The sequence below is a fragment of a genome, unplaced genomic scaffold (assembly GCF_019419815.1).
Source record: "Pyrus x bretschneideri cultivar Hongxiangsu unplaced genomic scaffold, Pyrus_bretschneideri_v1 Contig4, whole genome shotgun sequence".
Classification (NCBI taxonomy): domain Eukaryota; kingdom Viridiplantae; phylum Streptophyta; class Magnoliopsida; order Rosales; family Rosaceae; genus Pyrus; species Pyrus x bretschneideri.
In genome coordinates, this window is record NW_025999723.1 from 4,532,307 (window position 1) to 4,811,730 (window position 279,424).

At 37.3% G+C, this 279,424-nt stretch overlaps 38 protein-coding genes, 1 long non-coding RNA gene and 5 pseudogenes across 64 annotated transcripts in view; 20 read left to right on the forward strand and 24 right to left on the reverse strand.

Annotated features, from left to right (window-relative positions):
- Positions 1-3,148: 3,148 nt before the first annotated feature.
- LOC103953796 (alpha-galactosidase 3-like) lies at positions 3,149-7,489 on the forward strand. Its single transcript, XM_009365597.3, has 15 exons — positions 3,149-3,457; positions 3,749-3,807; positions 4,052-4,108; positions 4,193-4,227; positions 4,568-4,671; positions 4,768-4,840; positions 5,212-5,270; positions 5,357-5,422; positions 5,508-5,591; positions 5,956-6,020; positions 6,098-6,180; positions 6,427-6,517; positions 6,619-6,677; positions 6,902-7,042; positions 7,143-7,489. The coding sequence occupies exons 1-15, from the start codon at positions 3,249-3,251 to the stop codon at positions 7,254-7,256; spliced, it is 1,299 nt and encodes a 432-aa protein (XP_009363872.1). The 5' UTR covers positions 3,149-3,248; the 3' UTR covers positions 7,257-7,489.
- Positions 7,490-7,564: 75 nt separating this feature from the next.
- Positions 7,565-16,955, reverse strand: LOC103953787. 4 transcript variants are annotated; one of them, XM_048564906.1, is made up of 10 exons: positions 12,470-12,501; positions 11,634-11,730; positions 11,470-11,547; positions 10,939-11,031; positions 10,087-10,269; positions 9,898-10,000; positions 9,631-9,813; positions 8,870-9,321; positions 7,908-8,737; positions 7,565-7,821 (listed from the first exon to the last, which is right to left on the reverse strand). In XM_048564906.1, the coding sequence occupies exons 3-9, from the start codon at positions 11,470-11,472 to the stop codon at positions 8,693-8,695; spliced, it is 1,062 nt and encodes a 353-aa protein (XP_048420863.1). In that variant the 5' UTR covers positions 11,473-11,547; positions 11,634-11,730; positions 12,470-12,501; the 3' UTR covers positions 7,565-7,821; positions 7,908-8,692. The 4 variants fall into 4 exon arrangements, with proteins under 4 accessions (XP_048420863.1, XP_009363860.2, XP_048420861.1 ...); XM_009365585.2 differs by lacking the exons at positions 11,470-11,547; positions 11,634-11,730 and adding an exon at positions 16,767-16,955 and having other exon boundaries at positions 12,470-12,664; XM_048564904.1 differs by lacking the exon at positions 11,470-11,547 and having other exon boundaries at positions 12,470-12,603.
- On the forward strand, positions 16,712-18,532 carry LOC103953788 (annotated as a pseudogene).
- A 1,739-nt stretch (positions 18,533-20,271) lies between these two features.
- Positions 20,272-36,090, reverse strand: LOC103953789 (40S ribosomal protein S26-1). Its single transcript, XM_048564912.1, has 7 exons — positions 36,086-36,090; positions 24,124-24,129; positions 21,867-21,874; positions 21,687-21,779; positions 21,489-21,573; positions 21,217-21,350; positions 20,272-20,541 (listed from the first exon to the last, which is right to left on the reverse strand). The coding sequence occupies exons 3-7, from the start codon at positions 21,867-21,869 to the stop codon at positions 20,467-20,469; spliced, it is 390 nt and encodes a 129-aa protein (XP_048420869.1). The 5' UTR covers positions 21,870-21,874; positions 24,124-24,129; positions 36,086-36,090; the 3' UTR covers positions 20,272-20,466.
- On the reverse strand, positions 22,400-24,776 carry LOC103953790 (superoxide dismutase [Mn], mitochondrial-like). Its single transcript, XM_048564911.1, has 6 exons — positions 24,464-24,776; positions 24,033-24,079; positions 23,819-23,944; positions 23,654-23,710; positions 23,400-23,477; positions 22,400-22,778 (listed from the first exon to the last, which is right to left on the reverse strand). The coding sequence occupies exons 1-6, from the start codon at positions 24,759-24,761 to the stop codon at positions 22,686-22,688; spliced, it is 699 nt and encodes a 232-aa protein (XP_048420868.1). The 5' UTR covers positions 24,762-24,776; the 3' UTR covers positions 22,400-22,685.
- Positions 25,650-29,512, reverse strand: LOC103953792 (UDP-xylose transporter 3). Of its 2 annotated transcripts, XM_048564908.1 has the most exons (9): positions 29,358-29,512; positions 29,071-29,264; positions 28,380-28,526; positions 27,684-27,868; positions 27,501-27,568; positions 27,117-27,249; positions 26,507-26,668; positions 26,153-26,425; positions 25,650-26,024 (listed from the first exon to the last, which is right to left on the reverse strand). In XM_048564908.1, the coding sequence occupies exons 3-9, from the start codon at positions 28,498-28,500 to the stop codon at positions 25,908-25,910; spliced, it is 1,059 nt and encodes a 352-aa protein (XP_048420865.1). In that variant the 5' UTR covers positions 28,501-28,526; positions 29,071-29,264; positions 29,358-29,512; the 3' UTR covers positions 25,650-25,907. The 2 variants fall into 2 exon arrangements, with proteins under 2 accessions (XP_048420865.1, XP_048420864.1); XM_048564907.1 differs by having other exon boundaries at positions 29,071-29,472.
- Positions 35,947-38,861, forward strand: LOC103953751 (reticulon-like protein B16). 3 transcript variants are annotated; one of them, XM_048564909.1, is made up of 5 exons: positions 35,947-36,210; positions 37,290-37,470; positions 37,603-37,744; positions 37,897-38,043; positions 38,180-38,365. In XM_048564909.1, exons 1-4 carry the CDS (start codon positions 36,057-36,059, stop codon positions 38,002-38,004), a joined length of 585 nt encoding a protein of 194 aa, XP_048420866.1. In that variant the 5' UTR covers positions 35,947-36,056; the 3' UTR covers positions 38,005-38,043; positions 38,180-38,365. The 3 variants fall into 3 exon arrangements, with proteins under 3 accessions (XP_048420866.1, XP_009363811.2, XP_048420867.1); XM_009365536.3 differs by having other exon boundaries at positions 35,952-36,210; positions 37,897-37,966; positions 38,180-38,861; XM_048564910.1 differs by lacking the exon at positions 35,947-36,210 and adding an exon at positions 36,256-36,799 and having other exon boundaries at positions 37,897-37,966; positions 38,180-38,861.
- On the forward strand, positions 38,538-43,751 carry LOC103953826. The gene is made up of 14 exons (XM_048564903.1): positions 38,538-38,677; positions 39,628-39,771; positions 39,861-40,025; positions 40,360-40,455; positions 40,562-40,696; positions 40,818-40,886; positions 40,965-41,061; positions 41,143-41,245; positions 41,667-41,874; positions 42,087-42,200; positions 42,715-42,846; positions 43,068-43,148; positions 43,332-43,448; positions 43,546-43,751. Exons 1-14 carry the CDS (start codon positions 38,666-38,668, stop codon positions 43,630-43,632), a joined length of 1,560 nt encoding a protein of 519 aa, XP_048420860.1. The 5' UTR covers positions 38,538-38,665; the 3' UTR covers positions 43,633-43,751.
- Positions 43,752-54,909: 11,158 nt separating this feature from the next.
- LOC103953784 (adenine/guanine permease AZG1-like) lies at positions 54,910-56,972 on the reverse strand. The gene is given in 2 exon segments (XM_009365582.3): positions 54,910-56,054; positions 56,057-56,972. Coding segments are annotated over 2 exon segments (1,725 nt in total). The 5' UTR covers positions 56,820-56,972; the 3' UTR covers positions 54,910-55,092.
- Positions 56,973-70,676: 13,704 nt separating this feature from the next.
- On the reverse strand, positions 70,677-73,766 carry LOC103958685 (uroporphyrinogen decarboxylase; the record flags this gene model as incomplete). The annotated part of the gene is made up of 6 exons (XM_009370988.3): positions 70,677-71,358; positions 71,853-71,978; positions 72,409-72,597; positions 72,728-72,838; positions 72,943-73,064; positions 73,514-73,766. Coding segments are annotated over 6 exons (1,317 nt in total), but the record flags the coding sequence as incomplete, so codon positions are not given.
- A 373-nt stretch (positions 73,767-74,139) lies between these two features.
- LOC103953782 lies at positions 74,140-77,169 on the reverse strand (annotated as a pseudogene).
- A 1,033-nt stretch (positions 77,170-78,202) lies between these two features.
- LOC103953781 lies at positions 78,203-80,123 on the reverse strand. Its single transcript, XM_048564923.1, has 5 exons — positions 80,041-80,123; positions 79,774-79,926; positions 79,163-79,297; positions 78,854-78,945; positions 78,203-78,660 (listed from the first exon to the last, which is right to left on the reverse strand). Exons 1-5 carry the CDS (start codon positions 80,121-80,123, stop codon positions 78,554-78,556), a joined length of 570 nt encoding a protein of 189 aa, XP_048420880.1. The 3' UTR covers positions 78,203-78,553.
- A 1,826-nt stretch (positions 80,124-81,949) lies between these two features.
- On the reverse strand, positions 81,950-84,556 carry LOC103953780 (WEB family protein At2g40480-like). Its single transcript, XM_009365576.3, is given in 4 exon segments — positions 81,950-82,844; positions 82,846-83,229; positions 83,231-83,662; positions 84,086-84,556. Coding segments are annotated over 4 exon segments (1,770 nt in total). The 5' UTR covers positions 84,341-84,556; the 3' UTR covers positions 81,950-82,145.
- A 9,084-nt stretch (positions 84,557-93,640) lies between these two features.
- On the forward strand, positions 93,641-94,990 carry LOC125468698. The gene has a single exon (XM_048564924.1). The coding sequence runs from the start codon at positions 93,641-93,643 to the stop codon at positions 94,988-94,990; it is 1,350 nt and encodes a 449-aa protein (XP_048420881.1).
- An 8,365-nt stretch (positions 94,991-103,355) lies between these two features.
- On the forward strand, positions 103,356-103,970 carry LOC103953766. Its single transcript, XM_009365557.3, has one exon. The coding sequence runs from the start codon at positions 103,356-103,358 to the stop codon at positions 103,968-103,970; it is 615 nt and encodes a 204-aa protein (XP_009363832.2).
- A 10,272-nt stretch (positions 103,971-114,242) lies between these two features.
- LOC103953778 (LOB domain-containing protein 15-like) lies at positions 114,243-116,337 on the forward strand. Its single transcript, XM_048565729.1, has 4 exons — positions 114,243-114,803; positions 114,985-115,029; positions 115,277-115,532; positions 115,824-116,337. Exons 2-4 carry the CDS (start codon positions 115,016-115,018, stop codon positions 116,226-116,228), a joined length of 675 nt encoding a protein of 224 aa, XP_048421686.1. The 5' UTR covers positions 114,243-114,803; positions 114,985-115,015; the 3' UTR covers positions 116,229-116,337.
- A 5,733-nt stretch (positions 116,338-122,070) lies between these two features.
- LOC103953828 lies at positions 122,071-124,085 on the reverse strand (annotated as a pseudogene).
- Positions 124,086-124,933: 848 nt separating this feature from the next.
- LOC125468944 (peroxidase 4-like) lies at positions 124,934-126,946 on the reverse strand. The gene is made up of 2 exons (XM_048565765.1): positions 126,295-126,946; positions 124,934-125,476 (listed from the first exon to the last, which is right to left on the reverse strand). Exons 1-2 carry the CDS (start codon positions 126,341-126,343, stop codon positions 125,112-125,114), a joined length of 414 nt encoding a protein of 137 aa, XP_048421722.1. The 5' UTR covers positions 126,344-126,946; the 3' UTR covers positions 124,934-125,111.
- Positions 126,947-127,111: 165 nt separating this feature from the next.
- On the reverse strand, positions 127,112-128,968 carry LOC103953830 (peroxidase P7-like). Its single transcript, XM_009365626.3, has 4 exons — positions 128,716-128,968; positions 128,251-128,442; positions 127,985-128,150; positions 127,112-127,660 (listed from the first exon to the last, which is right to left on the reverse strand). The coding sequence occupies exons 1-4, from the start codon at positions 128,923-128,925 to the stop codon at positions 127,269-127,271; spliced, it is 960 nt and encodes a 319-aa protein (XP_009363901.2). The 5' UTR covers positions 128,926-128,968; the 3' UTR covers positions 127,112-127,268.
- Positions 128,969-132,355: 3,387 nt separating this feature from the next.
- On the reverse strand, positions 132,356-136,021 carry LOC103958679 (protein NRT1/ PTR FAMILY 5.1). The gene is given in 5 exon segments (XM_048564884.1): positions 132,356-132,595; positions 132,598-133,388; positions 134,220-134,776; positions 135,398-135,609; positions 135,712-136,021. Coding segments are annotated over 5 exon segments (1,767 nt in total). The 5' UTR covers positions 135,821-136,021; the 3' UTR covers positions 132,356-132,497.
- A 7,664-nt stretch (positions 136,022-143,685) lies between these two features.
- On the forward strand, positions 143,686-145,239 carry LOC103953768 (peroxidase 4-like). Its single transcript, XM_009365560.3, has 3 exons — positions 143,686-144,067; positions 144,151-144,342; positions 144,590-145,239. The coding sequence occupies exons 1-3, from the start codon at positions 143,858-143,860 to the stop codon at positions 145,142-145,144; spliced, it is 957 nt and encodes a 318-aa protein (XP_009363835.2). The 5' UTR covers positions 143,686-143,857; the 3' UTR covers positions 145,145-145,239.
- A 418-nt stretch (positions 145,240-145,657) lies between these two features.
- On the reverse strand, positions 145,658-148,025 carry LOC103953771 (mitochondrial dicarboxylate/tricarboxylate transporter DTC). The gene is given in 6 exon segments (XM_009365562.3): positions 145,658-146,158; positions 146,290-146,480; positions 146,581-146,939; positions 147,336-147,397; positions 147,630-147,692; positions 147,694-148,025. Coding segments are annotated over 6 exon segments (966 nt in total). The 5' UTR covers positions 147,928-148,025; the 3' UTR covers positions 145,658-146,101.
- Positions 148,026-149,108: 1,083 nt separating this feature from the next.
- LOC103953772 lies at positions 149,109-152,160 on the reverse strand. Its single transcript, XM_009365563.3, has 4 exons — positions 151,711-152,160; positions 151,198-151,333; positions 150,440-150,503; positions 149,109-149,840 (listed from the first exon to the last, which is right to left on the reverse strand). Exons 1-4 carry the CDS (start codon positions 151,988-151,990, stop codon positions 149,700-149,702), a joined length of 621 nt encoding a protein of 206 aa, XP_009363838.3. The 5' UTR covers positions 151,991-152,160; the 3' UTR covers positions 149,109-149,699.
- A 2,822-nt stretch (positions 152,161-154,982) lies between these two features.
- LOC125468942 lies at positions 154,983-156,135 on the forward strand. Its single transcript, XR_007251293.1, has 2 exons — positions 154,983-155,310; positions 155,785-156,135. It is a non-coding gene; the product is annotated as an uncharacterized LOC125468942 (long non-coding RNA).
- Positions 156,136-159,307: 3,172 nt separating this feature from the next.
- Positions 159,308-161,877, reverse strand: LOC125468720. Of its 17 annotated transcripts, none has more exons than XR_007251092.1 (7): positions 161,720-161,877; positions 161,447-161,554; positions 161,199-161,275; positions 160,958-161,064; positions 160,644-160,773; positions 160,469-160,536; positions 159,308-159,514 (listed from the first exon to the last, which is right to left on the reverse strand). XR_007251092.1 is itself a non-coding variant. In XM_048564985.1 (5 exons), exons 2-5 carry the CDS (start codon positions 161,292-161,294, stop codon positions 160,528-160,530), a joined length of 369 nt encoding a protein of 122 aa, XP_048420942.1. In that variant the 5' UTR covers positions 161,295-161,297; positions 161,447-161,691; the 3' UTR covers positions 160,228-160,527. The 17 variants fall into 17 exon arrangements, 2 of the variants coding, with proteins under 2 accessions (XP_048420942.1, XP_048420944.1); XR_007251085.1 differs by having other exon boundaries at positions 161,199-161,297; XR_007251086.1 differs by lacking the exon at positions 161,720-161,877 and having other exon boundaries at positions 161,447-161,678.
- An 8,309-nt stretch (positions 161,878-170,186) lies between these two features.
- Positions 170,187-172,301, reverse strand: LOC103953774 (transcription factor SCREAM2-like). Of its 2 annotated transcripts, none has more exons than XM_048565090.1 (4): positions 172,033-172,301; positions 170,928-171,062; positions 170,611-170,781; positions 170,187-170,505 (listed from the first exon to the last, which is right to left on the reverse strand). In XM_048565090.1, exons 1-4 carry the CDS (start codon positions 172,108-172,110, stop codon positions 170,410-170,412), a joined length of 480 nt encoding a protein of 159 aa, XP_048421047.1. In that variant the 5' UTR covers positions 172,111-172,301; the 3' UTR covers positions 170,187-170,409. The 2 variants fall into 2 exon arrangements, with proteins under 2 accessions (XP_048421047.1, XP_048421048.1); XM_048565091.1 differs by having other exon boundaries at positions 170,611-170,784; positions 172,033-172,297.
- Positions 172,302-181,102: 8,801 nt separating this feature from the next.
- Positions 181,103-184,569, reverse strand: LOC103958696 (putative pentatricopeptide repeat-containing protein At1g56570). The gene is made up of 2 exons (XM_048565741.1): positions 184,311-184,569; positions 181,103-184,183 (listed from the first exon to the last, which is right to left on the reverse strand). Exons 1-2 carry the CDS (start codon positions 184,386-184,388, stop codon positions 181,940-181,942), a joined length of 2,322 nt encoding a protein of 773 aa, XP_048421698.1. The 5' UTR covers positions 184,389-184,569; the 3' UTR covers positions 181,103-181,939.
- Positions 184,570-184,810: 241 nt separating this feature from the next.
- On the forward strand, positions 184,811-188,202 carry LOC103958673 (ribosome biogenesis protein NOP53). The gene is made up of 12 exons (XM_009370970.3): positions 184,811-185,035; positions 185,649-185,821; positions 185,907-185,952; positions 186,063-186,088; positions 186,385-186,465; positions 186,567-186,677; positions 186,940-187,028; positions 187,136-187,255; positions 187,338-187,460; positions 187,551-187,617; positions 187,721-187,797; positions 187,931-188,202. Exons 1-12 carry the CDS (start codon positions 184,867-184,869, stop codon positions 187,935-187,937), a joined length of 1,089 nt encoding a protein of 362 aa, XP_009369245.2. The 5' UTR covers positions 184,811-184,866; the 3' UTR covers positions 187,938-188,202.
- Positions 188,203-189,094: 892 nt separating this feature from the next.
- On the forward strand, positions 189,095-191,144 carry LOC103958672. The gene is made up of 6 exons (XM_009370969.3): positions 189,095-189,270; positions 189,374-189,449; positions 189,556-189,663; positions 189,784-189,882; positions 190,133-190,258; positions 190,727-191,144. The coding sequence occupies exons 1-6, from the start codon at positions 189,241-189,243 to the stop codon at positions 190,897-190,899; spliced, it is 612 nt and encodes a 203-aa protein (XP_009369244.2). The 5' UTR covers positions 189,095-189,240; the 3' UTR covers positions 190,900-191,144.
- LOC103958671 (amino acid transporter AVT6C) lies at positions 191,058-194,009 on the reverse strand. Its single transcript, XM_009370967.3, has 5 exons — positions 193,565-194,009; positions 193,281-193,433; positions 192,945-193,148; positions 192,019-192,484; positions 191,058-191,488 (listed from the first exon to the last, which is right to left on the reverse strand). The coding sequence occupies exons 1-5, from the start codon at positions 193,920-193,922 to the stop codon at positions 191,362-191,364; spliced, it is 1,308 nt and encodes a 435-aa protein (XP_009369242.2). The 5' UTR covers positions 193,923-194,009; the 3' UTR covers positions 191,058-191,361.
- A 5,519-nt stretch (positions 194,010-199,528) lies between these two features.
- On the forward strand, positions 199,529-203,519 carry LOC103958670 (alpha-soluble NSF attachment protein 2). The gene is made up of 9 exons (XM_009370966.2): positions 199,529-199,819; positions 200,718-200,767; positions 200,855-200,927; positions 201,505-201,584; positions 202,079-202,230; positions 202,542-202,701; positions 202,786-202,833; positions 202,962-203,042; positions 203,172-203,519. The coding sequence occupies exons 1-9, from the start codon at positions 199,675-199,677 to the stop codon at positions 203,250-203,252; spliced, it is 870 nt and encodes a 289-aa protein (XP_009369241.2). The 5' UTR covers positions 199,529-199,674; the 3' UTR covers positions 203,253-203,519.
- Positions 203,520-204,631: 1,112 nt separating this feature from the next.
- LOC103958669 lies at positions 204,632-207,506 on the forward strand. Its single transcript, XM_048565593.1, is given in 3 exon segments — positions 204,632-204,966; positions 205,413-205,763; positions 205,766-207,506. Coding segments are annotated over 2 exon segments (1,656 nt in total). The 5' UTR covers positions 204,632-204,966; positions 205,413-205,594; the 3' UTR covers positions 207,253-207,506.
- Positions 207,507-219,247: 11,741 nt separating this feature from the next.
- On the forward strand, positions 219,248-220,183 carry LOC103958668 (wound-induced protein 1). Its single transcript, XM_009370962.3, has one exon. The coding sequence runs from the start codon at positions 219,501-219,503 to the stop codon at positions 219,876-219,878; it is 378 nt and encodes a 125-aa protein (XP_009369237.2). The 5' UTR covers positions 219,248-219,500; the 3' UTR covers positions 219,879-220,183.
- A 9,585-nt stretch (positions 220,184-229,768) lies between these two features.
- On the forward strand, positions 229,769-231,328 carry LOC103942213. 2 transcript variants are annotated; one of them, XM_048565659.1, is made up of 3 exons: positions 229,769-230,278; positions 230,827-230,938; positions 231,033-231,328. In XM_048565659.1, exons 1-3 carry the CDS (start codon positions 229,946-229,948, stop codon positions 231,083-231,085), a joined length of 498 nt encoding a protein of 165 aa, XP_048421616.1. In that variant the 5' UTR covers positions 229,769-229,945; the 3' UTR covers positions 231,086-231,328. The 2 variants fall into 2 exon arrangements, with proteins under 2 accessions (XP_048421616.1, XP_009350684.2); XM_009352409.3 differs by having other exon boundaries at positions 229,777-230,278; positions 230,869-230,938.
- Positions 231,329-231,584: 256 nt separating this feature from the next.
- LOC103942214 (staphylococcal-like nuclease CAN2) lies at positions 231,585-233,740 on the reverse strand. Its single transcript, XM_009352410.3, has 9 exons — positions 233,443-233,740; positions 233,208-233,263; positions 232,974-233,088; positions 232,769-232,879; positions 232,461-232,648; positions 232,310-232,366; positions 232,067-232,226; positions 231,917-231,985; positions 231,585-231,759 (listed from the first exon to the last, which is right to left on the reverse strand). Exons 1-9 carry the CDS (start codon positions 233,608-233,610, stop codon positions 231,661-231,663), a joined length of 1,023 nt encoding a protein of 340 aa, XP_009350685.2. The 5' UTR covers positions 233,611-233,740; the 3' UTR covers positions 231,585-231,660.
- Positions 233,741-235,562: 1,822 nt separating this feature from the next.
- On the reverse strand, positions 235,563-236,468 carry LOC103942215 (protein EARLY RESPONSIVE TO DEHYDRATION 15-like). The gene is made up of 2 exons (XM_009352411.3): positions 236,133-236,468; positions 235,563-235,874 (listed from the first exon to the last, which is right to left on the reverse strand). The coding sequence occupies exons 1-2, from the start codon at positions 236,410-236,412 to the stop codon at positions 235,711-235,713; spliced, it is 444 nt and encodes a 147-aa protein (XP_009350686.2). The 5' UTR covers positions 236,413-236,468; the 3' UTR covers positions 235,563-235,710.
- Positions 236,469-237,532: 1,064 nt separating this feature from the next.
- LOC103942217 lies at positions 237,533-240,690 on the forward strand (annotated as a pseudogene).
- A 609-nt stretch (positions 240,691-241,299) lies between these two features.
- On the reverse strand, positions 241,300-245,375 carry LOC103942218 (biotin carboxyl carrier protein of acetyl-CoA carboxylase 2, chloroplastic). 2 transcript variants are annotated; one of them, XM_009352416.3, is made up of 9 exons: positions 245,162-245,375; positions 244,278-244,487; positions 243,897-243,961; positions 243,375-243,428; positions 242,575-242,829; positions 242,398-242,460; positions 241,862-241,930; positions 241,731-241,776; positions 241,300-241,566 (listed from the first exon to the last, which is right to left on the reverse strand). In XM_009352416.3, the coding sequence occupies exons 1-9, from the start codon at positions 245,193-245,195 to the stop codon at positions 241,505-241,507; spliced, it is 858 nt and encodes a 285-aa protein (XP_009350691.2). In that variant the 5' UTR covers positions 245,196-245,375; the 3' UTR covers positions 241,300-241,504. The 2 variants fall into 2 exon arrangements, with proteins under 2 accessions (XP_009350691.2, XP_009350689.2); XM_009352414.3 differs by having other exon boundaries at positions 243,897-243,970; positions 245,162-245,373.
- A 328-nt stretch (positions 245,376-245,703) lies between these two features.
- LOC103958661 (PRA1 family protein B1-like) lies at positions 245,704-246,704 on the forward strand. Its single transcript, XM_009370953.3, has one exon. It carries the CDS (start codon positions 245,845-245,847, stop codon positions 246,478-246,480), a length of 636 nt encoding a protein of 211 aa, XP_009369228.2. The 5' UTR covers positions 245,704-245,844; the 3' UTR covers positions 246,481-246,704.
- Positions 246,705-250,678: 3,974 nt separating this feature from the next.
- On the forward strand, positions 250,679-253,799 carry LOC103958660 (probable leucine-rich repeat receptor-like protein kinase IMK3). Its single transcript, XM_009370952.3, is given in 3 exon segments — positions 250,679-252,635; positions 252,638-252,874; positions 252,985-253,799. Coding segments are annotated over 3 exon segments (2,466 nt in total). The 5' UTR covers positions 250,679-251,023; the 3' UTR covers positions 253,602-253,799.
- Positions 253,800-255,552: 1,753 nt separating this feature from the next.
- On the reverse strand, positions 255,553-258,786 carry LOC103942221 (annotated as a pseudogene).
- A 4,503-nt stretch (positions 258,787-263,289) lies between these two features.
- On the forward strand, positions 263,290-266,030 carry LOC103942223 (laccase-12). Its single transcript, XM_018646248.2, has 5 exons — positions 263,290-263,635; positions 263,759-263,910; positions 264,042-264,415; positions 264,604-265,569; positions 265,678-266,030. The coding sequence occupies exons 1-5, from the start codon at positions 263,507-263,509 to the stop codon at positions 265,806-265,808; spliced, it is 1,752 nt and encodes a 583-aa protein (XP_018501764.2). The 5' UTR covers positions 263,290-263,506; the 3' UTR covers positions 265,809-266,030.
- Positions 266,031-272,713: 6,683 nt separating this feature from the next.
- Positions 272,714-275,082, forward strand: LOC103958657 (laccase-12-like). The gene is made up of 5 exons (XM_048565586.1): positions 272,714-272,909; positions 273,016-273,167; positions 273,312-273,685; positions 273,807-274,772; positions 274,885-275,082. The coding sequence occupies exons 1-5, from the start codon at positions 272,781-272,783 to the stop codon at positions 275,013-275,015; spliced, it is 1,752 nt and encodes a 583-aa protein (XP_048421543.1). The 5' UTR covers positions 272,714-272,780; the 3' UTR covers positions 275,016-275,082.
- Positions 275,083-278,218: 3,136 nt separating this feature from the next.
- The window catches only part of LOC103958695 (cation/H(+) antiporter 15-like), a 2,870-nt gene continuing 1,664 nt past the window's right edge, over positions 278,219-279,424 (reverse strand). Inside the window, exon 3 of the mRNA XM_048564931.1 lies at positions 278,219-279,418. Within this exon, the coding sequence (XP_048420888.1) occupies positions 278,219-279,418 (1,200 nt within the window). The remainder of the gene's footprint in view (positions 279,419-279,424) is intronic.

The window sequence follows — 279,424 nt, forward strand, 5'->3', positions numbered from 1 at the left end:
AGATTCTTATTTTCTTTTCTTTTCTTTTCATAGTTTTTTGGCTCTTCCTTAATTTCCAATTAGATATGTAAATACTTGTTACACGAATTATAGATAGCTAGCTAGGGTGATCTGATTGATCTCTTAATTCTTTTGTATCCTTCAGTTTATCCTGGTTTTATAGTTGAGTTATATCTAGAATACAATAAATCACATAATGCATTAGTCGCTTTTGTTCTTTTAATTCGTTTGAAAAAATGATTTTAAATGATTGAAAGTGGTTTTAAAAAAATATTTTCGAAATCAATCCTTATTAAAAATGTAAGTTAATCTTAAAAAAAACATTTTGGAATCCACAAAACATTTCCTTTAAAAGCGTTCTAAATATTTAAAAAAAAATTATCATATCAACTCCTTATCAGTTTAAAATTTTGTCAACAAGGTGTTTCGTTGGGATCCGAGCCTCTACATTTAGAGACTATGATGTTTATGCTAACTTTGAGGAGAGATTTTTCAATGTAATCGGTACACAGAGTGATATATCACGTGTCGCTATACAAATGGTAAGATATGTGTGTTAAAAAGTTAATAACTTAAAAAACAAATCCCACCACTCTCATTAAAACATGTGATGTACCATTTGTATTCCCGTCACAACTAAAAATTTCTTCCATTTGAGGGGAATTTAATTGTTCTTATCTTTGGTTCTAGTTTAATTTTCTACATTCTTTCGTGAACATTGAAGAACTAATTAAATTTTATTATCGATTATAAAACCGCGTTGTAGGCATGCATAAATAAAAAGGGTTACATGTTGAAACTTCCAAATCAATGGCATGGTGGACAAAGAATAATCAGGTAAAATAATTAGCGGCTTTTTAACCAAAGTGGTCCATGAGATTTGCATAATTTCTCACTTTGGTTCTTGAAATTTGAAATCGATAGAATTGGTCTGTGAGTTTGTTCACAATCAATCATTTTGATCATTCCGTGAAATATTTCCATAAAATAAGGATAAAATAACAAAAATACCCTCAATTTTGGTCAAATCATTTTGAGCTATTGTTTGCTAAATTGAGGGTAATTTTTTATCCTCATTTAACATAATTTTTCAGTCAATGACCAAAATGATTGATTGTAGACAATCTCAGGAACCACTTTTATTGATTTCAAATCTCAGAAACTAAAGTGAAGAGTTATGCAAATTTGAAGAACTATTTTGACTAAAAAACCATAATTAGCAAGTTGGTTGTGAGACTAAAAATTCTGGTTGTTTAATCTTCCCTCTGAACCTAACCATTATATTTTTCTATCATGAGTACTATGTTGATGGGTTGAAATATTCGTCCCAAAGTCAAAGCGTTAAGCAAGGTTTATCCACTAATTATCATATCATGAGTCAAGCATTAAGCGGGTTGGATTTTTTTTTTCTTTGATCTTTTTGAAAGAAAATGGGCTCAATTGAAAACAATTAGACTGATCAAAAATCTTCAAATACAAAGTTCTGAATGAAGTCTAGGGCTTCCTCAAATCATAACAATTTATAATAATCGATAAATCAAATTCGTATCGCGTAACACCATGACGCATGCATGAAAATGTTCCTATTGAGTGTGTACATGGTTGAAATATAAAAATCCAATTTATTCATTTGTAAAGTCTACTTCTAGTTTCAAACAATCAATTAACAATCAAGGGTGCCTCACTGGCTGCAGACCATGATCTATAGCTACAGAACTTGATTGAAAATTTTGGTTGTGAATAGAAACACACAATATATAAATGAAAAACTGTAAAGAAGTTGACATTTCTTGTGAAGATGGAGGTCATTCTTTGCTTTAAAGATTAAGAAATCAATGTTTGCTGTCCAAATTTGACTTTGAAAGGTGTAGCTGCAGTTCACAGAAAGAAGGAACTTCAAGGGAAACAATGAATCTTATATTATTAGTGTTTTCTAATTAGATTAGTGATGCGATTATAAAGTGGGTTAGTTTTCTAATCAAGATTTTGAAAGATGATGGTGAAAGTGCAGCTGCTTGGCTACCTAACCAACAAAACTGTAAAAACCTACCTGCCAGTCACTTAGTCTATTATTCTTTGGGTTTAGAAAGCTTCGCAAGCAATCTCTCTTCCATTGCCACCCCTTGAAGAATTAGCAGAGAATTACGTGCGTGGAGAACAAGCTTTATCTGTTTACTATCTTATGCTTATCAAGTGTCATATGGTCAATTACTCGATGACATCTCCAAATGCCACGTTTGTAAAGTCATTTTAAACTTAAGAAAAGTTCATCTTTTATTCATATGATTCATTATTTTTTATCTACAAAACTGCTAATCGCAATTGACGTATATACATAAATGAATAGGGCTAATCTGAAGTTGATGTGCTTTCCTTTAAAATTGTTTTTGTTGTGTTGTAAGAAAAAATAATTGTGAAAAATGCAGGTACGTATTGGTAAACTATAATGCAAAAAATATTTTTAGCAAAATAATGGAGGTAAGATTGTCAATAATAATTGGTATTGTTCATTGTTTTCATTGAAAAAAAAATCACTTTTTTTTTGAGAAGCATGTGCTTCTTTCGCTTTCTGCTGTTTTGGATTTATGATTTTGAAAAGAAAAAGAACTTTCTTTTTTTATTTACAAACACAATTAAGACCCCAATCATTTTAAAAGAACTGATTTTAAAAAAATTTAAACAACCATAAACCGTTCTTATATGAGGTGATGTGGAATTCCACTCAATGTCCTTGAATTGTAACATGTAACAAGCGCTACAAAAAAGCGAAACAAAACTTCATCCAAACTACAAAGATCAAAGCCATAATTTTGCTATGAATAAATAAAAATTAATTGTTATTAGCAATTTAAAAATCTTATTCTGCATTCCAAACTTTTTATAATTAGAAAGGAAAATATACTTTTAAGGAATGTAAAATAATTTTTTTTAAATGTTTATAACAATTCTCAAATAAAAAGATACATAAATCCAAAAAAAGAGATGATGACTCATAGCATTGGATAATCCTTGTTTAATGCTTGATTCTTGGAACATAATCCAATAATTTAATTTGTAATTAAAAGACCAAAAATTGGCGAGTGCTGACCTGTCATATGCATAAATTAAGCGTATAAAGGGGGATTTGATATTCCACGTCGGTATTTTCCTTCTTCGTCGAACATTCTCGGTTCCTCCCAATTCACACTCACAGTTTGAAAAAGCCAAAAGAACACAGAAGAAGGAAAGAACATAGTATTCATTCAACAATGGTGAAGAGGAGGATCACTCCCTCTCTCTACACTCTGATTCTCTCTCTATCGGTAGTTTCCTTGGCAATTGCAGTCAGAGTAACGCCTCTCCTGCAAACCCAGGAGAAACCCAGTTTTCAAAGACCAACATTTAATCGCATTTTTGATACTTCCAAGTATGGCATTTTGCAGCTCAACAACGGCTTGGCTCAAACGCCTCAGATGGGGTTCCTCTCTCGCTCTCTCTCTAACTTGTAGTATTAGAAGTTTGAAGTTTGTTCTTTCTTGGTCTGCTTACTCCTACCCAGCTTTTGGATTGTTTGTATTTGATGGAAAATATAAAATCTTTATGTTAATTGGATTTTTTTGTGGGTTTTTGGAGTTGGGTAGCTGGGAATTGCAGTTTTATAATTACCCTTCCGATGGTTTACTGGTTTTTGCATTTATGAAATGAAAGTTCACTTCTTGACATTGTAATTATTTTTTTTGTTGATGCACATTGTATTGTATGCGGGCAGGTGGAATAGCTGGAATTTCTTTGCTTGCAATATCAATGAAACCGTGATCAAGGAAACCGGTACTCTTTTCGTTGCGATTGAGTCTGCTCCGATGCCTTTTATAGATTATTGGTTGCATTTCTTTATTGCATCAATGTTTGTCTTTGTGCTGGTGTGTATCCGGCACATGGTAAATATATGCTTATATTAATTGGGAAAAAAGACCAACATGATTCGATCATTTGATCGGTTCAATGTATTAACATTTCTTCATCCTCAACCGAGTTTTGCAGAGGTACTGACATTTATTTTGATGATGGACAGCTGACGCGCTCATCTCAACTGGCTTAGCAGAATTAGGTTATGCGTATGTCAATATAGGTATCATTTTGGCATATCTTAAGTATTTGGTAAACTTAAACACTTGCTTGTACTTATGCTGTAATGCAATGTCAATGAGTGCAGATGATTGCTGGTCTTCTCCAACACGAAATTCCAAGGTCAGTTGAATTGCATTACCTAAACCAAGATGTATTTCTCCCTGTCTCTATAATTTGTATCAGTAATTGTTGATCTTGTTGTCTGTGGGGAATACTGTCTTCGTCGTATATGAAGACACTTCGGCATTGAGTTATTTAAGTGCAACTTGTCAAAATCATATCTCAGTACAGTATCTATAAGTTCTTCTGCCCTGTATGAATATATGTGCACAATAGATTATCATGGAAGGAAGAATATAACTTTTCTTATGTAGGTTCTTTGCGTGGAAAAGCATATACTTGTAAAACTGTGAATTTGATGTATGCTAAAATTTTGAACTCCGTACTGTTCTTGTTTCAGGGTCAATTGGTCCCTGAACCTAAAACATTTCCATCGGGAATTAAAGCTCTTGCTGATTATATACATGGAAAAGGACTCAAGCTTGGAATTTATTCCGATGCTGGGTAGGATGAATGAAACTCTTATGTATTTTTATTCGAATATCAAGTGCTATACTCAGTACAATTTCCTGGCTACTCATCACCGATTCTATTTTGTAGGGTTTTTACATGTCAAGTTCGACCAGGATCACTTTATCATGAAAGTGCTGATGCAAAGCTATTTGCTTCTTGGGTCAGTTTCTGTTTCCTCTATTCAATTTTTGTGGAATGTGTATATCTTTGGTTTGGCAGCCAGTCAACAACCTTGGACACTGTTTCCGCATTTTATATTGCTTGTGTAAGTGAAAGACTGAAATTCATGTAGGACAGATTGACCTCCATGCAAATACTGTGCTCATTTCTACTAAATTTAAAAGCCTTATACTTTGATTATCCTCAATGTTAATAGACTTTAATCGATGTTTGCAAAAAAGTGGCGTTGCTTAAATATTTGACAGTGTCACAATGTATAACCTATTCCCCTTATCTCCACTTCTAAATAAACAATGCAATCTAAACTTGGGAGGCATGGGTTTGTTGAGAATTAGTAAGTTGTATTTTCAGGATGTGGATTATTTGAAGTACGACAACTGTTATAACCTGGGGATCCCACCAAAAGAACGGTATTGGCTCTTCTTAATCTCAATTTTAATGGCAAGGGAATTGGATTTAGCTATAAATTGATTTGATGTGGTTTCATACATTCCAGATACCCACCAATGCGTGAGGCCCTAAATGCATCTGGACGCACAATTTTCTATTCGCTTTGTGAATGGTAATCCAGTTTATTGATCTGTGTTATAGTATTTGGATTAGTTAAGTTTATGGAAATCCTGATTCATAAATTCTTTATTTGACAGGGGTGTTGACGACCCTGCTTTGTGGGCTGGAAAGGTTGGAAATAGTTGGCGTTCTACAGATGACATTAATGATACTTGGGCGAGGTTATAACTCTTTACCCATTAACAAGGATAGTAACTTCACAGTGTCGGGGGTTATAGCATAGTTCTACTTGCGCACACTGAAACCATAATTTGTACTAAACCCTCAGAACTGGTTTGTGGTATATGCTTTCACCTTAGAGGACCCTTAAAAGTGCTTCTTAACTTCCAAGTTGATGGTGCTCATATATGCATTTGTCTCAGTAATTGTACAAGAATGTCTCACATTTGTTGTCTATCATTGTTTTTGGCTGTTATTATTTGGCTGCAAGGTCTTGTATACACAATCCTGTAGTCTTACTGTTAAATCGTTAATAAAAGCGTCAGTGGTCATACTGATTAAGTTGGCTGTTCTTCTGTTGTTAAGCATGACAACAATTGCTGATTTGAATGACAAGTGGGCAGCGTATGCCGGACCCGGTGGATGGAATGGTATAACATGAGCTTTTTGAAACAGATTTTTCAAGGCATCAAAGATTTAATTTTCATACTCCATCTTTTTTGGGCAGATCCGGATATGTTGGAAGTTGGCAATGGAGGCATGACTTACAAGGAGTACCGTGCTCATTTTAGCATCTGGGCTTTGATGAAGGTGCTTCAACTTTTGCTCCTTTCTTCCTCGTTTGCATATTGATCCCATAATTCAGATTGAACTTTCATTCATAGTCTTGTAGAGTTGTGTCAAAAAACGAATCTTATATGTGAACGAATTAGTTTAATTGTAGCTTGCACAAGGGGCATCATAAGACATGTTGCATATGAACGGTATTGTCCTTGGCTCGTTTTCATTTACTTTCTAGTTCTTCACATACTGATAACTGGGCGTTCGGATATCCAGGCCCCTCTTTTGATTGGTTGTGATGTAAGAAACATGACTGCAGAAACATTTGAGATTCTAAGCAATGAGGAGGTTATCGCTGTAAACCAAGGTGAGAATTGGTGCTAATTGGTTGAAGGTATCATTTTTCCATATCCGCCTTTTCAACTATGAAGTTTCGAAACTAAGAGAGGAATGATTTTGTTCTTGCAGATCCACTTGGGGTTCAGGGAAGGAAAGTTTATGTTTCTGGAACAGATGGTTGCTATCAGGTTTTCCCCTTTCTTGTGCTGTACAAAGTCGTAATGATTGCTTAGTCGAAAGATGGATGAAATTAGTATGTCGGCGATCAATTTAGTGTCTATGGTACGCTGGCAGAATATATCTCCCTTCGCATATATCTTTTATGAGGCGAGGGAGAAGTTCGTCACATCTTTTGGATTTTTAACATAAGCCTGTTGTATATCAACTGTTTGGTGATGATTATGTTTTCCAGGTTTGGGCAGGTCCTCTATCAGGAGATAGGTTGACCGTTGCTCTCTGGAATCGGTGCTCGAAAGCAGAGACTATAACAGCTACTTGGGAAGTACTTGGACTTGAATCCGGCATCAGTGTCTCAGTGAGAGATTTGTGGCAGGTGAGGAAACTGACCTACACGACTTCTAATTGTATCATTTTCTTTTTCCTTGTATGAACTTATTTGTTTTATGCTTATATGGCATCCAAATATTTTGCAGCACGAAGAGGTAGCGGTAGACGCGGTATCGTCATTTGGTGCTCGGGTCGATGCTCACGACTGCCGCATGTACATTTTTACTCCTCGGACCGCCTCGCGCAGATATGTAGCTTAGCCGTAAAATTGTTCCAAAAAGTCTGTTATCCACCTATTAACGCATCACAACCGTTGTCTGCAAGAGTTCACGGCTGTATTCTTCGGGTTTTGCAGAACTTGGCGACGATCTAAGCGCCATTCTGTAATGTATATTGCTCACGTAGAAGTGTCATATTTCAGTGTGTATATGACTACGTTCTCATTCGGAACCATCAGCTGTTGCAACAATGAGAGGGATTTTATAAACCCTAACTGCGAAAATATATATTGACCCCAAATGGAAAACTCTAACATTCATGCACAAGTTCAAAGAGCGAAATCGGAAACTCAACTGGAAACGCATAAAACAAAATTGATGTCTCAATGCTTTTGTTTTTAAATTGAAATGCAATATTCTAAATTACTCTAATTAACGCCAATAGGATTTGAGATTGGATGCAAAGGGGCAGGCGCATTGGTTGCAAGGGGACGGATGCATTGCGTTGGCCAACCGACCTAATCCACGTATGCCGCCTCGGTGCCTCCGTCAAGCCAAGGGGGGAAAGTCGTTATCATTGTCTAGCTTGAACTTGTTCAAGCAAATCCTGCAGAGTTAAACCATTTTACAAGGGCATATCAGCTGCTATCTTAAATATGGCAAGAAACTCTCAAGGGATGAAAATGGCCTTACGTCGCTCCGTTGACCTGTGACAGTTCTTGTTGCTTCTGCATTCCCATCGCAGGGACCCCAGGTATAAAGTTCTGAGCATATGAAGCACTAGTATTTGCCTGTGGGCTTGCTACAGGTGAAGGCATTTCCGGTAGTGACAGTGAATGCTCAGAATTCCCCAACTTAGACTTCCCGGAAGTGTGAGAGGATTCTTTGGCTGGAGGAGACGCCAATTTGGGCTGAGAAGATTGGTGTACTTCTGACGATGAGGGTAGTTGAGCGCCGGGAAGCTGTGGGAATTCTTCAGGTGAAAAATTAACCAGGGAGCATTTTTACTCGGGCCTGCTTCTGTGGAAACCTCAACTTGGTTTGTCTTTCGAGGTGATTTCATCCTCAGTTCTTTGGCTGGAGGAGACGCCAATTCAGGCTGAGCAGATTGATGTACTTCTGACGATGAGGGTATTTGAGTGCCGGGAAGCTGTGGGAATTCTTCAGGTGAAAAATTGAACCGGGAGCATTTTCACTTGGGCCTGCTTCTGTGGAAACCTCAACTTGGTTCATCTTTCGAGGTGATTTCATCCTCAGTTCTTTGGCCAGAGGAGACGCCAATTCAGGCTGAGCAGATTGATGTACTTCTGACGATGAGGGTATTTGAATGCCGGGAAGCTGTGGGAATTCTTCAGGTGAAAAATTAAACCGGTGAGCATTTTCGCTCGGGCCTGCTTCTGTGGAAACCTCAACTTGGTTTGTCTTTCGAGGTGATTTCATCCTCAGACCGCGATTGCTAGACTCCGGAATCCTTCTCCTCACTCTTGGAGGCACATTTGTGGATCATTTTGATTTTGCAGTGCCTGAAGCATTTGGGATGAGAAAGCCAGTCAGTCAGTCATCTTTCAGAGTCCATAGTTGAAACCAAAGAGGAAGAACAAATCAGCAGTATCGAAAACTTAATTTTGAATAAAGAAGAGTTGAATTCGATATACCAGGTTAGGTATATATGTGCCTGTTCCGTGTGATTTCTTTATCACCCCAACACCAAAAGTAGCAGCAGATTGGTATGCATTTTCTGCCATTTGAAAAATGACATTCCCATATAGTTGAGCCGTATAAACCAGGGAATTCCATTTGCTCATATCATCGTCTACAAAAGGTGGAGCACCGTTGTGTGTATTAAAAAACTGATACGCATTTGCAAACAACAGGCTATCACAATGTTTGTCGTAGTCCCCAGTAAGGTCAGATTCTTCAGATGTTCCAGTACCAAATGCAGGGACAGGAGTTGTCACATCTGCCCTTTCTCCACGCCCATTCCTATCTAGAGTGGTCACAAAGAAGTTCTCAAGTGCCATGCCTATGCGTTCACCCGGTAACATTAATACCTCTCTAAGTGTTTGAGCCCCAAGGGAAAAAGCAGATCTTATACGATAGAAGTTTCCTGGAGAAGATAGGTAGTTCAGCATTCAGCTAATTGGAATACAGAACCGGTAAGAACAAGATATACGCTAGAATGGAAAGTATGCAATTTGAATAAGAGATTCTTAATAAAGCGCAATCTATATGAATTAAAGATTATTGAAAAGATACCAAATTTATGCGTTTATAAAACATATCTTGTTAAGAAAACATCTTAAATACAAGATTGTCATGTTAATTATGATGGAGGGATGTTACAGTATATGGCAAATATAGTCATCTCAAAAAGAGTGAACAAAAAACTGATCTAGCAGTTAAAGTGGTTGAGTACCTTTGCTAACACTACGGCCTAGATTGTTGTTGTCCTTTAGAGGATCCACTATGTTGAGGAACTTAATTTGGAATTCATCAACACTATCTGCCTCTGCCGCTGCTGGATCTGGAAACGCCAGCCTGCACTCTCTTACAAACTCCTCACTCAGGAGAAATTCTTCCTCCTCGTTTTGGGGTGTCACTGTAGCAAATAATACAGTTAAAAGATTCTAGTCAAGTGAGTAAACAGATCAGTTACACATTCACATATGTGAGCATAAATTACCTATGATTTCAGGAAGGAAAGATAAGGCAACTGGACCATTTATACTGATAGCATAATTTTCCCAATCAAATGTGCTATAGTATTCCAAAAATATAAGCAGGACCTATTCACACAATTTCAAAGTCGTATTTGAGCACTTGCACATGCAAATGTGACTGCTGAACTGAAGAAACAAAACAAAAGAAATACCTCTAAAGGACCACGGAGCGATGAATGAAAGCGATTGATGATAAACAACACCAACGTTTCCAGTCCATATGTTGCAATCAGGCCATAATGGGCCCCAAGAATTCGACTCTCATAGTAGCACCAAGCTTTGATTAAGATAATACTCTTTTTGAAAAGATGGTCTTTTCCGATCAGTCGGTCAACCTGCTTAAGAGGAAAGTTACAAGCATTAGAATTTTGAAATGAGCGAGTGTGTGTGTGTGTGCTTATGTGTTAATAAGTTTTGTTGATATTAAGTATTGCTGAGTGTAGATTTAAAGGTTTCGTTGGTTTACAACTACAAAATCTTAAGCTGGAAGGATTCGAACTCAAGATCTTTGACTAATGTTAAATTGTTTGTTGGTTGGTTTACCACTGTCCCAAAAAGATTAAGATGTTTGAATGAGGAAGAATAATTATTATGTGAATGACGGCTCGAAACAACAAAAATAAAAAAAATAAAAAATCAGATGGAGCTGACTACATTTACTGAACCATCAAAACATTTTCTATTTATGTGAACGAAGAGCTAAGCAAAGATGGCAACAAAAAATGGTATAAACCAACTTCAGACCTGCCAACAGATCAGAATAGAAAGTTGAAGTGAAGCATGTAACATATACAGAAGAAATTCAATTGTAATTAAGTGCAAAAATTACAAGTGCAGCTAAGTTTATATTCGCAATTATTGGTACTGAAATTAACAAAGCTTTCAACAAAGAATTCAAGCCAGCTGAAGGAAAGCTTTTATGAGTGCTGGTTACTACTCTTAGCTACTTTTCGTTAAACAGGAAAAACTATAGCTCCATATTATGTAAGGGTTAAGACTTTAACCTGCTCCAGAAAGCACAGTGTGCTGAGACCTGCCGTCTGGTTGAAGGAGATGTCGATTGCCACATCATTCACAATGCATTTTACAACCTTAACCTACCACCCAAAATTCCAACAAGAACAATATGAAAAAAGTACAGTGGATCCCCCCTTTTAAAGTTAAGAAACGATAATACTTCCTTTTGCAACATGATCAATTTATTAAAAAAAAAAAAAAAAAAAAGCAACTGAGGCAGTGAAAATGCTTCCCTTAAATTACGAAAAAAGCATTAAAATAATTTGTCTACCAAACCAATAAAAATTTCACACAAAACAGCAGCCACCGAAAACAAAATTTCAGATAAAAAATAAATTCAAACTGTTTAGGATTAGCAATAGTTTGAGGACAGAAGAAATAAGTCCAAGAGAAGGTGACATTGAGCAAAATCGGAAAGTAGGATAGAGGATATCAAGGAGGAGAAGAGGAACAAGAGGTGGAGCAATGGACTTTTGATCTCAATTCTTAGGTCTGAATCTTGAGGTTGCAATGTATACCATCTTTGCCGATTTCTGGTTTTCCTTGTGCACATCCCCTGATCATCCCCCATCTTTCTATTTGAGTGATCTATTTTCCTGGAATGTACTAAATCAACCGGTTCACACAATTTTCTTATAAATGGAAAATAATTATATCACAATTAGCATGCACAGGTCCATACATTTCCAAACTTATTCACCCTTTCCATATCAGAACTGAAGCATTAATGGTTCAGGTTCCTCCGCACGAAATTGACTTATTGTTGAAGTTCTCACAACCTAATAAGAATTTCAACATGGAGATTACATCATGATCTGGAAATGACACGCAATCTCTAACATATAATACCGTCGTACGCAGTCAAGTGGGTTTACATGTAACTATGAAAACGACCTTAGTTAAAAATGGATAAATTTTTTGAGTCATCAGGAAGGACTATCAGACAGTGGGAGCAGACCAATCATGAGAACAAGGCACAAGTCCGTATACTCTGAAAATAAACTAATAAGCTGTCTTTTAAGTGCCAAACAGGTGTTAGACATGCACACGTATGAGTGCTTTTACAGGTGTAGCCTTGGTTGATGCGGCACCAGGGTGTGAGGATTGATTGAGTAGATATTTCTTCATTTTATCGAGCACTTTTGGCAATCACTACTTGTCAAGGTGGAGAAAAGTCCTACATAACAAAGGCCAAGAGTCTCTCTGAGAGTACCGAGAGCAATCGGGGTCTAGGGTACTAATGTTGGTCTAATTTCAAGATTAGGGGATAGAATGATGCCCTCATGCTTAGCACTATAATGGGAAGAAAAGAAAGAACTGACAAACTAATAGCTTTTGGATATTTTCATTTGAGAAAGTAAAAGGGTAACTAGTCCTTAACGTGAATGACTGAAATAACAGACAAACAAGAATGAGGGAGGAAAATACTAAAAAGGATACATGTAATATGTAAACAAAAATATAGTAACCATTCAGATCAACTATTGGAAAGGGTAAAAGGATCTAAGAAATCTCAACCTGTGCGCGAATGTAGCAGACATCTTTAATTTGGAACTTGGAGTCCTGTGGTTGGTGATCCTCGAGGATCGCACAGATTTTTAGAGCAAGCATATCTACCAAGTTTGGAAGGCAGAGAGCAGTCAAATCAATATCTCCATCAGGAAGATAGGCCTTCAATGGGACTGAGCCAAAGGAGAAGACCTGTAACGCAAGCTGCTCGACAAGCTCACATAAATTTAGGGATATTAAAATTGCAGCATATAATAATTGTAATGAATCAATCATAGACTCCCCCCAGCAGAGTTTTCTTATTGCAAATAGCAGTTAGAAGTTACAAATAGGAATGCCTTATCTCTCAATTATATTAATTTTAGGTACACAAAATGAAACACGTGGAATTCAAATGAGTGACAAACAGATTCCAATATGAATGGCCACGTACATTATATATTGATCAAAAAAGAAAGCAGAGGAAAACCCTTCCATGCCAAACCCTAAAAGCACATCCAGCACAAACAATTAACGTACTGGATGCCTAATGTTACGGAAGCTGCATAAATAAGTTCTCTGAAGATAGGTCAGATATTCACAGAACTAGGACCCAAGAAGACAACTTGTAATAAAACAGAAACAGAAAACCATCCAAGATGACGTTGAAAGTGGGACATAAAAAGCTCTATGATGGTAGGTCATGTGGCAGTGTCATCGGAAGACAACAGCAAAATCTAAGGAATGACTCTGTACTCTTATTGTAACAGATAAGAAATACCAATTTCTTCATCCAGACATGCTACAATGTCAAATAGTTACTTCATGTTGATGCTTAGATCTTTAGTTGGCTTCGTTTGGCTGTAACGACAAACCACACTTCCGTACGTGTAGCGCAGCACTTTCCACGCAAATTGGAAATCAAATAAATTATCTAGGTATGCTGACTACACTTACATAACCCAACTGATAAAGGTAACAATGGGAATGTTTCGAAATGCTAGGGAGAGTACACGCAAATAAATCCACGCCCTTTTACAGATTTTAATTTTACAAACATTCTTCCATCTTAAAACATTGAGAATTACCAATTTAGACAACATACAGAGGTAATCAAAGTAAACTGAATTATGAAGCACAGACTTATAGCAATGTGATGAAGTACAATTTTAATTCCATACGAACAGACTTCAAAGAAGTATGGATTGCAGTTATAAAAAATAAAATAAATAAAATAAACGAAATAAAATAAAAAATCTACCATTGTTGATCCCTCCTCACACCAAGAAGCAAAAATAGAGAGAAGAAAAATAGGGATCTGGGGAACTTCTCACCTCAGTTGCAAGACGACCTACAAGAAGCCTCTGAACATAATCAGCAAACATCTTCCGTCTCAACTCAGATTCAACATTTGGTTGAATAGTCCACAAAATCTCCTGGGTCCTTTCTTCCAGTAAGGACCATACCTCTGCATCCATCGACCTCGACAAGGTCTTAGGAGAGGAGGAAGAAGATTGAAAATAGGGGGAATATGATAACCTTACTTGACAATCTTCCATAAATATAAGGCTAAATATAAAAGTTGAGAATTTCAACTCTTCAAAAGGTGAGACTTTCAACTCTTCAAAAATGTAACCCAGGAAACCCACACAAACACTTCCCCAGTGATGATTTCAACAAGTGAATGTCTACATGATTTTAGAAACCTGCAAAACTAAGAATTTTAAAGTAAAAAAAAAAAAAAGAAAAAAAAAGGAAAAATTGGTGGAGGGAGGGTTAGGAATGAGATGGGTTCGTAAACAAAATCCAGAGAATAGAGAGAGAAGGATAGACCAGGGCACCTTGAGCAGATGAGTGGCAATGGAAATAGCGCACAGATCAGTAGAGCTTATCCAGGATGTGTATTCAGCAGAAGGAGAGAAAAAACAGCTAATTAGATGCTTGAAACTTTATGCAGAGTTTGTCCATATCTGTTACACCCTTGGACTCTGTATTTAAAGTCCTTGTAAATGCTGAAGATTATGTATTTTGGGGATATTTTGACATGTGTGCTATGAGGATAGGAGAAAAGAAATCTTCAAATAACTGATTAAAAACAGAAAAGATTCCGAAGTCCTTTAGGGAAATTATCTGAAGAAACTCTACAAGCATGAAAAGATTTAAAAGAAAAGGACAGAACTCAGAAGTGATATAAACAGTCAAAGAATGGAAAACACTCCTTTATGAGGAAGCTCCAAGCTCCAAGGCCAACTTAGAAGCAAAAGAGCAGACGAGAAGCAAAATGATGAAAGGCAAAGAACTCTTGCCGCCAAGGGACTCAAATACAATCCAATGGAACGGTCTTAATCAAGGATTACTACCATATAAAAGTTTAGTCTCACTTTTCTCAAATTTTCAGTTTTTCTGAAGACTGGATTCTTCGCCATTAATGAGGTAACAAACAAAGATAACTGTAATTGGGTTAAGAATGTAAATTTCTGTGGCTTGCATATATGGTACTCAGCTGTCTCACTGTTACCTCTCCAAGTTTTCTACTTAAATCCCCAAGTGCATGACCCTCATTAATATCAAATCCTATTTTTCTCCTTCCTGAGTAAAATATTAATTGCACTGGATGCAAAGAGATTTAGAATTTGTTGTCATACCAAATACTTGTCTTCCTACCAAAAATGTCAGTTTAACCTAGGGGCACTCATTAGGCCCACAATCGCCTATGCTACATTGACCACACCCAGTTGCTCCAGCTGAAGTGTGTGCAGGCATCTCTACATTTCTCCTTTAATTTGGGCTCATGACCAGAAAAAATTAGTGAACGTCTCCCCACCCCACCAACGGGCCCTACAACAAAGTTGGTGAGCCTTCCACATTGTATTGATCCCGCTGCAACGTATCTAAATTAACCCATGACTAGGCAAGTCAAGTTGGCCTAAAAATCATCTTAGATCAACTTCAGAGAGCACATGGTGTGAGAAAACAATACAGGTGTGTCAGTTATGTATGAAAAACTACGATTGTTGGACATGTACCTGCCAAAAGAAGATGAACAAATAAACTTTCTAGACACCCTAATGTACTACAAAACTGTAAAGCACAACTAGGGTAGTGATATCCAACAAAATAAATTCCTTGTTGGCTGGTGAGCTCTCTAACGTACTTAACAATCATGTCTTAGCCGTAAAGAACAGAAACAGCTCAATTTGGACTTCAGTTGTCTTTTCAAACATCCTTTGACCCAAGCTAAAAAAATTGCACTGAAAATGATTAAAGGCTCCGAAAGGACTTAAAATCACCTGGATATTATGCTTTTAGACAACTCATGCCAGGATCACTCCCATTTTCTCTTATTTACTGATAAGTTGGTTTTCAGAGTCGTTGGGATGGAATAGATTTTCTTATAATTTTTGTCTTTTCATAGGTTACGAAACAATAAATCATTTCCAAAATCAGGTGTGACTTAAGGCTAATAGAGAATTCCTCTTATCATATAGATCTCTCCTGTAACGTATCCATGAAGCTTAACCAGGTCCTATGGTCTAACGTTTGCCAATAAATCTCTAATCTATAGGCCACTCCCCCTCTTGCACTTCATGGTTTCCAGACTTAAAAGGTGGCCTTTACATTATAGGTTAATATGCAGAGTGAGAGTTAATACTTCATGTGCCTCACACCCACGTGGCATTCCGCCAACATGTTTCCATTTTCAGCTGACTATTATTTAGGAATAATATGCAATGATGCTAAATTGAGAGTGAAAAACTTAATACACTAGGTCTCCCATTAGGTCAGTGATTAAAAAACCAAACTTTTGAGATTTAGATTTAAGATTTTGAACTTAGGATTTAACTGAAGCTTAAGCTTAGCCACTTCCTTTTGTTGTCCCCTCTCATTTCTATTTCTCGTTCTCTTTTGTCGGTTCTCCATCATAAACTTTTATCTTGGAAAGAAAAAACCACATTCAAAATCCAATTTAAGGGTTCGGTGTAATTCTCTCAAATTAGCAACATGTCCGTGATTTCCCTATTTGGGAAGACGAGAAACATTACGATGTTTCGAGTAACAACTAAACTGGGAAAGCCGCCTACCGAAAAACAAAGGAAACCAACACAACTAAACCATCATTAACTTGCTTATTGCAAACAGTCACCAGCTAGAAGCACTTTTCCAAACAGAACAGTCGCAATATTTCGAAGAAACAATCTAATCTTTCACAATATTAAAAAACTACAAGTGAAATTCTCCAAAACCCAACTGAATATTTCAACAAACAACCGAATGGGGAAAGCATTCACTGCGAACGAAAACAGCATTAAAGTTCGGAGCTTTTTACCTTTCATGGCGGTTTATTCCTTCTCCTACGCTTCATCTTCCTCTTTTGTCCAAAGCCCACTTCTCCGTGGGACCCACCCAACTCAAGCAAGCTTACCCACACCATCTTCTTCGCTGGTCAAAACCCTTATTTGCAGACCCCAAAAGCAAAAACTCAGCAAAGAGAAGAAAATGCTCGCAAGAGTGAAGGTGCTCCTCCAATGGCAGTATAATTTCAACGGTGCGGTGGGGCCCACTAACCCAATCACACGGGACTCACCAGCTGACGTGGCACAACCCTAAGATCAACCATCGAATCTGAGCCGTCGATTGTAACAGGTGTGCAGTGAATAAACCCACATTATTAAAACCCGCCAAAATTAGAGCCAAATCCAACCCGACGACTTCCGCCACGAAAGTGCCACCGGCCGCGACCTCGGCGTGCTCGCTGCCGCGCTGTACAAGAAGTCCAAGGGCAAATTGCGAGTTCTCAATGCACTGTGCGGCTGCGGCATTCGGTCCGTCCCGTACCTCGTCGAGGCGGAGGCCGATTTTGTTTTGGCAAATGACGCGAATGATGAGAACAGGAAAGTTATCACGGAGAATTTGTCGCAGGTGGAGAGTGGTTCCGGGGACGAAGCAAGACGGGCGGTGTCGCTTACGGATGCAAATCGGATCATGACGGAGTGTTATCTGAATAGGGATTTCTTTGATTTGATTGATATTGATTCGTTTTGGAGTGATTCGTCGTTTTTGAGGTCGGTGTTTAATGCTTTGAAATTGAATGTTTGCTGTATGTTACTTCGACTGATGGGTTCTCGTCCGGCGGTCACCGGCCTCAACAGTGAGTGTCAAATCTGATATCAAGCAAAATGGTTGTTTCAATTCTCTATGATTCCTTTAAAGTTTGATGCTTTATACAGTAATTTGTTCATTTCTTACCAATTGATATTGCAACACTACTTGCATTTCACATTGATGGGTTCGAATTTGATATCGTAATCAAATGTAGTTCTCCAGTTGAATGAAAAGTTTAAAACTTTACGCATTGAAGGATTTATTAGTTTGTTGCAGACAATTCTGATATGTTTTGCTCTTGTTTACAGAACTTTAGCTGCATATGCAGCTTATGTTGAGCCGATGCCATACTCGAATGAGCTCGGTTTACGAATGCTTATCGGAGGAGCCGTACGGGAAGCTTCTGTGCTGGGATATCGAGTGACTCCATTGTTTACATACTATTCATATCATGGACCTATTTTCAGAGTAATGCTCCAAGTCAATCGTGGAAAGCTTCTGGATAACAAGTAAAGGGGTTGTATGATTTTGTATGTTCCTGAAAGCTGTGTGATTTTGTAGGCCTCTTGTGTTGGTGCTGATCAATTGTTGTACATTGTCCGACAGATATTATGGTTTCATCAGTTACTGCAATAGCTGTAGAAGTTCTAAAGAGTACTCATGGGCTGAACTTGGTCGTATCAGTTGCCCCTGCAGTGACTCAAAGGTATTAGGAGATGTTTGGTCGTATGATTTCATTTTTCTTGACTTCCCAAGTTTTTGTTCTTTCTTTTCACTAAGAAAGATTAATCTTGAACCCTTGTTTTGGTCTGAAATATGATTCAATTGTAGCTTTAGTTTTTGAACTACGGTAACAAAAAGGATTCTGGCCAAAATTAAGCATGTGAATCCCTTTTAAGGAGTAAGTTGAGGAATAGGGCGTGTGCCTCTTTACATACATGTCTGTCACGTGCTTAAGTTTGGAGGAAATAATTCATGGACTGGCGTCAAGAACTAATACTTCACATTTTATCAAATTTCGATACCAATTTCAATTATTTTTTTTTGTTTAACGACTAAGTTATAATTCGGTCATAGATTAAGGATCAATGTTCCAAATTTACTCTAAATCTTAAACGAAGGCTTGTTTCAGTGTTTTCTTGGTTTCCAAGGCACTAGTTGTTTCTGGCCCTCTCTGGACAGGGCCCTTGCATGACACTGCTTACATTACAGAAATGTTAAGTTTGGCGGATTAGTGGGGATGGGCAGGCAGTGAAACAGGAACTGATTTGGACAAACTTTTGAACCAAATGGTGGCAGAGAGTGACCCAAAATTACCCTTTGGCTACATTAAGTTGGACGAGGTTCTCCCTCAGTCAAAAACTTTTTACCACTCTTATTTTGTTCCAAGAAGTTATTAATCTGGTGAAAAATTATGGGTTTTCTGTTTTTACTGTACCAGGTGGCAAGCCTGTGCAAAAGTAAATTCTCCGTCGCTGAGAGCCGTGGTGTTCGCCCCTCAAGAGTAATTTTAACTACTCACCTTGGCATATGAGTGCATGTTTTCCACTTGGAGTTTTAGGAGCTGTTGAGTATCAGTGCATGATGGACACTTGTTAGGTATGGCTTTGCATGTTTGCCAATTGCAGGAGAGAAACTTGAGTAAGACTGTCTGGTCAGTTACAAATGCATGTTGGACACTTATTAAGTTTGATTTGTAGTGCATGGTGGGTGGACACTTGGTGGTTATGGTTTTGCATGTTTGCCAATTGGACGGAGAGAAACTTGAGTAAGACAGCCTAGCCTAGTCAGTTACAAATGCATGTTGGACACTTGTTGGGTATGATTTTGCATGTTTGGCACTTGGAAAGAGAAAAACTTAGATAGGGCAGTTATAAGTGCAAGTGCACGCTCGACACTTGTTGGGTATTAGTTACATGTTTGACAGCATCCATGAAGGGCGAGATCGTGTGCATCAAGAGTTGTGTAAATATTTAGAGTCGAATAAAAACATTTTGTCCCAGAATTATGCGAGGCCCAATTGAGCAAAGTTTCAATGGCATTGAGTTTAGCAGGCTGTTGGTGTGAGTTGTTATTGGACTGCAGGGAAGGCTCCTGAGCAAAGTTTCAAGTCCTGACGTTTTTTTTTGTTCGACCCGAGAGACTAATATCTCTTACGCTGGGTTTCCTGCAGGAGGGATATGCTGTGAGTCGGTCACATTGAATCCAATGCAATCAAGACGAATTGTCCAATGGAAGACTGCGTTAGAATTGCCAAGCAACTTCATCAGCGCTGAATGAGAAGACGAGTTTCCAGACGCATTGCACTTCCACTAGGGTCTAATTTTGTTGTGTGCGAGCAACTATGCGCGAGGTGGTGTTGCTCAACGAGAGAAGAAAGTTTTAAACTACGCGCGAGCAACTACCAGTGTAATATATTAAGAGTCTGAAAGCTTTAAACTTCGTTTCTCTGAGCATGAAACAAATGGTTTCGACACTTTTCAGTAGTCGATAACTCATGACAACATTGCAAGGTTCCAATAGAGCAATGGTCTAACAAACACTGATCGTAAATGAACAAATTGTTACATGTGAGAATCGGTTTGTTGGGGAGAACGACCACTCCAAAGTCACATCCATGTAGTCGAAAACTTGTAAGCAACGATTTTGCATTACCGTATAAACCTGCGATTGTAGAACTGACCATAAACAAAAATGGTATATAACCTTACTTAAGACGCGCAACGGGATTCAAAATTGGACATTACGTCATCCAGATTTCATTATCATAAAAAAAAAAACATCCATAAACGTTGTAGTTTAATCCTCAAAACGTCTGAACAATAACGCGAGAATAACAAAAAAGTCCTACACAACTCAGTCCAGAAGATTGTGTAGCTACCGGGAAACATCCATCACAAAATGGAAGGATTGATTTGCTCAAATCAAGTACGAGCAGGAACACCAGCTCCAGCAGGTCGGGGAGCTTGACCAGGCTGGCCGGGCCTTGGGGCATCATCCTGAAAATCCAAATATAAGAATATCAGGTAAACTAGAATAACGTATCAATACTGTAAGCATCGGCCATTAGCCTACATAGACATTGAGCTAACATGTACATGCCAAGCGCGAACCAAAAGCATGCAAGGAACTTGAAATGTCCTGGCAACACACAATATGAAATAGGCAGCCACATAAAACAAATATATGACAAAACCCATGCTGCTAAGAAAGCCTTAAAAATCGGTTGCGGAAAAGCATATTGAAGTATGCTAACACTACAGCCATGAACATACAGTTCCGAACCAGCCAACCGAGATAGAAGGGTTCCAAAAAAGCTCGAGGCGATAAACCTAAATTCTACATGATTAAATTATTTCTAGTAACACCACAAATCTAACAGGGGTTAAAGTTCTAGCCTTAACAAAACTAAAATAATTTCCAATCATTCGTTACATCTTCATCAATGAATGAAGAAGCAAACAAACAATCAATTAGCAAACTTTTGTCGGGTCCTATTTCCATGTAGGAAAAGGAGCGGCTTGAAGCGCGTTTCATGGGTTATTTGGGATGTTTATGTGTGAAATTGGTTTTGGGAATAACTGAACAAGACGCAGTACAAGCAATGAATCAATAAGCAGTGTCACATAGAATAACAAACATCCAAAATCTAGAAATCGAAAATGAGAACTCACCCTGCGTCTGATGAATCGCTGTGGCGGCTCGCGGTTCCTCCTGTTGGTGCGGGATCGCACCCTCACAACGTGAGAGTGAATTGCACAGGAAACACAGTACTGCATCTTGGCATACAGCTTAGGCAGAGTGTATTCTACACACCACAAACAACATCAAATCCAAACATTTACACGTCTAACCAATCACCGCGATACTCGAACAAAACAAAAACCAATAAATCAACACCAAACTAAGAAAAAACAGAGAAATGCGAGGGTAAATTGGGACTTACGCTCATAGACGCAGGCTTCCTGAACATCTCTCACCGCGGCCTGCTCGACGATGTTCCTCACCAAGAATCTCTTGATGGCCTTGTCCTAGTTCATCGCCAATGCAAAATTAAACGCAATCAATCACGTATTCATACGATTCGAATACGTATAGATATACAGACACGTATAAATGTACACATTTGTGTGTGTATGCATACCTTAGGGCAGCACTTGCCGCAGTTGGAGCAGCGGATGAACTTGACGTGTCCACGGCCGTGCTTGTTGCGACCTCCATTTCTGCGCTTGAAAGTCTGCAGAGAAAAAAAAAAAAAATTAAGCGAAAGGAAACGGTGGACGGCGAGATGGATAAAACGCGGCGTTTAGGGCGGAGATCTGACCATGGTGTGAGGAGATCTGAAAGCTCAGCGGCCGTCGGCAATGGAGTATGTAGGGTTTTACTCGCTGCTGCAGACGCCAGAAGGTGAGTGGCGTCGGGAAGGCTTCTGTTTTATATGGAGCGCGCCCTGGCGCCCTAGCCCAACAAACTGCCCCTTCGTTTATTGCACGTTTGTAATCGCGCCCCCAATTTTTTGTTTATTTACGTTTTGATCCCTATAACCTCTAATTAGAAACAGGATTTAATATTAAGTTGGGAAGAAGACAAAAAAGAACTTACGAAAATCTGAGCTGTTATCATCCAATGGATCGGACAAGAATATTACGATATAATAATATTCTTAATCACTTGAAACTTGGAAGTGAAAAGTTCCGAGTTTTATGTACTTGGATGTCAATATCTTTGGTTGAGATGAGTTGAAATTTGAAGCTCTTTATTTTTGGTTATTTTCCTATAATTTTAATATAACTTTAGGTTTTACGCCCGTTTTCTTCTTATGCACTCTTCCTCTTGCGCGTGGCAAGAAAAAGAAAGTACGGAAATCACTTTCCGTTCATTATAAACCAACTGGAAACCCCTCAATCATAACAAGAAGCAAATTTCGGCCAGAAAATATAGACAAAAGCTCCAACGACATAGCTTATTGTATCAAACCACCAAATACTTAAACTTCAAAAAACAGAGATTAAACAAGTACGCAAGTCCATACGCTAATCTGGTTTTCATACATCCGTGATTAAATAAGCGTCCTCATTTGTCACGTTGGTCGTTTTATTTTTCATCTACTCAACCAGATGCAAATGCGGCCACCTTGTTCGGCTCAAGTGCTTTCTTTCTCGTACACTTCACTGGCATACTTCCAGTTGATGACTTTCCATATGTTCTTCAGATACTCTGGTCTCACATTCTTGTACTGCAACATGAATAACAGATGCATCTTAATTCATAATTTCATATCAAATGATACGCGAAGAGGATAGCAAGAATGTAATAATACAGACAGCTAACAGGAGCAAATACATCTGACATGTATTCTGGAAAAATTCATCGTTGGACATGGTAAAAAGTGATGACGGTTTTAAATTGAATAAATGATACGCTTGTTTGAGGTCTCCGTGGCACTTCAGATGCTAATTCAAGTGCTGACAGAAAAGGATGGAGGCTGTGTACAGAGACCAGACATTATAGGAAAACAAGAACGGTGTCACTTCCTTTGTGTCTGAAAGAGAACCTAACTATAAACTTCACCACACGGAAAGGTCTATCCCCCATAAACAATTCAACTCCAAGGAGCAAAAACTGACTTGTCCGTTCACAAAGACAGTTTTAACAACCCTCCTACCGAATCCACTTGTACTCCTGAAGATAAACAGTATCTTAGACTTCCAAGGATCACCAATTGGGCAATTAAGAGAGTGTATCAATCTGTATTGACTCTTATATACTACACTTACAAACTGATAAGTGAAAATAATTGAAGGATATACATGTTATGAAAATATAGATGATGCAAATCGACTTTGCTTAAATTTACCTGTAAGTAGTATGCATGCTCCCAAACGTCAATACCAAGCAATGGAACCAAAGATGCTCCTTTAGTAACCAATGGGTCCTGTAACAAGTTACTCAAATTAAAGAATATTCAGATGAAACAAAAACCATAATTGCATGCTGCATATCAGTTAACTACTACCGAGTTATTTGGACAAAGAGATGCAGAACAGAAACCTTTGTAAATCCTATCGCTACAAGTAATGTTAAGTATTGAAGTAATATTTTGGGGTTTACCTGATTTGCAGTGGTTTCAACGACAAGTTTCTTCAACTCTTTGTCTAGAGCAAGCCACTACCAAGAAAGATCAAACATGCATGTGAACAGGTTGAAAATCGATTGAAGCATCTAGTTTAATGACATGGAACAAATACAGTAAAATCAACAAGATGCAAAACTTACCACCCATCCAGAACCCTGCAACGCAGCGCCTTCTGTGTTGATCTTTTGCACCAATGCATCAAAAGAACCAAAACTCATGTCAATGGCCCATCCCAGGTTGCTATGAGGGGACTCACCTCCACCTTGCTGCCATAGATAAAGCATTACAGTATTAGACGGACGAATGCTTAAAAACAGGCTTGTAAGATAGAGGAATATAAAATTATGAACTTACACTAATCGGAGTCAGATTCTTCCAGAAAATCGAGTGGTTGACATGACCTGCGAGAAAAAGGAAATTCCTTTTTGTTAAGATTAGATTATCTTCCGGGCTGCAGGATGAATGCAAATAAGCTAAATCCTGAGATGAACAAGACATCCAAGAACTTGAAACCAAACAATTAAATCAGCACTTTCGATCACGGTAATTAGTATCAGTAGCAGCCTAATTATGGGAAAACTAACACAATGCTACCTAATTTAATTGCTACTTCTAATATCAATTTACTTCAACAAACAATTATAATTCAACAAAATATTTGAACATTTTAATTAATTTAAGTTTTTTTCTTAACAAATTTAGAAAAAGGTTCCTAATCTGAAGATGAAACAAATAAATAATTACAAAAAAAAAATAGCACAGAGATACAGAGAGAGATGTTTGACCTCCGCCATTGAACTTGATGGCGCTCTGCAACTTAACAACGGCAGTAGCGTCGCCCTTGCCGATGGCGTCGTGGAGCTGCTCGAGAGCTTTGTTGTAGTTGGTGACGTAAGCCTGGTGGTGCTTTTTGTGGTGGAGCTCCATGATCTCGCCGCTGATCGCAGGCTCCAGAGCGCCATAGTCGTAGGGAAGGTCGGGGAGCGAGAAGGTCTGCAGGCCGCGAGAATGGGCAAGGATTCTGGGCTTGCTCTGGAACCCTGATCGGAGGGCTTTCCTGGCCACGAGAGCTCGGAGAGCCATGGAAATGCTGCTTGCAATGAACTGAGAGGAGAGAGAGTGAGAGAGAAGGTGAGAGAAATGTGACGAGCGAGAGTGAGACTTGTGGAGTAGGTAGGTGCAAATCTGTGGTATGGGCCAAATATCTTGGGCCTATTTGAGATCCATCATCAAATGAAACGGATTGGGCTTCTCATTATTTTGTGGGCTTAATCCAACAACTCCTGCCTTAAGTTTTTAATTTTTATTTTTAATGGAGGCGATATCGGGGTTGTGGAATGATTGAATTTGTACATCAGAATCAATGTTCGTAACTAGCTAATCTACAAATTATTTACTTTGGCGCCCTTTATGTTTAATTCAAAGATGAATTTCTTTTGCATTCAAACCCTATCTCATTAGTAACACAACTAAGTAGTTTTAGGTTCGACTGTTGGTCTCAAAATCGATCTCGGCTACTAAGTCAAGGATTTTGGGATCTCTTGGTTCTTTTAGCTTGTGTTGCGGGCATACCAACTTGTGGCCTAAGGTCGAGCAAGTAAAGAGAAGTTGGTGATTTTGGTTGCGCTTGATTTGACTTCTTTTAATGTGATTGAAGACCAAGGAACGAACGTGTCTCAGTTGAGGGTTCCCGATGCCACGAGTGCCAGGAAATTAGAATGGCATTGTTTGTGAAAGTGCAGCGGAATCGATTTAGGGGTTAATGCGATGAGATGTATGGGAAGGTGAATCGCATCAACGCAAACGAACTGATACTCCTATTGCAAGAAAATAAAATGCGAGAGAGTAAATTGCAAGAAAATAGATTTGCGAACAGCGTGGAGTGTATTGTTGGAAGACCTAATCGTCTAAAAATTCCTTAAAAACACAAATGCGTACAAAATTGAACCATTTTCTCTTGGCACCTTAGGATTAGTAACAATATTCCATTATATTATATGCATCCCTCACTTGAACTAATTTTCGATGTATCAACTTAATGTAATTCGTAATCAACACGAACACGAACACGAACACTGAACGAAGAAAGGGCGGGACCGACACCCGTTCGAACCGGAGACAGAAGGGTGAAGAATTTTTACACCAATAATATTGTCATTGCTCTCTAACAGCTCTATATGCTGCTATTAGTTCTATCACGTGTGCAAATGGACGACTGAGTGGTTGCCATCACGCATGCAAATCTTTGTTCGACTTCCATACAGGACCAATTTGGGGAGCGGAATCAGTTCCTACCCCGCTTCCAGTTTCCACGGCCACTAGAGGATCCGACTCACCTTCCCCTGCCTGAAACCATTTCAAACGAAAAGAGAGGATTTCACACATAACTTCGTTGTTCAATGATTAAAAAGAATGATTCAATATCTAGAAAGTACGTCCTGCAATTACAGAGATTAAGGAAACTGGGTTAAAACCTGTGCTGGCTGCGTTGCTTCTTCAGCAACCTTTTTCTGACCCTCACGAGTGCAAAAGTATGAATATAAAACCATCCCAGCAAGTGCGACGAAAATTCCGAGGATGTTCCTCCAGTCAAATGGATCATGAAGCAAAATATAACCAAATGCGAGCACAAGGCATGTCTTTAGATGTCCAAGAACTTGATAGGTGACAGGAGATGTCTTTCCAATTACAAGAAATGTGCTAAAATTTACCGAGACAGAGATCAGGCAGGACATAATTATGAAAACCTGCAAAATCAGAGAGAGAAAACACAATCAGTAATTCTTCGAAAGAAAAGCGGGAAAAAGACAAACTGTTCAAATTCTCACCAGCACTTGATTTGTATACTTGAAAGCAAATACATTTTGATTTGTCAAGAACCAATCCAGAAACGGGCCAGTGATTAATAAAGTTCCTGCCTGATATGGACATGATTGATACAGGAGTTGCGTTGAAGAAACCTTAAACTTCTTCTGGATGGTATTGGTCATCTGAAAGAAACTAGTCAAGGAAACAAAATCAGACAGGTGAAACTACAATATAGCCTCCTACTAAGACCTCTCAAAAAGACCTTAACAAGGGTGTTCCCGTCAGCTCCTTATAATGGAAAGTATTCAGCAATATGAACTGCAAGACCTGAAAAGCTTCTATCGCGTACGTTAAATATGTTTTACTAGACGGAAACAACATATACGGGAAGTACTTGTGAATTCTTTTACTGATAAGGAACATACATGCAACTTTTTGCCTAATGCAGTCAAATTCAGAAGTGGTTCAGAGACCATGCATCGATGACATTAGACAATATTATTCAAGAATTCTTAGGTCCAAGTATTTTCTTTCTTTAATTTTGCAGTGGCGCATGTATCAATGGTTTATATTATAGCACAAACTAGACACAGATACCAGGTCAAAAAATGAAAACTCTATTGAGGATACAATTTGAGCAACGCATGTTGTAATAACTGCAAGAAGAGACAAGATACTTCCAAGAGCATTAAGTTGAACATCAGTGACTGTTGCAATCCCAACACCAATGAGGAGAATAAGGAGGGCAATCTGAATGCTCCTACTGCAATAAGAATTAAAGTAAAGATTATATGAGAACGAGTATAGTCTATAGGTAAGGAAATCAGAATATAAGATTATGGATTAATCAATGTTTCAGACTAAAAGAGCTAAGAATAAAAACACATAATATATCAAATAACATGATTATATATAGGTAACATTGGAAAACAATTCGCTCTGTAACTAGTTTAAAATTTTGGATATGCTTGAACGGATCAGTAAATCAGCATCTTAGACAAAAGGAGGCTAAACCTGAATTTCTTCGCGAGGAAAAGGGTCTCCAATAGTACAGTGCATGGGATGATTGCCAGCTTAGTCATCTAGAATGCAAGAACAATAGAGGATTTCAGAATTCTAATATTTAGAAAAATGCTGAAACGCCAACGTTTTAGAGAAGCTACATAGTCAAAATCCAATTGAAGGAAATAAATATACCTGATAAAAGCCAACCGAATTGAAGCCCAGGCTCAGATTTAACAGTCCAATTGAGATTCCATTCAGAATGCCAAATCCCGTAACAGTCGTTTGATCGAGGGGTTTGTGTTCAAAGAATTTCATCTTTAAAGCCACGTGAAGGGAACAAAAGGTGACTAAAAGATGCCAGCTTGTCAAAGTTGTGGCTGCACAAATATGTATAAGAATCTAATCAGTAATCACTTCCAATTCTGATAGACCAAATAAACATTAACACAGTGGCAACTATCTATCACATGTTAACAATAGTGCACTTCCGTAATTTCTCTTCACAAGAGACTGTACAGTATACTGGTTGAATTATATTTTGATGCTCATCAAAGTCAAACTACAAATCGAAAGCTATAAAATGTGGAATCACGGACAATAACCCCAACCATACCCTTTTAAAACAGAACATACACTTGCAATTGTTTCAAAAGCTCTAATTTTTTGTTTCTACTTAAGTTCATTGTTCAATAGCAACAACTTCATCAATTTCATTTGTTTTGCACATGAAACCTTCAAAACTCATCATTCTTACCAAACTTAAATCCCAAAAAATGAAGGCAACCCAAGTAAATCACCATTGAATGAAATACAACACATGGTCCAAAATTTGAAATACCAACAAAAAATAAGGCAACAATGGAGACTATCCAAAAGTGAAAAGCTTACCAAAAGTGAAACCCAAAGAACTGATGAGGGCCTTGTTGCAAATGACAATGGAGACCGATGAGATCACAGAGAGGGTTAACGCTCCCACTGTCCCCAGCTGAAACCTCTCGCCTTCCCCCATCTTATTTGCCTCCGATCGAACTTCAATCCTGTCCACAAACAACCCCAAAAACTCAAAATCATTTTTTCTCGAATAAATGAGAAGAAAAAAACTGCAGAATATCAGTGAGCTCACTGGGAGTAGCAAAAACTGCGAAATGGGCAATCATAGAAACAGAGATTAATGGGTTTAGAGCGGATCGCAGTCTCAAACAACCCCGTAATCATAACAATTAAATCTTTTTTCTATGAAATGACACATAAAATGTTATGCAGAATATGAAGTGAACCCGCAAAGAGTGGCAAAATTTGAGAAATGGGCAAACGCAGAACTAGAGATTAATGGGTTTTGAGGGGATCACAGAATTAAACAACCCCAAAATCTCAAAAATTCAATCTTTTTACCATAAAATGAGAAACAAAATGCGGAAAATGAAGTGAACTCACTGAGAGTGGCAAAAACTGATAGATGGGCAATCAAACAAACATATATTGATGGATCTTAAGTCACAAAAACCCCCAGAATCTTAAAAATTCATTATTTTTGTCCATAAATCAGAAGAAAGATAATACAGAATAGCAAGTGAACTCACTGAGAGTGACAGAAACCGATAAATGGGCAATCAGAGAACCAGAAGGTGAGTTGTTTGGAAGGGATCAGAGTCTCAGATCTGATGGATGGCTGAGATCAATTCGACGTTAAAGCCCAGTTAATTGTGCTGTCTGTCTCTGTGATTTGCTTGTGGAATTGGACAGTTGGGGTCGGCTGATTAGAGAGAGATGCACCTAACAATATGCGTCGAACATCAGAAATACGAAATTGATATTTGTACGAGTAAGAGAGATGAAGAGATGGAGAGATGGAGAGAGAGGTCTGACAGCTGACAGAAGTGAGTGAGGTCGGTGGCTTTCGCGTCTCTGTCCTCTCTTTTCTTGCTGAAGAACGAGAGAGGACGCGGACGGTTAAAAAAGCTTTGGCCTAGGTGCGAGTTACGTACGAAAGATTCTACGGATTCTCTTCCTCGTAATTTTCATCTTGGCATATTTGCTTATTTGCTCTCCAAACATACATAGAGCTGTCAATTTTTCCTTAGAATTTTAATTCCTCTTGAACTTTTATAATCAGTCTTTTTTTTTTTTTTTTAATTTTAATTTTAGCTGGTTACATCTTAAATTTTTATAAATAGCTAATTTCTTCTGATGCTAAATTTTAAAATTTTCATCCAATTTTCATCTATTTTGATCATCCGGCCAGCACATGATAATTGTATGGGGCGTAAGAATGGAAGATTAGATAGATGAAAATTGGATGAATAATTTTAAAATCTAAACACTATGAGGGAAATTGGCTATTTATAAAATTTTAGGGGGTAATCGGTTAAAATTAAAATTCAGGAGGAAATTGGCTAGTTATAAAAGTTCATGGGTAATTAGCTAAAATTAAAGTTCAGAGGGAAATTGGCTAGTTATAAAAGTTCATGAGAATAATTGGCTAAAATTAAAGTTCATGGAGAAATTAGCAGCTCTATGCAAGTTCGGAGGGCAAATTGGCAAATACCTCTTTTTTCTTTTCCAGTTCTTATTTGAATGATCATGACTAAATCACTATAATATTTCGTGTTGTCTTATTAGGCGAAAAAGAATCTTACTCCCTACTAGAGATGGTGGTTAATTCTCCTATCTCCAATTTTTTTCTCCTTTTTATCTTCTTATTTGAACAGTTATTATTAAAGAATCTCAACATTTTTTTGCATTTTTTGAGAGAAAGACAAAAAGAAAAGTGAGAGAAAAGGGAAGGGAAATGAATTTAGAGGAAAAATGATCTTACTCAAAGATGATGGTTAAGCGGTGACTTAAAAAAAAAAAAAATTGAATATTATATAGAAATCTTGAACCAAAAATAAAAAACAAAAAATGAGATTGAATTAGCTAGGGCTGGGTTCGGTTTAAAACAGTTTGGTTTTTTGCCAAAACCGAAACCAAATCAAAATTTCGGTTTGGTTCTTTTTTTTTCGGTTCGGTTGTGTTTCGGTTCAGTTTTGTTCGGTTCGGTTTCCGTTTTTTTTTTCAAAAAAATAAAATAAATTGAAATATAAAATTTTAGCATCTCCAACACAATCACACTTCAAGTCTTACACATCTAAAATAAACATAACAAAGTCCGAACTTTAAATTTACATTGCACGGATTTATTCTTGTCTCATAAATTTATATTGCACTAGCAAAGGTGCTTATACATTCATGCACAGGTTAGTTGTAATGGTGTTGAAGCCTTAAGTTAAACAAATAAGATTGATGCTTTTCTGAAATAACGTATTTAACTGTATAATTTTTGGATTCTTTCATGTATTATTGAATATATATTCTAATTATTCCTTGCTTTGTTCATAAAATTTAACTTTCTTCAGACTGCTGCAGCGAAAGGAGAAGCACCTCCGTGTGAGGATTCATCAGATGCACGGCCAATGGTTACAAACCCTTAAAATCAAAACCTCCCATTTTTTCTAATTGACAGCCGTTTTAGTAATAAAAATATTAATTTATAATTATTTATAAAACTTCGGTTCGGTTCGGTTTCCGAATCCTAGAAACCAAACCATATTTGGTTGAGTTCGGTTTAACAGTTTCGGTTTGGTTTTTTTTCGGTTCAATTCTTTTTGGCTTTGGTTCGATTTGGTTTTTAATTTTTTTCGATTGTCAATTTTTTGAATCCACCCCTAAAATCAGCGACCTCTAAATTATACGTGCGACCATATCACAAACATAGAAAACTCGGCCAATGTCATTTTCCCTGTTGGGACTCTCGCTCTCTTTGCAAAGAATTTCATGGTGAAGGGTGGATTAGAATATAAATTGTTTTGTTAATAGTTGTTACATGTTCATTTGTACTGAAAAATAAATATTTTATGTCTAATTGTCTACTACGGTACGGCCAAATATCCAAACTTTATGGCATTTAGAATTTTGTAGATTTGAAAAACGTAGTGCCTAAAAAGTTACAAATTCAGATTCTCTTTCGGATTTGGCGTCACGAGTCAGCAGATTGAACAATTCGGCTTTTACTTTGTGCTAGGTGACTAAAAATATGATTAATAAAGACCATAAAATTTAAAATAAATTATTTGAATTTTTGAATTTGTTAACACTGTTCAGTGAGGTACCGTTTGGTATGCAAACGGGACAGAACGAGATAGAACGAAACGGAAAGAAGGTTCCATGCTACGTTTGATGTACACACATGCCATAATGGAACGAAGGATTAAATGACAATTGTATCCATCCACTCTGACGAGTTCAACCTTACATGAGCACCGTCAATTAGTCCAATGTCATCCCTCACATCTTCCGCCTAATCCTCGTTGTCCCATTCCTTGAGCGACAATGTCGGCCACGTCCTGCGAGTGGGTGGTCTTGAGGTTTTGGCAATGAAGGGCGACGGTCTCGTCGTGGGATAAGCAGGGAGGAAGAATGCGGCGAGAGGAAAGTGGGGTTGGGTTCGGATGGGTTTATTGGGATTGGGTTAGCCTGGGTTGCAGGGTTTGTGGTAGAGGAGGAAGATGAGGCTACATGAGAAAGGGTAAATAGTGAAATTAATGAAAAATATGAGGGGTATTGTTGTCCAAAAGTTATAATTTTGTGTTCCATTGGTTGGAACAAGTAGTTCTAGAGGGAGGGTGGTACAAAAGTTAACTAAAATATGTTCCACGAAACAGTGCGTGACAGATAAATTGGCATACCAAATGTAAGACGAGTGCATCCGTCTCGGCTACTTTTGTCTCATCCACGTACCAAGTACCTAAGTTTTGAGACCTCGATTAAAAATTTACAGATATATTTTTCCAAATTTCTTTTGGTACCCTATTTTTGTCGTTACTCAATTGGACAGGTGTCCCAGCAAAGAATCCTGAGCAGACCAAAGTAGGGGTGGGCAAACGGGTATAGGAACTGTGGGTCTTGGCGAGTAATCAAGGTTCGGGGCAGATACGGGCCGATTCTAATTTTATCAAAAGAGAAACGGGGTGGGGTTTTGAAATTTAACGGGCGGGCCGGGTCCAAATGTATAGAAAAATGGGCCTCGAACCGACCCATTTGTGATTGCAATGGACGGACGAGATTGAAGAGTAAGCTACCATCCAATTTGAATCGTTAATACCTAGGTCTCATCCTCTAGCAGTCGAGCTCGACTCTGTCACAAACTCACAATGTCGCTGGACTGTCTTCGAACTCGATTCTCTCTCGGCGTCAGTCATCTCCTCCAACACCCCGACATCATCGCCGTCACGAGTCTCTGCCTTGGAAACCACCACGATGGCCCAGCAACCTCGATTGTCCTCCTCGAGTCCTCAACGACATCCTAGACTTAGAGAACCCAGGCACCCGCACCACCCATCTTCTCGATTCTCCTTCTCTCATCGTCGATGACATCACCGCCGTCGTGACCACTAACACTCCATCGCCGTTGCCAATTCAGGTGAATTCTTTAACCTCTGATGTTAATTGATGCTTAAACCTGCCAAATATAAACCTAGTCCTTCCCATATTTTACATAATTTCTTGTGTGTTTGTAGTTCTTCCCTTCAATTACATAATTTCTGAATTTCAATTGCATAATTTTATAATTTCTGGATTACATAATTTATGGATTTCAATGTGGGTTTTCGATTTGAATTAGAATTTAGTTCTTCCCTTCAATTGCATAATTTATGGATTCCAACTTTTTTCGATTCCAAACTTCAATCTATAGTCACACGCGCACTCGCACTCTCGCTGTCGGAAGAAGAGAAAGATGTTGGACATCAATCTGTTCAGAGTGGAAAAGGGCCACAACCCGAAAATAATCCGAGAATCTCAACGACAACTTTACAAAGGTATCGAGATCATTGACGAGGTCATCCAGCTCGACAAAGAATGGCGCCAACGTAATCCCCATCTTCTTTAATCCATTTCTTTATTTAAAGCCTTGAGTTTTTCATGAGCCTTGAGATTTATTTTGAATGAATTAATTAGGATTAAGGTCTTGATTTTCGTGGTGAAATGATTAATTTTTAGGTCAATTCGAGCTCGAGAGCCTTCGGAAATAATTCAACAAGATCAACAAGCAAGTAGCTCATCTGAGGATTGTGAGTATTTTTTAAAAATAGCTCAGCTGAGGATTGTGAGTATTTTTTTTTTTTAATTTTTCCTATTTGAATGTTATCTTGATGATCGGTTGTTTTCCAAAAATACATCCTTAAGGTTATTAAATCCTGAACTTTTGGATTGTACATGTGTTTAGAAACTCATAATAACTTGTGAAACTTGTATTTGCTAAACAATTATCGAATGATAATAATTATCTTGGCACCATAAGTTAGGTTAGAATTTGTTCTTAGATCATTGACTTTGAAAAATAAGTTCAATTGGTTTTGTAATGGATGAGGAAATTGGTTAAAGAGGGTCGGTGTGGTTGCATGGAATTACGATGGTGATTTTGATGCTTACTTGAGTGTTTAGGGTGCGTTTGTTGCACCGTACTATCTTGAACTGGATTAACTTCAAGGACTAAAGTAGATTGGCTTGGCATGGACTAAGTAGTATAGGGCCCTGTTTGGCAGATCGGATAAAGGATCGGATAAGATTAGTTATACGGACTCAGGTGTTTGACGTTCACCTGTACTAAATAAGCGCCGGATTAATTTAACCGGTCAGATAGGATAACACGGTATACACCCGCTTAATAAAACCAACCAAAACGCCCGGATTATTTAGTCGGGGAAGAAGAATATGAGAGAGAAAGGGAGGGAGTTTAGGGGGTGTGGCGGAGAGAGCTGGGGAACAATTATTTGGGATTCTTCTGCAGTTGGGGAAGAAGAAGGGAGAGAGAGGGAGGGTGTTTGGGGGTGCGGAATAATAATGTGTTTAATGCAGTGTTGCACTAAGTCACATTTTTTTTTTTCGAAATCCAATTTTTTTTCAAAATTTTAATTCATATTTACTAATATTTTACTATTATTAATCTACATTTTTTTCCTCACTCACTATCTCTACACTCTGTGTATCTTTCCTTTCATTTCTCACGTATTACATCATATCCGTCGAACTGAACTCTGCTCTGCATCTCTGTCTCTCTCTCCCTTTCCTTTTTCTTCTCCCAATTTCAAGCTTAGTCAAACCTTTCTCTTTCCCTTTCCACCTCTTGCCATTCTCTTTGGGTGTTTTGCAATTCCTAGATTTGGGGTTTTTGCAATTCTCAGAGGCCCCGCATGGTAACCGGTGGGGAGTCGGGGTTTGTCAAGTTGGGGGAGTGAGAGACGGTGATGGCTTGGGGTTGGAACACTTGGATTTCTTGTGGGGCTGTAAGACCCTATCCGAGCATGTAGAAACGATGGCAATTTTTAGTGAAGAAATTCGAGACGAACTTGGATTTCTTGGATTTGTTTTCGTCAAACCCAGTTGAAGGTGAACGCAAGAGACGGTCTTAGTAGTCCGAAGCATTTTGGGGGGTCTCTCTAAGACCTCCTAGCGACGTTGTTAGTCCTTGCGAGTCCCACCTAATCTCATTAAGACTAGTCCTTACCAGTACCAAACACGAGACTGGACTAAGTTTTAGTCCAGTCCAGTAATAATTAGTGAGGGCAAACAAACGCACCCTTATATTATTATGTCTACTACTGAACTTGTAAGCATATGGTTGTAAAGCCGGCCCTTTTGCATATACAGATATTTATAATATGTGTGGAAATTTGATTGAGAATGTTATCCAGATTCTAGAAACCTGGGTCATTAAAACATTGAATAAGATTTTTTATTCCCTCTTTCTCTTAAAAATAAGAGCAGATTCTTATAGGGCCATTAAGTGCATTTTGACTGAATTTGCTTTCTTTAAGTATGTATGTTTCTATTGAAGATTAAAAAAAAAAATATAAATATTATCTCGAGCATATAGCTTTGATTAGTTTGACCGAATTATGCAATTATGCAATTGCGGTCCTTGCCCTGTTGTCTTGCACACTTGTTCAAAGTTCTTCAAGTAAATTCCTCTAAGTTCCGATTATTCCTGAATTCTGGATTCTGTTTTGTGTTGCTCAGTTGTAATAGCTATATATCTTGTGTTACTTTCTTATATATTTTGAGTTGCTTTCTTATATATTTTGATGTCATTGAAGAAATTAATGTGGATGTTATTTCGGTTTTAATGTTTATGTTTTTTTTGGATTTGAAGTGCAAAAGCTTGAAGCAACTCTTGTAATTTTTGAAAACGTATGAGTTACTGTGTAGTGCAGTTTTATAAAAATGTATTTTTGAAAAAAAAGAAAAATAGAATTGGACCTGTGGATCCGTTCCGAACTTGCCTGTTTGAAACGGACCAGATTAGGTCCGGTTTCAAAACTCAAAATCTCTCTACCCAACCAGGCCCATCCCGTTACAATTTATAACAGATGGGTCAGGGTCCTCCAAATTTGAGCCCGCCCCGATCTGTGCCCACCCCGAGACCAAAGTCTTCAAACGTCATTTAGATCATAACCTGTTCTCTCCGTTTCAGTTCTTCGAGAAACACCGACGAATTTTATAACTGCTTACTCTTTGTTGCTTTGCTTGATGGAGAATTCACAAGAATTATGCAGCACAGAGGGAGATGGGGATGGACGGAAGGCGGTGCCTTCCACTTCTTACACCGCCGCATCCTGCGGCGCTGCGTATCGGTTGTTTGGCCGTCAAGATTCGGTGCACAATTGCTTGGGCGGCGGTCGAGGTGAGCAAAGATTGAAACTTTTTGTTTTATTTTGACTTGAATTATTGAAAGATTGAAACTTCTACAACATTTCTACCATTTGGGTTTGTGGGGTATCTCTATAATTTCCTTTCCATCTTTTAAATTTTTGAGGTTTTGTCACTTGATTATCTGCGAAAAACGAAAATGTTGTGCTTTTTGGGTTCTTGATTATCTTGTAGTGTCTATGTTGCCGGTTGATTAGAAACTTTAGACTGGCGTTAGATGGCGGGAGTCAACGGATGAGTAAAGGCGTAATGTAGAAGGTTGCGGTAAAGAGGGCAGTTGATTATTATGCTCTTTAGTTGAAAATAATATGTGGTTAGTTGTAACTGCCTGTGAAAAAAGGATGCCTGAAAGTTAAAGAGGGGAAGAAGGAGGGTTTAAGCAATCAATGGCATTCGTGGAGCCGAATCACTTGCATTTTTTGGGAAACGGAAGAGCAAGCTAACTTTTTGGGTTTCGTTGAGTTAATTTGCATCGTATTGACTCTACCAGCACATTCCTTACAAGAGTCGAAGTATCGTGAATCTGTGATAGAGGAGCAATTGCCATCGTTCCATAATGCAAGGTTTAAGCACTGCATATTTGTGTTATGATCTGATGCATGTGGACAAGTTCGAATCTGGTATATATATCCTAGGCTTCTAGTAGTGCTCACCCAGTATGCCCCATTATCGAGTTGTTCGGAAATATCACATTTACCTATCACTATCAGTATGTGTGTACAAGTTGCCTGATTCTTTTCCAGTCACATTTGCTCTTCCTGAAGAGTCTTTTGTCAATAGCTAGGCTTGTTGTTCCCTTGTTATTCGTTCATGCATACGTGAACAACTTGAATGTAGGAGTTGGATTTTAAGTATCTGAATATTGTAGTGACTGACCTGAGAATGGTTTTCACTTGTTAAAATAGAAAGTATCAAGTTAGTTTACATGAAATTGGCTGCCAATATCACTGTCTTACATAATTTCTTACTGCAGCGCGTATTTGCATATATGCCTATCTTGATTTGTCAACATTGTATTTTTTCTTTTCCTCACTGTATCTCTTTTCTTTTTAGCTGCTGATATTTTGTTATGGAAGCGGGGGCGTGTTTCCTTTGTCACTATCATTGTTGCTACAGTTGCCTGGCTTGTGTTTGAGCGGTCTGGACTATCATTCTTATCAATTTGTGCAGACGTCTTGCTGATTTTGGTTGTACTCTTATTCCTTCGTGCCAACTATGCTGATTTCAGAAATAAGTAAGAATTTCTACCCTGTTCCCCGGTATTTTATTACCCTAGAATTGGAACTGTTTTCAGTTAGGATAACTATCATATTCCCTAGAATTGGGACTGTTTTCAATTAGGATAACTATCATATTCTTTGTGTAGACAACTGCAAACATTACCGGAGCTAGTTGTATCAGAGGAAATGGTTCATAATGTTGCAGCGTCGTTCCGTGTTAAAATCAACAATGTGTTGCTTATGGCTCATGACATCACTCTTGGCAAAGACTTTAGACTATTCTTCAAGGTCAGTATCAATGTTACGATAATAATACAGGAATCGCCAGGTTTGAATTATATGTGCAGGATATATTTTTATTTCTGAAACTACAAGGTGTTCACATATTACTTTGCATCTGTAGCATTTACTGTCTTACCAAGCTACTATACTTTTGGCAGGTGGTGGTTTGTTTGTGGCTCTTGTCCGTCATTGGCAGCTTTTTCTCCTTTTTTACGCTTGCCTATATCGGTGTGTTCTTCATCCTCCTGGGACTGTCAAATGAATGATCCGTGATGTCTTGTATGGGGTTTTATTGCTATTATTTGGTATATCATGCAACTATATGCAATGTTTGTATGACAGTTCTCCCTTCCCGATTTTGCTTTACTATTCGTTCAGGTCTGTATACATTTATGTGTCTTGTGACGTTTTATGCTAAAGAAAGTTCTTTCGTGGTGGCAGGTTCAATCTTGTCGATAACACTTCCAGCCTTATACAGCAAATATGAAGAGACCGTGGATAGGTGTTTCGGAAATATCCACCGGCAGTTTTCAAAGCATTATAAAATAGTGGATGATGGTGTTTTCAACAGACTTCCCAGAAATGTACCCAAGGACAAAGATTCGTAAGCCGGATAATTTAGATTCAGACGCTTAGTCATCAATATCGTACTGTTAGGTTTGGTATTTCGTTATAAAGTCATCGATATGTTGGATACTTCGCCGCTGCTTCCTCATACAAGGCCCGGCATAATTTTCCGTTCTTTTCGTTCATGTTCCATCGTCTGTACGCTGCTTTGTAGTTGTGTTGGTCAGGATGTGAAACTTGAGGTCTTCTTCAACGAGTGAACATTTCGGATATCGAATGAAAATGCAAGTGACCTTGTTCACTGAATCACTGTAAACATCATCCGCGAACCAAACAAAGTGCACCTGCAGCGAATATCGAATGAAAATGCTGGTGAGTTTTCAAGATCATTCAATTGATCAAGGGATTGATCGTACTAGTAAGGTCTTCCACAAATTCATCCATGAAAATGTAGGTCATTCAAACTCCTTAATTGCAGATAAATGTACTGTGGCTGCTTCATTGTACGGATATCTGGAAGAATATGATAGTTAAGAAGAGATTAATTTGTCAGTCAGTCGCTTACAACTTGATTTAAGAAGAGATTAATCTAACAAGAAGTCAATGTGATCAGATTTTACTGCTATTCTTATCCTTCAATGTAAAGCCTATGTACTCGGAAATCAATGGTGTTCCGTTGTCAACTTACACAAAAACGTCTTAGAGGATCTCCAAAGGAGATGTTAAATTGTCCAAATCAGCAATAACGGTGACAAAAAATAGCAGTAATGTTTTCCAACCGAGAAGCCAAATCTGATGTGGCATGACATAGATTGACATCTCTTCCCTCTTGCTGTCAAATTTGACAGCACCGTCAGATTTTTTTTAATTAATTATTAAATGCTTTTTATTAATTTCAAGCATTATCCTTTTGTTTCTTTTCATTCTCAATACAAAGAAAGTACATGAATTATTATTTTATGTTTAAAATTTGACATATCGATTGTAGAGTAAAAGTTTAAAAGATGTCAAAGTGGCACGTAAGCTTTCAAATTTAAATTTTAGGTTTAAAATTTGATATTACCTTTCGAGATGGTCTTACTATTTAAAGTAAATAATAAGGACAATTCCATTGCTTGCCTTCCTAAAATCGGTGGACTTGCTTTTAGTTTCGTCAATTTTTAAAACTAGCGTCACTGTTGTTTTTATTTAACATTTAAAAAAAAATTCATGGATCAATTTGAGACAAAAACAATAGATTGAGGGCCAAAGTAAAACAACCGAAGATTTCAGGGACGAAATTTTAATTAACTTCTCATTGTTCTTCTTCTTCGTTCTCTCAGACACCACTAATCGAAAAAATCCAGTCCTCCGTTTACACAGGCGCCATGAGCAGGTCCCGATTGGATAGAATCCTCTCCACATTCGTCGTGGTGCACCCTCACGAGACCTCAGCTCTCCTCCACTCCTCATCCTGCTTCTTCTTCGTAAGCTCTCTTAATTCTCCAATCCCATTTGCTAAGTTTCGAAAACTGGGTTGTTTTTCTTTCAGCTAAATTTTGATTTCCCAATGCAGATTTTGTGCGCTTACTTTGTAGTGCTCCCGCTGCGCGATGAGGGTGCAATTTCCTTAGGCCTGTCGAACCTGCCGAGCCTGTTTGTGGGGTCATTGGTCCTCACATCGATTGCCGCACCAGTTGCAACTCTCATCTTCTCTTTGCCCAACGTTTCCAAAGGCAAGGTATGTGTGTATTTCCGCCATTTTTTTCGATATGGGGAGTATGAAATTGTGGTAAAGATTTGATTATTTTCATGTGGGGTGTCTCTGTAACGTTATAGTTTTAGTTGAAAAGCAAAAGGGTGTAGCTAGTTATGCGTGTGTTTCCGCCATTTTTCGATATGCGGAGTTCGAAATTGTTGTTTTTGTGATAAAAATTGATTCTTTTGATATGGGGTGCTTCTGTAACTTGATAACTTTTGGTTCAAGAGTAAAAGGGTATAGCTGGTTCATGCCAGATTTTCGATATGTGTTTGTTTGCGTATCGCTCTGTAATAGTTGCTTCTTGAAATTCCAGGCTTTGGTTTTGATGCTCAGGTTTTTTAGTGTATCACTTGTTGCATTCTTCTTTCTATGGCGTGCTTCGTCAGCTGGATCACAAGCTGAGGTGAAGGTGAGATGAAATCTCATTAGTGTACAATTTGTCTCTGATTTGTTTGCTTTTTACACTCTTGAAATTTGTTTGTATTGTACTGAATGGTTCCCTTGTGTATGGCTAGGGCTTGGTCAGTATAGACACCGCGTCAGTAAATGACGAAAAGGTAGTTGTTAATCATGCTGGTACAGCATATTCTGTAGCGTGGGAGAACCTTGGCCGGTTCTATGTCTCGGTCAGAATTGCATTGTTCCTCTGGGTATGATGAATATATCTAATTCCTTTTTTTTTTTTTTTTTTTTAAATTCTATTTTGGATATGTAAAGTAATTTGTTTATCTAACTTTATGTAGTGATAAAAATTTATGCTTTTTTTTTAAGATTGCCCTACTTAATCTAATTACAATTTCCTCGACTTGGGCTAGAATAATCGATGTCATGGACAGTGAGGTATGTATCCTATCCTTGTCACACGAATGTGATTGCAACACGAATTTTTGTTACACTTGTAACTAGATGTGTATTCAGTCAGGTTCAAGATTATTTGGTTTTATTGGTGCCGGTGCCACACTAGGCCAGCTTTTTGGGTCATTGTTTGCCACGGGAATGGCTAGGTTGGGGCCATGTATGTTTTCTTGTTCAGTCTTTTGGAATTTGATAGTATCTGTATGTGATATGTCTTAAACCATGGATTGATTTGTTGCAGTTCTACTGCTATTTTCTGCTTTATTAATGGAGTTCGCTGCACAGTCATCAAAGGGGATAACCCTGGATTTATCTCATTTCCCTGAGGAATTATCTCCCATCAGGTTAATTATATTATCAACTTCATTTGGCACTGGATTCTGCGATATTGTTATATGAAAAAACAAAACATTTTATAAAGCACAGATTAGAGTCAAGACACTGAACTCTCTGTTACAATTTGTAATAATATCTGTTGTTTCTCCATATTAAGTAAATTATGAGCTATTAGAATGTCGTAAGTGATCTTGTCTTGGAATGTTATTTCATGGGTTCAGACATGCGGTGAATTTTTGCGTGCCAATTAAGTTTGAAATTTATTGGGATTCAAATTGTTTAGTGAATTTTCGTTCAAACTATTTCCAGCCCAACTGCAGTTAAACAATCCTGAAAAACTATAAGCTTGCATTCTTTGTGTAACGTGTACAATATATAAGTTGTTGTGTAACTTTATTTCTTGACGTGGTTTCTTTTTTTTGTTGTTAGAGAATCTGACCCTGATCGGAAGAATGAGTCTGATGGGCAAACCATGCACAACAAAGGAAATTCTCCCAAGTCACCTACTCCGGTGGTGAAGCCTCAGATGTGGGCCATTTTAGATGGATTTTGGCTTATATTGTCATCATCTTACTTGTTGTATGTGTCCTTGTTCCTGTGGTTGAGTGCAGTTATCTCTTCATTCTTCTATTTTCAGGTAAGACCATCCATTGTCACAAGGTCTAACTTAATTCTAAATTAGCGTCTCTATCTGATACTATATTACCTGACTTGACTCAAAATGGAGTCTTGTCTGCGGATATGTTGCTCTCCCCATATGTTTTTATTTTCCGTTTCTTCTGTTTTCTGTGTTCCTTCTCTCATTCTTTCTTTCAGCTGATTTTTATCTCTGATTTTTTGTAACTGCAGAAAGTGAGTGTAATTGCCATGACTGTTACTACCTCTCTTGGGAGAAGAAAATTGCTGGCTCAGATAAACAGCTTTATTGCTGTTTTTATCCTTGCCGGACAACTTACCATAACGGTAGGCTGTTCTTCGGAGATTTTGTTTTATAGTTGATATTTTGGCTAGTTTCTATGGTAACTAACGTGAGATATCCTTTGTAGAATATTTTCTTAGCTCATTGCTTGCTAAAAGCGGGTCCTTAGTTAGTTTCACGTATGCAGCTGCTTTTCTGCTTTCCTGCTGAAGGCAATTTAGTGTCCTATCCTGTTATGTTTCTGAAGGAAAGAAAGCTTGTCTCAGGCCTGGAGGAGGATGACTTATGATCAACATGTTCCTATTTCTAGGCGTCACAAGAAAAATTAAAGATTCTTAAGGCAAATTAGGGACTGGTTATAGTGCTGACTTTTTGGTTTTGGTAGTGGTTATAGAATGAATTTTGCCTTGAAAGTGCAATGCAACTGATCTATGACGTTGTTAAACCGTTTATTTACTGTCATGAAATTCCAACAAATGTTTCCACAGATTTGTATGCTTTGTATCATACATCAATATAGGTATTTGGGTATAATCACTTCGTGTATTTTATTAACAGGGGCGTTTTCTAACCATAGTGGGGGTTACTACAGCTATATGCGCGGCTCCATTTGTTGCCTTCTTAAATTTGGTTGCTATAGCTGTCTGGCCAACTTGGGTAGCCGTTGCAATTTCTGAGACCTTGCGGAAGGTTTGTATTTTCTAACTTCTGAGTTGCGATTTCCCTTTCACAGTTTATCTTATAGCTTAATCCAACCATGACGTCTGCATGTAAATTGCTAAAAACATGTTAATTTTATGTAATATGCATAGGTGAATTTTCTTTCATTTGGATAAAAATGATGGTCAAAATCTCATACGAGAGGAGTGTGAAGTTGGATCTTACAGCTTTCTTTTTGTGTTTCTGTGCAGTTTGTTACTTATGTTCTGACCAGACCAGGTAGAGAACTCCTGTTTACTGTCGTCTCGCAGGATGAAAAATACAAAGCCAAGGCACGAGTTTCTGAATTCTTTTTGACATTTAAAATAATTTCGATTTGGTTTCTTTATCAAGCGTGTTCATCTACCGCGGATTTCTTATTGGTGCCCTATATTGCATTAATCATGTACCGTGAAATTTGAAGCAAATCACCCAACAATTTGAAACATTATTTAACCGAGTCCGTGATATTGCAGGTTTGCATCGATGTGTTTGTTCAAAGACTAGGAGATGCTACAGCAGCAGGAATGTACAAGCTACTTTTCAGCACTCTTAACGGAAGAGCGCCAACCGTCTCTCTCTACGGCCTGCCTGTATGTTTGAATTTGGAAGCATTTGCATTTTTTTTGTACCGGGTTATTTATCTCGAACAATGATGAACTAATGCTGATCCTCCTTGTTCTTCTCCAGGTCTGTTTGCTATGGATGGTTATTGCGTTTCATTTAGGTCGCCGTCAAGCTGAACTCGCAAAACTCCGGACACATTCCACTTCCTAATGTTTCTTGCACACATTTTTTTGCTGTTTAGCCACTGTAAGAAAAACCGAAAATAACATAGAGCATGTTGCCTCAGAGATAGATATACGATGATGTACGAAATGCAAGTTCTTTCAGCTCATGTGTGAGTAAATTTAGCAATCGAATAGTCACCGTTGGATCACTAGGTCTAAACTGAAACGAAACTGTACTGGGAACATAACTGCAGTTAAAATCTTGAAAGGCGTCCGGCGGGTCGACCATTGCCCAGAAATTAACCTGCCGCCTATCCCCTGTACCAACTCTATGCTGCATTGCGTTGATCAACAATGTTTTTAGCTTCTAATGGCATGGGAACCTGTCAAGCATCGGCATACCTTAACAATATTAACAAGCAGGAGATCGTAAATGGTGAAATGGCAATTGTTCGTTTATGCATAGAGAACGCCGGAAATCATACAATGCGAAAAAGTATGTTTCAGGGCAATTTCCGGCACGAGTGTCTTCGGACATGTCCAAATGTTCCAGAGCACACTGTCTACGGTTATAAATTGAAGTTTAAGACGAGAAGTGCTTACCAAAGTGATCAAGTTCCGTGGAGAGAACACACGCGGTCTCCAATCAAGTTCCTTTCCCAATCTGCTATGTCCTCAAATGCGTACTCAGGATGATTCTTAAGGGGCTCTTTCCATGGATCTTTTTTGGTCAGATCGTAGGTAGCTCCGCGTATCGCCCTCTTACTTGGCCCGCAAGGTCTCTTGGAAGCAAGAGCATCATACGCTGCATTCAGCTGCACAGTCACAGTAGCTATCAATTTTGAACAATTCGTAAAGGGTCTGGCATTGTGCGATTTCCTGATGGAAAGAAGCAGAAATATATAGAGAAACAAGGACTCACATTCATTCCAAGGAACCAGTATATGTAAGCAGCTGCAACAGCCGGAGCCCTTCCCAAACCAGCAGTGCAATGCGCACACACATTTCCTTCTCCCTTGGAGATGGCCCATTCGAGCGATGAAACTGCTTTAGGTAGACCATTCCACAAGGAATCTGGATAGAAATCCTTTGCCTGCAGTAGTCGATAAACGAAGTAAGGCAAATGCACAAAGGGTCCCAAAACTTATTTTGTTGCTGGTCCGCAATGTTTCCAGAACAAAGCACGATGCTTCTTCAACCCAAAATATGATGTTGGTAGAAGGAAAGATTATGTTATGCCGATCATTTTAGTATAACCAGCATAACATAATCTGTTAAAAATGCGTCTCCTCATGTGCCGGATTCCAAGTCATCAGTCATCAGTGTGTAGTTCATGCCTGAAAATTGAACACGAGCAATCACGTTAGTTGAAGCAACTGGAATCGATTGCATGGTAGTAAGGTACTAATTTCTCTACTCTTACATGGTACCGTATTTGTTCGTTTTCTTCAACGTTTATCCCAAATGCAAAACCCAAAATTCCGGTCACGTAAACTTCACTTATCACCGTTGTCCCTAGTCATTCCAAATTCGTAAAAAGACGTCCTGAATCACTAGTCAATTAAAAAAAGAAACGTCCTAATCCTCGATAATTTCAGCAACAAGTCATTGCTGCTGCTCAAAATCGTGGTAATCTACACAGACTGATATCTGATGTGATCGTAAGTAGCTAAATTATTCGAAGTTACTGCAAAGTACTGAACTTTTCGCATCGCCTATCAGACACAAAAACAGTTTTCTGGACCAAAAAGAAGGAAAAGAAAAGGAAAAACAGTTTCTGAAATGCAGTGCATACTTTCTTCTTGTGACACCCGCTCCTCCATTAGGGGAATAAAAGTTGAACTGGTGCCGGAATTTAGGTGCAATGAAAAGTTAATAGTTACTATCTTAAAGCACTAATCCTACATTTAAGTAGAGATCAAAAGTGTGCAACTGAGTTATAATATATAATCTACAGTTTGTACACATGAACTAAAAACCTACAAATGCTCCAGTTAGAAGATGCGACTATGAGACGGAGGGTCAGAGCAAAAGGGCGAGAGGAAGACCTAAGAAGACTTTGAAAGAGACTAAAAGACATGGAGTACTTAGAGCTAACGGAAGGCTTGATGCAAAACTGAGCGCAATGAAGTTCTAGAATTCATTCAAACGACCCCACTTTGTAGAATAAGACTTGATTGTTGTTGTAACATAGCTTTAAATTTGATTTGTAAAAAAATTGCATTTAGCACTTTCAAGTTTCAATCTTTAGATCAAACTACACAACTAATCAGAAAATAGAGAAAAGCCCACAAAAGATAACAAACTACAGAATCATCAATCCATCAAAAGTGAAAAGCAAGCCGAAACTACAGAAATGTAAACGCGGGGAAATTACAAGACTGACCCAGATCATGGTGGTACTCGTAGGGGTTCCTCATCATCTTCTTCATGGCAGTGTTGTACTCCTCCACCGTGTTCTTGGAACTGGAGGGTCTGCTGCTCGTAGGGTTTTCCGGCAATCCACGATAAATTTTGTTGGGTTTCTAGGAATTATTGAACCCATTAAATAATAGAAAACTAATGAAAATAGTTTGAAAACTTTAAATTTTAACAATAAGGACAAAATAAAGGATAAAGTGAATAGTACCAGAATTAATTTTTTAGTATAAAAATATGATTTTTTTGTTAAAGTGAACAGTATCGTAGATTTTCGTTGAAGTTTTTTAAATAATTGCATGGATATTTCTTAATGCTCTTTACAGACGCATCGTTTTCAAGTGGAGCTAAGAGGACTGAGCCAAAGTAACTGTTGCCTACACTTGCCGTTTGTCTCCACTTCTTTCTTCTTCTCCTCCCTCTGTGGGAACCAGAGATTTATACCAGTCATGCAGATAATTTGTCCAAAATGCCCTTACAATTCTATCAAAATTCCTAATGTGAGGCCAGTGGATCTTCCAAGTTCCAAGATGATATTTTCTAACAGAACAGATTGGTTTGGGATAATAAAATCAGGTTGATCGTGGACCATATTATTGGTTCGCTAAAAACCAAAACCTTTCATCAAGCTATTTGAGCATGTGGCTTTCAAGTCTTCACCTTTTGTCTACAGCCATGAAATGGTTGACATCTAATACTATAACTTTTCTAAATCGTTGTATACAGTAGTTGATAAAGCACGGATTTTTCCTGCGATGTTTTTCTCGTATGTACAACATTATGTGAGTATGACATGATTGTATACGTAAATGAGATGTTTGATGCAAGTTTCCTCGACTTGCATGGCAAATATTAAGCTTCACCTGCACACGAGGGACTTTCTTATATATCCCAAGGTGCATGCTTCATGGTTAGATATCGCACATATGTGCCCCGAGATACAAACGAATTTCTAATTAGCTTTTCTATCTCTATCTTTTTATATATTATATTCATTTTGGGATCGAAGCAATCTTGCGAAAATCATACCTTAACACTTTACGTTGTTTCAAAGTTAAGTTGATTTTGTACATCAACAAAGACATTCCTAACACCATCAGAAATTTGTAACATTCGCTTTTTTTCAACTGTCTTGGGTCAACACTAAGAACAAGTATTAATTTTACATGTGATTACGCACATATAGGTACAGACGTGCTGCAATTTGATTGTGTTACCATTAAATTAAACCCAAACCCATAAATTAATATAATTTAACCATTAATCCCCCGGGGTGGGGTGGGTTGGAGACGGAACCGGATCCCCTCCGGATCCAATAAAACTGGGCATGCTGAGTAGATCATCTGGACCGTTGAAATTTGATCTAACGGTTACAAATAGGGGCATCCTCTAAAGTTATAATAATTATGGCTGTTTGCAAATTTCAACGGTTCAAATCACTTGCTCAACAGACTCGGTATATATGGATCCGGAGGGAATCCGGTTCCGTTGGAGACCATCAAGTTAGTGTAACATTAAAAAAACATATATCTAACAAAACTGGTGCCATTTCACATGAAACTTCCTGCACACCTCTGCACTACTGTGGCTACAAATCAACAAATCACAATCTAATTTGTCTCTTGATTTGTCTTGGAAAAAAACCTCCAAAACATGACTTTTTTAGAATTAGAGGGAACACATCCAACATGTTTTGATGTTTCGTGTCATATCAACACAAGAATATGTTCTCGAGACCCTACTTTGCAATCCTCTCTAACCTTTTTTCCTTCTATAATTTTCACTTCACAAAAACAATTAGGGTTATCAACTTATCAAGCAGTAGAACAACAACAAAGAATTATCCTATTAAATAGAATCAGTTGAAATTTACTTGCAATTCGTTTATGATTCATTATCATAAGGATTTATTGTGACAATGGAAGTGTACCTTATTGTTCTTATTAATATTTTATATGATTTTTAACACCCCCCCCCTTTTTTTTGGAGTCTAATTTAGAGAAAAAATAGATAGAGAATAGTAAGAGAAATTCTTTTTCTAATAATTGAACACCGATATAGGTGCATTTAACATGCAATTTTCTATTTTAATCATTTAAGTCCTCATACTATTCCGAAAATTGAAATAAAAGTATATGAACGATATTTTTAGAAGTACAAGCTGTTGACTACCTGACGTCCTCCTCTCTTCTTTTATCCAAACTTGAGACCAACAACTATAAGTTATGCGAACGAAGTTTAACTTTATCATGCAGTAGCAAAAAGAATAATATTATCATCTGTCAATTATCTGCTAAACTAGCCAATGATCTATCAAAGTCTCCTGTCAATGTACGTTTGTACATATCTGAGTCTCAATTATTTGTACACAGTAAAAAATGGAAGAAAATAAGGGAGGATTAATTCTCTGGTTGTGAGTTTGGAGCATACTTTTCGATCAATCAGTTAAATCCCCACTAGAACAACACAGTACAGGTGTCTGGTCAGTAGAGTGGTATCAAAATCCCCCACGACAAACACTGACTGCTTGATTTAGATGGTCCCCTTAAAAGAACATTTTAAGTTGTGGTTTATAGAGTCCATTTAGCATAAGCAAAAGTTATTACGCTTAAAGTTCTAAAAGACGCTAGATGCTAATCAGGCGGCGGATTAGAACTTAGCGCTTAGGCGTCTAGGTAGGGCCTAAGCGGACTAGGTAGATTTAAGTAATTTTATGATATATTATATAAAAAGTGTCCATTTATACTTAAAAAGCACATAATTGTATTGAAATACATAAATTGATAAATAAAATGACATATAGATCATAAAGTACTAGACCATACTGAAAATATAAGGAACACACATATAATCAGTGTTCATTTAGGTATTCAATAAATCTCTTACATTTATTGACAAAATAAAATGCAACATGAAAGTTATCGATTTTTTGCCTAAGTGAGAGTCGGGACTTAGGCAAGTGCCTAGGCAGGCTAGGCAGACACCTAAGCAGTTCTAGGCACACTTTTTTAATTTTCAAACGGTTAGGAACAAATCGAGACAGTTGCCAGCCTTCTAGCGCCTAGGGCGGCCTAGGCGACGCTAGGCGGGGATTTTTAGAGCAGTGACTAAGCTAGATAAAAATATCGATACACAAATCAGACTTTGATCTAGTGGTAGAAATTGTTTAGAATATCGGTATCGGTAAAAATATCGATACACAAATTTGTGAAATATTGATATTGATATCAGTTGCCTTTGATAAAAATAGTGAAAATTTGCTAAAAAAATGTAGACATTTAAAATAAAACTTTAGAGAATGTATATGTAATTTCTTGATATTTAACATGTCGAAAATATTGACGACATCTATTGATTTTGGCTGAAATTTAAGAGTTTCTCCGATATCTTGTGAAGTTTAGGCTTCACCCCTTTTCTTATCTTTATCTGATTTTTTTTTCGATATTTCCATGAAAATTTCGACTGTATCGAAGAAATTTCATACAACGATTGTCTTCGCTTGGTTAGAAGAAGTCTCATGTGTGATTCATAAGGATGTCTGATCGATATAAACGGTTATCCTAAATATTTCATATCTTTATCTGATTTTCACTACTAGAAATTTGGCTATAAGCCACCATTTCATTGGTCGCTATTGTCAAGTGTTGCCACTCACATTGGTGGCAAACCTCTATGGCCACTAAGCACCCACTAAACTAGAGAGTGTGGCCTATGTAGAGGACTCTATTGTAACAATGGCTACGAATATTGCATTGGTGCATTTCCTGCAGTGCCACCCTAATTCACATCGGTGGCAAAGTTGCAAAATAATATTAAAAAAAAGGATGTCCTGTGTGGGCACCCAGATTGGAGTATCATATTTCTTTTTCTATTTTTGGTGAGAAAACAAATTGTTATATCATTAAAATATAAGAATACAACTATAAATTTGCATAACTGATATATTATAGAATTTTGTACAAATGTTGGAACCAAACTTTAAAAAGTCTTTGAACCCTTTGTTTCCAAGAGCTTAATCATCTCAATAACCTGAATCTGATCATCAGCTGCAGCCTACACCCAAAATTAAACCCACAAATTTTGTAAGAATAACGTTAACTAAAGTCCAACTGAAAGTGATTATAGTTGAGGACAACACTGAGATATGATCATATAAATACCAGGGAAAAGTAGATTTTCAAGGGGTTTGTAGTCATTTACCATACAAAAATCTCCACAAATTCACTGCAACCCTTATGCAACTTCAACCAAGAACATATTAAATTGACAAGTTCATGAATATGCAGACCACCCTTAACCTTGAAACAACAAATGATCTCCTAATTAGCGTGGGTATTCAAGAATAAGATAAAGAAAGCATAGATACTATATTTATGACCAATGGGCAGATGACAAGATACAACAAAACATTTACATATGAATGAGGGAGAACAGAAATGAGAATGGAATATCAGTGAAGAGTGTGCGCATACTCACACATATAAATGCATTAACATTTTCTTTTTTTTCAGAAACTAAAAAAACCAGGAATTCCAATACAAGAGATCACCAACTAATGATCAAGGTAGCTACAAAATAGATAACAAAAAAGTGAGTTCTAATTGAATTCATTTACATATACCCTACACCATTAAGACTTAGTAATAAACTAACACTGATGCCCGCGCGATGTTGCGGGTCATCAACAGTGACATTATTTTTCAGTAAGATATGACATTTTAATTACATAATAGAAAATGATAGAAGACAGAAATTGTAAAAGGGAAGTTGATCATAGTAACTCTTGACAAAAACCTACTTGGCAAGGATGAAAAATTGGTGAGAATAGAAACGATTAACAAAGAAATGCATAAACAAATTAGTAACCTAATTTATATAGCTCTAGGATGAATTATGATAATTTTTTTATATAAGAGTATAACAGAAGGATGGAACAAAACAGGTTCATTCTTGAGAACAGATGTAACTTTGCACACTGCATATATGTAGACTAAGGAGAGTGGTAACATACCTTGTAATTTGTACAAATTAGGATTTTCATTCAAAGAACTATAATAAACACAATTCCAAAAAAAAGTGATTCAAACTTGTTCTTCTCTTAAGGAAATTACCCACAGTAGAAATTCTGAATGGACGAAGTTTGGATTCCCTTTTCGGCTATACTTGATTAACTGGGAACCTTTTTTTAATGCAATGAATGCCTTCATGAGAGAAAGAGAGGAATATTAGGTGAAAAGTATTGCCAAATCACACAGAGATCAAAATCTTGAATATATATGTTTAACCATATAAAAGTGAGTGTGTGAAAGGATGTAGTCTGCACAATGGGCAACATTTTCACTACTAGAAAGTTGGAAACTAAACTTCTACACAGATATTGGGTTTTTATTAATTCCCTTTGGGAATCAAAAAGCAAATTATTCGAGTAATGCAGGTAAATTCGATATTCATATGCGTTGATTTATGTAAGACGATTATAAGTTATAATTGTATCGTCTTAACACAAAAATGATCATAAATGTAAGTGTTTGTATTACGGAAGTAAGGGACTTACAGCAATTGCTATGAGCTCTACCAGCAGTCACTCCAGGCACCATATTACGGAAGTAAGGAACTTACATCAATTGTTATGAGATCAACCAACAGTCCCTCCAAGTGGCGCAAGGGCTAAAATTATAAATAAGAAGTAATTTAAACAGTTTAGCTTAATAAAATATTGTAATTTAAACAATGCATGTATATTCAAACATCCCAGAACAGGAATGAACTTCCAGAAAACATGCGCACGAAAATAAACGGCATTACTTACCCATTGAGTTGGACCATCAAACTGGAGCGTTAGAAGGATCATCATGTACCTATGAAACCCAAAGGAAAATCTTAGCAACCCCAAAGTCTGTATGCAAACGTGAATAAGTATGCATGTATGAATCTATTCATAGTGAAGAAGACTACCTTAAGAAATATTTGCATCTATAGCTTCATATGGCCATAAAACTAAAAGCACCGCATACGATAACAAACTCCAGCTGCACCACAAAAGGAATATGATCTTTCTCTCAACTTGTATTTGCATTTGTTACTGTAACATCTGCAGATAGCATACATAAGCACTGATTGGATAATTCTAAAGAAAAAAAAGCTCTTATTTGATAATGCACCAAATCCTATCCAAAAACCAAAGGGGTGCCATATCCCTAGATTAACAGGGCATCTTTCTTTGTTCCAAAACAAACTGCAATTTGGCTTTGGTAAAGTAGAAAGATTACCAGATACCTCGGGCATAATCTCGACTCTGTTTCATTATTCGAGCATTTTACTGTCCTTTTAGTTCTATCTCTCAACATGGGAAATACAATAAGACAGTAAAAACAAAAATTAGTGATAGCTATTACATAATGAAAGAAAATAAGACATTCACATAGTGATAGCTATTTACTGTTATTTCTCACCATAATCTCGACTCTATTCCATTATTCAAACATTCTACCGTCCTTTTAGTTCTACCATATGTGAAGGTCTTCATATACATGTTAGCATATATACATATACAGACTGAATTCTGAAAGCAATGAGAGAAATATACCTTTGGGGCATTGATGCCAGAAGGTTGAGTGAGGGATTTAAGATGTTTGAGAGCAAGAATTTTTGAGCAATTTGTGTGAAAAAGCTAAAGATCTTCGAACAGAGTGGAGTGAGTCGGCCTGGGCTAAAATAAAGAGGATGAACTCTAGAAAGTAGAAAATGTTGTTGTTCAAACCATACTATTAACATATAAATAAGTTTTATATATCAATGTTTACCCAGATTGACTTGAATCGACTGCCGAGGGGTCTTCATTGCTGCGACCCTGTCCATGAACTTGCTGCAGTTGTTTTTCGTCTTCTCCTCCCTCCCTCCCTCCTTCCCTCCTCTCTGCAAGTCGCATGCCTTCCATTCACTGAATCCCTCTCTCTCTCTCTCTCTCTCTCTCTCCTCTTCCTCCTCCTCCTCCTCCTCCTTCTCTCTATAAGCCGCATGCCTTCCCCTCACCAAATCCCACACCGAGCTATCGATCCCATCGAAAGGGTTAGGCAGGAGGCGAGGAGGCGAGGAGTTGAGCTCAGGGAGGAGAGAGAACGAGAGAGAACGGCTGGGTTGAAAATTAAGGTTGTCTAACTTCGTATTTATTTGGGGGTGAAACTACTGTAGAATAGGATTATTAAATGAAAAAACAATTATTTTTGACAGATAAAAAGGAGAAGACTGAAAAAGAAATAAAAAAACAGGTCCCAAACTTGAAAAAACATGTAAAAAGTCTTTGGTGTAATTTTAAGAAATAAAGTTAGTTAAAAGACACCAATCATTGGTGGTTGATTTCTTAAGGCCACTGATATCAGTGACATCCCACTGTAAAGCCACCAAAATATAGTAAGAGTAGCAGCTTTATATCTATGGCCACTAATTGCAAAGGGTGTGCAAAAAATGGTGGGCAATGAGCATAATTCTAGTAGTGTTTTTTTTTATATTTCCATGAAAATTCGACTGTATTGAAGAAATTTCAAACAACGATTGTCTTCCCTTGGTTAGAAAAAATCTCATGTGTAATTCATAAGGATGTCTGATTGATATAAACGATCATCCTAAATACGGTTTTCTTTTGTTGTTATGTCGTGCTTTGTTATGGATGTTCTGTGTTCATATGGTTAGAGGAAATCTCAGATCCAATTCACACGAAAGTAAGATTGATACATAGTTTAACCTAAATATAGTTGGCTCGTCAGCGATGGTCAAACTCTGATGTGGATGTGTTGTCGAGAAACCTTGAGATGAGAATCAATTGTCACACAGAATATGAACTTGATTTCACGTGTCCTGGTTGGCCTTGGCCCGAAAGAAGTGGCTAGTGCCATTATTTGCTTGGTTTAAGTAAATACTTTATGTCATTAATCTTATCTTGTAGCAATTAAAAAAGTATACTTTATGGATTGTGCGAAACTTCTTTTTCTATTTTTAATATTATGTGATATAGTTAATTACTAGAAAAAGGAGAACCCATAAATAGTACTGGATAAAAGAAAAGGTGAAAATACATATATAGAAATATATATTTTATACATTATTATATTCTCCTTGGAAATATGGTAATTATGCCCGACAAATGGGTCGTGTTTACCATGATCAGGTTGTTTTTATGTTACAGTTATCTTAACATATTCGTAACAAGTGACCCAAGAACGATCCCATTCGTTAACATATCGTGTTATGTCAATTTCTACTCATGTCTAGATCTGGCAAACAATATCTTATCGGGTTCTTAACAGATGACCCGATAATAACTAGACACGTTAATGTGTTTTGAATAGATTACCCGATAACGACCCAAATCATTAACAGGTATACTTGAAATTTGTTATTTTCTTATCGGATTAACAAATTGTGTATGAAATTGCCAGACCTTAATAACCATGGGAGAGACTCAAAACCAATTTTCATGAGGATTTTACAACTTATTTTGATGATCAAACGATAAATATCTTAATCCGGTTTGTTATTGGTTTTGGGAAAATAAGCACGCATGATTTAAATAGAAACCAAATAGATAAAAAGATCCAAGTCATCTAACATAATTAAGGGCTTCTTAGTGATTGTATTTTTATTTTTTTTTTATGAAATAGTTAAAAGTATTTTAGAGAACCAAATCGCTTTTAGCTATATTTGGCAGATAAAATCTAAAGCGCGTTTAGATCGTAAAATCACTTATAGAGATTCCAAGCGCATTTCTAAGAAGCACTTGAAAATAAATTTTTTACATATTTATAATGAAAACTTCTAACTGAGCGCTTATGAACACACTCATTACTATAAAAGTAACGCAAACAACACAAATACAAAATGAAAAGAAAAATAAAACTAACAGCTCAAGTGAGTAACATTACCGTGCATCAGCTAAACATCGTTTGTATACAAAACAAAATAGCTATCAATTCCGAAAAATAAAATTAACATAAATCCAAAAGTCTAGCAAGACATTTGAAACAATATGTAAAATATGTACATTTTTCTTTGAACCACCCCAATTTTGTTACATTTGGTGAAATTAAAAATCTCAAACTCCAATTTCTAGTACTTTTGCATCTTTTTCTCTACTTTGATCATGTGCCCCATTGACCACAACACCTCCTGCTCCCCCCTTTAAAAACCCTAATTTGACCAAAAGTTCATGGCCCCAATCCCCTACGTGCAACACTACGAATGTTCCGATCCCACCTATCAGCCCATACGCAATGGAGTAAGTCAACGGCATCAAAATCAACGTCACAAACGCCGGGATCGCCTGCCTCATGTCGTCCCACTCAATCTCCACCACTGATTTCATCATCAGCACCCCAACCAAGATCAGGGGCGGCCCCACCGCCCAAGCCGGTATCGAAGCCAATAGCGGCGTGAAGAAAAACGCCAAAAAGAAATACCCCGCCACCGTCAACGCCGTTAGCCCCGTACGTCCACCCTCCCGTATCCCCGTGGAGGACTCGATAAATGCTGTCACGGGTGACGTGCCCAACAAGGAACCCACCACAATAGACGAAGCATCCGACATGAAAGCAAAATATTGACCTTCGAAATTGCCATTTTCGTCTGAGAATCCGGCGAACCGGGCCATGGAGTAGAGAGTACCGGTCGTGTCTAGTATGTCTACGTATAAAAATGTAATTAGTGCTTCCCAAAAATACCCCTTCCCGATACTCTTGAAGCTTAGTGCCCCGGCCGTACTCTCAATCGTATGTATATCAACCACCTTCTTGAAGTATTCATACGTTGAGTCTCCCGCATCCGTATTGGGAAACGCCGTTACTTTGGTGTTACGGAACCACGAAACGGCCGTTACGAAAACAATCCCGTAAATCATCGCCCCCTTCACATTTTTAACCAAACAATACGCAATAATTACGAAGCCGACCAAGCCGAGCCAAAGCGTGGCGCTTTCCATTCGGTCCCGGAGGCACATAATATCCCCCGAAACGGCACCACCCTGGATCAAACTAACGGTGCCGTTAACTGCCGTTATGACGGAGCCAAAGATGCCCGCGAGGAAGCGGGGCAGCCTCCAAGCGTCACTAACGTCGATGAACTGTACCCGACTAACCCGATTCCCTGATTGTTCTGCAACCCGATAAACGCCAGAAAGAGTCCGATACCCGCGGAGGAGCTGATCCGAACCGGTTTTGGAACCAATTTCGCGAGCTTAGCGCGCAACCCGATTGCGGAGATGAAGAGGAAAATCAAGCCTTCGATAAACACGGCGGCCAATGCGCTCTGGTACGAGACATTACCCGACCCATGAAACCCGACGACGGTGTATGCGAAATAGGCGTTGGTGCCCATACCCGGAGCTAAAGCGAGCGGGAGATTCGCGAAGGCGCCCATGATTAAGCAGCCGATGAGGGAGGACGCAACGGTGGCAACGATGAGGTCTTTTCGGACTTTTTCCAAGCAGGCGGAGTAGCCAGGGTTGACCGGGTCGAATTTGCACGTGGAGTCCGGTTGGATGACGGACCCGGTGCAGTTTTGGAGGGACTGGGTCGGGTCTGAGCAGAGAGGGATGCAGTCGGAGACGGAGCAGGTACCACCGGAGTCGGAAAGAATGGAGGCGTTGACTGCGAGGATGTAGGCCATGGTGAGGAACGTGGCGGTGCCGGCGCGGAGCTCGGTGGTGAAAGTGGAGTTGCGCTCGGCGAGTTTGAAGTGCTTGCCGACTCGGGTTTTGGCGACGTAGTTGTTGAGCCGAGTTAGGGATGAAGGCGGTGGCGGCGACTCGTGAGCCTCCATGTCCATCGAAGTTTCTGTTGTTTTGTTCCGTTCGGAGAGATTGATAGCTCGGAAGCCTCTGCTAGTGCTAGGGAGTATATGTTGTTTGTTTAGGTAGGTTTATACATGGAGATGTCGATGTGGGGTTGTTTTGTATTGTAATTTGTATGTGTGGGGTTTTATATAAATGGGTGATGCTAAAGACACCTTTAAATGTGTGGGGTTTTAGATAAATGGGTGGAGAGATTTTATGGAAATATGATTTGGTATATCAAATGTCATAATATAAGTTGTTGAATATTTGAAAAAAAAAAATTTACAACCACCTGTATTATGACAGTTTGTGTACTGAGCCGTGTTCTCGGCACACTAAAATATTTTCTCAAATTGGTGATGTTAAAGAGATTATCTAATCTGAATTACAGTTTGCTGAATAAATGATGTGACACATTGAAAAAAAATTCAACTATTAACTGTTATATCACATAATCTACAAAGTATGATTTAAAAACATAGTAGTCAAAGCATTTTCTTATATAAAGAGGGAGATAAGTGGAGGATTAGTAAGGCCAAAATTGTATTTGCTTGAGGGAAAGAATTCGGGAGGGCGAGGGGATCTTTCATGCGGTGAAAAGTATCTCCGAGTTCAAATGGTATTTCCGTTGGATAGCGTTGATTTTGCGTTTAGGGTTTGTGCTTGCAACGTTCAATCATGCATGCAAGTGGACTTTTTGTAGTAATGCATAGATAAGATAACAGAGAATCTGTGAATAATCTTCTTAACATTTATCTTTCAAGTAATGCATAGATAGTCACTTCAAATAAAAACGTAACCGTAACATAATTTTCTTCATGTGTGAATGTGGTGTGAACAATATTAGCAGTTTTTTTGAAAATTTGGAACATCATCATAACTTATTTCCCAATCCAACTTTTAAAAGATTTATGAAATTAGTGACCAAACCCACCTAGAACCTATGACCAATCGCTGCTCGTTTATATAACGGCAAAGGTTGTAAAATGTTGAAAGTCAAAGCATGACTTCAATCCATGCTACCTACATTGATAAGGATTTTGCGACTTTTTAGTTTTTTTCTTAAGGTATTTTTCTCAATTTTTACTTGGCCCGCGGTAACGTAACAAAATAATTTTGTTGTTCTTTTTCATTATAACACGTAAAGTAATATACCATATGACTCAAGAATGGAATCAGCTAGTAATTATCTTAGGCTCCAACGCACCCTAAATTTTAAAAGATGAAAATTTTTTACGTTAAAATAAGCATGCCGTGAAAAACTCAAGCCTAATATTTCACGAAACAAAAATTCAACATACTCCCAACACTTAAATATCACTCCATACTAGGAAAAAAAAAATAGTGACTTGTGTTTCCTGTTCTCATTTTCCCATGATAGTAGGATTCAACCACTACTTTTCGTGTTGACCATCAAAAGAAGAAACCACGTACTAGTTTTGGTTCATAGAATGTGGGAGCACGTAGCAAAGTGGCTGCCGCTGTCCAGTTCCGAATTTTGTCCCCAAATTTTTAAAAAGTGGTCGCGGTTAGGGACAAATAAAACACAGCAGTGCCTTGAGGTGGAAGTTGACCTCCCCCACCACCCCCTAAAAAAAATTTGTACCACAATTTCCTTATGATATTCAGTACATATACATATATATATACATGTATATATGTATATATTACTCACTACAAAAAAACCACTTGTGGACGAAAATATTCGTCCGCTAAAGTATAGTGATTTGTTGTGTAACATGTAAGGCGATGGTCATTTATTAGGCAAAAATCGTTGCACAAATTCGGAGTTTAAAATTTTTAATTGAGGAATTTCAGACTCCGTCGAGCAAGTAGACATTTCCAGAGGACAATGCCAACCAAAACGTGTTACTAATTTAACATTTTTTTTTTCCAAAAATCGTTAAGAAAACTACGGCATGTTTGTTGTTTACGCTGTTTTTATACACAACTTGGATAACACTCTCCCTAATAGTATTATTTTCCTTTTCACATTATAAAATCAAACGGGATTGGGAATGGGGGATATTCAATTCTTGACAGCTGATAGTCTTGATTATTATTAGTATTTTGTTTATTTTTTAAATGAACACTAGCAATTAATTTAAGCCTAGTTACCAATCGGAATCAAACCTTAATTATCTGCTGAAGAATCTTAGCTGCTTGCTTAAAGAAAATGATGCATCTTACAAACGCATGCAACAGTGCACAGATGGAGCCTGGAGTCTGGAGCTATATATAATAAAGTGGTCCAATTAAGCAAAGAGAGAAAGCTAGGGGTCAATGTGCAATGATTTCCACCTTTCAAGGATCTAGTAGTGGATTCCACGTAGTTGTTAACTCTTAATCCAAGCTGTTAATTAACCATTACAACGCGTTCTATGAACTGATCATGATAGCATGATGAAAAGGGTGGCAATGGAGAGAATTCATCTTGACAATATATTATTTTAGGGTAGTGTTCTCCACACACCTATTTTGACTTTTCACACAACTCTCTCAATTTTCGGCTATCGGATTGAATGAAGTGAAGAAGATCGATGACAAAAAATTAACAAGGGTGTATGAGATGTAAAAATGGGTGTGTGAATACACTTTGCATTATCTTATTGGCACCAGTGATGAAATAGATTATTATCATGTATTCAAATAGTACATTATATTTCGTTAGATATGTAATTGTCACGTGATGGCACTAGTTGCAAGAAAAAATCTCTTGTGACAATGGGCTGTATTCCAGTTTACTTATTTATATATTGTATTAATTAAACAATGTTAATATTATTAACCATGCAATAAGTCATATATATATTAGTGATGTTTCAAGTTGTATTAAGGTGTCGTATCGTGTCCGAAACATGCATATGCCACAGTGTCAGTTGTCTATACAAATAATCTTGAGAATTAACATTGACATTCCATACTTTCTATATTTTTCAAAAGACAAAAAAAAAAAAAAAAAAAACTCTTATAAGTAATGTACAATCAGATTTCTAACGTGCTAATAATAGTTCCCATAATTTTGTTGAATTTAATCAGTTTGCAACCAAATTTATTTCTAACTAGAGGGCTAAATGTGATTAGCCATGCACTCTTCCAAAGCTTTATGGAAAGACAAAATGGGAGTGAAATCTTCCGTATGCGTAATTCATGCAAAGTTACGACTACGTAACATGATTCATGAGAGCCAATACTAACCAATGGCCCTTAAACCCTTATTATTTGAACTGGTGAAAACAGATATTCATCATCACCAAGTGTAAAGATAAAGCTTGGTCTTCAATTATTGGGTGACAACTTCACGAGAGCAGTAGTGTCCTTGTTGGTCAGGGCAAAGTGGCTTTCAGTATTGAATGCTGCTATCTACTTCCATGGGAAATTCGACAGGATATGGCAAGAAAAGAAGACTCTCTGTCTCTCATCGGATCAAATCGCATTATATGGTTTTATGTCCTAGCTACCCAGCAGCTCAGAAACATGTACGTACATATTAGTATACGACCAAAAGAGTAGTAAATGGATCGGGCTCAAAGTTGTTCGAGTTAGGTGTATTCTGAGCAGTTTTTTGATGTATCGAAGCATGGCCACGTGGCATTAATGGCAAACCAATCTTTTTTTCGTGTAGGTCCCGATAAACCATGAGATGGTAGAGTACTTTTGGCCTATGGTGGCCATAAGGAATGCACTCATGAGAGGTCGAACTTGAGTTTAGAGTTTCAAACCTTTGCTTGTTTTGCACTAAACCAACCCCTTGTGACTAGCGTTATTACTTTATATAACACGTGAACTTGTTTTTTGTTAATATACAATAAAAGTATGAGGCATCAACCATATCATCCACTTTTATTATAACAGGTAAAAAATAATACACCGTGTGACTTGTATTTCCAGTAATAAAAATTTCTCGTATGTTAAAGAAACCATAAGAAGCTGCCAGCTGGTGATGTTGAAAAAACACCATTCAGAAAAGAAGGAGCCCTTTAATTTCCATGCATGCCAAACCGACCTACCTGTTCCGCGACTTTCCACGGGCAAATCATTTTTACCTGCTTCCATCGTAATTAATTATAATAAGATGGTTTATGCAAATCAAGGCATGATTAGTTATGCTTCTTAAGCTGGATAGCATTATTTTGCTACTTTCTGTGGGGTTCTATATAAATTATATGGAGGTAATGTAAAATTTCCTTTAGGTGATATGAAATTTTCTTTAGATGATCATGACAAGCACATAGGGTTAGATTTCGGATTAAGCAGTAATTTCTTGCTTGATATGAAAGGTTGGGTGCCATGCACCCCACCATTTGAGGAACTTTTCAAGGTTTTCAAAGCCCCAGAAAATAAGAGAAATACATTGTATCATTTAAGACAAAGTTTCCTGTTAAATGTCTAAAGGACAATGATGGAGCACAATTAAAAAATACATGAAGTTTAATTAGTTTGTGAAAAATGACATCTCATACTATCATTAGTTTGCTGGACCCCCGTTTTTTGCCCACTTGTATAATCATGTCATCTAGGTACTTTAGCGCATTAATTTGTGCTTTATTTTGATGATATAATTGTTAAACTTAAATGAACGATTGGTTGCACTTTCATCGACTACGCTTTGATGTATAATTATTGAACATTTGCATACACCAACGGTTGGTGATAAGTTTACGCATTTGCACACTCTATATATGTGTAAGTACACTATCACATTGTATAAGGCAAAGTTCGTTCATACTACATAATTAAGTGAGATGTGCTTAATTTAAGAAACATTTCTTATCCCTAATCAGAGGAGTTTCAATGAATTTCCCGACCAATTTAGACAAAAAGAAAAAGAAATTCACTTATACACTTGGTATTGGACCCACAATTTCCATACTGTGGCACTTTTCTCTGATTCATCCATGGTGTGGGACTTTGAATGGCCAAGAAAAAGTAAGAGTTTTGTTTATCTTTTTTTTTTTTTTTTTGTGGCACTCCACAGTCCACACTCTACATCTTATATACACATATCTTTGAAAGCATGACAAAGCTCTTTCGGCCTTCCTTTGTTTAGTGAAAGGTGATTTGATGTTGAAGTACAAGTTGCTTCAAATATCACAATCTTTCTATCTCTCAAGGACTCGATCCCATTTGTTGCGTCCAGCCACGACCATCCAAATTAAAGATCCAAACTTTTCTTTTTAAACAATATTGGATCGGATCTACAATCCATTATAATCCTAACCATTTTTCACTTTATCAAAGTTTAGCCGACAGATCGTTACTTAGTTTAATCCTAACTCATTTTCCGGTTCTCTCTCTAATCTGCTCCACTAACTCTGATCCTAAGGTTAGGGCTTGATGCTTAGAACTAAGATGTCTGATAATAATGAAGAGGCGTAGGATTCTTCCTTCAATGTGTGACGGTCGTTTGCTTGGCAACTACGTTTTTCGTGGTTTATATAATAGCTAAAATGGTCATAACTTATAGTAGCCTGATGGTTACACATGTGACATGACAATCAAGAGAATAAACATCATGGAATTCATTGATTTTTGAGTTCCAGAATTAAGAAAGCAAATTAACCCTACAAAACCAATTACTCAAACTTTCAATCTTTTAAGAGAGAAGTGGTAGAACTCATTCACATCAAGCAGGTCAAGTTTCATGCATCCATTGATTCTATACATTTTCAAGTGCCCAATTTTTAATAATTTTTTGGCTTTTTAGCTAAAATGGTCAATGAGATTTGCATAACACATCACTTTGGTCCTTGAGATTGAAAATCAATAGAAATGGCCCCTAAGATTGTCCACTGTCCATTATTTTGGTCCTTCGGTTAAAAACTCCGTTGAGTGTCCCGAAGCTCTTGGCCGAAAGTTTGGGCAATTTTCAAAGCTTCGTAACTCAATCGTTTCTTAACCAAATTCGACCCATAATATATCAAAATGAAGATAGGAAAGTGTAGAACAAGATTATACCTATTTAGAATCCAATGGCTGCTGAAGATGGTCGAAAAATATCCTAAAAGGTGACTGGTCCTTGGGAAAACTGGAAAACTCGCAGGAAACTAGGTAAACTTTAAATGCTCATAACTTCTTCAATACTCAACGAAATCGAGTGATTCAAAAACAAAAATCATACTTCTCAATGAGACAAAGAGAATGGTACATTTATAGATGGCTAAATAGCCGTGATTTGGCCGAAAACGGCTCGAAAGTGGTTGTCTTGATCTCGAGTTAGCCACTTTTGAGCCATTTTTCAGAAAACTACGATGAATTAGCCATTGAGAAAGGTAGAATTCTCTTCATCTGATTGAGAAGTATGATTTTTTGTTTTTGAATCACTCGATTCGTTTAGTATTGAAGAAGTTATGAACGTTTAAAGTTTACCTAGTTTCCGGCAAGTTTTCTAGTTTTCCTCTAGACCAATCACCTTTCAGGCTATTTTCTTGTTATCTCCGGCAACCATTGGGCTTCCAAATATGTATAATCTTGTTTTACACTTTCCTATATTCATTTTAATATATTATGGGTCGAATTTAGTTAAGAAACGATTGAGTTACGAAGCTTTGAAAATTGCTCAAACTTCTGGTCAAGAGCTCCAGGACACCTAACGGAGTTTTTATCGGAAGTACCAAAATAATGGATGGTGAACAATCTCAGGAACCATTTCTATTGATTTTCAATTTCAAAGACCAAAGTGATGTGTTATGCAAATCTCATAGATCATTTTGGCTAAAAAGCCAAATTTTTTTGGATCACTCCTCTATTTCAATATTAATTATCTTTAAATTAAAGTAAATTATGTTCATGGACCAAATTAAAAACAAAAAAGAAAAAGAAAAAAGAGAGTATAATGCATGTGATATGTGTCTTAATGCATGTCATATCAAAAGATTAGAACTCAAGAGAGGAGAGACTAAATGATGCTATAGCTTTACCAAGTGGAGAACCCCTCATGGCTTATGGGTTGGAGACAATTTAGGATGATTATGATATATTTATACCATCTCTTTCTCCTGTCTTCTTTGTCCATCTCCAATGGGACAGTGGAGAACCAAGTTTTGTTTTTTATTCTATGGTTTTTCTAAAGCATTTTGTATGATGGAAATCATGTGGGCTCGCTCATCATTACCCTCTAATCTAATTGTAATTAGTCCCATTGATGGAACCTGGAAAATTTCTCTTAACAAATCTATAGAGAAGATGATTTGAATTTAAATAACACATGTCTTGATCAACTAGTTTAATTTTATATTTGTTAAAACGAAAAAACTTAAGAACATGAACGAAATAATAATGATACTGTTAAATGTTCATAATCATTCCAGAAACGGGAAATTTTATTTTAGCAAAGCGATTTACAAAGTACTTTAATTTAGATGGAAGGTGAGTCGAACTTAACATAACCAACTAATTTAACCTACATTTAGTAAAACGGAAATCTTAAGAATATGGTAAACATAGTAATAATGATACTGCTAACTGTTGATAATCTTTTTCCCTGTAATCTCCAAAAGGACAAACCCTAACCTTTTTGATTAATTTGAATACTAAACTAAACAATTCCGAATCGGAATTTGAATCATGAGTCAAATCCCTGTGGGTTGCAGCAAAATACCTGCCGCGATTCCACCAAGGGTCACGTGGCCGAAGCATGTGATCCCATGTCGATTCAGGTAGACCAGATTGTGATTAATGAAAAACGTTTGGCCTCTAACTTCCTGGAATTTTAAGAGGTGGCAAAACAAAAACAGAAAATATGTTTTATCCTTGCTTCCTCACAATTTAATTAAAAGAAAATTAATGAAAAGAGTTTGAAAACTTTAAGTTTTAATCAGAAAGACAAAAAGGTATTGTAAGTGAATAGTATCAAGGGTGACTTTTTAAAATAAAAATATCCTTAACGCTAAACGTGAACATTATCAAGAATGTTTTGTTAAGACTACCTATACTAATTTGTGCATTTCTTTTTCTATGCGTCTCGCTCCATTTCGGTGCCATGCAGCAATCAAATATTGGAATATGCTAACATGGGGTCATGCCTGCCAGCTGCTCCAAATGATGATGATGATGATGATAGAAGTTAGGCACCTTTATGATGACAAGTCACCGGTGTTTAAAATATCCATGAAATTATTGTCGGAGTATCCAAAAAAATTAAGAATTGACATGGAAAGTGGAGGTGAAATGCAAATTTTATCCTATATCGGCGAGATATACGAAAATCAATAAACATTGACAATATTTACCGATTCACTATAGCAAAATTGCCGGAGTCCATTGCAAATTTTGAACTTTTGAATTTTTTTTTTTTTTTTTTAGCTAGTTTTCTCTACTTTTGACTAAATCTGAATGAGTTGATATACCTACATATTACAAATTTTCATAATTTCCGTTGAAGACAATCAATATCGATATTAATATATCTATCGGCAATGGCGAAGCTACGTGAGGGCGATGAGTGATGACCGCCCCTCCCCTCGCCGGAAAACCAGCATAGGAGCGCTGGTTCAGCCCCTCTGCTCTCGTCGGAATTCATGGCACCTATAAAAATTAGTTTTGGCCGGTACACTGTCTTGGTCGAATTTGCACAGGAAGGGCGATAGTTTGGTTGGATTTGCAAAGGAATGATGAAGACAGAGGAGAGAGGTTGGAGGGATGAGGACCCCACCCCCCCCCCCGGCGATTATCTAGGCAGGTTCTGCTGGCTGAGTTTAGATGAACAGTCAACGGCGAGTGGCTACAGCTCGCAAAGAAGAAGAAGAGTTTTGCTTTTTCTTTTCCTCTTTTAAAGCTTAACACGTTGTTGTTTAAAAGGCTTGTCTTTAATAAAACGCTGCGTTTGTTCGTTTTTTTTTTTTTTTTTTTTCAAATTGGGATGTTTGTTTTCCTTTTTCACTTCTACACCCACATGTCTATTATATATAAAACTAGTACCATGATAATTTTATTTTATCCTAAAACCAAAGAAACTCGTATTAATTATAAACGTAGCTGTTATTATATTAAAAACAAAAAATTGTTTGACAACTATTTTTTTTTCCTTTTTTTTTTGTGTGTTATTTTTTTGGAAACTAAATTTGTTGTACTTTCTGCTTACATTGTCTTGGATATTATTGCTTACAACCGCTTTAGTGGGGAGACTATTTTCTATTATGAATATTGACTCAAAACGTTGCACTCTCCAATGTGAAAGCAACCGCTTCGATTGAACCTTGCATTCTTTTGAATTTCGCCCCTCCCCTTGGCAAATCCTAGCGTCGCCACTGTCTATCAGTATTTCCATAAATTTGTATATCGAATTTTCACCTATATCGATATTTTAAACACTGCAAGTGACACATTCGATTGAACCTTGCACTCTTTTGAATTTCACCCCTCCCCTTGGCAAATCCTAGCATCGTCCACTGTCTATCGGTATTTTCATAAATTTGCATATCAAATTTTCACTTATATTGATATTTTAAACACTGCAAATGACGCATTGGAGTGAAATTTATCTTATCAGACCCTAACCGTGCGCATTAGATGTACTCTGTCTTAATTGGTGCATGTGCGAAGGTCATCCAACTCGTATCTATACCTAATGCTTACTATTAGGGTTTGCGTAATAAACTGTCTCATTGAAATGCATGCATGCACTAATACAAGAAGGATGCGTAAAATGTAGTGGTGTGTATCATGGATGGTGTGTTTAAGTATACTTCACCTTGATATAAAATTAAAATGAACAACATAACGGGTATGGTTCGATTTCGATTCGGTTTGACAAGCTCTATTTAGTTTGAACGAATTTATTTGTTGGGCTTGCCTCATCATCTCTTATGAATCCTAAACATTCAACTCCTCTACGTAAATCTATTATCTATCAACGAACTCGAAGAGAAACAACAAAACGATGATAAATGATGTGGCGAGACGGTGGTAGACATGGAGGAGACTGATTCAGATGAGGGAAGTGAGGGAGTTAGACTGAGGTGAAGGAGGCAAGGGTTTTGGTATTAGATTTGGAAGAAAAATTAGGTCTAGTTTGGTTTTTACATGGTAAAACTAAGAACCGAGCTGAGATCATGTGAAATCAATTTTTCAGATTTTTTTTTTCTGGTTCGGTTCGGCCGTGTTTCATCTTTTTTCCGGTTCAAAGATCTACCCTTACTAAAATGGCTACTTATAAACAGTGTGTAAAATATTTTCGATGCGGACGATGTTTCCATGAAAATATTCAAAAAATCAGAGAAAAATATGGAATTTTGTTTTGTGGGGGGGGGGGGGGGGCGGGCGTGAAGTCTAAACATCATCTCATATCGAAGAAACTCTTAAGTTTAGACTAAAATCGATAGATATCGTCGATATTTTTGACACAAATATCAGAGAAACTCTTATATTTCATCCAAACCAATATTTGAAAATCCCTACAGTTTCATTTTAAATTTTCATCATTTCTATCAAAAGCAACTTATATCGATATTGATTTTCGATATATCCATCTATATTTCCATAAATTTGAATATCAATATTTTCATCTATACTTGATATTTTAAACATTGCTTATAATAACATCATGAATCCGATAATCCGGTTTTTGGTATGAGCCCATAAAGGCTAAGCCCAACGAAACGTGGGCATTGATGTAAGGGAACAAAAGATTGGAAAACCACACTCATAACAATATGCAGATCACATTTAACTTCAAGCTTACAAAACCAATTGAGCCTAGATGTAACAATAAATAATTACAAGAATAAATTCAGGGCTGTTCCTGAGAGTTCGAAGGCCTTATGCCAAATTTTTAAAGAGGCCCTCCTTAAGACTGTCTTTTGAAATAAAGTTAGCACAAGGTATTGATACTAGAAAGTAATAATTTTGATTCGAAACAAACTTTAAAACTCACATTTATTATAAGTCTATAGTGAGATTAAGAAATACCTAAAGGAAAACTAATGAAAATGGTTTGAAAACTTTGAGTTTTAATGACAAGGATAAAATAAAGGGTAAAGTGAATAATACCAGGATTGACTTTTTAGTATTAAAATGTGGTTTTTCGTTAAAATGAACAGTACTGTGAGCTTTTCGTTAAATCTCCCAATACCTAAATGACACACCCCGACCGAGATCAGGGCGTGCTGGCCGTCACGTGGAAGTGACGTAGCCATGTGCACAGTGCGGAAGCTAAATAAAATAGAAATAAAAAGTACGAATAATTAAAAACTAGCATACAAGTGATGACAACCAGTGCTAGCGTAAGTAAGACGCTAAGTTCAGAGCAATCAGTCTACAGCAGTCCAAAAGAAAAAGATGCGACAACAGTACACCCGAAGGTGACCCTACAATGGTGAGTGTCTGTCAGAAATGCCGGAAAAGCCCTCTGGGAAACCACCGAACCTGCTAGACCACTAGAACCTGGAGGGGCGCAAAACAAAAGCGTGAGTGGGCAAAAACAAAGCTTTTTAGAAAACCATTTAATCAAATACATTTTAACCCCTCGCCGTAAAACCTGTATACTTCCCAGAAAATAAATATACGTAGTATATATGCCAATCATGCTCAATAATATGCCATGCCGAAATCTCATAATGATGTGCAAGTGCTCAAGTATAATCATATCAAGAACATGTAATCTGGCAGCCGGTGTCACCTAACGTGACCTGTACGGCTGCATCTAGAGCTCAAATCTCAAACTCAAATACTGAACCTACCCACGAGTCGGAACCACCTAAAGTGGTCTGTACGACAGGCCTGGGTGTAATACATATATACGCTCTAGTGCTACGATCACGTGAAGGCTGTGCGAATAATCGCGGGTCACCTACGAGTCGGAACCACCTAAAGTGGTCTGTACGACAGGACTGTGCACCTAACTTGGATCCAAGCTGAGCGTGTGGTGCGGGAGGTGAACATCACGTGAAGGACTGTGCCCTACTCTGGGCGGGAGCACTAACACCGGGGGTGCAGGTTATGAGCTCTCTAAGTATCTCGAATCGCTACTGAATGTAAACATGAATAACACTTACCTGACACTTACCTGTGCGTCCACAACACCCAATATGCATATGTATATATATATATATATATATATATGCAACTACTAACGTAACCAACGATGCATAAATAACGATAATGTAATGCATGGCATAGCTAATAAGCATTTAAATCAATTTCTGGGAAAAATATAAGTATATAGGTATATACGAAAAACCAAAAGCCCACTCACTGGTAAGTGGAAGGGTCGTAGCCCCCCTGCCTCGAGTGACCACGCTCGTCCTCGGGATACGTATCACCTATATGCGAAACAACTACAAAAACGTCAATTTTAAAGCACATAACCAACTTCTCGTAATAACTTCTCATACATTGCTCAATTTGGATAAATGAATATACCAACGTGCTCTACACAACCTCAGGATCACACCCAAATTTTTAGAAAAATTTTCCACCGCCGCACGCGCCCCCACGCGCCGGCCAAGGCACGGCCACGCGCAGGCACGTGCCTGGCACGCTGACGGTGTCAACTGACGCCGTAAGGAATATTCCGTTATTTCTAACGGATTCCGTTAACGGCGTCAGGAATATTTCGCCAGATTTGCGGAAATATTCCGTCTCCTTCCCCGGCTAACCTCCGGCGTCGTCGCCGGCGCCGGAAAATCGCGAAACCTGCAAACCGTGTTTTCTCTCTCGTTTTTCAACCATTTTTCACGATTCTTGCACCAAAATGAAGCCCTAGACTAGTAGAACACGTCCATACAATTTTTAAGGGCTAAAAACTACTAGATCATACCTGTCACCAAACTCCAAAATCCGACCAACTTCGAACACGGCGATCCCGACGTCCAAATTCTTCAAACGAAGTACTCCGAGACTCCTTGGGACCTCACTAAGTCACCTACGAGCTTCAAAATCCCAAAAACGTGCTAAATTATTTTTGCATGAATAGTACTCAAATCAGACCTTGTGAAATCGACGTGAAAACGTCGGAGTTCTTACCTGAAAATGGTACGATCGTGCTCCTCTCAACCTCACGAGCTCGAATATGGGTTTAGTTCCCTCGATCTGCAAAGATTTGATGGGTTCTTGGTGTGTCCGTACGTATGTGTTTGAAAGGGAAAGGAAAGGGAGCACGGGAGAGAGACAGGGAAAGGAACAGAGAGAAGTGGAGTGTGTGGGAGTGTGTGTATGGTTCCAAACATGCCAACAAGGCTCACAACAACGATTAAACGTAAAAGAAACGGACTAGGGGTAAAAGTGTCATTTCACACGCACGTTTCGATATTTTCGGGACGGGATGTTACATAAACCTACCAATTCCATCTTAAATTAATATAAGTTAACTAGTAAATATATTGCCTTAATCGAAGTTTGCATCATTCTAACCACTTGAATTGTACTAGTGATTTGGGATTTTCTCTTCAGTTAACATGAAATTATGAATTAGGGTTAATGGTGAGTGTATGTGATACGCTCTTAACCACTCGAGCTACAAGTTTTTTGTTCGAAGCCAGTTAGGTTATGAATTATTTGTTTGATCAATTTATTTATTTCCTAAATAATATTTTACAAGGCTGACACATTAAGCTAATCAACAATTGAATAGCTTTAATCATCATTATAAAACGTATTATTACACACGATTTTTTGGATTATAAGGAGTCGTAGAATGCTGGTTAGGGGCCATGGTATAAAAATCTTTGACAATTTTGATATGCTAGTTTCAGTAGCTTACTTATTTGAAAGTGTTTTTAAAATGACTGAAAACGTTTTTGATAAAGAAAACACAAGTTAAGTGGGTGCTAACAGAGCATCAGCACTAATCAGCAACTTAAAGCCATAATTTAAGACCAAATCAATGCTAACAGAGCCTCAACTCAAATACAAAGATTAATATCGAGATTGGATTTCTCTCTTTGCCTGTCAAGGGCTCAACAAATTACAAAGATCAGTATAAATTAAGCAACGAATTAACACGAACTAAAATCGGAACAAAGAATTACAAAGGAAAGAGCTCAACCAAGAGAAAATTCATTCAAGCTAAACGTATTTTCAGTATCTGATATCTTTAGCGACCTCAAAGAAATGAGCAACGTTCTCCTCGGGTGTACCTACTACAATGCCGTGGCCAAGATTCAATATATGTTTCCCTCTACCGGCTTTCCTCACCGTATCGTTTATTCTGCTGGTGATGAATTCTTTTGAACCGAAGAGAACACCAGGATCCACATTACCTTGAACTGCTATATTTGGTCCCAGTCGCCTTCTACCTTCCGCCATATCAACAGTCCAGTCCAAGCTAACTACATCAACACCTGTCAAAGCCAGCCTCTCGAGCAAGCCCCCAGATCCGCTTGCGTAAAGGATTAAGGGGAGATCTGGATGGGTCTCTTTCACAGCATCCACAATTTGCTTCAAGTATGGCAGACTGAATTCCTCAAAATCCACAGGGCTGAGTTCTGTGGCCCATGAGTCAAAGATCTGAACGGCTTGAGCTCCACTATCAGCTTGGTATCGAATATATTTTGTCATCGAAGTTGTGAACTTTTGAAGTAATGCATGGAGGACCTGAAGAAAGAACTAAACGTCAACAAAGTTGGAATAAGAAAGATAAGAAGGATATTCACTCCTTTGTTAACAATGTAACAGGCCACAAAAACATCAAATTTTTTAATGATACGTTGCAAGAGGGGTTTCAAAGGAAGGTGGGAATACCCTAGGAGCTACTAACCAATTGCCAAGGTGAAACCATAAGTAGAACTATCGTAAAAATGAATGGAAAGATGGATGCTAAAGGACCATGATATAACAAGTTAGAAAACAAGATTAAAAAATAAAATGGGGAACAACTTTCATCTAATTTCAGACCTCCAGTCACACAAAAAAAAACAATCCAAACAGAAAATGCTGCAACCATTGACAACCCTCGATACTATTAGCCCCAGTAAGTAGTCAATGTTGTATCACCATAGTAGACCACCTGAAACACATTTTTAATGTTGCATTATGATTATACACCCCATAAAGTTGTGTACACCAAATATAGCAAGCACAAGAGTTACCTTCGGTTGAGAGAAGGCTAGTCTCTTTATCTTTGAGAAATGCTTTGATGAACCACCTTCCACAACATATGATGCTAGGGTGAAAGGAGCCCCGACAAAACCTAGCACTGCTGCCTTATTATCTACCTGGAAAAGTGAAGATATCAGTGAGCATACCAAAGGTTATGATGCTGACTGAAGCAGAGAAACCATTCAAATCACATCCAATATCAAACTCTACTAAGCTTCAAAATTAAATTACACCATTATAGCATTTTTAGATTCATAACAATGGTATGCAGTGTTATATATTCAAGGTCCCTGCAGTCTAACATAATATTGTAAGGACTCAAATGGATCCCTTGACACTTTTGTAAAAGATTCAGGTCTTTGCTTCCAAATTCCATGTGATATATTTTCCTCTTTTTGCTTCCTTTTTTATAGCAATATTATTGACACCATTGTGGCAACTGGCAAGGTACTACTTTTAGTGAATTATACATGTAACTATTCCAAGGTTACGATGAAAGGAAGATATTCAAAGTTGAAACAGAAATAAGTAGGGAAAATGTTAGACCTCTTTTCGCAAGATTGTCAACGCTTCCCCAACATATGGAACTGATTCTTGTGGAACAAATTCTCTTACTTGACCAACATCATCGGCAGTCTGCAGAGGATCAAATATTACAGGACCCTTACCTTTTACAATGTCAAATGGTATATTCATCCCAGAAAGAGGAGTTAAAATATCCGAGAACAAAATGACCTGTCACAACACATGGGAGACTTGTGAGAAAAAATAAACAAGCAACCCAACGGAAGGGGTAACAAGATTATAACAGGTAAGTGGCTAAACTGAAAAACCACCAACACTGTATCCCAGAGTGGCATCTTACTCCATCAGGCTTGAAGACCTTCCAGGGCTGTAGCGAAATTTCAACAACAAGGTCAACATTTTCGGATCTTTCTCTAAACGAAGGGTACCTCTCGCAGAGAGTTTGATAACTCTGTCATGTTAAAATGCTGAAATAAGTTAGTAGGTGCATTTACACTAAAGTTAGAACTAATTAATAGAGAATTAGATAGTAATCTGATATATGCATAAACCTGCCTTCATGTACCTCCCTGCTTGCCTCATGAGCCAAACTGGGGGTCTCTCAACATCGTCCCCACGAACTGCATTGAGCAAAAGGGGCTCAGCAATGGACGCAACTTGGGCTTCTGCCACACTCCCTGAAATGAACCACACAGTGCGACAACTGAGCATTATCAAACGTAACAAATCATTAAGCAATAAGCATACAATCTATGTGGTAAGTAAAGAACCCAAATTGGAACACTCCCAACATCACTTACACCATATCCCACAAAGCCCAGCTGGAGTAGCTCCAAATTAAGGACGTGGGCATTATCAAACTTGATTAGCAAGCATTCAGTACACGATTAAGCATTAAACAAAGAACCCAAATTGGAGCAAACCCAACATCAATCAGACCAAATCCCAAAGAAGCCACTTAGGGTAAGCTTCAAATTCAAATTAAGCATCGAAACGGCACCGTATCCTACATACAGACCCCAAATTTAAAAGCACCCAACACCAATCACTCAGACCATATCCCACAGAACCCAATTGTCGAAAGCTCCAAATTAAGCATTCAAACGACATCATTTAGCTGAAATACCTCCGACGGCGCAGCGGAAGCGAGGCTTGGGGGCGCATCTGGATCTTGGAGTGAAGGAAGGGGAGGTGGGAAGAGAGATGGAAGCTATGAAGCCGTAGCTGTGAATGCAAGGACATGATTGGATGCGTAGAGGAATTGGATTGGAAGTCTCTCTAATCCGAATCTCTTCGCATCTCTCTCTGAAACTCTGGAAGCTTTTTCTGGTGTTTCTCTCTGTCAGCGAAGGCGGAGACGAAGGGGGAGTGAGCCTGTTTTAGTCAGAGGTGGATGACAATAACGATAAGAGGATATTTCCCACCGGTGTTGGTTTTTGCCATGTCACCAACGGTCAACGGTAACGAAATCGAAAACGTTCCGACCATTGTCGTTTAAAGGTATTGCGACATGCCGTTTTTCTAGGCTCCCAATTAAAGAACAGGGGTTATTGACCGGGAATATGTCACCGTGCCAGTTACATGATTCATGTAAGGAGCAAATTAAACTTAAAACATTTTATACCGTGAAGAAAATCGAACTTGAAATCACTTCTAACAGTGACAAAAGAGGGACAATTAGTCAGTCACAAATCAAAAGTTGCAGCCCTTGCAGGCACACTGCTCTGGCCAATTAGTCTAATAGTCATCCACTTGAAGAATTGGACGTTGATAATAATTTCTTTCAAGACCTTTGACCACATAAGAAATGAATGTTTTTCACTATAACAAGTTCATATATCAACAACAACAAAATCTTTTACCACTAAGCAGGGTCAGCTATATGAATCCTAGAACGCATTCGTATATCAAGAACACAAAAACAAATTTATGAGATCAATTACAAACCAAGGAACAAAAAGCGAAGAGAAGATGATCAGCTGCTAGACTGTAAGATTGGGGATGGAGAGAGGTAAAGAGGATGAATTAGAAAGGGAAAAAATGAATTCAGAAAATAGTATCTATCGTAAGCTTCCGCTTCGGTGGAGATTTCTCTATAATCTGCTTTTGCAAGTCCATGAATGTGGAACCCTTGTTTGCAAATAGTCTTCTAAGATTGATCACGGAAAGTTCATTAAAGCTAGCAACTGCAAGATCAGCCTGCACCAGGTCATACCTGCATGTGCCACCGTCGATCTCAATCAATCGTCACAGTATACATGATAGCACGGTACAGTTCAGAGCTGCGCTTTTGAACATTCATAAAGGAGGAGTATACGTATGCATATTTGGACATGAGTAAATGCGTTTCCAATGTCTATTCTGTAAGTATTAATAATAAATAAAACTTCTGTATCAGACAGACAAACAGCGCTATCAAGGGTGAAGCGGATGAAAATACATACGCAGGGTGCGCGCCAATCAATGCCACAGCCATCATTGTACAGTTGTGAGCAGCAGTTATACCCCTAGGCTCATCCTCGAACACAACACACTTGGATGGCTTCCGATCCAGCTGCAAGTAGAATGACTTTCGTCAGAGAATGATACCACGAATAATTGGGTAAGCTATAACACGTGAACATATATATACTGACAGACTGACTCCAGACATGCGGAACCTGCCTTAAGTGAAGATCCAACCTTCCAATTCAAGAGTGACACTCGTAATCCATATTTGTAAATTAATAATAGCAAGTTGCACAATACCTTCACAGCTGCTGAAAGAAACCTATGAGCTATTGAATCCATTCCATCTTCCTCTGTCACAATTGCCTGTATCCGCACACAGATGAAATCGTTCATATAAGTCGAATCAACAAAAACACATGAATGATTCTTGGTTTACAGTTTACGTCTCAATAAGAAATCAAAAGTGGAAGTTGTGATGGTTCGTGATTATGAAAGCATTCAACTCAGTGGTAACTTCCATGGGAAAACTTTCATGCAATTTAGGACATGAACCTGAAAGTACTTCTTCAGTCCCATTCGTTCTAGGGCTTCTGTCATGTTTCTCCGATCAAGACTTGAAACTACAGCACAAGGGATACGAGCTGTGGATACAGCATCTAGCCACTCTTTGATCCCCTCCACAGGTTCACTAAGCTGAAAAAGAAGAAAAGGCCAGTAAGATCGTTGCATCAAAATCCCTCAAAAAGATCACAAGTGGCTTAGCACTCACCCTGAGAAGATTATCATAGTATAATTGCGAAAACTTTAATGCCAATCTATCCAGTTCTCCATCTTCTTTATCCCACAGTAAAAGCTGAAAGTTTTGGAAACTTGTGAGCTATATTCAATAAAAGTATCAAAAATTGATGGTTCATACTATAGAAAATGATCACAAATTTTATTAGAGTAGAAATAGAAAACACAATCAAACACAATTCCTGAAATGAACACTAATCCCAAACCTTATGCAACACATGATCAGCACCTGCATAAAGCATCCGTCTTTGCAAAACTGCATCTTCGGGAAGTTCCTTTCCTGACCAAGAATCAAAATTTTAGGCAATGAAAGAAAGGTTCTACACGCACACAAATCAGCATATACCAGTTCAACATATGATCTGATCTTGAGAATGAACGGAAAGCCATGCAATGGGCTATTAAAGAGAATAAATGGATATGTAGTATGTACCCTCTTCAGAAGCAAGCTGCTTCCAAGCATTTAATTTCATAGTTCGAGTATCAGCCTGAAACACATATTTCACGCAATCCGATCTCTTTTTAGTAATTGCACATTTAAATCGTTTCTTGATAAGTAAGACGTCATAAATACAATTTTCCACACTTCATTACATTTTTATTTCTAACCATCAGAACCTGAAACACATAACTAATGGGTGTTATAGAAACTTACCACGACATTGTCAAAAGAGAATATAAGACCATAAGCTTCATCTGGTTTCATGGCATATCGTATTCGTTTAAGGAAACCTTCTTGCAGTTTGTCGTTCAAAAAATCCTACTCGGAGTATAAATTAACAGTAGTAAGGTCATAGCAACAGAAAGTATAACCGGAAGATTAAATTCGACAGAATATAAATAACAATTTGTCCACTATACACATAGCTCCATAAATTCCTTACCACATCAACCTTGAGAGGTCCATCAGGTCTAAAAGTTTCAAAACCTTCTCCATATTCAGCTCCAATCGCCTGAAAACACCGAAAAAGCGAAGGAAAAATACATCAAAATTACCACCCAAAAATTAGTTAAAATGGAAAATAATCAAAACCCAGAAGCTCTAGTTTCCCAATACCATAAAAGTTGCAAACTAAGGCAAAACTGCAAATTGAAAATCGAAAATTTTCAAGCTTTATAAACCATATAAAACACAGAAACCCAACAAATAAAGAAAACATGTAAAGGGGCATGAGAAATCACTACCTCCTGCATGAAAAGCTTGTTGGGTGTGACCGGAAACCCATTTACGGAGCCATTTTCGTTGAATCCGCAACAGCTCCTGACCACCCTTGATGCTTCGCCACGCCCAAACGCTTCAGTCTCTGTGAAATCGAAGCAATCAGCAACAAATTAAAGCGAGAATTGCGAAAGAAAGAGAGAGGCTTACCAACAATTTGAACTTGGAAGGGAAGGAGGAGTGCGGGTGAGGAGACGGGGATCGCCATGGAAGGGGCAAAGACGAGCTTCTGAAACTGCTGCAGGCACGGTCCATCAGAGACGAATATAGAGAGCCTAGAAAGCCCTTCGAACAAGCTTTTGCTGTACTTACAATTTTTATTGTTTATTTGGTATTTTTTTGAAAATGTTATTAATACTTTAAAAATCTCATTCTATAATCTTTCTAATTATAGAAAGTTTGAAATGTAAAATGAGATTTTTCGAATGTTAATAACTATTTCGGTATTTTTTTCGTATTTTTAATTTTGTGTAGTTATCTTGTTTTTCTCAGGGCCGACTTCAACATTTTTCCAATGAAATATTTGTCATTTTAATTCGCACAAAAAAGAGAATATCTCTAATTTTCTCTCTTTTGTTTTCTTCCCTTTTAATTTCATCCTCATTTCCCCAAACCTTTTTTCTTCTCACAGAGGAAGTTTTGCTATGCCTTATATACGTAAAATGTTATCTCTGCGCCAATCAATCACCATAGTGTCTATTAAACAAGTAACGCTACTAAAATTATGTTTTGATTGTAATTATAAGAAAAGTCTCTCATTTACATATAAAATCAGTAACTGAGGCTGCTAGCGTGTTCAAAAATTTGATGAAATGTCCCAAAACCCTAGCGCCCTTGCTTTCGCATCTTCATTTCATAGATTAAGAGGTCATTTAAAAGTGTTTTTATTGAAAATATTTTTGAAATCAATTATTAGTAAAAATCCAAGTGAATCATAGAAAAATAGCTAAAAATTGCTAGAAGCACTATTCTTCTAAATAACACCTTTTGGACCCAAAAACATTTTTCTCTAAAATCGTTTTCAATCGTTTTAAAAGCAATTCTAAACAAATTTTAGAATAATTTAACTTTGTCACATATAAACATTTGAATTAAAATGGAATTTTACATGCATGATTTAAAGTGAGAGGTTAAATTTACCACGTTGCCCTTTTCAAAAGATTAATAAAAACATTACAAAATAAAATTACCATATTGCCTTGAAGAAAATAGCACAAGGCTTGTTGGGAATGGGAGTAGGTTGAATCTTGGTCAATCATGCCTCTAACATATCAATTTTTCTATATTTCTCATAGACGCGAAAAAAAAAAGAGAGAAAGTACAACATATTAGATGAAAAATCCGTATCAGGAACAACGTAAATAAGATCACAAATTTATAGCCAAATGCGGTAAAATTTGAAACTTCTTGTTACATAAGTGCAAGGCAAAACATTCTCGAGACCATATTATGAACACAAAACGTCTGGGTCTCAAGTATTTCACATCAAAAAGTGAAACCTTCAACTCTACATAGGAAATTAACCACCCTTTTGTTACTTACTGTACAATAGCCAAATGACTTGCCTTTGAAGAAACAGGTAATGGGAAAAAGTAATCTCAGAAATGACGAGTCGAACTCGCTCTCTTTCCCCGCCTTTCGCTCACTCGCTTGAGTCGGACTGAATCACTTTTTTTGTTTGATCGATTGGAGGGGCTTCCGTTACCCCCATAAACGATCAGCTAAAAAAGGCGATTTCTTAGCTTCCGAATCCTCAAAAACCATGCACCATTTTCCAGTTCCATGAGGTGAACTCATGCACCATTGGCCTGTTTCAGGAGGTAACAAAGTTTAGAGAATTAGCAGGACAATGTTGAATAAGAAACAAGAGCGATGCAATCGAAAGTGATTTTCGCACTCCTATGTTCTCCTCCGGCACTCGTCCCTTTTTTACTAACATTAGGGTTAAAGAGAACTATAGGACAAGAACAAGCAGAGAGAGAGAGAGAGAGAGAGAGAGACCGATGGTAGGTGTGCCAAGATCCAGTTGTAGCAGAGTGATCCCAAAATACATCAGAGCCATCAGAATTCTCGTAGTCTTCGGAAAACTGTGGCTAAACCATATTATGAACAATTAAAACTAGATATATGATGATTAAAGTTGAAACCAATCACGTACTGTCATTATTTTCATTTCCTCGCCGAAAAATACATTATTGGCATGAGATAAACTACAGTGGCAACCCCATTATAGGTAAGTTTCTCCCCAAGTGATCATGCTAAGAGCGAATGCTACATAAACAGTTGATAATTTCATGTCAGTGAATTTACCTTAAACTTATCATTTGCTTCTTCAAGCAAAGCTTTCTGGTAAGCCAGTAAGCCTTGTCGTTCTTCCATGCCTCAAACCCTTCTCGATTAATGGCAACCCAATTTCCAGCCTTGCTTGCCTTGGTAAACTCTTTCCTGATAAACCCACAAAATAAGCGTTTAATAAAAATATAAGTGATTCCTAAAAAGACACTTGAAAGTCCTATCATGTACTTCTTGAAAAAAACTTATAAGTACATATGCCACACGTGTGCTTTTTAAACTTTTCTCCTAAACGAGTTGTAAGAAGTCTTTTTGGTTTAACTATAGTTAAAATCACTTCCAAACAAGTCCGGCTTTGTTTGAGATTGTTTACAGAAGGATTACAAGTGCTCTTGATTGCGTTCAACAAAAATACTTAAAAGTGCTTCTGACTCGTATAGAAGTGATTTCTATTAAGCAAGTGCTAAATATTTTTGCACGAAACACTTTCAAGAAGCACTAAGAATTTCAATACTTCTAACAAAAACACTTCTACCGAAAGCAATTATGAGCGTGAGTGTTTTCTAAATAAGCAATTAAAAATAACTAAATCAATTGAAAAAAAAAAAATGAAAAAGAAAAAAACTTACAAGAAATGGAAAGGGGCCATGATTACAAGCTGGTCCCAAATGCTCTGTTTCTTAACATCCACGCTAACGCCTCTGAACCTCTTCACGTTCTCGTTGAATTCGCGCTCGTGCATCCCAGCCAAAGCAATGGGGACCGAAGCCCCACAGGAATTGCTGCAAACAAATGATCAAAATCCCAAAATATTATCCAAATTAAATTACAAAAGAAAATCAAACGTAATTAAACCCAAATAAAATTAAAGAAAAATAATGCATTTTATGCCGCACCATTTAATTTTCCAAAAGGCACTTCCATCGGGAGCTCGACGGATTGCTCGAACCCTCTTCCGGATCCTTCTCGGATTCCCCATTGAAGGACCACCCTGCAACTCTGCATTTTATAGAACTCGCGTGAATTAGTGGAAGACCAGAAGACGGCGCAATATAAGATACGCTGGTGGTTAATGGCGCACGTAAATAAGTATGCATTTTGTGGGCCAACCCACTTGCAGTTTTTCCCCACTATGCCCCACGTGGTGTGGTCCCTAGGGTGGAAGCAGAGTGTACGTTAGTGTAGTTCTATGTGCATTGCTAACTTGCGCGCGGGTTTTGGGCGGGCGGGCTTGCTGTAAAATTGAAAAGTTACCTGAAAAGAGAGGCAAAATACAAAAAAGCCGGGAGAATTCTCTTCGAATTCTTTTTGTGGGGATGGGATTCTTCAATCGCATCAGTTAATTATACATTGTACGGTCTGAAATTATTGTAAATTTTTTTATTTAAAATTGAATATAAACAATATATAATAAAAACTAACTGTAAGATGTACGATGAACGAATGTAAATGAAAAATTCCTAAAACTCTCAGGATCCTCACTCTACTAAAAGTACGTTTCCCTTAGAATGCGCGCAAGGTGGAAATGGGCGGCATTGAGCACTATGATTTCTAACGACAACTAGTGACTAGTGTGCAAGCACAATGCCACGATGCCTTTTAAAATTTTATTATTATTATTATTAAAGAGACAAGGCGAGTTCGAAACTATTAGAATAACTTAGGAAATATGAGTGTTTCGAACTCAGCATGCATGAGCAGTGGCAGATCAAATAATGGGATCATGATTTGGACCCAAAAAACACTCCATTGGACCATTTTGTCGAGCATTTGATAGGAGAATGTCGATTCTTGCCAATATATGTTGAAGACTTATTATGTAGATGTTTGTCAAGGGTGGCTACATGGAAAGATAAAGTAATGTTGAAGATTGACAGGACTTGTCCACTAAAGCACATTAAGCATTTGGGACGCACAGTAGAGTCGCATGCATGAAAAGAGAAAAGAAAGACATGGGTGATAAAAAAGATAGAAGAAGAAGTAGGAGAAGGAGGAGGTTGTAATTTAGTTTACCCTAACCGTTTATAGGGTCAAATACAATATACATAGGGTTTTTGGAGTTATTGGGGTCATGAACAACCAATGATTCTATGCTGACTTCGCCCCTGCGCATAAGTGGAAACCAAACACTTTATCTACTAGGATATTAGACCACATACAACACAATGCCTTATATAAATCAAAGAATTTACAAACTTTTTTGAATATATGTTATTGACGTGCTGAAAATTTTGGACTTAGATCAAGTTCAAAGTGATAATAACACCTCATTTTTCACTAGTAAATGAGAAACTTGTCAAGAATGAGTCATCATATTATATCTTTTTATAGTGAATGTGTCGTCTTTGACTATCAATGCATGTACAATAAGCATAGCACTCGAATAGACAAAATTACTTCTTGGCATGTTTACTTAGAATTAGATACACTACGAAAAAGATGATTCGAATTCCCAACTTCTTCCGCATTTACTAAACACTTAAAGAATCAACATGTGAGGCTCGCTTTAAAATTAGTAATCAAACACTCTGAATTTTGAGAAGTGGAATCAAGTAGTGGGAGTAGTTAATTTGATTCGCATTTGTTACTTTCTTTGTCTACAAGCTTTATGATTCCCTACCGTCCTCAATACTCGTAAGTAAACATATCATCTATATAAATACACAACAACAACAACCAAGTTTTATCTCATTAAATAAGGTCAGTTGTATGAATTCTAAAACACTAAGTCTTCTGTATCTATATAAACCCATGTGAATTTAAGTACAACCTAAGAAATATAATTACCTGTACAAGGTGAAGGCATTTTAGCAAAAAACTTCACTCCAATCCATCAAACAAAGTAAAATAAATGTCCAGACTCACTGCATAATACATATTAATAAAATCACCTATACAGACTGCCAAACAATGAAACAACACCTTCAAGACAGACATAAGCAAAACCATAACTCAAAAGAGCAAAAGAACTGAATAGAAACTGTTAATCAATCTAATGGTGTCACATTGCATTCGAAGTTTGCATCTTTTTCTTACTCGGCCTCGACAAGGGAAGCGAAATCTGGATGAACCCGAATTTCTTCCTATGTGCTAAAACCGGCTTCTGATCATTTCCTTCCTTCTCGACTTTCGAAGGAAATGTTAAATCCTCCCTCAGAGCATGAAGCATTTCACTCAAAGCTACTCTGTGAGTGTCAGTCTGGCTGCGATCCACTTCCTTTGTTGCCACAAAATCTTCGGGGAGAACTTGCTTCCTGCTAAGTACATCTCGCATCGAGCATGTTGACCTTAAAACTGGCTTCGGGCCATCATTTACTATGACTGACTTGTTCATCTCATTCATCGGAGAGTTCAGGTTATAATCTGGTGATCGGAAGTTGTTTAGGTTGTGAATGTTGTAGGCTGCTGCTTGTCCCTTCTGATGGTGCTCGGGTCCCCAACTCTCAAGAGCTTCTTCGGCAGCAAGTTGCTTTCGATTCGCAATTTCTACTTTGTTCAGAGCCTCCTCCAAGAATTGTTTGCTGTGTTTGACTTCTTCCGTTGCTTCTTTCAGCTTCCTCAATATAGCCAGTTTAGAAGTATGAGCTTCATCGATTTGGCGCATGGCATCCACTAGCTTCTTCTTGAACCAGCCCTCAGCTTCTTGAGCTTTCGAGTTTAGAGGAGATTTCATCTGAGAACTAAAATTCATTTGCTCAGGGCTCTGGAAGGACGTACCCTGACGAGCTCCCACCACTTGTTAAAGCCTTGATTTCAGCAAGAGCAACGGCCTCTGCTGCCTTTGCCGCTTCTTCCATCTTTTTAGCTGCAATCCACCTCATTTCAGCAGTCTCCATAATGTTCTTGGAATGCTCATTCCTTGACATTGCCCCAGATGCTTCAAAGTTCACAGCTTCCACTATTTTACTAAACTGCATATGCTCCCTTGAAACAAATGCTGAATTGCCAAAGCCACTCTTAGTATTTGTTTCTGCATCATCGCCTATTTGTGCCCTCACTTTAATGTTCTTCATCTCCTCCTCTAGTGACGAAACCCCTGCAAACTGCGAAGTCAGCCTCTCCCGGGTCTTTTCAAGTAACACTTTTCTCGCTTCGCATCTTCTTATTCAAACATTCGACAGAAGATTGAATCACCCCAAGATCACTGATTGTTTTACCGAGGTTCAATTTTGCTTGTTTCAACTCCATCAAGATCAGATCAGGAGAATTCGGGTAGGGACTCGAATTTCCCATCACCTGTTCATTGTTGCTTCCCACAGTCGTATAAATTTCCTTGTTCATTTCTTTGATGGCAGGGGATGATAACATGTGTTCTTCCAAATGGGAATCTTGCGGCGAGACTGTCAAGCTTTTCAATGCCTCTTTCTGTAGCTGTCGCTTTAGCTCTTCCACAATCCTTTTTGTTGTTGCCAGTTCTTCAAGGACATCCAGGGTCTCCAGTTCTTTCACAATCAGATCCTTCTCCAACTCAGCTGCCTGCTCCTCCACTTTCTTCAGGTCAAATTCCTCAACCCCATTCTGCTTATCACAATGTTATTGTAGATATGAATTAAAATCACCTAAACACCCGAAAAACTTTTGAAATGCTTAATAATTCAAGAAGCAAACATGATCGAGAGAAGCAGAAATTATCATAACTAAGTAGGATATGAAAAAATATGTACTATAATGTACAGAGTACATAGATCTCGTTAGTTGTTCTCTGGACAAGACGTGCGTTCTTTACTAATATTAAATGATGAACGGTCAGTATGGTGCAATTTTGGTAAACTACATGTCACTACAAAAAATGTTCGACATACATTGTCTATGTTATTATACTAATACCGAGATTATCAATACAAAATATGCGAACAACGTCCTGCACCGAGAATCTCTGCATTTCATAGTGTATCAATGTAACCAGAATTTAAATATAAGAAGCCAAGAAGGTAGACTTACACAGTTTTCTCCGAGCTTGTAGAATGGTATCCAAGACCCCCTCCCGCCAAAACGGGTCACAGCCTCCTCGACCGACCCGAAAGGCGGGGACGTATCAATCACTGCCCTTAAACCCACCCTCCTTATCCCCGGAGGACATGGGGACCCGGGAGCTCCATGTCCATGACCCGAACCGTTGTTAAAACGGAACTCCGTCCCGATTTCGGGCCTCATTTCGTTTATGCGGGGAGTACCCGGAACCGCTTCGGCGGCCATTGCGGAAAGCTTCGAAATTGTTGAAGCGCAGTTCTTCGCAGCAAGACGAAGGCTTTAAAGAGGAGATTTTGGGCAGGCCCATGATGGAAAAACCAAACATTCTTTTTAGCTGGTGGTGGTGGGGGACCGAGTTGTGACTCGGTCGGTACAGCTGGGTCCACTCGGTGAGTAAAGCTTTGCAGTGGAAACGGGAAAGAGAGAACCTTTTTGGTTTTCAGTGTGGGTGGGGTTTTTTTGACCCCAAAAAAAAAAGAAAAGGAAAAAAAAAAGTGTGAGTGGGGTTTAAGTGATGGGGGGTTATTATTAACGACGTGCCGAACGAGAGATTGGTTGGAGGGAAAATCAGTTGAATTGTCTAATTTATTAACGCTATCGTAGATTAAAAAGCTTTAAGATATACTAATGTTTATGTACTTGTGCAAATAAGAGGTCTTACATTCACTTTCAATTTTAATTTTGTTATAAACCAAATGTGTTTTGTAAATTAACAGTTGTTTTAAAAAATAGTTGAATTATGTTTCACATGATGATGGCAAGGAAAATGCTGAAATTTCTCTGTGACTTTTTTTAGCTCTTAAAAAGGTGAATCAACTTGGTAAAACCACCGGTTGGTCCCCTTAAAAAAAATATTAAGGTTGTACCAATGCTAATTGAAGAGTTAAATGATTTTGAATTTAAATTTTTTCGCATAATTAATCTTAAAAAAATAGACTATACTTATAATTAATTATAATGCAAGATCGTAAAGGCAAATGAGAAAGTAAATGGAGAAGTTCAAATGAGAATTGAGGATTTCGGGTGAGGGAGGGATGAGGATTTTTATGACACAAGTAGTATAATGTTATGTGTAAAAATATAATAAATGATATTATATAATCAGCACACGAATACACGATGCTACAATAGTGATACACTCATGTCATAAATGGAGAGATTTTTCAATGTACCGAAACATGAGATGGTACATCAAATGTCATAATACAAGTAGTTGGATACTTGAAAAAAAAATTGTTCAACCACTTATACTATGATAGTGTAGCAGCTGTATTTCCAGGACCACCCGAAAACTCGAATAAGTGGCTTTAAGGACCTTCAAGGACCACCTAAGTCTGGACTATGGTAGAGGAGAAGAGTAGCAATGGTTGCAAATTATAGTGCAGGTTCTACAAAATAGAAGGAGAAAGAAGAAGACATTTTTTTATAAATGACTTAGTCAAAACGAAGTCGTTTTGAATCAAGTCATTTAAACAAAAAAATTAAAAGCACAAGCACGTGAGAGACCCTTCGGATCCACAGGAGACAGCATTTAGTAGTAGCACCATTTTTAATTCAGAGTTCAAAGCATTTAAACAAAAAAGTTAAACCCCAAACGACTTTTAAGTAAAGTCCGACACCAATTCCAACCCAATCCCATTTTTACTTCTTCACTTTACTAAATTCTAATTCTTTTTTTTTTTTTGGCTATTCCTCATTCCCCACTTCTACCTAATCTATTTAGTTCAGGATCCAGGTCGTTGAATTTTAATTCAACAACTACAGTTATTAAGGGGTTTCCTGTTTGTAGCCATTTGATCAATTTTCAACGGCCCAGATTTCGAACTAGGTGGATTAGATGGAAAGGGATCCGTCCCCCACCCCACCCAACCATCGAAGACTGCCACTAGCAGTGTAGCACCTAGTCTAACATTTGTGAACAAATTTAATTTTTGTAGTTTGTAATGTTATTTGCACAAAGATATGAATGAAAAATTGTAATCTATTGTTCATATTGAAATTACTTGATATTAAAATTTTGGATCCACCATTATCAGTGAGGACATAAAATGTGGTTGTTGACTAGTCTCTTTTTTGTGCTTTGGATCGAGAGCGTGATTTGCGGTTTTTGGGAAAGTCATTACCCAGTAGAGGTGATGATTGACATTTTAAAGTTGATGGAAACTTCGTTTTGGTTGGTAACTTTACTTTTTTATGTTTCTTTTTTCTCCTTTTTATTTTCTAAAATTAGATTACAGTGACTTTTTTCCCCTTTTTATTTGCTTTTGTCGTAAAAGTAAAAGCGATTACAGTGAAAAAAAAAAAATCAATTAATGCATTCGCCTTTTTTTTTCTTTCTTTTTCAAGGTTTAAAGAAGGATCCTGCACATGGCAAACAATCATATGGTGTGACAATAATTTTTATTAAATATGGAAATGGAAATTAATCCTCAAAACAAGTCATTTGGACTTGAACTTAAAAAGCCCATATCAGATTGGTACTTATGTACCCAAACTATGATTAAATGGGCCTTTTCAGTTCACTTCAATGATCCAATTGATCACAATTCTTAAGCCCATAATACCTCCTAGGCTCGACGACTCTAACACCCTCATTAGAGCAACTTTACCCCTAAAGACTTTGCGCCAGCACCCAACCCATTTATCCACTTCAGTAAACAATAATAGACCCAATGAACAGTAATAGGCCAAAGCATCTCCACTCCAAAAAAAATGTGCTGGCACCCAATCTAAAAATGCGCTGGCACAAACGATCTCCACCCCTACAAAATGCGCTGGCATCCAGTCCATTTAAAATATTAAATAATTTTTTTATAAAATAATAAATAAAAAAAATAGTTTTAATTTCGGATAGGATTTTTAACCAATCTAGTCACGCCACGTGTCATTATCCGAACGTACTATTTTTTGAATAGATTTCCGCTAAGATTTTCAACCAATCCCGACAACCCACGTGTCACTTCCTGTTTACAATAATTTAGGCAAGATTTCGATAAGATTTTTAACCAATCTTGTCACGCCACGTGTCATTATCCGAACGTACTATTTTGTAGATAGATTTCTGATAAGATTTTCAACCAATCCCGACACGCCACGTGTCACTTCCTATTTACAATAATTTAGCCAAGATTTTAATAAGATTTTCAACCAATCACGTAGTGCCACGTGGCATTGTCCAGAACCTCATCTTTTTTTTTTTGTCCATATAAACCCTACATCCCTACATCCATCCTCACACTAAACTCAATCCTTTTTTTTTAGCTCAGAATTCTTCTTTATCGTTTTCAAATCTTGAGTTCTTACAATGTCTTCTTCAAGGAGAGCGTATAAACAGTTGCAAGAAGAGCAGAAAAGGTTGTTCGCACAACAGGAAGAATTGGTCAATCTTGACCAAGGTGGAGGTGGAGATGAGGCCTTTGCAATGGAGGAGGATGAGGATGATCACCATAGAAGGCGGAGGGCCTCACATTCCCGCCGTATCATGGAAGCTATGGGTCAGATAACCAAACCTAGACGTGCGGCAAACATCGATAGAAGAAGGGAAAGACGAGGTAAAGATTTCTTGGAAGATTATTTTATTCCCAACAGCGTTTTCCCTTATCATGTTTTTAGACGTCGTTTTAGAATGCAACGAAGTTTGTTTGATAAAATCATGAGTGATGTTTGCAACCATGATCCATATTTTGTGCAAAAAGATGATGCTTTTCATGTTCTAGGTCTTCTTCCTGAGCAAAAAATTACGGCTGCCTTGCGAATGCTTGCATATGGAGCATCTGCAGATCAAGTGGATGAGATCGCAAGGATGGGAAAAACAACAGTTCTGGAGTCCCTGATGCGGTTTTGCTCTGCAATTGAAGCCCTCTACACCAATGAGTACCTTCGGCAACCCATGCCAAGGGACATACGAAGACTTCTGAGGAAGGGTGAGATGCGAGGCTTTCCTGGCATGATTGGAAGCATCGACTGCATGCACTGGACATGGAAAAACTGTCCAAGTGCGTGGCAAGGAGCTTATGGCGACAGAAAAGGAGCCAAAAACATCAATTTGGAAGCGGTGGCTTCTTTTGATACATGGATTTGGCATGCTTTTTTTGGTGTTCCAGGAGCTCAGAATGACCTAAATGTCCTTGCCCAATCTCCAGTGTTTGACGAACTGCTACAAGGAAATGGGCCGAGATGCACATATTGGGTTAATGGTAATAAATACGATGGACCATACTACCTTGCGGATGGTATTTACCCAAGGTGGTCAACATTTGTCAAAACAGTGCCACATCCGCAGAGTGAAAAAGAGAAACACTTCGCAAAGTGTCAAGAAGGGTGTAGGAAGGATGTTGAGCGTTGTTTTGGTATCCTGCAAGCTCATTGGGCCATTGTCAGGGCTGCAGCTAGAATGTTTGATGTCGAGGCTCTTCGATCCATCATGATGACGTGTATTATTCTCCACAACATGATTGTTGAAGACGAGTATGATTATGATGTCGTCGATGAATACGAGCCGGATCCGATGAACAACTAAAGAACACAAATCTACTATGCTCATGACCGGACCGAAGATCCCGTGCAACACGAGCCGTTGGAACGGGATAGACGTTACAATGAATTGATCGTTCAACGGTACACTTCATTGCAAGAGCCATACTGGCACATAACCCGCCAGAATGACTTGATTGACCATCAGTGGAGATTGCACGAAGGCGAAGATAATTAAAATAAGGCTTGTGGTTGAAGAATAAAGTGTATTGTAATGTTATTTGGTGTGTTTTTTTTTTTTAGTGTGTTTTTTTTTTTTTTTTTTTTTTTAAGTTTAAATGGTGAGGTTATGTAATGTTATTTGGTGTAATTTTAAATAAAGTTCTAGAAATAAATAAGAAATTATATAATAAAGTTGTAAAAGTAAATAAGAAATTACATAAGAAATTAAATAAAGTTCTAAAAATAAATAAGAAATTAAATAAAGTTGTAAAAGTAAATAAGAAATTACATTAAGAAATTAAATAAAGTTCTAAAAATAAATAAGAAATTACATAAGAAATTAAATAAAGTTCTAAAAGTAAATAAGAAATTACATAAGAAATTAAATAAAGTTCTAAAAATAAATAAGAAATTACATAAAGTAGTACAAATAATGCGAAATTATACAAAGTCTGTGGAGTTAGGATATGTGGTGCTAGGATCTTGGTTGCTAGGATTTCTGTAGCTGTAACCCCCTTGACTTGTTTCGGCATCTCTTGCACGCCTCATTTGCACGACATCTCTTTTTTCTGATGTCCAAAAATATTTTGAATTCGGAGACAGTCCTACTAGAGACTTGTTCATAGTGTCACGATATGTTTGAGCCATCCTTTCTTCTCTAAGCATCTCATTCTCTCGATGAAATGCTTCTCTAATCATCTCGTTCTCTCGATTAACTATTTCTCTTTGTCTCTCAGCCGCCGCATCACGAGCCTCAGTAGCTGCTATTATTGCTGCCATAGCAGTAGCTTTTTCCTCATCTCTAACCTTTTACCATGCCATGTTCAGTTCACCTTGACGAGTAAGTTCCTCCATATATTTAGTGTAGTCATTTTTGGAAGAACTACCTTTTTTCTTTGATGCCTTTTTACCTTGAGGCCTGAGGGATTGACGAGTCGGTTGGGTCTCTGGCACTTGTTTAGGCGTCCCTTCCGTGTCTTCAAATGTGTTGGCTTCTTGTTCGGCTGTGTCTGCTTCTGGCGAACTGTGTAGATCCATACCGTGCATGACAACTTCTGGACCGGTTGCCACAATTTTGTATCTAGGGCAATCTTTGACAATTTGCCAACATTCCCATTTGTTGAATGATTTGTTATGGTTCTTTGCATTGTAGAATGCTTGTGCTTGTAGTGTCTATAAAAATGTGGGATAAGATAATATTAAAAAATACGGGTGTAACACAAATAAATAAATTAAAATATTGATGGACGTGGAATGCATATAAATTACATAAGAAATTACATAGAAATTACATAAGAAATTAAATAAATTAAAATATTGATGTGGGTGTAACACAAATAAATAAATTAAAATATTAATGGACATGGAATGCATATTACATAGAAATTACATAAGAAATTAAATAAATTAAAATATTGATGTGGGTGGAATGCATATAAATAAATAAAAATATTGTTACCTCATCCGCTAAACTTGTCCCACTACGCAGATTACCAGAAGCATGAGAGATGACGTTTTTCCAACAAGTAAAGGATGCGTTGAGTTTTTTCTAATGACCTTGAAGACCTTGACTAGATCTGGCATCTTTTCCATGTACATCGCAAAACGATTTCGTAATTTTACTCCACATTTCTCGCTTATCCATCTCATTACCCGTAATCGGGTCATGAGTAGTGCGAACCCAACATTCACACAACGTAATATCTTCACTGAGCTTCCACGAAGTCATTTTTTTCTCTCAAAGTGTACAAAATATTGAAATGTGGTGTAAGGTGGAAGATGAGGGTTAGGTATTTATAGAAGAAAAAAAATTAATTTTTTAAAATTTTTCTGTATTTTTTAAAAAAATTTCACAATTTTTAATTAATTTTTAATAAATTTTAATGTTGTAATTAATCTGGACCGTTGGATTTGAAAAATAATCAAATCCAACAGCCAACCAGCTGCCACGTGGCCAACGGTCAAATTTCTGACTGTTGGGCCTTTTTATTTTATTTTATTTTATTTTTGGTGAAAAAAGGTGGACCGTTGATCTGTGATCGGATGATCCAATTTAAAAGTCAAATTTAAATTTTTTTTACCGTTGGAAATCCAACGGCCTACAAAAACTAGCCGTTGGAAATCCAACGACTCTGAGGAGGGCCACGTAGCCCTCAGCCGGGTATATGCAAGTGGACTGAGAAGCGGGCCCCACCGCCTGCAATGGCTGTCGGCTACTCGCGCCCAGTCGCGAGTGTTGTGCACGCGCCAGCCTTTTGGACCGGCTTCTGGGTCTGTCCGAAATGGGCTGGGCTGCTGCCGGGCTTGGGCTGGGTACCAGGTTGTTTTGCGGGCTGGAGGTGATGGACAGGGTGCCGACCTGTTTTTTTCACTTGGTGCCGGTCCAAATGGTGAGGGCTGGAACTGCTTTTAGAAAATAGAAACATGTACTACCACACATTAAAATAAGAGATTTCAAAAACGATTTTATGTCCGACCATTCGCATAAACATTAGAGCAAGGACAATCAAAAAGTCTACATCAGCAATAATAGTTAAAAAAATAGTTTTAGTGTTTTCCAACTGAAATATCAATTTCTACGTGGCAGGACGTCGAATAACATCAAAAGTGGTTGCTTCAAGTCTAATTTTAGTGATTAATAAATTTTCTTTACCATTTTTGTTATTATTTTTTGTTCTAAAAACACTTATTACAATTATAGAAAATAAATAAAGCAATAAATAATCGTTTAAATTGACATATCGGGTAAATAAAAAAATTTCAAAAAATATTAAAGTGCCACATAAGCCTTCATATTTAAATTTAGACATCTCCCTTAAAAATGGTTTTGATTGAATAAAAAATAGAGGGTCATCGGTGTATGTGAGTATCATCGCATAGCCAAGTGGTTCAGCCACCGTATTTTAGACTTGCTCATCTTCGAGGGACTAAAAGCATCTCCAACAAGCATGTGTTTAGCTATTTAAGTCTAAACATTACAAAGCACCTTGCTTCAAAGGCTTAGTTATACATCAATCTAAAATATGTTTAGTCAAGAGGGAAGAGAAATTTAACGAAAAGTAAATCCTCCAATTTTCACACTTTTCTGATCCAAGCCTAAAACTTGAAGATAAAATGGTTGGGTAGCTCAGTTGTTGGAGACGAAATTCAAGTCCGTCATAAGTTCGATTCTTAGCATTGGTAAATTACACAATGATGGTTAGGAGAGGCTAACCTAAAACGCATCTGTGAGTCTTCCTGATCCCCAAAAGGATGGACTGCAATTGTGAATAAACTACCAGTTGATCCCCATTTTTAAGAAAACAAAAGGCAAAAATTACCGGGTAGCTAAACTAGCTAGTGTTGCTGGAGTAACGTTTTAAAAGTGGCTGTAGTTAAAACGATTTTTAAGCCATTTTGTGATAACCAAAATATAGTTAGTGTCGAAGATACGCTAACCTACTTGCTAGCAAAAGCAACTCGAAAATTCTACTATGCTACAATGCAACTAAGATGAGTAAGAAAAATAAAGACACTAGTGATTGGCTATTAAAATATTTGAACGCACTTTAAAAGTTTGAACGTGCTTGGTTTTTTTAATAAAAAAATACGATATATTTATATTAAGATATTGAGAAAAGCTAAGCTGCATAATGAATCAGTTTGAATAATATAAGTGAGTTAAAATCATTTTTAAGAAAACGACTGAGCTAATTGAAAGTGAGAAGTTGAAGTAGTAGTTAACTTCAAAAGCGATTAGCTAAATAGCTTTTCAATTATTTGGCTAAAGTTTAGCTCGAAAGAGTTCTCTCCTCTGTGAGAGCTTTCTCTCCTCTGTGAGAGTCCGCCTGAGTGCGAGTCCTTTCTCCCCGGAGTGATTCCGTGGTGTGATTCGGTTTCCCGGTGATCAGACCATCCTTAAGTCCTCAGATCTGACGGTTTTGAACCCGTTTCTGTGATCTGCAGAGCCTTTACTCCCCTTGAACCTCTCTGTACGCCATCAACCTTGTTTTCCTCTCACGACACCCATCATAAATCGTAAGAGCAGAGGATCCACTCGGCTTCGAGATTCTGGCGGACGCCGATCGGCATGGCGTCGTAGGTTGATCTGACGGCTGAGATCCAGGGAAGCTCTCGCACCTTTGAGCTCCGGTGTGCACGTACCTGGAAACATCCTCTTCTCCAAACACCTCTGCAGATCAGGTGAGTCTCGATCGTGTGTTTTGTACTGTGCAGGTCAAGATCTTGGGGTTTGGGTAACTGAGGCTCTGAAAACAGGATGGCGTGGGGTGACAGGGCCTAGGGTGACGAAAAGGATTTGGGGCTTTTCAAATTGGTGTGTTGTTCTCCACGAGGGTTGCAGTGGCTGTGGTGTTGTTCTGATTGGGGGTGTTATCTCTGTCAATTTGGTTTTGTGGAATCTGTGAGCTTGGGGGTTTCTACTATTATGGTTCGTTTTGGGGGGGGGGGTGGTGGACTCCGTCAACTGGAAGGTAGTAGAATGGGTGAGGTAAGGGATTCGGGTGAAGGGAATGGGGTGGGGTTTCTCAAACTAGGGTGAATATCTCTTCGAGGGGGAATGGGGTGGGGTGGTTTGTCTCTAATTAGTGTGTCTCTCTCCGAGAAGTAATGGGGTGGGTAAATTGAATCGGGTTGAGGGGTTTTAATTCTGTCAGTCGGGGTTTGAGGGGGCAGGATCAGTGGATGGAAAGTCTTGGTGACAGGGAGGAGAAGAAAGAAATCAGTTAGTATTCGGGGTGCTTATCTGTGTGTTTCTGAGTTTGTGTCCAGCAAGTCAAGCATTCTTCATCGTCTCAGGCTGGCCGTGTGGGGCAGTGCTGTTCCTTTGTGATGGCGAAAAATGGAGTGGATGAACTGGTGATTCAATTGAACCAAACACTGGATTTATCAACCATGGAGCAGGGAGTTAAGCTGGTTGGGAAAGTCCTAACGCCAAAACCATTGAACAAGTGGGGAGTCAGGAATATTCTCAGAGCGGCGTGGAAAGAATTGGGTGAGGTGGAAATAAAATGGGTAAGGGAGAATGTCTTTATTATTTCGGTCAAAGATGAAAATGTAGCCTCAAAAATCCTTGAGCAAGTTCCCTGGGCAGTAATGAAAAAGGTGTTCTCTGTCGTGAAATGGCCTCCGGAGCTCGCTTTGGAGGAGCTGGAGCTGGATGCTGTTCCATTTTGGGTTCAAATAAGGGGAATTCCGCTGGGCTTAGCCTCTGTCGAGAACGTGCAGCGTGTAACCAAAGAGGCTGGGAAATTTATAGCTATGGAGGATCCCGGACACGCTCGTGGATTTGTGCGAATCAGAATTTTAGTTGATATGGAGAAGCCATTATTTAAGGGATGCTGGATTCGAAGGGACTCAAATAAGGAAACCTGGGTGGAATTCCGGTATGAACGGCTTCAAGATTTTTGCTACAGGTGTGGACGGATCGGGCATATCAATACAGAATGTTCCGTTGAGATGTCTGGAGATGGGGAGGTGGCGTATGGAGAGTGGATGAAGGCACAGCCGGTAAGGGAGGTGGCGATAGCGAAGAAAGTGGAGTATGTGGGCAGGGGGGAACGCCGGCAGGCTGGGGCGGTGCGCGGACCAGGCATCACGGCTGCACAGAATCAAAGTAGTTTACGGAATTTGCAGGCTCAAGGAATGGAGTGCAATCAAACCATGGAGTCAGGGGGAGCATCACAGAGTCGTGGCACAGGTCAAAAAAAATGGCGTAGAAGAATGCGGGGGGTGGCAGAGGATACGTCTTCCTGCTCAGAAATGGAGAGCATTAAAACAGTGGGTGAAGGAAGGTCGGGCGAGGTCCAGGGGGGCAATAACTTTCTGTCCGCCCAGGATGATGAACCATTATGGGGTAGTAAAAGAAGTGGGGATGCACAGGATAATATGCTAACTCAAGCTCCACAGAAGAAATTCAAGGGCCCGGATACGGAAGAGAATTACCAAGGAAGGGTGGTAGAAACAGGGAGGAGGTTAAATTGCAAGGAAGGAGATCTATTGGGGGAACGAATAGTCCATACGACGGGTGAAGATAAGGAAGAAAAAAGTGAGAAGCATAGAGGACATGAAGTAATGGAAGGGGAGTCGGATATTGTTAAAGGAAGGCTGGTGACAAAGAAGGCGGGCAAGTTGGCTCGGGGCGGTGGCGGCTGGCCTTCAACAGCCGCAGGCCAGCCATGAGTTATATATTCTGGAACTGTCGTGGGCTAGGGTCGGCAACGACAGTCAGGGCTCTCCATGGGCTTATTTGCAAAAAAAGACCCTCTATGATCTTTTTATCAGAGACTAAAATGAAAGATCATAGAATTTTAGGTGTGAGGAGGCGATTGGGTTACTTACATGGCTTTGATGTTTCGCCAATTGGAATGGCTGGAGGATTGAGTTTATGGTGGGAGGACAATCTGGAGGTTAATATTATCTTTTCGTCCAAGCATATTATTGATGCTGTGATGAAAATTAAAGGGCAAACGCAATGGAGTCGGATTACGGGTGTGTACGGAACGTCGTATAGAGTGGAGAAAAATCTGTTTTGGGAATGGATGGTTAACCATTTTACTCCCACAGATATACCTTGGATTTGTGGCGGGGATTTCAATGAATTCCTGTGGGATTATGAGAAGTCTGGAGGAGTTGAGGTCTTGTACAACAGACCAAGATTCTTAGAAGAGTTTTTGTCTTCCTCTCAGTTGATGGACTTGGGGTTCAATGGACCAACATTCACGTGGAGAGGGCTGAGAAAAGGGGATTGGGTGGAGGAGCGATTAGACAGGGTCATGGCGAATGAAAAGTGGCAGCAACTCTGGCCGAACTCCCATGTTATGCATGAAACGGTTTTAGCCTCGGATCACTGCCCAATTGTTCTTAGTTCTATATCTGATGGGCAGAAAGGAAGAAAGATGTTCAGGTTTGAGGCGTTTTGGGTCTCGGAGGAAGAGTGCAAGAAAATGGTGGAAATGTGCTGGGACCGGCGGCATCATGGTAGCCATGTGAATAGGTGGGTGAGATCTTTAAACGAATGTCGATATCGTTTGAGCAGGTGGAATCGTACCAAATTTAAGGGGAGGGGAAGCAGGATCCATGATCTTCTTTCACAGTTAGATTCACTCCAGCGAGACTGGGGTCCAAACTATGAAATGATAAGGGAGATATCTCGGCAGATTGATGAGTTAAGACTCCAAGAGGAGAGTTATTGGTGCCAGCGATCGAGGGTAAAATGGTTGAGGGAGGGGGATGCAAACACCCAGTTTTTTCACTCTTCAACCCTTCAGAGGCGTAGGAGAAATAAGATTGTGAAGCTTAGGGCGGAAAATGGAAACTGGGTGGAAAATCCGTCTCAGGTACGCCATTTAGTGGATAATCATTTCTCTTCAGTTTTTAGCTCGGCAGGGGATCGTAATTGGGGGTCGCTGCTAGATTGCATTAATCCCTCGGTCTCGACAGAAATGAATGAGGCGCTAACTGCACCGGTTACGGAGGAGGAGATAAAGGAGGCTGCTGGGAATATGGGAGGTCTTAAGGCTCCCGGCCCCGATGGTTTCCAGGGGATCTTCTATCAGACATACTGGGAGATTGTGAAGGAAGATGTTTCGGCTCTGGTCAGAGAGTTGCTTCAGGACGTCGAGGGTTCGAGATTGATAAATCAGACTAACATAGTTCTGATTCCCAAAGTCCCTAATCCGGAATTTGTGTCGCAGTTCAGGCCTATCAGCCTTTGTAACTATTCGTACAAAATACTGTCAAAGATTCTTGCTAACCGGTTGAAGGTATTATTGCCTGAAATCATATCTCCATCTCAGAATGCTTTTGTGGCGGGTAGACAAATTCAGGATTGCATTGGCATAGCCCATGAGATGTTTCATTATCTGAAGGGAAGGAAAGTCAGGAACAGATTTGAAATGGGGATTAAACTGGATATGCAGAAGGCGTATGATAGGGTTGAATGGGACTTTTTGGATGCGGTAATGGAAAGAATGGGGTTCAGTAGTAGTTGGAGATCGCTAATTATTGGATGTATTTCGTCGGTGAGCTTCGCTGTTCTTCTAAATGGGCAGGCTGGTGAGTCTTTTGCTCCCTCGCGGGGTCTCCGTCAGGGGGATCCTCTTTCTCCTTATTTATTTATTTTGGTGGGGGAAGTTCTTTCAAAACTGATTCAGGGTGCGGTGGACCAAGGTAGATTGGAGGGTGTTAAGATTGGTGGATCCGGACCCGTAATTTCTCACCTTTTCTTTGCGGATGATACCCTTCTGTTTCTACGGGCAGATGTGAAAAACTGCAGGAATTTGAAACATATGCTGGACAAATTTTGTGTGGCGTATGGGCAGAAGGTTAATTTGGAGAAATCCAGTGTTTTCTTTGGGGCAAATGTTCCGAAAGTGAATGCAGATCAGATGGGGAATGCCCTGGGTATGACGGTGGTTAGCAATCCGGGGACTTATTTGGGGGTCCCTGCTATTTGGGGTCGGTCGAAAAAGCGTGGGCTTGCTTATGTGAAAGGAAGAGTAATGGAAAAACTTCAAGGGTGGAAACAAAGTACTCTATCCCGTGCCGGTAAAGAGGTTTTAATTAAGGCTGTTATCCAAGCTATTCCGGCGTACCCAATGTGCATTTTCAAATTCCCTGCCGTCGTTTGTCAGGAATTGGATGCGTTAGTGGCTGGATTTTGGTGGGGTTGCAAGGAAGGAGCCCAAAAGATTCATTGGGTCTCTAAAGAGGTTTTGGGTTTGCCAAAAGACTTGGGTGGTTTAGGATTCAGAAACTTTATGGAATTTAATGATGCTCTGCTTGCTAAACAATGTTGGCGTTTAATCACGGAACCGGACTCGCTGTGGGCTAGGGTGATGAAAGCCCGGTATTTTCCCCATTGCTCGATATGGGATGCAAAGAAAGGTGGTCGGGCTTCTTGGGCATGGACCAGCCTCATCTGTGGCAGGGACGTGATCAAGGAGGGTTCCCATTGGCAGATTTTGGGCGGTCAGGAGGTGAGGGTGTGGCAGGATAGGTGGCTTCCTTCATTGCCCCTTGGTCATCCGGTGCCGGTTGGCCAGGTTGCGGTTACTCCCAGTTTAAGGGTCAGTGCGCTTATCTGTCCGGAGTTGGGGCGGTGGAATCTTAGCTTTTTACAACCTTTCATATCGGGGGAGGCTTTGAAGGCTATTGAGGAGACACCTTTGGGGGATCTAAGTCGCAATGATAGGCTTATCTGGGATGTGAGTAAGAACGGTACTTATTCGGTCAAGTCGGGTTATAGATGGCTGCAAGGTAGATCACTGGCTAGGCGGGACAAGCGTCGGCCTTCTGTTCGTGGGGTTCCCAAGGCGTTTTGGAAGGGGATTTGGAAGCTGGAGGTGCCCCCCAAGTTGCGACATTTCATGTGGCTTACGATGCATAATTGTCTTCCTACTCGGGAAGCCTTGTACCGACGACGGTCCTCTCTGAACTCTACGTGTCCTATTTGCTGCTGCCATGATGAAACCATTGAGCACATTTTCCTTGCTTGCTCTTGGGTTGAGCCAATTTGGTTTGGTGGGGCTTTGGGGTATAAACTGGATCGTCTTTCTCTCCCGTCTTGGCTGGAATGGATTCAGAAGGTATTCTCTTCGACTTTATGCAACTTTGGAGATACAACGTGGAGACAATCGTATATTGTTTGTACCTGTTGGTGTATTTGGAAAGCTCGTTGTGATTTTGTCTTCAAAGGGATGTCTGTTAACCCTTTAAAAGTATTGGCTGATGTTTCTGCGGCTATGAGCTCGTTTCTTGGTGCTAAGGCAATGGCTGGGGTTAGGGGAAGGGGTGACGGGAGAAGGGGTACCCAGGTGGCGCGGTGGTGTGCTCCGGCCTCTCCTTTTGTGAAGATTAATGTGGATGCTAGCTGGTCCAAGGTCTCAAAGATGGGATTTGTGGGTTTGATTGCGCGGGACATGGAAAGAAAATTCGTGGCTGCAGCGCGGTATGCTATATCTGCTCCTTCTGCTGCTGCTGCGGAGGCTTATGCGTTGCTGTACGGGTGCCAACTTGGTGACGAGTTGGGAGTAAGGTATGTAATTCTTGAGTCGGACTCCCTTGAAGCGATTAATTGTTTATCTAGTTCGCTGTCTAGGGGTAGTTGGGAGGCATTCCCGGTGCTGGCTCGGGTTAAACAATTGGGGGGGAAGTTCTTTGATTGTCGATGGTCTTGGGTGCCCCGTTCTGCAAATGGCGTGGCTCACAAGATTGCATCGAGTGGTTTTACGGAGATGAGTGATGTCGTTTGGGTCGTTAGGCCCCCATCTTCGTTGGTCTTTGTATTGAATAATGACGGGCTACCTTGTTCTCATTAACTTGAGTTGGTGGTGCCAGGGGTGACACCTCTACTTGGTGGAGGGGTCTTTGTGGTTTTCCCATTGTCGCTGCCTGTTTATTGTATGTATGTTTGCCTCTCTGTAGGCCTTTTATGATATGGTTTTCTGGTGTTCAAAAAAAAAAAAAAAAAAAAAAAAAAAGTTTAGCTCGAAATGAGTTCCCATTGAAAGTCTACACGAATTGGTAAACAATTTAAAACACGCACGTCAATAACCACATGATTTCATCAAAGATTTGAATACGTCTAACATAACACCCTAGACCCCACGAATTGCTAATTATAATTAATTCGTATCAATAAACAAAAAGCATAATATCATAAAAAATGTACAACTAGTACTTCTAGCACGATACTCTATTAATCATGTCAGTTCATGGACCACATCCACAGTAATCCACTGCTCAATGAGTCATACATTTGTTTGGTATGAATTAATGTCACACTTCATAGAGATTTTTTTTAATGTATTAGAAATACGGTCAGGGACATCAAATGTAATAATACAATTTATTGGAATTATTCTTTTTTTTATTATTTTTTATTATTTTTAAGTTTCCAACCAATTATATTGTTACACTTAATGTACCGACCGTATTCCTGGCACATTAAAAAAACTTCTCCCCTTTCACATTCAATTGAACATGAGTCACATATACCAAGCTAATGAGTAAAGAATGCAATAAAATATGCATACCCTTGCATAAAAATAGTAAAGCATAATTGTCCTTGTCGCCCCAATGATAATTTCTTGCGACTTGGAGTACAAGTAATTAAACGAAAATCCTATGTATGATATGGAGTATTCTAGATTCCAACGTGTTTGAATGTTAGAATTTAGATTGATCATTTTATCTTTGATCAAAATCTAACAATGAAAATTTTTAAAACATAAGACACTCCGAAACATACTTGAAAAACCTGATAATAAAAAGGATGGTATGTAGTTCATGATCTAAGTTCCGTTGATTACGCATTGCAACATGGATATGGTTGCTTTCTAGCTTGAATACATATATTTGCGTGACCGATTGTCGTGTGTGAGTCCACAACTGACCAGAAGCAAAACTGTAATTCTATTACTGTTCTAAAAATTCCCGCCTAGTACCGCCTAAGCTCTGCCAAGGGGAACACTCCGATTAATACTTATGCGTTTGAAAATTAAGAAAATGCCTAAACTTGCTGAGGCACATGCCTAGTCCGTCCAGACCTACTAGGCACCCGCCTAGGTCGCAACTCACTTAGACAGAAAATAAATAACTTTCATTTTACATTTTATTTTTTTTCAATAAATTGTAAGAGACTTGTTACTACTTAAATGAACACACATTATATCTTTGATCTCCATGTTTTTATTATGTTCCAATACTTCATAACATGTATGTCATTATATTTAGTAGTTTATGATGAAAGTATATATATTTTTAATTATAAGCAGACACTTATTCATACGAAATATAATAAATTTATTTAAATCCATTTGTCCGCCCGCCACCCGACTAGCGCCTAATGTCTTTTAGAACCTTGCTATTTCGTACCTAAGTAAACAGAATATTAATAACTGTGTAACTGCCCCGAGGCCCCCAACGATTTCATCATGCATGCAGTGACCAGGTCACCAGGAAAACAAACTTAAGAGAAAGCAAAGCATCTCTTCTTCCCTTGTTTTTTGTGGCAAAAGGGTTCAGACTGGTTTTAAAGCCGTGGGACATGAACTCATAATTTAGGGCACAAAATCTGGTAGGGTTGTTGAACATTTTAATTAGAGCACATCAGCAGTAACTACACATGCGCATTAGGAGGTCTGCTAGCTAAAGTTCGCGTTGATTGTACGAATTTGATGTATGTTGTTCCCAATAAGGGAAATACTTGTTAATGTAATCGTAGCCATAATTTTCATATAATAGTGTCATAATATCAAAAAAAAAAAAAAAAAAAAAAAAAAAAAAAAAAAAAAGATTTTGCCTTTTTGTCGAGCATCTAGTAGGCATTGGCCAATACTTGTCAACAAATGCCGAAATTTTTTACCAATTGACAACTACTATTATTTGTAGAGGCTTGTCGAGGATGAATGCAAGATATTGTACTGTAGTAATGTTGAAAACTGCCAAAGCTTTTCAACTAAAGTATTTCATCGACCACATATAATAGAGTCGCACACAAGAAGAGAGAAAATGAAGACAAATATGATAGCTAGAAGAAAATAGAAGAAAAAGTAGGAAATGAGGTTGTAATTTAGTTTGCCTTAGGTGTTTATAGGGGTCATATACAATACACAACCAAATATACATGAGATTTTGAAGTTGCTGGAGTCAAAGACAAACAATGACCCTATGTTGACTCCGCCATGCATGTAATTTGGTACCCAGAATCGACACTGTATAAAGAATGTACAAAAAGTTCCTGTTTACTTACCAGACACAGAAGAAGGAATTAATCAAAGAATTTAGAAATAGGGGAAATAAAGAAAGAGAATTACATTAATTAGTTCTTTTTAGTTGATATGATTCTTGATATTTAAGGATATTAGTTTGATTACAAATTTCAATGAGAAACTCATATGCTTCTCATACCAATAGCACTAAGTAAACATGCTATATTTTATATTTTAAATAGCACAAGTTCATGCAATTTTATTTCTATTTTTCTAATCACGTGTGTCACATGATGAAAAAAGGAGTCGCAGGAACTCATTTAATCCACTTATTTCTCATGAAAAGCCAGCAAATGCAGTTTAACATGGATTAAACTGTCTATTGACCTCAATTATTAGCATAATTATAAATGACATTATCCGTGTGACTTCCCAAGAGAAATTGTTCAAATTGTGCACAAGGCAAGTGGTCTCAAAGAAAGATAAACCCTAAAAATTGCAACGATAGACATGTTTTTTAAACAGCACATGTGGAAGTCAATTTGAAGTGATTGGTTGTACGCTGGATGAGTCGAATGAGTGATTTATTGTCGCCTCATGTGGAGATCAAATTAAGCGTGCTCAAGTCAAGCCTTCGGGATAGCAGGACAGACCTCACCTTTATTTTATGAGTAGCAAATTACCTTGGCGTGAATGCCAAAAGAACCAGCACAACCAGGCTTCCTCACAGTTGTTGCTACCATCAAAACAACCACTCAGGCCGAGTCGCATATGAACCGCGACAAACTCTCATTTATGATACAGAGCTCATCCCTAACCAGATCCCACACTTTCTCAACTGTTTTTGTTATGGCTATCGTTTATTTATGGTCCTGCTATATCCATGTCATCACATGATCAAATAAAGTTCTTCCAAAAATCTATTTATGATTTTGGTAGTTGCAAATATGCAATGCGTCAATAATATTATTTTAATTTATTAAAGATGCCACATATATAATTACTTAATATTGTAATTTAGTGGTACTTCTTTTTGTAGATAATTTTACATTTGAATTTCGTAAATGATGAGTTCGCAACTAATTTCTTCACTTAACACATTAAATGACTCACAACTTCTTCTGCCGTAATACTATCAAGCACTCTGATGGTTTGTTTGAGATTGTTTTGAAAAGATCAGATGCATTTTTTAGATCATAGAAACACTTTTAGTGATGCTTCTTTTATAAACATTTCCAAGAAGTATTTGGGCTTTTAATACATTTATTTATTTATGTTTTTTTATAAAAAAAAAAATGAAAAAAGATTCTAGTTAAGCATTTATGAGCTAAAACGCTTGACACAAAAATACTCTCAAATAAACTCTTAAAAGCTTAAGTATGAAAATTTTATTTTAAGTATAATATTTTTTTTGGAATGACAATAACAATTTTTTTAAAATAATTTCAGAAAATAGAAAAAAAAATCTATAATATCACATTCTTTTGAGAGATATAATCTTACTAATTTAAGCTCATGAGGTTTATGTCCCATATAAGAGACAAATTCCTGAAATCAGCATCAATTGTGGAATATGGTTTAGTATTATTGTTTTGCGTGCATCAAATGTGGAATATGGTTTAGTATTATTGCTTGTGGAACCTTATATTAATTAATACTAGACGACCCACATTCAACTGCAACCAGTACCCTACAAGATATTCTATTCAATTCAATATCATCGTCAGCTACCTCGCTGCTTCTTCTTCGGATCTTGAAATTTCAGATCTGCCTCTCTTGCTAGCCAAGTAGCTAAGCCAGAGACAGTCAGAACCCAAAAACCAGATTCAAAAATGGTGACTGAAAACGAGTGCGTTTCCTCTAAGATTGTCTCCAAGGAAGCATCCGTGGCCAACTCTTCTTGCAGGGTTTACTATGGAGAAGCTGGTGTTATCCCATTCAAGTGGGAGTCACAGCCGGGTACACCCAAGCACAAGTTTTCAGAGTCTTCTCTTCCTCCTCTCACACCTCCTCCGTCCTATTCCACTACCCGTCCCAGCAGCTTTAAACATACCCAGCAAAACCCTAGCTCCAAAACAAAGTTTTTAGGCACCATTCTTTCCAGGCTTAGGTCATTGAAGAAAATGCTCAAGGCACCCAACATGTCATCGCCATTGCCATCGCTATCACCATCATCATCGTTGTCATTGGCATCATCACCGTTGTCAGCATCCTACTCATCATCTTCATCGTCAGCGAATTCTTCATCAGGTTTGAGAAACAAAAAGGGTCGAAAAAATCAATGTTTTTCGGTTTCGAGGATGCCATTAGAGAATAATTATGGGGGAGATTATTATGATCATCATCATCATCATCAAAATTCTGGATCACCTACTTCAACTTTATGCTTTGGAGGTAAACGCAAAGGTAATATTTCTACTAATTTTCATGGGATCCGAGGCTGCTAGCCTGCTTTTCAGTGAGGAAAATGAAATTTGCGTGTTTGTCCATTGTAAAACCATGAATCGCCGAGGTGCTGCTGCTTAATTAGAATTTTCTGTATGGTCGTGTGAATTAAATCTTTTTATTTTTGGGTTTTGCATTAGATTTTAATTAATTCTAGAAGCGTAAGTGGGCATGCAGTTGCAGTGTGTGGACTGCCATGGACAAGAACATGTGGATGGTTCCATTGATCTCATATCTCATGATCAATATTCCAACATAATGCATGTGAAATTCAGTTTTCTATGATCATTTTCCATTATTTTATGTGATAATTTATAAAGAAATATTACACAACGTAGCTTCGCATTAATGTTGATTTTGAGTGCTTAAATTATTAGACTGCAATTAATACTGTTTACAAAAAAGATTAAAGATAACAGATATCACATTACTGATAATTAAGAACCACTGTTCTCGAGTCTGGACCATAATTTGTGTTTTTATCTAATTCTGTTATTATCTCAATAATTATCTACTTATCTTGTATTATTATCTCATGCATCTTGATTTGTATTAATCTAAAAACATGAGATAATCTAATAACAAAAAATAAACAATTATTTATCTTGTAAATCATCACTGTCGAGTAAGTTGTTTCAATCTCCTACTCTGATAGGACTTCTCTACATGTTCATAAAAGTGAATACAACTCTGTATTATTAGGCTTATAAAACTTTTCAATTACTTCCACTTTTGCTAGTGCTCTGGAGTAGGTACAGTTGCTGGTTATTAATATTCACGTGATTAAAGGGAGCTAAACCAATAATTTAAGAAAGGGGCTGCAATTAAATAAATTTTACAAAAAATAAAAAAAGAAGAAGAAGGAGCTGCATGCAATCTGAATTTATATTATTATTAAAATGAATAATATAAATTCAGATTGTGGCATCTCCTGTCGTATAAAATATGGAACCTGCGGAATTGAATGCGTACAATACAGTAGTCCTGCTAGAACTGCTTCTGTTTCCTCGACTCACGTGGATATGTCAAATGAAAAGGGGAAAGGGTTTCGGATCCTTTCTTTCTAATCCATCAAATTTGGAGATCTGGGTTATTGAAATTTGATCCAACGATATTTTAATTTTTAAAATGGACCTCTGTTTATAACCGTTAGATCAAATTTCAATGATCTAGATCTCCGAACTTGATGAATCATGAAAATGAAGTAATCAAAACAGTGAATATTTCCCTTAAAAACGTAAATTATCTTTACCATTACATTATTCATTTCATCATGTCCTTTAATAAATTTAACTTTTCTTGGGGTGCTGGGAGTGTTACACAATTTTTTAAGGTGGACTAACTAGTAGTTTGACACGGAAATTCATTATTCTAGAGATTAGAAAGTTACACGGATGCATTTTAATATTCTTTGACCATCATCGTGTTGAACGATTTGTTAAAACGACATGAATTTGTTGACACTTGAATTCAAGTCAAAATGCGGATCACCCCTTAAACCATTAATGATAAAGAGAATTTAGTAATTTATTAGTCAACTAAAGTAAAAGCTTTTTATAATCATACTTTATTTTCTTAGTGTGTTTCGTAAATGATTTTCTTGGATCAAATTTTGAGATATATTGCTCTTCAGTAGACCATTCATTTGAATTTGAACCTTTTTATTCTTCTTCAAGATGTATTGTGTTGTTACCGTACCTTTATAACTGAGATTATTAAGCGCGACTTTTAGTATTATAACATGTGGGGTACATACTAATCTTATTATTTTGCTCAACACTTTTTTTTTTTCCTCAAGTGTATAGGTCAAAATCATTAATTAAACAGTATCTCAATATAATGATTTTCGTTAACAGGTCATCCATTAAATGAACCATTAAAAAATAATTTTAATTGAGTTAAATAGTCTTTGTCAGTTTGCTTAAGGGTTCGGATTCATATGTCTTGTTAAAATGTGACTTATGGTTAACACGACATATGAAAGAAAAAAAAATTGTTACCACGTCTAATTGTGAGTGATACAATTAAATTTTTGGAAGGGAAATTATGATCGTTTGATATATAGGCATGGTCATAAAAAGTTGCAAAATTGGTTGAAATAAGTATCTCAATTTGGTAAGATTATCAAAATTAGATAACTATGACATTATCAATAAATATTTATGGCATTGTCAATCACATTATTCAGGTATTGACGACATATCGACAAATTTATGAAAAAAAATTATCATCTTAGTATTTGGAATTGTATTTTCGTCTAGGCAACCAATATTTCAAGAAGTTTTGTTTTGAGAGATTATATTCACACATCCCAATTTACTTCTTCCATACTCTTTTAATTTTTTAATATTTTCTACACACCATTAACACCTGATAAAAAAATATTAAAAAATTAAAAAGGTGTGAAAGAAGTAATTTAAGGTGTGTGTTAATATAATCTCTTATTTTGAGAGATCTGAGGTCGTTAGAAACACTGCTCATGCTAAACTAAACTTTAAATCATTCGGGCAATTTGGGCCTTTTTAATTTTAGGTTGGGCTAAGATTATAATTCCTTTAAATTTGTCAAAAAATTTTGGGCACGTCCATTAACGTTTTGTTAAACAATTTTTCGTTTTGCCCATATAAAAACGAGTTAAAAATTATGTATGCGGGGACTCTAAAAAAAGTTTTCAAAATAATAAAAAATAAAATATACATATAAAATAGGTTTTTTTAATAAAAAATATAATAATGTATGCTCACCACTAGTGTCACCATCGCCAACACCACCGCTAGGAACGGATTCAGGATTCGAAATCGAGGTGCGCTAAATTTTAAAGTCAAATTATATTAGTCTAGAGATTTTCAAAAATTTCAGCGAGGCCTTATTTGTTTCAAAATTTTAAATTACCTGTTAATGACTTCAATCCCTAATTTTCTCAAACAGATTGATAAAATGAGCCCATCGTAACCACGTGAACTATCTTTTCTAGTTGGGCTACAACGCAAAGGTAGTAGTTGGGAGAGGAAATTTTCGGTTTGCTATAGCCCAACCCAGCCAGTGCTAGATCCGTCCCTGATCACCACCACAACATTCTTCATAGTCTCACCATCATCACCAACCGTGATCATTTTTAACACTCACCACCATCACTGCCATCATGCACCACATCCTCCACCGACATCACCCTTGACTATGGCCACGACCACCTCCACCATTTCACCATCAAATGACACCACCACCACCGTCTTACCATAACCACTGCCATTGCACTTTTTTCATCACCACTGTCACCGTCGCTAACACCACTATGACCACCATATTATTCATCGCCATCAACCCACCACCATAGCCATCCATCACCACCTCCAACGTCTCACTGCTAAAGCCACCACCACCGCCTCCATCACCACCACAAACACCTCTGACCACTATCGCCGCCGCCACCACCATCACATTCTTCACCCCATTCACCATTTTAGATATTGGTACCATATGCATTTTCAATGTTTTCATTCTCAAAATTCATTTTTGGAATAAACTATCGAACACATTCTCAAATCAGAAATCATATTTGTCCTTTTTGTTTTATAAAACAGTTCTTCAAAATTATTTCTCAAAATGTTACCATACAGGCCCTTTTATTTTTAATTGAATCCAGTAGGTTGAAAATGCTACACTTACCACATTTTGTATACCACGTGTATTGCCTTTCAAATGTGGTAAGTATAACATTATTCGTTTTCCATTGGGTTTTTATTTATATATCAATGTCTTAAACCATAGTACTTCGTTTGGTGGCGTGTAGATAAATATCTTGCTTCTGTAATTATTATCACAAGTGTTTTTTGCTAGAAGTATCTTTATTATAAGGGTTTTTATCATAAATGGTCTCTGAAATTGAAAATCGATAAATGTAGTCCCTGAAAATAGGTTTCGCAAATCATTGTAGTCATTCCGTCACAATTCTGTTAAAACTTCCGTTAAGGGTTAATGTGACACATAAATGGGTCCCACAAGATTTACTTGTTTTTATCACAAATAGTCATTGAAATTGACTTGGTCCTTGAAATTAACCCATATTATCAAGATGGTCCTGAAATTGAAAATCAATCAATATAATCCTTGAAAATATGTGTCACAAATTAATATGATCCTTCTGCCAGAATTCTGCAAATTTTTTTGTTATGTACTGATGTGAGTTTAATAATTAATTAAAAAAGTTGTCTTAACATTTTTTTGCACTATGAAATTTATTTTTCTTATAGTAGGGCCTACTTGTAACCTGGTTTATCTTTTTGCACTATGAAGTTCTCTCTTTTCACAACTTTTTTATTAACTATTAAATTATTAAGCCTATTTGTATTTTCTTTAATTTAATTAGACTTGTGTGACCCATTTATGTGTCACATCAGCACATAATAGAATTTTTGACAAAATTGTGATGGAATGACTACATTGATTTAAGACACTTACTTATGGGGCTACATTGATCAATTTTCAATTTCAGAGACTATTTTGATGTCGCGGGTCAATTTCAAGGACTATTTTGGTGTCGCGGGTCAATTTCAAGGACCATTTGTGAGAAAAAAAAAAGAATGAGGATTCTCACATCGTGCGCCCAGAAATCATTTTAAATACTTTTATTTAAAATTAAATATGAATAGTACTTGACAAAAAATGACTGCACGATGTACGATGAACGGACAAAATTTGAGGATCCTCAAGATCCACATTCGAAAAAAAAAGGCTTATGGGGCCCATTTCTGTGCTACATCAGCACTTTACATAATTTTTAACAAAATTGTGACGGAAGGATCACATTGATTTGCGATACCTATTTTCAGGGACTACATTGATATATTTTTAATTTCAAGGACTATCTTGATGGGAATGGTCAATTTCAGAGACCATTTATGATAAAAACCCTTATTATTAAGATGTTGAAATCGTCATTAAAATTCCAAGTGCTTCACTTTTATGTTTTAAATTAAAATCTCGCATTACGAGAGGTAAAATTTTTATTAAATAAAAAAAAAAAAAGGTTACACATACTCATGAACATAAAACGTGCCCCTTATAATATAAAGAAGCTGAAAGATGAAAGATACATGAAACTAAGATGAAGAAGATTTTCTATATTTTTTATGAACCATTCTAAACTCTTATACCAAATGTAGTTTAAACCTTTTTAACTGTCAAAAAAAAAAACACTTTCAACTCTTCCAAAAACGATCCAAACATGCCACCATCATATTCCTCAGTTTCTGTACTAATGTAATTGAATACAATAAGAACATGAAAGTTCAATAAGGTATTATCGTATCAAAAAATTTAGGGTAAGTTACATTGTACCCCCTCAAGTTTGGGGTCGATTTCAATTTCTTACAATATCTTTAAAAGATTTCAATTTTATACATTTAATTAATCATTTTATTTCAATTTCATACAACAGTTAAAAAATCTGTCAAGTTAATTGTTGAGCGATGATGTGGCAAATATGAGGTCCCCATTTCTGTTGATGTGGTTGCCATATTTATGCCACGTGGCTAAACACTTAATAAAAAATTTAAAATATTAAAATAATTAATTAAAGAAAAGTATATAAAAACCCAGAACCCCCTTCGTTTTCCCCACCCGACACCCCTCCACCCCCTTTGTCTTCTCCACCCGAGCATCCCATTCTCCCATCCCCCACCACCCACCATTTGCCCACTTGAGCCACTATTTCTCTGATCCACTCTTCCCTCTTCAATTCCCAACAGTACTCCCCCAATTCGCAATAGCACCAGATTGTTCCTCTTCCAGAATGCCTCAATCTGCAATCCAATGGCCTCCTAGTACCGCGAGAAAACTGATGACGCTGCAAAGAACGGCTTATCAAACACCTTTTTTCACATCCTGGCCTGGGCCCCCACACATTCTCCTATCCCCTATCACCCACCATTTGCCCACTCGAGCCACCCTTTCTCTGATCCATTCATCCCTCTTCAATTCCCAACAATACTTCCCCAATTCCTAACAGCACCAGATTGTTCCTTTTCCAGAATGCCTCAATCTGCAACCTAATGGCCTTTTAGTATCGCGAGAAAGCCGATGATGTCGCAAAGAGCGGCTTATCAAACACCTTCTGTCACATCCCAGCCTGGACCCTCACCGCATCCTGGCACGGGCCCTCACCACATCCCAGGCTCGACTCCACCGAAGCACGATATTGTCCGCTTTGGGCCCCGACCACGCCCTTACGGTTTTGTTTCTGGGAATTCACACGAGAACTTCCCAGTGGGTCACCCATCATGAGAATGCTCTTGTGCGCTAATCGCTTATCTTCAAAGTTCCAATGGAACCCGAAGCCAGTGAGCTCCCACAAGGCCTCATGCTAGGTAGAGACGCGAATATACATATAAGGCTTACAGAATCCATTCCCCTAGGCGATGTGGGATGTTACACCTTCTTAGCATCGATTTTGTTGAAATTCCACGGCTTGAAAGAGAAAAACCTCATGCCTAGGCCCATACCCGGCTTGAAGTATCTGCCAACCTCGCCTCCGGGGACTGTTTTCGGGTGAGAGGGAAATTGGGGAGGAGGCCCATTGCTGGAGTGGTAGCTCCTCCTAGTGAAGGACAACGGAGGCAGAGACGGAGATGAGGATTTTGAGATTTGGCTGCGGTGAAATCTTAGCAGGCCTTGCAAGATCCGAGATGAGGGTTTTGACATTTGAATTTTGTGGGTTTGTGTAATGTAGGGTTTGATTAGAGATTTAAAATTAGCTTAAACAAACACATGCACAAACTTCACGCGGATTTCGATTTGCGAAATTAACGGCCTTTTTCACCTGCCCACATTTCCCACCATTAAAAATTGGTAATTTCAGGGGATGGAGGGTGGAGTCGTGGAGGGGTTAGAGGGGATGGAGGGGTGTCAGGTGGGGAATACGAAGGGGGTTATGGGTTTTTATTTTTTATTTTTTTTATTTTTTAACGGTTGTATGAAATTGAAATAAAATGATAAGTTAATGTATGAAATTAAAATGTTTTAAATATGTTGTAAGAAATTGAAATCGACCATGAACTTGAGGGGGGTAAAATGTAATTTACCCAAAATTTTATCACAAAAATCATGTTATCCCGTTTGAGTTTAACGTCGATCAAACAAAGAATCCATAGTGATGTATATATTACCAATGGCAAAGTCAGGATTTAGGGGGTCCTGATTTTGACAAAAAAAAAAAAAAAACTTCATTGGACCATTTCGTCGAACACTTGATAGGAACATGTCGATTCTTGCCAAAATATGCTGAAGGCTTATGTCAATATATGTCAACAACTACTATAATATATAGAGACTTGTCAAGGGTGACTATAGGAAACTGTAGAGTAATATTGAATATTGCCAAGACTTTTTAATTATTAAAGCATTTCGTTGAGCATTTGGTGCGCACAATAGAGTCACACAAGAAGAAAGAAAAGGAAGACATAGATGATAAAAAAAGTTAGAAAAAAGATGTAGGAAGAAGAAATTGTAATTTAGTTTGCCATAGTTGTTTATAGGGCCAAACACAATATACATAGGGTTTTTGAAGTTGTTGGAATTATGGACAAATAATGACCCCATTTTAACTCCGTCACTGAGTTTAATGTCAATGATCCAAGAATCCACAGTGATGAATATATATGCCTTAAACCTAGCATTTTCCCCAGCTAGCTAGCATGCATATATTTTGTAACGATAAGGGCAAAGTCTAGTGATTAACAGCGATCCAGCCATCCACAGATTTAACCTAATAAGGGTATATAAATTGGACTTATATCTAATTTCCTCTACTTAGAATGATAGAAAGATAAATCTATTAAGGATGCAGAGGACCTGGATAAGGAGAAGTCTCAGGTTTTATACCTGTGACCAGTGGAAGAGATCTCACGCTATCATAGATTAACAATTTAACTAGATAACAACATTTTGCAACCAAAGTTCATGCACACAGCTTACTTATAGTGGCTTTCTTGATATGGCTATAGTAGCTACCATATACATATATTGACCTAATTATTTAAAAATTTGAAACGAATGTCGGTATAAAGAGTTGAAAGCGAAAATGAAAACGTGAGGTAGCTTTAGCCAGGCTTCATCACATCAAATCAAATCGCATCGCAAATGGTGAAATGTAGGTGTGGACTCGAAACATTGTTACATGGTATTATAATTAAACTTGTTAAATTTTATTAAGTGAAATAGTAATATCACGTGATAATGATCACGAATGCTGAAAAACTGGAGTTACTCTTTATCTGAAGCAACTTTAAACCTATTGGCATAAGAAAATGGCGGATAATAAAGTTCTAGGTTTTGGTGCAGAGAGATTAGAGAGTGAAAGTGTGAGAAAGTAGGTTGGGGATGAGAGAACATCGGGGCGGCTTGCGAGCCTTAAAATACGGGTCAAACAAGATTGTAAGATGGTGCCATTTTCTTACAATCTAAGCAATGCAGATATATAAATTTCACATTTCACAATTCACAATAAATTAAAATATTAATCCCCTCCAATTTTTTATTAATTCCTTTCCCTTCGGAATTTATTCTTTCTTTTCCTTTCCCTCCCTTTCACCACCCACCCTTGACATAACACTCCTCAAATTCACAACTAAGAATTTGCCCCATCTACTACAGACCACATATATATTAATACTATTCCTCATTCCCCTTGTCTTAGTAATTAGGTCATTGGAAACTTGGCTTAAGTATTTGTCTAATCTTCTCATTTGTTGTTTAATCCAACGATTTTAATTAGATTGCACTACTGTTATAGTTGCATGCAGCTTTCATATATATATATATATATAGAGAGAGAGAGAGAGAGACAGAGAGAGAGAGGAGATCGAGCTAGTCAATCGAGAAATTATTTCAACATCTTTGCACGCTAGTAGGTATGAAATTTTATTATAAAAAACTTCAATACAATTAAAAATAATACCACTGAATACAAGTTATATATTTTTTGTCAAGTTTATGATGTGAGACTTTTTTACATTCTTCAACGCAATTCTCCAAGCATAAGTGTGCCCATGTTATAACGGCACGCAACTCGATATTAAGGCATTGGATTTCTTCTTAAGCTAACTATTAATCGAATGAAAGAAAGAAAAAAAAAACTCTGATGGCCGGCGGCTTAGCCAGACGAATCATTGAACAAAGCATACAATCATTGAAGCTGTTGACAGCACTAGTTAAAATATGGACAACGCAGCATTTGGATAGCTGAAATAGACAACTAGGTTAGATTAATCACAATGCATTCCTTCTATGAAAATGTAGGTAAACTCCTATAGATACGTCGCAATATATAACTTATCTTGAATGGTGCCTAGTCTTTTTCTGTGGACATCACTGATGTGTTGAGTAATTTTATAGAGTTAGAAAGCTCCTTGAAGTAGGAGTTTGGGAGATGACCGACAAGGGGAAGGAAAAAATAACTTTCGACATGAATTAGTTCTTCGTCCCATCAAGCAAACCTCATTTGTCCTATATTCTTTTTATATATGACTTCTAATGTATATTTTTTGATTTATCCCAATTGTATTGTTGTGTGTGTGATTCTTTTGCTTGTAAATATGACTCACTAAATTAGACAAGGAATATATATATATAACTCACTTCGATTAATTAACCCATCTAGCTGGATATGCCAGAAGGAAAAAGGGAGTGCTTGAACTAATTTGCTGTTGATCCATATGTATTAGCTAGTTGTAAAGAATGGGAAAATCAATGTTTGACAGATTATAGTTCTGACTAAATCATATGGGTCTAAAGTTGGTCTTAGCCATCTTCAAGTACAAATTGCGGTTTTCACACGGTGATGCCGATATAAAACTTCGTTTTCGGAACAAGATCCCAGATACAGGCTTTTTCATCAAAGGTGCGTTCTTGATTTTGACAAGGAGCTAACATGCCTATTACAACGTAATAATGAGATATATCTCCTCAATTATAAAACGTGAAAGAGAAAAAAAATGTTTGGTACCGAGACATACTAATATAGTTCCTGATACATTAACATTGTTGTTATACATATATTAAAGAATAATAAAATAGAGAAGAGATATTTTATTTCTCTAATTTATTTCTCAAAATAACTTTTAGGAGGAAATTAAGTTTCCTTACCCTTATGCATTTAGGCCTGCTTGTTCAATTAGGATTGATTTATTTCTTGTTTGAACTTAGTTTTCTATCTTGTGTCTTATAAATACTTTATGGAGAAGAATAACGAATTATGTGGGTGTGTTTTTTTTTTTTTTTTTTTTTTGTCAAAGTGAGTGTGTTCAACTATACATTATATTATAGACATGTACTGTAGATTGACATTTGGTATCAGCAAATAGCAGTTGTACTCTCTAATTCTAAACACTCATCGGGAGCTAGCTAGTTTTTCATTTTCAATAATAGTTTGTCTTAGGTTATTAATTAAAAACATGTGTGTTATTTATAAGATAATTTGTGTTCAACTCTCAAAGAAAAAAGAAAGGGAAAAAAACTAGTTAATTAGGTCTTTCCTGAGAATGAAGCAAGAATCACATGCAGGCATGAAATCAAATGGTTGATTCAAAAAGTCAAAACACATTTAAGGAACCACACGTGAGCGAGAGAGAGCTAGCGGTCACAGAGTTGGCATTTATGCTTTTCTTCCCTCTCCCTCTCACTATTCTCTCTCCATTGATGCTTTTATCTCAGACTGAGAGTGCTCTATTGGATTCTGGAGAACTATAATTCTGGAATCCTCGTACATCAACCAAAGAAATATTTCTCAGCACCAACAAACAAAAGTTCCTCAGCTTTCTGCTCCCCTTCTTATAATCAGAGTCAGTAGTTTAAACTCTCTTAACACTCCAACCCCTTTTGTCTCTTAATTTGTTTTATAAAACCATATTAACGGTAGACTACTTTTTATATAGTGTACCTTGCCTTTGAAGTTCACTCATATTAATTTGTACAACCTATATTATACTTCCTTCTTCAACCCTTCCTCTCTTTCTCCTTTAGCAACTCCACCACCCTGAGAGAGCATGCCTGAATGTCCAGAGAAAGGTAATAATTATTTTTTCATATAATTGCAACGTTTTCTATGGGAACTGACTTCCACGCAAATTTTTCTCTCCTTGCACACCTGTTTTTTTCCTAGCCTTCGAAATGAAGAAATCAAAAGAATATATAGGAACGGAAATAAATAGGAATGAGCAAAAGGAGAAAAGAGTTTGCGGAATCAATTCCCTTTCTATATTTGTATTATATCTGTCATCACAATTTTGTTTATGCGTTAATTTTCTGCTTCTAGGGAGAGAGTTGATGAGATAGGCAAGAAGTTTAAGAGAGAAACTGATGCTTCTTCCCATTATCAAATGGGAAGAAGACACATGTTGGGCCCTCCAGGAACCCTAAACACCATCACTCCTTGTGCTGCCTGTAAACTCCTCAGACGAAGGTGTGCACAGGAATGCCCCTTCTCTCCTTACTTCTCTCCCCACGAACCCCAGAAGTTTGCTTCGGTCCATAAGGTCTTTGGTGCCAGCAACGTCTCGAAGATGCTCATGGTAATTAAACTATAAGTCCTAATTCTTATTAAGTCATCATTATGCATTCATCATGTACTTTCAATTTCGGAGAAAAGTGTTTGATACTGGTGCCAAGCTTCATCTTGTCCATATTTTGTTAATATTTGGTTTTTATGAAATAAATCCTAATCCTTCAATTCCCTCATTATTTTCGTTAAAAAGAATATTTGGTTTTTATCGATAATGTATATCTTTTAGATTTCTCATCCTGGATTTTTATTTCTTGTTCCTTAATTACCTTATGCGTCGTGCATATAATTATTTAATCAGGAGGTGCCGGAGACTCAAAGAGCAGATGCAGCAAATAGTCTTGTTTATGAAGCAAATGTGAGGCTACGAGATCCGGTGTATGGATGCATGGGTGCAATTTCGGCTTTGCAACAACAAGTTCAATCTTTACAAGCTGAGCTCAACGCAGTAAGGGATGAGATACTTAAATACAAATACAGGGAAGCCAATCTCCTTCCATCTAATTCTCATCATATGGCTTTGTTCTCTACTTCCGGGGCTGTTTCTGCTGCTTCCTTGCCCCAGACCCCACAGCCAACCCCACCGCCGCCACCGCCACCTCCTATGCCTCCTGCTTCATCTTCTTCTTCTATGTACACTAATCAACAAACCAGTGCCGCGGATTATAGCTCCCTTTCAAGTGAAAATGTTTCCTTCTTTGGTTAAACTTTAATTTTTAGGCTGAAATTAAGACATCGATCCCATTTAATTTTCTTATTATGATGATTCTTCAAGTGGAATAAAATGATGATAAAGAGAGACGTTTTATAGTGGATATACTGTTTCTTGGAAGGTTTTTAGTTTCTTAGTTAATGTCAATCCATTTTAGGTCCTTATTTTGTCGCCAGATATTGTTGGTTGTTATGTTCCTTTCCGCATGCTACTTATTAACTTTAATTTCTACCCCTTTTTGTTCTTCTCCGTAGATATTGGACGAAATATAGCATGTATCCAAATTAAAACTCGTACTCTAGCCACCAAAGTCAAACGTGTTAGTTTGTTCTGTTGTTGCACATTATTCATGGTATTATGTTGAACATGCAGAAGTACCTCTCTGCCATGTACCATGTTTTTGAATTTATTATTTGATCCTTGTATATCTTAGTAAGAACGCGATTTTAATGAAATCCTACTACATGATATATAAAATATGCTTTATTACATGTTGTATACCTCTCTGCCAACCAAGGATCATGAATTATTGTTAATTTGAAGAAATTAATATTGAAGTAGGGGGAGGTGACAATTAAATTAAGGATTGTGAATTGAAATCCCCAGCATTTGGGTCACATTAGAAACTCTAATGCGAATCTGGTATATGTATCTAATTTCTACCAATGTTGCCGTTATTTAATATTTACTACCCTTATATTGTAATGGGTATGAGGGTGAGTTTTGGCGAAACGGAAATGTTGCTCCTTAATTTGTGACCGAAAGGTCACGGATTCGAGTTGTGGAAACGGTCTCTTTGCAAAAAGCAAGGGTAAAGCTAGTACGATTGATGTTTCCCTCGTAAAGCAGGAAGCCTTGTTGGCTTGAGGATCGCCCTTTTATATGGGTACTGGAATACTGGGAATAGTAGTAGTGGAAGCTTCATTGTTCTTCCTTATTCTTGGATAATTTGTGCATTATGCTAGTTGATCACTAATTTGTTAAAAACATAATAAAGAGTTGGCAGAGCAATTGGGGTACAGATCATATTTCATCAGACAATTCTGGATAAATTATGGTTTCTATTTCCTTAGTAAGATTTTAAGGGCCAAGGTGGTAACCCTGACCCAGCATGATGAGAAACTGAATAATTAAGTATTAGATAACTCATTAATTTTGGGTAGAGTCACCACCAACCGATGGCATGGCATGAGTGGTAGCATTTGGGACACAGCTAAAATAGAACTTTTGTACTGGAAAAGCTGTAAAACAATTTCATAGTTCTCACAAATTAATTTAATTTTGATTTTAAGAGTCATCTGGTTGATGGAGTAGTGGTGTGTATATATATATAAATAGGGTTCCTGCTCAAAAACTAAAGATTCTTTGATTTATTGCACGACTGATAAAATTGAAGGTTGTTGGATTTGCTACAATAATGAATCCTACAAATATTTGAAACCTCATTGCTACGTGAAATTATCATAAAATCGAAATTAAATTAATTCCTGAAATTATATTGTTATAAGGAGATCAAATATTCTGCACTCAAAATGAGTGTGGTCTCTCTTTGGCTCCGATCATTGTCTGACGTATATTTATAAACTTAACTTTGTTGTAAAAACTTAACATGTGTCAGCCAATAATTGGGATCATAGAGATGTCACACCCATTTTATGTGTAAAAGATTTGATCTCCATTTAAACTTCAAACAGTCAAGGTTATTTTGATCAAAATTAAAAGAATTGAAAATGGGATTGTCTTTTTATTTTTTTTCAATAGGAATAAGGTGCGTTATTGAATCACCATTAGACAATACATGAACAGTGCAATAGATAACCGTAGAATATTCAAAGCCAAACCCTAAACCCCAAGGACATATTTACTTAACAAAAATGAAAAAAAATGAAGGAATCAAAGATCCTAGAAGTATGAGAAGTAAAGAAAGGGAATCATATCAACTAGTCCCCTATTATCGAAGGGGCAGTTTTGTAAAATGAAATGATCAGTACTATAATCACACAACGCGTACACATATATTGCTATTTAGTGAAGTTACAGCATTTTGTCAAGTAGATGTATGTATTTGTTGGATGGTCAATGGTCTTGCCAGCTATATTAATTTCTCAAAGCAGTTTTGTTTCCTTGGCGTGTGGATTTCAACCCAAGTGGAAAGTAGGCGAGGAACCTGAATCACATAAGCAAGATCTTCATTAACAAATTTTATTAAATAATAGTAAGAAATATTTCTAACTAATTAACAAATATATACACTTGTACTGAATTAGCTAGGTATCCCTCCTTCAAGATTATAGAACCAATTAGATGTGATGGAATTTGGTCTTATGTCATGGTTGCTTACAATAATGGCATCTTACTTTGTCTTCATACAACTCCCTTTGATTCTCTCCATTGAAAACTGTCGAAATAACTGTCATGATCATCTCTTCTTCCCTTCGTTCCCTAAATGTCATCCATGCCCTCCTTTAATTATATGGCATGGATGATATCAACGGGCTTTATCAATTGTTTTATGTACTAATTGATTGGAAGTTCACCATTGACTAAAGGTGTTTAGGGTTTGTTTGTATTTCCTTGATATACATATATATACACAAGGTCCATAAGAGAAGGGATCTCCATTTTCTTAAAATGGGGATTAGTTGTGGGCTCACACCATATCGAATTTCAACGATCCGAACTATCTATTTTTTATGTTATACCTCTTAGACCATCCTAGAAAAATATTAGCCAAATTGAAAATATTTGTGACATCTAATTGAGTTTAAAGAAATTAACGAGCATTTTGTTCTATAAGAAAAATAAAATTTCTTTGTGATAATTAAAGAGGCAAATGGTTTTGGATTGAATTAAATTTCTGCAAAGATTATCTATGAATTGAAACTTACAAAATAGACATCTTTTCTACTCATCTTCTTTAATATTTATTTTTTATCGTTTTTGTTTCATTAGAATTTTATTCCACTTGATTGGAATTGATTCTTATTCAATCGGCAGGAACAAAATTAGGGACGAATAAGCAAAATAAGCAAAATAAGGTGTATAAACAGAACTTCTGTTTATACACCTTATTTTGCTTATTCGGACGGACCAACTAGACTAGTTACGACATCACATTAATAGCCTCTACTCGTGTCCTAGCTCGTCTGAGAGCTAAATTTGCCTCAATTGTTTGTCTCTTGCCTTCAGCTTTCCTCAAATCAGCTTCCGCTGTTTCAAGAGTTTGTTGAGCTTCTTGTGGATGGATCGTTGAAGTTCGATGTAGAGTGAGTCCCACCACTAATCTCATTTTTATTAAAAAAAAAAGAGGATTCCTTCCCTTAAAGGCCTCCTACACACAACACACACACACACACACACACACACAAAATACAAGCCCTTTAAGGAAAGGGATTCCCAATTTTTGAGAAATTTGGGATTAGTTGTGGGGCCCCATCACATCGAGCTTTAAGGATCTGAATCGTTTATTTTTCAAGTTGCACTTCAAAGATCATCCATGCAAAATATTAACAAATTCAGAAATATTTGAGACATCTAATTGAGCTCAAAGAAATTGACGAACACTTTATTATAAAATAAAAAAAACATTAAAATTTCCCGTAATAATTAAATCAGTTTCTTGAATCTATCAATATGCTGTGATGTGAGTAGAGGATTCCCAAGATCTAAGATCTATAAATTTGCTTCATAATCTATATACATAATCTCTCTCATGAAGTCACTAATTGGGTCTTTAAAGTCACAGTTATTTGACTATATATGTAGGAAGAAGTAAAGGATGATTATGGCTTATGGCCATTGGTAACAAAGTTTCGATCAAAATTTAATTGGTTCCTAAATCAAATATTTGACCAATGTTTCCTCTCTCTCACAGAGTAGCACATATTTGCGCTCAAATCTCGAGGGTAAACCTAAAGCAAATACTATCTGGCTGTAGCCATGCATTAAGGAATAATCCATACAAATGTTTAATTATTGTGCTAAAAGAAATTAAGATAACAAAATTATGAAACTCCACTTGTAAAAATGGAAAACTAATCAGAATACACAGTTTTGACAGCTTGTATTTTAATTTTTAACATGTTGGAGCACCTCCTATGCTGAATTTTAAACAAGTGCACACATGACTTTGGGAAGTTAAAGAATATGATTATATTTTTTTAGACTCCCATGGCATTTATGTGGGTTGACAATGGGATTAAATTAAGCAAAATTGTTTAATGTGATGCTTACTAAACAGCACCATACAATTCCACAATTACAAACTTATTCTTCAGCCACTAAGGACTGTAAGTCTTAAATCCATCACTCTAGTCACGATGACTAAATTAACTTTGCAAATTGAAGAACTAAAGGGACCATGAGGAAAAGATTGCCCCAACCTCCGATGATTTTATAACTGTTAATAAAGAAGCTTTGCTACAAGTCACCTCCAACAAATGTCGAGCATCTTTCTTATAATTCTTTGCCAACCGCCGAAATCACAAAAACATCATCTCAGATCTAAACAACATATGTCAAAGTCATGACCACGACTACAACCATGAAAACTCTCTCCTCGACAAATCGAGAAAGCGACCACAACCACAAAGACTTTCATAGACAAAGCTAGAGTGACCACAACTGGAAGCAAAGAAAGAAAGAGATAGAAGAGATAGAAAATGATTCCCGAACCAAAGTTGTTTGCGAATCAGATTTTTCTTTTAGTTTTGAATTGTTTAACCAAAGTTGTTCGATACTTTAAACCCTACAAAAAATAAAAACTGCCACATTAATGCTTATAAAATGAACGTGATGGTGCATAAAACTTTCGTTTGGAAAATTGTAAAACGTTGTTAATGACAATTTTCCAGATGATATAAGATCATTCAATTAAAAATGTGACATGCATATGCATGTTTGTGCACTCTTAGCAGACTCGTATGTTGGCTGCAAATTGCTAAGTAAAATTTGGTGCAGTCACGTGCTAAGCAAAGTTGGATAAAGTCAACTAAACAAGAATGTTATCTCTGAAACCAGTACTTAATTAGGATGATTATTAGTTATTAACAAACTATCATTGATGGACTTTATTGTTAGCAAAAAATCTATTGTATTTGGATAGACTGGTAGTATCATTAGTCATCTTTTGGTTACAGGCTAACATCATTAGTCATTGCTAATTAAATTGCTTCTGAATTGATTAAACATGTGTAACTAGTATTAGCATCTCAATATGTGAAGGGCCAAAAAAGAAAACCCAACCCAATTGTGGATCCAAGCAGATGACCGTAGCTCTAACATTAAAGCCCACAAGTGGAGAGCCCATTTTGTTTGACGCTCTTTTAACTATCACGAAGTTGTTACACATGGTTTCTCCCTTCTTTTAAAACAGGGGACTAGCAAGTGGTGTCTCCATCGTAGTTCACTTTTTTCGGGGGTTAGGAAGACCTACAGAAGCATTTCAACCTTTCATGACCATCATCATGCGATTCTCCAGCGGCAAGAATCGAACCATGACGTGCCGTGTAAAATACAGGTTTGAAATTCATCATTTTCTCATGAAGCCTTTTTTTTTTTTTTTTCCCTTTTTCTAGGTCAGCATGTTTGTTATGTTAATTTTTTTTATTTATTGCCCACGATTTTACTTAGGCGACACATCTTATTTCGAATAAAGATGCAACTTTTGTTTCATGATTTTCACTCTTGAATTTCGAACCGTCTCATGCTTGTCCTGTGTATTCATTAGAATGGAAATCCATCTTAATCCCAAGACATAATTCAATTTGGGTGAATCACGTTATAGCTTACGCATTGTCTGTGTATAATTGCGTGGTTTTACTGATTTCGTGCTCAATTTTTGGCATCTAAATTTTCGTATGCTAACTTCATAACCTAATCAACCAATATTACTGATGTCAAACAAAAGCGAAATTCTAACTACTATTTTTCTAAGGTAAGAAGATCTCCCGAAAGCATAATTAATTGATTGTAAAAAGCCATGCGTGCAACCATTCTAATCAAACGATGGGGATAATCCTCCTGCAATTCAATCTAATCTCGCCAGCCGGTCCAATGAGGGGGTTGATGGTTCCCATCTTGATCATTGCTGACACAAAGTCGTTAAAGAAGGATTCCTGGTGTTCACTATACTCACGTACGATCTAGTCAGTTTTGCCTGCACTGAACAACTGCTGATCGGAATGGAGGAGTCCTTTTTTTCTGGACAAGGTTTTTGTAGTAGCTGTTGTCGAACACTATCGGGGTTTGAGCATTAATCGGAGCCAAATGATGATCCCATGAGCCTTTGGCTTTAGGGCATTTTGATCTCCTTTGTTGTGCTAGATCTGTGTCTATGTTGGTTTTGATTGTATATCCGCTTTCTGAAGTTGTGGCATTGTGCTTGCCCAAGTGTATGAGCTCCTGCATTTACGTAAAGTAATTAGTTTTATAAACTGCACTAATTTATAAAGGATTAATAGTGGGTATATGTTGGGTGGGACTATTTGTTTAGAGTAATCAGTAATGTTCTCTTGTTAGATCAATTTTTTTTTATCACATTCAGGACGAACCGGTTAAATGGTTTTGAAAAATATGCGAATGTGTTGATGTAATGAATCAAATACCAGATACAGCAACCAAGTCCCTCTTGTTGAGTGCAATACCACTGAATCTAAGGATGAGCTCCTTTAGGTTAGCCCTTGCGGTGGGTATGATGACGTTAGTAACAACTGGGTTTGTAGCCCTAGCTAGCGTCTTTTCTTCCCAGTTGAATGCCCCAACTTGGCCCGCCAAGCTGCAATGTACGCATAGTATGCTCATACAACTAGATACATGAATGGAAATTATGTTCATGACGCTTTGAAAACAGAAGTAATATTAGATCAAGAACTATTTGGTATGTAACTTACCATGACAACAGAGTCTCTAGCAACAGTGGCCACTATGTCAGCACACGACGGTGCCGGGGCACACTTTCTCTACTGCAGACTTGACTTCATCAATGACTTCAAATCCCCTTGAAGAATTCTTATTAGGAGGTACATTTTTCTCTTCAATAAAGTTATATAGGCGCATCATCCAGGAGCACCGACCCATCACATCCCTGCACACCAATAATACTTATTTCTAAGACAAACCAAATGAAGAAAACAAGGACTAATTACCACGTTAGTTATAATAATGCTATAATGCGTGGCCAGTTTCTAAATTGCTCAATGCATGATAACATTCAAAGTTTATGCACAGGGATGACGGAGAAGATTTACATTAACAAAACAGTTGTGGAAGAAGAGGTGGAGGAGAGAGGCTCCCATTCGAGCCTCTTTTTTTATTGCGGATTCGACTATGGATTTCACAGTGGGGAAGAGCTTTGGGCAAGATGATGCATAATAAGTTGTTGAGAGTCCATCACTTTTCACTACGTCAACTTGCACAATTAGGAAAGATAAGATCACAATGGCCAGAAGGAGTAAGAGGAAGCCATTGATCTCATGTATGTCTGTTCTTAATTTGGTTAATCACAGAAGGATTTGGAATTGGCCCAAGCACTCTTTGGTTTGTGCACTATGTTGGATAGGAAAATCTTCAACTGGGGCAGTTGATTAAATCAAATAAAAAATTAAAAGAAAATAAGAGTAGTTTTTGCTTCTAGTGAAATCAGCTTCCAGAAGACAAGTGTATATATATGATTGATATATTCAGCAGCTATGCATGGATTTTACTTTCGTAACTGCTTAATTAGCTACTTATAGACCCAGTAGAAGTGTATCAACTCAAACTCATCCTACAAAATAGCAGTTTACTAAACAGTCTTACTATACACCTGGTAGTCCACTTATTACGTACAAAATAGAGTACTTCAGCACACATATTCGCTTCGGAGGAGGATTCTCTCCTCTCCTATTCTCATCCCCTTCCCTCCCCTCCTTTTACACATTGTTTTTTGTCTTATTGTCTCTATAAAAAAACTAATATAAGATATTGACGTGACTAAACCTTAACTGTTCAAATAGGAGGGAAGGGAAGGGGAGAGAGATTAGGAGAGGAGAGAATCCTTCTCCATTGGCTTCAACAAGGGACACGTGGTTTTTGAACATAACAACCTTCCGACTGAAAAGTTTGACCAATTTATGTTTAAAATCTCTTCGTTGGTGATTTGTGAAATTTTTCTAGTCTTTCTTCTTTTAACTTATAAAGAGTTGGGTTCTGTCTTGAGTTTCTTTTCCACCCATTCCAATCTTGAATTCCGAGGTAGGTACATCATGAAAGTTTTTCTTTTGCACACACAACAAATCCACTACACTTACATTTTCTCTTGCCGGTTTAAAATGTTCTCTATGAAGAGTTATAAAATTTTCTCTCTTCTGAAATTTAATTATTTCATGTTTTTCCAGAAGCTAGACATGTTAATCGCTGTAGTCTGTCAACTTTGTTAATGGGGATGAATACGGTTCAAATTCTCTTAACTATTTGGGTTAGATTAGGTTTACTTCTCCTAGTTGTATTTCTATCTTGCATGCCAAGTAAACTAGCCAGCTTGCACTCAAAGTCACTGACTTGGACATCTATTTGTACCTTGAGGGATCATCATTCAGTTCTCTAAATTCTACGTAGCTAAAGGCGTGGCTTTTATGCATAGCCTTGTTGTATTTCTGTAATTTCTTACGAATAAGCACAAATATATGATTGAAAGCAACTTATCTTGGAAGGCTAGACACTTGAAATGAATATTTGCTTATAAAAAGTGAAGAATATTTATAGTAGACCTTAACAAGATGATAAGGTCATGAGTTATACTTTCCCAAAACAATTTTATTCTTAAGACATATGCCTTTAGGCTGAAGTCAGGCTTAAGTACCCACGTACTAAGCTTAATTAGGTTTCCTATAATTCTTCCTAATATCCCCATGAGATCCAGTGAGGGGTTTGATATCTCCCATCTTGATCATGGCACTCGCAATCGGAACTGAAGGTATCGTAGCTTTTGCTGTAGGCGCGCACTGTGGAATTGGTGGAACCACCGTCGAAGAGCTGCTGATCAGACCAGAGGAGACCTTTGTTCTTGATTAGGGTTTTGTAGTAGTGGTTGTCGAAAACTGTAGGGCTTTGAAGATCAAGTGGAGCCAAATTATTGTTTCCTGAGCCATAGGTTTTTGGGCAGTTGGATTCCCTTGTTTTGGCAAAGGATCTGTCCACGTTGGTCTCATTGTATATCCCGGGCCTGAATATGGTGCGCCTTGCTTGCCCTTTTGTATGGGATCCTGTTCAATTTTATGCGTCGTCCATATAATGGTGAGGACTGAACATTTGGATGATTTATGTGGACACCAAAAGTTCATATTTGTGAAAAAGTTGAGGTTCTATCATAAAATTAATTAGTTATATGAAGAGTAGTTCAACTTCCATTCCTACACCCTAAACACTACAAGGAAAACTGACAATAGTGAGTGAAATTAGTTTAGAATCTGGTGGGGGTGGAAGGCTTATCATGAGTAGCTACCGAGGTGAGTACAAGGCTTATCAGTGGTTAATGGGGTTATTAGCCATTGATAGGCGTTTTACGCATCATGTTTAATTTTGTACAATTAATATCAGTAACTGTTGTATCATATATTAGGCCTCAATATTTGGGCATCACTACTTAGCCTATGATATATGTAAGAGGTGAGAGAAACCCTTATTCTATAAAAGGGATTATTCACCCTCACTTTAAGGGATGATAAACCCTAGCTTCTCTAGCAACAACAATGTGGACGTAGCCCTAACTCGGGATGAACCACGATATAATTTGTGTTCATGTGTGTAAGTGTGATTTACGCTACGTTGGTCCAAGATCAACCAATTTTGTAGATCAACAGTAACTATTGTCAAATTTTGTTTTTGTTTTTTAGCAAACAATATTATCCAAGCTAAGGGAGAACGGGTGAGTTTAACCTTACAATAGACTAGCAATAATGTGGTTCAATTTCACTTTTGGGAAGAAACAAACATAAGACTCTCAATCATAAATGAAAAAGAATATCATTAAATCGTAATACTAAGTAGTAAATAGGTTATACAATTAAGTTAATAAACTTACCATGGCAACAGAATCTCTGGCAGCAAAGGGCCAAAGGCCAATATATCATGACACCACGCGGAGGCACACATTTTCCAATGCGGACTTTATATCATCAACCACACGAAATCACCATTGGATTCGGCATTTTTCTCTCCAGTAAAGCTTGATGTGTCGTCAGGGAGCAACGACCCACCACGTCCACATCCCTCGAAATTGGCAGCAAGGGCAATTGAGACTTTACCCAATGAAGAAATTAATTAGCTACGTCAAAATGCAAGTCTTTTGATGTGGCGGGTATATTTGAAAGGAAATCGAACAATAACCTTAAATTAGAATCTACGTCCAGTTGGACGAATTTAGAAGGGAGTCTCTGTCGTCGTCTTTAATCATCGTGAGATTTTGTCATCGGATTTTGTGATAAGAAATTATTGTAAATAGTATTATTATAAGAGTGATTTGTAAATTTAAAAGCAGTATATAATAAGATTTTGGAGATCTTATCCTATCATGATTGTATTACCTAGAAGCCAAGCAAAATCTTACTTCTCAATCCCTTTCCTTGGAAGTTGTGCCCAAAGAGAAATAGACTGACTATGATCGATAGGGTGTTAACAAAGATAGTAGATGTTAACGGACAAGGATTGTTTGCCCCTCTATTTTTGGTGTCCTTTCGTGTCCTCTTGTTTGTGTGGTCACGGTTAAGTCACTATTTATTTTTGTCTTATTATCTCTATAAAAAAAACAATATAAAATGTTGACGTGATTTAACCGTGACCACATAAAACAGGAGGACACGGAAGGGCACCTGAAGTAGGAGGACAGACAATCCTTGTCCGATGTTAACAATATTTAGTAGATGTTATCCAATATATATATTTGCGGAATTTAGTAGATGTTAACAAGGATAAAAACGACATATTTCAAATTTCAAATGAAATTCTCCAATTCTTCCAAGGCCATTAGTTGCGCATTCAAATATAGGGCCTGCAAGCTTAGTTGGGCTTCCTACAATTCTTCCTAATCTCCCCCTTGGATCCAGTAAGAGGTTTGATGTCCCCCATCTTGATCATGGCCTTCGCAAAGTCAGAACTGAAGGTGTTGTAGCTATTGCTGTAGGCTCGCACTATTGAATCGGTGGAACCACCATTGAAGAGCTGCTGGTCAGAATGGAGGAGACCTTTTTTCTGGATTAAGTTTTTGAAGTAGCTGTTGTCAAAAGAAGTAGGGCTTTTAAGATCAAGTGGAGCCAAATTGTTGTCTCCTGAGCCAGAGGTTCTTGGACAGTTGGATTGCCTTGTTTTAGCCAAGGAACTGTCCAGATTGGTCTCGTTGTATATGCGAGGCCTGAATGTTGTGCACCTTGCTTGCCCAATTGTATGGGATCCTGCTCAAATTTTACAAACCCAAATTAGTTAAGAAAGGAATACTTGACAGCCAGTGGTTTTCACATGCATTGTAACTTCTTACAGTGCGTAAAGAATTATAAAATACTCAGTTTTGAGAGCAGATGGCTAAAATAGGAGTGTCAATTGCTACCATACTTGATTACAACAAAAATTATTGAGTGATTGTTGTGGAATCCAAAGGATTATATCTGGACACTTAGTTCTAGTGACAATTTTTGGGTGTCTAGAAAAACAAAAGTTTTTGAGTGTCTGCATGCAGAAATTAGAATCACCGGAGAGAATGTTCATCGGGAAATAGATACCGGATAAAGCAACCAAGTCTCTGGTGGAAAGGCCAAGAGCATTGAATGTAGAGATGAGCTGGTTTAGGTTTCGGGTTGGAGGGGGGATGCTGTTGTTAGCAGCGGCTTGGCTTGCAGTCCTTGTGTCTCTTCTTCCCAACTTAACGTCCCAACTTGGCCCTCCAAGCTGCATTATGCATCAAACAAGAACGTAATTAATTAAATTGGTTAACTTGCTGAAACATGTAAATTTAGAATGATTAGCTAATTATAATAAGTTGACTTACAATGGTAACTGAGTCTCTGGCAGCAATGGCCAATATATCAGCACATGACACCACGCCTGGGCACACGTTTTCTACTGCGGACTTTATTTTGTCAACCACGTTAAATCCCCGCGCAGAATTCTTATTAGGAACTGCATTTTTCTCTCCAGTAAAGCTCGATGTGTCGTCAAGGAGCAACGATCCGTCGCATCCCTGTCAATTGGCATCAATGAAAAAGAACTAGTTAAGGAAGGTCATTTAAAGTACACATTTAATAACCAATGTGTCTGAATATAAGTTCAAAGACATGATATATAATACTTTAAGACATACAGTTTTGTTGCCCTTTTGGCTCACAAATCATTGTGTCACTTTTTAATGTATAACTTTGAAAGCTACTGCATAACTAAGTTTTATTTTTATTATTTTATATATAATTATTTCATGTAATAAATTTGAAAATAACATTGACTTGAATGCGCATACATTAACAAAACAGTCGTGGAAGTGGAGGCGAAGAAGAGAAGCACCCATTCGAGTCTCTTTTTGTATAGCGGAACGCACAGTGGATTTCACAGTGGAGAAGAGCTTTGGGCAGGAGCTAGAGTAAAATTTTGTTGAAAGTTGAGCGTTAGTAGTTCTAATGAGCATAAGGAAAGCCAAGGTCAAAATGGCCATGAAAGAAGAGGAAGCCATTGACGCTGAATGCGGTGTATATTCTTAGTGAAATGGAGAATGTAAAGCTCGCTTGTGTTAAAAACAAGCACAAACATGGTGCTATTTATATAGAGGTCTTCTCAAGCTAGTGACTTGGGTCGGCAGGTGACCTAACACGTAGAAATTTTTGTGCATGGCTTTTGATTTTTCTAAGTTTTCAAAAGTAGTAAACAGAACAGTAAATTACAGAAAAGTGTTTTTGACAAAGTAAAAGCCAATTAGAACTCGTTTTTCCTTTTTGGGGTTCAATTAATCAAATTAGGATGTTGAAATTAAGAGCTTTAACTACATATGTCAATAATGTTATTCTTACCATATTTTTGTACCACAATTGTATATCATCTTAGATGGCATCTGATGTGGGCATCCACATCATCTAAATTAATTAGCATTTAATTTCAAAATGTTAATCAATAATTAATAAAAAGATTGTTAATTAAATGATAATTGTGGTATACAAGAAATCTTCTTCTGTCACCTAAGATTATTTAAGTGTTTTAATTAATAAAAAGATTAAAATTAAATGATGTAACTTATCCAACTCATCTATCATCTAAGATGGTAAATAAATACGATATAAAATTATAGTAAAAATAGCATTACCAACTTTCGTTTGCATATGCGGCGGCGATCTGCGAGTCAGTGAGTTTAGACACCTCACTACTTTAGATTATGAAAGTTTGTCTGATGACTTACACGCACGCCTCTAAAGTTAAGGATCCATTTGATACTCATTTCAGTCTTTAATTTTTAATTTTAGCTTTCATCTTTCATAATGTAAAATGTGAAAACTAAAACGGTTTTTACCAAATATAATATTGCCAAATTACTCGCCGATTGAGTTTAGGCAATTTGGCTAGAAGTTAGAGTAGTGGGCAATCAATGTTTAATATCCACAAAATTGTCAATATTTTCGTCCAAATATCCAAAAAATCAAAGATAGATATGGAAAGTGGGGGTGAAATGCAAACTTCACATATATCGGTGAGATACAGGAAAATCAATGATATTTATCATTCATTATAGAAATTTTGTCGAAATCCATTGTAGATTTTGAACTTAAGAATTTTTTTTTTTTTTTTTTTTACAATGTTTTTTTCAAATTTCTACTATATATGAATGAGTTGGTATACACACCCCATTGTGAATTTTCATAATTTCCGCTGAATACAATTGATATTGATATTGATGTATCCATCGATAATTTATAAATGTGCATATTGATATTCCTACCTATATCGATATTTTAAACACGTGTGCAATCAAATAAACTATTCGAATAAACAAAATATTTATTTGTGGAAAAAAATATTTATTCAAATAAACTATTCGATATTTTCGTACAAGAAATGCATGCTTCACATTTTTCTAAACTTTCTTCATATGGCTGGCAAGGAAGAAGCCTTACTTCAATAATTCGATTGGTGTTGAAGCGCGCATGCACTGATTTGTCAAATTCCTTTTCATTTCGTTTTTAGTCTCTCTCCCCCATAACTCGTTATGATAGAATACTTTTGTCTAGTATTTTTAATTGAAATTCAATGTCTGGCTTCCGAAAAGAGTCAAAATCATCTTAAATATATAGACCCCAAAGCATCTTTTGGCAGGTAAGCTACTACTGAAAATTTGAGTAAGAATATTTATCCTTTTCATTGGATAGTGTTTCTACTTTGTACGCGACAGGAACGTGTGTTTGTGTGTGTGTGTGTGTATATATGTATGTATATATAAAACATTCTCCATAGGGATATTTTCCAAAACAAACATACCAAAGAACAAAAACTGGATATTCATGATAAATGGACCAATTTCATGAAAACACATAGATTTAAAGTATTTTTCTTCGATTTCGTTGAAAAGTAATATATATATATATATATATTAGCTTAGAGATTGCGATCAAGATAGTATTGAACTAACTTATTAATGTGACTGCTAATTGCACATATTGCAACGGAGCATTTTTGCTCACCAGTGTATAACTATGGTGTATGCTCATCATACACTTAATTATTTATCACATATCATTTCAACTAACTCTAGTTAACTTTCATATTAAATGTTACTTTTTAAATTTTGAAAAAAAAAAATAATCAAGGTTAAGTGAAATGACACATAGCAAATAATTAAGTGTATGATGAGCATACACCAAGATTAGGATGGTGAGCAAAAATGTTTCCCATATTGCACAATTATCATTCCTTAAATAGAGTACTCAACCGTGTGTGTAGGCAGCATTACTTTTTTTTAATAAGTTGTTGGTATGTCTATTATACTTCATTTTCATCAACAATCTGACATCTAAATCTAATTAGTTGGTCATTAGTGTTTGATATGTGTCTCTTTTTCAATATATAGTGCATGTGGAAAATTTATTGTCGGTCATTAGTGTTTGATACCTATTCATACTGCCATACAGCTATGACTCAAGATGGATTATGTTAGTGTCCACACAAAATATGTTTTTAATTACATATTAATGTCGATTATAGATTATTTAATAATGAAAAGTTAAATTATCAACCTAGAATCCATGACATATGCCAGCAACCATGGATTGCAAAGTTTGAAATGAACACATATATGGCATCTTTTTTAATTACCAAGTAAAATAATTTTATATTAGAAGCTAATTAAGCTCTACGTGGAGGAATTGGTGTTGGTGGCGTTCAATATAGTGGTTACTAACCACTTCTCTATATACACCTACTAGGCTACTACTACTAGTATACTATATGTGAATCGGACTTTTGATGCAAGAATAGACGATTTTCTTTCTTGATCTCACACACACTAACCTAATCGCGCTTCATCAAGTTCATAACTAATTAGTTAATTACTCTTATGATCCTTGACTTTTCTGCTTTGTACTTTCTGGTCGTTGAAATTAGTACTGCAATCATATTAATTTGACTGGGAGTGGTAAGTAGTGGTTTAAGTAATGCCTTGAAGTGCTATTAGTTCTTTGTGTTACCATTGAGATCATTGAATCTTCCTTCTGCTCGAGAAATTATTGTATGTGGTCCAATATCTTCGTGGATGGGGTGTTAAGTTTCTATCTATACGTTTTGAGTTTGAAAACTTTCTCCATCCCCTAAATTATTATAATAATTTTGAACGGTTGCCCTCCCTTAATAATAATAATAATAAAAGGCCCGAGGAATTATTGACCAAACGAAAGAGAAAGTTGTTTGCCCACTAGCTTATTGTAATTTGATCATTTCAGAATTTTTATTATGAATATATATACCATGTCACATACTTCTAACAACGATATATTTATTATATGTTTAATTAAAAATAAATAAATTTACGTGTAATAATTTAAAGAGAATAATAAGATTACATGACTATTATATAATTTATCATGTTTGATTCTTCTTATAGCTAAAAGTGAAAAAGAAAAAGAGAAGCATAATCCACATGATGTAATATAAACTAAAGATCGAAAGTAAAAAAGTTTACATATTGGCAAATAAAAGTGGACTAACCATAATCCATATTACAACGTACGGTAGTCAATATACATGCACCAAACATTCTAACCTTCTTTAGACTTGTAGTCCAAGTGGAGGAGTGGGAATTGCTGTACCCTCCACCATCTTAAGTACGCAACCCTCCTCCACTTCCACAGACTCCCTTTTGTAAAGTATTTGCAAGATGCCCACAAAAATGCCCCTAAGTTGAGAATAGATATGACCATAAGAAATCCGTAGTAATAATCCAAGTGACAGTCATTCAAGTTATTCGCAATCCAACTTTTACCCCCATTCCTCCTGGTAATTTTATCCACCATAGTTACCAGAAAGCTATTCAAGAAGTTACCAACCCCAATCCCACTTGTGAAAAAAGTTGTCCCAAGACTCTGCATGTCCTCCGGAGACTGATCATAGAAAAACTCTAATAACCCAATTGCATTGAAAACATCAGCTATCCCTAGGAGCATATACTGGGGCAGCAACCAAAAAATGCTCATGGGTACTATTTCTTTAGGCCCGTTGACATGGTGCACTCTAATCACACACATTCTCCGAACTTCCACAGCATAAGCAACTGCGATGGCTATAACTTGTATCACGAATCCAATGCCAAGCCTTTGGAGAAGTGTGATTCCCCTAGGGTTTTTAGTTCTAGCACGTACAAGTGGCACAAAGTAACGGTCGTACAGAGGCACCGAAAGAAGCATTGAGAGGGTCACAAAGCTCCCCAAGGAGGCTGCAGGGATTCGGAAGTGTCCGCCTAAGCTTCGGTCGAGGGTGGTACCTTGTTTGACAAAAAGAGTGTTGATTTGTGCCCAAATGGTGCTAGGAATTAGTGTGACAAGCCATATCATGGCCATTCCTACAACAAGCTTTGTTCCTTCAACCTGAGTCACAGTGCATGGTGCCCTAACTGAGACGTCTGTGTTGTCGTCATCTTTTACCGCAGCCTTGTCCAAAAACCTATTCAAACAAGAATTAATTCGTCCAATTAATAACATAATATATCAAACTATCTTACATAAATATTTTTTTCTAGATATTTCTTGTCCCAAATGCTAATGAGAGGAGTTGTGAGGTTCTGTTTGGGTTTAAGTCTTTGAGACAATTATTGGTGGATACCATGATGCCATTCCATACATGAAACAACTTGACTAGGAGAGATTGTGACCATTCGAAGAAAGATACTACAAAAGTAGTGTTATGAACAGTGTACATGGGAAAATTTATTAGAAGGAACGGCTAGAAAAATGTCACAGAAAACCACCAAGTTATATATGCACGTAAAATTGGTGGGCGGCCGGTCCACCCTTCACGTTTGTTCATTCCATCAATGCAGAGCTTTAAACTTGTAGGAAAGGCTACAGAATCGATATGGGGTCTGAATCTAATTGATATATATGTCCTTAGAATATTCCATACCAGATGGAAAAAGGGTAACTTTTTTTCCCAAGCTACAATTACTTCACAATTTACAATTAAAGCAGTAAATTAGGACCCGTTCTATGACTATTTTAGTCTTTAGATTTTACTTTTATTTATTTAAAAAATAAAAAAAAAAAGGGAAAACTGAAAGCTAATTTTGTGAGTTTTCAAAATTTAGCTCGATTTTGAAATCAACTTTAGTTTTTTCACAAACTAAAATTGATTATCAAACAAGTTTTCAGTTTCTAACACTTTTTTTCAAAAAAAGAAAGAAAAAAAAAGTGTAAAAAAAAAATCAAAACGAAATTGCATCCCGCGTCCCATAAGTAATTATGAACTGATAATAATAGTATTGATTAGATAGCTTACCTAAAAATTGGAGTGTGGTACATCTGGCGTTTTCCACTATTAACGTAATATTGTGGTTCAAACTCATGAAGCTCAGATGGGTTGCTAGGGAGCTGAAGATTTCTATTTTTATAGGCAGCAATGGGAACTTGAATGAAATCTCTTGCAGGGCTTTTGGTCTTACTAACTTTGTGCCTATACATTGGGGTTCCAAAATAAAAGATGAACAAGGATAACACGAGACCGACTGTGGGGATGCCATACCCTAACCCCCACCCCAAGTTTTCCTGAATATAAACAAGGCCAAGAGTTGCAACCAGGGCACCCAAGAAAGAGCTGAACATCCACCAGTTGAAAAATGAGGCCTTGAGCTGTTTCTCATAGGGGTCAAAATCGTCAAATTGGTCTGCCCCAAAGGTGGATATGTTGGGTTTTGTCCCTCCAGAACCTATTGCTATGGTGTAGAGAGAAATGTAGAAGAATGCAATCTGTGAAGTGGAGGCCTTGTTGCAAACGCCATTGGTGCAGCCTGGTTTGAAGCTTTTGAGTGAAACAGCCATTGTCAGAAGCATCATTCCCTGTGTTCAAATAATTCTACAAATTAATATTGTTTTACATGTTGGTTGTCGTCTTTAAGCCATCGAGGTACCAAGTTTGGTGTTTTTACTGATGAATACAAATAATTTCATATCCTTTTTCTGTCGGTTAGTAGTACAGTTTCCATCAACGTTGGAAGCATTAATAAAACAGAATATTATCTCCACATATATTATCTGTATTTTTATAGTTTATCATATATATATATGAGGTTAATGCAAATCATTAGGATGTTGAGGAATGAGATTAGTAATCAAATGAGCCATGCATCGGTCCCACAAGGGAAAAGAAGAAATCTTATTAGCCTTAATAAAATATGATCTAGAAAGATGGTGTAGTCTTCTTAACGTAACTCTAAAGTTTGTGGAACAGTCGTTACCTTAACCATAATCAAGAAACAAATTTATTGAAGCAGAATATAAAACGTTGAAATTCTTAGATCAAAATAATTTTTATTTATTTTGTTACAAGTGATAATTCTAATCTAAATTACTTAAAGGATGGGAGGTCAAATTCGGTACCGTAACTACTGGATTAAAACGACCACGTGCAGAATAAACTTTCTTAAAGTAGATAAGTATTAATATGAATTTACCAGTGACGTAAATGAGGGAGGAGAAAGTGAAAGTCCAGAAACGACCCAAGTAAGAGTCAGCTATGTAAGCCCCAAGAATCGGTGTCATCCATATTGCTCCAGACCAATTATTGACATTCCTGACTGAAGAAACTGTGTCTTCGTGAAGTTGGGTGGTCAAGTAATTCACCAAATTGGAAGCTATTCCATAGAAGGCCATCCTCTCAAATGCTTCGTATCCTGAAAGATTGCACGTAACAAACTTATTTAAGATTTGGGAGTAACAAATTAATAAATGATATTTTTGTATAAATTGAGCATGAAATTGTTATGATAAATTACCAACAAGGAAAGAACAAGCTTTCCATTTTCCAGTCTTGGAGGCATGAACAGGGCGTCCCTGGAGATCGACCGTGCCGTCTCGGGTGCAACCAGCAGCTTTGGCTTCCATCAGAGAGTTTGATGAGAGTGATAACTGAAGGAACAACTATATGGCTATAAGAGCTTAGCTTAGCTAGCCAAAAATATGGCTGAAACAATATACTATACAAGAAGGGGAAGTGGTAAATCTTATTTTATAGCCCTAAAAGGTGTATTGTAACTGTAATGCCACGTCATCAAAACCAAGTGGGAGTTCGAGTCTTGAAGTGAGAGCGTTTATGCTGTGAGATGATATTGTTGATATATGTATTGCTTTGATGGTAACAGGATGATACACAAGGATCCAAGGCGCTGCTTAATTAGGTACAACTACTAATACAAAATACCCAGCTAATTTCATAAACACCCAACTAGTTCATACACTAGCCAAATTAATTCTAGTAGCTCGTGCTTGAAGTAGTCTATAAATTCCCTATTGAGTAAAGTATGTAGTTAAGGAACATTGAAATTGTTGAGAATGAATTCCATATAAATAGAATGAGAGACTTTGCATGTGCTTCTATATAATTGCACTACTTCCCATATTACCAATTGGTTTTATAGTGGAATCCTAACTTTCTTCATGGTATCAAAGCAAGTTATGTGTGAAACCTAGCGGCCACACGTGCTTCACATCACCCAATTTGTATTGTCCAAGTGTTAGCCTTGAAAATTCGCAACACGTGAGGGAGCATGTTGAGAATGAATCTCACATTGATGGGAGAAATGACCTTACATGTGCTTATAAGTAATTGAGTTACTCATCATATTGTCAATTGATTTTATAGTTAAACTCCAACTTTTTTTAAAAACTATTGTAGTCTTTTTTCTTTATTTATTTATTTATTTATTTATTTATTTTTATTTAGAAAAAGACTTGTAACTCAAGTATGACTAAAAGTATTCACCTTTGCACTCAAAAGTTTGGTTCTCCCGTCCCCACTATAGCTTCTACATGAAAAAAATATGTGGCCCTTTTTCCCAACATGGGAAACACGTTTGTACTCACCAAGAAAATTAATAAATCGGTGCCTTATCCCTTGAAGTCTAAATTTTAATTGAATGGATGTGCTACACACATACTTATTTTTACTTTTCTCATACCTTTTTAATTTTTGGCGGCCGGATCGAATGAATTGAAGAAGATTAAATGATATAATTAATAAGAGGTGTGTGAGAAGTAAAAAGAAATGTATGGATAGCATACCCTAATTGACTTGTGCCCCCATCTCTTGATATTTTTGGGATGCGGTCCTAATTTTCCTTAATCCTTATTCAGGAATTGTGCATATTATTCACTAATGCAAAATGAAAATTTTAATTAATCAAGATCTTAATAAGGAGTTTTGCCCTCTCAACCCTTTGAAATCTTCATGAATGGCTTTCAAGACCAGGAATTGGAGTTTTGCAGCGCCTAAATTTGAAGTGATACCAGTGGAACATCACGAACTTATGAAAATCGAACTTTAAACCTTAATTTCTTAAATTAATATGCCTAATGGCGCTAATTAGGTCTACACAACTATCTCAGGAGTATGTTCAGACCCACTAGGCCGGTTCAGTAAAAGACATATTAGAAGAATTTCACACATCGCACTAATAGCACACTTCTTTTTACTTCTCACATACCTTTTGTTAATTTTTATTTTTTGATTTTCTTCAATTTATCCGATCTGACGGTCGAAAATTAAAATGATATGTGAGAAGTAAAAAGAGGTGTCTGATAGCACACCTCATCGCACTATATGTCCACTTACACGTAAATTTTCAATTGCTAGTTTATGGCCTTCAGAGTGGAGAAGGAGAGGAAGAAAAAGAAAACAGAGGGTGGAAAAGGATAGAACTGATTGCCTCATTTTCGTCTTAACATTTGGTTGCCAAATTTTACAGGGAGGGTATAAGGTAATGATTCCATACAGTATTCCCCACTTCATTTCGAGTTACACTCGTGTACGGACTTTGTAGGGGAGAATAATTGTAAGTGCTCCAAATTATATTAACTTTATTTTTTGCACTAAGCAAGAGTAATGTCAATTTCTTTAAAATGTCAATAGCAGCTCTCCTTAAATTTTTTATATATACCGTTTCTTTTAATTTTCTAGGTTTACGAATTTTTATTGTTTGTTAATGGAATTATAAAAAAGAAAGAATGAAAAGAAAAACAAGGTAAGATTTGAGAAGGGGATAGAACAAAAGTTCACAAAACTATGAGCTTGTTTGAGAAAATATTTTTCAGTTTCAATCCACTTAAAGTACTTCATACAAGAATCGCCAGTTAGTTGCTTCTTGTGAAAAAGACTTCAAGTGCTTTTCTTAGATTAGTTTACATTTTTGTTACTTAGTACTACAATCTAGTAGTATTCCCTCTTTACTTATAAGTGAGAGATCTTAGGTTCGATTCTCGTCAAAGGTGAATTTGAACCACGTTATTGCTAGCTCATTATGAGGCTTTGTCTACCCCTTTCCTTTGTGTAGATAAAAACGTTTGCTCAAAAAAAAAAAAAAAAAAAAGATTAGTTTACATTTTTTTTTTTAGAAAAAGATTTCATTAAAGAGAAAAGCACCTAAGGCAATCAATTTAGGTACAATAAAAAAGGAAGGCCTGATGGACCTCCAAAAGAAGAGATTTTTTTTTTTTTTTTTTTTTGGAGAAACCAAAAGAAGAGTTTTATCCCAAACATTAGTTTACACTTTTAGGTTGAACCAAAAACATTTTCCGTAGTTTCCAAAAAAAAAACATTTTCCGTTAGTATTCTTTAAAAGATACCCCTTCTCTTTTATTTTTCTTTTCTTAAAGAAAACCAAAATAAGTCCATATCTTTATATATATCAGCTCAACCATCCATTTTATAAGGTCATGGTTGCATCTTGCATGTGAACCCCACATATAAACCTTTTCTTTTTTTTCTTTTTTTTTTTTTTTTAACAAACAATATTATTGTGTGAGAGTGGGATAAACTTCACATTAGGCTAGGTTCAAATCGACTTTGGTGAGAATTAAACGTAAGATCACTTACTTACAAGTGAAGAGGAATACTACTAGACCGTAGTACTAAGTGACAACCCCACATATAAAATTTAAACAATATTACTTTGTAAAATTCACATAATCAATCGTAAAAAACATATTGTTAAATTTTAGCTTAACCACAGAAACCATGGGAGAAGCCATGGACGTTACGTATAAATGGATGTATACATGATAACTTGTACATTATAATTGATTCGACTATCAAGTTTCCATGTGCGTCAAAGAATATAATGTATCATTTGACTCATATATTCGCATTGAATTCTTGTCATGGGATAATTATTATTGCTTTTGACGAATGGTTGAGATCATGACTTCAATTCCTAGAACCCTAGGCAGGCAGAAAACATATATAGCCTTTTTTTCTTTCTTTTTTCTTTGTTTTTCTGGTGGTGCAAGCCTTTGATGATGTGGATGCTTGACAATATATATGTATGATGATTTTATCTTGCACATTATGTCATGTATTTGTGCGATGGTTTTATGTTGAACTATTGGTAAGTATATGAGCTTATGAAATTAGCTATAGCTAGCCATGACTTAGTTAGGACTCATGTTTTATTTATTTATTTATTTTATTTATTTTTGCGACATTCTTATTAATTTAAACTAAAAAAACATATATCACATTCCGGTCCGGAGCGGATCACTTTCCGGGCCCGTTCCACCATCGTAGCATGATATTGTCCGTTTTGGGCTTACCATTCCCTCACGGTTTTGTTTTTGGGAACTCACGAGCAACTTCCTAGTGGGTCACACATCATGAGATTGCTCTAGCCCCATTCTCGCTTAACTTCGGAGTTCCTACGGAACCCGAAGCCAGTTAGCTCCCAAAAGGCCTCGTGTTAGGTAGGGATGAGAATATACATATAAGGATCACTCCCCTGGGTGATGTGGGATGTCACAATCCACCCCCCTTAGGGGCCCGACGTCCTCATCGGCACACACGCGACCAGGGTTAGGCTATGATACCATATTGTCACATCCCGCCCCGGGACGGATCACTTTCCGGGCCCGCTCCATCACCGTAGCACAATATTGTCCGCATTGGGCTTACCATTCCCTCACGGTTTTGTTGTTGGGAACTCACGAGCAACTTCCAGTGGGTCACCCATCATGAGATTGCTCTAGCCCCCTTCTCGCTCAACTTCAGAGTTCCTACGGAACTCGAAGCCAGTTAGCTCCCAAAAGGCCTCGTGCTAGGTAAGGATGAGAATATACATATAAGGATCACTCCCCTAGATGATGTGGGATGTCACAATATATATATGAACTTAAGTGCTGAATTGGAAAACATTATTCTAGTCAACTTAATTATACTCAAATGCCCTAATTTCGACTTACTCATATTTCTAAGTTAGAATTTAGACGTCGGCCGGTGCCGGTCTTTTCGGAATCGTGATGACAAGAAATGAGAGATAATATTCTCTCATCGCATTGAGGTCAATGCAAAATGATAATGCAAGACTAAGTACTATATATGCATGATTTTATTAATTCGTTTAATAGTTATTTTGTTTATTTTTTATTTTAAAAAAATGAAAGAAAAAAAATTAATTTTTTTAGTTTTCAAAATTTAACTTGATTTTGAATTTCAATTTTCATTTTGAAAACAAGTATCAAACGAATTTTCAATTAAAAGAAAAATAACTATAAAAATTTAAAATCGGAAACTAAAATGATTATCAAACATGCCAATACAGATTGCAAATTGGTATTGGCAATTTACCTGTCCAAATAGCACCGGAACAAGTGAGGTTTTAACCGAATAGTCTAACCCAAATCCAAAATTGTTTTGTTTTGCATGTCCTACACATTATTGCATATTTGCATATGCTTCATCGTTAAGAGCATCACCATGTATGTCGTGGTCCACCATATTCATAGTACTTTGGTTGAATAGTGTATTACGTATGTCTGAGGTTATATATGTGATCGTAATGTTAGCTACATTCATTCAATGTACCTCACTTTTGTAATATTTCCCATAATTATTCCTCACAATATTAACGATCTTCAACTATCATTACCCATTTCTTACATTTTAGTATATACGAACGATATTCTATGTGAAATTCATCTTAACTACGTATTCAAATTTGAGTAGAGAAAGAAAACTACACTGCTCTAACTTGATTAAGTGCACGTCTTCTTATAAAAGAAAATTGCTGCCTAAATATGTGAAACTGACATTCTAAAAATAGAAGTTTGTTAAATATCCCTTCAAAGGCGACAGACCATCGCTTTAATCTCTTTTTTCCTCCTTTCAACTCCTGATGATCATCATATACGCATTACTATTTCGTTAACTTTATCTTAACAACGCCATTCGGACCACTCATTCAGCATGATTTATGAGCAGGGAACTTTTGACAAGAATAGCATTTTAGTTTGCAAGGTGAAATGGGTTTTGTGAAAATTGACTGTTGCACTTGCATGACATCGAGGGTAAACAGCAACAGCAACAGCGACAACCCAACTAGATACAATCAAACCTAGCCACACCCTAGATTCTATTAGTTCTCAAGAGCCCCTACCTAAGCAAATGGAAGCCTTTTCTTGTTTAATTTGTGGCCAGAACCTATCTTTGCAATTGGATGTCTATTGACTCTAACCTTAATGCGAGACAAGGTTATTGGCATCCTCAAAGGCTAAAACCCCACCATTTAAGGCGGTGAATTGATGTTTCGCAGCCTTCAACTCATACAGTACAAATGTTGGATCATATGGGTCCTTTTCACTTTTTGAAACATACTTGCATTAACATTTAATATGCTATTCACTAGAATATTGAACCACATGCATTTTAGTGTACTTGAATTATACAAAATTTCATAATCAAAACTATTTATTTTCTTAAGTATCATTGTTAAAATATCATTTGTGCAACAAATCAATCAAATTGGAAATAATAAGATATATGTGTGTCAAATAAATGATGTCGGTTCATGAGGATGTTAATTATTACTAATTAAAACGGTCAATTTGTTCAATATATACTAGTATATGCCCACACATAAAATGTGTGAATTTTTTTACTTTGGTTGTTAAAGTTAAAAAAAAAAAAAACAATAAAATTTTGTTTTGTGAAATTACGTTACTATCTTTAACATTTTTGTTGTAATAAAAAATAAAGATACATTTTCACCATTTTTTGGTTGACAAAGAGGGTTCATTAATGTAGTTTTAGTTTCATTTTTTTTTTTTTTTTAGAGAAACACTAATTATTGTTAAATGGACGATCTAATTATAAAATGTGTACAAGAAGAATACGTTAATCACAAAGAAGCGGTTGAAAGATGACTTCATTATCTTAGCCATCCATTTATACTTCTAACAGTATGAAAGATGGCTTCATAATTCAGTGGCTAAGATATTATATAAGTTATATAGGACAGTACAGTATTCCAGTTTCTCTAAATTTATTTGAAGTATATATCAAAGTTTTGTGGGTGACAGTGATGTATCTGTTGCCAGTTGGGCGCTGCATGCAACATTTGCAAATTGCAAAGAGTAGTCTCAATAATAGGGCAACCTATTGAAATTGGTCCAACATTGCTGTTCGACCCCACTACAACAACAACAACAACAACAATGAACTTCTTTGGCTTCCTACAGCAACAGCTGCACGTCCAGCCATTTTTGTATCCATCGTTCATTATATTCATGTAGTTACATAAACGTACGGACATACCGAAAACAGCAGAAGTTTATGTGAAACAAGAACTCATAAGCATTCAATTTAGTTCGAGAGTTGTCGAAACGAAATGATAGAGTTAGGGTTAGGGTTTACATATGTATATTGACGCGCGCATGCATGCAATCAGAGAAAGACAATTTGGCTTGAATTTGGAATCTTTATCACATATTCAATCACTGACGAAAATGCCAACATGATCCACTGATGTGGGACTTTAACAGTAGACATACTGGCTAGCTTAGCTACGTAGACTCCCACAAACTTAAGTGAACATGATGTATATGTGAGCAGAAACATTTTATCGTGCAGCACTATAATAAAAGAAAAAACCAACGAGAAAAGAAAGGGGAAAAAAAAGCTCCTTCTGCCTTTCAATTCTGGCAAACAAAGAAAAACAGAAGAACATGCCTCAAATAGGACAATGAACAGAGCCATTGGATTCATCTGCTGCTCTTCCACTTGGCATATGGACTTCTGTTAAAATCCAGTAATTATGGGCCTGTTTTAGGAAGGAAAGAACTTCGGGTTTAGGGGAATGCCATGACCCATTAAGCTAGAACTCCTGAATGAGGTACTTCTTAAGTTGGGTTGGGCTCTTGAACTGTTTGACAAGTTTTAGTTCCCTCGAATCAAGGCTAGGATATTTTGTTTTGATATTATGTTAAAATATGAATATTCAACCTAACATTATTGATGATTAGAGATACAATATGATTATTTTGATGTGTGATTCACACTCTCAAGTCCCGACACTTACAAGGCGGTTTTGTAAGGTGAAGTGTAACTTTGGACGGTGAAATAATTGACATGAAACTGCACATTTTTTTAAGATTAGTTGGTGAAGAATTGATTTAAGACAACTGTTTTTCCAGCACGTCGTGCTGAACTTTGGCTCAACGCTTCCAAAAAAACCTTTGAAGCTTGGTGATGAAAGCTCTACAAGACTACGCAAGACCAAAGGTCTCTCAAAAGATGGACATTTCAACCTGCAGGGGCCCTTCCTTGAGCTAAAATACATATAAATTAGACTAAAGTGGAACGTGTGTACAGTCACAAAGCCAAAAGGTAGAATAATAATTTGGAAAAACGAACCTTATATATACTAGTGTGTAGAAAAAGTAGCGAAAGCAAATATCTATCAGTCTAGCTTTACCTTTAGTCCCTTTGAACCGAATAATGGATTGTTACTTTACCCCAAATATTCCGTCTTTATCAAAGCTTGTTAATTTGCTTGAGTTGTGACTTTGTGTGGTTACTAGGCATGAAAAAATGTCGGTTATATATATGTGTGTGTCTCTTGTACTAACCTAGCTGCTACTGCTAGAGAACACTGTAACATGGCTTCCAGTTACAACTTAGTCCTGCTTATCTTGGTCATTGCTGGTGCATTTCTCGAATCCAATTGCAAGCTCACTAAAAATTTCTACAAATGCAAATGTCCAAAAGCATTGTCCATTGTGCAAGAAGAAGTTATAGCAGCCATAAAAAATGAAACCCGTGTCGGGGCTTCCTTGCTCCGTCTGCATTTCCACGATTGCTTCGTAAATGTAAGTATATACCATCACTTAATGTGCTCATTGAGCCATTCTTAACTGAAGGAGGTTGGCATAATTTCTGTGTTAAATCTCAGGGTTGCGATGCGTCGGTGCTGTTGGACGACACTTCAAGCTTTGTTGGTGAGAAAACAGCAGTTCCTAACAACAACTCCATTAGAGGATTTGAAGTTGTTGATAGAATTAAAGCTAAGCTTGAGAAAGCATGCCCTGGAGTGGTCTCATGTGCTGATCTTCTAGCTCTGGCTGCCCGTGAATCTACAGTTTATGTAAGTAACCTATCTTAATTTCTTTCAAAAAATGCACAAACATAACTGGTTACAAACTTTTAGTCAAAAATATAATGCAGCGGACACTAAACAGACAAGAAGCCTTTTAGTGTCTCTCAAGTTTATAACCAATTCATTTGTGCATATTTCCCTAGTTTCGTCCACCAAGTTCTCAAATTTGAAGTAACATTTTAATCAATCTTCTTCATTGGCATCTATTTTTACATGGAAATTCTTGGATTTGCAGTTAGGAGGTCCTCCATGGAAAGTTCGTTTGGGAAGAAGAGATTCAACCACTGCTAGCAGAAGTGCTGCTAACACCTCCATTCCTCCACCAACTTCCAACATAAGTGCTCTCATTTCAAGCTTCTCAGCACAAGGCCTCTCGTTAAGGGACTTGGTCGCTCTTTCGGGTGCTCATACTATTGGCCGTGCAAGGTGCACATCATTCCGCTCACGTATCTACAACGAATCCACCATCAATGCTGCCTTCGCCAGGTCATTGCAGGGAAGTTGCCCGAGAAGCGGAAGTGACAACAACCTTGCAAGCCTTGACCTCCAGACCCCAACACATTTTGATAACTTGTACTACAAGAATGTGTTGAAAGAAAAGGGACTTCTTCATTCAGACAATGAGCTCTACAATGGAACTTCTTCTACGGAGAAACTGGTTAAGAAATACGCAAATAACACCTTTGTATTCTTCAAGCACTTTGCCAAGGCCATGGTCAAAATGGGAAACATCCATCCTCTTACAGGAAGTCAAGGCGAAATCAGAACCAATTGCAGAAAAGTGAATTAAAATTTCACAACATGGAATCATATAAGTGTGTAATTAGTCTTTCTTCACCCACTCCTACTCTTGTACCCTTTTTCTCTTCGACAACAGCCGCCAACTCTACTCTCGCATAAAGCGAAAAGAAGGAACCTGGCCACTGCTTTCTTATACCTAAGTTGTCTCTGAAATTCTCTTTTGTTCTTAGACAAGTTGTCACTGAAACTTTCTTTTGTAAAAATGCTTTTTGTTCATTATGGCATTCGTTTTGTTTGGTTAGTACAGATTTTCGGTCACGTGCGTGTCATTTCAAACAAACCGAGGAGGAAATACCACTAAACCAATAGTCGACAGGTTAAAATAAGACAGAAGGGAAATAAAATCCAATTTGATTCGACAAGCGGAGTAAGGGAAAGAAGTTCTTAATGGTGTCTCTATTGCATGGCATTTCCCACAACATTTTCACAAAACAAAGGGGAAACAAACATGAGGATACAATTTAATTGGAGAGTGCAACCCGTAATTAATTTAATTGAAGAATTGTCAAAATGTAATAATTTATCATATGACTTGCACTCCAAGCAGGCTTAACCTTTACATGGAGGTGGATTACCACACAAGCCAGGGTTTCAACTATTATATAAAACCAAACCCCAAAATCGTTGTACATAAAACCAACCAAAGAGGAGGAAACACCACTAAACCAAAAGTTGGTTAAATTAGACAAAAGGGGATTAAAATCCAGTTCGATTCTACAAGCGAAGTAAGGGAAAGAGTCACAAACCCTTTCGTTGTTAATGGTATCCGTATTGCATAACATTTCCCTAACATATTCACAAAACAAGGGGGAAACAAAATATGAAATCAAAAGGAAATAGTGAGGCTTAAGTAGGTAGAATTCCTAAATGTACTTCCAAGAGTGGACAAGCATTGATGCAGACTAGCCTAAGCGACTTGAGATCTCACTGCAGACTTCCAGATTTGCTACAGTCCAATTGACATCTCGAGTTTCCGAATCTTTTCCAAGACAAACCATGTAGTCTGCAAAATCAGGCAGCATGATATCATAATCATTACTAATAAATAGATGTGTGCTTGTGCTTGTGCTCGTGTTTGTGTTTGAGAGAGAGAGAGAGAGAGAGAGAGAGAGAAGAGAGAAAGAGAGAGAGTACCATGATAGGAAGTGCAACACGGCCAAAACATGTGGGGAATCCAGTAAAGAAGCCAAGAGGACCTCTTGATTTTAGAATTGCAAGGGCACAATCCAGAGAGCTAGCATATCCAGTTTCTTGTCTGACTATGCGAACGTGTTTTGAGGGTAAACTGCATGCTGCAGCAAAGAATGCTGACGAAGCACTTGCACCTGAACAAAAGAACACAATCAAAATTACATAACATGTAAATACAAGAGAGAAAGGGAAAAGATGGAACTGAGATAAAATTGGCAAGGGGGGAGCTTTTACCCAATTGTGCTTTTGCTTCACTAAAACCACAAGACTCCCTGAGATAATCAAGGCTTGGATTATATGATGCGAGCATGCCCATGTCTAACCACATCTTCCTCTTCAGAAAAGGACCTACATAATTCCACATTTCTCGAAACAAAGCTCTCTGGGTTGCCATATTACGGACAAATGAAAATACGTATCTGTAACTAGGAAATCGTTTGGTTGCTAGATGATAATTATACACAAGATACCCAGAGTATAATGGAAAATTGATCAATGCTCCAGTTGCTCCAACAGCCAACCCACAAGCAGCCTCTTGACAAAGAGTGGGTGGCATTCCTTCGTTTGTAGCAATTGCTTTATTTCTCAAAATCCTGGCAAAAAAGGCCAAACAATCAAAAGTTTGAAAAGTTGTCCACTTCTGAATCTAAAACCAAATAGTTGATGCAACATTAATCCATCAGATCACAGAAAAAAACCATGCATATGCTACCATCATGCCCCTTCCTACTTAAAATCAATTGCTCAAGAGCTCGACGAAACTTTATAAAGAGAAATCCCAGATGGCAGCAGTCAGTCCTCAAATCAACGGCTAAAAAAAAAAAGGGATTACATGAGCTCAAGAGAAACTCGACAGATATCTACACTTCAATCTCCATAAAACAACAAAGCTTGTAAATTCTTGAATTAAATAACAAACTACAACAACAGTAAAGAATTTACTTTGAGAGGAAAAAATTAATTTACTTTGAGGCTTCTAGAAAACTTACTCATACAATCCCAATTGCTGGCTCACCGTCAACAGATGAATGTAAATCGCACCGTGAAGAATCTGCAAACAACAACGAAATCTAACAACATTCATAAAAATGCATGTTAACAAAAATGATTTAAATGTTCACAAATCATAAATCTCTGCTAACCCATTTCAATTTCAACATCACATTAGAAATCCCAACTCGGGAAATTTAATTTTTTTTGCCAAAGAAAGATAAATTGCAGAGGAAAACGCAAAAAAAGCTTCCACCTTTCTGAGGAAGCGAACAAAAGGAAAAAGTTGGAACCTTGGTATAACAGTGGAGCATCGGAATCTGGCGACACTGAGCATACATACAGCTCTTGGAGTAGGTAAAGGGAAGCCCAGGAGCCCGCAAGAACGCCGATAGCTCCGCCGTTGAGGAAGGGTTTGATAGAGGGCCAATGCTGCCGCCACCGTGAACGGATGACAAGGGGGTTCGAGGGATCAGCAATGTCGGCCTTGTCCTTCCTCTTCCGGCGGTGTTCTTCCATGGTCAGACCCAGCTCTTTGTTCACGTGCACGTCTCTTGGGATTCCGATGACTGATCTCAGCTTCTCTTCCATGATCTTTTGTGGTGCTCGCACAGATGCTCTCTCTGTGCCTCTCTCCCGCCTTAAATCCCTTCTAAGTTCTAATTATTACTGTATTCGACCCGGATGACCTCGCCCTTTTATTTATTTAGGAAGGGATTATTATGCAGTCATTTTTACTTTTATACACTCTTATTAATTTTTTTTCATTTATCAATTTGATGATCGAAAATTAAAAAAAAAGAATGTGAGAAGTAAAAATGAGTATATGAATAGCACTACGTTTATTTAATATTTAACCCTCATTTAATTGTGTTACTATTGACATGTTCGAAAAGGTTAATTTGTGCATGATACTAATTCTATAGTTAAATTTATTCCCGATTTTAGTCTAAATCGAACTTTCCATTTAAATTTTCAACATTTGACTTATGAGTCCAATAACTACTTGAGTTTGAGGCATACACTGATAAATAAATAAAATAAAATAATTCGTAACCTTATTTTGCGGTTAAATTTATGCTCGATTTTAGTCTAAATCGAACTTTCCATTTAAATTTTCAACATCTACTATGCCTCAAATATTATAAATGTTGGGGCATGCACTGATATAAAAGAAAAAATTCCTAACCTTAGTCTAAATCGAATTTCCCATTTAAAATTTCACCATCTGACTTCTTGGTCCAAAAACTACTTGAGCTACAAATCTAGTAATCTACCATGCCTCAACTATTATAAATGTTGGGGCATGCATTAATAAAGAAAAAATTTGTAACCTTAATTTCCGGTTAAATTTATCTCTATCTTAGTCGAACTTCCCATTTAAATTTTCAACATCTGACTTCTGAGTCCAAAAACTACTTGAACTACAAATCTACTGTGCCTCAAATGTTATACATGTTAGGGCATGCAATGATAAAATAAAAAAATGGGAAGTTGGAAAGATACACCACCATTCAAGTTTGTGCATCATATAATGTCAGTATGTCACCAACATCAAAGACTGACTCAAACCAACAAGGCTCCTTGCCTTACGATGGTTGGAGATGACACATCTATCGTATACAAACTTGCCCTTACTTTCCAAAGAGATGGTTTCCACAACTCCAACCCGTGACCTTTTCAAGACTAGGATATAAAAATCATCATGTAACAAAGTCCTAACTACATTGGAAGAGGCATGAAACTATCCAAATTACAGAGAAGAAGAAGACGAAGTTTTAAAAGGAAATCAAATCTTGTATTAATAGTTGAACAGATTACAGAAAATGAGATAAAATTAACAATTTACACTAGCCTAACTATAACCTTCTAACAAACTCGTCCTAATCCAACCTCCACCATTCAATCATAAACCAATCTCCACCGTACATCTGTTACTACAAAGATGCAAAGCCATGCATGTAAAACTACACATTTAACAGTTATGCTTCCACTTACATAATCAAATCAAATCAAATCAAATCAAATCCGCTACAAAACTTAGTAGGTTAAGGAGACGCTACAAAAAAGGGTCGACAGGGACCCCGAGTGATGGTTCCAATTGTTGCTTTCGTGGAACCTTTACACTTTCTCATACTTTCTTTCATTTACGTGCTTAACCTTCCTCTCTTCTTCATCTCGAGTGGACTGCACACAGAGATAAAGAATTCAAACTATCAAGAACTTACAGCGATGTAAATTGGTGAGCGGTGGTAGTTACATTAGAATTAGTCGGTTGCACACTCTTGTGACTATATGGAGAACAATACAGGTTTCGTCTCCCTTGCTTTCTATACGTGCACTATATAGCTCTTCCATTTACTCTAATCAACTGAATCGACTTCCTCTTCTAACAGTTCAAATGCATCGATCTCTGCGAAGTATTTTCTCTTTTGTTCAATCTCATCAAAAAAAGCTCTTTGCTTCTCGGAATGTTCTTTCCCAGCTGGTACCGCATGCTGCTTCTGTACACACAAATTTAAAGTGAATAACTATAAACCCAAAGCTTGTGGTAAAATGGAACTTAACTTATTTGACCACAGCTGTTCAGATAGGAAAATAACAAGAACTCACTGTTTTAAGACACATAAAACCTCCTAGAACAAACTAAAGGTCCCTTATAAGTTTGAGGATTGTTTAAACAAGTGAAACGATAAACAGACCATATAATATTAAGTGGAATATTTCCCCTCCCTTTTTGTTTTTTACTAGCATAGAAATAAAAACTAATAGACGATAAAAAATAAAAAAAAAAAGTCTGCTGCCGGAATCAAAACACTGAAAGAGAATTTCTCTCTCAAAATGTAGCCCAAACAACTCGACCACACAGTAAAGAACCAATAAATCTTGCCATAGACATACTCTTTGGGTGTCAATACAAAAACATGTTGTTTGATAGGATTGGGGATATATAGAAATTCTAATTCTGATAGCACAATGTTGTTTTGGATTGATATGAAAGCACAACAGAACTGATCAATTTATTGTAGGAACCAGACCCCAAGTCAGATAAAAAGTAGCAGTTTCTACCCGGGACTACGAAAAAGTTACCATGTTATCAAACCTTGTTGTGAGGAGCCATGGATTCCTTGCATACACTGTTGCATCCGCTTGCCTTTGTTTTTTTCCTGTTTCAAATGGGAAGAAGACATACAGCAGCATTAGCAAAACATCACACATGGGACTGACATGTCTCAAATGAGTTAGAGATAGAATTTCTCATATGCATCAATCTATAACGATACCAATACACATGGAATATCAAATTGAAGCATGACGAGGGGAAAATCAGAATGGTAGAATTTATGGTCACACTAAGAAGCAATAGATCGTGTATTTAGGGCTTGCTCATTTAAGAAACGTAGGTTGTTGCAACTTATGAGTGCCTCAGCAGACCACTCAAGTGATACGTTATCACATTACTCTTAAAACCCATATCATATTATATTCACGTACTGACAATCTCCGGGCTCGTTTGGATGTGCTGTGCTTTAAAATTATTGAAAACGCTTTTAGAGAAAATGTTTTTATGGTTCCAAAAGCATTGAAAGTGTTTCCTAAAAGAAGCACAAATGTTTCTTCCAGGAAACACTTTAAGCGCTATTCTAGAATTTACTTGCATTTTTACTAAGAATTGGTTTCAAAAACTTTTTCACCAAAAGCGCTTTCAGTCATTTCAAAAGCGTATCCAAACGAGTCCTACAATTTTTTGATGACTAACTTCTTATAGCAAGGCAGCTAACTTTTCACAACTCCAAGCAATGAAATAGTTTCCTCCCTTTATTTCCGCAACCATAGCACTACAAGGAATTAGACACTTACCCAGCATTCCGGGTCTTTGGTGCAGGAGGACAACTCCAAGATCCAGTGTTTTCCTTCCCTTTACCCTCCCATTTTACTGCAGTCTGTCTTCGAGTATACACTGAACAAGGCTCAAGAGCCTCACGATCGCTGGTACCTAAACTCGAAAATCCAAATATACCCGTAAGGTCTCAGCCACACAGATCTTTCAAAGAAAATGCATAGATGAAGTATATTCGCAGGAGTTAATACTTCCTATTGAAGCATAGCATCAAGTTCAATTCAAGTATTCAAACAAAGCATTCAAAATACGCACTCAAATGCAAACACAGAGCAACACATTTCAACTAATATCAATAGATTCAAGGTAAGATTAAGGATCAAAACGAACAAATTCCAAGCGACCTCTTGTTCTTCTAGGAAAATCCAGAAACCCTAGACTCCCAAATTGAAATTAAAACCAGAACAAAACAGAAATCACACCCGAACCCAAGGCGAGAAACGGAGAAATCGAAAGCGGAGGAGAGAAATTACCAGAAGCGGAGGACGAGACGGGACGAGGGCGAGGAGGAGTGGAGGGAATCGGAGGCGGAACTACGGAGGGCTTAGGGTCTACAGCGGAGAGGAGGTTCCCGGTGACGGAGGCGAGCTTGGGATTCTGGCGTTTGAGCTTGACGGTGGAGGCGGACGAGGACTGCGAAGAGGCGGCTGTGGCTAGGGTGGTGGCGGTGGTGGTGGTGGAGGAAATGGTGTTGGTGCAATCGGAGAGAGGGTTTGGGGCTCTCAGTCTTCTTCTGGATGGCTCAGCTTCCATTTCTTTTTTCTGCTACTTCATAATTTGCTCCTTCTTCTTCTTCTTCATATATGAATGATTCACTGAGTGGATTGCGAGCACGGAGGAAGAGTGTGGCGGAAGCTACTTTTGGAGTGGCGGGAAAATTCTGTTTCGTCGTCCTTTCTTTACCGAGTTACGAGTTAACTCGCAACTCGGTGTTCCGGGTTATGGGCATAATCAAGGTTGGGTTGGGATTGCGGCCCATTAAAAAACTGGGGTGAGTTCCCTTTTTTTTTTTTTGTAGAAAAATCTTTGGGCTGAGTTGAGGTTGGTGTCTTTGAGTCAGCTGAACCGAAAATCGAGTAGAGCCGATACCAAACCAAACGTTTGGAAATATTTAGGGCCTATTTGCTGTCCTACTCAAAAAATTTATAATTCTTAAAAACAACTTGGATGAACTTCTCTCAAGAACAGTTTTTTTTACAACCTAAAAACTTGTTTGGTATTTAACCTGGAAACTATTTTTAATCTTCAAGGATTTAGGCTATATAACCCAAAAACTTGTCTGTACAAAACCATTAGGTGGCAGTGGCTGAGGGAGGATATTAAGGTATCATGAGGACTTGATTTGGAACTCTCAATTTCACACTTCATACTATGAAGTCATGTTGTCTTTAGATGGGTTTTGTTCACATATATGATGGTGGTTTGCTAATTTCAAATGTTGCCATTGAAATTGAGCAAATTGAGTTTGAAATAAAGCTTTGATAATGGCGGAGTGGTGAGTTTGGGGCTTGCGGGTGATTAGAGTGAGAGGACGGCGGGTCAGGGATGGTGGGAAGAAAATATCTCAGTCGCCGGAAAGATTCATGTCACGGTCGCCGAAACATCTCTCTCAGTTGCAGGAAACATATCTCTCATCATCGCCAGTTACTCTTAGTTGATGTTTGGTGTCGTTGGCCTCGACGCCAAGGTCTTGCAGATGTCGCGAAGAAGAAAAAAAAACAGTAAAAACATACTTTTGTTGTTCTCATAATTTAGGCTAGTTTTTGAGTTATTTTTTAGTTCAAGTTTTGCAAAATAGGCTTACCAAATAAATTTTTGAGGTGTGAATTGAGAAACAGTTTTTGAGTTAAAAACTTTGAACTCAAATAGAATACCAAACAAACTCTTATGTTTTTTAGGGGTTTTTATTTCAACGGTCTTTGAAATTGTTTTGACTCCTCACTTTAGTACTTTGAATTCAAAATTGATCAATGTCGTGTTTAAATATAAATATGTCACATCAATGTGGTTTTTTTTATCTTAATTCTATCAAATAACTTGTTAATGTGATGATGCGACACATATGTGTAGCTCATGCGGCTTTGGTTAAATGATTGAGATTCATATCAAAAAAGTAAACAAAAATCATAATTGATTAATTAAAATCTTAGGGTTAGGGTAATTTTATAAATTTGAGAGGGTTAGCAAAACATGAGATATCTCCAAGGGTGTTAATTTGTCTCTGAAAATATTTCGCAAAAATAAACAATTCGGACGTGTCCCAAAGATTTGCACTAATTTCTCCATGAAATCCAATGGCCGTGATGGTTTCGTCGGCAAATTCACATTTTCTTTGGTTTAAATAGTCACACATGTGCTTATTATCTGCAGATTCCATACTTTTGTCTCTAACATGGGCAGTGAGAGCAAAACTTAAAACAAACAAAACCGGAAATTATGATTTTCCCAAATTCTAAGATAGTTTTCTAGGTGAGTATCTTATATTCGGATTATCAATCTATTTCTGATATAATACGTATAATGTACATAGACTCATAAAATATCACCACATCGTTTAATTGAAAATTCAAATTCCATTCAGACAAATACATTAAGATTATGAATTTATTTTTTTGTTATAATCAAGGTTCTAAAAGATGTTAGGCGCTAGTCAGGTGGCAGGTTGGGGCCTAGCCGCCTATTTTTTTATTATAATCAAAGTATCTAAAAGACGCTAAGCGCTAGTCGGGTGGTAGGTTGGGGCCTAGCCGCCTAGGCAGCTAGGCAGGGGCCTAAGTAGATTTAAATAAATTCATTGTATATTGTATAAATAAGTGTCTATTTATATTTAAAGAAACACATAATGTATTAGGATACATAAATTACAAAATAAAATGACATATTGATTATAAAGTATTAAAACATATTGAAAACATGGAGAACAAGCATATAATGAGTGTTTATCCAAGTATTTAACAAGTTCTTTGCATTGTATTGACAAAATAAAATGCAAAATGAAAGTTACCGATTTTATGTCTAAGTGAGAGTTGCAACCTAGACGGGTTTAGGCAAGCTAGGCAGGGCACCAAGGCAGGCTAAACGGATACCTAAGCGAGTCTAAGCGCACTTTCTTAATCTGCAAACACCTAGGGACTAATTAGGATGGTGTCCAACTACCTAGTGCCGTCTAGACGCTAGATGAAATTTTTTAGAACAATGACTATAACACATGTAATGTGCATAAATTCACGAAATATCAGCACATTGTTTAATTGAAAAGCCAAAACCCCTTCAGACGGACATTCATATTATAAATAAATACTAGCATATTGGCACACACAAAGTGTGCGAGAAAATTTTTTATTTTTGTTTTTGAAATAGAATGAGAGAGGAAGAGAGTGATAGAGTATGCAGGAATGAGAAGATTTTTATTTATTTTTTTTTTATATGTTAGTATTACATGTAGATGAGGCTTTTAAAAAAAAAACAGCAAAATTTAATTGTATGAAATTAGATTTCTACATCATATTTCTTATTCATTTCCTGTTTGATTATAGAATTAAACTGATAATTTTATAAAATTTTGATTGACAATGAGTATTTTATTAATTAATAAAGGTACCGAAACATTTTGTCAAATGTAACCGGCCGCTACACTGAAAAAGTTATATGCTTTAGTGATCCGACACTTTTTGACTCTTAAGCATCCTAGATTTTTAAGGCAGAAAGTCCAAATGGCAACAGTAGTACAGTACACATGGTGGATGAAAAACGGAAAACATGCACCACACCACCGAAGATTTAAAAAAACCGGGGTAAGTGTGGCATTTGGTTTACATCTTCCAGTGTTCCAAGCAAAGTGAAAACCACGTAAACCAGGGGCCACACCAAATCTGAAAGTCAAAAGCTCTCCTTATCGTCTTCATCTGTACAAATAGCAACCCTCCTTTGCTTCCACTTCATTCCATTCCACCTTATAAACTCACTCATAGGTTTCGCTTTATCAGTTTTCTGAGACGAAGAAGCAACAGCAATCGAAATTCAAATGGAGGCAATTCAGTCTTGGGTTTCCGAACACAAGCTTACAAGCATTGGTGAGGACACACAGCACTCCAATCTCCCTCTCTTTTAATATTAATGCTTACTTTGTTCATAAATGATTTTAGTAAAAGCGGTTGTATTAAAACCTACAATAATGTTTTTAACAAAAATGTAAGTCATTTTTGAAAAGAAAGAAAAAACACTTAAAATGTTTCATGAACATGCATGTACTTAATGCAAAAAACATTTCAAACGATATTTTAACCCATAAGCACTTTGAACATATTTCTACCAAACAATATAGTCATAAGCGTTTTTAGTGATCGCGTTTATTTTAAAATCGCGTTTAATTTAAAAGTACTTTCAAACAAACTCTAATATGTATTAATAGTTAAGTTTGTTAAACGCAGTGTGCTTCTCTTTGCAAGACTGCAGCCAATTTCGAAACCCTCTTCTCTAGTTTAAATTAGATTAGAAGGGAATAATAACAATGTTAATCTCTTTGGTTTGTGTTATCATTATTACAGGAGGAATATGGGCATCGGCAGTTGGAGCATCTCTAGCCTATTCACGAGCAAGAACACCCCTCAAGCCAAGCCTTAGGCTTATACATGCTAGGATGCACGCACAGGCCTTGACCCTGGCTGTTCTATCTGGTGCAGCAATCTACCATTACTATGAGGACCATGAAGCAGCTGCCCACCACGATGGAGAAAACTAATGCTTCTCCAATAACCACCTGCCTAAGTCAGAGATCCATTGCATAATTCGACATCATCTTATTAGTTTCATTATTTTCTCTGTTTTAATTCCTTTCCCTTTTACTAGTTGTTGTATTGTACATCATATATATAAGGAGATCTTGGTTTATTGACGTATTTCTCATGTAAGTTTGAATCTCTTTTCCTTATGATAAAAATTGATTTCATAGATCGCGGCTGATAAAAACAGTATGATGAATGGTTTCAGGGCTTTGATTTGAAGAATGGTGATGAGTTGTTGAGGTGTTGACTAACACGAAAAATATATTTTGACGGTATTTTGTTTCTTGTTCAGGACTTCGGTTAAAATTTTAAGTTCATCTTAGATCAGCCCCACGCTTTGGATCAACACCTCAACACTCTAAACCCATTGATTACGAGTTTTGGTAAAAAAGTGTCCGTTTTAAAATTTCTTAAATTGCTGTACTCTTATCTTCAAAGAATTAAACAACGTCAAGGTGATCATGAATCATGATTGATCCGATCATTTTGGAGGGTGGTGTACAGACCAGCCAGGCTAGCTTAATTTTTTTAGAGCAACGACATGTAGACTAATTGTACAAGTTTATTAGTGTTAATTAGAGTAGCTAATGGTACGTGTTTTGCCTTGCACATATTTGCTGTTTAAGGTTGTAGGGCTGGAATGTCCTTTTCTTCTTCCTAACATTCTGATTCCTTCAGTTGCCATTTGCCATGGCATTATTCTTTATACATCTTAAATTTAATGCACTCATTGACAACAAATTAAAAATAAATTAAAACGCACTCAAAAGAAGTGGACTACCAACTTCACAATCTTCCCTAATTGACCATAAGAAGCAGCAGCTTCTCCTTAGTCTTCTTCCCCTACTTGTTTCCCTGCGTTTTCTCAAGGTTTTTGTGATACACAAAGGAAGATATGGACTGCTCCATCTGCGCTTCTATGCCATTTATATGTTAAGGCCTCCGAGGAATACAATTTGTTTGACGTGCTATGAGGGAGCTAGGAGCGTTATCTCCTTCATAAACAAGCTTCACACTGCTCGTGGATCACCTGATCAAAACCCTAATCTGTGTAAGGCAAGCTATCTGGTTCCCAACTTAATACTTTCTATGTCCTTTATATTAGCCACACTTTGAATTCTAACTTTTCATTCTCTTCATTGGCATGATTACTATGAGTTATACACACATGTACGTATTGGCTCATTTGGAAATGTGTTTAAATTAGAATATTATTCAGTTTTCTATTTTTGAGAAATTGTTGTGGTTCATAAAGTATATAATCAGTTTATGTGTTATAATATGAGTTTATATTTATTTATACAACATCCACATGTTCTAATACTAAACAATAATTTTCTGGTACTTAAATATGCTTCGTTATTTTTTCGAATACAAGATGTACAACATTATTTTGTTTGCAATTAGGATAAAAAATGAAAGAAAAAAAATTGGGCTTTATTTATCCTCATCTAACATGGGACTTTATTTCTCAATTCCGGCCCACTAACTAGGATGAAAGGCCCCTAAATCCTAGACAAACCTCAACTAGAAAAATCACAAATAGTCGAAGAATAAACCAATTTATACTTTGGAAAATAAAAAAACTCGTGTTCTAAGTTCTTTAAGCTCAAAACTTAATTATGATAAGAAATTATTATGCAATTCTGAATAGTGTCATTTTGTGATGTGCTGCTAATTTCTTTTCTCCTATAGACTCTCGAAAATGTATCGAAATGGGTACATAATATGAACGAAGTGTCCGAAGAACTCAATGAAGATTGAACTCCTAAGTGGGTTTTCTGTTGCACTTAGAGATAAAATCCACACCGACATATTGTTGCAACCTGATGATGGTCCTCCAGTCCCTGCCCATAGAGCCTTATTGGTGACTGATCTCCTTCTCTCTTTGTTTACCAATTAATTAACCAGTTAATAACATATGTACATGTAAAGTTGTTTTTACGAGGCGGTTAACCTTATTTTTCAAATGAGGACACGTGGTTGATATTGATGACATTGTTGATACTGTAAACTTATAGTTGTAAAGATGTGATCGACATAGTTATCAACAGATCATTGATATATCATCCGCGGCGCAGTTAACCACATATGAATGTATTGAGAAACCAATTCTAACTTTTACATTTAGGTTGTTAATGTCATGTACGTAGGCAATAAGATTAGAAATTTTTAACATTCTAGACTCAGATGGATGCAAGGCTCCACCAAACAACACCATAAAACTGCCCGAACTGAACCATGAAGAGCTTGAGTCTCTCTTGGAATTTCTGTACCATGGGGTCTTGTCAAAAGAGTGATGAAGTTTGATTTAGTGTGTTAATTTGAAGAAAGAAGAAGGAATTAATCACAAAAAAAATGGAGAAGAATTTGAATGCTTCACTCTTTGCAGAAATTGCAAAGAGAATGTTTTTCTCTCTATATTCCTTCACACACCATTACACTGTGCATAACAATTAGTTATACATAAGGATTCCTACAATCTCAAACAAAAATGATCTCAGCCACACATCTAGCTAAGTTCAAGGATCCTTCCATATGTCACTTAAACAGAATTACAATATGAGCCCTACACTTGGTGAAATTAACCAAAGTGGATACACAACTAAATACAAGGCTTATTTATCCTAAACTCAGATTCGCTCAATGCTTATACACTAACACTCCCCTTTAAGCTTTGAGCTGATATGACTCCAAGTTTATCTCAAAGGTAGTTGAACCTTTCCTTCGGTAAAGTTTTGGTAAAAATGTCTGCCACTTGATCTTTGGTAGGACAGTAGACCAAATCGATAATTCCCAGCTGTAAAGCATCTTTGATGAAGTGATACCTTCTATCAATGTGTTTTGTTCGCTGATGGAACACTGGATTCTTAGTTATTGAAATTACGGATGTATTGTCACATTGCAAAAGAGTTGCTTCTGTTTGTAGCTCCCTAAATTCCTCCATAACAAATTTGAGCCAGATAGCTTAAGTTGTAGCTTCTGATACACTAATATACTTTAACTCCGCAGTTGAGAGTGCAACACAATTCTACTTAATAGATGCCTATGAGAAGACTCCACTTCCAAATAAGAATGCATAGCCAGATGTGCTTTTGTTATTATCAATGGAACCTCCCCGGTCATTGTCACAATATCCAATTAAGACTGCCTTCTTGCCTTTCTCATACTTCAAACCATAATCCAGCATCCCTTTAACATATTTGAGCACTCTCTTGGTTGTCCTATAGTGTTTACTAGCAAGATTGCCCGCGTGATGTTGTAGGTTTCAAAGCTGTATAAAACGTGTCAAAATCCTAAATGGAAACATATACTTGTAATGAGGAACAACATAGGTTTCCAGGGATGGAGTACTTTTTATATAAATGTGAAAATTTATTTATAATCTTATTTACAATGAGGAACAAAATTGACCGAGGGTGGAGTAATATTTACATGAGTAACAAAATGTGTCCATGGGCAGGGTTCTGCATTAGGTAGAGCTTTCTCCTTTCTTCTCACATGTAGGTTTTGTTTTGTCTGTTACATAATTGGAAAAAACAGAAAGTTGTTAATGTACGTGAATAACAGTCTTAGTGCAAATGAGAGAACAAAACTTAAACAAAGGAATAGCATATGCTGTGAAGAGGCTGTTAAAACTTGTAAGAGTCAATCAATAACAACAACTTCAATTAATACATAGTTTGTTGTAATAGGCACATGAACATATTCAAAAGAAAATTCTAGTTAAACCTAGAAAGTTTTGTATTGAGGATTGTGGGTTTATCAATGAAGTAGAAGATGGTGGAAAAACTCGTATGCTTCCTCTGTCCTATTAAAATCTGATGAATAAATTGTAGCCTAATAATTAACAGAACTCCTCAATTAATCAAGACATGTTCAAATTCACACTAAAATAATAATTGGTTCCGGACCCACGATTCATCAAAATTCATGAATTATGACCTAGATTTTGAGATATTCATGTGAGGGTTTTCTTACATGCTTCTTTTTCTGTGTATGAAAACTAAAAGTCAAACACCGTCAGCAAAATGAATGCAAATTATACTAAAAACAGTGAGAAAAAACAGAAATTATATATAAATATATATATATATATATATATAGAGAGAGAGAGAGAGAGATATGGCAGAAGCAAAAAGCAACAATGATAATTGGAAGAACGGACATACTATACATATCTCCTTTTCTTTTTCCCAATTTATATTTACTTTTCCCTTCTCCTCCTTCAAGGGTCTCTTTACTTTCATGGTTAACTTTTTACTGTAATTGTCTTTTATCCATGATGAAAAGCACTTCTAATGCTAATCTCCTTGTTGGCTCAAACCATGTGGTATATTCAATCCTTTTAGGCATATCTACCATGGTCGTCTAAAATAAGGGATGAAGAAGGATGATGGGAGCAAGAAATAAAGAAATGAAAACAACTTAAATAAAATGTTTTTACCCTTCATTTTGTGCAGTCCTTCTATTACATTTCTTCTTCTAGATTTCTCCCATGTATTTCTACTTCCTCTGTAACGCAAAAATGAAAAATAAAAACTAAAGATATGAAATGCTTATAAAATAGGCCATACATTTTCATGTCCTAGATAAAGTTCCATGTTAATGGCATTACTGACCGTAATCTTTATGGGCATAATGGCTGACGTACTGGTGCGAGGATATGTTGGTTGGAACTCAAGGAGTGCTCTGTTGGTTTTAGAGCCAGGTCTTCCCAAGGTACATGGATATACAAATCCTACCTGGAGACTGCATAGGAGGGATCATGCATTCAAAGACGTTAGTAATTCACTTTATAATGAGTTACATATTTGATATTTGTGTCAAATTCGTATGAGCAGTACTTCTAATTGTGTGTATGTGCGTTTGCGCGTAAATGTACTAAAATCAAACTCAGGTTCAAGAAGATATAGAATATGCTGGAAGTCATTACCAACAAAATTCAGAGAGGATGCACTTTATGACCCGCCTAGTGCTGATGGAACCGCAACTATGAACATCGTTTAAAGCAGCCTTCAGGTGAGTCTTATGAATTGCGGACTAAGCAATGAGATTTATGATGTATTCAGATATCTCAACAAATTCAGTTAAAAAAAAATTATATTCCAACAGAAATAATATTGAAAACACAAATTTGAAAACCCAATTGCCATAACAAATAATGCAATTATTACCTTGCAAGAGGAGAACAGGGTGAGTATTGAAATCGGAGCAGCCTTCTCGACAACCTCATATGGTAACTTGTTAATCCCTTCATTAGAATCACACATTATCTAGTACCAACCAAACCAAACAATTAACTAAAAAAACCATCAACAACAACAACCAAGCTTTATCCACTTGGAGTTGGCTTAATTAAAAAATCCAAAACTTATAAAATTTAAACCTTAACTATTGGGAATTTAGATTGCAGGCAACCAACCTCTACTTGTTTTCTGCTCGTTTGCGTTCAAGTTGCAGACTTTTAGTGGACGCCATCTTGATGGAAAGACTCGTTTGCGCTCATGACAAAAACAGTGCAGCAAAACCTCTAAACATGCCCAAATAAACAAACATTACGTTTAGCAAGTGGTTCATTGTTGAGGGCAACTGACAAATGCAACAAAGAAAAACTACAATCTGTGAAAAAAAAAAAACAAAAACTAAAATTTCAAGCAAGAAAAATGATGTTTTTTCCTCCTGTAAGGGACCATACCAGTATCCGATTCAATCGAGGGTTTTTGTCTTTTTTTCGTTTTTTAAACTTCTGGGTTTTTCTGCTCGGATTCTAAGACGACCCATGATGGTGGTGTCCATAACCCATCTGTGGATTGTTGTGAATATTAATGGGGGTTTTGTTGGGTAAGCGTGGAAGCCCAAATGGGCGAGCTTGGTTGGCTGATAGCTGTGCAGAAATCAAACGATATCGGCGAGGATTTTCAAGATTCCGAATCTAAGGAAAGGAAAAGAAATCTACCTTTGGGGATGTCTGAGTGGTGGCGGTGGACGCTGGAAACGAGATAGAACCGAAGAGATTTTTGGTTCTTGAGAGAGAGAGCTGGAAAGATCGAGATATCTGTACTGGAAGCAATAGAAAAGCTTACCGCGATGACCAACACGTGGCCTTATGCTTTCGAAAAGGGATAACGACAGCTGGAACTCAAGGACCATTATACCCACACGTGTACCACAGGGATAAAACTGCCATTTTACTGTTAAGATTGAAAAATAAAAGGGCAAACAAACAGCAATACAGGGGCTAAAACGTCAAATCACTGTTAATGAACAGTGTTCATCAACTGAGTTTTAGTATATATAATTTGTAGGGCAATGCATATATCTAGCTAGTAAACTAGTTGCATACATCACATCCGGCCTTGTAGCAGTGAGGTATAACAAACTTCCCACAATTTTCCTATATTGCTCTTCACTTGCTACACCACTTCCATCATCCTTGCTTAATTTCTCAGTAGCAACAAGACGGATAGAGACAGATTTGCACTCTTTCAAGCCAAATTTATCCAACAAGGAAGAAGCATACTTCATTTGATGAATGAAAATGCTTGAATTAGTTTGTATCACTCTCATTCATAGGAAATGATGAAGGAGTCCTAAATCTGTCATTTCATATTTCACCTTCGTATCTTCTTTAAATTCTTTTAACATCTCTTCATTGCTTCTGGTATGTACTATCTCATCCACATATATAGACACAATTAAGATTTCTTTATCTCCCCTTGTCTTAGTGTAGAGAGTTGATTCACTCAATCTTTTCTCAAATCCACACTGGGTGAAGTAGTTGTCAATCTCTCCATACTAGGCTCTAGGTGCCTGTTTTAGTCCATAAAGGACCTTGTGCAATTTGTTGACCTTGTCTTCTTTGCCATCAATTACAAATTCCTCAGGTTGGTCAACATACACCTCTTCCTGTAGTTTTTCATTCAAAAATGCAGATTTAACATCTAATTGGTACAACTTCCAGCTTCTTTTTGCAGCAAAAACAATCAAGGTTCTGATTGTATCCAATGTAGCAACTGGAGCAAAAGTTTCATTGTAATCGATTCTGGTTTCTGCACATACCCCTTGGCAACCAACCTTGCCTTTTTCTTTTGTACTGAGCCATCCAAATTCAGCTCAGTTTTGAACACCCATTTCACTCCAATGACTTGCTTATCACTTGGCCTATCGACACTGCTCCCAAGTTCCATTTTTCTCAATCACTGACAGTTCTTCTTCCATTGCTTTTATCCAGGCCTTGTCTTATGCAGCTTCTTCATATTTCTCAGGTTCCACAATGCACAGATTACACTGTGCTAGAATGTCACTTATATTTCTCCACTTCACTGGAGTATGATCATAAGGCTGTGAGATCTTTCCAGACTCATGAATGATATTATCTTGTTCTTAAGTATTGGAAGGAGTACTAGAACTAGAGAGACTTCCTTCAATCTCACTCAACTTATGTGAATTCACACCAATCATATTTTCAGATTGATTCTAAATGTAGGTCACATCAACAGAATTCTCTGAACTTTCCTTCCAATTCCAGGACATGGTTTCATCAAAAACTACATCTCTTGACAAAATTAACTTTTTAATGCATGGATCAAATACCCTGTATCCCTTTTCACTTGTTGCATATCCAACAAACACACATTTGACACTCTTTACATCGAGCTTTTGTCTTATCTCAGTTGGTACATGCACATAACAGAGCGATCCAAACACTTTTAAATGATCAATACCTGGTTTTCTGCCACTGTAGGTCTCAAATGGAGTTAGATTGCCAAGAGCTTTTGTAGGTGACCTATTTAGAATGTAAACAGTTGTATGTACAGCTTCTACCCATAGAAAGTATGGCTTGCTTTTATCATGAAGCATTGCCTTAGCCATCTCTACAACTGTTCTGTTATTTCTCTCCACTACTCCATTCTGCTGTGGAGTATAGGCCATATATAACTGTCTTTGAATTCCTTCAGTCTCTAAAAACCTGTTGAACTCATTTGACACAAACTCACCCCCTCTGTCACTTCTTAGACACTTCACTTTGAAACCACACTGCAATTCCACCATTGCTTTGAACTTTCTGAAACAAGTTAGGCCTCATATTTGTGTCTTAGGAAATAAACCCATGACATCCTTGTGTGATCATCAATAATATAAAATATTTGTTCTTATCAATTGATTCATTTCGCATGGGACCACACAAGTTAGTGTGTATTAGTTCTAGTGGACTACTTGCTCTCCAAGCTTGTTCTTTTAGAAACCAATCTCAATCCCAACTAGCATTCTTCACATACACCATCAACATCTTCGAGATGTGGAAGACCATGCACTATCTCATTCTCTCTAAGTTGCTTAAGACTTCTGAGATTGAGATAACCTAGCCTCTTGTGCCAAGTTCAAGTACAAGGAATGATACTTGTCTTTAACACAATCTGATCATTATGCATAAAAAACAGAGCATAACACCTATTCTCTTTCATTCTCACTTTTATAACCAAACTATCAAGTGATGATCCATCAAAAACACTATATACTTTTCCTCCAAATAGCAAGTAATATCCATGCTCATGCATCTATCCAACACTTAGCAAGTTCTTTTTCAACCCGGTAAATACATCACTTCTCTGATATATTTCCTTCCTTTGGTTGTATCAATCACAAGAGATCCCATTCCTGCCACATTAACCAGATCACCAGTTGGCATTTGCACTTTTCCTGCCGCATTGGTTCTCACATCAACAAAAAGATTGACATTTCCTGTCATGTGGTTGCTGCATCCACTGTTAATGTACCAATTTCCGTTCACCTGTGCTTCAGTAGTTGCACAATTAGCATAAAATAGGTTACCTAGATACCTCCATTTGATTTGCACTGTTAGCCTTTTAAATAACCTTATCCACTAGTGCACTCCCTAGCCCAATGTCCAAATTTATCACAATTGTGACATTTGGATTTTCCCTTATATATGCACTCACCAAAGTGAAACTTTAAGCATACTTTGCACTAAGGTTTTGTCACTTATTGATTCATGGAGAATGATGAATTTGCATTCTGTGCAGGACCCATAAATGACTTTTGCTAAAACTTAGGCTTTGAATCCCACTTCCTACCTTTTACATTCCAGTTCTTCTTAGACTTAAGACTATTGGATTAAGAGTTACCCCTATTTTGTTGCCCTTTTGAACTTACAGAGAATGAGGCAAATGCTTATCAGTAGCATCAACAGTGTGCAAATCAAAACGTTGTTCCTAGCTTTTAAGAATTGCTAGAACCTTTTGTAATTCAACAGTCTATATACATTTTGTATTCTCAATCACAAGACAAATGGGATCATAGGGTTTGCTAAGACTGATTAAAACCTTTTGCACAAGTCTTTCATTAGATAACACTTCACCAAACGTCTTCATTTGGTTAATCAGTTCATTCAAATGTGTAAGATACCTAGATAATTTCATCGTCACGCATTCTAGTATACTCAAATTCACGTTAAAGATTTTGGAGTTTAACCGACCGTAACTGATCACCACCGTGGTATTCTCCATATAGCAGATCCTATGACATCTTTGCTAAATCGGCGTTGGCAATTCGACAGAATATTTAATCCGAGACTGCACTCTGGATAATACCCAAAGCTTTTGCATCTTGGATATATGCAGCCATTGTTTTCTCATCGTTTTCTTCTACTGAGCTTCCTTCAGCCTTCTTTTTCTTCTTTGAATCTGAGGTCGTAACCCTTTTTCAACTAATTTCCATAACCCATGAGATTTAAAGATCGTCACCATCTTGATTCTCCAGAACTCGTAGTTCTCACCAGAGAATATCAGAGTTCTTAGCTCAAAACTTCTAGATCCAGCCATCTCTTAGCTTAGATGATACGAGCACGAATCGAAATCGGATTCTATAGAATTCCGACAACTTCACCTGAACCGAAACGACCTTGAATGTAGCTTGATTACTTCAACGTTGATGACGTTAGCTTTACAGTTTACGCCCAGATCTCAAATGATTGAACTTGGCTCTGAGGCCGTGATGAAGTTTGATTTAGTGTGTGTTAATTTGAAGAAAGAAGAAGGAATTAATCATAGAAAAAATGGAGAAGAATTTGAATGCTTCACTCTTTGTAGAAATTGTAGAGAGAATGTTTTTCTCTCTATATTCCTTCACACAATGTTTTTCTCTCTATATTCCTTCACACACCATTACACTGTGCATAGCAATTAGTTATACATAAGGATTCCTACAATCTCAGACAAAAATGATCTCAACCACACATCTAGCTAAGTTCAAGGATCCTTCCACATGTCACTTAGACAGAATTACAATATGAGCCCTACACTTGGTGAAATTAACCAAAGTGGATACACAACTAAATACATGGCTTATTTATCCTAAACTCAGATTCGCTCAATGCTTATACGCTAACAAAGAGAAGATGAACAAACACATCTACTCCTTGTCCCTTGCAGCTGATAAGTACGGAATCTCGTACTTGCAGAAGCTATGTGAGCGTCATATGCATAAGTCTTTGAGCTCAGCCAATGCTCTTGATGTTTTAGAGGTCGCAGACGTTTGTTCTAGCCTAACACTGAGGGAGAATGCCTTGGAATACATTGTTAAAAATATGCATGACATAATTTTCTCTGCTAAATATGATACGTTTGCACTAAAGAATCCACATCGATGTGTACAGATTTCTAGAGCATCATTGATGGATGACAAAAGAAATTCAGTTGTAAGGGAATGTTATTGATTGATCATGTCCTTACAATTGTGCAAGTATTTACATCTAATTGACCCAAGACTTCTCGGAAAAGTATTTACGTGTGTACTGTTTACTATTTTTCACATCTTCAAATATTGCTACAATATTGCTTTTAAGATTTTTCGTTTTTGGAAAGACATTTTAGGATAAATCACCAAACCTATTCTCAAATTGTTTTATTTCATATGCTATTTGTCACTTGCGGAAAGCACATCTGTGAAGGAGGATTCAAACTCAAATGCCTAGGAGAAGCACATCCGCAAACCAATGTGATTATGCCAAAATAGTCTAAAATTCTATTTGTTTGTTTTCCTTTTAGAAAACAATTTTTTAAACCCTTTTTTTGAAACTTTTTACATACGGTTGAGGTAGTGGACTAAGTCTCACAATAAGCTAGTCATAATAATTTAGTCTGAATTTGCCTTAATTTGGTGGGAATCAAATCTAAGTCCTCTCACTTATAACTGAATAATACCATTAGATCGTAGTACGTACAAAGTAGGTAAAAACATTTTCTGAAACTTTAAACCTAAACCATACATCAGCCCAATATAACTCAAACAATAAACAGAAGCCCACAGATTAGCCTACAAGAAAAACGGAAAGATGGAAACCTTAGCTAATACAAAACCTAACCCGTTAATTACCAAAAAAATAGGCAAGATAAAAACCCTAACCCTAGTCTACTCAAAAGTCAAAACGAGGGTGTCGAATAGACATAGACGACCAGCCCGAAGAACATCTGGAGGGGGCCACTATTGTTTTCCAGAAAGATGATCTGATCTGTGAGAAGGAGGGTTACTAATGTAGAAGAGGTCGTTAAGTCTTATGGCCTTACATGCACATTGAACTGGAATGAATGTATGATGACAGTGGCTCCAACAAAAGCTAATTTGCAACAGCACTATCTTTGATCGGGGTTATAGCGCTCTCATGGCTGTTGCAGTTAGTATGCCCACAAAAATGGTTGAACCAATAATGTAAGGCACAGCTGCTTGCGGAGTCGCTTTTGTATATCCACAAAAGGGGATGGAGATGAGTATGGATGATTTTGAACTCAAGTACAATGATTTAATGGATAAACTCGATGACGAATGTGAACTTGCTAGAGAATTTTTCTGCGTGGCCTTCTATTCGTCAGAACATATTATTACTATTGCTCATACAAGTGCAGCAAGCAACAGATGCAGTCGCGGATCTCGTGCGAGATGAATATAGCCTTCATGGAATGATCAGGGTTGAGTGAGAGAATTATATAGTCAAAATTTACACTCTAATTTCATAAATGTCAGTTTTTATAAAAGCTATCACATATATCTAAAATTTTACTGGAATAGACCTCAATACCCTCAAAGTTAATAACAAACCTAACCCTAAATCAAAACACTACTAGATGAATGAACCTGAATTCATTTCCAAGAAAACTTGCTGTTTGACAATTCCATCCATAGCTCACGGTCTCATCCCCACCTCCCAATCAATCAGATATTTTGTTTATGATTTTAATTTTGCAATAAAAATTGAAATTTGTTTGTCTACATGCAATTCTGATGGGCTTTTGACAAAAGGTAGAGCTCCTAATGATCAGTGAACAGATGGCAACGTGCCATCCTTACCCCCAATTAGCCAGACTCTCGTTCAACTTTCCTAATATATTTCCTATTGATTTGTTAGGTTTTCAAGGCATACCGAAAGTATAAGAGCAAAAACTAATTATTATTTTAGTTTTTTTAATCGAACATTTCAAAACAATATGAAGGAGAAGGATAAGCAGAGGCAGAAGGGGGGAGGGGGAGGGTTGCGGCGGTGGGGGAGGCTTTGGCAACAAGTAAACAGTCTTGTTGTGAGTTCGAATGAAAAAGAATTCCAACGATTTTAGGTGTAGTGTAATTTGATAATAATTTTTAGGGCAGTTTGGTCTATTTAAGCGTGTTTTTACTATAATTGATAGTTTTTATAAAAAAAAAACTGATATTTATGAAATTAGAAGCTAAATATTGGTTACATATGAGAAATTCCCGTTTAGTGATGTGCCGTGCCACTCCACATGCATAACTACCCTTAAAAAATCCTTTGAACCACGTTTTCCATTTGATGTTATTGGCTGCTTTCTTTGTATCCTAGTAAGCAAGTATGCAGTTCTAATTAGTTTGACTTGATTTAACAATTGGAATATTTGCACTCTTTGTCTTTGACATTCACTGTTTCATAAGCATCTTCTTTGAAAGGAAAATCTATATATGTAGGTTAATTAATGAAAGAGTTTTACTGTGTCAATAGTTCAATCTTTTAAAACTCAGCCATATTGCATCTGCAATTAGGGTTAGGGAATGATTAATTTTGTTAATTATCCTTTTTTTTAATGGCATCCAGACACTCAAGACGTGTCCGGGTGGGTGTTAGAATCAATTGAAGAAGTTAAGCACAGAAGGAGAAGATGAAATTCCTTTGGGCCTGCATATGGACAGATGTTCTTGCTTGGAGCGACATACTTGTCCATCCTGGTGATAAAATCTCAATTCGAGCACATAAAATCATATTGGTAGCCCCGGCACTCTCTATGCTAGATCTGTTAATATAATACCCTACTGCATAAAAATATATTTCCCTAATTAATTAAATCAAACAGATCATTATCAATTGCATATTCTTGAAAAATTAGCTGAATTGATCAATTTACAAACTGTCAAAATTTGATAGTATTTGATTTTGATCAGTTTAACAATCAAAATTTATAAAATGATTATATATATAGGGATAGTGTATTAATCAATATATAATTGTAGAATGTGGACTTTAATTTAGACGTTATTTTGTATCAGAAACTATTGATCTAGTAAATTATAACGTTTATATACAGATTTCTTATATCAGAACCACCAGGGTGGGTGTGGGATTGTTATTGCCTATTAGTTGCTTGCAAGATAAGCCTTGTTCTCCAATCATTTTTTTTCTTTTTGTTTGGTGATATAGCTCCAATCATTTTGGGGCCTTCAATTACATAAACCAAGAGTACCTCAACCATTATGAAACGAAATGTCCTTGACCACTATCCTTACACGATACAGGGCCTTCATTCCATCAAGGGCATGTTTGAAATTCTAATTCTTGGACTCAGTACTCTTTTGATTTTTCAGTACCACTGCAAATCTACTACTTAAAAAAGTCTTTTAAACTTTTTCCAGATCTTAATTTAACTACACCCAGTAAATAAATTTTAAAGTGGAACTGAAGCGATGTATGACTAAATTTCAGCAGATCGTGGTCGCTCTGCCATTTACAAGCACTCTAATATTATTAATCAACCTAAGAATCAGAACTATTGATATTGATATGACCCGAAGTTGATTAATTATTCTTTTTATTTAATCAGGATCTAATTCATCCCATTCATATGAATCTAGCTGATCAAGCATTTGTAACTAAGTTGTTTAAAGCTTGATTAATTCCTTGATAATCAACATATCATTCATGCCATCCTAGCCAACTAGCTACTACAACAAAACCGATCTAATACTGAAGTTGTTTGAAGCTTGATTAATTCCTTGATAAGCTACATCATTATCCAAGAAAGCGAAAACTGATGATGATCATCATCAAACATACCTAGGTAGCTATATATAGCAACCGAATCTTGATTACTCATTTTCGGTATTTTCACTCCAGTTTTTTATAGCCACTGCCACTGCTTGCTTTACTGCATGAGCGTCAATGCTTTCACCTTCCTCTTCATTCTATACAATATTAAAGCGAATTTACCTTATAGCTGCTGTCATGAACAAGTTTATATATAATCCATAGTATTTATTTATATATAGAGAGAAATTGAATTGTCTTACTTCTCCTCCAACTGCCTGTAACCTGAAACTGTCTGCACAGGAAACCCTAGCTTCAAGCACATTGAGACCCAAGTCTTCGAAAGCTTCCAGAACGGACACAAGCAAACCTGGGCAACTCTTCTCAGAAAACGCATTTATCAGAAATCCTTTTTCTAGGGTTTCCACTGTAACCTGCTGAAAAAATAAGGACATATACAAATTATAACAAATTAAAAATCCCATTATATATTACTACGCATACAGCTAAAAAGGACATTAATAAAATATTAATCATAGCACCCGATATGGAAAAGGGTCAATTCAGTTTGTATAAGTACCACAGGCAACGAAGTTTGGTCACTTGACGATGAAGTAGTTTGTGCATTTACAATATCTTGATTCAGTCTTTCCACCTTTTGTTTTAGCTCTTCAATGTACTTGGAGGCATCTACTATGATGGAGGTTTTGTTTAGCTGAGACACATGCGCAAACCAAAAACTGTACTGTTAGACATGTATACTATCGATCAATAATCAAAACATATATGTACACACAAACACATATATACATATATAACCAATATGTATGTATACCTATATATACACACACAAACACACTCTCTCGTAGATTGGATATGTGTCATATAATTACATCAATGCCATAACTGACGGCTTGGTACATATAATGAAATTCCAAATTAATTGATCTCCCTCTTTAGATATATATATAGACGTAGTAAATTACACAAATAGATAATTGAATTCTTATCAATATAATTCTAATGCTCGATCCTCAGTTTAAAATCAAGATAACATACATAGAATATTGAGATGTTTCAGAAAACGAATATATATATCGGAGGGGCAGTCATGAGAGACACACACATACACACAAACCGTAAGAACTTTTAGCCTTCGACAACTCACAGCATACTACTTTTAATATTGTTTCAGTTTTCTCTTGATAAGCTTAACAAACCACAGAAATAAATTGGCTCCGAATATAATCTTAACAGAAATGTTCTCATGGCCATCAGGCAACAAGGAAATATATATATATAGTCGCTCACTCTTGGATTTGATATCAAAGGAAGAATTTTAATCTCAACCTTTGAAATCAAATTCAAAAGTGAGTGACCATGAATTCTTAGTAGTCAGGTGACCAAGAGAATGAGATTCAGAATAATAATTCCCCATCGGTTTAAAAATCAAGAGAGTGGTGCTGAAATGAGATATTTAACAGGGGGACCCCATTTCGCCCAAGTTGGTGCGAAACCGGAAAGAAAAGCGGTTTTTCTGGCAGCCAACACAAAACGAAACCAATTGCATGTATTTTGTGTTAGCGAAAAGAAACAATTGTAGTCTAGTGTATACAAAACTTCGAGAATTTAGGCCAATAGAATAAAGGGAAAGCCTGAGAAATGAATGCAGCAGGGGGAATTACAGCATGAGAGTTAGTAATAGAACGAAGAAGTTGCAGCTTTTCATAGAGTGCTGCCCTCTTGTGCTCCCTAGAAACCATGGAAACTGAAAAAAGTAGGATATCGGATTCGATATATATTTCAGATTTCCCAGCTTTCACTTTCGCCTCTCTTCTTTCTCTTCCTTATACAAGTCTCTGAAAAGCTCTGAAAGTTTTTATAAGAGGGCGATGAGCTCTCAAATCTATATGATCCTGTTTGCTTCGCTGCACATGACTGCCTCAGTTTTTTTTTTTTCTTTTCCCACAACAAATTAATAATGTACTATAGAAAACATATTTTGGCTGCAATTACTGACATGCCCCCGCTTTAAGGAAATAACATTTCTCGTTTATCCTTGGGATGATTAATTGCACATAATTAATCATTTGTCTTCTTATTTATTTAGTAATAATGGAGAGATTTTTCAATGTGACCGGTACACGGGTGGTACACCACGTGTCATTATACAAATGATAAGATATGTGTGCTAAAAAGGTAATAACTTAAAAAATAAAATTTCTCACCACTCATATTAAAACACATGATGTACCACTTGTGTTCCGTCACAATTAAAAATTTCTTGTACTAATGTGCTTCTTAAACCTAAAGTTTACTTAATTTGTTGGGTATAACAGTGCATATGACCAAATTGTTCCAGAAAAAATCGAATTCAACGTGACTTATTCACTAAACAAAATAATTTAACATGAAACAACACATATTCATCGTATCATGTATATACATGAAAAAGTGGAATTCAGCAATATTGCTGAAAATTTTCAGATAAAAAAACTTAACTACTTATAAATAAGATCACATTAATGTCCTTGATTAAAGACATGCATACCACGCCACGTACTACCTAAACTAATAATTTATATGAACTTTCCAACATTATCAAGCTGTTCAGCATAAAATCATAGATCATATCTGCAAAGTTGCTAATGATTAAGATTATACGGTATATATTCTTCTAGTTTCTAATCAAATTATATGGCCAAGTTTTTATATATACATGTCTTCGACAAAAAAAATCTATACATACATGTATTATAATTACTTATCTTTGCATATATATTCTGTATATAATTTATCTGGTGATAAAAACAGTAATAGTGATATTGAGAGTGATCAGTTTCACATGCATGTTTTTGGAGTAGTCTGCAAGTTGATATACAGAAAGCTAAGGCCACTAGATGGTAAGGTAGAAAACATTTAGGATCGAATATAAGCTTGAAAACAAAAGAAATTTTATGTCTTTCATTCATTCTGAATATTCATTTCACATATATATATGTATGTGTATGTGTATGTATGCACCAAAATTATGAATTGTTAGTGAATAAAGATGCGAAAATGATACAGAGAAAGGGGTAGAAGGGAAAAAAAAAGTGAAGCGCGGGAAGAAATGGGGGAATCATGAGCGCGTGAGGGAGATATATAGAGGGATCGAGGTGGGAGTGGCAACTGTGGATTTGTGGAATAGGCCAACCATCGAGCCATCGAAACAAGTGCATGAGAAGAGAAGCAACAAAATATGATCGCTACATGTTTAGTTTGTGAGTTTTGGAATGCCTCCAAACACGCCTCACGGGGTTTATTTTAGCTTAGCCTCTTCCCAAACACGCAATCCCCCTCCCCATCTCCGTTTTCCCTTTTGTCCTCTCCCTTTCTCTGTCTTCCTCTCTCAACACGTGCCATGTCTACCTTCTCATCATCTCTAGCTAGCAAATAACCTTCTAGTTCATATTCATTATACCTTCTTCTTGACAAACGATGAGATAATCAACATTAAATAAGATGATTCAAATTTGAGTGTAAGGAGATATGCATATATACAATCTGCCCAAATTGGTTACGCTCGCATCTGCTCATCATACCCTCTTTTAATTTAATTAAATTTTTTGAAACTCATATAAATATGTACCATGTATATGCAATCATAGATGCATAATATTAAGTATTTATGCATGAGGATAGTTGATTTCATCATGTTCTAACTAGCTACTTGTTCTTTATACTAATTAATCATGAACCCAAATCTATTTATAATTTTATATCCATTCCAGGACCATATGATCATTTTGAGTGCAACTTGCAGGTCAGATTAAGTTAATTGAATTAGCGCTTCTTTAACTTTTGACAATGCATTTGCATATAAACTTATAAAAGATTAGTCAAATATTTCCAAAAATATATTTCCTTCCATGGACAGGTAGATGAGGAAAAAGAACCTCAGCTTGCACCAAATACCAATAAGCTTGCAAGTTAAATACCAATTTCCATCTGCAGTCAATATATGTACTTTTTATGCATGACGAGACCTTTATATTTATGAATCAAACATATATAGTCACTACGTGTATATATGTATAATTGTAAATGTACATTTATAGGAGACTTAAGAGCAAGAGTTTTCCCTAGCTAGTCCTTGTTCGTTCGAGCATTGTCTCCATTCGCCACAGAGACAAATCACGTACTAACTCTATTCACATGTGTGCCCATTAATCATTACAACCGAACAATACTCTACATACACATACCCTGCTCCCAACCCTTGTCTCTTGCCCTCCATAAAGTAGGGTTTCCTTAGCTTATTTTTAATTTTTTTTTTTATTTCCAAGAGTTAGGGTTTCCCTCAATTATTTTCCCAGATTAGTTTTGGTTGATCATGGCGCATGCGCTTTGATTTTGTATATGTAAACAGATCCATCATAATTTTGATTTGATTTCTCATGCAACTTACTGATCAGGTAGTGCTGGGTTAATTGGTTTTATCTCCATGAAATGCACTACTTGTAATACGCTGGAAGGCATGAATCAAAATACTGAGCGTGACCTGATGCTTATCGATATGATAATATACTGAAGAAAAAAGTAGGAAAAAACAAATTAAAACAGATAAGCAATAATTTGTCTTGATACCTTTGAAACCTATTAGCTAGCATTTCTTCATCAAATTGAAGTGACTGATTTCGTTTTATTAATTTGTTCAGTGCTGTCCAATTCTTATCAGGTTTTCCGTAACCCTTTTTTTCCCTTAATAATCCCTAACCATTTTACATTTTTATTTGATTTGGAAAACCTGTTATGAGGATATATGCATGCAATTTCTACTTGGTTGATGACAATGAATTGATTCATTCCGATTTATTTTACAAATAAATAGATGGTTACGCAATGTTAGTTTATCGGAGTAGAACGATATGTAGGACACAGAGGTTCACCCGCAAACCAGAAGGCAAAGGATCTTAAGCTCTATTTTACCATCCCTCAAACCCAAAATGCAAAGGATTTTAAGCTCTATTTTATCATCAATTTTGAGGGTTATAAATTAACCTATTATACGTACTCATCTTAGGGCTTGTTAGTTGCCAAAAAGTTGGAGGTTGCTGCAGAAGAATCTTTGAGGATTTGATTGTTCTCATTCACCTGTTTCATAATGAAGGGAATGCTTTGGGGTATAAACCCGACTAAGACAAATATGCTTATATTTTATCTTAGGTGGTTCAATATCCTAGTGAATATGTTGTTATGTTTCTACTTATGTGATCCAGGTTCGAAACTCTCATATTTCTTAAATTATTGTAATAGTTTTGGCCCCCTCCCCTTAATATTAATGCATTTTTAAAAGGCTTTTATTTTATTCATTTTTAATTAATTAACTGATCAACGTAGGACATATGTACGCGTTAAACTCTGTTGTATTTGTGAGATCACAGCAATAATGAAATTCTTAACTGTTTATAATAATCTCAATTAGAAAGTGATATGTAGTTAATTATGGTGCACTACTCATGACCTGTACGCGTTTTGGTGTCTGTTAGGTATCCAAAAACATGCGACAAGCAAATCAAAATAACAACAAAGAATTGGAACCAATTAATTAGGGCATGCACAATCATGCAATGAAAGTATTACTTTATTCAGAAATGCTTCTCGTGACATTCCATATTATTTGAAAATGGAATAAAAATCTCATATAATGACAAGCCTTGCCACAATCACCACATAAAGCCATCGTTTTGTAATGCTTGACAACAAATCTGTGCTCCTTCATAAGGTTCCAAAATTCTGTGATTCACTTAAAAAAATAAGCCAATAAATTGTTACTGTCATATACAAATACATAAACATTGTGTCCAAGAAATATTCTTTAGTGTAGTAATATGTATATAGGATTCTTGTGACTCTTGCTAGCAAAAAACTCACGTGAGTTGCACTTTGGGAACGTACATTCACATGCAAATGTAACAGTGGAAACAAAATTTATTTGATGTATAAAGTTGAGTGATAAGGGCCTATGTTGTTCATAGAGAGAGAGAGAGAGTTCTTGTAGGCAATTGAAGAATCTACATGCAAGGATAACATATATATATATATATCAGTGACAATATCCAAAAGTTTGGTTAGATATATCAAATACATACACATTTACATATACATTCATTCTAAGTTGCAGTTAACTAACTTTGCAGGCAATATATTGAGAATTGTTATTATTGGCACTACAAAATTTTCATTCTACACTGCAAACTTTCTGTATTTAGAAAGAAAAATACACTTGTGAAAAGTGTAGAATGAGATTTTTGAAGTGCTAATAACAGTTCCCTATATATTAACGGTAATAATAATAACGACAACATATAAATCATATATCAAGTGCATGTTCACATTTAAGGAACTGTAATGACTCACAAAGACATTTCAACTACCTCTAACCATCATTGTGTAATTCACCGACGCTACAGGTAATTGCAACCTAGAATATCTCTTTACATATGCACTTACATAAATGATTAATTCATTAAATAGATTGAAGAAAATGTCATTTTCATCCCCCATGTATCCCCCACACTCGAGAATAAAAAAGGTCGTTGTCCACCGTCGTCATTTTAGAATTTTTAGCTTACAGTTATATAATCCCTACAAATTGCTTTGCTGTAATAATCTTGTTATGTGCAGAGAGAGCACCCATGACCCTTGTTATGTGCAGAGAGAGTACCCATGACCCATGCAAACAAATCGGCCTAAGACTTCATACAGCTGTATCGCTTTGTACTTTTTCAAGCCAAAATATTATTCTGCCAAATATTTTAAAATGATATCGGCATGCATTGGTTTCTTCTTAAATTAATAACCTTTATACTTTCGTTTGTGTAATACATGTTCTTAAGAAATTAAGTTCTTATATAAAGAAACAGTATGTTGGTTGGTCACTGGTTAATCGATCTATTGACTTATATGCATGGTAAGCCAGAGCAAAAAATTAACGACAGATTAAGATGTATTGAAAGTCATTTTCAATTGGATAGTGCTATATACGTACATTTTTACCTTCAACATACTTTTGTTAATTTGTGTTCACTGATCTTCTTTATTTCTTTCAATTTGACAGCAAAAAATTAAGAGAGGTGTGTAGGAAATAAAAATTGGTAGATAGCACCACCCTTACAATTTCTGAATAAGAATCTAAATTTGGCGTACACTTTGATATAATACTCAAATGCTTCTTTTGGTGCGCAAGATTAGATTGGAATTTTATTCTTTATATTAGAGTGATTTTATTAACAGGGACCAACAAATACAAAAGCGTGCCCGTGCCCCTCTAATAGGCTCGAAAAATATGGTTGTTTGTGTCTTCTAAACGCGAGCAACCAATCCAATGCCTTTCACATATTTTTAGTGACCAATTTCTTGATCTGGAGAGAAATTAGTGCAACCAAAAAATAAGTTAAACTCCTATACAGCTACCGCAAGAATTAAGAACATACGGTACTAATCTGCCACAAAGAAGATTACACGACACTCGGCATTAGATGCGTGTACAAATAGGCCTTTACTAAACTAGTGAGGCCACATCAAACCATCACTACAATAACGAGGCCACATCAACTCGAGACACCAAGACATCACAAACGTGAGAAGTGGGGAATATCACAAAAATTTAAAACCTAACTAATCTGAAAAGGAAACCACCAATCAACTCATCTCCACAATACGGGCAATACCGCTTCTGAAAATATCCATAGCATTCATTGAAAGAGCCCCAGAGTGATACTATATGAGGCATGCAATCTATATTGCTTACTTTCCTTTTATTTATTATTATTTTTTAATCGAAAACTGAATTTTTATTTTTGTAAAAATAACAAAGTACAAAAGATTTGGGGAAGCAATGGAAGCCTCATTAAAAACCTCCAGAGAAGAGGGAAAAAAGAGTACTTCACCAAATTACTCCCCACTTACATTCAATTATCATTCTCCAAATCTACTTCCAAGAAAGGAGCAAGCCAAATTGGCTCCTCCTCCATCCATGTATGAAATCCATCATTATAAAGTCCAAATTTTGCTAACTCATGAGCCACCTTATTTCCTTCGTGTCGTTGCCACTGACATGAAAAATAAGTGAATCTCTTCTTCAGGGTATCAATCTATATTGCTTAATACTCTTTGTCATCCAAATTCCAATATAAATACTATTATACCCTTACATGAATACTTGAAAGAAAATATTAAAAAATAAAAAATATGGACATTAAAATAATTCCGCACAGAAATTTTTTTTCTTCACCTACATATGATCAAAACATATCTCTAATTAAAAATTAAAAAAAGAAAAAAGAAAAAAACCCACGTGGGTTTCTCTCTCTCCCTCTCTCTTTTACATTTCTCTCTTTTCAATATATAAATAATCATTTATATTTACACACTGTATATATATTTAAGGTCAGTTACAATTTGCATTCCTTGTGGTTTACGGCATGCAATATATTTTGCCTCTAATTTTTTGAAATAGAGGTGAATATAGTGATAAACATATAGAGCTTAAAGTATGTCTATCAAGTGCCATATATAAAAAATATATATACAGTTAAGTTGTAGATGTCTTGCGTCTCGGATCATATGAGGTTTAAGTGAGAGGATTAGTCAATCAGACGTGGGTCTGAGTGACAAGATTAGTTAACCTAATTATGTGCCCACGTTTGGTTTTATATCTTACGTCCAGAGACACGAGATCTTAGTGATAGGTTTAGTTAACCCGACTTTCTCTAAAGATTAATTATCTTGAAGGTGACATGAAAATAACTATGGCGGTGGCCTCGTGTGATTTTCAAGGACTTGACATACGTACCCATCATCTTGGAGCCATCATCTTGAAGGTGTCATATTATTACCGATATTGTCCCCAACTTGTTAATTACCAAGTTTTATCACAAAAAACTTCGGTATAGTTAGACTGAGGTTAGGATGTCTAGAGTTAGGATATTTAAACTCTTCTTTTCTCAGAGGTACGGTTGATGCGAGCTATTTCAACACGCCTCCTTACCTGAAACACCTAATTAGTGGGTCACACACAGGAGATCTACACATTGGCAACCAAGGGGGCTCACCCTACACGCGGGGCCAAAGGACCCACCATCATCTCAGTGGGCCAAGGAGACCCACCCATCATGTGGTGGTATGGGTCCGCTCTCTGACTCCGATAACATGTCAAATTATCAGAAAAACAAGCCAAATGCCTACTTCTAACAACATCGATATTATCTTCAACTTGTTAATTACCACCTACACAATCTGTGAGGTTTTATCACAAAAAAACCTCAATATTAGTTAAATTATAGTTAAGATATTTAAACTCTTCTTTTTTCAAAGATACGATCGATGTGAAATATTTGAACCGAGGTGACCTACGTATCTATCATGACAAACAATGGTCTATGTATAGCATCATTATGCATGGCCTTAAGTCACAGAGGGCACATAATTGTTCTATTTCGAGTTGCAATCAACCCCACCGAGTCATTGATCTTGACCCAGATAACACAATAAAAAATTTATAAAAACCAAAAAAAAAATAAAAAAAAAATAAAATAGAGGTCACGGGGTCGGTTGTAGCCATCGAAGATGACATAATTGCAATCACAATGATGAGAAAATAAAATAATTTGCAAAAGTTGTATGGAGCATGGCAAAGTAGAGAAACCTGGATCATATATCAAATGTACGTGTCCCTAGCTATGTGTGTCTTGTTCATCACAGGTAAATTGGAACCTGCAAAGATCCTCCCAGCGATGGCAGAACCAGATGGATCTGTGTGTGTATATAATGCATATATATATATATATATATATATATATATAAAGTCGATTCCAAGCCAACAAGGCTCTCCTCTTTGAGGGGGTTGGAGGGAGGGGAGAGACGTCTATCATACGCAACTCTACTCTTGCTCTGCAAAGATGTTGTTTTCATGATTCAAATCCGTGATCTTTTGGTCACAAAGGAGCAACTTTTCTGTTGCGTAAAGGTTTGTCCTCATATAATGAATATGTATATATGTATATATTTGTACAAGCAAAGCAAGAGAGACATCTCAAAAGGAAGGGTGTTTTCAACTGTTAGGTTGCTGTCTTTTTGTTGATTTTTGGATACTGTTTCAAAGGCACAGATTGTTGGCTCTCTTACTGCTTCATGTCCTCTTTTGGCTTGCAAATTTTCTAATGCCCCACAAGCTTAAGCAAAAGCCCCACAAAGATAGGAGACACAACTGAGATTTTGGGTTGGAGATTGGAGAAGCAAAAGAGTAAAAAGTTTTTAGCCACCTTGTAGAGAAAAGGAAAATTCTACAATGACACTACACATAGCATCAACCAAGTGAATGAACGACTAAACGTGTGATTAGTAATTCAATGGATGAAGATCAAACAATTAATGATCTCAATGTATGCTATGATCTGGTCCATACTAGAAAATTCCCAAGAGAAATGGTTTGTGCAACGGCCAAACTGCCACATGATAATTGGTGTACTGATCTATGAGTTATGGTATGAGCGGACGACACAATTGATATGCACAAATATAGGATTATAACATGGAAATTAGTAACACCACACGGTGTGGTACGTGGATATGCCGATCAAACTCCAAAACAATAAGATTTATTGAGTGAAAGGAAGTACACACTTTCCTTGCTTTTATTCAGTTAAAAAAGCTTATATCCTCTAGAGAGACTGGACAAGGCACAGAATTTTGAACATGGATTATGAATGATTGAACCCGCAATGATATGTGATGTGAATTCCTTCAGTAAATATATAGTGTAGACAAAATATGTCCCATCCCCATTTAACACACTTTAGGAAAAGTAGCCAACATCCTCTCATCAGCTCATTACATAAAACAAAGCTGATTAGTGACCTCACTATATCAATCAGAATGTGTGGAAACCCAAAACACGATGAGTTGAATAGCCTGACTTCAGAATAGGATTTCCACTTGGTTTTCCTCAAAGTCGGGAGAAAGACTTACATGTAACGGTTTCATACCCTCTTCCCCTGCACCTCTTAACACGGAGTGTGAAATCCTGTGCAGCCATACAGTTCAATACCTTTGTATCGGTGGGTGTTGTCGAATAGTTGTGAGCCCCAGGGTCCTTCATAATGAACTCAAGTCAATTCTGCCACTTGACCCTATACACAGCCTCTTGAGAACACCGCATGTGCCCGAAAAAACTCTCTGATCAGAGAAGCCAAAAATCCACCATAGTCCATTGCACAATGATATTTCGTTGCCAGTCAATGAGATCAACATTCTTTCACAAGTTCATTGAACCAATGTGGCAACATGAACTTTGTGGGTTTTTCATCTGTAGCCTGTATGTACCTCGATGCTCCGCTCCCAAGCATGAAGAAGAACTGAGCAGCTGAAAAAAAATCCTCGAATGTACATGGCAGTTCCGCCCTTGGAGTTTTATCATCCAAAGATTCATTTACTCTTTTTGATGCTGCCACTTCTCTTTATGTTGATCATATACACCAGACCTGAACATTTTGTCCCCCTACTTGACATGGTTATATTGTTGACATTAATCTTTTCTATTCAGCAAGCTCATCCATGCATCCCCCTTTTTTCTACCAAATTCATATCTTGCAATACATAACGCAAATCTGGAATGTAACCCATGGATTTAAGCTTCACTCTCAGCTCTTCTAACTTTGCATAAATATCATGCTTTTCCGGATGTTGTTGATCCCCTGCATAAAATTTGTGGATTCTACCATTCACAGAAATCCAACTACAACCCGGTTCCTTTTTCACACCTCTGTCTTTCATCAAATCCCTCAGACTAAGTCCATCTTCATAACTCCCTGTCCTGATGTAAGTGTTGGATAGAAGAACATAGGTAGCTGAGGATTCTGGTGTAACCGAAAGAATCTTCTCAGCTGCAATCTCCCCCAAATCAACATTTTCATGTACCCTACATGCTCCCAACAAAGTCTGCCAAACCATTTCGTTGGGCTCAATTGGCATTCTTTCTATGAACTCCATTGCATCATTAAGACGACCTACACGACCTAAGAGATCAACAATACAAGCGTAATGTTCCATCTTTGGCACCACCCCGTATGATTTTTCCATTTGATGAAAATGATAGTGGCCTTCATCTACCATACCACGGTGGCTGCATGCAAACAGAACACACAATAGCGTCACATCATTGGCCTTCACACCCATCTGCTCCATTCTCTTAAAGAGTTCAAGAGCATCCTCCACAAGCCCATGTTGAGCATAGCCTGATATAATAGCAGTCCACGACACTGTATCTGGTTCAGAAATCCTCTCAAAGACCTCTTGCGCCTCGTCTATATTACCGCACTTGGCATACATATCAATTAGAGCACTTTCTATACACTTTTCCGAGTCCAAGCCAGCCTTGCAAAGGAGGCCGTGGACTTGCTGACCATACTCCAGGAAACAAAGGCTGGCACATGCAACAAGCACACTAGAAATGGTAAACTCGTTCGGTGTAAAGCCTTCTTCTCTCAACTTCGAGAAGACTATCAGTGCATCCTCCCATTCAAAACATTGTGAACAAGCAGTCACCAGTGTTGTCCAAGACACTAAATCTCTCTCTTCTATCCTGTCAAAGACCTTCTGTACGTCTTTGAGCAACCCACATTTGGCATATGCATTGGCAATTGCATTGGAGATGCTTGTAACCTTCATTTCCACCCCAGACTTCAAAACCATCCCGTGAATTTCCTTTCCCAAACGCAAACATTTCAAAGCAGCTATTGCATTGAAGACACTGCAGTAAGTGTATTTGTCTGGTTGTATATTGTTTACACACATTCTCACAAAGAGCTCCAATGCTTCTTGGCTGTGACCTGACTGTGAATAGCCAGAGATCATTGCATTCCATGGTGGATTGGTTTTACAACTGGTGAAATTAAAGTCAAAAACAGATCTTGCATCAGACACAGACTTGCATTTGGAGTACATATCGATAAGAGCAGTTCCCACAAGAACACTAGACTCCATGCCCAATCCAGATGCATAACTGTGAACAATTTTGCTCTTGTCAACATTACCTAACTTCCCGACTGCTTTCGAGACACTGATGAGTGTATACAGATTTGGTTTAATTCCTTCTTTCTGCATTCTTACAAATTGATCAAATGCTTCAGGATGAAGGTCATTTGATGTTAACCCTGAAATCATTGCATTCCAGGAGACTTTATTATGTTCAGTCATGGAATTAAACATCCTACACGAATTCTCAACCATTCTGAACTTTGCATACATGTTAAGAAGAGATGTACTTACAAAAGTATCAGACGCAAAGCCTCTTACAACAACCTGGGCATGCACCATTTCGCCCAATTCGATACAATCTAACCCAATGCATGTCTGCACAACCGCCGAATACGCAAACTTGTCTGGTAAAATTCCACTATCCACCATATCACAAAAGAACTTAAACCCATCAAGAAACAACCCACTCTCTGTCGACCCAACGATCATGACTGTCCAAGAGAATATGTTCCTCACCGGCATTTCATCAAACACTCGACGAGCTTTGTCAAAATCCGAGCATTTCGAATAGGCATTGGCAACATGGTTCAACACCACCAGCAAGTCCCTGTCCGAAAGCTCGGATTTTAACACCAACCCATGAACAGATTTAACTTTTCCTACAGAACCCATGTCCTCACAACCATAAAGGATATCAATTAAGGGTTGAATTTGAAACCTTTTCCGAGTTTCATCAACAGAAACTAAGCTGGGAAATTTGCTTCCATTGGGTTTCTGGGTTGTTGGAGATGATTGAATTAATGTTGAATTTTTACTCTGCAATCAATTAAGTTTGATATTATTATTATTACTTTGTGAATGAACGAACATGAAGTTAACGAAGAAAGAGAGACCAAAACAGCAACAAAAGAGGCAGAAGAGAGAGAGAGATGGAGTTGCTTACTTTGTTTTTGGAAGTCGAAGCGGGAAGAACCAGAGGATAAGCAGGTTGAGGAAAGCCCAATTTAACGGCGAGACCCATGGAACTCCGTCGCAGTTAGCCGATTGTCGTCTTCCAGTGATCACAATGAGGTGATGAAGCTGCTGATGCTTATGCTTTGAAATGTCTCTCCGTTATCGGAAGTTATCTTTTCCGATCTCCACCACAATATTCTACAGTACTCTACCGAATAAATAAAAAATAAAAAGCTTCTGCCAAAAAAAAAAAAACATATGTAACTTTAACGAAAAATTTCGATACGGTTGATTTTAACAAAAATTTATATTTTTTTATTAAAAAATTAATTTTAATACTATTTATTTTATTTTTTATGTTGTCCATATAATTAAAATTTAAAATTTTCATTAGTTTAAGAATTTGAAAAGAAAAAAAAAACTAGTTAGCGAACGACGCCGTTTACTTGCCATTCAGAATTAGGGTTTATAAACGAACCACCTAAACCCGCAGAGAGAGCAGCGCACTTAAGAACTCAGAACTCAGAAATAGAAGGAAAAAGGCGATGGGGAAGAAAGCCAAGACCTCCAGGAAGGGAAAGAAGGCATGGAGGGCCAACATCAGCACCGAAGACATCCACGATTTCTTCGAGCAGTCCACCAAGGACGCCCTCTCCGGCGGCTCTCTCGCCTCCGCCCCCGCCGAGTCTCTCTTCTTCGAAGACAAGTCCAAAGGTACCTACTTTCTCCGGAGCAATGTTTGTACCTTCATACCCTTTTGCTTTGGCCAAATTCCCCTATGTATCCCGCTTCCCTGTGGTTGCTAGCTGGTTGACATTGAATTAATTGGTTTTCTGAGTAGGAAATTAGAAATTTTTTTGAGCTGGATTTTTGTGTTGAACTTGTCGAGATGCGACGCGAACGAATAAATGGAAGAGTTTGATTGAATTTCAGATTATTTATTTCGAAAATTTGATTGGTTTGTTGCATTTCTGTTAAATGAGCTTACTTTAGCTCAATGTGAGTGATGGTAAAACAAACTCTGATCATTTACGAAGAACTGTATTTCGAAGAAAATGAGGGCCATTTTGCTTGGATAGAATTCAGCTTGAATTTGATTGTTTAGAGTCGTTTTATGGCTTGGAAGGAATCTTGTTGTATTCAATCTGGGTTTTGAAAACTGTATAGAAATCTGGAGTGAGTCAAATAGTCACTTATTGATATATATACTTTAATAAGTATGGAGTTTGGTTCAGTTCAGTTCTTTCTTGTGTTTAATGCTCTTGCGTTTTCTTAATCGTTGTCCTTTTTTACGTGGAACTGAACTTGTATGCTTTGGCCTGACCAGATCTTTCGGTGAAGAGGAAGATTGAAAAGCACAGACAGAAAGTACTCCATGTTGAAAGCGTGCTACAGAAAAATCCATTTGTACAACCAGTGCCTTCTTCGACTCTGAAGAAATCTAAGAAAGCACATAAAAAGGTTCCAGAACTAATAGATGAATCTGGATGGAGTCCTGAGGTCAGTTGTTATATTATAAAATGTAAACCTGCGGACGTTATCTAGTTCTAGCGATTTGGTATTAATTTTAGTTTGAATCTGGCAGCGTTCTGTCTCATCTTCTGGCATGGCTGACTTATGGGGCTACACAGGTTTCCTCAACCTTAACATCTATTGCATTCTTTCCACTATTTTATTTCTGTTATTTTCTTTTCATACATGGTTCTGTGCGTTGTGTTGACTGTTTTTAACTCTTGTGCAGGTGATGACAACAAAAAAACCAAGAAGGTAAGGCTCATTGTTTAAGTTCAAGAATGTGATCATGTTATTGTTCATGTTGGTTTTTTTCTGTTTCTGTAACTCTAATTCACTTCAGGTAATGCGTGAAGAGCACACTAAAATGCAACTTCTGACCACCAAGTCATAATTATAAATAACAAGATGCGTCATGGATCACATCTTATGTGGGAGTCATACAGACTCCGAAGCAGCACTAGGCTGCTGTGTTATTGTTTGAATAGACACTGTTTTTTATAACATTGCATAGCTCTTAGTTGATATATGTTTATTGATTTTTTTTTAAGACGAGGAAGCCATCAATTATTCCTGCCGTAGAAGTTGAGCCTCCAGGATCCTCATTCAATCCCACATTTGAAAGTCATCAGGTAATTTTTTAATATCACTCATCTAGTACATTTTTTGTTTGTTGACCTTTCAGCTTGTATGGCATAAAGTTTTCTCATCTTTGCCTCTTTTGTCAATCCAGGAAACATTGGCTCATGCTGTTGCAGAAGAAATGGGGAAAGTCTATAAAAAAGAGCTAGGACCTCAACCAGTTCCTCTAACTGTTCCTGGAGAGGCTGTTGACGAAGAAGAAGTGAGTATCTTTCGTTCCTTTCATGTATTAGTCATCACTGGGCTTAATGTAGAGCTTTACATACACGTCATAAAAAAAAATTATAGTTGTCTTGGATAATGAAATATTTTTTGGTATAAAGAATATAACTAGGAATCTTAACAATTGTAGTACAAAACACGATGGACAAGGAGTCATAACAACAAGGATTTTCTATTTTACATATTACTTTAATTTTTATATTCATAAATGAGAATCTTAGACTACCAATCTACTTTTTTAGATGTATTTTCTTGAGGCAGATGAAGGCAGTGATGACAATATGAATCCAGAAAATTTGGATGAGAATGGGGATGCTGCATCCGAGAAAATGTGAGCCCCGTTTTTGTTTGATAATGGGTAATTTTATATTGTATGCATTATAAGGTCATCTAAACTAAATGCCATTAGCTCATATTGCTTGAAAAAACATGGTGCAGGCCTTTAAAAACAAAGAGGGTAACAACAGTCATATTAAATAAGAGAGCTAGGCGTAAAGAACAGCTTAAAAAGGAAGCAGAAGCAAGACAGGCGAAGCAACTTTCCAAAGAAATTGATGGGTAATATACTTACACAACTTTTGTCTCTACAGTACTCTGGTGAAGATTACATTCTAATTTTTGCTTTGCCCTTTGGTCGCAGCTTACCAGATATCATTCAAGAAATAGCGAAAGAGGACGAGGAGAGGCATAAAAGACATCTTCGACGAGTTGTAGCTAAACAAGAAAAACTCAAGTCATGTCCCCCACGATTGGGGAAGCATAAGTATGTCTTAAACAATGCTCTCCCTCTCATACACACACATTTAGTATAGTTTGTTTGTTTACCTTCCTATGTATAATCCTTCTATTACAGGTTCGAGCCTGCCCCGGTTCAAGTCCTCTTGACTGAAGAGATATCAGGATCCCTCCGGAAGCTTAAGGTACACTGCACTTTTCTTTTTTTGCCAAAATTTTCCCACTTTTATTCTGTGTTCAGATAAGACTAAATGAAAGTCTTATTGCTTTTCTTTTTTTCCCCCAAAGGGTTGTTGCACCCTTGTCAATGATAGGTTCAAGAGCTTCGAGAAAAGAGGACTAATCCCGCCAAAAGCGAACAAAAGGTTTGTCAATCTTCTCTTCGTGTCTTAAAACCAAGTTTCTTTGAGGGTTCACTGGATTTCGTCCGAACTTTAATCAAAACTCGTTCTTTGTTTCCTCACAAACAACTTTAAGATTTCTCTACTTCTTTGACAGGAAATAGAGCCTTTTTCTTGATTTGATTAACCAAGATGAAGCATGGATTCAAAATCATTAGTTCGGGTTCGAGAAGATCGGCAGATTTTGTCAGCGTGACTGTTGAGCTCGGAAGTTTTATACTTATCTTATTTCTCACTCTCTCTGTTTTCAATTTTTGTATTTCGCATGGAAATTCTCCGTTCTAAAACAGCTCCAGTTGTAATCGACACAGAGATGTATCATGGCAGCGCCTTTTTGGTTTTTCAGTTACAAAAGAATTCAATTTGTGATTTACATTAACCTCGTCCCTTGAGACTTCTTTGATATCTTTAGTATCTCGTGTATCTGTCATCACGTGATCAAAGCGACAGGCACAAGAGGATACACACGGTTACAAGGCAGATTCTTTTACGTGTAAAATTTGCAAAGAAATTAGAAAAAAAATAATTATAAATTGGTAGAGGAATGTGAGAATAACAACAAAATAGTAAATTCTCTTGATTAAATTGGCACAAGAGGATATGCACCCCGGTTTTTATTTTGGCCTTTTAATCAAAATGGTCTCTGGGATTTGCATAATTCATCACTTTGGTCCTTAAGATTTGAAATCAATAGAAGTGGTCTCTGAAATTGTCCATCATCAATCATTTTAGTATTTCTATAAAAAAATTCCATTAAATAAGAATAAATGACAAAAATACCCTCAATTTTTGTCAAATCATTTTGACATATTGTTTGTTAAATTGAGGTATTTTTGTTATGTTGATCCTTATTTAACATAATTTTTCGTAGAATGAGCAAAATGATTAATGGTGAACAATCTTAAGGACTATTTTTATTGATTTCAAATCTTAGGGGCCAAAATGAGGAGTTATGCATATCTTATGACTTTTTCGCTATAAAAATCTTTTATTTTTTAAGGAGGATATACACCTGGATATAGTCAAATTTTTTATTAAATTAATTTTCTTTATCAAATTGTTAAGGTTTTTTTTTCTTTTCTTTTTTTGCCTGATTCAGGCTTAGTTATGTTGGTTAGAACATTATGCTTTTTTTTTTTGCACTTAAGTTCAAATAACTATGCGCATTTAAGTTCAAATCTCCTTCGTAGTTTAGAAATTTCTAAAAATATTTAAGAATTAATAGAGAAAATAAAATTTTATTTTATTTGGACCGTTGGTAAAATGACTCACTGTATTTAGACCCAAAAATAACAGAAAACCACCTGACCCAGACCCTTCGGCCTTTACTCTTTCCCGGGCGTCCAAGGACGGACCTGTTCTTCAGTTCCGCCGCACCGAGCTTCGGAGGACTCATCTCTTCGCACCATGCGCACGTTAGCATCCAAGCTCGCCACTGTAAGCTCCCTCTTCGAATTGGTTTCCGTCCAGCATTCCCACTCTCTTTTTCTTCGTCCGAATTTCTCCGATTTTGATTGTGATGTGAAAATTTCGTGATCAGTATTCAAAGTATTACTGTACAAGAAACCCGTTGCGCAATGCGCCTTCCCGCAATTTCTCAACTTACAACGGAAGAGGTAATTCGCATGTTTACCCATCTCAAGGTTTTGTCTTTGATTCCGTAATTTGTTGTTTGGTTGCTGAGAAAATGAAGGAAAATTGAATTCTGGTATTGGATTGCAGATGAGCTCTCTCTTGAAGAGGAAGCTGAAAGAAAAATTGGGTGGTTGTTGAAACTGATATTTGCTGGGACTGCAACTTGCGTAGCTTACAACATAATGCCTTATATGGGTATTCTAATCTTTAGCTAATTTATCTTAATTAATCTATGAAAAATGAGAATTGCCTGTTATGCGGTTTCGATTTTCGGGTTTCACCTGACATTGCTCTTGAATTTTACTACTTTTCCAGGTGATACTTTGTTGCAACAGTCCGTGTCGTTGTTGACAGTCAAGGATCCGTTGTTTAAGAGAATGGGGGCTTCTCGATTAGCTCAGTTTGCGGTTGATGGTAACTCGCGTAGCTCTATTTTCCGTTGTGTCAGCATTTCATTTCAAGGAAATTCGTTCATTTAATATACCCGTTGCCTGGTTGGATGTAGTCGTTTTATGAAACTGCATTGTCTTTGAGCTGCATCATGTTATAGGTGATCATTTCTTTGATCTCCAAATCAGGTTGTAAGTTTTTATGTTTACTTTTGTGTCGAGGTTTTCGAATAGGTAGCGCATGAAACTGAGGGTTTGTTTGTTTTGATTTACAGATGAAAGGAGGATGAAAATAGTGGAGATGGGTGGTGCTCAAGAGCTGGTAAATATGTTGGGCGGTGCTAAAGATGACCGCACAAGAAATGAGGCTTTGAAAGCTCTTTCTGCTCTGTCACCTTCAGGTTAGAATTTTACATTGCAGTTAGTACCGCATGCACCTTTGTCTATCCGTACTTTGTTCCACTTTTAGAAAAGGCGCGTATCAACTGAAAGTTAGGGGATGTTACAGATAACCGCCATCATACATCGCTAGTACTGAATGGAAGAATAGGATTCCAGCATATCGTAGCCTAAACGGTTAAACCTTTAGATTTATGAAGCATATGCTATCTGTACCCTACATTCATATTGTGAAACAATATAGCTGTTGAGTAACACACCGGCAAGCGTAATGCATATTTGATAATTGCGGTGATAAAAGATTTGACAGTTATGTTTAGACAGTTGTTGGGAGAGTATGCGATAGAAGTGTTTAGAAAGCAAAAATGCTAAGCATTTTGGATGTCCCTGAAAACATGCTAGAGTCGTTCTGTCGTAATCAGTTCTTTCTTATCTCTTTTGGTCGTCTAATCTATTTTCTGTAATTGCAGATAAAGCTCTTGGAGCTTTACACCAGGCTGGGGCAATCTCAGTTATCAGATCTACCCTGGATTCCCTGGAGAATGCTGAAATTGAGAAATACAAGTCAAGCTTACTCGGGAGATTCCAAGATCTGAGGTACGATTTTCCAGCCGCAGATGTTTCAAGGTCTGTAAACTCTTGATCTCCAATTATAGGCTGCATCACAACCTCTAAAACGCCATGTTTCGAATTCAGAAAGTTGGCTTTAACTCATATGAATGATCACCGGATGTTTCACCGGTGCACAACCCTGTTTCGAGATTAGAAAACGTTGCATACTCAAACAATAGTGGATGAAAGTAACTCTGTAAAATGCCGGGATTTGGCGGATTCTTCAAAAGTTGGTAAATAATTTACCAGAATAATTGTATCTATTTTTGGTACAAACATAGAGAATGTCTTTGAACTCTATAGAAGCAACACTATGAATAGTACACAAAAATACGTGCCAGCTCAACTACATCGCTGCAATAACAAAGCCTTATCCCATTAAGTGGATCAGCTGTATGAATTTTAGAATGTCACTGCAGTTCGGTTTTGTGCCAGGTCTTTCGTTAACTCCAAGTATAACAACAATTTGGAAAATAATAAAAAGGAAAATCAACTAGGACTTGTTCCCAAAAAAGTTATAGACATTGATGGAAATGGCAACTGCACTTGTTACTACTGCCAGGACTACCATCACAGTTGCCATGATCCTGTCAGTTCTTGTAGATATGCCATGTACATCTCTGCAATTTGCACAAAATATAAAAGAATGTCAAGTTCAACATTCTTTTGAACATAAAGATAGAACATATCACTAGTTGGTCTGACGGCTTCTAATCTGAACTTGTTGGAGACTAAGGGCCGATTATACTACTATAAAAAGCACTTATAAGCGCTTTTGTCATAAACACGTTGAAATTTTTATTAAAATTTCACGTGCTTCCTGTAAAAGTAGGTTGATTCTCAGGTCGCTATGCCGAAGAAAAGAGAGAGGTTGCACCAAGAAATGGAGAAGATAAGAGTAGGCTTGCGTTAGTTGTCTGCTATAAGATAGCTAGTTTTGGGGCTTTCGATATAAAAAAGCTTATCCAACGTGGCTTTGCTACGGCTCATGACTTGTATTGTAGTCGTAGTCTTTCAAGTTTTTCAATCAATCATAGTCAAAAATGCTTTGGTAAGTGCTTTTAGTTCTTCTAGGAGTCCTACACAAGGCCTGAGTTTAAATTTCGTAAACGACAATTGTTTAATAAAATGAAAAGCATAGAGGGAGTACCGTAGAACAATCGCACCAGGGAAAATGAAGGCAAGGCAGACAGCAGAAGTTGATCCCAAAAACTGAAAAATGTACCAAATGTTTGGGAAGGCAATTGCAGCCAGGTAAGAGAAAACCAGCAGGCCAAGAGTGAGGAGCACAAATCTCCTACTATCTGCGGCCAAAAGCGGCTTTTGAGGGAAAAGCAGTTCATCCAAATTTACCCTCAGAGAAAAGTTCAAGAGAGGAAAAACCAACATCAGATGGAGGGCATAGCTTAATCTGACCGCATCATTCAGCACTGCCCCCATTGCTGAATCTGAGCTTCTGTCGAAATTCACAAGTATGTCAGCCACGATTGCATCCCCAAACAAAAGGTACCCAAACAGTCCAATGGAGAAGTAGATGACTGCACAGAGCACCAGTGAAATCCTGACCGCTGATATCATATCAGACGGCTTACCAAGCTCGAAGCCAATTGGGTGAACTGCATGAAGTCAATCAGAGTAGGCAATGGTTACAAAGTTTGAGATGACAATAGTAAATTGATGTAGAACAGATGGCGGAATGGATTGAAGAGCAGCTTGACATGCGTACGCTCATACAAGGGCGGAGCCACCCTTAAACTCAGGTGGTTGCTTCTTTGTGAGGGGTCAGGGGGAACTTCTATTGTACGGAGCCTTATCCTTACTTTACAAAGAGATTGTTTTCAAAACTCGAATCCGCGACCTTTTAGTCACAAAGGAGCAACATTTTCGTTGCATCACACAACAGTTCTTTAAACGGAAAAAAAAAAAAGAAGAATTATAGGCCTACTTATGTGAAAATTCCTGGCTTCGTATCCCGATTCAAGCTGACCATGATTGGACTCTAAACTCTCTTCGATCCATTATGCCATATGTTCTACATCGCAAACTGTTCGATTCCTAAAAATGTACATTTCTTACCGTTGAAGTGAAAAGTGAAGGCTGTAACAATGACTGGAACAGCAGTGAAAAGGTCAAAGAAGGAGGTTTGTTTGCCCAAGCTTGGTAACAATCTTGGGGTGTTGACTTTCCCTTCAAAGATTGCATAGATCGCCATGGCAGAACTTATGCCAACAAAAACCACAGCAAGAAGAACTGATATGGCTGAACTGAACCTCAGAGACTCTGCAAAACACCAATTAAATATTAAAAAATTAGCAAAAAAAACCCTAAAAAGTTTTGAGATTTATCATTTCACTTAGTAAGAGTTTTAAATTTAGCACAAAGGGGTTTGTTTACTTGCGTGAATTTACTGACCTACTCGCCTTAACAAAACCAGTGGCAGGAAAATGAAAATAAGCGTGAATAGGAGGGCAATATCACGTGGGTTCCACCAATGAACTCCAAACCACTCTTGCAGAACACCGGAATGCCCAACTCCGGCAGCCCCATTTCCAGATAGAACATCCCCTGAAAAACAAAAGAAAATAATCATCCTTCTAATTTCGTACCAAGCTCGCCGACGTATATGTCCCTGTAACTAATTTGATTCTTTTCCTACCAAGCTCGCCGACGTATGTGAATATTTAATTGGAGCTTACCGATTATAATCTGGTACATAATTAAGCACCCAAGATTAGTAATCATGACACATATCTGTGTGGCAACCGATCCCACCTGCCCAAAGGACTCCCTCATGACGCCGGAATACGTCGTGGACTCGCCGGAATGCGTGAACCTCATCAGGAACTCCACCGAGACGTCAGCCAGCAAAGCAATGATCACAATAAGTACAAAAGCCGGTATCACACCAAGCACCTTGAGAGTGGCCGGAATGGACATGATTCCGGCACCAATTATGCTCGTGGACACGTTGAACACGGCCCCTGAAACAGACCCCCGCCTCACCGGCTTTCTGTCCTGCAGCAGTGCCACGTGGGCTTCGGCTGCCGGCGACATTCCGATGGATGCTCGGTTTTCTTGCTAGAGAAAGAGTGTGTTCTGCGTTATGTTGTCTTTTTGTACATGAAAAGCTTTTGATGTGTGATGACTGCATGTAGGGTAGGGTTGTGGATGAATATGTGATGACCGCATGTGGGGTGGGGGCGATTGAATTTGGCGTGGAGAGTTTTTCTTGAGAGTCTTCTTAACATTTTTCAAACGTCGTTAATGTGCATGGAGTGTGATTATTTGTGGAATAGTCTTATTCAAACATTTATTTTTACATTTCACATATTTTCTGTTATTTTTTTACCATTAAACTTTTCACTTCATTCGATATAATGGTCGAAAATTAAGAATGATGTGTAAGAAGTAAAATTATATGTGTGGATAACATTGCCCTATTTTGTGGATGTTTAACGAACGGTAGAATTGTAATTTAAGTTAGTTTGGTGAGAGCTTAATTTTTGGGGATTTTTTTAGTGAAAATATTTGGGGGATTTTTAAATCAACGGATTAGAGGAGGAGTCCCATCTGGCAAATTTTTAAACCAATCAATTAGGTTTAAATTTTCTTTTAATTAATTTGCCGAAGAAGAAATATAATGGCCATTTTGCTCATATTTTTGGCCTTACTAGGGGATAATTTGATTTAAAATTCAACAAGTGTGATGCTTTGATCTTTTATAATTAGAGTACGATTATCTGCCCTCTTAATCTCTTTCCTCTTTCAATCTCTCATATTAAAACGGTTACGATTACGTCACGTTTATATCGTGTTTTGAATTTTTTATATAAAGAATAAGATAAAGAGAAGAATATGAGAGGAGTGAATAGAAGAAGATAGTAATAAAAAGAGAGAAAATCGTACTCTTTTATAATTAGCTTGTTAATCATGTCAAAAACTTTAGTTGTGACAGAACAATTATACCAGGTCAAATCAATTTTGTTTTTTTTTTTTTGGTCGAGGAAGAAATGCCTGTAGATGAAACTTATCAATTTGAAGACCCATGTAGAGAGTTCCTAACTTAAGTGGTCAAACACTTATTCGCGTTTTTTCGTTGTTAAAATTTGGACCTACCATTTAATTATCGCCCCTTCTTCTAAATTCTAGAAAAGAAAGAACACAAGTAGAAAATAGTTAAGTTGTATAATTAATGGCTTAATTTTAGTTAGTCCCCTGAAACGTTATTTTGATTTTATTTTGCTCCTTATAATTCAAAAGTCATCACTTTACTCTTTGAAACTCAAACATTATTTCACTTTAACTTGTGGACTCTCTCTTTTTCCTAAAACTTATAGGTCGCATATTCAAACATATATGAGACCTAATACTCAATAAGACTATGTCACGTATGCAATAAATTTGATTATGAAGCTCCATTATGTGTTAACATTCAACAATTAGAAAATATTAAATTAAAAAAAATTGAAGAGATGAAAAATAAAAGTTAAAAAAAAATGATTAGCCTGATGCATCCAAATCAAACTCACATAAGAAATTAACAGATCTTAGACAATATAAAGCAAATTTTGAGTTTTATAGAAAGATTCTCATGTTTCAGTGAGCAAAATGAGATCAAAATTGAGTTCCAGAGAGCAAAGTGGACGAACTTTGAGGTTTAGAGAGCAAAGTTGCAACTTTTAAGTTACAGAGAGCAAAGTGAGATTAAAATCAAGTTCCAAATGGCATAGCTAAGAATAATCCATAATTAATTTACTTTGTATTATATATATGTGAAGAAAGTTGACGTTCCTCTATAAAACCAATTGACAATATGAGAAGTAACCAAACTTTTCATAAGCACAAGTTGGATGACGAGGAGTACGAGTAGCCATTGGGCTTCACACGTGAGACAACTAGCTTTGATACCATGAAGAAAGTTGAGATTCCACTGTAAAACTAATCATCAATATAAGATTTATTTTCAATAATATGGAATGAGTTTGCAATTGATATATAATATATGATAATCAGTTCACGTGTTATAATAAAAATAAATTACTTATACTGTATGACTGTGTTACCACATTGACATAATAACTCTTCATTATCCGAATATTGTTGAAAACAATCGGTTGCCAAAAAAAAAAAAAATCTTAGCAAATCGGATAGCATACGAGATGCCACAAACAAAAGGAAAGTAAGGCTGGAGAGTGAGGTGTAGCTGCACAAAACGGGGACACTTCACTTTCTATAATTTTCTGGACATGTGGATGCCATTTGAACATAGGTTGTTCATGATTAATTGGCATCATTCCAGGTCTACTTTTATGCGACATCTCGATCTTAACGTGGTGATCGAGATATAACGCAACATACGCTGCTTTAGAGTCGGACCTCAAAATTAACGTATTGTTAAACTAGTTAAATCTTACATTTACTCTTTTTTTTTCTTTGGTAACAATGACTTGTTTGGATTATAGAAGTAGAGTTTCTACATAGGCAGGAGTCTTGAAACTTGTCAAATGACAACCACTACAGGGTGACTCAGTGCTTGTAGACGAATTTCAGGCTACTATTTTACATTGTATGTCCTGAGTTTGATTTCTGATTTTGATAAATCACACAATGGTGAGCAGGAAGGTTAAAATGACTTTGTGAATTTTTTCAATCCTCGAAAGAGAACTGCAATGTCAAAGTTACTGGTTGATCTTTTTTTCTTTTTTTTTTTTTATTATTATTGACAAATTAAATTAATATCCAACTCACTAGCTATAAAGATATATATAGCCATCATATCTTTGTGATTCAAATATAAAATTTATCCGACAAGTGGACGGAGCGCCGAGGTCACCAAAAGTAGGTTATCAACAATGCATAACAAGCATGTGCGTTTTTGGGCATATGAGTGTGTGGATGCTTCAAGATCATGCTTTTCTCGATGTATTTGTTTTCTTTCGGATAAATGAATAGGTGGATGAGATGTCATATTCAAAGGGAAAAATAGATAAACCTTGCAAATGTGGAAAATACAAAAATAGGACAATTAATTTTGTAAGATAATATACAAAAATGCATCCCCTGACTCTTTTTACGAAAGACCTTTTAGTGCATCGAGAGTACGAATTAGTATATCATAATACTAGCAGTTGAATTATTTTTTTGAGTATTCAACCACTTATATGATGACACTTGATGTACTAGACTATATTCCCGAAGCAGTACAAATTTATCCCGCTTATCAGCATGTTCTTTTATATAGTCTCAAACAAATCCTAAAGAGAGTCGTAAACTTTGAAAATTCTTACATGTAATATATCTCACTCATTACCTGAGGTAGAGAGAAAGGGGGATATTTCATCATAACAAAGTTTTTCTTCTTGAACTGAGTTGGTTAAATATGTACATGAGGGATAAGAACTATACGTATGAACATTCTTTGCACATTGATGTATCAAATTGTAGATTTTCATGATCAAAGATAAATGACGATCCTAAGCCAATAAGGCTCTACACATTGCGAGGGTTGGAGAAAGTGGCTATTGTACGCATCCTTACCTTTTCTTTGCAAAGATGTTATTTCTACGACTTGAACTCATGACCTTTCGGTCAAAAGCAGCAACCTTTCAAGGGCTTGGGGTCCTGTAAGAGTGGAAGGGCAATGACTTGAGCTCCTCCATTGGTTTCTTGTTGTTTCACCATTTTTTGGTTTTATTTATTTATTATTATTTTTATTTTTATTTTTTGTGATGTTTTGGATGTGGAATATATAGTTGACAACCTGATGTGTTATTGGCTGTATGTTGAGTGTTATTTTTGTGGATGCAAATTTTCGCCGACTTTTCTTTGACTTAAATGCACCTGTAAAATAATAGTACCAAAAGCTGCTCATGATGAATAGGGGCCAAAAATCTCTAATGCCAAAGTTCGAATTCTAAAAAGAATGTATTTGAGAGTTTGTGGGTCATGAATTTTGGAGATAAAGAGAAGAGGGACAAGGGCCAGCCCTCTAGGCTTTATGAGTGGCCCTGTCACCTTCTGGACCCGGCTCCACCGTAACATAATATTGTCTGCTTTGGGCCCCAACCACGCCCTCACGGTTTTGTTTCTGGGAACTCACACGAGAATTCCCAATGGGTCACTCATCATGGGATTGGTTTCGCGCGAACTCGATTAACTTCGGAGTTTCGATAGAACCCGAAGCCAGTGAACTCCCAAAATGCCTCGTACATATAAGACACATCATCCCCTCTCCGTTGGTCGATGTGGGATGTTACAATCCACCCCCTTAGGGACCCGACGTCCTCGTTGGCACACTTGCACCACACGACAGAGTGGCTCTGATACCATTCTGACACATCCAGAACCCGGCTTCACCATAACATGATATTGTCCGCTTTGGGCCCTGACCATGTCCTCACGGTTTTGTTTATGGGAACTCACACAAGAACTTCTCAGTGGCTCCCCATATTGGGATTCCTCTCGCACGAACTCACTTAACTTCAGAGTTCCGGTAGAACCCGAAACCAATGAGCTCCCAAAAGGTCTCGTGCTATATGGAGGTGAGCATGTACATATAAGGCACATCACCCTCTCTTCGTTGGTCAATGTGGGATGTTACAAGCCTGCTTTAGGGTGGCATTTTAGTGGGAATATTTCAAATTATTTGTGTAAATAAATATCTTGGAGTAATTAGGTAATTATTCTAAATTAATGGAATTAGGATTACTTGAAGAAGTATTCTCTGATTAGGAATGTATTTATAATAGAAATAAGGAATTATTCTATCATAAATACTTTTTATTTTTCCTACGGGGAGGGATGCCTTCAGCAGTCATGATTCTCTGCTTGCTTTACCTCAACTATGTGCGGTGAATGAGAATGCTCCCTGCTCATTTAATAAGGGGCGGTCTTGTCTTTCTTGAAAAATAATCCACATGTCAACTCCATGATTTTTAGGATTATTTTTGGCTTCACGATTTTAATCCAGAATTAATGGGAATTATGAGCTTAATCTCATCTCTTAGTTCTTGCAGAAAGAAGATGAGCATAATTCTGGGGTGTTGTATTACTTTATCTATGGATCTCTAAGTCGTTGATGAGCCCAAACAATCTACCCGGTAAGAAAACTATTTTAGATTGGGCCTCCATTATTCATATTTGGGCCATGGTTAATAAATTTTTCTTATATTTTATTTTTCACTTTTGAAGAACTTTTTTGTAACAAGAATAATTTTATAAAAAATGGAATTATTTTAGAAGAATATGCTAAAGTATATTAGAATATTATGTGTTTTAATCATCATGATTCAAATTTAAATTTTTTTAAATCAATTGAGCTAAATTTTCATATCATATGGCTAATTATATAACAAAAATCTTTGATTGACTAAGTGATTATATATTTCAAACACAAAAAATGTTTATAGGATTGGTTTAGAAGTTCATTTAAAATAATTGAAAGTTTTTAACGAAAATATTTTTTGATTTTAAAAGCATAAGTATTTTACGTAAAAAGTACATAACTGATTCTTAAATGTTTTAAGTGTCTTTTCAGGTTCACTTGTATTTTACCAAAACTTGATTATAAAACATTTTTACCATATCACTTTTAACTATTTTAAAAGCAGAATAATATTATGCTTATAATCTAATTGTATCATTATTTGTATCGTGTTTCTAATAAAATAACGCCTTCCGTCCCTGAAAGAAACCTTCGAGAACTATTTTGACAAAGATTATTTCCCACCGCGACTTCTGTTTTACCTTTTCCCCTAAGCCTCCTTTTCCAGAGCTCAGAAAAACTCAGGTAAAAACTTGAAAAACAATGGGCGATCAGATTGCTAGGGCGGAGGATTTCGAGAGGAAAGCAGAGAAGAAATTGAGCAGCTGGGGATTTTTCGGTTCCAAACATGAAGACGCCGCCGAACTCTACGACAAATCTGCCAATGCCTACAAGCTCGCCAAATCCTGTGAGTTTTCCTCTTTCTGCGTCTTTGATTGCCTTCCGATCGTTTGATTTCTTTGTCATTGGCTTTATTGGTGTGTTTGTTTCCCGAGAAAATTTGATTGGAGGGAAAATTGCAGACGAAAATAAGAATTGGGGGATCTCTTGTTGGAGGTTTTCACGTCTTTGGTATTTTGGGCGATTGAATTGATTCAATCGTGGGTTTTGATCACAATCAATGGCCTTGATCGATGAATGTGGATTTTCCCTTTTTATAGGGTCTTTTTTTTTTTTATATATATATTTTATTTTATTTATATGAAGTGGAAATCTTCGAATCCTTCGACCTGGTGAACAAAATATTAAATTTTGAACTTTAGGGTTTGCTTGATCTCATTTTGTTGGAAAGGATTAAACTTTGTTTGAATTGGAGGTCTTGAATTGAATGATATGAACAATGAATGGAATGGGCCTCAGATGAATAGGCTTATTGGTGTAAGCCGTGATGAATTTTTTTTGGAAATAATGTTTAAATATTTTGAATTTTGGTAGCTGCAACAACCAAATTCCAAACTTTCCCTATGTAAGAGAAGATAGATATAAATCTGCATATGGTGTTCAATTTACAACTAATTCTAACTTAGTATCAGATTTTCTTTCTGCAATTTTATGAAAAGGATGAAATTGGGATATGGATCCTTCCAACTGATGGCCATGGAAAACCGTACGGTCGCATGTATATGGTGTAATATCAATATGATGGAACTGATGCCTCGCTCTCTCACAATGACAACTCTCATATCGTATTTTTCCCGTGGTGGCTATTTGAAATACAAAATTTACAATATTTATGAGTTGCTTGAAACTAGATCTTGTCAATGATCACTTCAATTGCTTCTAATCTTTACAAAATGGCGTTTCAGGGGACAAAGCTGGAGCAACATATGTCAAGTTGGCAAACTGTCATTTGAAGGTTAATGGTTTTGATGATTCGACTATGCAATTTCTTTCATTTTTAATGTTTTTAATAAAACCTGATAGCAATGCTTTTCCGTTATAGAGCGAAAGCAAACATGAAGCCGCCACAGCTTATGTTGATGCTGCACATTGCTACAAGAAAACAAATGTTAATGGTATGTATATGTTTATGTTACATCTTACGTATATGCTTCCTCACTGCCCACAAAGTCCTGGAAGGGGAAATAATCATCTGGGAAATGAAGAGAATGAGCCATACTGTTTGCTTCGTCTTTCAGATCTGCAAAAGATATGGATAACATACACAAAGCTTCAGTCTGGAGTCTCATTCTTGATAAATCACATAGAGTAAAGTTTTTTACGTTAGCAATACAGAATTTGTTATATAGTGTACCATAAGTAGCAGATATTTTGGTAGAAATATCTACGTTTGGCAAAAAAAACCCCAGTGTTCTTAGCTGGTTCATGACCTTTGAAACAGTTTAGATCAAACTAAGCAACATGGGTACAACAGGTGGTAGTGTTAGTAATTTTACCTTGGTTTATCTTATTGTAATATGGTTGTAGTACTTTTGTGGCATGAAATTTAATTTTCTATTTTTGGTCTTGTTATGGTCTAAAACCATTCTACTTGCATTTCATCCCCAGTTATATCCTTCTTGTTCTATTGTGTTCGTGTCTGATTAGGATAATCTTAATTGTATTTTGTAACATAATTCTGGTCTTCTACAGAGGCCATTTCTTGCTTAGAGCAGGCGGTAAATATGCTATGTGATATTGGAAGGCTTAATATGGCTGCAAGATACTATAAGGTATTGTTTTCCACAGTTATATAAGAATCAATCTTTTGTTTCAAGATGATATTTTAAATCTCTTCTTGCAATTGTGTGCTATAATTTGGTGTCCCATTTGTAAGTTCTCAATATGCAATTCCCTTATTCTACCATTGTTTGTAATAGTATGCAGGTAAGAGAAACAGTATAGACATGTACATTGTATATTTGTAAGTTCTCCCATAACCAAAGAGGATTAGTTAAATTAGAAGTTAGAAGATCAAAGAAGCTGTCAAAGACTAACTTGGGATCAGTTACGAAAGGAGATAGAATATGTAATAGTAAATAATGGAAGATCAGAATTCATGTCTAACCCCATATAGAGGGAGAAGGGAAGGGGTGATGACAAAAAATATTTCAAGTGTTCATCTTTTGTACTCTTGGCATTGATGCTCTTCATGCTGAATGCGTCAGTAGTATATGATGCTATGGAAACCATAGGAATCATTACTTGATACATATTTTCCATGCAGGAAATTGCCGAACTATATGAGTCTGAACAAAATATTGAGAAGGCTATTGAGTTCTTTGAAAGGGCAGCTGATTTCTTCCAAAACGAAGAAGTAACAACGTCGGCCAACCAGTGCAAGCAGAAAGTTGCTCAGTTTGCTGCTCAGATTGAACAGTAAGTCTTTCCCTACCATTTAATAGCAAAAACATTTTGTGTATTCTTGCCATTTTCCAGCATTACTTGGGATTTTATTTTATTTTATTAAAACCTTGTCTAGTTTAATATGATACTCATACTTTTGATAACATCTTGTGTTACATTCTTTGCTATTACAGCTTTATTTATTTATCTATTTTAATTAGAACCTTCTAGTTTATAACTAGTAATCACTCTTTCACTTTTTTTGCTTATCTAGAAGACCTCTTTATAGCTTCTCATTGTTGCAAATGCTGGTAAATAACCAACAAATATGTTATATTCTGCAGGTACCCCAAGTCTATTGAAATTTATGAAGAAATTGCACGGCACTCACTCAACAACAACTTGCTTAAGTATGGAGTTAAGGGGCATCTTCTTAATGCTGGAATATGCCAACTTTGCAAAGGAGATGTAGTTGCAATCACCAATGCATTAGAGCGATATCAGGTCTGAGTTTGGCTCTTGTTTGGGATTTTGGTATTGTACTACCTTATCAGTTGGAAAATTACATACTTTTTTGTACTTTTGCAGGATTTAGATCCTACTTTTTCAGGAACAAGGGAGTACAGGTTCTTAGCGGTGAGTTATTTTGGAAGTATTTTCAGTTTAGTGATGTTTAGTTGTTTCATGGTTGACTGATTAAAAAAATGAAAACAGCACGTAACAATGTAGTAATTTTGAGAAAGTCATCATTGTGTTTTATGCAGGATATTGCCGCTGCAGTTGATGAGGAAGACATTGCAAAGTTCACTGACGTGGTCAAGGAATTTGATAGTATGACCCCACTGGTATGTCTCTTTCGTTCGATGTTATGCATCCAAGTTCAATAAACACCTATTTCGTTTGTGTTTTCTTTCCCATCTGCATATCTCTTCAAATTTGATATTTTGATGTTCGGTGTTGAATTTGCCGTGTAGGATGCATGGAAGACAACCTTACTGCTGAGAGTGAAGGAAAAGCTGAAGTCCAAGGAACTTGAGGAGGACGATCTTACCTAAGGTGAAAAATAATGAAATGATGTTTGTTTGGTTTGTCCATTTGTTTGTGAAGATTGTGTTTTGTTTATCGTGCGTACATCATTCCTTTACACTTCATTGAGAATGTGTTGGAACTGAATTGTAGTTGATTTGGGATTTAATCCGTGCGTTTTCGACTTTAATCGATCTTTGTGAGTCCGTGGGATTGTATGTATATTCAAACCACTGTATGAATTGGCCTTGCTTCTAAAATGTATGGGGTTCTATTCTGCCCTTATCTTAACTTCAGCCCTTCTGTCAACCTGTCCAGTTTACGAGCGTTGGTTGGTTTAACTTTATTAGATTATTACTAATTTCTTGCATGCTCACGGTTCGATCACAAAATGTGGGATTGCAGAAGAACCCAAAACCTGGAGAGATACTCTTGTCAATAATTTACCACACAAAATGTGGGATTGGACGATTAGTGCGTTTTTTGAATATGCGACAAGTATTTATTGCAGGGTTGACTACCCTCATACTATTTTGGTTGCAGGAGAGAATCTTTTTACAACCTTGTGTGAATCGCATATCAATGCCATTCATGTGCTGCAAAGTTTTATGAGAATTGATAGTCATACCCCAATTTCTTTATACACGTCATTCTCTATTTCTGGTCATTGGATTGAATGAAGTCATATGAAAACAACAAACATGGTTAAACAGGGGTGCAGAATGAGTCTTTCTCGTCTATTGAGTACGCATTGCTTGCAACAACTTATTTTCTATTTGCCCTTGCACGCGAGCTTTTCCTCGCATATGATTTGACTACAAAATCTTATTCTTTCCTGACAAAAAGTGAAATTCTAAACCATTTTTATATATGAATTAGTCTAAACAGTTGAACTAATTTACGTCATTTTCAGCGATGGATGATTTCCACCCTTCCACAAGTTTCGGAAACGGATCATCGACCACATCTGTCCTTTACCAAAAAACAATATTTGGTTTTTTAGTCAAAATAATTTTTAAGATTGTCATAACTTCTCAATTTAATCTCTGAGACTTAAAATCAATCATTTTGGTTATTTTATGAATTTTTTTTGTTAAATTGAAGAAATCACCGGTTCATGTGGAATGGTTGATTTGGCAAAAAATACCCTTAATTTAATTGAGATTTTTCATGAAAAAATCAGAATGATTGACGGTAAATAATTTCATAAATAACTTTTATTGCTTTTAAATCTCAAAGAAGTGATGAGTTGTATTAATCTCAAATAACATTTTTAGCAAAAAAAACCCAACAATATTCCTAATTGATAGGTCCACAATATCGTGATATGTCCGCATCCGGAGGTGGGGCGAATACACAATGCAAATACAACATTGTCTTTAATTAATTAATTAATTTAATTGCACTACTTGCCTCCGCACAGTAATGCTTTTCAAAGCTCTCAGTTTTAACCTCCATGTAGCGTAACCTCTCAAGTTTCATCAAACGACGCAGATTTTGGCTAGCCAGTCACGCACCCGACGTCGTTTTGGCAGATTATCTCCCCGAGTTGGCCTCCGCCCCCGCTTTCCCCAATTCGACCCCTTTGTAACTTGTCAAATCTTTGGCAGTTTGTAGTTTTTGGAAACTTCAATGGAGGGTCTTTGATTCTTCACAAAAGGAGAAGTCATCAGGGAAAAAAAAATAAAAATCCCTTTAAAAAGTTACAGTCATGGCTTCTTCTGGTTTCTCCGCCATTTTTAGGTATGTCTTGAGCTCTGACTTTTAACTGTACATTTTCCGTCTTATTTCTCCATGCATAAAGTTGGTTTGATTGGTTTTCTGGGCATCGATAATTCTTTATAATGAAAATGTGTTGAATTGTTCATGTGATCACTGTTTTGATGAAAAATTGGGTTTTTTTTTTTTAAATCAGTTTCTGGGTTTTTGTAAGTATGATGATTCATTTTTCCTTGCAAAATCATGGGTATTGATTAATATATTGATGCTTAGCTAATAGCTAATGAGGGTTTACTGTGGCAGCCTCTTGTTCTTTGAATGTCATGAGGTTTTGATCATATTTTGTGTTTTTATGAATTGGGTTTAATTCTGTATGTGGAATTTCAGTCTTGGTTAGTGGTTTTGGTTCTTTTAAGTTGCTTCCTGGGATTGAAAGTCTTCTGTTTCAATGTGTGATTTTGTACTTGTAGATTCCTTGATTCTCTTCTTTCCGAGAATGCCTTTTAGTTGTGTATACTAGAAATCACATGCAATGAATTGCTTGGTGTTCAACTTTTAACCTCAGTGGAAATGTTGAAGAAAGAGTGCACATTGCGACATTGATGTCACAAGTCTGACATCGATTGGAAGAAAATTGTTCTTTGATTTGAGAATGGTTTCGACTCAAAATGGAAACCACAAGGAGGAAATTGAAGAATCGAATGGTAGTGAAGTGAAGGGTCAAATCCCCCTTGACGTTTCAGCATCCCCAAAGACTTTTTTAGTCAATGAGAAGTCTCCGAAAAGGTTCCCTCCTGATGCTCCTCCTAATAGAGTTAGGTTCCTCAATTTGGTTCTGCATCTGCCAGGTTCAAGCGGTTGGCTGAGGAGAGAGATGAAATGTCACGATCTGTGGCTTCAAGCGGTCATGGCTTCAAAGAACGAATCAATGGGGTTTTTTCTAAGAAAATTGATTGGGTTTCACTCCTGAAAATGGGCAAAGTATGGATTAGAAATCCAATGAACATGGCTCTTTTTGCATGGATTGTCTGTGTTGCTATTTCAGGTGCAGTTTTGTTTCTTGTCATGACTGGAATGTTGAACAAGGCAATACCCAAGAAGTCCCAGAGAGATACATGGTTCGAAGTCAATAATCAAATTCTCAATGCACTTTTTACGCTTATGTGTTTGTACAACCATCCGAAGCGGTTCCACCACCTTGTACTTCTGTGTAGATGGAAACCAGAAGACATTTCCAGACTTCGAAAGATTTACTGTAAAAATGGGACTTATAAGCCACATGAATGGGCCCACATGATGGTTGTTGTTGCCCTGCTTCATCTGAATTGCTTCGCTCAGTATGCACTTTGTGGTTTAAACCTGGGTTACAGAAGAGCTGAACGGCCACCCATAGGAGTTGCAGTATGTATATCTTTTGCTATTGGTGCACCTGCATTTGCTGGTATATACAACATTGTCAGCCCCCTTGGGAAGGATTATGACTCGGATGTGGATGAGGAAGCACAGGTTCAGATCGGAACTGGTGAAGGAGCAGAAACATTAAGGTTAAAATCATTCGAGAGAAGATATTCTTTTGCATTTAGGACTGAACAACGAGTCGTTGAGAATAGACCGCAATGGAGCGGAGGAGTACTTGACATTTGGGATGATATTTCTATTGCATATGTTTCGCTCTTTTGTAGTTTTTGTGTATTTGGGTGGAATATGGAGAGGCTTGGATTCGGGAACATATATGTTCATATTATGACATTTGTTCTGTTTTGCATGGCTCCGTTCTGGATTTTTAACTTGGCTGCTGTTAATATCGACAATGAAACTGTTCGGGAGGCTCTTGGAGTTACTGGCCTTGTTCTATGTCTATTTGGTTTGCTCTATGGTGGCTTTTGGAGGATCCAAATGAGAAAGAGATTCAATTTGCCTTCTTATAACTTCTGTTTTGGTGAACCAGCACTCTCTGATTGCACGTTGTGGCTTTGCTGTTGTTGGTGCTCTCTTGCTCAGGAAGTGAGGACCGGGAATTCCTATGACGTCGTGGAAGAAAAGTTCTATAGAAAACAACCAGAAAGTGGATACCCTTTACCAATTTCACCTTTGCCTCGTGAAGATGGATCGGTTGGGTTTAGATCTGGCCCGAATTCTCCTCTTGGGAACTACTTAAGCCCAACCAAGAATGGCATAGGTGGTTCTACGAGTCAAAGCAGACTTCCAGGGGGATTTCATAGTCCAGTGAAAGAAGAGTCCCATGTAAGAGGTAAGGATGAAACTATGACCCCACCTGCACCTTCAATGATACAAAGGGAAGAAACATAGCCCCAAAAGAGGATAACGTTATGATTTGTATATGAATTTCTGTAGTATAATTTTGAAACAAGTTTTGTTTCTGTGTTCGAATGCATCATTGTTTTTCGTTCTTCAGTTTCTTTTTCACCATTAGCTGTGTTGTGATCATTGATAGTTTAATAGCACTTAGGAATTCAGCAAAAAGAAATTATCTACTCTATTATTTCTACTGAGCAATATTTCTTTGCTGAGCAATATAGTTGCCTGTTTCTCTGTTTTTATTATTTTATCTGACTAAGAATTCATAAGTTGCCTATGTTTGAATGAGTAATTCTCTTTTGATTCTATGGAGATATAAACATCTGATTCAAACTCCTGTCAAGTTAGCTGTGTTTGTCGTCGAGTTTCTGAAAATGGTTGGGCTGCTTAGAGGTTTTGATGACTTTTACATGGTTTTGTACAAGCCTCATCGACTTGAGAGCTCATCTTCTTTTTCCATTTCCATAACTGATGCTTGCTTTTTAGCTCTTGAAGTATTGACTTCAGGTGGTTCCACCTGTGGGGGCTTGGGTTAGCAATGAAATAGAGGAATAGTAGCTTGAGTAATTTCAAGAAGTAATCTTAGTGGTTAAGACTGGTTAACATTTATATGTGAACGAGATATAGCTTCTGCTCTTATGATCCAATCGTGCAATTTATAGAGGATGTTCGTCATGGAATAGATCAAATTGTATAAGTTTGGTAGTGAAGGCAAATATAGGTGCTGAGAGAAGATGGTACTGATTCATCAGTACATGCTAAGCTCACCACAAACAGGAGTGAGAGGAATACTCGTAGCTGTTGGACTTACTGTGAGTTGTTTTCCTTTAGGTTTGAAAAGAGATATAGTCGAGTGGTAAATTTCATCCCAATGTTGGAAGATGTCCCAATTTCGAACCCAAACCCCTTTAAGCACAAGAAAGAAAAAAAAAAATTGAAAAGAGATAATAATAAGGAAAGGCGGGTGTAGAAAGGGTAAAACGGTAAAGATAGAAGACTTTGAGATAGAGGTATAGTAGAACAGCTCTGCGGGTGCAAATACAAGCTTTGTGAGCCTGCATGATGATCCGCCCAGCTGTCTGCCAGATTTCTGCTTTTAGAGAACAGGATAGGCCAAATGCATCTTCATCCTTAAAAAAATGCGCCATAATTCAGTCTATTTAATCCAGTCAGTGAACAGTGATAGGCAAATGCATCTCCACCGCTAAAAAAAAATAGCCTAGTCAATTTTATTAAAATATTATTATTTTTATTATAAAACAATAAAAAATATTTTTAATTTCTGACTTTATAAAAAAATATTAATAATATCTGACAGTTTATTTATTTATTTATATTTTTTGGTGCAAAAATATGGACCGTTGGTCTCGAAATTGAACCGTCGTCATTGTGCCACGTCAGTAGCCATTAATTTTAAATTTCAAAAATTTTTTTTACCGTTGGAAATCCAACGGATATAGATGAGCCACGTGTCCCCATGCCAAAAACCCCATATTGCGCCTGCACAATGGGCCCCACCTCTGCGACGTTGTCGGCCACTCGTGGCCAACACGTGGGCCTAGCGCAAAAAAAAAATTCAATGGCCTTTGACGTCAGGCTTGCGTCACCTGACGTTAGATGGGCCGTCCCATAGCTCAGCACATTTTGGACTGGCCTAGAGACTAACTTGGGTTGTCAACTGGCTTATTGGAGTGGGCTAGAGTGAATCGGCTGGGTGCCAGGCCAAAAGGGTGATGGGAGTCGGCCCAAGCCCTCCCGCTGGACTGGCTCTTAAGGCCTCATTTGTTGTCTCTTAAAATTTAAGGTATATCGAAAGTAAAGGTGAATGATTGGAAATGATTGGTTTGTTTGATAAGTAATTCATCTTCTACCTTCAAGTTGGACACAATTTTTTCATTTCTCCATTGAGATAGTGGGTTATTCATTCCAATTCAATCCTAGACGCCAAACGAGACCTTGATGTGTACAAAATATCTTATTTCTGATATCTATGGCAGCAAAAGGGATATGCTTTTGATTAAGTAGTGACGTGCACCTGGACACATTTGCTTGAGAGAATGGATAAATAGGAGTTTGTACTATGTCTCGCATGATGACTCGGGCCACCAGGTCATTTGTGGGGTTTGCTTGCTTATGTTAGGTTAAGAGAGTAATAAGTTTGTTTCTCGCCTAGCGTTTTCACACTTCCAATTTCTCGTTATGTACTCCTCGTTTTTTTGCCGCTCGATTCTACTTTGTTATATTCAATATTACGGCTAGTGCATGGGAAATAAAGGGAGTTCGATTTCCCTTGTTCCTCAGATAGTTGTCCTATAGGACTGTTGTTCGAGCAATCAACTCGTTTCAGTGTACTAAGCAATGTAGTAACTCAATTATTTTACCTTGGTTTTCCAGTTGTTGGTTTGAAAAAAGTGCTTATATTCCCCCAGTTTTGAACTCTTTTTTCGCTTTGCTTTCGACTTTTCAGGTAATGTCTTTGTTTTCGATATCTTATCGCTTTCGGATGAAGTTTTCATATCAGCCCTCCCCCAGATACTCCTATATACTTCTGTGCAGGCTCTCGTTTTCCAGTTTTGTGAGTCCCTTATCTGCAGAATGCGTGCCCATTTTAAATTGCACTAATTGACAGCATGTACTAGTTGTTGTGAGAACTTTATATAATTTTTTGATGTAGAATTTAATATTTGGTGATGGGTTGGAGCTGCCAAAAGTGACCATGAAGGCTTGAGACTGTAGGGATATGATGAGGACTCCATTTTCTTGCCTGAAGTGCTTAATATTTTTTTTAATCAGGTTTAAATGTTTGCCTTAAACAGACAAAAGCACACCCACCATTTTTAGTACCTCCACAAACATGAACTTTGTTTAGTTGATCCTATAGTTTTTGGGGAATTAAACTATTTTTTTTTGTTAAGAAAGATTGCTTGGCTAGTTACAATTAACGGAGAAAAACCTGAGTTGGGTAACATGATTAGCTGGATTGTCAAATATTCTCTTAAAGAAGCAGGCCCGCTGTATCTGGATACAACTCTCAATGCACAAGGTCTATGTGAGAGTGGCTTGGCCAACAACTAGTTTTTCACTTGTTTGGAAACACATGCTCCTTTCAAGTATTAAAACACAAGATCTCGTTCTCTTGGTCACTGCCTTTTGAATTTGATATCATGGTTGAGATTAAAACGTTAAAAACACATCTACTTATTCTTCACATGTGATATCAAATATAAGTGTTAGTCACTTGGTGATGAGAATAATATTTTTGTAAAACAGAAGGGTAGTGTTATTCACACTCCTTTTTATCTCTTATACACTCTTATTAATCTTTATTCATTGATCTTCTCCAATTCATTTGATCCGACAGTCAAAAATTAAGAGAAGTGTATGAGAAGTAAAAATAAATGTGTAGATAGCACAATGCAAGCAGAAAGCTAAGGATTCCCCTTTTCAATAATGTGTTTGTGTATATATATTTCTTTGTTAAAAGGAAAAAGATGAAATTGGACATGTTTCGGTAGTAGTTCCTCAACTGCTCTGAGATAAAGAAAACCCCCAAACCAAAACCTAACCCTATTTACTAACTCCATCATCCATAGCCAAGTGAATGAGTCCAATGAGCATTTAAGATCTCTGTATTAACCACAAAGTTTTGATCCACTTCTCTGAGAATCTACCAAGTTTGATGCTATTCCACGGAAGCTGACAAGAATAATGTCACAATCCACTTTCCTTCCTTCAAAGCACAGCTAGTGCCGGTCTTTGTCACTTCACCCATGCCTTCCAAAACATTTACCTGCAGTGGTATCCCACTCTGATGGCATTCTTTGGCATCCTCTGTGACATGACTATGAATCATCCGCACCTTTATTTACCATTCAACTTCTTGTTTACTGTGAACCTGTTGTTTTCAGAGAGTGCATGATTAGAAATTTGTGGACATTGGATACTGGATGGCCACGAGCGATGGACCATTTCCATGTTTGATAAAACTTGGGGCTGTTCTAGCGGTCTGATTTGGATCCCATGCTACCCATGGAGATGAATTTACAATTTTACATGCAACTGAAATGTTATTTTGACAGTATTACAAGATAATCACGCATTATCGTGTAGAAAGTTAAAAACACGTGATAGCTGTGTGATATGGTTCGGAATAGCGGGAGAGCAACATCAGAGTTGCATGGTTCGTCCAGAGTCGTAGAGTACAAAGTCTTTATCCACGTCACCAAAAGCCAAGTCAAATGAAAGAGCATGGGTGCCTTTTCAGTAGTGTTTCAAGCCAATGATTCGTTAGCACGTGAGAAACTTAAAACTTGAGATTATGTTCTAGCGAAGCGAGATTTTCTCATGGAACCAAATATTAAACCATCTGGCATTCAGAAATAGGACTACTCGTCTTATAGACGATTGACACAGGTAAATATATATTTTTTTAATCCCTAGCACTAATGAGTCAATGACAGAACAAGATGGTCTAGACTGATTGACATCCAGTCTAGCACTGTACTACTACTGCTGCATATCATGACAATGGAGAATGCCAAATCAATTTGTTTCCACTGGTGAATACAAAATACAACTTGCCATCATTCACCAAAAAGGGGACCTAATTTTGGACCTAATTTTGATTAGTGGATGGGCAACCAAGTTCAAAACTATTGATAATGGAGCACCTTGGATTTTCTACAATGACGGAATAATTGCGGTGCTTGATCAATAAACATTATACAACTGATCGTTTGAACGTCACATTCTGCAACTATTTGGTATGTTCATAAACATCTTGAGTTTTCTACAATATCAGAAAAATTGTAGAACTTGATCAATAAACATTATGCAGCCGATCGTTTCAACACTCAACATTATGCAACTATCTGGTATGGTCATAAACACCTTAGGATTTCTACAATGTCGGAAAAATCGTGGAACCTGAACACTAAACATTATAAAACATTCACATTCTGCAACTATCCCGTATGGTCGTAAACACCTTGAGTTTTCTACAATGTCTGAAAACTCATGGAACTTGATCAATAAACATTATACAGCCGATCGTTTTGAACAGTCACATTCTGCAACAATCCCGTATGGTCATAAATACGACGTCCCAAATCGGTTTTGTGGCATCAATTTCTAAGAACACAAATAAAGAATTAGTTGACTTGAAAGTTTGAAGTTTGAATAAAAGCAAATTGCTATCCTCCTAGGCGTATGACTAAGGGGAATAGCTTCCCTCACATTTGATGTGCAATTTGGCAACTCATGCGAAATTTTGTGGACCCAAAATTTGATTCAACTTTTAGTTCCCTTCGCTTTCAAGAAACCTATTTTATTCTTTGGGTCGGTCTAGTTGCTCCCCCACGCACCCTAACTTTACCATAAAGTTGAGATCGATCGGCTTCAATTTTCAACCCCCAAGTTAATTTCTAGAGTAAATTACACTTTCATACCTTAAGTTTAGGGTCTATTTCAATTCCTTACAACATCTTCAAAACATTTCACTTTCATACCTTAAGTACTATTTTATTTCAAAATAATACCTCCGTTACATTTTCTATCCATTGATCTGTTAAATGCTGACGTGGCTGCCACATATATGCCATGTGGCTGCCAAATGTCTGCCACGTGGCAAATAAAATAATTTTTTTTTTAAACCTAAATTTTCTCAAAAAAAAGGGTAAATTACACTTTCATACCTCAGGTTTGAGATCTATTTCAATTCCTTACAACATCTTTAAAACATTTCACTTTCATACCTTAAGTACTATTTTATTTCAAAATAATACCTCTGTTACATTTTCCATCCATTGATCTGTTAAATGATGACGTGGCTACCGCATATATGTCACGTGGCTACCAAATGTTTGTCACGTGGTAAATAAAATTTTTTTTTAATTTTTTTTTAACCTGAATTTTCTCAAAAAAAGAAAAAAAATTGAAACCAGTGTCTTCCCCCGCCCTTCCCCCCCCCCCCCCACCCCAAAAGGCAACCCTAACCCATAACCCAAAAACCTACAAGAAGAAGAAAAAGAAGAATAAGTGGGGGGAAAAATAAAAGCCCCAATTTGTCCCACCCAAGCCACCCCTTTCTCCCATCCCCCATCACCCCTTCCAAAAATCCCCCATCACCCACAAAAATTCCACCCGAGATTAGGTGGATCTACCACAAAACCAGTCCAAAAATCATCTCAAACTCAAAGTATTTTTAAACCCACCCATACTGAAAATCACGAGATTCTGACCTGAGGGGGGCAGGGAAGAAGGGAAGGTCGCACGACGCCAAGGGGGACGAACTGGGTTTGGGGTTTTTTTTTTTTTTTTTTTTGTCTTCTTCTTCTTCCTCCCTCTTCTTCTTCTTCTTGTTGCTGCTGCAGCAGGTTTTTTTGGGTTTTGGGTTAGGGATAGGGATGGGTCGCTAGGGGAGGGGGGGGAGGGATAGTGGGTTTCAATTTTTTTTTTTTTTTCAATGTTCTTTTTCTTTTTTGAGAAAATTCAGGTTTTTTTTAAAAAGAATAAAAAAATTATTTTATTTGCCACATGGCAAACATTTGGCAGCCACATCAGCATTTAACAGATCAATGGATGGAAAATGTAACGGAGGTATTATTTTGAAATAAAATAGTACTTAAGGTATGAAAGTGAAATGTTTTGAAGATATTGTAAGAAATTGAAATAGACCTCAAACCTGAGCTATGAAAGTGTAATTTACCCTAATTTCTATTAAAATGATGTTAACCTAGTAACAACGTTTTAAATTAAGCAAAATGGAATGCGATTGGGATACGATTGCTATCATTAAGGATTAGATTACCAATTACTTTCAACCAACCTTTTTCTTTTGACAAAGCGATATTTAGTCTTTTAACCAAAATGATTTCTGAGATTGGCATTTCTTCACTTTGATCATTGAGATTTGAAATCGATAGAAGTGGTTCCTGAGTTTATCCGTCATCAATCATTTTGATCATTCCTTGAAAAATCTTTGTTCAATAAGGACCAATTTAATAAACAATGGATTAAAATGATTTGACAAAAATTGAGAGTATTTTGTTGTTTTATCTTTATTTAATAGAGATTTTTCATGAAATGACCAAAATGATTGACGATAAACAAACTTAGGGACCGGTTTTATCGATTTTAAATCTTAAAGACTAATGTGAGAAGTTGTGCCAATTTCATGAACTATTGTAGATAAAAAAAAACCCGATATTTATAGTTATTTCGATTTATAATAAAAAAACGAGTGCAAAAGTGTAAGTAAATTGCCCCGACAATTGACCTAAAAGTCGTGTGGTTTCACTGGCTTTTTTTTTGTTATATTTAAAGGTTTCAAAGCTTAAACCTAACACCCGCATACTCTTACCCATCACCCTACAACCACCCTCACCACTGGATCTAATTAGCATTTTATTTTACCGACCTTTGTTTTTTTTTGTTACATTAAAGAATTTTGAGCATGTGCCGAACCTTGAAACTAACCTACTCTTAGAAATTATCTTACTCCCACCCTCACCACTGAATTTAATTTACATTTGCTTTTATTGACCCTTCTATTAGATAACATTTCAAGTTCAACTAAACTTTGCAAGTAGTGGATTGTTCTGCGTCACATATTCAAATTCTCTCTTTATCTCTACTAATTAATAAAACTCTCTTTGTCAACCAAAAGAGGGTGAAAAGACAAATTAGTCTTCTATCACACAAAAAAAATGATGGGCAATAATGTAATTTCATATGTCCAAATTTTACTGTTTTTTTTATTAAAGTCTCACCTACAAGTAATGTTAAAGTACCTCTAATATTAAAAATTAAAAATTAAAAAAAAAAACCTCCCACTCCCCCAACGTTCTCTCTCTCTCTCTCTCCCCTTCTCATTTTCTAAAAAATATGTTCATACACACAAAGTGTGTAGGCAAATGCTAAGTTGTCAATTAAAGTAATAATATATATTTATTAAAAAAATTAAATATTAACTTTGAAAATGGCAAGTTTATCAAAGTTAGAGTACTCACTAGTATAAACCACACAATTATAAATTCAAAAATTTTATTCTTACAGAATATTATAGCCACACTAAATTTTGGACATTAGGTCAATAAAAAGACTAAATTAAATAGGTAAAAGACCAAAAATTTACAGAAATTTTCAAAAAAATAATCAAACTTTGGATCAAATATAGAATTATAGTCACTCTTTTAAGTTTATGATAATTATAACCAAAATTTGATATAAAAGTACTAATATGACCTGAAAATGAGATTTTTCAAAAAAAACCAAAACACAATAAAGAATTATAAATCTCCGTTTGTATCAACTTTTGTTTATAATCACTATAAACTTAGAAAGAGTGACTATAATTCATTTGGGGTCCAAATATTAGTTTTAGGTTTATTTTTAGCTACACCCCCTTGAACTCCATTTAATCTCACTTTACCCTATGTAACTCAAAAGTCACAACTTTATTTTCTAAAACCCAAAATTCATTTCACTTTGACTTGTGAACACTATCTTCTCCCTGAAATTTATAGGTTGTCTCCTGAAACATATGTGAAACCCAACACTCAATAAGACTATTCCACGTGCAATAAATTTGATTATAAATTTTCATTATGCGTCAACATTCAACAATTAAAGAATATTAAGTCTAAAAGAAATTAAAGAGATGAAAAAGATAAAAAAGAAATCGATAATCTGGTTCACCCAAATCCAACCAATTAACATATCTAATGCAATGTCAAGCGAATTTTGAGTTTTATAGAAATGACTTTCAAGTTTCAAGAAGCAAACTAGGATTTCAAAATCGAGCTCCAGGAGGCCTTACGAATTTGAGTTTCAAAGAATAAAAATGTGACTCTTAAATTATAGAAAACAAAGTGAAATTGTCACATCCCGCCTTCCCTCGCAGAGATATTGTCCGCTTTGGCATTCCCTGCCCTGGACTAGGTCGCAGACAGCAGGGCTACCGCACGGTTTTGTCTTTGCAAGCCGCAACTCCAAAAGGCCTCCCCTGAAAGGTACATGCAAGCATGGACATATAAGGCCCAAAGACCACGCCCTCACGAGCGATGTGGGATACTACAATCCACCCCCCTTAGGGAGCCCGACGTCCTCGTCGGCACACCACGACCGTGAGTCTGGCTCTGATACCAAATTGTCACATCCCGCCTTCCCTCGCAGAGATATTGTCCGTTTTGGCATTCCCTGCCCTGGACTAGGTCGCAGACAGCAGGGCTACCGCACGGTTTTGTCTTTGCAAGCCGTAGCTCCAAAAGGCCTCCTTTGAAAGGTACATGCAGGCATGGACATATAAGGCCCAAAGACCACGCCCTCACGGGCGATGTGGGATACTACAGAAATTGAAATTGAATTTCAACTAAAAAAGAGCCTTAGTTTTATTCAAAATTTCCCAAAATTTACATTTTGTAACTCACGAAGCCAATAGTGTAGAGAAATTAAACAGACTTTTCATTTTTCAGCCACCCACAAATTAACCGAGTGAGGTCATCTCCAACTGAAAGGGGGTCAGAGGATCTTGTCTAGCCCTATAGTCCTACAAGAAATTATTTTTTAATGAACATTGACATACCATATTTTATATCATCTCCAATTAAAGGGGACCAAAAGGTCATAGGCCAAAACATAGCCTTTTTACAAAAAACCCCATCTCCAACCAAAATGGGTTATTTTTTAATATGTTCTATATCGAAAAAAACCTCCGAACAATAACCAATAATAAAAATAAAGTTTTAATGAAACACTTCCGGTATTGTTCACATTTAACGAAAAACAACATTTTTACCTTTCCGTGGTACTATTCACTACATCTTTATTTGTCATTTTTCATTAAAACTAAAAAAAATTTAGACTTTTCGTTAGTTTTCCTTAATAAAAAGAGGTTGTACCTAAATCAATGTCACTAAATAGTTTAATGTTAGGTTTATCAAATAAGCTAAATTTAATTACGTATATATGCAACATTCCAATGGACCAAACCCCAACGATATTTTGGCTCTTGCATTGCAATGCGTCCTGGTTGTATTATTAATTTTTTTCAGCCCAAATTAAGGTTTAATTATTAGTCCGTCCACATGCATGGTATGATTCTTTTTGCAAAAGTTCATAAGATAATATACTAAAAAAAGTACATAATATAAGAAAAATATATAAATAATATTATGAAATTTTAATAGGCAATTCTGGGGATGGTATTACTTGCAAAATATGCAATTAAAATGTTTATTTTGTGTACGACAAGAAGAAACAATTAATTAACTTTTTGCTAAAGCTGCTTTAATTAATTAAGTTGATGCATCACTTAAACCGGGCCTTATTTAAATTTTAAAGGGCTTCGAAATAAAAGGAAGATCTTGGGGAGGTTCTGCTGCAATATTGTTTCTTTCAATCAACATGTGATTAAGCATGGAACTTGTCTAGTTTATGGGTTGCTGCATCGGGTTGGCTGGCTGGTTGATTATGGCTAGCTCGTTGGCCTGATGTCTAATTTTTGGGCCTCACAAGTTTTTTGGTCTAACTCTCGGTTAGAGACGGTTTTCGTGTCAATACGAGCTATATTTTGACTTATGACTTTTTGGTTGGATAGGTTGGAGATGGCCTAACGAAATTACGTAGGCTCTCGAATCGAAAAGAGAAGGTGGGGCCAAAATTGTCAAGAAAAGTTGGCTCGACTATTTTCTAATGCAATGTAAAACGCATTTTGAATGCGAAGCAAATTTTGAATTTTATATAAGCGACTTTCAAGTTTTAAGAAGTAAATTAAGATTTCAAAACCGAACTCCAAGATACCTTGCGAATTTTGAGTTTCAAAGATTAAAATTATGACTTTTAAATTATAAAAAACAAAATGAAATTGAAATCGATTTTCAACTAAAAATAAGCCTTAATTTGATTCAAATTTCCCAAAATTGACATTTCGTAACACGAAGCCAACAGCGTAGAGAAATTAAACAAACTTTTTCACTTTTCAGCCAACCACAAATTAACCGAGTAACGGAATTATGTGGGCTCTCGAAGCGGAAAGAGCAGGTGGGCCCAAAATTGTCAAGAAAAGTTGGCTTGACTGCTTCCGTTCCGTCACGTGTCCCCGAAACCCTTACCTTCCTCACGCCCTTGTACGCGTACCTGAAAATCAAGGGCCACCCCATCGCATGCCACCTATTCCTCACCACCAAACCTATAAGAGCGCGCCACGTCATTAATATCCCCCCGGTCTGCGAGGCCGCGCACTCTATCCGTTTACTACACGGCCGTTCAAAATTGTGGAAAGAACTTATTTGGACATAGGATGTCTTCGTCTTACCATCTCAATCTAGTAAATACTTTTTCGTTTTAGAAAGTTAAGACTCGTGACAATTTGTTGCTCGTTCAAACATTAAAATTGTTGTAATAACGTTTTTTCAACGAGAATACAATTTGTTTATTTCTTAAACCAATCATCTAATAATATGCTAAAAAATTAATACTCAAATCCGTTTGGATAATAATACTGCCAACGTGTTATTTCAAGTTTTTGGGAAGAATTTTTGCACAATAAGTAAGATTCTCAATCTAATCAAATCTTGTCATGTTTGTACCTTTGCGTAATTGCGAAACAGGGTCTTTTTTTTATTTTTATGAACAAACGATATTATTATACTAAATGCGTGTGATGAGTTTAGTCTCATAATGAATTAGCAATGAGTAATTCAAACCTGCATTCGACGAGAATCGAATCGAGTACCTCTTACTCACAAGTGAAGATGAATAACATTAAACTGTAGTACCAAGTGGCGACACAGGGCCATTTTAGTCAAAGTAATTTTCTTTCCAAAGGTCAGCAGTAAAGGCAGTAGTCCAATTGGTCGGTCGATCAACCTAGACATAGAAACGGATGCAGGCAATCCTAACCCCCCGGCACCACCACCATCCACCTGCTATAAAACCCCACCTTCCTTTGCTCTCCAGAAATATCATTTCACATTCCTCCCAAATCCCCCTCTCTTTCTAAACCTCCGCCTTCTCTCTCTCTCCAAACCCTGGAATTTCTCGCTCTAAACCCGCCACAGAGGCTTAGGCAAGAACTGGCTAACTCTCAGGAAGCTCTGGAAGACACTGATTCCAGCAATCGAAGGGTGGTGTTCGCCCTTTATGATGCCCTAAGCTCCCACGACGTGGACACGGTTCACCAGATCGTCGCCCCCGACCTCGAGTGGTGGTTCCATGGTCCGCCGACCCACCAGTTCTTGATGCGCATCCTCACCGGCTCCCAAAAAGAACCCTTTCAGTTCGTCCCCCAGTCCATCGCCTCCTTCGGCCCCACCGTCCTCGTCGAGGGCTGCGACCGCGACTGCTCCATTTCCTGGGTCCACGCCTGGACTGTCGCCAATGGGGTAATCACCGGGGTCCGCGAGTACTTCAACACTTCCCTCACCGTCACGCGCCTCGGAAACCACACCCAGAACAACTCTCCCGCCGCCTCCGCTAAATCCTCGCCGTCCGGGTTTTCCTCCAAGTCGTCGTCGTCGTCGTCGACATCCGCGATTACCTCGTTCCATTGCCCGTCCGTTTGGGAGAGCAGCGTCTCGGTCGGAAAGTCCGTGCCGGGTCTGGTCCTCGCAATCTAAAAGCCACAACAACAATCCCCTGCGGTCCTGTGCAGTGGAGTCTAATACTACTAAATAAGCGGGAGCTGAGGTGTCATAACCTCATTGGCTGTCCGGTACTCGTTATGGGCTGAACTGCTGAAGTCCTATCCTACTGTATTTCTTTCTCGCTTTTTCGTTTCTCTTCTTTTCTTGAAATTTCGTTTGTGTGTGGTGCTGGTGTTGGGTGTAACCATGGGGTCGAGGCTCTTTTGGTCTTATCCTGACGCGGCTGTAGCGGTGTTATGGTACTCTTTTATTTCAATAAAGACGTGTTTGCTTAATAATCCTTGGAGTTTTTTGGATTTTAATACTAATACTAAAATAATTAAGATAAAATAAAACGTGACAACAAGTATATAACAAGGCAGATTTGTCGTGTAAGACTAACCCAAATGATGTCGAACAGGTCAAATTCTTCGTAATTTTTTTTAATTTGAAAAAAATGATAATCGTGATATGTTCTCAGTTATTTATTTATTTTTATTTTTAAATAAATATTATTAAAATAAAATGACAAAAATGACTGAGGTGGAGTAAAACCCAGTTCCTGGGAAGCTCAGTGTGACAGTGTTACAGAGAATACTATGGTGCACCTCCAATTGACACCGGGCTTAGAAGTGATTTTTATTAAATAAAACATTTATGACGTCACTTGACAGATGGAAAATTGGAAATCCTTGGAAGTTGAGAGGGTCAAATATGAATGATAAGTGATTGCGTATGCGAGTCAATAGTCAATATTTATCACTTCTTAATTTCCAAGTGGCGGCTTGGCTGGCGCTGGTTGTTGACTAAATGGCTAATTATTCTAAAATTAAGTGATAAAAGTTGAATTGAGTGGGAAATAGGACGGGAAAATTGTTAAGGGTAGGGTCAGTTTGATAAACGTTCATTTGGCACCGGTTTGAAAATTAAAAACATTCTGAAAACAAAATGACGAAGGACTCTCTTTATGAACTCTTTGTTATTTTATATTTAAAGTTCATTTTCGTGACATATTATAAAATATTGGGTAAAAAAACATAAGGTTGTTGAAGTTCATGGAGAATTACTTTCGAGAGAATTTGCTTAGCATTTCTCAACAATGAATATTTCTTTTATTATCATGTGTTGAGAGAAAACTGTACGTTGCAATATCCACCAAGTTGCAAGCAAGATTTTGTCGTATCAAGGGAAGCAATTCGTTTCACATGTGGAGAGAAATAGAACACGGTGAAAATCAAGAGATTTTTTCGTGGGTCAAGAACAAGGTTTGGTATACCAATGTAATAATACAATTGATTCAAAACTTAAAAAAAAAAAAATTCAACCAATTGTATAATAGCACTTATTACTGAACTACATTCCCAGTACAGTAAAAAAACTTCTCGTGAATATCCAATTGTAACTCAAGATTTTTCGCCATCGAATGAAAATTTCATTTTATCAAATATCACAAGCCACGTGTACGGTGGATATGCTCGTCCACATGATCGTTCAGCAGATGCATGCACGGGGCATGGTATTTTCCAGATAGACGTTCCTCTTTAAGCAAAATGGGGATCCGAGGGTAAACGGACATGAAACATATCCGACCGTCGATCCCATCTTGTCGGAGTAAAATGGTTCAGATACCGAAGGAGAATCCGTCACACACACATGTAACTCGTGTTCTTTGTTTTGTGGGGCCAATTTTATCACGCCAGCAATTTGTGTCCATGGATTATTGTTCCCCAAACCTAATAATGATCGTTGATTGTGTCGTATTCGTGCTAATAGGCCACGGTTTGAACGCAACAATCCCTGCACCAGATTCGACCTCTCATAAACTTGTTAAACTTGTTACCCAACTGAAACGCAGCGGACTGAAGAAGAAGATCTTGATCACTAGGATAATGAATCCGCCACCTGCAGGCTGTAGCAGTCAATGATATCCTATATTCCAAAGTTTTTTACTATTAGATTTTAATTATTGTATCATTAAGTAGCAGTCTAACAGAATATATATTGCCCGAAACATACTAAAAATTCTCCAATTTTTAAACTAAACAACCTCAAATGTGACTAGATAGTGCCCCAAACTAATAATAATAATAGGTGGGTAGTTTGATTAACTCATCATAATTTGTCATGAGGACAATATTGTCGTGTAATTTTAATCGTCACATCATAATCTGTCATGAAAAAATTTGATCATTACACGATAATATTATCCTCATCTTAATCATTGAAATTTTGTTATCTCCAACATAATTTAACCACACATAGTAATTAATATAATGACGGAGATTGAGGAGCATTTTAAGAGCATCTTCAAAAAAGATATCAAATCTTAGTGGTGGATGCCATTGTGCATATTTGACATAAAAAATCCTTCTAATCGAAGTGTTTATTTGCTGACTGGATTTGAAACCTTTGTAATTAGGAGTTAATTTGACATCAACGTCAAATTTAATTTTTATAGTTTAATGGTAGATCTCATATTCCACTAACATTTCAACTAATAAAAATTTTCTTTCATGACCAAATATTGCCTCAAACCAATAATAATAATAGGTAGAAATTTTGATTAACACATCATAATCTGCCATGAGGACAATATTGTCATGCAATTTTAATCGTCACATCATAATCTGCCATGAAAAATTTTTGATGATCACACAACGATATTATCCTCATCTTAATTATTGAAATTTTGTTATATCTAACATAATTTAATCACACATAGTAATTAATATATTATGATGGAGATTGAAGAGCATTCTAAGAACATCTTCAAATGAGATGTCAAATTTTAGGTGTAAATGTCACTATGCATATTTGTCATAAAAAAAAATCCTTCTAATCCAAGTGTTTATTTGCTAATTGGATTTAAACCTTTGTGATTAGGAGTCAATTTGACATCAACGTCAAATTTATTTTTTATAGTTTAATGATAGGTTTCTTATTCCACTAATATTTCAACCAAAGAAAATTTTGTTTCAACAATTTGTTAAATGAAAAACAACTATTTAAAGCTCTTCAATAATAAGAAAATAATATTCGATAATTTGGTTGGAGAAACACAAAACTTGACATATGACTTCAGACTACTACAACAACAATTGATTATAATTTAATTCTTATAATCTGACATAACTCCACCGTGACATCGTCATGAAGAAAGTTGAATGATTTACAAAATTATAATTTAATTAGGCTGCCCTCTGTGGTCATTGTCTCATTCAAACCCTCTGCAACTACTTTATGTGAAACTTGGGTTAAAAGATGACATCAACTCGGAAAGATGTCTCTTTTTCCTTGATTTAGTCTTTTGATCGGCAGCTGCGATAAGTTGTTTGTCCGAACATGATATATCAAGACAAATTTATATAAATATACAAAGATATTAAGCCAAAATAGGGGGATGCACACATCATCACTTTTTTTTTTTTTTTTTTTTTTTAACTTAAGATTTTACCATAAAATTAGTTGTTAATATAGCAAGTAGGTTAGTCTCTTATAAGTCCATAAAAGGTTTCTCATTTTTCTTGAAGTGGAATTCACTCTCAATACGCCAATTGTTAGTACAAGAAGTAGTCTAATCTCTTATAAGCACATCCAAGATCGCTCATTTTCTCGATGTCGGACCTTTTTTCGATGTGAGATTCACTCGCAACACACCATATCACGTATAAGAAATTTTCAAGCCTAACATGTGGACAACATAAATTGAGTAACGTAGAGCATGTGCGGTCGTTGGGCTTCACGCATAACACAACATGCTCTGATACTATGAAGAAGTTGTGGCTTTACCATAAAATCAATTAACAATATGAGAAGCAACCAAATCTCTTATGAACAAATGCAAGATCCCTCCTTTTTCTTACGTGGGATTTACTCTCAACACTTTTGCATACTCCTATTAATTTTAGCTTTGAAATTAAATAAATTAAAAAAAGAACCAAAAGAAAAAAGTTATACGTAATTGTGCATAAAGAGAAAATGTCAGCGAAAATCATTCCGATTTTATTAAAGCATTCTGTAAACAGTGAAGATTCTAAAGAACGGTAGCCCCGTATCCACAATATTTAATATATTTTCACAACAAAAATTCAACTTTTGTTCCCCTATTTTTTGAATAAAGAATATAGTTTTTAAGAACAAAATGATGCTCTTACATGAGGTATATTCTTGAACAACCATTCCATTTGTGTGAATTTGGACATAGTTGAGCCCTTTTAGGCATCCAAATCCAACATTCGAAAGGATTTCGTAATAAAAAGAACATTCGAAAGGATTTTACGTGGAATTTATTCCAATCTCCTTGCATAATATTCTTTGAATTGTCACTCTCAATCTTACCCCAAGTCTTATTATATCAATAATAAAAAAGGGAATAAGTAGTTGATCAACCCATCATATTCAGTACAGCGTATGCTATGTAGACCAAGTTTTTAGACTAAATTTACAAATTAAGCTATGGGACACGAGTAGGAAATAAATATGGTTAATTTATACTAGATAAATCTAATTACCGACAACCGCATCATATGATATGCAAAATTTAGTCTAAATAGTTTGTCTCGCTAGCTTTACTCTTCAGTATATAGTAGAGAATGAGAATCAACCCAACAAAACATCATATTTAACCATCACGGGGTAGCTAGTAGTCGGGGACAAATTACAGACAAATATACCACACATTATGTTTTGGATTAGATTTCTGACGCTAGTGAATTATGTGATTATGGTCAAAATGAGGCTGAAATGCCTTTATGAGTCTTTTAACTCTCAGAAAGGTAGACTAGCATGGAAAAACCACTAGCTAGTCCCATTTTTAAGGAAAAAAATGTGGTAATTTCAACACGGTTTGAAAAAAAAAAAAAAAAAAAAAAAACAAAGACTTTGGTTTGGTTTCAGGTATGTACCACTCAACAATACATCTTTTATGCCGGATTTAACGGTTACAAAAATTTAACGAATTTTTGTATGTAAAATTTAACAGTTGCTTTTCTAAAACTACATAGTGATACATGTTATAAATAAATAAAGGGTAAATTACAAAAAAATTACCTCAACTATTGGGTCATTAACAATTTCATACATTGTCTTTAAAAAGTTTTAATGTCATACCTTATTTTCAAATTTGTTGCAATGTCATACCTTCCGTCAATTGATTGTCAGTTCATCAGTTAAATGCTGACGTGGCATGAGACGGGGTCCACTTTTTATTAAAAAATTAATAAATATTATAAAAAAACTTAAAAAAAATCATTTCATATTTTTAAATATTAAAATAATAATTAATTTTAAAAAAAAAACAAACAAACCATCAGTTTCGTCTATCCCTCCCCCCTCTTCTTATTCTCTTCTCCCCCATCTTTAGCTTCTTTCCCTGACCCCCTACCTGCAACCCAGTTCGTCTTCCCCCCGCACCTGCACCCGCACCCACACCCACCCTCTTCCCTCCTTTACACACCCCACTCCTTAAATCCACACTCATTCCTCCCATTTTCTCCCCGCCTCTCCACTCGTGGAATTGGCTTGGCGAAGGGGGTTTCCTGATTCCACCTCACAAACCCGGCAATGGCATTAGACAGGATCTAGGGTTTTTTTTTTTTTTTTTTTTTTTGGTTGCAGGTAGGGGGTCAGGGGAAGAAGATGAAGATGGGGGAGAAGAGAGGAGGAGGAGGAGGAGGAGGAGGAGGGGGGAAGACGAACTGAAATTCTTTTTTTTTCTTCTGGGTTGCAGGGGGAAGAAGATGAAGATGGGGAGAAGAGAGGAGGAGGAGGAGGAGTGGGGAAGACGAACTGATGGTTTTTTTTTCTTTTTTCTGGGTTACAGGGGTCAGGGGAAGAAGATGAAGATGGGGGAGAAGAGACGAAGGGGGAAAGGGGTAGACGACTGATGGGTTTTTTTTTTTTTTTTTTTTTTAAAGTTTTTAATAATTTTTTAATAAAAAATGGATTCCGTCTTATGTCACGTCAGCATTTACCTGATGAACTAATAGAAGGTATGACATTGCAATAAATTCGAAGAAAAAGTATGACATGAAACTTTTTAAAGACGATATATGAAACTGTTAATGACCTAATAGTTGAGATAATTTTTTATAATTTACCCATAAATAAAAGTTGTTTGGTTTGGGCTGTTTTATTTTTAGTGACTTTCCACCTGGAACCCACAAATTTTGCTTACGTAGGAAATGATGACTGTTTGAGGGGCCATGCAAATTGCATGGTGATAATCCGGTGCTCCTATTAGATGAAGACTACTTCCCACTTTTGCTGTTAACGCGATCGATCATGGAAATTGACTGATAATTTATTTGAAAACACACAAAAATTATCATCTTAAATATATTTTATCAGACATATCCCTTCGATCAAATCTACGAAATCCACTAATTCAAGTCCTTGAAATTTGATTCAACAGTTAAAATTATTATAACTTTTAAAAATAGTCTATGTTTTTAGCCGTTAGATTAAATTTCAAGAATTCGAATTGATTAATTTAGTGAATTTAATGAAAGGGATCCAGAGATAATCTATTTACTCGTTTATCATATGATCACCGTATATGCAATCTAATTGATCATATACCAATAATTAATCACTAGTTGGGTCCCGTCATTCCATTATTCTTTACAATTTTTCCACTATGTTTTGTTTTTTTCAATTATTTCGCTGCGCATTTTGTGGGGTATAAGAAATGGTCAATCACTAATTAATCTACTAATTGTACGTTATTAATTGTTGTGGACCTTTCTACTTCTGAGAACATAAGCAAACGCGTCACATACTATCAGTATGGATATTGATGAAAATATTAAATCGTAAAGTTGTGGAAATATTGAGAGATTTTGATAATCAGTCGTCTTCGATGTAAATGATAGAAATTTGTTAAAAAACGTGAACATTTAAAATGAAACTTTAGGGGCGACATATAGTTGTTTGTCGACATTTAACTAATATGTCGAAAATATCGACATTGATTTTAACCGAAATTTAAATGTTTATCGGATATTTTGTGAAGTTTACACTTCAACCCCTATTTCCCTAGAAATAGGTATCGAAGAAATTTCAATACACATATTTCTTTACTTGTTCATGTAAAGTAGTTTATTAATTGAGTTTTGATTCAAGCGATAGTGAGGAAGGGGAGAACTGAACTCATAACATTGGGTGCAACAATAAATACGCTTACTCAATTGAATTACAAACTCTTTTACTCTTTATACATTTGAGTTAAGGATAGATCTTAAGTTAATTTAATTGTGGAGTGTGTGTATGCCTCTTAATACATGTCTCCTTCATAACCTAATTTAACACGATGCTTCTCACGAGCTAGGATTCTACTAGTTAGATTACGAAGTTAACGTACAAGCTACTAAACTTGATGGGCTATATAAGTATATATCATGTATTCTACGCGTGAAAGTTTCAACGTACTACTTACAAGCTTCTTTTGCTCCATTTAATTTAAATATCATAGAAAGCGTAGATGAGATAAAAAAATAGGGTATAAAAATTATTTCCCTTAATATAAGCACTACGACATTTCTATCTTCAAAAAGGAAACTAGCTGGTGGTCGAAATGACTTATAGAGACATTTTAGTCTTCCTTTGACTAGCTTTGCGTGATACACCACGCAAGATGTGATGTGAAAATACGAGCTTGAAATTCATTATCAATTACTCAGTCAGCTCGTGTTGGTTACAAGTACTACGGCATTTACCAAATCTTTTGATTTGATTTGAATTTATTGAAGACGGCAGGCAATTAGGCTTTAAATTTTATAGTTTTGACTGGTTTCACATTTTGCCAAAACCAAGTGGTTGATTATCCTTCAGATAAGCATTGGTTTTTAAATTAATCAAGAATATATAACCAAAAAGATAGAAGCTTAGTTACGTTTTTTCAAGAAGAATATAAGCAACTAAGTGTATCTTGATTCGGACATGGGGTTTTAGTCGTTTAGGATTAGGATGCAAATAAAATTGGAATGTTGGAATTAATTTAATTTTGTTGTATCATAGATTGGGCCTCAATGTTTGGGTCTCGTTACTTAACTTATGATGTATGTAAGAGGGGAGGAAACTCTTATTCTATAACGAGAGATTATATTCACACACCCTAAATCACTTCTCCCACACCTTTTTAAAATTTTAATATTTTCTACACACCAGTAACACTTGATAGAATATTAAAAAATAAAAAATGTGTGGGATAAGTAATTTGAAGTGTGTGAATATAATCTCCTTCTAAAAGGATCCTTCACCTTCATTTTAATGGAGGAAAACCTTAGCGTCTCTAACAACAAGCCTCAATGTACAATGTAACTCTCATTTTACATAGTAAAAACCGGATTTACATCAATATGGACGTAATCCCAACTTGAAGTGAACCACGATACATCGTTGTGTTCATGGGTATGTGTGATTTACAGTCTACATTGTTCCAAGATCAACCCGATTTTGTTCATTAACATTTAGCGCTATCTGTGGAAGTCGATCCCATGACCACGTGGTTAAAAGCCAATTGTACATGCACCTTCACTATACATTTGTCCACAGTGGTCTTTTGCTAAATTGTCAAGTTAGGAACAGTGCAGCCAATAAGCTCGATCCAAATAGATGGGGACTGCTATGGATGTCCAGATTTTGGAATGCAGTCAGTTTTCATGGATGGAATGGGGCGTTTTGGCGGATTCTCACCAAGGGCTATGATTTAGTTTTAGCTGCATATACAAAACAAAAGGTTATTGAAAATGTCACCCTCTAATTCTATCCATATCAGATTATCGACAGGTTCACATCCTTGATGTCCAAGGCATGGCCAAGTCATTTCCTTGGGTCAAAATAGAGATTTGACAACACTGTTTGTGGTCATTTTTCAAAATCGGAAGAGATTTTAAGTTTGAACAGCAATCTGCAATTATCAATTTAAATTGAGGTGGGTCTCAAAATGAGATTTTGAAATTGTATTAGTTTATATACTTCATTTATTAACATGTAATTTTAAAAAAAGTTGAGGTTCCACCGTAAAACTGATTGACAATATAGTAAGTAACACAACATCTTATAAACACTTGCAATGTTTCTCTTTTTATCAAGGTGAGACTCTTTTACCTTCACATTCTCACATGTCCCCTCACGTGTGATGAATTTTCAAGCCAAACATGTGGACTACATGATTTGGGCGACGTGTAGCACTTGAGGCCGTTGGGCTTCACACGTGGGCCAACATGCTTTGATACCATAAATAAAGTTGAGGTTCTACCATAAAATCAATTAGCAATATAGGGAATAGCACAACCTCTTATCAGCATTTGCAAAGTTTCTCCTTTCACTGATGTAGAACTCTTTTACCTTCACATCCTCACAAATCCTTCGTTAGATAAATAACGTTTATATGCAAGAATTGTTTATGAACTGGTGTATAATGCACACCTACACAATTTAGACTAGAGTGTGCTCAATTGGTTGTCGTTTTTGGATTTAGGAGAAGCTAAAGCTCTATGATGAGTATTGTCTTTTTTGTTCATGTGATGCAAATGTAACTTCAACGTTAACCAATAAACGAATCTCACACTTATCACGTCATCAATTTAAGAAATGACCAGATGGTCTAACAACTTGAAAGATACATTGAAAGGGTTCATAACTTTATAACGAAATATGATCAAATAGAAAATCTCAATGACCCATTTTAAAAATTATCGCAAAACTTAAATGGTGTGAAATGAAGATAGCACTAAGAGTATAATAAAAAATTTGGACACGTGTTGTAAGTGAGGCGAGATTAGGATCATCAAAGCCCAAATATAGTTCATAAGAAGCCCAGAACTTTTATTTATGAAATTATTGTTAGAAAAAAAAAAAGAAAAGGAAAAGGTCGGAAAAAATAATAATAATAATCAGACAACTCACCCCAAAAAAAAAAAAAAAAAACATGCAAACACCAAACAATCTGCCAAATCTGAAAGTGTGTAGGAGTTTCAGATCCCCACCTATGAAATCGCGATAAGAAATCAAACCCATTAAACCCAAAAGAAAATTACTTACTTTGATTGATTTCATTGATGGGAAAGGCACTACCTTGGCCGACCCGGTTCCAAGATTTGACCCGAATTATCGCTGCCGACAAGCTCCCGCGGTCCAGGCGCGCAAAGCAAGTGTCCCAAGTTCGAATTTCGTCCCCGCAGCCGAAACCGGTCGACCCGGAGCGGGTGAAGCTGAGGATGGAGAGCTCCGAGGGGCAGAACCGGGTTCCTCTGGCCCGGGTGGTGTCGGACTGCGTGCGGCGGTGGTTTCAGGACACGCTCAAGGAGGCAAAGGCGGGGGATAGCTCCATGCAGGTGTTGGTGGGTCAGATGTATTGCAGCGGCTATGGTGTTCCCAAAGACCCCAAAAAGGTCCTTGCACTATCTTATTTTTTTTTGTCTGTTAAATTTGCAATTTTGTTCTACATTTTATAATTTAATTTCTTAAATTTACTGAATTTTTTTCTTAAATTTTAACTTAATCTTTAATGTGGGCACTAGAAAAACTGTCAGTTAGGATTGAGTTAACTGTCAGTTATTGGTAAATGCTATTGCCTCAGTTTCGTGGCACAAAACCGGGCAATGACGTTCTAGGATTCATACAGCTGACCCTATTCAGTGGGAAAACGTTTTGTTGTTGTACTGTTGCCTCATTTCACGGCACAAAACCGGGCAATGAAGTTTTAGGATTCATACAGCCGATCCCATTTAGTGGGAAAAAGTTTTGTTGTTGTACTGTTGCCTCAGTTCACGAAACTCCAAATCAGAAATGTATGGTTCCGTTATTCCCTGGTGTCATTGGCATTGCTATGAATGCCGAAAGGATTCATGAATGTGTTCTTCGTGCCTCGTTAGGACGCGAACGCTGGCTTGTTTTCGCCTTCTGTTTTTGTGTCAAAAGAGACTGGTTAATCTTGCAGTTGTTTCCGCTGTCTGAACTTGTGAGTTGTGCACGTAATCAGGGACATGCTTGGATGAATAAAGCTTCGAAAAGTAGAGCTTCGGTTTGGAAAGTGAGCGATAAGCCTCCAGGTACTATCTCTCCCCCGTCTGTCTTTCAGTGTTTGGACACCGTTTTGGTAGTGACCTTATATGTTGTAATTGTTTCCGTGGTGGTCTCGATTAGGTTACAACGCAAGTGATTCTAACTCGGATGAATTGCAAGACGACACGAAGTAAGGCCAAATGTTCTTTCTCAATTTTGAGTTCACTTCTGGGTTTGATTAATTTTCTTCCATTCCCACTGTTATTGGAGACACTTTGCAGTTTAGTTTTCGATGCGATCTTCTTGCATTGCTTAGTAATGGAAGGGTTCGTATTTACTGTCTCTTCATTCTCTACCGAGCTTCAGAACCTTCCTCTGCTCTTTAATTCTGTTTTTGTTCTTTGAGATAAGTTTTGATAGTTGATGACTGTTTTACCTGTCTTGGATTAACATATGAGCTTAGTGTTTATAACAGCAAGCTAAAACAAATGAGTGTTTACTTTCTAATTCACCATCGACTAAGTTATGAGCTAAAACAAATGAACTCTTATCAACCATCTTCGCCAAGCGTGGGTCACCAATGGAGGGCTCATCTCCCAGTCCGGTTTGTTCTTAACATTGGTGACCCTAGTTTGCGGTTGGATGATCCTCGTAACTTGATTTCTGATGTTTTTCTAGAGTACTGCATATAGCTAATAGAGAATAGCACTAACATTACAAAAGAAACAATGTTTGTACATCCGAGAGACCGATACATCTCGATTGTACATCATTTGCCTTCACGCCGATCCCTTCTCCAATCCCATGGCTTCTCAGGGTTTGATGAAGCCCACAACCCAACTCGCTTCGCCCGAGCCTTTTCTTCCCACTATTATGATTGATACATGTGAAAATCAAATGTAGATTCATGAGTCGAAATGTTGAAAATAATTAACTTTCCAACTTGCTAGAATTGTGCTGTTTTACTCTGTACTAATTACACTTCATCAAATAAGATACATAATTAGCAGTATGATTTTACTCACTGTTGCAAATTCTGGGCGTTGGTCGTAGGCTGCGTAATGCCATGCACACCCCTTCTTGAGCATTACTTCCTGGATGAGATTGTAAACGGATATCAAGACTTATTGGTATTACATACAAGACAGATATTAACGTTGGCTGCCATATAATACCTGTACAAATATGTCGTTGCAGTATACGTCACCTACACAGCGCCCGTAACGATCTTCCCCATAGATAAGAACCCTCAAACGCTTGCCCTGAATAAGCTTAACCAGCTCCTGTTTGGCTTCTTCTCCATAGGGCATTTCACCCTCGGGTGCATCTATACCCCTGTTTTCTCTTAGAATCGATTAACTTTCACTGGTAGAATATATGTTGCAGCTAGTAGAAATCATAAAAGCAGATGATTTTACCTCAGACGGATCCTATACTTTCGGGCAAGGATCTCCTCGTTTTGAATATTCAGTACCCTGAATGGAGAGGAAAAACGCAATTAGAAACCTTTTCTGTGTTCAAAATGATTAATCATGCAGAATTTATGCAAGTGGCATATGAATATCCAACCCGTATCCAGCATCTTTGATTTTCTGATTAAGTGCATCTGCCTTTGTATAGTCCCTCACGGCGCGAGCTTTCGATCTTTGAATGGCAGCTCTTTGCACATCGATTGGAACAAAGGACGACTCCCTGGGATCCTCTGTGCTGACGTAGACTGTCAACGAATCGCCATCTTGAATCGCTTTTCCATCAACCTGGTTTTATCCAAAATGATTCACCTATCAAAACTCAGAACTAGTTTGCAGGCACTTGGCAGTGGTGAAAACTGGTGAAAACTGAAAAGAAGTACTTTGAGAGCAAAAAGTTTCTATTACCGGCAGCGTCCGGAACTCGTACTTTACTCCTTGAGGCAACGAAGTTGGGACCTCAGCAGAAAGACTGACCAGAGTATGTGGAAGAGGAAGGCCGTAGAAAGCCAATAAACCCTAAAGACAAACAATCACAGAAGAATTTATACGTTACTATATTTCATCACAGTTATGAGAAACATGTAACAGTCGGAATTTTGTGGCAATGTACCTCAACATCCGGCCTTTGGTGTTGTTTCAGGGTTTGTATAACAAGCCTAGCCGCTTCTTCGGGTGTTCTTGGTGGCGGTTTGGCTTCCCTCCATGCGACAACTAGTTTTCTATACCTTTACACAGTTAGGAAATTTGAAGAAATCAAGTTCAGTAAACTATGGATATAATTTCTCCAATGTCTAGACCTTTTTTCCCCTTAATGAGATTAGACTGCTAATCAATTGCTAATTACCAGTTAGCTTGAGCCTTCCTGGACGAGACCACATGCTGAGCGAGCCCTTCTGGGACCTTAAAAATCGCAATCATACAAAATTGAGAAGAAAAAAGAAGTTGACTTTAAGAGAATGCGATCAAAATTAACAAAACCCAGAAAGGTAAACACCCAAAATCATCATCCATTTACTCAGATTAAGCTTTTACCTTAAAAAAAGGTGATTAAATGGTTCAATTAGTGGTAGAAAGGTTACCTGAGAGGTGATCTCGAAGTTGTAGAGGTCTTGGGCAAGAGCCGAAACGCCGACAGTGGCGGCGGACACGCCGTGAGGGCCAAGTGATTCAGAGTAGTCCCCTCCGGTGGTGGTGGGTTTGCACCATTGCCCCAACAGGAACCTTATGAAGCTTCCCAACAACCCCATTTCTCAATACTCCCAGCAGTCTGAGCCTCCAGAGACTCAGAGTTGCAAGAGAATTTGACCCAGAAGCTGAAGAAGGAAGAAAAGCGAAAGACTTTCGAGGGTGAGAAAAAAAGGAGATTATAAATAATTGGGTTCTGGTTGAATTTTGGTAAAGCAAAACAGTAAATTGCAATGAAAAGGCAGAGAGGAAGCAACCAATCATTGAATAGATGGACACGTGGCGTGTTGGAGTTTATCAGTTTTTTTAATTTTTTATTTTTTAATTTTTGGGTTTATCAGTTTTATAGGTAACTCAAATCAGTGTTTTTCTTCGAAGAAATGGTAGTAATGGTTAATCAATTTTAACTAAATTGGAGCAGTGATGGTCTTTTAACTATGGTCATTTTCGTCACTTCATCAAACTTTTATCAAAATGAGTCACGTGCCACTCACATGAAACTGAATCAATAGGCAAATATGAAAAACAAAAATTAGAAAATTTTAGCAGTGGTTTCTCAATTTTAACCCAACTGTACCAATGATTTTTCCACCATGACTCACTTTGACGAGATTTTAGATAGAGTTTATTAAAATGACTATAGCTGCACATTTTACTGAGTTAAATGATCAATCTTTACAAATTTTATTTGAGAGACCAACGTTCCAATTGGGTTAAAATTAATAGACGATTGCTACAATTTTCTCTTTTTCTTAACCAAATTGGTTAAGTCTAAAACTGTTTGCAATTCAAATCAAAGAGGTGTGTAATTTGGCAACGCCATAAATGATAAAATCAGACAGGCACATGAGAGAGAGAGTTGTTAAGAAATGGCCGTCCAAATGTGAATGTGTTGAAACGATACCAGTTGATTGCATTTGTAAGATTTTTTAGTTTCGAGCTCACACGGTGACATATGATTTAAACTTTGCATTTTACACTATCAGACACCATTTGGGGAAGAAGAAGAAGAAGTGGATCCATTCCTTTGGTGTGAGCAGCTATGTCACAATAACATATCCGCTCAAGACACGCAAAGAGAATTTTTGAGTTTGGGCTGATTGTGTTTACAACGAGCAAGAGATGATGCACGAGTTTTATAGACACAAAAAAATATGCTCGGATAGCGTAGTATACTAACACGTATTGTTTCCCATCAAAATTGAATGGGAAATGTGAGTAAGATCCATCTCAAATGACTGAAAATTGTTTACTTTTTATTTTTATTGAAACTAATGGAGCCAGTTTTTCGTTCTTCTTAGGTTGTGGAATTGAAGGTGGGATTGTACTGTGAATAATGCATCAAGAAAGTCTTGAAGGCCATCAAGAAGATTGAAGGTAATTCATTTTACTTTCATCCTTTAAACTACGGAGAAAGATTCTCTTCCCTTTTAATCTCTCTCTCATTCTCTCGCTTCCTATTTGAACGGTTACAGTTAAATCACGTCAATATCTTATATTGATTTTTTTTATAAAGACAATAAAACAAAAAACAATGTGCGAGAGGAGAGAAGAGAAGGGAATGAGAAAAAGAAAGAAGAGAATCTTACTCCTTAAACTACGCAAACAATGTACGAACGGTTAATGGAGACTCGATGTTCAACGAGAGTTAGTTCAGTTGGTAATGACTGTGTTTGTAGTTGACTCCCAATGACAATTCGGTATCCACTGCTAGCAGTTTTCATTGGTGCGCGAGTTGTAAATCCTACATAAATTCATTCTAGCGGTAACTGGCAATTATATGCTATGCGTAAGTCTTTTATGCTTGAAGTTGTGAGTAGTACCCTAACTCGGGTGAGAGTGGTCAATACCTTCTGAACTCTTCACACAACCTTCATTTTTGTAATTTAGTTTCTGTTAAAATAGAAACGATCACTTTCGACGAGAACGAAACTTAAAACCTCTAACAAGTGAGAGAAATACTGTAACGAAATTAGTTGCTAACTTTGCTTAACAAAATAATCAAATTTAATTTCAAATTAGATTTACTTTATTCATCAAAGCAAGTACGAACGGTAGAACACAGTTACATGGAACAAACACTGAAAGCTAGATACATGCTTATCTACAAACGACAAGAAACACTACGTCAAACTCGGTCATCCAGCGCCGCCCGGCTCGGTCTACCTCGGCTGCTGAATCGCCCTGGGACTCACTTTCACGTTCACAATCTTCGGTGCCTTTTCGATGTACCTCGGCGCCTCCGCCACGGGTCGGCCCTTCCGCCATTTCAGCAATCCCAACGAAACCAGCTCTTTGTTCAAGTCCTTCTCTTCCTCCTCCGCCGCTGCACACCACAAACATTTCAAAATTAGCGACTCAGATCGTAAACTCGAGCGAGATTCAAAGGCAAAAGACTCGTTTGGGACTGCTTCTGCAGAAAGAACTTCCGCTGCTTTTGCTAGAAGTACTTTTGTTAGAAAAATATTGACATTGATGTTAAAATTTCCACGAAAAACACTTGGATTGCTTACTAGGAAAGCACAAGCGCTTCTCTAAAAAGTGCTTCTGCGATCTAGAAGCACTTATAGTTAGAAATGCTTACGCTGAGTGTTGGGGGAGTAATGGATGTTCTCAACGTCGTCGAAGAGGGCGTCGACATCGGAGAGGAGGGCAGGATCGTGAATATCGGAAAATGAGGGGTCGTTTTGGGGATCTTGGAAGCGCTCCTGGAGCCAGTAGTCTTGGAACCAAGGGGAGGACTGGACCAGGGCCCACCACTCGGCGGAGAAGTCCTCCACCGTCCGATACGCCAGCGGCACGAACATCGGAGCGTTGGGATTCAGATTCGACGACATCGTCGTGGTCCTGGAAATGACGTCCATCGCCGGTCTGGTAGTTGCTTGATGCTGTAAATCTCGAAACGACGTCGCAACCAAGAGAGCGAGGGTGAGAGAACGCCTGCAGAAGTAGAAGGGTTGAAGCCTTGAAGGTGATGAATCAGCGGATAAGGATAAGAGTGGAAAATAACTTACTATAAATAGCCAAATTAATGAGGAAGGGAAATGCAGACGATTAATTATTTCTTATTTTTTTTTGGGATAAATAATAATTAATTAATTAATTGAAGGGCCGCAGAAAAGAGTGGTCGGTCACTGACTTTTGGTGTTAATGGCGACAAAAATTATAAAATTGGCCCACAATTTTACTTCCCAATCCAAAACCGCTAACTTTGCCCACAGGCTTTGAAATTCCTATTTTTTTTTTTGAGATATGGCTCGAGATTCTGGCCCATTGTTTTTTTGTTTATTTTATGCCACGTGGAAGCCACGTCGGTCTTATGGGAGAACCCTATAATGAATCGTTCATGTCATGATTCTTAACCGTTTGATACTTACTTGTAGTCATTGTGTTTTTAGCTAAAGATTCGAGCCATGATCCCGATTCATTCTAAAAAAATTCTCCAATATGATTCTAATATCAACCATAATAAATCATCAAAAGAAAAACTGTGTACTGACTGGTTGAAATTCTGGCCCAAGTCAATGATATAATGTGACATGTAATGTTCTCTTCATATTGTATTTTATCCTCATATGACATTGTATTGTTGTCACAGGTCGTCACAGTGGTAGCATATTTGTGCTATGTAAGTTGTTTTTCAAACTGTGGTCGCTAAATCTTGTGCCGGGTGGGCACGAGCATTGTGGAATGTTAAAAAAAATGAGCTCAAACTGTAGAGAGGGAAATATAGAAGAAGGCATATTGTGTATTTTTTGTTGGGGATTTTCCGGAAAAATTCGTCGCGTATTCCTCCGATTCCTTATGAAAGACATTCAGTCCATCATAAAAGAAATTACATATAGTGTTTATGCTCGTCGTGTCCGATATACAATCAACCAACATTTATTAAATTTCAACAAGAGTTAGAAGAAGTGGTTTGATCCTCTTATTTTTATTTTTTGAACCAAGAGATCCATGAATCAGGATCCTAATACATAGAGACACAAATAGTCCTACGAGAGCAAGAACTTACAAGAACATTCGGAACATTTCAATCAAACTCAGGTTGGATTAGTAGTTACTAATTACCTTATATTTTGTTTAATTAATAATAATTATGATATAAACACCCGCAGTTTTCTCAAGGATCGAATTTAGATTATCTATTTTGTACTTTGTAGGATATAGCTCACCCGTCAAAAATATTCATTCCCAAAATATCAGCTTCACCTCACATTCCTCTCTCAGACTCTCTGTGTTTTTTGTGTGTGTGTAATTCTTGTGTTTGCATCCACTTCTTCGTCGTTCTTCGTTTTTCGGTTTCTTCTCTTTCGTTCTTCTTCTTCTTCCTTGAGGTGCAAGCAAAAGTAGAGGCAGCTGAGATGGGCTTAGAAATGAATGCATTGGTTGGAGACATCGAGCAGGCCATAGACAATGTGACTTTGGTGTGCCAAAATCCGCACAGCAGCATTACTTCCCGCGGACTATTTCGCCACGAGAACCCTCTCGCTTCCTCCACATCTCTTCTTCTGGTGCAGTTATCCATCATCACCCTTGTTTCCCAGTTGATCAATCTCTGCTTCAAACCCCTGGGACAGTCCACCCTCGTTTCTCAGATGTTTGTACGATTTCAATCTCTGCATTAACAGAACTTGTATACATTTGGACACCATTTGCTATAAGAATTAATTCACCATGCTTTTCCGTTCTGTGTGTATCTAACAAATCGAAATTCTGTTCAGGGCGGTGTAATATTCGGGCCATCGCTTCTGGGGCACAAAAAGCAATCGCAGACACCATCTTCCCGATAAAAAGCGCTAATGTGTTTGAAACAATTGCAACATTCGGCCTCATGTTCTTCCTTTTTTCATCGGGAGTGAAGCTGAATGCAGGCAGAACGATAAGGCCTGAACGAAGAGCAGTTTCCATTGCACTTTCGATGTTCTTCTTCACCTTGGCACTCCCCTTATGCCTAACCATGATGATGAGAAAATATGTCGCGATGGACGAGACCCTTAGGTCGGCTCTCCCAACTATAATCGCATCACAGGTTATATCGAGTTCCCCTGTGGTTGGTTGTTTACTAACTGAGCTCAGGCTAATGAACACGGACCTTGGCCGCCTGGCCCTCTCTGTAACAATGTTTTCCGATGTTATGGGCATCAGTATGGTTGGGGTGGCCATGGCGATTTTGGGTAACAAGACGAAAACTGCGTTAGTTCCAGCCTTGGAAATAATAACATTGTTAGCTTTTATTCTTTCGATTATATACTTGTTCAGGCCAGCAATTCTATGGATGCTCAACCGTATAGAGGAAGGGAAATCTGTCAAGGAGTCGTATACCATTACCATTTTCGTGTTTGTTCTTGTGTGTGGATTTCTCAGTGAGCTCATAAGCCAGCATTACTTGCTGGGACCTCTAGTTCTTGGGTACGTCGTGCCTGCAGGACCGCCTTTGGGATCTGCATTGGTGATGAAGTTGGAAATTTTGGCTACAGGATTGTTCTACCCAAGCTACCTTGCCAATAGCGGGCTGAGGACGAACATCTTCAGGGTTAATCCTCGGTCTACATGGATTATGGGGGTTCTCGTTCTCTTTTCTGCCCTGGTAAAGGTAGGAGCAGTAATGTTACCAGCCACCTATTTTGATGTGCCTACGCATGACGCTTTTGTGCTCGGCATTGTCCTTAACGCCAAAGGCATCACTGAGCTTGTTATGTACAACATTTGGAAGCAAGGCAAGGTCTGAATCTCAATCGCTAATTTAAACTCTCCTTTTCGCTAATTGTTTTCAGTACGATGCTCACCTGGGATGATATGATAAATCTTTTACAGGTTCTGACTGATCAAGAATTCGCGCTGTCCGTGTTCTCAGTGATAGTGATGACAGCAATTGTAACACCTTTGATAAAGTTCTTTTACGATCCTTCAAAGAAATACGCAGCACTGAAAAGAAGTACTATCCAGCATTTGAAGCGCGAGTCAGAGCTCCGAATCCTGGCCTGTATCCACAACCAGGACAGTGTTCCCACTCTCATAAACGTCCTGGAAGTAACAAATGCTACAGAAGCGAACCCTGTTGCAGTCATAGGCCTCGTCCTCACCGAGCTTGTGGGGCAAACCAACCCTATTCTTGTGGCACACCAACCCCGTGACAACTTTAACAACAACACAGCCATGTCCTGCCATATCGTCAAAGCGCTGAGGCAGTACGAGCAGCATAGCCAAGGGCGTGCCTCCCTCCAAGCATTCACTTCCATCTCACAGTATATAACAATGCACTGATGACGTTTGCCGCGTAGCAATGGAGAAGAGGGTTAACCTGGTGATCCTGCCGTTTCACAAGCAATGGGCAGTAGATGGCAACATTGGGACAGTGAACCGAGCTCTCCAGTCCATGAACATGAACGTCCTCGAAATGGCGCCTTGCTCTGTTGGAATTCTCGTTGATCGGGGACTGCTAGGAGGGTCGGTATCAGTTCTAACCAGCCAGTATACATTCCATGTTGCTGTGATCTTCATTGGTGGTGCAGACGATGCTGAGGCACTAGCCTATGGCGCTCGCATGGCAAGACATCCGAGCGTGGACTTAACAGTTGCCCGGTTCCTCCTCTTTGGTGACTGAAAACAGCAAAGACCGGAAGCGGGAAAGTGACCTGGTTGAGGAATACCGGCTAGCTAATGCAGACAATGAGCGGTTTGTTGTGGTGGAAGAGGTGGTAAGAGACGGAGCAAGATTGTCTGCTGTTATCAAATCAATGGTGGACTGTTTTGATTTGATGTTGGTAGGCATGCACCACCAGGACTCCCCGCTTCTTTCGGGGCTCGGTGAGTGGAGTGAGTGCCCGGAGCTCGGAATCATCGGGGATATGCTTGCTTCCCCGGACTTCCAGTGCTCACTTTCTGTGCTAGTGCTGCAGCAGCAGAGAATAGGAGGGAAACCGGTTAATCGGAATCAAGCAGTTGACAAAGAACCGCTAATTCACGATGCACCACCTGAGGAAACACTCAGAGGATCCTGGACGATTACAGTTAGCGAAAATGGTAGGAAATAGAGTTTAGAAACTCTTCCTTTCTGGTGTTTTTTTCTTTTTCAACTTAGCCCCGTTCATTTTTCTGTAAATGACACTATTTGTGTTTTTTGTTCTTTATTTTTTTTCAACAACAACAAAGCATTATTCCATTAAATGAGGTCGGCTGTAGGAATCTTAAAACGTAACTGTGGTCGATTTTGTGCCGTGTCTTTTGTTAGATCTAAGTAGTTCAAGTTTTTTCTTAGTCTCTTTCGAAGTCTTCCTTTATCCCTTTGGTCTTGAGTCTCTGTCTTGTAATTACATCTTCGAACCGAAGTGTCTGTAGATCTTTGTTTCACATGTCCAAACCACTTTAACCGGTTTTCTCTTATCTTCAATTTTAGCTACCCCTAATTTACCTTGAATATCCTTGTTCATAATCTGTCAATTCTCGTGTGCTCACATATCCAACGAAGCATTTTTGCTGTTTAAATTAGTTTAAAATTGAATATTAAAATCGAGACGGGGAGATGAGAATTGAAACATACTGGTTTATAGTTAAAAATTAGAATCTAAAAACAATTTTCGATCGTTATGCAATTAATTTAAATAGTAATAAATTTTCTTTAACATTACATGCCGGTGTAACATTACGTGCCGATGTAACAGTCTCATTGTTTCCGAACAAAGCTGCTTTTAGTAGGAAAGCTTCACCAATCTACCATGTAACCACTTAACAACCAACTAACACAACGATAATAAAAGCTAAATCAAATTATTGCTCGATCGATCCAGAGTCAATTTTACTGACCATAAATATCGAAATACATATCGCAAAATTTACGTGTCCTCTAATGCCACAAGGTAAACCAGACGACGGGAAGAATTGACTGCGGAAAACAGCAAGCTTCGGAGCTTTTCAATAGCGATTACAGGGAAGAGAAAGATAGAGAGTGAGAGCTCACTGGATACCGGCAAATGAGGGCAAGACAGCGATAAGGGGGTCTCCGAAACCAACTGCTTCTGCACATCATTAACAGTTCAAATAAACGAATAAGAGAGCCTTCGTAGCCTTTTAAGCCTTGACAATTGTAGGGTTTAGATTAAGTTCACAATATACGACCGTATATATGACAAACTTGATAACATTAAACTACTGCATCGAAAAATGATAATAGTCACTATACCTCCGTCGTTGAAGAGGAGCTTCAAAACTTCTCCACCCACATCAGTCTGCCCAACACATCAAGAATCCGTCATGAGCGATATGTCTGTCATGAAACACTTGGCATTAAGGGAACTGAAATGGAAAACGTACCTTCACAGGAAGTTCGGTGCCAAACTGATCCACATATCCGATTACCTGTCCTTTTTTTATCAAATCACCCTGTAAAGTTTGGAATCAAGAGAAGCCAGATTGAGGTTATGTTGCCAAGTTGGTTATACAAATTGTGACCCTACAATACATTCATTATTTGGATAAAGAAATCAAGATTCCGAGACACTGTTATGGGACTTATTTAGACTCGATCTTATTACCTAAAATCCTAATAGCAGTTGCAATGAAAGCACCTGTAGAATCGGTTGTCCCTAAAATGGGGCTTATTAGATTCGATCTTATTAACAAAAATGCAATCTTCTAGATAGATATATAAGTATTTTACTAATCAGTTAATTCCTTGATTTACTCAACTAAATGAGGAGTTTAGAAGAATATTCTGGGAGTTTTATGTTGTATGTTGAAATCTTTTTCTAGATAATGTACAAATGGCATATTAGGTAAATTTCCTATTAAAATTATGGCAAAAAAACAAAATCAAAACGTTGAGCCAAACATAGGAATGCAAGTGATACCTCTTTAAAGATGGGAGGTTGCTTCTTTCCTTTCACCGTTCTTCCCCTGCGGAATGAACCAACCTGGAACCAACAAGAAAAGAAGATGAAGGTGAGCCCTAGATGCTATGTCGTAGTTAATGTCCTGGACAAAGTAAAAGAACCAAATTGTTTCTCGAACATAGGAACAACACATACCGTAGGAGAAGAAACCAGATCATATCCCTTAGCACCAGAAGCCTCCAAGGCTGCTAACCTTGATAACTTGTCTACAGATACATTTGTAAATGGAGTGGTTTTTTCAGAAGTTTTTGGTGGTGATGCTGGAGGGGGAGCAGGAGTTGAATCCATAGGTTTAGATGGAACAGGTGGTGGTGTTGCTGGTGAGATGCTAGGCACTGGAGCACTGGTGACTGCAATATTCCGCTTCAAATGCATTTCAAAGTCTCCAACCTAACACAGAGACATAACCAATCAAAGAACTGAAAGAAGAGAATGTAAACTACAAACAAAAAATTGCTGATGACAATTAGAGGTGGAAAATCAACCCATTGGTGATTTCACCTTACACCATCATCACCACTACCAATCTCACCTTGATATTATGGTGATATCAAATTCAATGGTCTGAACAGTAACAACGGTTCCCCATGAACAACCCAATGGGTTGATTTACCACCTCTAATGACAATCAACTCTAGACAACCCAGTAAAACAGGAGAAGCCTGAGGAACTAATGAAATTTTAACCAGGAGTTGAATCCATAATCTACCACTAAAACGTTTGATTTATGTCCCCTATGACTCAACTCCATGGGCACACTAAAAATGTACTCATCATTACCTTAACATATTGAGTATCCACTTCTTTTCAGATTCTTAACGAAGAACAAACATTGTTTTTACCATAAAATGCATGCTTTATGTTTAGGTACACATGAAGCAACATCAATAGATTTTTCAAGAGTACCATTTTGCATGATGGGTGTTGATATTTACCTTAAGTTTCAGTTCAGCAACCTCTGTCTCATCACAGACTTCTAGCATCAGTGCCTGGTGATAAAGACAACTATGTGTCAGACCGGAAGGTTGAGTGCAAAAGCATTAGAGGCAGCATCAGTATCCACCAAAAATTGTTGATATTAATAGAATCTAATAAATTTTAATGAATCAATAGGAGCATAGTTGGAGCACAGTAATGCAAAAAGCTAAAGCATGAAGTATAAGTCGACTGAATTTATACCAAATTCTCAAAGTTCAAAAGCAGTTGAAAATCTTGCATCAAAACGTTCAAGTAACAATTTGCGATATCATGATATAAGAAGCAATCATAATCAAAGCAAGATTTAGGATTACTTTGAGTATAACCATTGTTACCATACAATACCTTTGCAAATCTACTGATGAAGGAAAAAGTCAAGTATGCTTCATCAACAAAGAACAGAGGGTCATACAACAAAAACAAGGATTCCTGGTTCAATTATGACTTTTTTGTTTATGTAGAATCGTAAATATTCTCACCTCGAATCCACTAGGAAAAATTGTGGGCTGGGCAGCTTTCTCTGATGAGCGTTGTGGTTTACTATCTGCTGAAACTGCCCAACATTAAATATATTTAAGATGGAAATTAAGATTTTTACTCAAGACTATATTAGCTCGTGTAAGCACATTTAAAGAAAAATGAAAACCCAAATGTTAAGAAACAGAAACTAAAAAGAAAGAAATCAAATCAGATGTAAATTTATTCTGACAACAACAAAAATTATCTTCAGATGCAACAATGTAACGGAAATCAAGCTTTACAAATATCCAAGAGGAAACATCACAAGTTATTGGTTAATTTAATTGCACTCACAAGGACAAACTTGCTAGTTACTGAATACTGTATAGACACAAACATACCGCTGGAATTTTCAGTCTTAGCAGCTTCAGATGTCTTCACACATGATACTAGCACTCCCTTTCGCTTTTGTGAAGAATAAATGAACTTCTCACTAACCATCAAGCCTTGGAAATATGATCTACTTGGAGTGGGCCTTCTGGTATTGTACACAGGCAACATACCACGCTTGTCAAGCAAGGACCCGACATGGGAAACCGTGCCTACAGAACCTGAAATTTGACAATGTCTTGTGACTCAGAACCAGACCATGGATCAAAGCTCAATAATTGTTGAATAATTTGCACTTCGCAGAGTAACGTAAACAGATTATGCATATAGGACTTCAAATCCTTCATATGCTAATGACAGTAATATTTCAAGTTTTATCACAGCATTTGAACAAGTTTCAATTCAGAATGCTTTGTTAAATTAGATCCATTCAGCTCCACAAAGAAAGAAAACACGATGTACATGTTCGTTATCGTTATCATAGAAATCCGTGCCGGTTAAAGATAACAAGATCAATCCCATCAGATCTCAACCTACTGGAGCCTAATTTCTTACTTCAACGTTACCAAAACGTTATGTGCAAAAACCAGCCATGCTTAGTTCTACACAAACAATCAAAATAAACTCAAAATCTTCCATTTATTTTTCCAAAATCCAAAGCAATTTGATTCCTCCTCTATCAATTCGTTCACAAAATAAAAAATCAAAACAAATAAACAGCTAAAATTGTTTTCCAAAAAAAAATTAGCTCAAATTGCTAATAATGCTTAAGCTTCAAACATACACAAATATATACATATTTATATCATGAATGCATGTATGTATGTACATATGTATGAATGAACAGATACAGAGAGAGATAAATATAGAGATAAAGATAAAGAGAGAGAGTTACAGTTGAAGGATCGGACAGCGGCGGAGGACTCCATTGGCGGAAGGAAAATGCAGACGAGAGAGAGAGATTTTCCGGCGATTTGGATGAACCAGAGAATCGGTACAAGACGGGAATTTAAAGAGAAGTTTCGGGGGTAAAATCGAGAGCTGAAGAAAACGAAGCGCCACTGGTTAGTTGGGGAGCTTCATCTTCGAAATGTCCGCCTCCCTCATCAGTTTCTCCGTTTAAGTTGAGGACTTACCGGGTGCGGCGGGTTCTAGGATTACATCTGTGCGTCTTCCACGTGGATGTCTTGCATTATGACACATTGAGAACCTAAGATTAGATAGGATATACCTTCACATACTCGATCCTACCCCTTCTTCATCGCCTTCACCCTGACTAAATTAGGAAAGGGATCTCTCCGATTATTTTCTCGTAATTTATCAAATTTGAGAATTCAGATCATTAAAATTTAATTTAATAATTATAAATAAAGATTTTTTTTAAAAATTTATAATAATTTTAATCGTTAAATCAAATTTAAATAATCTGAAATTCTAAATTTAATAAATTAAAATGAAGAAATCCGGAATGAATGCCTTTTCACTAAATTCGCTCCAAATAAACAGCTATTGTTGCCTCTTGTCCCTCTTCAAATCGAAAACATCCCTCCAAGACACCCGCCATCCAACGCCCCAATAATGGCCTCCCCAGCGACGCTTCCGATCTCCAACGCCCAAATGACCGTCGGTGCCCAGTCACAGCCTCCGATCGCCACCCCCGCCTTCCGCGCGTTCATCTCACGCCTATCCTCCTCCGTCCGCAACGGCTTCTCGCAGCGCCGCCCCTGGTACGAGCTCGTGGACCGGAGCGCCTTGGCCCGACCCGACTCCCTCACCGATGCCTACTCCCGGATCCGCAAGAATTTCACCTACTTCCGCGTCAATTACGTGTCCCTACTCACCCTCGTACTCGCCCTCTCTCTCCTCACCCATCCTTTCTCCCTCATCGTCCTACTCTCGCTCCTCGGCGCGTGGGCTTTCCTCTACCTGTTTCGAGCGTCCGATCAGCCCCTCGTCATACGCGGCCGCACTTTCTCCGACGCCGAAACCCTCATCGGACTCGTCGTGTTGACCGTGGTCGTCATCTTCATGTCCAGCGTCGGCTCGCTCCTGATCTCGGGTTTGTTGATCGGATTCGCCATTGTTTGCGCGCACGGGGCGTTTAGGGTTCCGGATGACCTGTTTCTCGACGATCAAGAGCCCGCCAACGCCGGATTTCTCTCGTTCCTTGGTGGCGCTACCTCCTCCGCCGCTGCCGTCCCTGGACGTGTCTAATTGAATCTCGCCGCAACCATGGTGAGGCCAAATCTTTTTTGTACTGATCTGTGCAATTGATATTCTTGTAGATTATAAAAACTTAATCTGATTGCGGAATTTTGGAGCGGAAATTCTAGGGTTTCATGTAGATTTGATCTGAAATTTGTATTTCTGTTTTATTTATTTAGTCAAATTTTGATGCTGATGAATTTAGATATTAATTCATGTTTATATTCTGATTATTTGGTGAGTTAATGCTTATGAATGATTAGATTTTCCAGATTTGCATGAATAATTTGTATAGAACATGGTTTGTTTGTCGAAGACTTTGATTTAAAATCCGGGCGTAGCGAAATTGGCTAGAGAGTTTTGACTAAATCGATTAGAATATCTTGCTCGGATAAAAAGAAATTCAAGCAGCAACGTACATTGTTTGTGTTATAGTAGGACAATAGGTATTACTTATGGAGATGTGGGATAAAATCTGTAGTCGCTTGTAGTCGGAGGCTCCTCCGTTGATGACATGGTTCGAGGGTTTAACGGTGGCTCTGAACATGTCGGTTTTCTAACATCTTATGTTGATAGAAGTTCATCACGATTCACTAACGTCAGACTCATTTAGTTTCGAGTTGGATGTAACCAGATTGGTCGGAGTGTTTCTGGTAGATAGGTTATGCCATTTTTAAGAGGCTTTTAGGGTTCTTAAGCCATCTGCACTTGACTTTACTGATTAGTATTTGATTTTGTTGTTTTTACTGGAAGTACTCGTAATTGGGGATTTTCTCTAACGAGGGATAAATCTTGTGGGATTTGAGTAGCCGGTCAATCGGCGCAGTGCAGCAACTATCCCACAAGATTTTGACGTGGCTAGAGAATTTCTGATCATAACATCTTATGCTGATTGCTGCCGATGGATATCTGGTACTGCGGTCTAGTACTCCACTTGTAGGTGGGAGGTGGGAGGTTTTAAGTTTGATTTGTATTAATGACGAGTTCAACACGTTATTATAGTTGTCCCATTGTGTCGCCAAATCCCCACCGAGAACACCATTATGTCAAGGATACTCTCTTGTCATGAGTTCTTCATGTGCGTTGAGCATATATTAGATGAGTGATTTACGTTTCCAACATCTTACAAATATTTATCGTACATGTGACATACTTGGAACTATGTCTTGGTTGTACAAGAGAATTTCTCCTCACATAGAACGGGACCAAAATTCAGTGTTCTCATTATTCTGCGAGTAGTGTCATATAAATGGCGTGTTTAAGTGGGAGGATGGTTCTCTCCCATCCTAATCTCTCTTCCCTTCCATCCCTTCCTATTTGAACAATTACTGTTTAGCCACGTCAACATCTTATATTGATTTTTTTTTATAAAGACAATAAGACAAAAAACAATAAGTGAAAGGAGGGGACGGAAGAAGATGAGAATAAGAGGGGAGAGAATCCTCCTCCGTTTAAGTGTCTCTATCCAAACTTTTCTCTAATTGTGCGGTTCGGGTCAGCCCGAAAACAAAATAAAAGTGGACTTGCTATTTCTAATTTTGTAAAACCTCAAGTGAAAGGGAACTCATTCTACATTTCATCACTTTCTCCACTTTGAGGGGTAATTATGTGAAGAATTTTTTTTTAATTGTCTGGTATTTAAGCCAGTACTCTATGGGTGCGTTTGTTGCACCGGATCATCTCAGACTGGATTAGCTTCAGGGACTAAGCTGGACTGACTTAGTGAAGGCGTTTGGTGCAGTGTCGGACTAAAAAACAAAATAATTAACAAATCTTAATATTATATTATTTACTCTACATATATTAATATTATATTATTTAATTTATATTATTAGTATACTCCATTCTTTTCTTCTTTTTTTTTCATAACAATTCTCCATTTTTCTATTCTCTCCCTCCCCATCTTTCTTCTCTGTCCTAGGCAACCCAGTCCTTAGATGATCCTAATCGCCATCCAAACCCAGAAATAGAACCTTGGCCTCCCTCTGCCGCAACCCGTAGAAGCAGTCCAGCAGAAACATTGCGGCGACTGATTCTTCTCCAGGAGCAGATTGGTGGAGTTATGAGTTAAGGACCAAAATACCCACAACGAATCAAATGAGGAGAGATCGAATACAAAAGCTGTTTGGCGAAGCGTTGCAGACTCGTTAGATCTGTGTTTGAAAATGGTTTTGGGAGAGCAAGATTAGGAGTCGATGAGGCCGAGGAACTAAGCAAAGAATTGTTGCCTCTCGACAACGAGCACGGCGATAAAGCATCTTGAGGATGGGTGAATCTGAGGTCTCGTGATTGTGGGTTCAGGGCGAGGGGGGAGAGGGTGGTGGTCGTCTGGTGGTGTAAAAGGGAGATCGGGAACAATGTGTTTGACATCTTGTGAAACAAAGAGCAGAGAGGGGGTCTTAGCTAGTCCCATGGTTTCCGGGGACTCTCGCTAAGAACCTCTAGCGATGTCCTCAGTCTAGGCTAATCTTAGCTAGTCTTATTAACATTAGTCCCGTGCAACAATAAACACATGACTAGACTAATAGTTAGTCCAGTCCAATCCAATCTCACTTAGTGAGGGCAAACAAACGCCTCCTATGTCATAAAATAAGTGAAAAGATACAAATAACATGAGAAGTGCTCGTTGAATACCCAATATCTCCATTATGTGGCATGTTGCTATTGGCCGATGAGCTCAGGCCCAAGCCCTCAAATGTTCAAAACAAAGATTTTGTTTTCCAATTGAGTTCCAACGTGAACGATGAAATGAAAGGTAATGAACCCCTTTCTTCATCTTCCTCTTTCATCACCTTCTTATATCAGTTACGTGGGGTCTTAAAAATCGAGTCTGAATCCTCTTTGTGAGGATCCTGAGAATTCGTAAATCGTATCCGTTCATTGTACATTGTGAGGTTATAAATTATTTTAAATATTTTTACTTAAAAATAAACATAAACAATACTTGACAAAAAATGATAACATGATGTACGATGAACGAACACGATTCACGGATCTCTAAGATCCTCACCAAAAAAATCTGGAAGGATCCTGTGGGTTAAAAATCCAAGCTAACCATTCGATCCAGCTATCACCTAAAGTTTTCTTGTGCTTTTTGGTAAAAAACAAAAAAGAAAAGAAAAAAAATAAGAGATATTATTATGTACGACGGCTATGGTCACCCACCCATGTTATAAGTCCGCTCAAGGTACACACAAAGGAAACCTCTTGCAGTCGGCTCAACCAAAATAGGTACGCATAGACTTGAATGCATGAAATATGAGACATAGCATGCACTGATGTATCTAAGAAGGGTTACAAGTTGTACACAATTATGTACATACGTCACATTTACGAAGTTATATACGACTTGTAGTAGAAGGAATTCTCTCAACATATAAGACACCATCCATCCACCCATAATAGTTATATCATTATACAAACGATAGTAAGAAATGAAAAATTAAATTTAAGACCTCAAATGCATTAACAAACGCATTATCACTTGAGCTTAAAGCTTTTGCACCACCGTCCTATAATTTTAGTAACAAACTCGGGGATAAGGGCAAAACAGTCCTTTGACAAAAAAATGACAAAAGAAGCTGCCGGATGCAGTACTGTACTAGTTCCTGCAGGGTTTTCACCTGGCGATGTTTAAATGGCGGGACCCGCCAGAAGGAAAGATAGCCGTTGAGGAGGGAGGCGGAGCCATCCAAACTTCGAAGCAATAAAAAAGACCCCAACTTCAACAAGTTCAATTCAACCTTCCCACCTCCTCCTCCGTCCACGAGATCATCGAGATGTTCAAATCATTATACAAACATATATATATATATATATATATATATATATATATATATATATATAAGAGAAATATAAAAACCCTAGCCGGATGAGGATCTTTTGAATTTTCTTTGTGAAGATGCTAAAGATTCTCACATCCTAATCGTTCATCGTATATCGTGTGATCAGTTTTGTGTGATATCCACACATCTCATTTTACTTCTTACACATCCTTGATAATTTCTGTCAGTTGATCTTCTTCAATTTATCTAATCCGACAGCCGAAAATTAAAAAGGTGTGTAAGAAGTAAAATATGATGTGTGGATATCACACCTCTTAATTTTAAATATAAAAAATTCAAATAATTTTTAATTGCACGATGTACAATGAATTAAGATGTGAAGATTTTTAATATTTCCACCGTTTGAATCCGGATGGGATCCAAATCCACCATAGCCAATGCCATTTATGAATTCAGCAATCGAAACTAGCCGTTAGGCTTTCTGTAAGGAAGAGAGCGTATGCCACCCACATGAATTGTCTCTCCACCGAATACAAACAGCAACTCTCTCTCTCTCTCTCTCTCTCTCTCTCTAGAACTCTGAGAACCCTCACGTGCCCTGTCTTAGTCGTCTCTAAAACACACAGCTCTAGGATCTCAGTCCTCCCAATCCCACCAACTTCTTTTTCTCTTGTTCCATTCCCTCCCTCCCTCTCTTATCACTCTCACTTTCTCTCTCTAGAATCAAGCATAAACAGTTCGCCATTGTTGGTGCTCTGTTTCTGACCATGGACAGCAAAGGTCAGAACTTTCCCGCATTTTCCGACTACCCATCTCAAAATTGGAGCCGGATTTCCCACAAGAAGAAGGAAAAATGGAAGTTTCTTCCTCTCCAACCCAAATGCCCCCACTTCCTCCTCTTTCTCCACCTCCTCCTCTCCTTCTTCCACCCGGCCAGGCCCGAAATCTGGGACGGCGTCATTGTCACGGCGGCGGACTACCAATCCCTCCAAGCAATCAAGCACGAGCTCGACGACCCAAAGGGGTTCTTAAGGAGCTGGAACGACAGCGGTTACGGAGCCTGCTCCGGCGGATGGGCTGGAATCAAGTGCGCTCAGGGGCAGGTGATTGTGCTCGAGCTTCCCTGGAGGGGGTTAGGTGGCAGAATCTCCGAGAAAATCGGACTGCTCCAGGCGCTGAGGAAGCTGAGCCTCCATGACAACCAGATTGAAGGGCCAATCCCTCAATCTTTAGGGTACCTTCCAAGCCTCAGAGGAGTTCAATTATTTAACAATAAGCTTTCGGGTTCAATCCCAATTTCTTTAGGGTTTAGTCCTCTGCTCCAAACCCTTGATCTTAGCAACAATTTGCTCATTGATAAAATCCCAGGCAGCATTTTTAACTCCACCAAACTTTATAGGCTCAATCTGAGCTTCAATTCGCTATCGGGTTCTATCCCGGGTAGTATCTCCCGCTCACATTCCCTCACATTCCTTGCTTTCCACCACAACAATTTATCCGGCTCAATGCCGAGCTCTTTAGGCCAGTTGAATGAGCTTCAAGAGCTTGAACTTGGAAATAACCAGTTCAATGGAGCTATACCGAATGAAATAGGGCGGCTTTCGAGAGTTAGAATGTTAGATTTTTCCAACAATGCCATCAATGGAAGCTTGCCTTCTAGCTTCTATAATCTCTCCTCGCTAATCCAGCTGAATTTAGAAGGAAACAACATCGAAGGCGAAATCCCGGAAAGTCTTGGAAGTTTGAAAAACCTTTCTGTTCTTAACTTGAGGAAGAACAAATTGCAGGGTCCAATTCCTGCAGCTCTTGGCAACATTTCGACGCTTACCCGCCTCGATTTGTCGCTGAATAATGTCAGTGGTGAAATTCCAGCTTCTCTTGCTGGTTTATCACATCTTGTTTTCCTCAATGTTTCTTACAACAACCTCTCTGGTGCTGTCCCCGCTCCTCTCTCCCAGAAGTTCAATTCGAGCTCCTTCGTCGGGAATGTTCAGCTGTGCGGGTACAGTGCTTCAACTCCATGCCCTTCCAAGGCACCGTCTCAGAGTGTCCCGGCTCCAGGCCCGGAGACTGCGAAGCTCCGCCACAGACTTGGTACCAAAGACAAAATTCTTATAGCAGCAGGAGTTCTTTTGGTAGTGTTGTTTGTACTCTGTTGCATTCTGCTCTGCTGCTTGATAAGAAAAAGAGCTGCATCGAAAGGCAAGGATGGCACAGGCGCAGCAAGGGCTGGAGCTGCGAGGACCGAAAAGGGTGTTCCGGCCATTGGTGGAGAAGCTGAATCCGGAGGAGATGCTGGAGGAAAACTGGTACATTTTGCCGGGCCAACGGCTTTCACAGCGGATGATCTTTTGTGCGCAACGGCAGAGATTATGGGAAAAGCACCTTTGGGACTGTGTACAAGGCGACATTGGAGGATGGGAGTGAAGTTGCAGTGAAGAGATTGAGAGAAAAGATTACGAAAAGCCAGAGGGAATTCGAGACGGAAGTGAATGTGCTTGGGAAAATCAGGCACCCGAATCTTCTGGCTCTGAGGGCTTATTACTTGGGACCTAAGGGAGAAAAGCTTCTGGTTTTCGATTACATGCCGAGAGGGAGTCTTGCAGCATTTCTCCATGGTAAGCACGATGCAAACGATTTCGCATACTATGTTTTGCCTCGATTTCAATTTTGGTTTACCGTATTTTTGTGTTTGTCAATCTGATCACTGTGGTTGGTTCCGTTGCAGCTCGAGGACCGGATACTTCGATTAATTGGCCAACAAGAATGGGAATAGCAAAGGGCATGGCAAGAGGTCTCTCCTACCTCCACGCCAATGAGAACATTATCCATGGCAACCTCACATCCAGCAACATCCTACTTGATGAGCAGACGAATGCCAAGATCTCAGATTACGGCCTCTCCCGCCTCATGACGGCCGCTGCCAATTCCAACGTGATTGCAACCGCCGGAGCACTAGGGTACCGAGCCCCGGAGCTCTCAAAGCTCAAGAAGGCCAACACGAAAACTGATGTTTACAGCCTTGGGGTGATCATATTGGAACTCCTAACAGGGAAGTCTCCTGGAGAGCCGATGAACGGTTTGGATTTGCCTCAGTGGGTTGCTTCCATTGTGAAGGAGGAGTGGACCAACGAAGTTTTCGACTTGGAACTGATGAGGGACGCGTCTATCATCGGTGACGAGCTGCTAAACACACTGAAACTAGCTCTGCATTGTGTTGATCCTTCGCCATCGGCAAGGCCAGAAGTTCAACAGGTTCTGCAGCAGCTAGAAGAGATCAGACCCGAAACAGCCGCCAGTTCCGGCGACGACGGAGCTGAAGCCCCTTCAGCAAGTGATGAGTGAAAGCGGGTTTCAGAAAAAGGGGTTCGGTAGCTAGTCCAAGATTCTTTCATTCTTGAATATTAGTTTTGGTTTTGTTACACTTCATCAGTGTCTGTAGATACAGTTTTTCTCTCTCGATTAAATTAAGAGTGTTGCGATTTTGTTGATCGTTCTAATTCTATTGGCCAATGAAAGTTATCTTTGGTTTCGAACTTGTCATTTCCGAGATTTGAATTTTGAGACATCTCATCTACAAATGAAAATGAATATTATTAGACCATAATAGTAAGTGACAATGCATACTAAAGTATCATTTAAAAATACAAGATTTAATTAGTCATTTGTGGAACTGCATATGTACCGTAGGTGCAGTTTAGTTTATCGACAACGTATTAGCAATCATCGAAAATGATAATACTTGCGTTCTCCTCTTGGGAGGATGAGCTCATTCATTCTTGCTAATAACCTATTTTGAACCTAGAAAATTTATAATCGGAACCGTTCAATTTCTTGATCTTTATTTAAAGATCAAGCCTACAAAATATCATTTCAAATAGAGATCATTTAGTCATTTAAATATATAGAACAAATCGACAATATAAGTACCAAGTAATATATTCAAAATGAATTGTCTATACATTTGAATTATTAAACAATCTCAAATGTAAATGATCTTTTAGAGAATTTGATATTCGAATGAAGATTAATAAATTAAATAGTTCTGATCGTTGATTTGATCAAAATATGTCATTTACAAATGAAAAATCTGTGGATCCCACATTGGAGGATAGAAGTATTATCCCATCGAAAATTGTACATCTCACCAAACGACAGAGTTACCCTCAAAAGCCAACTTAGAGTGAGAACAAAGGGATGCATACGGTTTGCTAAAGTTTCACATCGAATTGATCAAATTAATTAGTACTTTAATAATTAATGTCTTAATCACATTAAGCCTCTGTTTGTTCTTACTAATCCGCTATGATGCTGTGTTCGATACTTTCAATGCAAGAAATCAGACCCCTCTATCAAGACATTCATGTGAGTTATATTTTACATTCAACGATACTTGACTACTCGAAGATGAGTAGGAATTCATACTCAAAATTTTTAGTGTTTTAATCGTAGAGCTTTGTGCTTATAATTAGAATCGTTCATACTATGACTCATATTGTAAGGATCATCTTTACAAAAAAAATAAATTAAAACTAAGATCGTTTAATCAATCTATTGTAGCAAATACATAGACGATTCGTAATGCTTTTACCAATATCGTTCATTTGTTTTTAAATAGTTTGATGATTAAATAGTCTTAGTTTTAATTGATTTTTTACAAAGGCAATCTTTATATGATAATTTATAATATGAATAGTTCTGATTATAAACACGAAGGTCTATAAATTAACAACAAACAATTTTGAGAAAATTTAAGTATGAATTTCTACTCATTTTTTAGTATCCAAATATTATTCTTTTACATTAACGACATTTACCCACCGGTAACCATTTTGTTATTTTACATCACAAATGAGTATCCATCTCATCATCAATATGTTAGAATTCTCTCGTGACATGATGAGAGATATTAATAACGTGATCTACACCCAAGCATATATTATACTATTGAAAGTTAAAATAGCCTTCTGAAGCCTATTTTTGGTTGGTTAGAATGACCTAACGCCGTCTTTATCATATTCATGTCACTATCGTGTCAAATATATTATCTTAACAGATTCTTTACAAATATTTGATAACAATTTGAATTGTTAACGGGGTCGTGTTGTTTAGTGTTGGGTTAACGAGTCAGGTAAGAAATTACCATGCCTAATGTGACCTAGCAAAGGGATCGTGTTTGTGTCATATGTTATCTTATCAAGTGACTCAACAACGATCCGACTTGTTTATGGGTTGGCCCGAAACATACTATTTTTGTATCGTTTTGTGTAGTGTTAACGAGTTGTGCAAAAAAATGTCAGGTCCGTATTGGGGTATATCACAAATGAGATGTAAGTAGTGTACATGCACGAAATAAAGAGACAGCAGAATGAGAAGCTAAACACGAAAATTTTACAGCCAAAAATGTCAGCTGCCATCTTTAACATACCCGCCTGTTTCTTCCGCAAGCTTCTCCCAAGCATTCGCCATCTTTTCCGCATATCCTGCCTGTTGGATGTGAAGAACATACCATAATTATTATTCAAGGACTTACAAAATGAAGTCGGGATGCCATTTGAAGCGAAGGTTTTACAAGCGTGCGAACAACAAAATGCGGTTTAGGGCTGAAAGTACCTGGTTAAGAACAAACCCTCGTAGCATGCCCATGAAGTCCTCGTGCCTCTCTCTGTCGAGCCTTTCGAGCTCACTCCTGTTATTTTCCTGCATACAGATTCACCAACAATCATGCTTGGAGTTCGTACTCAAACACATCATGTATAAAATGAGATCTTACTTCTTCCAATCAAATTAGAACTCTTAGTTTGGCATTGTGAATAATCAAAACGGGAACCGAAACAAATATGCTTGACCAAAGGAGTCGCATTCTAGTATAGTAATCGAGTGATTAGATAAGGAATATTCAGCAATGCGAGCGCATGCCTTAGATAACACACAAAGATAAACGTGAACCAAAAGACAGCACGAACGAATGTTAAATAAAAATTGGTTGCCAGAAACCAGAAGCAACACAAATATTTTCATGTTAGTTCAGTAAGAATGGAGAACCGTCAGGTGCGCCTGCACAAAAGCAATTTATACATGATGGTGTATCTTGCCAAAAGAAGAATAACAGCTCCATCTGATAACTATCTTATCTTGTTGATTAGTCCTTAGGTTTTCTTGTTGCTTGGGTAATCAAATATTCTAGAATAGTTATTCTTTGTTGCTTCCTTTCTTGGTCAGTACTTCGGCCCTTGGTGGATTCGAGGATTCTCTTTGGGTGTCGAAGAAACCTACCCACCCTTCCTCGCTCCCCTATAGTTTCTGTTCTGTGTCAGTTGGTAATGGTATTGACAAGATTTCAAAATTTGAAACGCTAGTGCAAATATATTGAGATGAAACTCAGAATAACAGCTCCCTAGGTATACTAGGACAGTCATAGCTATACTTAACCAGACTGGTGAAAATTAACAAAATTTATGACTGTGCATATACTGTTTGCAGATTTTTAGGTCATAAAAAGGAAGCGAGGATATAGAGGATGCTATTTATGATTAAATGAATCTCGAAACCAAGGATACAAACCGAATAGCCTAAGTTCTAGATGGCTTAAGATGTTACCTTGATTCGTTCATACTCTCTGACCTGCACAAGATTTAGCATCCTCGCTAATTTTTAAAGTTTCTTTAAGCTCCTCTATTTTCCGCATCCTGGACCTGTCACCACCAAATATTTTGGATGCTGCAGCTTCAAGCTTCTCAATCCTGGACTGCAACGAAACTAATTCTGATGAAAGAGTCTGAACCGTCAGTAAAGCACTTGATCTGTCTGAAAATGCACTATTGACTGCTAGCATTACTCCAAGATATTCATGAAGTTTGTCCTGCAATAAACATGTAAAATTAGGCTTAAGATAACACGACAGAGATTATCCTCTTATGAGGATCAAATATGACTCGTTTTCCACAAATTTAATGTCTAGGATAGCTTGTGTAAGTTACCAAATGTTTGACCGTTTGCGAATTTAACTCCCGGTATAATCGACTAGCTTTAACAGAAGCAGTAGCCACATTTTTCATGTCATTGGCTCGTATTGTTTGAGACTCGAACATGGCTCCCTCCGTCTCAAGCTTGGTCAGCTTCACAAACGCCAACCCCAATTCTCCCATAGTCTCTCCCATGTCCTGCTGAGCTTTTACTAGTGATTCAGCCTGCAAACCATCCAGCTCAATAAGTTCTAAGTAACCGAAAACCTCGCCAATTCTTCTCTACTGTATACTAAGTTGCCAAGTTTAGAGCAGACAATGCTAACAGAAATGGTAAAGCTTTTAACTTCGAAATCCCGCAACTGATCCTAATGGCGCCGCAAGGTTTCTTTCATCATAAGATCATCATGATCACACTAGTCTATCATAATAATTGGCTAACATTTGGATTTGAACACACAAATACGTTGAATCTTACCAACAAACATAAATGCACGGCATTTCAAAATTAGTAACAATACCTGCTGAGACAAATTGCTAAGCTGCTGCTCAAACTCCACCACCTTCTCCTTCCTCTCCAAAAACTCCTTATCATCCTCAACCGCCGTTGGCTTCACGCCTCCCCAATCGTTCACCACCGACTGCTTCAGCTCCCTGAAGATCCTCAGCAAGTCCCTGCCGCCCTTGGCCGGCTGCGCGGCCTCATTCACATCCGTCACAGCCGTCACCTCGCCCGTTAACTGCCTCGGCAGCCTCACTGCTCCAGTCGAGCATCCGCGACGCCATGTCCACGCTCCTCGTCAGCGGCAGCTTCCCCTTCACCACCAAAAACAGCCTCAGCTCCTCGCTCTTCTTGATCGTCGGATGCACCGCGAGCTTGTTCAGGTACTTCGCCAATGCCACCCTCCGCAGCTCCACGAATTGCTCGATTTGCATCACCTGGCTATCCACCACGCTCTTATCGGGTCGGATCGGGATGAAGAACCCGCGAAACGATTCAGATAGCCGGTCCGCCAGCGTCACCACGTCCTTGAACCGCCTCCGGACGGTGAACTCGGATCCGGGCCCGCCGTACTCGGGCATGTTGGTCCGGGTGGTGATCAGGTACGTGTAGTACGAGGTCCCGCCGGGAACAAGCGAATTGGAGAGCTCGAGCTCTTTCTGAGGGTCCGTGACCCATATCTTGAGAAATTCGGATCTTGTCGGAGACTCCGATTGATAAGAGGAGGGCTTGGGGCAGTCGTGGCCGTTGGATGAGGAGGAATCGAACGAGGTGAAGATGGCGTCGGCGTAAGACGGGGGTTCAAGGATCGAATTGAAGCCTTGCGAGGAGGTGGCTGGTGTCGCGGTGGCGGAGTGGCGGTCTACGGAGGTGGACGCGGAGGGAGAGGATTGGCCGTTGGATGAGGGTGGCTCGTCGAGGACGAGAGATTCCATGTCGTCTTGGGATGCGTGGAGATCGGCCTCCTGGTCGCCGTGGTTTTCCTGCCTCATCATTTTTCCCTCTTTTTTTTGCCGGGAAATTAAAAATTAATATTTAAATAAATGATAAATGGAAGCAGGGTTTGGGCGGAGGAGGAGAAGAAGAGGGAGGAGATGGGTGGTGGGTGGTGGTGGAGGAGCAGTGCTGCATTTGAAACCGGGGATTACACGGCAAGGAAGGTAGTGAGTTTTTAGTGAGTAGCGAGTTGAGTGACTCGGGCGGGCCAATGGGCAACCTCTTTTGCGTACGTGGTGGTTATGACGCTGCTTCCGCCACATAGGCTGCCACGTGTTAACGTCAGTGCTTGAGAAGTTGGGCTTTGATTGGGCTTCTGTTAAGAGGCCCAAGTAGGCCTGAAATCTAAGATTTGTCTGTTGCCGCCTTGTCTACAGGCAATTGGATCGGGCCAGGTGGTTGGGCCAGAACTGAAGCTTTTGTCGGGGTTTGGGCATGCAAGATTTGACTTGACGAGGACCCAATCTGCGTTTTATGTTTGGGTCAATACAAGTTAAGAAGAACGGGAAGAATAGTTTTATGTTATACCAAGATATTTAAAAGTAGTAGGTCAACACTTTTAATTGTACCGATATATTTTGAGATGTTTTAAAGCATCATTAAAAGAAATGTCAAATTTTAAATATCAAAATAATAGTTGATAGCTTATGTGGCAATTTGAAATTTTGTACAATATTTTGCTCAATCCGATATGTTAAATAATAATGTCATTTAATAAACTTTTTATCTTTTTGTGGAGTTCAATAATTAAGTCAACCAATCAAATATTTCAAAAACATAACAACATTTATTATATATTATATTAATCTATTAAAAATCATTTAATGAATTTGACATCTGCTATCAAATTTGACAACAAAAGGCTTTACCTTCAAATGACTCAGCGCCGCATAAGAAATTGAAGGCTCGGTTGGAGAGAGTTTGCTGCCATTTTTTTACTATTGTATGCCTACGTAGCAATTTTGACATCTTCTTTGAAGATGCTCTTAGAGCTCCAATGACAGCTATCACTTACACTTATCATTGTTGTTGAGTTTATGTGATTAAATTAAAGACAGTATTAACGTATGATTGAACTTAGTAATTAATACTTACAAAGTCTGTTCGACAACATGAATAATCGGTTGCCAGACCATACTATTATGATTTACTTTACGGGGCCCTGATTGGAACTCCATTTTTTGATGTTGTTTTACCTTGGAGAAAAAAAAAATAAGCACTTTCTCTTTTTAGTCTTTATTTACGTAACTGCTAGTAAGGTTGTGTATTTACCACATACTTCTTTAAAATTGTTCGTATGTGTTTTGTTTCAAATCTTTTCACATGTTGTACAATATTTTAGTATTCAAATTATGTCTGTTGTAAGTTATCACGTTACGTGTCTTTGCTTCTCCTAGATTTTAAAAAACTCGTTATTAGTTATAAGGAAGTACATATTTGCAGTTCAAATTGCAGATTTACCTGAAGAGGTATATAATCGAATCACAAAAAGATAGAGGATTAGTCTTTGATGGATTTTATTCCATGGTACGAACTATGAAAAAGAAAGGAAGTATCCTACACGTTATTTAGGGCGTGACAAGCTTCCAAAGGCCCTTTTTAGGGTCAGGCACTAACGACAATATTAGAATTGTAATTAACTTCACACCCACCTACAACTACCAATGAAAACGATCGAAAACCCAAGTAAAGAAGCAGATAAAAAAATAATTTATTAAACTAAGAAAAATAATGTGGAGGTTTCGGGTTCGATACTCAAGGCTGGTGAGTCTGCTTGACTATGGTCACGGGCATGGTCTCTATAGCATCTCCGGGCTTAGAAGGGATAGATAACCGTGACTTGCCATCAATTGTCCTTTTTTTTTAAAAGGAAAAAGGAAAAAAACACTATCCATACACTTTTTTTTACCTTCTACTTTCTTAATTTTCGATCGTCGAATTGAATAATTTGAACGTGATGAAAAAACGAAATTAACAGAGAATATGTGAAATGTAAAAAGATGTTTCACCATATCGTGGACAAGTTTGACAAGGAACTTGTGGTTTCTTTGCATATTACGAATTTCAATATTGTACTTTATGATGTTGTCGTCAAATGAAGATTCTGAATATAAAAGTCAATACATAACAAACTCAACCAACAATGTGTTAATTGCCATCATATAATCTTGTTCACCTATCTAATTCAATTATCTAACACCTTCCCTCCCCTCCCTCCCTCTTGATCTTCTTCCTTCCACTATATGACCGAGTTTCTGGTGTGTAGACATGAATGACATGCTTCCATTCAAAGTGATGACCAACGGAATTTTCATCTTGTCTGGTCGATTTGGCTTTGCCAATAATTATCACTTCCAAACATGCATGTACTCATTTGAATACTCCGCAAGTAAGAAAAATAAAATTACCTATAAGGGAGTGAGGGAACATTTGTTAACGTTTTAACAGCACTCGTCACATGATTGAATATAGAGCTTGTCACATGATAGTACGGTAGAAGCAATTATCCCATCACAGCAAAGCACGTAAGTTTTATGTCCGATATATCCTCGCATGTCTTCGACTAGGTTTGAGAAATGTTGTACATTAATACAACGTGACATACCTGTTATGATGAAATTGATTATATATAATTAATAACCAATCACATACCTGATAAATATGAGAGACTCGTTGATATACAATTAATGATAAGATCTCTTAGATCTCTATACAATTAGTAAAAGGAAAATAGCCTTAGATCTTATTTTTGGCCTACAAGCTAAAGCACTAGAGTTGAAAAGACAAATCAAAATGTTATAGCTAAACCAGGCATTGCTAAATATCTTCTGATTTTGAGATGCTATGGTTCCATTCTTGGCTTAGAGACAACCCTAACAATTAACATGTAAATAATTATTAAATTTTCTGTTTTAAATATCTCTCTCTCTGTAACTGAATTGTTCTTAGACCCAATCAACATCTGGATGCATTGTAAAGCATGCAACACATGCCACCTAATTGTAGAGAGATGACTTAATTAATCTACTCATTCTCCCTTCAAACGGCAAACTTGAGAGTTGATCTTGCTTTTTTTATTTTTTTTTTTTTTTTTATTTTTTTTTCCAAAAGATAGGGCAGTGGCTTCGTCACGTCAATTCATTTTTTCGAAGTCGAGAAGAGTCACAGAGACATTTCAGCCCCCTCTAACCAATATCATGCGATTCATCAGTGTCAGGTCTCAAACCCAGAACATACTGTATAAAATATGGACCTAGAATTTATCCCTAACTACTGGGCTACTTCCGTGGTAATTGAGATTTGATCGTGCTTGGTCCACTTAATTTTAACATTTAATTAATTAATAATAATAAGTTAGCTCAATGCTCGACCATCTCTACTTGTTTCTAACCAACTAATTAGCATCGATATAACGTGACCTAGTACAACATCATTGTGGATTTGTGGGCCTTTTCTTTAACCATTTTCTCTTTTTGGCGGTGTTAGCCTAATCCTAGATGTTGTAGTAGAATGCTATTAATGAATTAGTTGTCTTCATACTTAAGGCTTTGATTTCGACTGACTTAGTGTCTACACCTGGAGAATGATTTACAAGGAACAATTTATGTTTTACGAAAATCTCACTCTTATATTTAAGTTATTGCAACTTCTAAAAAATAATGTATCATATGATAACAAATTTAACGAGTGTGGATAATTTTTGTTTATTGAGAAAAAAGATGTCAAAAAAGAACAACCATCCCACTTATATTTTTCTCAAGCTAATTGCTTTTCCACTTTTCCCTAAAGCATGGACTTTAAGCACACTGCTTTTTGATTTCGAGTACCACATTAGGAAGGAAAAAATAGTGTGACGAATTCATGCAAGATTTATAGAGTTTTTATACTCTTTCCCTCTTGGTTCTTCATCTAATTAATTAACTTCAAGAAAAGACTATGCATGGTCAACACAGAAAGTGATCAATATCGATTTGTTATATAATTTGGGGTTAAGTTATAAATCTCTCGACGGGACACTTCAATCGAGTGCTAGCTCCATTTGTATGTGATGCCACATAACTTTCGTCAACATAATCAAAGGCTCCATGCGTTCTCAAAGACGTAAAATAGTATCACTACATCAATCTCGTTTTTTTAAAAGGTTACTTTAGGGTTTAAGGTTCATTACTCTAGTTCGTGTCAAAATAGATTTCTTTGTTTGGATATAGAAAAAGAGAACAATAATGAGTTTGACTATTATGAATTTATGATTATGCTTCTAATTTAGTTTGAGTAATGTTAGGTAGACTAATTTTTTTACATTTGTAAATCATGTGATGTGTCAACCAATAAGAAATAAGCACGTTAATCAACACGTAAGTAATAATTCAATATTCACAACCATGTCATTTGATGGTCTTTCTAGCATTACCCATTTAGTTTTGGTCTTTAAAAACCGTTGCGATTGTCTTCCCGATGGGAAAGAAAAACGGAATTTAACTCTTTTCGTATTTGCATTGACAAACATGCTTTTATTGGATTATTCAATCCTATAAAGAAGACTTGAGAAACAAGTATTGAAGAAATAATTCGCTTGGGATGTATGGGCAAGTGGGTGCAACAACTCGTACAGGGTTGAACTAAGTTTGCTCAAGAACCTTACCGTTTTTCGAATCAAAACCTAATCTGCCAACTTCAAAACAAAATCTCTCTCCTCAAAATTTACTATAAAAAGCATCCCCGACCACTCTATCACTTCAGCACTCAAACTACCACATTCTCTCTAACGAAACAGATAATCAATCCGGATGGATGCACTCAACGCTACTATCGGCAACAAAATTTGCTTCTCGTTATGCCTGTTTGGCCTTTGCCTTCTCGTGGCTTCGTCAACAATGTCCTTGGCAGAACCCAAAACTCATAAGCATGAGTTTGTTGTAAGTTTAATTTCTATATCGCCTGTATACTTGCATATATTTTAGTCCCCTTCATGTTTCTTCTTCTTATATACTTAATAGTATTACTCATCATATTAATTAACATTTAAATGGAACACACAGATTCAAGCAACACCAGTGAAGAGGCTGTGCAAATCCCGAAACTCCATCACAGTGAATGGACAGTTCCCTGGACCAACCTTAGAAGTAAATAATGGCGATACTCTTGTCGTCAAAGTCACCAACAGAGCTCAATACAACATCACCATCCACTGGTAACTAACGTGCATGCATGCATGTACATGAATACCAGCTTTTACGTACATGCTACGTATGTTGTCAGACAGTCACGTAAGAAAATTAACATTCATTTTCCTCACTTTCTCATAAAAAATGAATGTTTCAGGCATGGGATTAGGCAGATGAGAACTGGATGGGCAGATGGGCCAGAATTTGTGACTCAGTGTCCAATTAGGCCAGGAGGGAGCTACACTTACCGGTTTACAATTCAAGGGCAAGAAGGTACTCTGTGGTGGCATGCTCACAGCTCATGGCTTAGAGCCACCGTTTACGGAGCACTCATCATTCATCCTAAACAAGGAGACTCCTACCCGTTCACTAAACCGAAACGCGAAACAAACCTTCTTCTTGGTGAATGGTGGAATGCTAACCCTATCAATGTCTTGAGGCAGGCGACTAAGACAGGAGGAGCTCCAAATGTTTCTGATGCATACACCATCAATGGTCAACCTGGTGATCTTTACAATTGCTCAAGCAAAGGTAATTCCAAAATTGCTTCCACCCTTTATAAAACATTATAATATTAATGTAACAACAAAAGTTTACGTGCCGTGAACATAATATGATCAACTAAGTTAAACTGATGTTATTAATTGATGTAACAAATAAATTTAATGTACTGTCACACAATGTTATTAGCTAAATTTTAATTGTAATTAATTATGCAGACACTGTCATAGTTCCTATAGACTCCGGCGAGACCAACCTTCTTAGAGTCATCAATGCCGCCCTCAACCAACCTCTTTTCTTCTCCGTGGCCAACCACAAACTCACCGTTGTTAGTGCTGATGCCTCCTACACCAAACCTTTCACTACCACGGTGCTCATGCTAGGCCCTGGCCAGACCACCGATGTTTTAATCACCGGTGACCAGCCACCAGCCAGGTACTACTTGGCGGCGCGTGCTTATTTCAGCGCTCAAAATGCAGCTTTCGACAACACCACTACCACAGCCATTCTTGAATACAAATCTGCCCCTTGCAGCCCCAATTGCAAAAAGGGTCCCACAGCCAAACCAATTATGCCACAACTCCCTGCTTTCAATGACACAAACACTGCTTCTGCTTTCACCAAGAGCTTCAAAAGTCCAAGAAAAGTTGAAGTCCCTACTGAAATCGACGAAAACCTGTTCTTCACAATCGGTCTTGGGCTCAACAACTGCCCGAAAAACTTTGGATCCCAAAGGTGCCAAGGTCCGAATGGGACACGCTTCACTGCCAGCATGAACAATGTATCATTTGTGCTTCCAAACAACAACTCAATCCTGCAGGCTTACCAACAGAACATCCCTGGAGTTTTTACTACTGATTTTCCAGCAAACCCTCCGCAGAAATTCGGCTACACAGGCAATGTGAGTCGCTCTCTCTGGCAACCAATGTCGGGCACTAGAGGATACAAGTTGAAGTATGGATCAAGGGTGCAACTTGTGCTGCAGGACACAAGCATAGTCACACCCGAAAACCATCCTATCCATCTTCACGGATACGATTTTTACATCCTCGCCGAAGGTTTTGGAAATTTCAATGCCAAAACTGATACCAAAAAATTCAACCTTGTTGATCCACCTTTGAGGAACACAGTGGCAGTGCCTGCCAATGGATGGGCTGTCATCCGATTTGTCGCTGACAATCCAGGTAACAATTTCACATTTTAAATTAGACGATATTCTGTTCTAAACTATTATAACTCTATATCAATGTTTTTAATATTATATATATTTAATAAATATTTGATATATGCAGGTGCATGGATGATGCATTGTCACTTGGATGTTCACATCCACTGGGGTTTGGCCATGGTGTTCTTGGTGGACAATGGAGTTGGAGCATTGCAGTCAATCAACCCACCACCGGCGGATCTGCCTCTTTGTTAAGAATCGATAGATCATCTCGATAGCAACTTTTGTAAAACTCGATTACCGAGTTTTCATTTTCCCCTTTTATCACTTATATGATTTCGTTGTTGTTTGAGTTTCCCCTGCATTTGGGGGTCTATTTCTTACTCGATCTGTTTTATTGTTTAGGATATGTATACCTATCCTCACGTAACAAAAACTACTATTGGTTAGAAGAACTTCTTGAGAATCAAGCAATTACGCTTACTTGTTTTTAAGTATCTACAAGGTTTGTTATGACTTTTTACTAGCGTACGATCGTTACGAGGTCTTCGCTTCTATTCAGTACATAATACTGTGCCGAAGTCAACATGGGGTCATTAGTTGCCCTTGACCCCATCAACTTCAAAAACCTCATGTATATTTGTTTGTGTATTGTATTTGACCCTTATAAACCGTTAAGGCAAACTAAACTACAACCTTTTCGTCCTACTTCTTCTATTTTCTTCTATCATCTTTGTCTTCCTTTTCTCTCTTCTTGAGTGCGACTTTATTGTGCTCACCATGTACTCAATGAAATACTTTAGTTGAAAAGCTTTAGCAGTTTTCAAAATTACTCTACAGTATCTTGCATTCACCATCGACCAGTCTCCACAAATAATAGTAGTTGTCGACATATGTTGACATAAACTTTCAGTATTGACAAGAATTTACAGGTGCCTACTAGGTGCTCGACGAAATTATCCAATGAAGCTTTTTTGGTTGATATTATGATCTCATTATTTGAAAATCCTGACTATGCCACTGGTATAATGACTAAAAAGTTTGGTTGGTTAATCCGATCAGTTCATCTATGATTAAAATTTATCATGCCTGCATCTTTCAGGGGATGGATGTAGTCTTTGTAGACTAAGTCACCTATATTAATAACCAAAATACTTGATTTGAATGATCATGTGTATTAAAGAGCTAAATTGGCTACAGGGACGCGTCAGAGAGCCCAGATAACTAAATGATCTCTTATATTATTTTTTTGGTTATTGAACATAAAATATTTGCTTAATTGGTGAACTCGCGGATCCATTTGCAACTTCTTCCGAAATATTGCCCGAATGATATTTTCTTTCCTGTATTTCAAATGCTTTGTACATTGCCAAATAAGTTATTGGTGTTCTTTTAATGGCTTTAGTACCTCCGGATTGTTAATGATACCTTCTTTTTTTCATAGAATGTTAACAAATTTCAAAGCCTATTATGTTATCTTGTAGCGACGAGAGATATTTCTATGTACCAGAAACACATGCCAGTATGCCATGTGTAATGGGAGAGGATATATCATATATTTTTTAGTGTCTCTCTACTTTTATTATAACACATGATGTACCGGCTTATGTTCTGAGTACACTAATAATTTATCGGATTGTACCTTGAATACACTGTAATTTTCTCCACAACAACAACCGTATTTTTATTGGTATTGTAGTAGCCCTTTGGTTGGGTATTGAAGCTTGCCTATTGATAAGTCCTCGGGTCTAGGTCTTTCTTAAATTGATTTAATTGAGAAATAAAAAATATATATATGATTAAATTGTTAATCAATTTTTATTGTAAGTTGGTTTATATGCATACTTCATAACGACTTCTGATTGTACTTAAGATGTTGTCAACTGAAGATTCTGAATATAAAAGTCAATATATAACAAACTCAACCAACTATGTGTTAATTGCTATCATGTAATCTTGTTCACCTATCTAATTCAATTATCCAACACCTCCCCTCTCTCTTGATCTTCTTCCTTTCACTCTCTGATCGAGTTTCTGGTGTATGGACATCAATTACATGCTTCCCTTCAAAGTGACTAACGGAATTGTCACCCTGTCTGCGTGTAATTTGATAGTTAGCTGGTCGAGTTGGCTTTGTCACTGGTTACCACTTGAAACTTGTATGTACTTATTTGAACACTTTTGCCGGCAAGGGGACAACCTATCTATAAGGGAGTGACGGGACATTCGTTAGTGTTTTTACAATACCAATTATGTGACTTGATGTAGAACTCATCAGTTTGACCTATATATTACATGTCACGTGAAGGGTGTTGTATAAGCATTTGTCCGATCATTGCATAGTACGTAAGTTTTATGGTCGATAAGGCATGTATATCGTCTATGTGTTCTATTTGGTTTGAGAAAATGTTGTACATTACTACATAGTAACATATACCCAACCATACAATACAGCAAAACAACATTAATGCTTCCTAATTTGGGATCAAACCAATAGCTAGCCATAGTTTTTTTAATTAACAGGTATTAATACATATACCATATTAACCAAGTGATATTGGTAAATAAGAGAGAGAGAGAGACTCACAGATATGTAAACAATCAGTGATAGGGTAGATGTTCTACTTACGTCTCTACACAATCAGTGATATCTTAAGTCTTCATTTTAGCCTACAGAAGCACTACATATGTTTAACAAAACAAATCAAAATATGTATGTTGTATGCTAAACTAGGCATTGCTATATATCTTCACATTTTTAGATGCTATGGTCCCATTCTTGGCTTATAAAGCTACAATACAGACATTAGTTACATGGATGATATCTTCCCTGTGTTCTGCTGTGTGATAGGCTACCTAATGTAAACAGAATTCTTGTAAATATAGATAAATTTTCTGTTTTAAGTATCCATGATCACTCTCTAACTGAATTGTCGTTAGACCCAATAAAATCTTGATGTATTGTGATGCATGCAACACATGCTACCAAATTGTAGAGAGATGACTTAATGCGGCAAACTTGAAATTTGATCCTGCTTGGTCCCCCTTTTAACATTAATTAATAATCATAATAACTTAGCTCAATTCCCTGCACTCGACCATCTCTACTTGTTTCTATGTACCCAACAACTAATTGATCGTCGATCGGTGACCTACTACAACATCACTGTGGCTTTGCGGTGTTAGTCTAATCTTAGATATAGTAGAGTATAATTAATTAAATAGTCCTGGATGTTGAGTTGATGAATTTATAAAGTAACCGTGATACTTGAGGTTTTGATTTCGATTGAATTGATTGATGGTTCTATCCAGGCATGGCAATTTCTTGAACGACTCGTTCATTCGACCCAAAACGACACCAAAATAACATGTCACTAGTCAACTCGTTAACAAATCGGATTGTTATTAGGTCACCCGTTAACAAGTTGGGTCGTTATCAGGTTATCCGTTAAGAACTTGATAAGATACCGTTTGCCAGATTTAGACATTATATATGACAATTTCTTGTATGACCGTTAACCCGACATGAAACAACATAACCCATTAACGAATCGGTTCTTATTTGGTCACCTATTAAGAACCCATTAATATAATGAGTTTGACACAACACGACCCGTTAAGATAACGGGTATAACACAAACACAAACTATTCGTTTGCCAGACCTAGTTCTATCTAGTGACTTTTGAGAAACACTTAATGTGCGATCTGGTCACGTCAAAAAACATGAGCGTACTTGACAAAAAAAATTGTAGATATGGTTGAAATATCCGAATGAGGATCCTCTTTGTGAGGATCATGGGATCCTCAAATCGTGTCCGTTCATTGTACATCGTGCGATCATAAATTATTTTAAATACTTTTATTTAAAATCAATTTTTATTGTAAGTTGGTTTATATGCATACTTCATAAGTTGGTTTATATGCATACTTCATAACGACTTCTGATTGTACTTAACATGTTGTTGTCAACTGAAGATTCTGAATATAAAAGTCAATATATAACAAACTCAACCAACCATGTGTTAATTGCTATCATGTAATCTTGTTCACCTATCTAATTCAATTATCCAACGCCTCCCCTCTCTCTTGATTATCTTCCTTTCACTCTCTGATCGAGTTTCTGGTGTATAGACATCAATGACATGCTTCCCTTCAAAGTGACTAACGGAATTGTCACCCTGTCTGCGTGTAATTTGATAGTTAGCTGGTCGATTTGGCTTTGTCACTGGTTACCACTTAAAACTTGTATGTACTTATTTGAACACTTTTGCCGGCAAGGGGACAACCTATCTATAAGGGAGTGACGGGACATTCGTTAGTGTTTTTACAATACCAATTATGTGACTTGATGTAGAACTCATCAGTTTGACCTATATATTACATGTCACGTGAAGAATGTTGTATAAATGTCATGTGAAGAGTGTTGTATAAGCATTTGTCCGATCATTGCATAGTACGTAAGTTTTATGGTCGATAAGGCATGTATATCGTCTATGTGTTCTATTTGGTTTGAGAAAATGTTGTACATTACTACATAGTAACATATACCCAACCATACAATACAGCAAAACAACATTAATGCTTCCTAATTTGGGATCAAACCAATAGCTAGCCATAGTTTTTTTAATTAACAGGTATTAATACATATACTATATTAACCAATTGATATTGGTAAATAAGAGAGAGAGAAAGAGACTCACAAATATGTAAACAATCAGTGATAGGGTAGATGTTCTACTTACGTCTCTACACAATCAATGATAGAACATATAGTAATCTTCTTAAGTCTTCATTTTTGCCTATAGAAGCACTACATATGTTTAACAAAACAAATCAAAATATGTATGTTGTATACTAAACTAGGCATTGCTATATATCTTCACATTTTGAGATGCTATGGTCCCATTCTTGGCTTATAAAGCTACAATACAGACATTAGTTACATGGATGATATCTTCCCTGTGTTCTGCTGTGTGATAGGCTACCTAATGTAAACAGAATTCTTGTAAATATAGATAAATTTTCTGTTTAAGTATCCATGATCACTCTCTAACTGAATTGTCGTTAGACGCAATAAAATCTTGATGTATTGTGATGCATGCAACACATGCTACCAAATTGTAGAGAGATGACTTAATGCGGCAAACTTGAAATTTGATCTTGCTTGGTCCCCCTTTTAACATTAATTAATAATCATAATAACTTAGCTCAATTCCCTGCACTCGACCATCTCTACTTGTTTCTATGTACCCAACAACTAATTGATCGTCGATCGGTGACCTACTACAACATCACTGTGGCTTTGCGGTGTTAGTCTAATCTTAGATATAGTAGGGTATAATTAATTAAATAGTCCTGGATGTTGAGTTGATGAATTTATAAAGTAACCGTGATACTTGAGGTTTTGATTTCAATTGAATCGATTGATTGTTCTATCTAGGCATGGCAATTTTTTGAACGACTCGTTCATTCAACACGAAACGACATCAAAATAATATGTCATTAGTCAACTCGTTAACAAATTGGATTGTTATTAGGTCACCCGTTAACAAGTTGGGTCGTTATCGGGTTATCCGTTAAGAACTTGATAAGATACCGTTTGCCAGATTTAGACATTATATATGACAATTTCTTGTATGACCGTTAACCCGACATGAAACAACATAACCCGTTAACGAATCGGTTCTTATTTGGTCACCTATTAAGAATCCGTTAATATAATGGGTTTAACACAACACGACCCGTTAAGATAACGGGTATGACACAAACACAAACTATTCGTTTGCCAGACCTAGTTCTATCTAGTGACTTTTGAGAAACACTTAATGTGCGATCTGGTCACGGTTTCAAAAAACATGAGTGTACTTGACAAAAAAAATTGTAGATATGGTTGAAATATCCAAATGAGGATCCTCTTTGTGAGAATCCTGGGATCCTCAAATCGTGTCCGTTCATTGTACATCGTGCGATCATAAATTATTTTAAATACTTTTATTTAAAATTAGTTATGAATATTATCTGACGAAAACTGATCGCACGATGTACGATGAACGAACACGATTTGAGAATCACTAAGATCCTCACAAAGATGATCCTCATTCGATATATCCTAGTTATTGTGACTTTTGAAGAACAATTTATGATCTATCACAGTTTTAACACGTGCGAGCATAATTGAGCCTTGAATGTCTGTATTACTACAACATCAAATGAAACATGGGTAACAAATGTTTATGGGAATTAAATATCTCAAAAGAACAAACCATCCGACTTATTTTTCTCAGGCTAAATTACTTTTCCACTTTAGCATAGACTTTAGGCATATTGCTTTTTGATTTCTCGTACCACAGTAGGAAGGAAAAAGATTGTTTCACAAGTTCATGCAAACGTTTTTTTAGTTTGTATATTCTTTCCCTCTTTAGTCTTCCACCCTCCATCTAATTAACTTCAAGGGAAAAGATCGACAATGGATGGTCAACACAGAAAGTCACCGATCGATATTTTTTTTTGTGGGGTAGCTAGCTGTTGATGTTACATGTATGCACTCGTTTTAGACAAAGGAGAAACCAAAATATCGACCTAATTATCTTGATTCATTACGTATTTAGCATAATGATGCTAATTATATAGCACTATTAGCATAAAAAATCTCTCAACGTATAACTTTTCCGACCTGACGACACAAACAAAATCACTAAACTAATGTCGTTTTATCAAATGATTACTTTAGGGTTCAAGGTTGATTACTCTAGTTTAGAAAAAGAGAACAATGGGTTTGACTTGTAATTATGTGTGTAATTTAGTTTGTGTCTTTTGACCATTACGATTGTCTTTGCGTACATTGGAAAATAGTGGGATTTCTTTTTGTACTTGCATTAGCATACATACGTGCAAAAAATATACCAATATTAATGCTTTTATTGAATTATTCAATCCCAGAAAGAAGACTTGAGAAGCAAGCATTGAAGAAATAATTCACTTTGGATATAGGCCAGTGGGTGCAACAACTCCTACAGGGTTGAGCTAAGTTTGCTAAAAAATCTGACCATTTTTCGAATCAAAACCTAATCTGCCAACCTTTAACGACAACTTCTCTCCTCAGATTTTTACTATAAAAGCATCCCTCCACTCTTACTTCAGCACTCAAACTACCGTACCTTCTCTCTATCATTCAAACAAGGGTTAAGGGTTGATTAGTGAGCTCATTGCATAGATAATCGATCGAGATGGAGGCACTCAACGCCATTTTCGGCAACAAAAACCGACTCTCCTTATGCCTTTTCGGCCTTTGCCTTCTATTGGCTTCATCGACAGTATCCTTGGCAGAACCCAAAATTCACACGCATGAGTTTGTTGTAAGTTTAATTTCTACATCTCTGTATATTTGTGTGTCTAAGTCCCTTTCATTTTTCTTCTTCTTATATACTTATTTGTGACCATTTAATGTTGAAATGGATATAGATTCAAGCAACAAAGGTGAAGAGGCTGTGCAAAACCCACAACTCCATCACAGTGAATGGACAATACCCTGGACCAACCTTGGAAGTAAACAATGGTGACACTCTTGTCGTCAAAGTAACGAACAAAGCTCGATACAATGTCACCATTCACTGGTAACCAACATGCATGCATGCATGCACATGAATACAAGCTTTTACGGGCATGCTTATGTTGCCAGATAGTCTCGCAAGATAATCTTTTATCTTCTTCAATTCTCCCAAGAAATTAATTAGCATGACTTATCTTCTTCATTTCAGGCATGGGATTAGGCAGATGAGAACTGGATGGGCAGATGGGCCTGAATTTGTGACTCAGTGCCCGATTAGGCCAGGAGGGAGCTACACCTACTGGTTTACAATTCAAGGGCAAGAAGGTACTCTGTGGTGGCATGCTCACAGTTCATGGCTTAGAGCCACCGTTTACGGTGCACTCATCATTCATCCTAAACAAGGAGACTCCTACCCGTTCATTAAACCGAAACGCGAAACAGCAATTCTTCTCGGTGAATGGTGGGACGCAAACCCTATCGACGTCGTTAGGCAGGCGACTAGGACAGGAGCAGCTCCAAATGTTTCTGATGCATACACCATCAATGGTCAACCTGGTGATCTTTACAATTGTTCAAGCAAAGGTAATTCCATAATTGCTTATATCCCTCATAACGCGAATTGACCATAATAATTGATGTAACAAGTAAATTTTACATGTCACATAATATGATTAGCTAAATTTTCACTGTGATTGTTATGCAGACACTGTCATAGTTCCCATAGACGTCGGCGAGACCAACCTTCTCAGAGTCATCAACGCTGCCCTCAACCAACCTCTTTTCTTCTCAGTGGCGAACCACAAACTCACCGTTGTTAGTGCTGATGCCTCATACACCAAACCTTTCACTACCACGGTGCTCATGCTAGGCCCTGGGCAGACAACCGATGTTTTAATTACCGGTGACCAGCCACCAGCTAGGTACTACTTGGCAGCGATTGCTTATTTCAGCGCTCAAACTGGAGCATTCGACAACACCACCACCACCGCCATTCTTGAATATAAGTCTACTCCTTGCAACCCCAATTGCAAAAACGGTCCAACAGTCAAACCAATTATGCCACAACTCCCTACTTTCAATGACACAAACACTGCTTCTGCTTTCACCAGAAGCTTCAGAAGTCCAAGAAAAGTTGAAGTCCCTACTGAAATCGACGAAAACCTCTTCTTCACAGTCGGTCTTGGACTTAACAACTGCCCTAATAATTTCAGAGCCAGAAGGTGCCAAGGCCCAAACGGGACACGCTTCACTGCCAGCATGAACAATGTGTCATTCATGCTTCCAAACAACAACTCAATCCTTCAGGCTTACCAACAAAACATTCCCGGAGTTTTCACTGCTGATTTTCCAGCAAACCCTCTGCTGACATTCGACTACACAGGAAATGTGAGCCGCTCTCTCTGGCAGCCTACGCCTGGCACTAGAGGATACAAGTTGAAGTATGGGTCAAGGGTGCAGATTGTGGTGCAGGACACAAGCATCGTCACACCCGAAAACCATCCTATCCATCTTCACGGATACGATTTTTACATCCTTGCCGAAGGTTTTGGAAATTTCAATGCCCAGAAAGACACGAAAAAATTCAACCTTGTTGATCCACCTATGAGGAATACAGTGGCATTGCCGGCCAATGGATGGGCAGTCATCCGATTTGTTGCTGACAATCCAGGTAACAATTTCACCTTTTTCACACGATGATATTCTATTCTAAACTATTCTAACCCAGTAGCGCAACGTTTCTAAGATCTGTTTATATTTAAATATATGTTTGATACTTGTAGGTGTATGGTTAATGCATTGTCACTTGGATGTTCACATCACTTGGGGTTTGGCCATGGTGTTCTTGGTGGACAACGGAATTGGGGCACTGCAATCGATCGAGCCACCACCGGCGGATCTGCCCCTGTGTTAAGAATCGTATGATCATATCAATATAAACTTCTGTAAAACCCGACTACCGAGTTTTCAATTTTCCCTTCTATCAGCTGTATGATTTCATTGTTGTCTTGTTGGCGGATCAGGAATTCAAGATTAGGGTCCCAACATAAAAGTTCAAAAAAAATATATATACAATAATATTAGACTAATTTGGTTCCATATCACAATTTTTTTTTTTCTTGTCAAACGATAGATTTTGTTAGATTAGATGTTAGATTAGTCATCGACGGAGCTTGAACCCACGCCGTTATGCAAGGGCTCAACATCTTTCTACCATTGTGATAAAGGGCCACTTGTCTATTTTTCATTGAATTTGGTTCATTGAATAAATCAAGATTAATCTCAAAAACAACAAAACTAACAAATTCTCTTCAACAACATAGCGCATTAGTGACTCTACAAGTTAAAATTTGTTAATGTAACACATATTATTAATTGGGAGTTGGGACTAGAGTTTAGGATTAAAAAAACTTATATGAATTTGGAGGAAATAAAATTAGGCAGCTAAAGGCGATAGAATTGCAAATGGTGGCGGGGAATAGGGTAACTTGGGTTTAAAGTTGGAAGGTTGCGACGATTGGGGCTGAGATTTCTTAAATATAATTTGGGGATACTAGAAAAGACTAAAGTTCTCGGGCTTTGTAGAGAAAATAGAGATATTTTAGTTTTTAAATTTTTTATAATGACCTAGCTCAAAAACGTTGTTGTTTTGGCTAGGTCTTTTAAAACAAAAATTAAAAGTCTCTTCTTCTTCTTTGTTATAAGCACTGCTGCCTGCACATCCATAGAGGCAACAAATCTCTCCACTGCATATACCCAAATTGTTGAAGGGTTCCGAAGGTCAATCACAAACGTTTCTTCGGGCTTCTTAAGGGTCCTAGGACCCCCCAAGGTCCCTATATGGATCCGCCAGTGACTCTTGAGCTCCCCTGCATTTGGGGGCCTAGTTCTTGCTCTGTTTTACTGTTCTTTTTTAATACATCGAAGCGGGTTTAACGGAGATAGCGCTAGAGTTTCATAAACTGAGCTCACCATCTGATTTTGTCACAGACAGACATGCTTTCATTGACTCATATATTGTTTTGTATTTTGTAAGCAAAGTGTTAAAAGAAATCTTTTATGGTTAATTAAATGATCTGTTTTTCTTGTTATTCCTCTGTTTTACTTAAGTTGGCACTCAAGTGAGAGCTTTAAATATCATACCCAACATACTAACAACTTTTAACCACCGTTCATCAGTCTTTGGGGAAGTTTTTTAGCGTGATGGTTACCGCTTACCAATCTAAGTGCGTTATAACACTTGAATAAATAACACCATCTAACAGTGTCAATATGACTGCCACACTAATTTCGAAGTTTTTGGTCATATAATTCAATAAGCGTTGTTTTGAAAATAATTTTGTTTATTTACCTAATACATAGGTAGACGTAGAAAATAATTTTGTCTTTCTATAGAATGAGTAGAATATATCTGTTTTATAGTTATAAAGTATTATAATTGATTATTTATCTTTAAATAATCCTCCACTTGTAGAATTAGTTTTAAAGTATATCTCTTCTTCCATAACTCCTGTATACAATTTGTGCTGTGTTCTCCGATCCCCTTCCTTCTTGTTCAGTCTTCTTCTTTCAAGCTCTTATGATTCCTTCCTCCTTTTTGAAATATAAGGTTACAATTTCTAATTTTTTTCAATGGTATAGAGCTTTGAAGTATGCCAATACACCAACAAAAGGTGCGTTGATGTACGTGGTTGGTTTTGGTTTTGTAGCATCTAATCTTGCATCTTCCTACTTGTCATCCCCACCAGGTCCTCCCACAATAGCACTAGTTAGGTCGTTTTGATTGGGAACATTGCCATGAAAATATGAGTTTCATGTGTGCACCATTAATTTCTTCCTAATTTTTAGTTTGAACTTGGATTATACATATTTTTCTTTTCAACCTTTATAGGAAATGCATTACTTTGTTTATCTACATGTATTATATATTTCTGCAATGAATCTATTTGTATATTTTGTTTATTCTACCCGTGTTATAGATTAATTGTGTTATCTACCTATACCATATGTTTTTGCTCATTAGTCTATCTATATCACATATTATTTTGTGTTATCTATCTATACAATAGGTTTTCATTCATAGTCTACCTATATCATAGATTAATTAATATTATCTACCTACATCACAAGTTTTTTATCTACCTCGACAACATTTCTTTTAATTTTGGATAAACTTATAAGATTGGTTGTAATGTGTTTTTAAAATATTTTTAATTAGAAAATTGGTAGATAAAGGTATTTGAAGATTAAAATTTTAAAATTTTAAAATTCAAAAATAAAGAATTTAAATATTTTTTATTTTTAAGGGGCAAAATAGGTGTAATAAAAAATCAAATAAAATTGGACCCAATTCGAAAATAGGTGAATTTTTTGGACCTGGATCAAACTGTCTTGTTAGTCCAAAAGAAAGGTGGGGAAATGTGGTTACGATTAGATAAAGAGAGAAAAAAACTTAGAGGGTGAGGAAAACAAGCTACAAGTATAACACCCAAGTCATTGTTTACAAGAAAATCCAAACGCCTTGATAAGGCAACAATTTCTAAATTTCCAAACTCACAATTTTCTTGCCAAACTAGATAAAGGCAGAAAAAGGTATGAAAGCATTTAAAAGTGGGTGACCAGATAAATATGTTGGATCAATACAAACAAAACAAGCAATTTAATTTTTTTTTTTTAATGAAAAATAAAGAATTTCATTGACATCAATGTCAATCAGTTATTACATACACAATGTTATGATTTTCCTAAGCTATTGTCTAACCCTATCTAGTTTAAAGGTGAGTAATGCCCAATTCAATTCTCCAAAAACCTCAAGCCCTAAACCTTAAATTATGGACTTTTTGAGTCCCAAATCTCCTACCTGGATCTCCGAAGTGAGACTCAAGCTTCCGGCCTGGCCCTCAAATTCGGAAGTTGGGACGTGGACCTAACATTTGGAACTTGGGATCCAAACACAAAAATCAAAACTCAAGCGCCAAATGTTTGGAAACTATTGGCTGATATCGAGTATCAATCTACAATGTTGATATTGGGTGAATATTTTTTAATATTACCAAATTTCGTAAAAGATATTGTAGATTAATTCTCGATACCAAATAATCTTTCTCCCGAAACGATTCATCGATGAAAGTTGAACATACTTAGCGAACTTTTTGCGGATTCGTTACGAAAACCTTTATGACTTAAGCCCCTGGTTTCTTGCATGACCAGTACATTCACCATCCCACCACAGAAATCAGGAGAAGCAAGCATGTCACCAATTACTCCCAACTCTGCATTTTCCATGAATTCTGCCATTTGTTCCTCCGACAATGTCTTATTCGTATGCCGTCGCCCCACCATCACAAGATCATACTCGACCTGCAACTGCCTGATAGTATCCATAACCTGTACGTTGTCATCCACCTCGATGTCAATCCAATTCAAACAATCATTCCCAACATTCCTTAGCTTAAACTCATCCACCAACGACTCATCGAGCATTTCCTCCTTTTTTTCCTCTTCATCTTTTTGTTCCAATTCATTCCGAAATGTGAACCTGTAGACCGTAAGGCCCACATCAGGGCTGCCTGACATGCAGAATGCATAGGATAAGGCCTCACGGTCGTCTGGTCCACCGATGAAAAACAACCCTACATTATAGGTGAAATGGCTGATCCAGCCATGCTTAGCAGAAAAACCTCTGTCAACTAGTATTCCAACTGTACATGGGGCATACGCTTGTACATTGATGTTGAATTGGCGTATGGCGGCAGTCGTGGTAGAGCCGACCATAGACTGGTGGTTTTGATGAAATGGTACGATGATAAGAGGTATAAGCTTATCATTCGCTAGATGGAAAATCGTCTCGTGCATGCATTTATAGGGAACTATCATTTTGTAGGTTTGGATGGTGACCGGTCCTCTGGAGTTTCGTGAGTAATTCTCAAAGGCTCGCATCATTTGGCGTGTGGGTGAATCTGTGCGCTTAAACGTCTTCCTCTGCTTCTTGTAAGGGATTAGCATTGGCCCGGCGGGACCAATGTGCTCGACAGCGTGGACAACGTAGACGCAAATGGGGCTTGTATCTGTTGGGTTTGAGGCTTCAAGGAGGGTGATGATGGTGCGAACACTTTCTTGGTTGTGAAAACAACAAAGAATACGAAATGTTTCATTGCTTTTTGGCATTGATTGCATATTTCTGACTGCTGAACATAATTTGGTTGATGTTACGCTGCTTATTTGAGGCTTGTATAAGAATCGTACAATTGGTGTTAGGATCATCGTCACCACCAGAAATGACAACAAGATTTGAGTAAAACATTGATCATCTACCATCTGCAA

Excerpts from the sequence above, each read along its gene's own strand:
- LOC103958671 (XM_009370967.3), bottom strand. The coding sequence starts at position 193,922 with ATGTCGCCGGCAGCCGAAGCCCACGTGGCACTGCTGCAGGACAGAAAG. Across the intron at positions 193,434-193,564 it reads TATGTACCAGATTATAATCG|GGGATGTTCTATCTGGAAAT; the intron begins GTAAGCTCCAAT and ends TTTGTTTTTCAG. Across the intron at positions 193,149-193,280 it reads GGTTTTGTTAAGGCGAGTAG|AGTCTCTGAGGTTCAGTTCA; the intron begins GTCAGTAAATTC and ends GGTGTTTTGCAG.
- LOC103953766 (XM_009365557.3), top strand. The coding sequence starts at position 103,356 with ATGGTGACTGAAAACGAGTGCGTTTCCTCTAAGATTGTCTCCAAGGAA.
- LOC125468698 (XM_048564924.1), top strand. The coding sequence starts at position 93,641 with ATGGCGAAAAATGGAGTGGATGAACTGGTGATTCAATTGAACCAAACA.
- LOC103953781 (XM_048564923.1), bottom strand. The coding sequence starts at position 80,123 with ATGGGGAATCCGAGAAGGATCCGGAAGAGGGTTCGAGCAATCCGTCGA. Across the intron at positions 79,298-79,773 it reads ATGGCCCCTTTCCATTTCTT|GAAAGAGTTTACCAAGGCAA; the intron begins GTAAGTTTTTTT and ends TGGGTTTATCAG. Across the intron at positions 78,946-79,162 it reads AAGCAAATGATAAGTTTAAG|CCACAGTTTTCCGAAGACTA; the intron begins GTAAATTCACTG and ends AATATGGTTTAG.
- LOC103953796 (XM_009365597.3), top strand. The coding sequence starts at position 3,249 with ATGGTGAAGAGGAGGATCACTCCCTCTCTCTACACTCTGATTCTCTCT. Across the intron at positions 6,678-6,901 it reads GAACAGATGGTTGCTATCAG|GTTTGGGCAGGTCCTCTATC; the intron begins GTTTTCCCCTTT and ends TATGTTTTCCAG. Across the intron at positions 7,043-7,142 it reads CAGTGAGAGATTTGTGGCAG|CACGAAGAGGTAGCGGTAGA; the intron begins GTGAGGAAACTG and ends AATATTTTGCAG.
- LOC103958696 (XM_048565741.1), bottom strand. The coding sequence starts at position 184,388 with ATGGGTCTCGCCGTTAAATTGGGCTTTCCTCAACCTGCTTATCCTCTG. Across the intron at positions 184,184-184,310 it reads CTTCGACTTCCAAAAACAAA|AGTAAAAATTCAACATTAAT; the intron begins GTAAGCAACTCC and ends AATTGATTGCAG.
- LOC103958672 (XM_009370969.3), top strand. The coding sequence starts at position 189,241 with ATGCGCACGTTAGCATCCAAGCTCGCCACT. Across the intron at positions 189,271-189,373 it reads TAGCATCCAAGCTCGCCACT|TATTCAAAGTATTACTGTAC; the intron begins GTAAGCTCCCTC and ends TTTCGTGATCAG. Across the intron at positions 189,883-190,132 it reads AGCTCAGTTTGCGGTTGATG|ATGAAAGGAGGATGAAAATA; the intron begins GTAACTCGCGTA and ends TTTGATTTACAG.
- LOC103953789 (XM_048564912.1), bottom strand. Across the intron at positions 21,574-21,686 it reads GCGGCAAGTGCTGCCCTAAG|GACAAGGCCATCAAGAGATT; the intron begins GTATGCATACAC and ends GCGATGAACTAG. Across the intron at positions 20,542-21,216 it reads AGCGATTCATCAGACGCAGG|GATGATGCCCCAAGGCCCGG; the intron begins GTGAGTTCTCAT and ends TTGGATTTTCAG.
- LOC103958670 (XM_009370966.2), top strand. The coding sequence starts at position 199,675 with ATGGGCGATCAGATTGCTAGGGCGGAGGATTTCGAGAGGAAAGCAGAG. Across the intron at positions 199,820-200,717 it reads CTACAAGCTCGCCAAATCCT|GGGACAAAGCTGGAGCAACA; the intron begins GTGAGTTTTCCT and ends ATGGCGTTTCAG. Across the intron at positions 203,043-203,171 it reads TTGATAGTATGACCCCACTG|GATGCATGGAAGACAACCTT; the intron begins GTATGTCTCTTT and ends TTTGCCGTGTAG.
- LOC103942213 (XM_048565659.1), top strand. The coding sequence starts at position 229,946 with ATGGGAAAGGCACTACCTTGGCCGACCCGGTTCCAAGATTTGACCCGA. Across the intron at positions 230,279-230,826 it reads TTCCCAAAGACCCCAAAAAG|TTGTTTCCGCTGTCTGAACT; the intron begins GTCCTTGCACTA and ends TTAATCTTGCAG. Across the intron at positions 230,939-231,032 it reads AGTGAGCGATAAGCCTCCAG|GTTACAACGCAAGTGATTCT; the intron begins GTACTATCTCTC and ends GGTCTCGATTAG.
- LOC103958661 (XM_009370953.3), top strand. The coding sequence starts at position 245,845 with ATGGCCTCCCCAGCGACGCTTCCGATCTCCAACGCCCAAATGACCGTC.
- LOC103953826 (XM_048564903.1), top strand. Across the intron at positions 40,026-40,359 it reads CCAACGTTTCCAAAGGCAAG|GCTTTGGTTTTGATGCTCAG; the intron begins GTATGTGTGTAT and ends TTGAAATTCCAG. Across the intron at positions 41,062-41,142 it reads AATGGCTAGGTTGGGGCCAT|TTCTACTGCTATTTTCTGCT; the intron begins GTATGTTTTCTT and ends GATTTGTTGCAG.
- LOC103942223 (XM_018646248.2), top strand. The coding sequence starts at position 263,507 with ATGGATGCACTCAACGCTACTATCGGCAACAAAATTTGCTTCTCGTTA. Across the intron at positions 263,636-263,758 it reads CTCATAAGCATGAGTTTGTT|ATTCAAGCAACACCAGTGAA; the intron begins GTAAGTTTAATT and ends TGGAACACACAG. Across the intron at positions 264,416-264,603 it reads TTACAATTGCTCAAGCAAAG|ACACTGTCATAGTTCCTATA; the intron begins GTAATTCCAAAA and ends TTAATTATGCAG.
- LOC103953787 (XM_009365585.2), bottom strand. The coding sequence starts at position 12,562 with ATGCTTGCTCTAAAAATCTGTGCGATCCTCGAGGATCACCAACCACAG. Across the intron at positions 11,032-12,469 it reads TCTGCTACATTCGCGCACAG|GTTAAGGTTGTAAAATGCAT; the intron begins GTTGAGATTTCT and ends TTTGGGTGGTAG. Across the intron at positions 10,270-10,938 it reads CACTGTGCTTTCTGGAGCAG|GTTGACCGACTGATCGGAAA; the intron begins GTTAAAGTCTTA and ends CCTCTTAAGCAG.
- LOC103953774 (XM_048565091.1), bottom strand. The coding sequence starts at position 172,110 with ATGGTTTCTAGGGAGCACAAGAGGGCAGCACTCTATGAAAAGCTGCAA. Across the intron at positions 171,063-172,032 it reads CTATTACTAACTCTCATGCT|CTAAACAAAACCTCCATCAT; the intron begins GTAATTCCCCCT and ends CATGTGTCTCAG. Across the intron at positions 170,506-170,610 it reads TACAGGCAGTTGGAGGAGAA|AATGAAGAGGAAGGTGAAAG; the intron begins GTAAGACAATTC and ends AATATTGTATAG.
- LOC125468720 (XM_048564985.1), bottom strand. The coding sequence starts at position 161,294 with ATGTGTGATTCTAATGAAGGGATTAACAAGTTACCATATGAGGTTGTC. Across the intron at positions 161,065-161,198 it reads CCCTGTTCTCCTCTTGCAAG|TCCGCAATTCATAAGACTCA; the intron begins GTAATAATTGCA and ends CTCATTGCTTAG. Across the intron at positions 160,564-160,643 it reads TTATGCCCATAAAGATTACG|TTTTTATTTTTCATTTTTGC; the intron begins GTCAGTAATGCC and ends TCATATCTTTAG.
- LOC103953772 (XM_009365563.3), bottom strand. The coding sequence starts at position 151,990 with ATGGAAGCTGAGCCATCCAGAAGAAGACTGAGAGCCCCAAACCCTCTC. Across the intron at positions 151,334-151,710 it reads CGTCTCGTCCTCCGCTTCTG|GTACCAGCGATCGTGAGGCT; the intron begins GTAATTTCTCTC and ends TTTCGAGTTTAG. Across the intron at positions 150,504-151,197 it reads CCAAAGACCCGGAATGCTGG|GAAAAAAACAAAGGCAAGCG; the intron begins GTAAGTGTCTAA and ends CATTTGAAACAG.
- LOC103953768 (XM_009365560.3), top strand. The coding sequence starts at position 143,858 with ATGGCTTCCAGTTACAACTTAGTCCTGCTTATCTTGGTCATTGCTGGT. Across the intron at positions 144,068-144,150 it reads TCCACGATTGCTTCGTAAAT|GGTTGCGATGCGTCGGTGCT; the intron begins GTAAGTATATAC and ends GTTAAATCTCAG. Across the intron at positions 144,343-144,589 it reads CCCGTGAATCTACAGTTTAT|TTAGGAGGTCCTCCATGGAA; the intron begins GTAAGTAACCTA and ends TTGGATTTGCAG.
- LOC103958668 (XM_009370962.3), top strand. The coding sequence starts at position 219,501 with ATGCGCATCCTCACCGGCTCCCAAAAAGAACCCTTTCAGTTCGTCCCC.
- LOC103953751 (XM_009365536.3), top strand. The coding sequence starts at position 36,057 with ATGGAGAATTCACAAGAATTATGCAGCACAGAGGGAGATGGGGATGGA. Across the intron at positions 36,211-37,289 it reads TTGCTTGGGCGGCGGTCGAG|CTGCTGATATTTTGTTATGG; the intron begins GTGAGCAAAGAT and ends TTTTCTTTTTAG. Across the intron at positions 37,471-37,602 it reads TATGCTGATTTCAGAAATAA|ACAACTGCAAACATTACCGG; the intron begins GTAAGAATTTCT and ends TTCTTTGTGTAG.
- LOC103942218 (XM_009352414.3), bottom strand. The coding sequence starts at position 245,195 with ATGGAGTCCTCCGCCGCTGTCCGATCCTTCAACT. Across the intron at positions 241,931-242,397 it reads AACCTCCCATCTTTAAAGAG|GGTGATTTGATAAAAAAAGG; the intron begins GTATCACTTGCA and ends CAAACTTTACAG. Across the intron at positions 241,777-241,861 it reads GCACCGAACTTCCTGTGAAG|ACTGATGTGGGTGGAGAAGT; the intron begins GTACGTTTTCCA and ends TGTGTTGGGCAG.
- LOC103958657 (XM_048565586.1), top strand. The coding sequence starts at position 272,781 with ATGGAGGCACTCAACGCCATTTTCGGCAACAAAAACCGACTCTCCTTA. Across the intron at positions 273,168-273,311 it reads TACAATGTCACCATTCACTG|GCATGGGATTAGGCAGATGA; the intron begins GTAACCAACATG and ends TCTTCATTTCAG. Across the intron at positions 273,686-273,806 it reads TTACAATTGTTCAAGCAAAG|ACACTGTCATAGTTCCCATA; the intron begins GTAATTCCATAA and ends ATTGTTATGCAG.
- LOC103942215 (XM_009352411.3), bottom strand. The coding sequence starts at position 236,412 with ATGGACGTCATTTCCAGGACCACGACGATGTCGTCGAATCTGAATCCC. Across the intron at positions 235,875-236,132 it reads TTACTCCCCCAACACTCAGC|CGGCGGAGGAGGAAGAGAAG; the intron begins GTAAGCATTTCT and ends TGTGGTGTGCAG.
- LOC103953792 (XM_048564908.1), bottom strand. The coding sequence starts at position 28,500 with ATGGGGGAAGGCGAGAGGTTTCAGCTGGGGACAGTGGGAGCGTTAACC. Across the intron at positions 27,869-28,379 it reads TTCTTTGGGTTTCACTTTTG|CCACAACTTTGACAAGCTGG; the intron begins GTAAGCTTTTCA and ends ATATTTGTGCAG. Across the intron at positions 26,426-26,506 it reads AGTATACAAATCAAGTGCTG|GTTTTCATAATTATGTCCTG; the intron begins GTGAGAATTTGA and ends CTGATTTTGCAG.
- LOC103953790 (XM_048564911.1), bottom strand. The coding sequence starts at position 24,761 with ATGGCTCTCCGAGCTCTCGTGGCCAGGAAAGCCCTCCGATCAGGGTTC. Across the intron at positions 23,711-23,818 it reads TGCAGGGTTCTGGATGGGTG|TGGCTTGCTCTAGACAAAGA; the intron begins GTAAGTTTTGCA and ends CTTTCTTGGTAG. Across the intron at positions 23,478-23,653 it reads TTGAAACCACTGCAAATCAG|GACCCATTGGTTACTAAAGG; the intron begins GTAAACCCCAAA and ends AACTTGTTACAG.
- LOC103953830 (XM_009365626.3), bottom strand. The coding sequence starts at position 128,925 with ATGGCTTCCTCTTCTTTCATGGCCATTTTGACCTTGGCTTTCCTTATG. Across the intron at positions 128,151-128,250 it reads CCAGAGACTCAGTTACCATT|CTTGGAGGGCCAAGTTGGGA; the intron begins GTAAGTCAACTT and ends TGCATAATGCAG. Across the intron at positions 127,661-127,984 it reads AGACTTGGTTGCTTTATCCG|GATCCCATACAATTGGGCAA; the intron begins GTATCTATTTCC and ends AAATTTGAGCAG.
- LOC103942214 (XM_009352410.3), bottom strand. The coding sequence starts at position 233,610 with ATGGGGTTGTTGGGAAGCTTCATAAGGTTCCTGTTGGGGCAATGGTGC. Across the intron at positions 232,367-232,460 it reads ATCAAAGATGCTGGATACGG|GGTACTGAATATTCAAAACG; the intron begins GTTGGATATTCA and ends CTCTCCATTCAG. Across the intron at positions 231,986-232,066 it reads GCAACGACATATTTGTACAG|GAAGTAATGCTCAAGAAGGG; the intron begins GTATTATATGGC and ends AATCTCATCCAG.
- LOC125468944 (XM_048565765.1), bottom strand. The coding sequence starts at position 126,343 with ATGATATATTGGCCTTTGGCCCTTTGCTGCCAGAGATTCTGTTGCCAT. Across the intron at positions 125,477-126,294 it reads CCAGAGATTCTGTTGCCATG|GATCCCATACAAAAGGGCAA; the intron begins GTAAGTTTATTA and ends AAAATTGAACAG.
- LOC103958673 (XM_009370970.3), top strand. The coding sequence starts at position 184,867 with ATGGGGAAGAAAGCCAAGACCTCCAGGAAGGGAAAGAAGGCATGGAGG. Across the intron at positions 186,466-186,566 it reads CCACATTTGAAAGTCATCAG|GAAACATTGGCTCATGCTGT; the intron begins GTAATTTTTTAA and ends TTGTCAATCCAG. Across the intron at positions 187,029-187,135 it reads GATGCTGCATCCGAGAAAAT|GCCTTTAAAAACAAAGAGGG; the intron begins GTGAGCCCCGTT and ends AACATGGTGCAG.
- LOC103953778 (XM_048565729.1), top strand. Across the intron at positions 115,533-115,823 it reads ACGTCTCGAAGATGCTCATG|GAGGTGCCGGAGACTCAAAG; the intron begins GTAATTAAACTA and ends TTATTTAATCAG.